Raw genomic sequence first — 284,407 nt, 5'->3', positions numbered from 1 at the left:
GGACAAGCTGCCACAGATAGGTAAATAAGGTGGTGCACCTGCTCAGGCAGCTGGTTCCACAGGGACTTGGGATCCTCCCTTGGACACCCTGTGTCCCCCACCTGCCGACCTCTACCCCACCCTTTTTCTTTAAAGGCTTATTTTAAAGAACGTTCATAGTGGGAAAGAAGGTACAACAATGATGTGTGTTTTTTTTATATGTTTTTTATTGATTTTAGAGAGAGGGAGAGGGAGAGAGAGATAGAAACATCAGTGATGAGAGTCACTGATCAGCTGCCTCCTGCATGCCCCCTACTGGGGATCGAGCCCACAACCCAGGCATGTGCCCTGACCAGGAATCAAACCATGACCTCCTGGTTCATGGGTCAACGCTCAACCACTGAGCCACACTGGCCGGGCACACAGTGATGTTTTAATGGTGATCCTGAAAGAAAAGACAAAAGGCAAACCCTTCACTAGCACCCTGGGCAAGCACACTGATCTGCTGTTGGCAGCTTCTCAAGGCCTTGCAGACAGGCTGAGGGGTGATCCTATCTACCTGTTACTCACATGATCCTGTGGCCACGCCATTACAGGCCACCCTGAGCCCTGTGCTTCTGTCCCTATGACAGTGATGCCTGTGGAAGCTGTGGGTCGGGCCTTTTCCAGGCTGCCCATGTCCTTCCCCAGGCCTGTATATTTCCAGAGGGCCTTTTGGGGGCCTGTCTACAGCAGACCCTTAGCCCCTGTGTTTATTTTCATAGAAGAGATGGGCAGAGGCTCTGTCCCGCATTTCAGCATTCTGGATAGGTCTCACCACACCTGCTCCCCAACCTATCTTCAGGCCAAGAGGCTGGCAAGACCTGGAGGGCTCTGGGCTGTGCATGAGGCCCATACAGGCTGGGATGTCAATAGTTGTCCAGGTGCTTACAGCTGGTGTGTCTCTCTTGAGCATGGAGGCCTTGCTGTGAGGAGTTCGAGCCAAGGCTGCATCTTGGTGGCGGGGCCTGCTGCCCTTCCTCTGGCCATGCTGACTCAGGCCCTCCGTGCTCTCTGCCTCTGTTTCAGAGCAGACCTACTGTGACCGGCTGGTTCAGGACACACCTTTCCTGATGGGCCGTGGGCGCTTGAGTGAGCAGCAGGTGGACAGGATCATCCTCCAGCTGAACCGCTACTACCCCCAGATCCTCAGCAACAAGGATGCGGAAAAGGTGCTGAGGGGTGGGCCTGACATGTCCTCCCTGTTCCTTCCTCTTTGGCCTGGGAGAAAGTGGGAGGAAGGAGAGCCTGGACGTGAAAACCTGTCTCTTTAGAATGACCTTGGACCCAGAACATCAACTCAGTCTTAGTCTCTTTATATGTTATTGTGCTTGCTGACCCCTTCCAGAAATGCTGGGAGTATCACAGGAGAGTTGACAACATGCCACAAAGTGACAAACCTGGGAATGGGGCAAGGGGAAGGGAGCAGGGGTACTAGCCAGGCCCCACCTTGGTGTCATACAGCTCTTCAATTTGCCTCTTCCAAAAGTTCAAAATGGACAAACATTTTAGATGCAACCTGGCCCATCCTGTTTGTGGACACTGGGTAAGAGTAGGTAACCTTGCCTGCTGCTATACCTGCAGGGCTTTGGGGTACAGGGCCTACCTCCCAGCTAGGTGACTGAGTGAGCCCTTCCCCCGGAGCGGCAGCTTCCTGCCTTGGCAAGGTAAATGGGGCTGCATGTAGGGCTGTCTGGAGGGTTGTGACCTCTCCTGGGGACAAGGTGATCCCCGACAGAATTGGAACGCACATGAACCTGCTACTGGCTCAGACACTTCTCAGGTTATGAAAGTAGTACAGGAAGTTAAAAAGTAGGAGCTCAGGTTTGGATTACTATCATAATTAAAAGTCTAATACGCATTCATTGTAAAAACAATTTGAAAAGTTTTCCACGTTTGTGCGGGGAAGAGGAAACTCCTCAGCACCTGTGCTTTCATCTGCGGTCCCTCCATGTGGACCGGCATGATGCCACTAGGTGGCAGCACCAGGCCACAGCCTCCAGGTCCTGGCGGCCAGTGTCACGTGCCCTGTCCCCTGACCTTTAGAACCAGACATTTCTCCATCAGATACCTCAAAAAAGCCAGTTCTTTTCTCCTTAACCCTTGGTCATTTTAATACGTCAATCACATTCCTGTAGACTGTAATTACTAGAAGTTACGGTGCCATCACCCCATTGATTCCCTGCAACAACCCTGCAGTGTGGGCTCATTGTTCACTGCTGCTGTCACCGCTGCCTTTCTTGGTGACTTGTTTCCCCTTCACAGGGAGTACGAGGATTAGCAGCCCTGCTGGGACCCCAGCACATCCTTGGGCACTACTTGTACAGGGGTGCTTGGAGCACCTGGGCAGAGTCACCCACCCATGAGAAAGCTGGAGCCAGAGGGGGTGCCGGGGCTGACCTTGGAGCCCACCAACGCGGTCCCACAGCTGCCCTTGGCCCAGGCCCCTGCAGCCTGACTTTCCTTTGTGTATCTTATGCCCCCAGTTCCGGAACCCCAAAGCATCCCTGCGCTTGCGACTCTGTGACCTCCTGGGCCACCTGCAGCGGAGCAGCGAGCGGGATTGCCAGGAGTTCTATCGAGCCCTGTACATCCATGCCCAGCCCCTGCACAGCCACCTGCCCAGCAGGAACACCTTACGTAAGTGCATGTCCCAGTCCCAGGCCTCAGCACCAACTTGCTCAGCCCCTCTCCAGACACTGCCCCTGGCCACATCTCACCTCGTGTGGCCCAAGTGTAGGGAGAGTATTTCTGGTAGCACAGATCTCTCTGTCTTCCTGTCTCTCTCTCCCTGTCTCTCTGTCTCTCTCTGTCCCTTTTGTGCCAGTTTTTACACAAAAGGTAGCATCTGCCTCTTCCATCTGCATCCCAGTGCACTGTGGGAACCCTTTTTGACCAAAATGTCTCAGGGTTGTACCAGCCTGAGTGAACTGGCCCCCACGGTAGACCTGGAGCTTGTGTCCACCCTTCATCTAGGTGGACCCCAATGTGTGTTTTTCTATAGAACAGTCCTTGGCCCAGATGGCCAGTTCAGGGCACATATGTTTCAGGAGGTGTGTGGGTGTCCCTGTGACACGGGACCAGGATGGGGAAGGTGCAGGCAAGGACGGCAGCTCAGTCCTGAGGCTTCTGCACCCCAGTCCCCAGGAGGAGGAGCTGCTCGCCCTGGATTCGTAGGAAAGGTCAGAGGCCCCAAGGCCACTCAGCCATGACCCTGGGCTGATGTCTCTGACCCCAAAGACAGGCCCGCAGGACTGACTCTGAGCTCTGGCGCCAGATGGTCCTCTCACACCAGCCGTCATAGTCCTACAGCCCTGCTGGGAGTCAACCACATCCCGGCTCATCGGTGCCCTCAAGGGCCATCTGGCAGGGGAGGCCTGGGGAGAGAAAGCACCCTGCTAACACATGGACATGGTCTGACCTTTGACTGGCACCAGCTGCATTTGGTGCCTCATGACCACTGGGGAACAGTGCCCTCTGCCACTACATGACCCTCAGGGTCCCTGGAAGTGGACAAAAGGGAAGGACCCCAAACTGTGCTAGTTCCCCTTCCGGGCACTGACTCCACCAATTGGGTTGGAGGGCTCAGTGACACCACAGCCTGTTCCAGCTCAGCCAGGGGCTGGGTTGTCCCAGAGTGAGGGACCTCAGCAGCTCCCTTGGTTTCCTGAGGGCAGATGACCACTTTCCTGCCTGGCTCATCCACAACTAACTGCACCCTGTGCTTTTGTTTCCAGAGAACTCAGATTGCACAGAGCTGGACTCAGGCACCGCCGGCCATGAGCTCAGTGACAGGGGTAACCACCTCCTCCTGTCTCCCTCTGCCCCACCCAGGGCTCCCTCTCCACCTGGCAGCTTCTCTTCTCCAAGCTGGGCTCTATTCCTGGCTTCCCATGGACATACTCCCCAGGTTGCTCATTGGGGGGATGTTCACACCCAGCTGACCCCAGCATGGGGCACTAGCCTGTCCCTCATGGTCTGAGGGCCCCTCCCCACCCTCTGAGATATGAGCAGCCGCTGACACTTGTGTTTCCCCCAGGACCCGTGGCCTTCCTGGCCTGTCTCGGCCTGGCCGCGGGGCTGGCACTCCTCATCTACTGCTGCCCTCCAGGTGGGTGCTGCTCAGCCTCAGCCCAACCCCCGCGAGACACAGGGCAGAGGGGGCTCCCACGCGCACACGTCTGCACACTGCCCACTCAGGTCTGCGGGAAGGCACCAGTCCCCGGCTTCTCCAGTCCTCAGTGTTCTCACCTGTAATGGGACAGTGGCCCAGCTCAGGAGAAACAGGGAGTGTGGGGCTTGAGCCCACCAGGCCCAGTGGTGATAGGCCCCAATTCCTACGTTTGACCCTCAGTGACTGACCCACCCACCCAGGGGTCAGAGAATGATGGCATCTTGTGCAGCAGGGCCCAGGGGTTAGAAAGCCCTGCCTGGTGGGGCCTGGAGCAGAGCATCCCCCACAGTCTGGGGCCCCCTCCAGTGTCATGGCCATGATGGATGGACCAGAGGCCCATGGCTGAGGCCCCTCAAGTACCAGCATGACATCCCCATTGTTCCTTCTGGCCATGTTGAGATTGCCACGGTTATTTGGGGTCCATGCCTGGCAGGCCTGCTTGGTGACGTCACTCGGGTGTGGGGCTGCAGTGCCATGAGGCTGAGAGGAAGGCATCTTTGGTGGGTTCTGAGCCCCCCCCTTGTGTTCCAGACCCCAAGGTGCTGCCAAGGGCCCGGCGCGTCCTGGGCTTCAGCCCTGTCATCGTGGACAGGCACGTTAGCCGCTTCCTGCTGGCCTTCCTGACGGACCTGGGGGGCCTCTGACGGACCAGCCCCGCCCATCGTCACCAAAGAGCCCCCCTAACCTCCCCTTTTCTAAATGCGTCTGTCACTTCACAGTCACTATTTTCACCTCAGTTCCTGTAAAGCACCTCACCTGATCCTTACAAAGGTACTCGGTGATATTAAATGTGGGAGTCTCCTCCCTTTTCTCAGGAGTGGTTTCTGCATGGTTCTGACTTGAGACTGCACATGCCTCTAGCAGAAGCTGACCCTGAGGGCTCTTGGAGCTGGGGGAGGTCCTCGGGCACACTCCCCGGCACTGGGCCTGGGCCTCACCGCTCCGCCCGGCTGCCTGCTCCAGCCCCACCCGCTGCCCTTGCCAGATGTGTCCCTGCTGTGAATCCCCTCCCCCCCACTGCTCCACAGCTCTCCGCCTTCCCAGCCACCCCTGCCCTCACCTCTGCCTCCTGGCCCCAGCCCCAGGCCCCGGGCGGGCTGGATGGGCACTCCACCAGCCTCTGTCAGCCCAGCCCTGGGCTCTGGGGCCTGCGCTGCCCCAGTGCCACCCCAGCAGGTGGGAGCTGCTTTCCTGAGGAGATAAGCCAAGGCGGGAGGCAGTTCAGCCAGGAGAGGAGCCCTGCACCTGAAGGGGTGCAAGCTGAACCCCATTCTCTTCCCGTTCCATGACCTGTCCTGAGGAGACCCCCTTCGGCCCCGTTTCCTCTGACTACGCCCCTGCCTGGCCCCATAGACCACCTTTGGGACGGGCCCCTTCTCCCCCCACACAGGAGCTGATGGCAGGTTCCTTAGTATTTCGGAGCCTGGAGATGAACAGAGAGTCTTGTCTGGGGTTCCAGGAGAAAGGGAACCCAGACTGAAAACAGCCCAAGGAACATTCTAGGAATTTTAGAGATGGAAACGGTGCTTTCCCAGGCCCTGAGCTCTGGCTCCTCGCACTGCTGGGGTTGGCCACAGCTGATCTCCTCCTCCTCCTCAGTCCACGGCACCCTCCCCACCTCTCCTCCTCCTCCTCAGTCCACGGCACCCTCCCCACCTCTCCTCCTCCTCCTCCTCCTCAGTCCACGGCACCCTCCCCACCTCTCCTCCTCCTCCTCAGTCCACGGCACCCTCCCCACCTCTCCTCCTCCTCCTCAGTCCACGGCACCCTCCCCACCTCTCCTCCTCCTCCTCAGTCCACGGCACCCTCCCCACCTCTCCTCCTCCTCCTCCTCCTCAGTCCACGGCACCCTCCCCACCTCTCCTCCTCCTCCTCCTCCTCAGTCCACGGCACCCTCCCCACCTCTCCTCCTCCTCCTCAGTCCACGGCACCCTCCCCACCTCTTTAGTGCTGGGCCCCCCTCTAGAGGGTCTGGTGCTGCCCTTGGTGTTCACTGTCGGGCCCCTGGGGCCCTGGGAGCTGGCCGAGCGGCCACGTTGCCATGAATACCACCTGCTCTGCCGCAGGCCTGGCCAAGCAGCACCTTTCCTCTTTCAGTGCCTTGTGAGCACCCTCCTTGCAGGTGAGGGACATGAGACTCGGAGCCAGGACCACAGCAGCCAGGAGTGGGGTTCCACCGCCCTCCCACATGTTCACAGACACATGCTGCTGGGCCTCAGCCTGGCCCCCAGGGTTCCTCTTTTGCTTGCTTCCCTCTGTCAGCCCCCCCCAAGCCTCTTTTTGGGGAAACAAGCATATTTGTCAACCAGAGAATCATGAGTTTGTGTTTTCCACAAAGGTTTCCGGAAGCACTGGGCAGGCTGACTCCAGGAGTGATGTCATGGGGCTCTGGGCACAAGGGGCTGGGAAGTAAGATGGACGCAGAGGAACCAGCTCCAGGACATGGTGCTTGGCCCTGTGTGGCCAGCGCAGATGACATGTCACTCATTCGTGTGCTCCTCGGGGAAGTGAGGGTGAGGGCAAGAGAGAGTCCTGCTCAGGAGCCCTCCACTTGCCAGGCCGCGGGGACAGCGGCGGCCACTGGCTCCAGCGCTCCCGGGCTGCAGGCCTTTGGCACCTGTGCAGCGGGTGCCTGACCTGGGAGCTGCTCCCTGATCCCAGCTGGAGAGCACCGCTCAGTACAAGGGCTGTCCCTGGAAACCGCGCCACTGATCGACCGCCTTGCTGGAAGGCACAGCACGCAGGTTTCTGGTGCTCCCTGAGCTGGGCCGGCCGAATGAAGTCCTGCTGGCTGTGCCACAGGCCAGCGCCCTCAGGACTGCTCAGGGCCTGGGGTGAGGGATGCTGTGAACCTGCCCACTCCCTGCAGCCTGGGAAGTGGGCATGGCGCTGGGCTGGGAAGATGAGTGGTGCTCCGATCCCTTGCAGCCATCGAGGCCCCATGTAGACCATCTCCCATCGCTACAGTGGCGAGACTGGGTACTAGTCCCTGTGCCACTTCTAGGGCGAGCTCGGCGGGGTGCGGGGTGCAGCAGAGATTCTCAAGGTCAGCGGACCTCTGTGGCTCAGCCTGGCATGTCCTGTCCAGTCTTCAGCCCCTCCACCTGCCATGGTCAGGCAAGATCCTGGTTCCTGGATAAAGATCTTGTGGGCAGGAGCTCTGAGGTGTTCTCCATGCTTGTGCTACCGAGAGAGACAGCTGGGGAAAGGTGACAGACACGCCTGGGTAAACGTGACAGGGATGAGATGCCCTGTGAAGCTGACAGAGTCCTAAGTGAAGGTGACAGAGACCCCCGGGTAAAGGAGAATGATATGCTAGGTAAAGACAAGGAGACGGGGTGAATGTGACAGACACCTGAGTGTAGGTAACAGACACCAGGCCTGCAGGCTCCTTGATCTCACACTTGCAGGCTCCAGACGGAAACAAATGTCCTTGTTTTAAGCGATCCAGACTATGGACTCCTATAGCAGCCTGGACGGACTAAGGCAGTGTCCAACCGACAAGTGGGCCCAGCTGTCCTTCGCCTGAGACCTCTGAGACCATGACTCTTTAGCGCCCTGTGCAAGGTTCCCTCCCCGAGCGAGCATGCTCAGTGCCTATCCCAGGGCCTCGGGACCCATCTGATGAGCTATGAGGATCCAGGGCTCTTGTCTCCGGCTTGGGCTGGACTTTCTGTGACCTGCTGACTTTTTCTTTTATCCATGACCCACCGAGGTCCTGCCCTTGAGGTCCAAAGCCAGCCCTTGAACCCAGGCTGTTCTTGGACCCTTCCTCAGCTCTCAGCCTTGATGGACCTTCCCTGACGGTGCCGGGACTCTGTGCCTGGACCTGAGACCTGCAGTGGCCCAGACCACTGGCCAGGCCCCTCTCACCCTGCGCTGGTCAGAGCCCCACAAGGCCTCTCCTAGGCTGCGACTTGAGGAGGGAAAACCGTGGCAGCTGTTCTAGGCTCAGCACTTCCTCCCAGGAGGCCCCACCCTGCCAGCCAAGTCAGTCAGTGCTTGTGAGCCGGGATGAATTGAGTCTATCGGGGTGTGAAAAGCACCACAGGCCACAGCCTTTCCTGTTGACCCCCCTCCCTCAAGGACCTCGTCGTCCATCCCCAGCTTCCCACCTCCGCACTCCAAAGACGTTAACTGTGCATGATCCATGCCTCTGCGCCTTTGAGCATGCTGTTCCCTTGGCGGGAACATGCCTTACTATCCCTCCACCCATCTACTCACACTTCAGATCGCGGGGAAATGCCACCTCCTCCAGGAAGCCCTTCCTAACATTCCAGTAAGAATACTGTCATCTGCCGCATAACTACATTTCCGTCAACAGCGGTGGCCCCATAACATTGTAATGGGGCTGCAAGGCTCCCGCCACCTAGTGATGCCGTAGCCATTGCAGCATCGGCGAGCGGCGCAGTCCTCACGTGTTCGCGGCGGCGCTGGTTGAACAGACCCGCGCGGCCGTCACGTGGGAAGTACGTAGTATCTGGTACTGATAGCAAAGGACTGTTACTGGTTTATATATTATATTATACTTTTTATTGTTATTTTAGAGCATGGTCTTTCTGCTTAGGAAAGTTGGCCGTAAAGCAACGTGCCAAGTTAAGCCAGAGGCAGCCTCGTGCATCTTGTCTACCACGTCTCTTGACTGCATCGTTTTCTCGGGCGCTGGGTTAAATCTCATGTTGTTTTGGTCACCGTGACTGCTAAGCAAACACATGTGCCACAGGGTTGCCAGTGAGAGGCCGCGTCGAGCGGTGACCTGGAGATGGAGTTACAGGGGGTTGATGAGGATCGCAAAGGGGGAAGGCGGTGGTGCTACTGCTGGCCGGTCAGGCACCTCCACAGCCACGACCTCGAGGAGCAAGAACAGTGACGGAAGCTGTTGAAGCTCCTGCTCCATGAGCAGCGAGGCTCATGAGGATTCTGGAAGGCCTCTGTCAGCCACGGGGACACTCCCGATGGCCTGGGCTGAAGACCAGGCGCAGAAGCGCATCCCTCCCGGCACCACGCTCCGGGCCAAAGGGAAATGTAGGCGATGTCGAAAGATAGGCCGGCCTGACGCTGACGTGGACTTCACTGCCCCCCTGGGTGGAGGACACAGTTCAAGTCACGTTCACTCCGTAATGTGAGGGCGAGCAGGGAGTGTGAGTGCTCACGGGAAGGCAGCTGAGGAAGTTTTGGAAACTCCAGAGAAGCCAATTGTAAAGAAAACTTGCTTGCCAGAGAAAATATTGCATATGGGTGAAAACTCCCTATTCTGGAAAGAATGCCTGAAAGGACTTGTGCCTTACGGAGGCCACGCCAGTGTGAGGTTTCGAGGCTTTTATGAACAGGAGACAGTCCTGCTTGGGGGCAGTGTCACAGGCTACAAGCTGAAACCCTCTGTGATCTGGCCCAGGGAGAGCCCAGGGCCTTCACGCGCTTCGGTAAGCGTGCACCACCAGGCCCTACAGCAGCAACGAGAAGTCCTGGGGACCCAGCCTCCTCCACGATGCCCTCCTGAATTGCTACGCCGGCGAAATGGAGAAGTGCTGTTTGGAGGGACATACTTTCTGAGCCTTTTCTTGTTGATGATGCTCCTCGACGTCTGCCTCTCGTTGGTGACCTTCATACCACGTCCACGTGGAGTTTTTGCCCCTGGCAGCTCCTCTTTGACTCAACCAGCAGCTTTTACGAGGCACCACCTGAGGCACCGCTGCCCTGGCTGCTGCTGCAACCCAGGAAGGCGCTGATGCAGCTCCGGAAGGATTCCAGCGTCTGTGGCGGCACCGAGAACCTTGCTTTGACTCGGGGTGATGTCACCAAGAAGCAGATGGTGTCATCAAGAAGGAGACACAGAATGGGTTCATCTGGGACTTCAAAGGATTTGCCCAGGATGCGGAGGCTGCAAAGTCCCGCAAGGCTGTGGTGAGATGGCAAACACCCTTAACCTGGGCGATGCGGATGACATGGGGGCCCCTGGAGGTGGGCCCTGAGGAGCTGACCGTGGGGGGCTGCTGGACCTGGGCAGGAATGCAGAGCTGAAGGAGAGGCAGGAGAAAGGAACCTGCAGGAGGAGAGAAAAGCCCCAAGGAAATTCAGTGAAGGGCTTAGCAGGAGCCTTTGCAGACCTCAGCGAGCTCCTTAAAAAGTTCAAAACCGTGAACCCCAAGGCGAAAACCTTTCACGATAGAGAGGAACGCTCGTGGCACATGATCCGCTTGTAACCAAATCTACGATTAAAAAACAGCGACAGCAAGCAAAGCACCGTGGACATAGTTCTGAAGAGAGCGACCCCTCCTTCCTGGACCAGAGCCTCAGGCGGGTCCTTCAGGACCTGTTCCGGGAGGAATGTCCCCACCGGCCGGGCGGCTCCGTACCGGCCCCTGCCCGGGAGCCTCCCAGCCGGACGGCGTGCGGAGCGGCCGGCAGTGACGCTGGCGGCCCTGCCCCTGCGCAGGCCTAGGCTAGCGTGTGTGTTTGCCCCAGTTTTTAACAACAAAGGTTAAAAAGTAAAGCAAATTTTAAAATTTTAAAATATAAGAAAGCTTATGAACAGGGATATAAAAAAAGAAAATGTACGATGTGTTTTAAGCTAAATGTTATACAAGAGTCAAAAAGTTAAAAAAATTAAAAAGTTTATAAAGTAAAAAAGTTATGGTGAGCTCAGGTTGTTTATTGTCGCTCAGCTTAGCGCAGCCTAGGTGTGCAGTGTTCCTCGCGTCTGCAGAAGTGCACACGCTCCACTCACCCCCCCCCCAGCAGCGCCCTGACCAGGAATGAACCTGCAGTCTTCTGGTGTGCAGTCCACTGAGCCCCCAGGCCAGGGCCCGTTTTTAACCTTCTACACCGCATTTTCGCTGTTCATTCTCTGCGTTTAGCTAGGTTTAGACACACAAATGCTTACCGCTGTGCTACAGTCGCAGAGCAGGCTGTGCCCTGCGGCCTGGCTGTGCCGCGGGCTGTGCTCCCGGGTCCGCGCCAGCCAGTCTGCCACGTTCACCCAGCGGCGGGCGGCCCTGGTCCTCCAGCTACCCACGACTAGCTCCTCGTGGCTGCCACAGTGTCGGGAGGCCTTTCCCGCCTCCAGAGCTGTGCAGAGGCTGGAGAGGTCGTGGGTGGGGGAGGTCTCGTCCCCGGGTGTGTGCGGAGGAGTGTGTGAGGGGCGCGTGAGGGCGCCCTGGGGACCGGGAGGGAGGGAGTGGGGGAGGGCGCAGGAGCAGAGGGAGGGAGGGGAGGAAGGAGGGAGTGCGGCGAGGGTGTGGGGTGTGGAGGGGGCGTGGACCCTGAGAAAGAGGACACCTGCCGAGGGACTCCTGGCTGCTAACCGGGCTCAGATTTAAAGCGCAGAGCTCGCGTTCTACACAGGGCCTCTGGGAAGCCGCACTTGAGGGAGAGGCCTGCACTGAGCCGCCCGCTCCCACGCTGGCACCCCCGCGGCCCAGCCTCGCAGCAGCTTGTTTCAGCCAACAGGACCGAGGCTTCCCCCATCCAGTCCGACCTTGGCACCTACATTCCCCGCCAACACCTTCACCGACCGACCAGGCAGCTCCGTCCTGAGCAGTCTGGACAGTGACTTTGGACGTATCAAACCCTGAGGCTTTAGAGCCCTCCCGGCGTGAGGGTGGGCCAGTCCTGGCCGGGCAGGCCCCAGCTCTGCAGGACGGCGCCTCTCCGACCCACCGCCTGGCCTCCGAAGGCTGCGTCTTCCCGCTGGAGCTGAAGCACCCACAGGCCCGGCTGGGCCGGAGCGGAGCAGAGCGGAGCGTTCTCCCCGGGACCCCCCACCCTGGGGCCCCACAGCCGAGCTGCGTGATTGAGCTGGAACCCCACCGAGCTGTTCCACAGCCCTGCTGTACCACAAGTGAGCTGTTTGCACTGAATAAAGTTTCCTTCTTAACCGTAGAATTGATATCAACGACCATAGGCCCTCGGTGACGGGTGAGGAGCCCGGTAGCGGGGAGTTGGGGGCGTTGGGAGCGTCTTCTGTGAAGGGCCTGTGTCTGATTAATGAGCGTCCCTGTGCGGGAGGGAGTTTGGGTCCAGTGGCTCTTGCCCAGGAGAGATATAGTTACAAGCTCTTGTTTCCAGAGCCTGAAATGCAGCTGCATCTTGCACAACACAGGGTTCCCCTTGGCGAGAGCGTGGTGTACCCTCTGCGGGCGTGGGGTCCGGGCAGGGGCGCTGACACTGCTGGAACTGGCTTGGTGTTTACAGCTCCCACCGAGTCAGCACTCTGAGGCCGGGCTCAGCGGGAGCCCTGCCCACCCATGCTCCCTGCATCCCCCCCAAACTTCTGCACAAACCCCAGGCCTGACTAGGCCCCGGGTCAGGCTCCTGCCAGATGGGCCCTGGGACTCACAGACTCACAGATGAGCATCTGAGGGGTCAGGCTTGCAGGGGGCTCAGGAGATGAAGAGCTGTCCTGCCCCTAGGCCTGCCCCTGGAGTCCAGGTCGGCTCACCTGTATAGGAGCAAGAAGGGGCACCTTTTAGGGATTGGGGGCCTGCCCTCAGCGCTGGCCAGGTGGCAGCTGGGACCCTGATCTTTATCCCACCCAGCGTCAGCCCCATCTCCCGGCTGAGAGCCCCGAGGCAGGGCCACTGGCCTAGGGAGGGCCCTGCTGCCTGGGGCAGCCTCCTTGTGCCACACAGATCCAGCAGCTTAGTCAGCTTTCTCCTGAAATAAATGCTTGAGAGGAAGGGAAGAAAAACAAAACACTTAGCTCCCTGATGTTCAAAAGGAATGAGAGGAGTCAGAGTCAGTTTAAGGCAGGTGGACGGCACCTGAGGGAGGGGGGAGGCAAACAAGAGAGGGTCAGGCCTGGGAGCAAGGGGCCACCTTCTCGGCCACTGGCCCTTCCCTGCCTGGCTACCAGGGCGGCGAGAGGGGGCCTGCCCTGCCCCTTCTGTCGGGGGCTAGGGTTTCAGCGTGACCGGTGAGGGTGAAGAGCCAGGAGAGTGAACCAGACCCAGAGGACACGCCCAGCCTGGGCCAGGCGGGAACAAGCTGCGGTGCCCTGGGATGCGTGCAGGGGGCCTGAGCCACGAGGAGGCACCAGCAAGGGGTCCTGGGAGGGATGGAGGGCCCTGCCTGGGCCTTCATGGGTGCAGAGCCCTTCCTCGCCCCTACCCCTATCTGTCCACCATCTATTTATCATTTATATCTGTCAATCACCCATCACTGTCATCTATCATTTATCCATTTATCTTTTCTCTGTTGATCAAGTAGTCAATTAATTATCTCCCTGTATCTATCACCCGCCAATCGAGGAATCCACCATCTCTTCTTCCATTCATCCACGACCGTCCATCTTTCACAGTGAGGAGGTTAAGCATACAATCCCCGCCCCGTCTCACTCAGCACCCTCCTCAAGCTCCACAGGACGGCTTCCTCCCCTGCCGGACCACTCCTGGCTCCCCAAGGCCAGGCCCAGGTCACAAGGCCTCAGGGCTCATGCCCCCACAAGGCTCCCTCTTGTCATCGGGCATCAAGCATCGCTCTTGATACCTCCCCAAGCCCCCCTTCTGTGTGTGACATCTCCCCAACATGAGTGTGCATCTCCTTGCTCCTGAAGCCCCTCCCTCACTCTTGGGGTCTCTGATATCCCCTGAAAGGACAGAGCTGAGCTTCAGGGTGGGGCCCGGGGAGCAGTTGGGCAGGAGTGGAGAGTTAGGGTCCAGGAGGAGCCCCTGAGGGTTGTCACACCAGGGTGGCTGGCTCTGCTCTGACTCGCTCTCTGGGCCTTAGTACACACAAATGAGTAAGAATCCTCAGACATTTATTGAGGACCTACTGTATGCGGGGCACAGTGCCAAGGACACGGCCATGGGTGGTGGTATCTGGGAGGAGACCCAGGGCCAAACCAAGGTCCATAAGTAAGTAGAAGCACAGGCATGAATGGGGGCCCACCTCCCCCTTCACTGGCAGAACTCCTCTGCCCTTGGGGAGACTGGTGGGCTGGACCTTCCTTCTTGGGGTGCAGCCTGGTCTTGGGTTAGTGTAGCAAGGGTGGGTGGGGCTCAGACAATGGCCAGGGGTCATGGTGGTCAGTGAGGCCAGCGCACAGCACTAAAGGCCAAGTAAACCCTAATGGCCTCCTGTGACAGTGACCAGTAGTGGGATCGAAGGGCCTATGGGGAGGACAGCGGGGCTGAGCACTGTCCCCAGAAAGTGGCAGCACGTTCTAAGGCTCAAGGTGGGCACAGTCCTGGAGTTAGGGTTAGGGGGCTGGTGTAGCTACTGAGGCTGAGCCTGGGAGCTAGTGGGCGGGGAGGTGTGCCTGGTGGGGGCACCTTGGGATGGGGGCTGTTGGAGACAGAAGCGGCCCCACCTGTCCCCAGTGCCCCCGGCACCCATGCAAGCCAGCCGGGCGCGGTGGCCAGTCCTCACTCCATCTCTGGGGATCCCCCGGCTGGTCCGGGCAGACTTCCGGTCCTGGCCGAAGACGGAACCAAGCCATCTGCTGGCCACGTGGGAGGCGCTGCCGCATGAGGCCGGCACACAGGCTGGCATCCCCCCGTGGCTGCTGGCCAGCCACACTGTGGGCCAGAGGCCACCCCAGGGACGAGGCGCGGGTGGCGTCCGCCTGTGCCAGGCCCTGGGTAGAGCTGGGCGCGAGGGGTGCCACAGGGCGCATCAGGCGGCTGCGGGCCGGGCGGGGCAGGTCACAGCTGGGAGCCCCACCCGCCGCCTCCTGTGAATCGGGAGGGGGACGGGTGCTCAGGCGCAGCAGGAGAGCCAGCGAGTCTGGCGCGGCCTCAGCCCGGCCCGGCCGCCACGCGCGCCTGCCCCTCCCAGCCCGCAACCTGTGTCCCCCCTGCCCGCTCCGCTCACCTGCTTCTCCCTGGGCCTCATCCCACGCGGGGCACCTTTCAGAGCCCTCTTCTCGGGACGTTCGGTGCTCACCCGAGCGGAGCCGCCCTGTGGCCCACTCCGCAGTCACCAGCACTTTTTCAACCCTGTTCTCCATGTCCTGTGCTTATTCCTGGAGATTTAAAAGCAAAGCCCAGGACTGGATGTCTCAGCCACAAGGACTTCTGTTTACCCATCATCTTGTGCCCAGTTGATCTTTAGCCCCACAGACCAGAGGGCAGGGCCACCTGACCACATGGAGAGAACAGGGTGCTGGAGCCACCCCAGGCTCAGGTGGGTATGGGGAGGAGAAGTGATGGAGGGACAAAGGCCACAGGGGTTCCAGGCATCCCAGGCACCTGGAGGGTACCAGATGAGGCCAGGCCTGCCCCTCCAGGTGACAGGGCTGGGCAGCAGGGTCTTGGTGGAGGGGATGGGGCAGAGAGTGAGGGCTCAGGCCCTAGAGGCCTTTGGGAGTGTATGGAGGGAGCTGGACATTCCAGCCAGGTGAGGCGAGAACACCCGAGACAGGCCAGACGCCCCAGAGACAGCGCCTGGCCCTTGTTGGAGGTCTCTGCAGGGTCTCGGCCCACCTGGCGCCAGCCCTGCTCTCCTTGGCCTATGAGGCTTGACTGAAGGGCAGTGCCAGGCACCATGGGGTGGGTCACGACTGTGGGTATGGAGGGAAGACGGGTGGCACACAGGCTGCAGGGATGGTGAGTGCTGGGACTTTCATGAGGGGCAGGTCAGGGGTCACCAGGCGAAGTGCCCTGAGGACAGTGGAGGCTACGTCTGAAGATGCCAATGGAGGAGGCTCCCCACGAGGCTGTCCTGCCTGCCCCTCTTCCCCCAACCCCTGAGGAGGGTTCAGCCTAGGCTTCTGACCCCAAATGCCCCCACAGGTGATGTGGGGACCAGCCACACCTCCCCAGCCCTGACACAGGCACCCCAGGCCAGTCACCTTAAAAAGGCAGCACCTGAACCAGGTCTGAGGAAGTGCCGGGAGCCCCAGAGCCAGAGGAGGGGTGGCCTTAGGTTCTGTTCTGTTCTAAAGGAGCCAGTGGTAAGCCTGGCGACACAGGGTGGGTCGTGCAACAGCGCGTCCAGGCTGGTTTCTGGCCCGGTCATCGTCTGCAGTCCATGAACTCGTTTCTAGGTTGCAACCAAAGTTTAAAAAAATTTTTTTTCAATCCTCACCAGAGGATATGTTTATTGATTTTTAGAGAGAGAGGAACATCGATGTGTGAGAGAAACATCAATCAGTTGCCTCCTGTATGCGCCCCGACCAGGGATGGATCCCACAACCTGGGTATGTGCCCTGACTGGGAATTGAACCCGTAACCTTGGCGTATCGGGATTATGTTCCAACCAACTGAGCCTCTTGGCCAGAGTTGCCACTGAAGTTGCTGACAGGCAGCACAGCATGTGTATCACTCACTGGGCCCCAGCCAGATGGGGGGTAACACTTGCAGGAAGCCTCCCAATAGAGCAAATGATGACCCACAGTGGGACCCCTGCCACACAGTCTCTGGGCCTGGGATCCTGGGAGCTCTTTAAATCATTCTGTGCACTGACATAAAAAAATAACACACTGAGGCATCAGAGACCCAAGACCCTGGTCTCCACCTGAAAATCTGACCGGAGATATCACGCACCAGGGAGCCGCCCAAGCTCCTGGTCCTGGAGAAGGCAGCCGAGGTTGGAACCATGTCCCCATAACTGCCCTGAGTGGAGGAAAGGCCAGCACAGGCTGAGCCGGGGCAGGGGCAGAGGCAGGCCCAGGCCCCCTGGCAGGGAGAATGGTGCTGAAAGCCACACAGGAGGAACATCAGTTTTATTAGTCATTCTTGCTTAGAAAAGTGGGGCCTTGGGTCCCAGACCCCACGAGTCACTGCTGGTGGAAGGTGCGTGCAGGGCCCATAGCCATGGCAAGACCATGGGAGGAGCTGGTGATCCAGTGTTCCAGGTCAGGAAGGGCAGGGGCCGTGGGTTGGTTCTTTGTCCATATAGAAAAGTCCCAAGACGAAGGCTGGCCCTCGCCCCTTGCTCCCATCCTCGGGCCGGCTGCATGTCTGCGTTGGCCCTTCTTGGGATCTCCAGGGCTGCCTATGGGGCCTCTGATCCCTGCCCCAGGAGGCGGAGCAGCCAAGGACGGAGAAGGCCTCACACTGGCTCGAGTGTCCTCCAGTCCAGCCATGGGCTCTGGCGGTTTCAGGGAGTGCTGTACAGGCAGGCGGGCCCCGAGGGTGCCGCAGCTTCCGGGGTCTATGTGGCTGTGGTCAGGCATAGCCCGTGGCATCTGCAAAGGACAGGAGATGTGAGAGCAGCCCAGGTCCGGTGACATCCTGGTGACCCTGCTTTAGTGGTGTGTTGGGACCACTCCAACTCCAGAAGGGTCCAATTCTGACCTGGGCAAGCCTGTTTCTCCTCCTGGGTCACTGTGAAGATCTGAGGGTCTGGCCCCAGCACACTCTGACAGGAGCCCTGGAGAACAGGGGCTGGTGGGGGACTCGTGCCATGGGACTGATGCTTGGGGACAGTCAGGGTCCTACACTGGGCCATGTTTGGGGCATACACTGGGCCATAACAACTGGTCTGGTCATCCTGCCATGAATAAGGGAGCTAGCTGGCACCCAGGTGGCTCCGTGGGATTCCCTTGCTGCCGTGGGGCGTCCCTGGTGGACAGATAGTACCTGTGAGCAGTACTCACCCTTCTTCTGGGGCAGGCCAAGGCATGCCCCTGGGCCCCAGGTCACATGGACCCCTGGCGTGCAGCCCCGGCCAGGGTCCCAAACACAGGCCTCTTGTGCCCCGCGGCCTGGTGCTGACCTTCTGCTTCTGCCCTCTGGATGCTCAGGGTGCCTGTGTCTAAGCCCCTGGCTGCACACTGGAGGGGCTGCTCTGTTGAGAGTGTTATGAGGGTCACCTGGCCTCCTTGGCTTCTGTTCCCTAGTGGGGTGGCTTTGGCAGGTGCTCAGCCTCTGAGCAAGGACAGGGCTGAGTGTGGCGTGGTGGTGTGCAGCCAGAGGCACCACCCCACAAGGCCCAGGCAGAAGCAGAAACAAGGTTAGGAGCTCTGCATGGAAGGCCCATATCCCCAGGCCTGCTTACGGGTCAGTGGCCAGCAGGGTTTGGGGCGGGCTTGTGGTGAGTGGAGTACCTGGGCCAGCCTGCCCGACCCACCTGGGCCCTACTGCCGGGGCGCCAGGTCCACGACAGGCTTTTGGACGCCAAAGGCAGTGATGAAGATGTTGACCACGACGATGACAAAGACGAGGCCGGTGGCCAGGTTGTTGAGGAAGTCCAACTTGGCGTGCTTGGCCGGGTTGTTGAGGTCGTACCTGACTGTGGGCGAGAGGGTGGGACACTGCCCAGGGTGCCTGTACTGGGCCCAGAGCTGGGACGAGCAATGCTTCAGGGCCCACCTGTCTGTCAGAGAGACATGCCTGCTTTAGCACATGGCAGACAATGGGCCTGGCCTGTAAGTTGGCTGGACGGAAGCTCAGAGGGGCTCAGTGCCTGCGGTCACACAGGCGAGCACCTTTCTGCGTGTCCTGTGAGCGGCAGCCCAGTGAGCCTCACATGTACCTCAGGCCCTGTCTTCACATTCACTTTACATGCAGGGCAACTGAGGCCAGGAGGAGGTCAAGGCAATCCTGGAGCCCTTGCTGCTCCGAGCCCTGACCCTCACCTGGGGGAGCAGGACCACCATCTAATCCCTGTAAGAATTAGAGGGCACCTGGTGAGCACCCAGTACATGTCAACTCTTAGTATGTTTATGACATTTTCCCACATCCTCAGCGTGGGTGGGTGGGAGGACAGCGCCATGGAGGGGCTCTCTGGGGCCACATCCTGGACTTTGTGGCGAAGTGAGGAGCCCTTCCAACCCCGTGCAGCTCTGAGGGCTCCATGCGCAGAGAGTGTCGGATGGTAAGCGCCCTGTGCCAGGAGGTATGCAAGCAGAAGCAGCCTGACCCCGGGGGGCGGCAGGGCCCTCTCACCACGGCCCTGTTCGGGCACCTACCCAGGAATATGAGCAGCACGCCCACACAGATCTGCAGCACGAGGGAAATGGAGATCAGGACCACCAGCGGGACAAAGAAGCCGAAGTCGGGGCCCTGGTCGATGACGGCCTTCAGCTGGGAGGCGTTGGCCATGAGCAGGGCGATGTCGAGCATGCTCTCGGCCGCGCTCTTCTTGTTGGCATAATGATTCACGTTGATGGGCCTATTCCTGCTCCAGCGAGTCGGCTGTGGGGAGGGGCGGTCGGCGGGTTGGCCACTGGGAGCAGGCAGGGGCTGCAGGCCTGGGCCCAGCCCAGCCCCCACACAAGCTTCCGCCGGGATTTGGCAGGGGAGTGGGGGCTGATGGCCCGCAGGGTGGGCCCAGGTGAGGCCTGGCAGGACACGAGGCCCAGAGAAGGCTGGGTAGTGCCTGCAAGACCCTCCCTAGGAATTGAGTGCTGAAGAGAAAGGAAACAGACACAACCCAGCGCACACTCCCGTTTCAGACTGGAAGCCGCCTCCACTGGCTGCATGACCAGGTGGGGCCTGGCCACTTCCCTGCACGCCCCTGCCTGTGGCACCCCTGCCTACCCTCTCCTCCAGGTCTGGGTGGACGGATGGTGCCAGGTGGAAGTGACTTTTGGGTGGGAGCTGGATCCCGGATCCCTGCACACTTGCCCAGCTGTGATATGAGCCTTCCCTCTATGGCTGACCCCCCCAAACCACCTCCCCGCTGAGCAGGGCGCACAGCAGAAACTCAATACATGCCTGGGCCTTCTGTGCTGCAGCTGAGCTTAGATCTCCCTTAATTTTTATTCAAAAAATTTTAAACCACATTATTGAGGTAAGGTCGACATGCAAAATGCTGCACACTTTTAACGTAACATTGAAGGGTCTGAGGTAAGTGTCCGTGTGTGACATCACCACCCACCCAAGCTTCCACTCGCCTGCTCCTGCCCGTGTTTACCAGGACTTGTGAGGAGCTCACGTCCTGGGACCGCCACAGAGCAGAGCTCCTGCACACACTCCGCCTTCCTGCTCACGGTCAAACCACAGGGCAAGTCCTGACCCTCCTCCCTCACCTTGACCTGAGAACACCCCTGCCATTCCCGGGTGCCCTCCAAGCTGTTGACTTCGGTCAGCCCACCTCAAGGCGACCGCAAACTGACCCTGTCTGGGCCCCTTCCCACCCCCTAGAACAAATATGTTGCCTTAGGCCTGGCCCTTTGTCCACAGAAGCCCTTGAGCCGCCAGGCTGGAGCTGTGGCCTCCTGGGGGACTGGTCAGCAGGTGGCCTCCTGGGGCCACCTAGGAGATCCAGTTTCTGGACTCATTAAAGATTGGGGCTGGGAGGCGGGGGGCTGGGAGGGGCCACGTGGTGCTCAGTGCACCTCCACTTTCTGCAGCTGGAAATTTCACCCTGGAAAGTATAGATCTACAGAAGGGTGGGCCTCCCTTTTATGGCGTGTCTTCAAGTTTAAATTTAATCTAGAATAACACGTCCAGGAGGAAGGGAGGTTGGGCACACAGAGCAGAGGTGGCTTGGCTACCTGCCCTACCTTCCCTCACGTGAGTGGCTCTGAAGTGGAAAATCCACTTGGTTTAAAATTCTAGACCCAAAGGCACAAGGTCAGGCCTCCTCTGCAGACCCAGGCCCGGCAGCTCTCTGGGATGTTCCACACACAGCCGAGCCCCACTGGGTCTCCCCTTTGCCTCCCACACCAGGTCTCCAGCTGCACTCACACCACCAGTGCTGCTCCCCACCAGAGTCTGGGTGCAGGCCGCCCACTGCCCAAGGGCCTGTGCCCCCTACAGCAGGAGGCTGTCTCCTAGCTCCACACCCAGTCACATGTGTACTCCTACAGTTCATAAACCAAAAGTGCCAAAGGGCCCTCACTCGAAGCCACGCCAGTGCTCATCCCAGTCTCCAAGCCCAGAGAAAAAGCCAGGTGCAGACTTTACAAGGGGCTCCCACCTTTTGTAGACCATATACAGACATGAGCTTATGCACACATGAACATATACAGACATGAGCTTATGCACACATGAACATATACAGACATGAGCTTATGCACACACATGCACACCCACCCACACATGTACACACAGGACCATATGCACATATCATGTGCATAAGCAGCACATGGATAAACCCACAAACATGCATACACACATAAACACACAAGCCTATACATAAACATAATGTAGATGTGCATGTGTGGACATACACGTGTATTAACATACATATATGAATGCGCACACATATATATACAACGCAGACGTGTGTGCACATACATAAACAAACACACACATATGTACAGACCCAGGCTAACCGTGGTGGCCTCTGGGCAGGAGGGAGAATTGCTTTTTATTCTGAGCTCTCCTGAGCCATTTAAATATTCCATAGCCATGTGGCCACACGCATGCTCAAACACAGAATGATGCTGTCAATGGCAGTGTGCGGCACTGAGAGCCTACGCCCCCGCAGTCCTCTGCCCTGGGGCCCCGGGCCAGCGAGCATCTTACCTTCAACCTCACACCCCACACTGTGGGTAAACTGAAGACCTTGTCCAAAGCCAACAGCAAGTAAGGGCTGCACTGGAATCTGAACCCAGGCCCTGGGGCTCAGAAGCCCTGGTGGCTGACACCATGGTCTCCTCAGGCCCGATGCAAGGGGCTAGGTCGGGGGTCACCTTATGGGGACTGAGCACTCAAAGTTCCCCTTGCCCAGGCTCCAGCTCCATGGCCTCAGGACACCCAGCCCCTCTGAGCCTCAGTCTCCCACCTGCGCAAGGGGATCATGGAGCAGGTGCCCCGGGGGCTCGGGGTTCTGGCTGTGGCCTATGCACCCCTCCTGGTGCAGGGTGCTTCCTGCCCACTCGGCCATCTGCTCCCTGTTCAGCCTGTACAGTGATAAGGGCAGCACAGGCTGGAGTCGGGGGTTGGACCAAGCCCTGGCTCACCACAGCCTGGCTGTGTGGCCCTGGTCTCCACCTCTGTACTCACTGGACCACCCTCTGGAGGATCCACCACCAACCGAGTTCCCCACTCACTGTGAAAGGAAGTGTGATTCTCCCCACGTACAGAGGGGGAGACTGAGGCTCAGGGGCTGCCACGAACACCGAGAGGGAGGGGCAGATCAGAATTCAAGCCAGGCCCATCTTCCCCAAAGCCTAAGGCTGCCTAGGATGAGGCACAGCCTTGAATCCACCCTGGGAAGGGGCCCCAGGCTGATCCACTTCCCCCATGCCCGACCTTGGGGTCCCAGGCTTCCTGGGGGCTCTAAGCTGTGGGAGGAGCTCGGGGCCCTGGACGTGACCAATGCATGGGTGAATCCCAAGGAGGCTGCTGTCTTGCAAACCACCTCCTGCAGGTTTGGAACCCATGGGCCTGGACCAGCCACCTGCCTCCAGCTGCCAGGTGCCACCATGGGAACCCCGACCAAGACCTCTGCCAAGACCTGAGCAGTGCAAGGAACAAACACCCTGATTAATGTGTTCCTGGGGCCAATAAGACTTCCCAAAACCTCACCTGTTGTCCCAGGAGCTAGGTGACCTCAGGGCTGCTGGACTGTTTTCCCTAGAAGCCAGGAAGAGGCCTTGTGGGAAGGGAGTTGACTCTATGCAGGGCGGCCCATCCTCTGTGGACAGAGGGTCTCGTGCCAGCTCTTCAAAGGCAGGTCACAGTTACCCAGGCCACTTCGCCCAGTACACACTGCGGGGCATCCTCAGTCCAGGGAGAGGGGAATTAGGACTTGATTGGAACCCAGGATTTGAACCCAGGTCTGAGGCACCCTGGGTGTCTGGTTCTGGTCACAGTATAAGGGATTTCCAGTCCACCCCAGGCTTGAATGGGAGGAGATGGAGGGCTGGCTTGCCCTGCTCTCCTGCAAGACTAGGGCAGGGCAGGGCAGGGCAGGGCCGAGGCCCAGTGAGGCCCTGCAGAAGCTGAGGGGTTTTGTTACTGACTCCCTCCAATCCTGCCTGGCCTCCACTCTGCATTGGACCCCAAATCGTGAGTGCAGTACTGAACACAGAGCCAGCGTGGGAATTCCCACCTGTCCTCCCAGAGCCCACTTTCACAACCAAGGATACCAACAAGCCTATGAGGTTCATCAGCTGGCTTGGGGGGGTGTGCGGGGGGCCGCTACGGCACCTCCCATCTGTCATCACTGATCCAGCCGCACCATGGCCGAGGGGTGACTGCCCTGAGCCTCAGTTCTCTCACATCTGTAAACAGGGTTGTCAGGAGACTGACTGAGGGGCTCCGAGGCCCAGTGGCCAGTCAGAAGACAGCCGGCTGGGGTAGGGGTGGCCAGACCTTGCTGCCCAGCCCTTACTGCTGTGAAAGACTGCCTCCCAAAAAAACTATAGCAGTTAATTAAATAACCCTGTGCAAAAAACCCCAACACAGAAGAAAAAGAACAAGCCTGGGAAACAGGGCTGTGACAGCTAAGTGGCACTGGGGTTCCTAGGTGTCCAGCTCCAGCTGCTGGTCCACCTAAGCCCCTCTGCACAGGAACCTCCCTACGGGCTCAGTCAGCACCAGTGCATGGGGGCTCTGGCATCCTTCCCTCTGGGGTCAGAACTGAGAACAAAACTGGCTCTGGCAGAGCCTGGGTGTCCCTCGTTGCAAGCTGACACTGTGCCCACTGCACAGGCTGTGTGAAGGCACCCGCTTGGGGCCACATAGGCCCACACTGTCCCCAAACGTCCCCACTCAGCCAGCCAAGAGGTCTCCTGCTCCATGCAGGAAGTCTGGTGGGGGCGGCGGGGGTGTTTCCGGTGGCAGCTGGGCTGTGGGCTGGGCACACCCACTTCCTGTGGGCTCAGCACTGGCCTTCAGTGACCCTGCAGCCACATCAGTCACCTTTTAGAACTCGGCCAAAAAAACAAACAAAACAAACAAAAAAAAAAGAACTCGGCCAAGACCCTGCCTGTCTTGGAACGTGCGGGGAAAGCAGAAATGAGTAGAGCAAAGTTCCCCCAGCAGCTCGAGCGGTGCATGGCCCAGATGTGGCCCCAGGAGCCTTGCCCACCCTGTCCCACCACCTCCTCGCTGTCCTCAGCTGGCCCCAACCCCAGCATCTGCCGCAGGGTCCAACACAGCTGCCCCCAAACCAAGCCGCCGCGGGCATGACATAGCCGTGGGCCGCTTGCACAATTAAATTATAAAATTAACAGTTACCATTCCTCCTGCCAGCAGCAAAAGTGAGTTGACTTAAAAAAGACACCAGCTCACTTCTGGAGGGGGAGGGGCAGGTGGCCTGCGTGAGGGCCGCGAGCCCGAGCGCACGGAGGGAGCCCAGGGGCTCGCCTGCCCAGGGGTTACACCTGTGACTCCCACGTAGGCCCGGCCACCTGGGAGGGCGCCGCCCCACCCCCTTCACAGCAGAGAACGCCGCGCCGGACCCTGGCTGCCCGGCAAGGCCAGGCCTCCGCGCTCGTCCCCCGGGGCGGAGGCGCGCTGGGGGCACCGCCGCCCTCCCGCCGCCCGGGGCCCTGGCGAGGCCATGGCTTCTCCCTTCTCCAGCAAGCCTGCCTCCTCCCCTGGCCGGTCCCGAGGCCGACGCCGGCGGGCCGCCCGAGGGAAGGCCTAGGGGCCGGGGGCGCCGGGAGGGCCGCGCACCCCGGGACCCCCCGGGACGGTGCTGCCGGCTCGCGCCCAGCGGCGGGGCGTCAAGGACGGCGCGGCGGGCACCGGGCACGCTGCCTCCTTTAGGTCTCACGGGGCTGAGGAGCGCGGCCACCACCCCATCTCACGGGAGAGACTGAGGCACAATGATGGGCCTTGAACACAACCAGGCGGGTCCCGCGGGCGGGACAGAACGGAGGCGCGGGGGCGCAGCGCGGGTGCCGGGGGTCGGGGGGCGCAGCGCGGGGGTCGGGGGCTGTGCGGCTGGTGACCGCTCGGGGGCCACCGCCTGTGGCCGAAGCCGGCTGGACCAGCAAGCTCTCTCACGGCTCCGGCGAGGCCCCGCCGCCGTCGCGCCTCCGCCCGGCCAGGGCTCCAGGTCCCGCCTGCGGGCCTCTCCCTCCCTCTTCCCTCTGCCCGGGCGCCCTTCCCGACGCCCGGGGCCGCACGCCTGGTGTGTCCCCCACTCCCCCAGGCGGGCCGGGGTCACTTTCTCCGTTTTCAGACGGGGCGGCCTCGAGCAGCGCCCCCGCCGCAGGTGCCCCACGCCCGGGGCCCCCCAGCCAGGGCCGCGCGGGGACAGCGGGGCGCCGAGCCCGCCTGGCGGCTCCGGGACAGGCCCCTGGGGGGCGCTGGCCGCGGCTCCGGCCCTGCCCAGCGGCGGGGGACCGGCCCTGACGTCGGGGGGCCACGGCCAGTCCTCGCCCGGGCCCCCCACCCCCTGACCCGCGGGGAGTCGCCGCACAGGCCGCGGGGCTGCGCGGCTCAGGCGGGCGCAGCGGGTGACGCAGCGGGGGCCGGGCTGAGGCCGCGGGCAGAGGCGGGCGGAGGGCTCGGGAGGGGCTCGGAGGGGCTCGGGAGGGGCTCGGGAAGGGCTCGGAGGGGCTCGGAGGGGCTCGGAGGGGCTCGGGAAGGGCTCGGAGGGGCTCGGGAAGGGCTCGGGAGGGGCTCGGAGGGGCTCGGGAGGGGCTCGGAGGGGCTCGGGAGGGGCTCGGAGGGGCGCGGAGGGGCTCGGGAAGGGCTCGGAGGGGCTCGGAGGGGCTCGGAGGGGCGCGGAGGGGCTCGGAGGGGCTCGGAGGGGCGCGGAGGGGCTCGGGAAGGGCTCGGAGGGGGCGGAGGGGCGCGGAGGGGCTCGGGAGAGGCTCGAAGGGGCTCGGGAGGGGCTCGGGAGGGGCTCGGAGGGGCTCGGAGGGGCTCGGAGGGGCTCGGGAAGGGCTCGGGAAGGGCTCGGGAAGGGCTCGGGAGGGGCTCGGAGGGGGCGGAGGGGCGCGGAGGGGCTCGGGAGAGGCTCGGGAAGGGCTCGGGAAGGGCTCGGGAGGGGCTCGGGAGGGGCTCGGGAGGGGCTCGGAGGGGCTCGGGAAGGGCTCAGAGGGGCGCGGAGGGGCGCGGAGGGGCTCGGAGGGGCTCGGAGGGGCGCCGGGCCTCGCGCGGACGGCAGCCCCGCCGCCCCGCTGGCCGCTCCGGCCGGAGCCCCGGGCCGCGTGGCGCCCGAGGTGGGGAGGGGGGCGGCGCGGGGGTCTTACCGAGGGGTCCGGGGGCCAGGGCGCGGCGGGGCGCAGGCCGCCGTTGAGCTCGTGCTCCTCGGGCCCGGGGTCCATGCCTCCCGGCGCCGCGCGGAGACTGAGCCGCCCGCCCCGCCCGGCCCGCGCGCAGCCGCCCCCGCCCCGCCCCGCCCGCGCCGCTCCCGGACGCCGGCGCCCCGCCCTTCCCGGGGAGGACCCCTCGGGTGCCGACTGCGGGCCCGCCTTCCGCCCGGGACGAGGGACTCCGAGGCCGCCCCCCCGCCCCGCGGGACAGCCTCGGGGTCGCCAGGCAGGAGGCAAGGCGCCCGCGCCTCGGGTGGCACCGGGCGCCCTCCAGAGGGTGGGGACGCCAGAGCCGTGGGCGCCTCCAGCCCGCGCTGTCCCCCGTCCCCGAAGTCGGGCCTGCGGGGCGGAGGGGGGCCGGGGGGCGCCGTCCCGGGGCCGGGGCTCCGCGGCGGGGCCCGCGCGCCCTCGCGTCCTGACCGCGCCGCAGGCACAGCTGCTGTGCCCCTTCCAGGTGGAGAACCGGCCTCCGCCTCCGCCCGCGTGTCTTGACCTCTGCACTGAATCCCCCTGCCCCCTGCCCCCGTGAGTGGAGCTAGAACCCACCCCCCGGTCCTCCCAGCTGCCCCCGGAGATGCCAGGGTCCCTCGCAGGGCCGGGTGTGCCAGGCTGCTGGCCTATGACCTGAGCACTGCCAGCAGCTGTGGGCTCGGGCAGGCGGCTTGACCTCTGTGGGTCAGCCTTCCCACCTGCGAGAAGGGAATGGGGTGCTCTTAGCACAAGGCCAGGGGCATGGTCCTTCCCTTCCCCATAAACAGATCAGAGAGGGTAAAGCAGCAGGGCCAAGGCAGAGAGTGAGGTCCCCTGAGCCCCAGCCCAGCTACTGCTGGAGGCTCCTTCCTGCACCCTGTGATCGTGGGGTGCCTGCTGTGTGCCAGGCCCTGTTCCAGGCTTTGGGGATGCAACAAGGTAGCTGGAGCTGTGTTTGTGAGGCAGGGGTGAGGTAGTGTGAGGTAGCACCGCTGGACCCGGGGAGGAAACTGAGGCGCAGCTGGGAGACGCCCAGGAGGCCAAGCTCAGAACTCCTAGGGAGGTTGTGTGGCTGTCTAAGGACTGGCCACTTCCCCCTGCAGTCTGCCTGGCCTGCAGGTGGGCACCTGTGGGTGCTGGAGCCCCATGCCAGCCTTGCACATGATTGCTCTCCACACTCCGGGCTAGGACTCCTCACCTCCCCCTGCCCACTGCCTCACCCCTGCTGGTGAGGGCGGGTGTTTTGTATGTGAAACTGAAGGCATGGAAAATGCAGGTCACTCTGGGCATTTACCAGGAAAGGAATCGTCCACTAAACCCTAGTCAGGCCTCTCCTGACCCACGGGCACATCCTGTGGTGGGGCCAAACCCCAGCTGGGCCCCTGCTGCTGTGTGCCATGGCTGGCTCCCCATCTGCTCACGGAGGCATTGGGACTTGATCCCTCAGCGCTCTGCTCATCGAGGGGCCTGAGGTCCAGAGTGTGTGGGGCCGCCCTGACTGCCAGCACCCCGCTGTGTGCAGGCGTGGGCAGTCCCCTCCTGTGGCAGCACTTCCCAGTGGGCTGTTGGTTCTGCCCTCGCACAGCTATCCTGTGAAGGAGGAGCTGCTGTCAGCCTACTTCATAGCTAAGGAAACTGAGGCTCAGAGAGGTGGTCATTTCCTTGGTCCTGCCTCAGTGGCCTCCGTGAACAGGAGCACGCTGGTGCCTGGGGATCTGGACAGGCCCGGGCATGTCACAGCAACAGTTACCGTTAGTCTCACACCTGGCTGTTCATGAGCCACTGGAAGTCCAGACTTTTAGATGTTGGCACCATTCACACAGAAAGTGTGTGCCCGTCTCCCAGCCACATGGGACTGCCCCCCCCGGGGGGGGGCAGGGCTGGCTCCTGGAGGGCCAGGGAGAGGGCGACCGACCAGGTCCCTGAGGGTGAGTGGAGCCAGGGGCTATGGGGAAGAGGGGCTGAGGAGCCTGTGTCCCTGCCTGTCCTGCATCAAGAGTGTCTTGGTGAGCTTCCATGGAAAAGTTTTGGGGTGCCTGGTCTCCCACCCTCAGGATGTCCGTCCTGTGGGACTCACGACAGCTCTGATCTGAGGTATGTTGTTCCTTGTGTTCAGGAGAAAGCCACAGAGGCCGCAGTGGACGGACTGGGCATTTAGACCTGGGTGTGTGTCGCCGGCTCTGTACATACTGCTGGGGCGGAGAGGCACTGCACCTTCCTGGGGTCTGGGTGTGGTCTCTCCTCCAGGCCGGCCAGCCCTGACACATGACCTCGGGGAGGGACTCCCCCTCCTGTGTCATCCTTATTTGCCTATGAAGTGTCTGTTTCCCAGACTCTCCAGGACAGCTTGAGAGGGCCAGTGCCCACTGGGCGCCCCCCGGGGGACCGTTACATGCCCCACCTCACATTGTCCCGGTGAGACTGGCATGAGCAGCCAAGGTTCCCAGTGCCCAGATACTGAAGTAAGTGACCACTGGGGAGTGTCCCAGGAGGGGTGTGGGCCGGCCAGCTGTGTTCCAGCAGAGAGACACGGGGGACGTGGTGGAGGATACGTGTGCGACCAGCACGCACATGCAGACACGCGCAAAGATGAGTGTGCAGCGTTGTATAGCGTCCCCTCGCCCCTTCTGGGCTGTGGGACTGGTATGCACTTCCTGTCTGTAAAATGGGGGGGCCGTGAAGATGAGGTCACCCAGCCCCTCCTCACACTCTCTCTCTGAGCAGCAGCTTCATCCCGTGGGCGCATCTGGGATAGGCCCCCCAAGGTGCAGCATTGCTCCTGGGGGGGGGACGACACCGTCCTCACTGCCCCTCCTCAGGGGCCAGGAGCCCCGGGATCAAACATTGCCCTGAGGAAAAGCGTGGATATGGCATCTTGGGCCTGAGACGATGTGTGTTTAGACAGCCCACGTCTGTGAACAGGAGCCTTTGAAAGTGGCCTGGTTCCTGTCCCTCTCCGTCTCTGAGAGGTGGGAGTGGAGTGGGGATGAGACCAAGGCTGGAAGGTGGTGAGGCCTGCCCCGGGCATGCTGGGCTGAGTGAGGCAGGCCTGTGCAAGGTCCTGGCCCAGGAGGCCCGCTCTGCAGCTGCAGCTCTGCCACTCCTGGGCCCAGGCTCGCCCACACATGCCCACTGCCAGGGAGCACAGCTTACCTGGGGCAGCAGACACTTCCTAGGAGCTGGTGGCTGCCCACCGGGTGCCCCCCTGGGGGACCATTACGTGGCAGTGGATTGGGCCCAGTGCTTTGCACTTCTGTCAGGTACTTTCAGGAACCACAGCTCCCACCAGGTGGGTGCACAGAGCAGGAGGTGGGAGAAGGCTGCCACCCCAGAGGAAGGAGGCCAGTTCTATGAGGAGGTGCTGTGCCATCACCTGTATTTTAAGGACCGGAGTAGAGACACTGCCAATGTCACACAGGTATGCCCCGGTCAAGCATGGTAACAGGCCAGGTAACGTGAAGTAGATACCTATGTAGGTGTGCACACTGCCTCACACGGTCCCCCTGCAAGACTTGACATGCCCAAGGACCCGTGGAAAGGAGCAGCTGAACCCCAGAAACAAAGTGGGTGCCCCCCATGAGGAAGTCCCTGAGTTATGCCCATCACATTCTGAATGTCTCACAGCCATCAACAGAGCAGGCGATGCAGCTTGGAGGTCCCCACTGCATCTGTGGGGAAAGAATGGGGAGTCCTGATCCCAGGTCTGTCCTGCTCCTTTGTGCCCCCATCTCTCCCCGGGGGGCAGGCAGGGGGCAGGGGGCAGGGCTGACTCCACTTGTCACCTACTGGTGTCTATGCCCAGCAAAGCCCCTGTCCCCAGCAGTTAGGGCAAAGGAGGCAGGGCCAGAGCTCAGCCCCACTGTTGGCTCCCCCCTTCCTCCTCAGTCACAGACTCATGATTTTAACTTAGCACATGGCTTCCCAGCCTGTTCTGCAGCTTCATGTGCCGGGGGAGAGGGCCGCATCCTGGCCATGGGGGCTGTGCCATTCTTCATTACTTCCTCCTTCCTGCCGCCTGAAACATGGATGCAATGGCCAGGGCTCCAGCAGCTACTCTGGACCAGGAGGAGGGTGTGGGCCTGGGAGTCTCACACAGCAGAGCCCAAGACAGAAGAGCCTGTTTCTCCAGTGGGGGAGCGCTGAGCCCAGGCCCTTCTTGGGTTGCCCACCTCCAGACTTCTTAGTGTGAGCAAGAAAAAACATCTGTCTTGTTTTCAGGGTGCTGTAATTTTTTTTCCTGATATCTACAGCTGGTCTCAATCCTATTTTTATATGTGTTGTATTTTTCATTAAGCACTGAACATACAACAGATTAAACACTTCTCCCTACCCCCTCAATCCTATTTTGAAAAGTAAATCAGATGTTGCACGGGCGAGCTTGAACCCCTCTGAAGTCCCCTCGGAAATCCTAACTCCTGGATGCTGCATTTTCCCCTCCCCACCGCCCTTCTCTTTGTTCCGTGGACTCCTGCTTACCTCAGGGCCTTTGCATTTTGCTCACCTGCCCCCAGGCCTCCTAGTGGCAGGCTCTTTTTTGTCACCTGATTGCAGACCACCTGTCTACATGGCCCCTGGCCCCCTCACACACCCTGGTTAGCATCTGAAAGCCCTCTTCTAGTTTGTGTGCGTGTTGACTGTGCCCTCCTAGCCCCCGGACACTAAGGCCAGGCACTGCTGACCCTTGGCCCACACCCAGTGGTTGCCCAGGGCATGTCCAGCCCTGTCTGCTTTGTTCAGCCTCGGGACATCCCTCAGCCAAGTCAGCTGGTTGGAGCCTGTCCTCCACAAACCACTGATGACAGAGCCACCGGACTCCCTAGTCTTGGCCCTGACATCGACAGCTGACTCAGGCCACAGAGCCCCTGCACCACAGGTGAACAAGGAAAGGGAGATAGGCCTCGGAACCCGTGATGGCAAGTGGTTCATGGTTTGGCGAAGAGCAGTCACTGGCAGGGCAGGTCTAGTCTGGGTGGGTGTCCCTCTTCTTCCAAAGATGGGCTGCTGGCTGTGGCCTGTCCAGGGAGCCAGCTGGGCCAAGGGCCCAACTCCAGGCTGTGTGGAAGCCCTGCGGGCAGGCCATGGCTTCTTCGGTAATCGGGTCTGAAAGCACGCCTGGCCCAGGTGCTCAGCAAGCAGTTGCTGATTACCAGTGGGACCTGCGCACACTCAGTCCTAATTTCTCCCTCCTGCCTTCCCTGGTCCAGGGCCAAAGCCTCTTTATTCTCCAAGTCTGGGGGTTGCTCCCTCCAGGAAGCACCCAGAAGTCCCTGTCCACTCTGTACCCTGAGGTCTTTTCCTGCCCTCCTCCTTGAGACTCCTCCCCCACTGAGGCTCACTGAGGCTCAGAAACTATCTCCTTGGCACCCATGGCTTCCAGGACGCTCTCCACTCCTGCTGTCAGGATCTCTCTGGGGCTCTGAGTTATGACCATGACCCCCTAGGTTATGACCAGGTGTAGACAGTGCCACCCAGAGGCCCAGGCTGGGGCCTTAATGTGTGCTATCTCACTATAGGGTGTTGTGCTATTCACAGGTGGGGAAGCTAAGGCTCCCAGAGCTGAGATTGAATACAGGTCTCCTGAGCCCACCCACCTTCCCAAGATGGGAGCTGAGAGCACCTCGAGGTCATGGTGAGGCCCGTAGAAGCTCCTAAGGATTTTCCTCTTTTCTCTGGAGAAGTGTGGCCCATCTCAGATCCCAGGCAAACAACACTCCCAGGGGCCTGTGGTGGACGGGGGCTTCAGGCCCAGGTGTGCATCCTGAGGCAGGGAAGGGACAGCGGTAGGCCCTCACACCTGTGGGGCACCATATGGCCCTGTCCAAAGGGGTGTCCTTGTCCCGCTCTAGTTGGGCCAGCCCACCCCTTGCATTTCTGCCCAGGTCCCAGGAGGTGGGGAGGCTGGTCTGCAGACCTCACTCTGAGAGCCCTGAGGTGGGAATTTGGGTCAAGGCCTGGGTTTGACTGAGGGGATCCACTTCTGAGCACGTGCCATGGGTGTTCCTTCACACAGATGCCACCTGGTCACCCCTCGGCCCGGGTCACTTGTCCCTCTGCTGTGGGAAATGACTTGCTCAAAGGCACCATTTTCAGTTGGTTACTGGCTTAAATCGTGAAGGGAAGGGGCCTACAGAGAGTCAGCTGACGTGGTTTTCATGCTGGTTGGGTTCCCAATGACCTCGTGATGTCCTGTCGCCTGTCACATCTCACGGTTGAAGAGCAAATTCAGTCCGGCAGACAGGCAAGCGCTGCCCTCACACCATAAAGCCTGTGTTGTCGAAAGCAGGGCCAGGGACCTTGCGTACGGGGTACTGTGGGCAGGGCAGCCGGCCCGGGAGCAGGCCGCCCCACAGGTGGTGCCTGGTCTCTGCCCTCAGCCTGAAGATGCTGTTTTCAATAGCTGCTTCTTCCAAGTTCCCCTCAATCCTGCATGGTGGGCTGGCCTCTGGCTTCATTCCTTGCTATCGGCTAAGGCTGATCAGAAGAATTTGGGAGCTGAGATATTCCGTTCGATTCCACAGCTGCTGCCTCCAGTCTAGGGGAGTGTGTGCTGGTGGACTCCAGGGGCTCGGGCGGAGCCAGCAGGCCGCCGGCCGCGTATTCAAGGCAGGCCCCGACACCAGGACTGTGCGTAATGCTCTGGGCCCTCTGCGGGGCCGGCTGCCCACACAGCCCTTGTATGGTGTCTGCCCTGTGCAGAGGCTGCAGTCTCTGGGCGGCCCCCCAGCGCCACATCTCCTGTCCCTGGCTCCGATCGCACCTGGGCTGGCAGGCCTGGTGCTGGGCAGAGCCCAGGGCAGCCTGCAGCTGGCTCTCATTAAGGGCATCTCCCAAGCTGGTGGAAACTGATCCAACACAAAGGGGCCTTTATCGGCCGGACGGCAGTTCCCCATCTGAGCACAGGGCGGACAGAAACCGCCTTTCACACAGCATCAGCCGGGCAGGGCTCTCTGGCTCCGGAGGGCCTCAGTTTTCCAGCCCCTTCTCCAAGCTGTGCACACCCTGCCCACACTCATGGTGAGTTACTCATCCTGTCCTGGCAGGGGACCCCCGTCCCTCCCCTGCAGAAACCATTAGAGAAGGGGAAAGGGGAGAGAGGAAGACACAGAGGGATGAAGAGTGAGAGGGGCAGGGGAGACAGGGAGCAATCGAAGCGGGGAGAGAATAGAAACCTGGAAACAGGTAAGTCTCCCTGGGGACGCTGCCACTCAGCTGTTCCCCATGCTGTGACTATGTGAGTTCGTCTCACCTGACACTCGGTAAGATGAGAGCAGGCGGCTGAACACTCCCGGGAGTGGCTCCTGCCCCTGAAAATGCCGTCCTTCCCGGGCCACACAGCTCTGCCTGTGCCACTCCTTCTGCCTATGATGTCCCCCCAACAGTTAAACCCTACTTAACACCTGTAATAATTAAAATTTTAATGAAACCAACGTTCCTAATGTTTTGGAGAGGTCAAGAAGTAGCTCAGTTGCTAGTGAAAGAGACCTTCACTTCACATTTACCACCTTGTCTAGTCTCCCTCACAGAAAACCAGGGCTTGGCTCTGTGCCCAAGAAATTACAGCAAGCTGACAGCATGGGACTTCTGAGCTCGGGTCACAAAGGACACTGTGGCTTTGGCCTTTCTCTCCTGAGTCACTCGCTCTGGGAGCCAGCCACCTCATCGTGAGGAGAGCCTCATGTGGGGAGGAGGCCTCAGCCACTGGCCAGCACCAGCTGGTCGTGAGGGAGTGAATCCCGTGGAAGTGGATCCCCAGCCCCAGTCAAGCCTTCAGATGAGACCACAGCCCTGCCAGTCTGACCTCAGCCTCGCAAGAGACCCCGAGCCAGAGCCACCCTGCACAGTCACTACTAAATTGGCCTGCAGAAACTGATAAAGACATTAAATGCTTTCTTTTTAAAGCCACTAAATTTTAGGGTAAGTTGTTTGACAGCAATAGGGAACTCAAACAGTGGTCAACAGGCCAAATTCTGCTGTGATATCATACAAACCCCAGTATCTCGGTGGCTGTCACACTAAGGTTTATTTCTTACTCCTGCACGTTGGATGTGTGTAGGGGGCTCCCCGCTGGACACCCAACTGACATGCAGGCACTCAGTGTATTTCAATCTAGTAGCAGATCACTTCCTGTCATATTCGGGGGTGAGAATTGCTCATGTGATCATATCCAGACACAGGGAACCAAGAAAGTAACTGGGTAAACTCTGAGCATTGTTTCTGCCATAGAAATCAAAAGAACTATAAGTGGCTACTACCTATTTTTAAAAAAATAACCTCATCTAAAGACATTCATTTTGAAATTATGATTCACAATTTTTCACTTCCTATGAAGTAAACAAAAGGCTTTTTTCATTTTAAAGCTGAAGGTGTCCAAACTTCCACAGTTGCTACAACACAAACACTTGAAAACAAAGCAGCTCTTTTTTACAAAAAGGTGATAATATATACCAAAAGCCTAAATTATCTATTTTTCTGACCCAAATAATTTTGCTTCTGGGAATCTAAAAAAGCATTATTTACTAGGATAAAGCTTTACATATAATTCACCACAGTGTATCTGAAGTAATGAAAAATCGTAGGCAACTTAAACAGACTGGCAGCGCCCTGCTGGATCCCCCGTGACCAATGCCAGCAGCCCTGCAGGGAGCGCCTGCGGTTCGGGGCCGGCTGTGGGGAATGGCTGCAGAATGAAATGGATGCAAAGATGCAGGCGATACACAGGAAAGAAACCCGGAAAGGCTAACCGCGGCCTCCTCTGGGTAATGGGATGTGGTCGTCGCTGACTTGACAAGCTTTGTCCAGTGGGCACAAGACACCCATGTGAGCCGGCTGCCTCCCTCTCCATCCGTCTGTGTGTATCACTTCATACATTATTTTATACCAAGACGAAAACGGAAGAAGAAGAGACTTTGAAAGAGGCTCCTGCTGTTTGATCCCTGATCCCTGACCAGAGGCAGATGCACGGCCCCCCAGCACTTGGAAGCTTCCTCAGGAGTGGAGGCAGGTGGGGGGGTGCAGGCCGGGCAACAAAGAGGACACATTGGAGAGCACCAGGGTGCTGGTCTTGGATCCACGGGAACCAGGGAGGGACCACCATGGGCGCCTGGGTGCTGCCACTCAGGTACAAGTAACAACCAGGCGTGAGGCTGGGGACACCCCCCACCTCACTGGCCCGATGCCTCCCTGACTCATGCCACATGATACCAATAATCCTCCAGATGCCCATCTCCCCCATGATGCCCACCTCCCCCACAGTGCCCCCTCCCACATCATGCCCCCATCTGACATCGTGCCCACTTCCCACATCATGCCCCCTCCCACATCATGCCCACTTCCCCCATGATGCCCACTTCCCCCATGATGCCCACGTCCCTTACGATGCCCACATCCCCCATGATGCCCACTTCCCCCATGATGCCCACATCCCTTACGATGCCCACATCCCCCATGATGCCCACATCCCCCATGATGCCCACCTCCCCCATGATGCCCACGTCCCTTACGATGCCCACATCCCCCATGATGCCCACATCCCCCATGATGCCCACCTCCCCCATGCTGCCCACATCCCCCATGATGCCCACATCCCCCATGATGCCCACATCCCCCATAATGCCCATCTCCCCCATGATGACCACCTCCCACATGATGCCCACATCCTCCAAGATACCCACAGCTTCTACATACTGTTGGCACCAAGATGACACTGAGTGGGCTCCCAATGGTTCCTCTGCTCTCAGCCCACCTCCCACTGAGTGCCCTACTCTGTCGCACACCCCTCAGGGAAAGTTCTGCCTGGCAGGGAAGCCCCGAGTATTGAGGCCTAGGGAGTCATAAGGACTGACCAGATCTTTAAAATGAACATAACCCACGGGCGTCCTGTGGGAGGAGCGGGGGCCTGCAGGTGGAGCTCTCCACACTGGCCGCCTGAGACAACCCTAGAGCTCTGTCTACTATAAAGCCCTGTGGTTCTAGCACCCCCTGCCCTCAACTCCCTTTCCCTCTGTAAATACGCTCCATGTTAGCGCTCAGCCAGCCTGCGCACGTGGCTGCCATGCCTGCAGACACTGGGTTTCAAACCTTTTCTCCCAAATAAATCCTTTTTGTTGATGAAACACCACGTCGATAATATTTTTCAGTCGGCAGGAGCTTCCTGGATCCATAGCAGGTTTGGAACTGGACACAGTGCTGCATGGCCCCTGCCACAGTGTCACCTCCTGAACCCCAGGGGAAGAGCCCATGTTGGAGCCGCCTCCCTAGGCCAGGAGTGAGGAGGGCACACCTGTGGTCCTGTGGTCAGTGTCCTGGAGTGGGGGGTAGTAGCCTGCATGTATCCCTTACAACAAGCTGAGCAATAGGTGTTATCATCTTATATATAGATGAGGAAACTGAGGCCCAGAGGGTGGTTGAGTTAGTGGGTTGAGGGCAGGGTTTGAGAGCCCAGAGGCCGCCCACGCAGTGCTTCCACATGATGGCAATGAGAGGGTGGCCCCTGCTGCAGTGGGTGGTACCCAGCTCCATGCTGGCACAGGCCACGCTCATGGGGACAGGAACACAGGACTGGGCTCAGGCCCTAACCACAGTCAATGCCACCATCAGAGCTCAGAGTGCAGAGGCAGCCAGAGTTACTGTGCCAGGCTGGGGCTGTGGCGGGTGCCCCGGGGGGAGGAAGAGGAGGTGGTAGCTGATTTGCCAGGAGACGAAAGGGGGGCTCTGAGGGCCACGGCATCAGCCGTAGGAGCTGCGGGGGCCGGAGTGAGAGAGGAGGAGGGTGGTGGCCATGGTGTGCCCAGCGTTCCCTGAAGCACAGGGCCTTGGCTCAGGGCCTGGGGGAGACCAGGTGCTGCGGGGCTGAGAGAGACAGGTGAGTCGTGAGCCCAGCACTGCAATGCGCTCGCGACTGCCGAGAGTAGGGGAGCCCCAGCCCTGCAGGCTCCTCATGACGGTCCATCTGGTTCCAGTTCACAGACGGGACCTGAGGCTGAGGGGAGGCTTCCCTCGGGGTCACAGAGCCAGGAAGGTGTCCTTCCAATACAGACACAGCTCTCAGTCTCTCGCGGCCTCACCCCACTGATGGAAGAGAGAGAAAGAACGAGAAGAGGGGAGAGGGGGAAGAGATGGGGAGGGAAGGAGGGGAAAAACTTCAGGAGTGATGGGAGCGTGAGGGTCCCCCACTGTCCCCCAGACTCACGTGCGTGGTCTGTTTGCCCCTTGAAGCTGCTGCCCGCCACCTTCTGACTTTGCCGAGGCGCGTGGAGGCCCTGAGCTCCCCCAGAGGGCACAGCCTTACAATGACTACTTGGGGCACAGTGACACGAGGGGCTCCTGCAGGCAGTCCTGCGACGAGACGGGCTTCCCTGACCTGGAATCCACTCTCACCCCCGGGGCCCACCTCACAGGGTCAGCCACGGGTGCTAACAGCTGTCCTCCCCCCTTGGGCTTCCTGCCACCCAGCTGTGGTGAAGGACAGGAAGGAATTACAGACCCCAGGCATCCAGAAGACATTAGGACGGAGGACTCAGAAGCTCCTTTTAAAAATTCCAGCCATATTTGACAATGACAGCATTTATTTTTCTGCCTTATTTCTCCTTATGTTTTCCAGAAATTGCTTAAAAAACACATGCCCACTAGATGACCTCTTTTCCTCCCTCCCTCCACCCCGGGCTCAGGCCCAGCCCAGCCAGGGATCGGGGAGGCACCTGACTCAACTGGAGATGGCTTCCAGGAGCAGCACAGCCTGTGGTCATGGAAACATTGGCAGAAGAGATACTCACCCTTCATGCTGAGGTCAGGGCATCAGGAAAAACAATTAAGGCAGCAGGAGATGGTTTTTAAGGCAACATGGCAAGTTGTGGCACCAAAGGTGTGCCTTCCACTCTGGTCTGCAGCCTGACCTGGGAGATGCTGGGCAGAGCCCTGGCAGCACTCACAAACCCTCAGAACTCTCCTTAGGGGCAGCTGTCTGAGCTGGTTTGCAGTTTAAATGTGTGTACCTGTTAGGAATAGATGGGGCTTCACATAACAGAAGTAGGACTTTTCCCCCTCCCATCATGAGCTCAGACCTGGACAGCGGCTGCCTTGCTCAGAGGCTCGATGTTTCCTGCGCAGTAGCTCAGGGATGCTCTTGTCACCTCAGAGTTGCTGCTTCTTCATCACAATACAGCTGCCACAGCTCCAGGTGTCACGTCTGCAGGCCCGGAGGAACAGGGAGGAGCCCGCCAGCCATAGCAGCTCCCCTTTATCCTGGAAGCAAAGCCCAGAGTTTCCTCAACAGACAGCCCTTTAGGGCTCAGAGCCACCCCTAGCTGCAAGGAGGCCGAGAAGGACAGAACAGAATTGGGCTGGTCTTGACCTGTCACTTGGTCTGCCCCCTAGGGAAGAGATTGCCACCCAATATCCATCCTTTCTTTCTTGATTTTTAATAACTGAACCACCAAGTTTTCACCTGGGTTACTCCAAATAAAGACCACATCTCCCTGTCCCCTCTACAGCCAGGTGTGCCCAGGGGTGGCTGGATTCTGACCAGTGGGATAGAAATGAAATGACGGCCAAGTGGAGAAGGAGAGGTGTGCCCTGTCCTGATCCTGCTGGCCGGCATGGAGATGCCATGCGAGGGTGGAGGCAGCCATCTGGATGACAAGGTGGAAGCTGTGTGTGGAGGAAGCAGAGCCACAGGGGGAAGGAACCTGGGCTCTGAAGAGCTCACAGAGGCCAGAGCCCACACTTGTTAAACAACTGCTCTGTTGTTTAAGTTCTGTTATCTGGGGACCTTCAGACTGACATTTGTTAACTTAAAAATAAAAAGACCTTTTAAAGTGAGAGGCTTTTCTTGAGATTTATAAGAAAAGCTATTCGGAAATCATTAATTCAGGCAGAAACCCAAATAGTGTTAGGAGACAAAAGCAAGGGGCTTCTATGAGAAAGGGAAGGTGAACCATTGCACTGGTAGAAGGCATTTCTGTTGGTGCAGATAACATAGCACAGCGACGCTAATTCTAAACACCACCTTTCTCAGTCCAGTCAGTAGTCATAATATCCACTCTCTTGTTATCTTTGCAAAAAAACCTGTCCAAAGGCTGTTTTGCCCTGTTTTAGTATTTTAAAGGTTTGAGGAATATGACTTGCCAGGCAGTTCCTCGAGGATGGCGGCTCCGGCTTTATTTCAAAGTGGCTCCATTTCTTATTATTTTTTACACATTCCAATCCAGCACCTCAACACACCAGAGTTTTGTTCTTCAGAAAAGAGGGAGCAGCGGCTGTTAGGAGGGCGCTGCAGGAGCACACGGGAAATACTCTTCCCGCCATAAATGGGGCTGTTCTCTTCACCAGGTAAAACCTTCTCACCCTCCTCAGCTGTCCCTTTCTGTGGTGTAGGTCCCCCTCTCATGGGCCCAGGGATCCCTCTAAAAGGTCCCCTGGGTGTGGCGTCCTGAACAGGGTGGGACGTGATTTAAATGTTAGTGTTGAATTGCAGCTCACACACACCAAGGAAGCACCCATCTTGGAGGTCTAGGTCAATGCGTCCTGACAGTTGCATGCACGGATCACCATGAACGGCAAGACTTAGAACATAGCCCGGCCGGTGTGGCTCAGTGGTTGAGGATCGACATACAAACCAAGAGGTCACGGTTCGATTCCTGGTCAGGGGACATGCCCTGGCTATGGGCTGGATCCCCAGTGGGGGCCGTGCAGGAGGCAGCCGATCAATGTTTCTTTCTCATCATTGATGTGTCTTTCTCTCTCTCCCTCTGCCTTCCTCTCTCTCAGAAATCAATAAAAACATATTTTAAAAAAGACTGAGAACACCGAGGTCCTCGGAAAGTTCCCGCAGGCCCTTGGTGGTCAAGCGCTCTCCCCGCACTGCAGAGGCTGCCACTGTTCCGTTGTCTTCCACCATAGATCCCTCTGCTGTTCTGGAACCACAAATAAATGAAGTCATTTGTCATGTCTGGCTTCCTTACTCACCAAACGGTTTTGCGATTCAGCGCTGTTGTTCCCGGTGCCAGCAGCATCCTCCTCGCCCCTGAGCTGCACCCCACTGCGGGGCACCCTGCCTGCTGGCCCGTCGCCTGCCGGCGGGCAGAGGCGGCCCCTACCGGGCTGTGGTAAATGAAGTTATTCTTACGCTGAGTGTAAGGACCATGTGGGCATGTGTTCTCACATGTCCAGAGCGCAGCGTCTAGTAAGTGTGTGTTTAGTGCATAAGAAACTGCCAGACCATTTCCAAAGACACTGTGCCATTTATAACAGCAACGTGTGCGCCCCAGTTGCTCCAGCTCCCCCTAACACTGGCCGTTCTCTGTTTAAATGTTAGCCATTGTAATGCTGCCGGTTGGTGGACGGCCCGCACGCAGAGGGCAGGAGGGATGAAGAAAGCCGCAGACCCCTCCAGGTCGGGAATGGCAGGTCTGACAAGGCTCATCTTGGCTGCCTCGAGGCTCTGCGCTCACCTGCGGGAACCTTACAGTTTACATGGAGGCCTTCCCTGGGTCAGTCCCGTATAGTGTCCAGATGTCCCCCCAGCACAGGGCCCTCTGGAGGCTGTGTCCTGGGAACAGCTCCGACCGCGGGAGCGGTGGGCAGAGCGTCGTCCCAAGGACAGGAGGGGTGAGGAGCCTTTGGTTGCCAGGTCGCTCGCCAGTCGGCAGCAGTGTGTCCTGACGACCTCCTCCGCATTTTACCCCTCGTGACAGGCTCTCCGACCCTGAGCGTCCCTTCTTCAGCGAGGTGCCCCAAGCTGTCAGCGGGGGTTTTCAGCAGCACGGAGAAGGCTCCTTCGGCAGCCATCTGGCTGCACAGAACAGTACAGCCATGTGTCAGATTATGGCAGTGTTTCTCCAAGCCGTTTCTTTCCGCCAAGAGCCCCATGATCTGAACCACTGATTCAGTGAGCCCCCTAGGCGGGGGTGGGACCCCTCAGGGCATTCACTTGTGTCCTCGTGTGATTTAATAAAGATCATGCAGACTCATCAGGTCTGAATACACAGCACTCTTTGGATTATAGCGCAGGACCAAGGCCATTCTGTTTTGGAGGATGGCTGTTCTCATTAGACACAGTTCAGAGTTTAAAAGAATAGGCGTTGTTGGGCATCATTTAGTCAGAGCTCCTGCGTGCGCTCTAATGTCCTCCAGGCCAATGAAGGGGACAAAGGTGGTGGCCAAAGGATCATACCAATGGGAAACAGCATGCGCCCACCTGGCCTTGAGGAGAGGGAGGTTGGCAGCTTTAGGGACCTAACCTGGTTGTACAAACCATATATGTTGATTGGGGGAAGGACCACCGTCAAGAGTGAGGAGATGGGCTGGAGGCAGGACATGCCAGACCAGGACTCCTACCTTCTCCCCTCTGTATTTTTTTTATTGTTGAGATTGTTACAGACATCCCCCATTTCCTCCCTTTGTCCCCCTCCACCTGGCTCCAGCCCCACCCCAGGCCTTCACAGCACTATTGTCTGTGTCCATGGGCTGTGCATATTTACATATAAGTTCTTTTGTTTATCTCTTCCCATCCTCCCCACCCCTCCCCTCTGAGATCTGTCAGTCTGTTCCATGCATCCATGCCTCTGGTCCTACTTTGTTTGCCATTTTATTTTGTTCATTAGATTCCACATATAAGTGAGATCATGTGGTACTTGTTTTTCTCTGCTTGGCTTATTTCACTCAGCATAATACTCTCCAGTTCCCTTCATGCTGTCAAAAGGTAGCCCGGCCGGGCGTGGCTCAGCGGTTGAGCGTCGGCCTAGGATCCAGGAGATCGGGGTTCGATTCCCGGTCAGGGCACAGGCCCGGTTGTGGGCTGCAGCTGATCAATGACTCTCATCATTGATGTTTCTATCTCTCTTTCTCCCTCTCCTTTCCTCTCTCTGAAATCAATAAAGATATATTAAAAAAAAAAAAAAGTACGAGATCCTTCTTCTTTACAGCTGCGTAGTAGTCCATGGTGTGAATGTCCCACAGCTTTTTATCCACTCATCTACTGATGGGCACTTGGGCTGTTTCCAGATCTTAGGTATTGTAAACTGTGCTGCTATGAACATCGGGGTGCATATATTCTACCTGATTGGTGTTTCAGGATTCTTAGGGTATATTCCTAGAAGTGGGATTACTGGGTCAAAAGGCAGCTCCATTTTTAATTTTTTTGAGTAACCTCCACACTGTTTTCCACAGTGGCTGCCCCAGTCTGCATTCCCACCAGCAGTGCACCAGGGCTCCCCTTTCCCCACACCCTCGCCAGCACATGTCGTTTGTTGATTTGTTGATGGAGCCATTCTGACAGGTGTGAGGTGATACCTCATTGTGGTTTTAATTTGCATCTCTGATGATTAGCGACCTTGAGCATTTTCTCATATGTCTCTTAGCCACCTGTATGTCCTCTTTGGAGAGGTGTCTATTCGGGTCCTTTGCCCATTTTTTAAATAGGATTGTTTGTCTTCCTGGTGTTGGGTTGTATGAGTTCTTTATATATTTTGGAGATTAACTCCTAATCTGATGAATCATTGGCAAATATGTTCTCCCATAGGATGGGTTTCTTTTTTCTTTTGCTCATGGTTTATTTTGCTGTTCAGAATCTTTTTATTTATTTTATTTTAAATTTTTTTTGGTTAATCCTCACCCAAGGATATTTTTTCCCATTGATATTTTAGATAGAATAGAAGGGAGAGGGGAGAGAGAGACAGAGAGAGAGAATCATCAGTGTGAGAGAGACACATCAGTTGGTTGCCTCTAGCAGATGCCCCGAATGAGGCGGGGGATCAAACCTGCCACCTGGGGTGTGTGCCCTTGACCGGGAATCGAACCTATGACCCTCGGTGCATGGCTGAAGCTCTAACCACTGAGCAACACCAGCCAGGGCTCCATCCCTTCACTTTTAGTCAATGCGAGTCTTTTGCTTTGAGGTGGGTCTCTGGTAGACAGCATATGTATGAGTCATGTTTTCTTATCCATTCAGCTACCCTATGTCTTTTGATTGGAGCATTTAATTCATTTACATTTAAGGTTATTATTGATATGTACTTAGCTATTGCCATTTTAATTCTTTATGCCTATGTTTCTCTATTTCTTCTTATTATTACAGCAGTCCCTTTAACATTTCCTGCAATGCTGGTTTGGTGGTGATAAACTCCTTTAGCCTATTTTTGCCTGGGAAGCTCTTTATTTCACCATCTATTTTGAATGATAGCCTTGCTGGAGAGAATAGTTTTGCTTTCAGATCCTTGCTTCTCATTACCTTGAATACTTCATGCCATTCCCTTCTGGCCTGTAGAGTTTCTGATGAGAAGTCAGCTGACAGCCTTATGGAAGCTCCTTTGTAGGTAACAGATTACTTGTCTCTTGTTGCCTTTAAGATTCTCTCTTTGTCTTTAATTTTTGGCATTTTAATTATGATGTGTCTGGGTGTGGGCCTCTTTGAGTTCTTCTTGCTTGGGACTCTCTGTGCCTCCTGAATTTGTGTGACTTTTTTCTTCACAAGGTTAGAGAATTTTCCTGCCATTATTTCTTCAAACAGGTCCTCTAACCCTTGCTCACTTTCCTCTCCATCTGGTACTCTTATGATGCGGATCTTGTTACATTTCATGTAGTCCCACAGCTCCCTTAGACTGTTCTCCTGTTTTTTAATTATGTTTTCTTTTTGGTTCTCTGATTCAGTGATTTTTTTTCTACCCTGTCTTCTAATTCACTGATTCAATCTTCAGTTTCCTCTAGTCTATTGTTTATTCATTCCAGTGTATTCTTTCTTTCTGCTTTGTCCATTTTCATTTACAACTGGTTGTTTTTCATAATTTCTGTCTTTTTTTATGTCGTTGATATTCCTTATAATCATTTCTCTGAACTCTATAGGTGATAAATTGCTTATCTCCATTTCATTTAACTCTACTTCTGGAGATTTCCCTTGTTCTTTCATTTGGGACCTGTTTCATTGTTGCCCTATTTTGGCTGCCTCTTCTTGCTTGTTTATGTTTATTAGGTAGGTCTGCTATGACTTCCAGTCCTGGTGGGGTGGCCTTCTGTAGTGGCTATCTTGTGGGATCTAGTGATGTAGTCTTTTTGATCTTCTGACCTAGGTGCTTTAGAAATGTCCCTTGTGTGGGTTATGTGGGTCCTTTTATTGTAATTGGCTCGTGATGGCTGCTGTCCCTTTCATGGGTGGGCTTGGTCCTTGGGCTGACTGACTATGAGGCTCAACCTCAACCATGTCGTGGCAGCTGTTATACAGGTGCTGACAGAGCAAAACAAGATGAAACAAGACAAAACTGGAAAGAACACACACACAATAAAAGCTAATAAAAGGACAAAAACAACCCCTCCAACAACAAAAAATAATAATAAAATAGGAGAGGAAGAAGGAGGAAATATCATAATACAAGAGACCAAAAGAATTAGAGCAGAAAGAAGAAAATGAGAGAGGATAATGTGAGAGAAAAGGGGGAGAAAAGAAAAAACAAGAATAGACAAGGACAGAGAAATACATACCCCATGGAGTAATAATAACTTAAAAAGCAAAAAAAGAAAGAGCTAATGGAGAAAAGGAAAGAGAGAACTGAGAGATGTGAAAGAGAAAGTGAGAAGCAGAAACAAAGTGAAATCTAAAAGCAATAAAGAGAAGGTTATATACAAAATAATAAAGAAAAAGAAAAAGAAAAAAGTGGAGTTTGGCTCCACAGATTTTGGTGCCTATCATGTGTTCACTCTTTGGATGTGCTATTTGTGGCACTGGCTAGACGTGGCTCAGATGTTGGCTAGACTGGCCCCATGGTGTGCCAGTCACAGGCCTGCCGGTAGGTTCCCTGGTGCAGTCAATGTCAGTCGCTGTGCCTGCCTGGCTTTCGGCCACCAGTCTGACGCTTGGCAGGGTAGAGCCCCAAACAGTCTGGTGGGTGTGTCCTCTGAAGCCCAGAGACTGGGTCTGCCTCGGGTCTCACCGCTTGAATGTCCCTGCTCTGAGTTGCTCTCCCTTCCCCAGGGATCTTCACTCTGCGGGGGTATCTGCTACCTGGCCCGTGTGGGTTAAGCAGACTCTCATTGGGGTTGTGCTTATGATCTGTAGGAGTGGGAGTGGCACTTCTCCTTTTTCCCTGGGCCTTGCTGGCTGGCTGCTGGCTGGCTGTACTCTCCAGGGAGCTCGGATCTGCTTGCCTGTAATACTGCTGAAAGGCCCAGCACACCTCCCTTTCTCTCCTGGACCAAAACCCACCCGGGAAAAACACTGTTGCAGCACCTCAGCTCTGCCTGGCTCTCTGGCACTCCCTTGCCACCACTCACAGTAGGAGGGGATAAAAAACAAAAACAAAACAAAAATCAGCCCCTCTTGGCTCTTTAATCTTTCTGCGCAGCCACCACCCTTGGGCAGGGCCTCCGCCCAGGCTCCAACTGGCCAAATGTCTGTGTCCCTTGTGCCGTCAGGCAGCCCTACCAGCACAGATTGCTAGCCTGGCACCAGCACCATTTGGCTCCGATCCTAGCAGAACCGGGCAGATCTAGCAGATTCTCAGGTTGGAGGTAAGGCACCGTCAGTGTGCTTGAGGTAGAAGTGATGTAGGGAAGCCCAGTCTCTCTTCTCCCCCTCCCCAGGCACAAAGACCAGCCACCGTCAGGCTCTCTGCCCAACGTTCTCCCAGGGGCTGCAGGCCCTCTCAGAGTCACTGCTGGGTGTACCGATCAGCCCCCTCCACAGCCAGCTCTACAGTGTGGAGTTCTGCTGCATGGCCCCTCCCCAGGCCCTGTCTCCCCTCTTTTGATGGTGCATGTTCCCTCCAGGTGTGGTGTGTTCCAAGGGGTCTGGCTTTGCAGCCCGGCAATGGGATCCCAGTGGAGATTGAGCAATTTCCCCTTGCTCAGGGTGGCAAAGTAACTCATCCATCCAGTGGGACGTTTCATTGCAAATTCCAGTAGCTGTCACCTTTCCCAGGTGTGATCGGGCTTCACATTCTCAGTCTCCCATGACTTCCTAATCTTTCAGTGCTGGGCATCTTGGCAGGGGTCCAAGAATGGCATATGTGACAACAGGCCCTACTGCTGGTCATTCTAATGTAGAAAGCCTGGGACGGTGCTTTGGTCCACCTGGCTGAGGTGGCTTTACCTGCTAGTGTCTTCATCTGTTGCTTTAATTCTCTGTCTTCTTCCGGCCAACCCTGCTGCTCAGGGGTCATGGGGGGGGGGGGGGGGGGACTCCACTCAGTGTCCTGTTCTTTGCCCAGTGGGTTATAGGAGGAGGGAACCTCCACTCAGTGTCCTGTTCTTTGCCCAGTGGGTTATAGGAGGAGGGAACCTCCACTCAGTGTCCTGTTCTTTGCCCAGTGGGTTATAAGAGGAGGGAACCTCCACTCAGTGTCCTGTTCTTTGCCCAGTGGGTTATAGGAGGAGGGAACCTCCACTCAGTGTCCTGTTCTTTGCCCAGTGGGTTATAGGGGGAGGGAACCTCCACTCAGTGTCCTGTTCTTTGCCCAGTGGGTTATAGGGGGAGGGAACCTCCACTCAGTGTCCTGTTCTTTGCCCAGTGGGTTATAGGGGGAGGGACCCTCCACTCAGTGTCCTGTTCTTTGCCCAGTCTTGCACATCATGACCTCTGAAATGTGAGCCCAATCACTATTTGATGAGGGTACCTATACATGACACTCAGCTTCTCTAATCCCCTAACGATGGCAGCCTAGTTTGCACGGGGACAGAGGAAAGCTTGGATTGAGCCAGACACCGTGTCACACAAACCAGGGCATGTTTAGAGCTCTCACCCAGAGGGAGGGGCCCATGTAATCCATGTGCCACCCCTCACTAGCTGGGGACTCCAGTGGGTGGCTCAGGACTCCTTTGGCAGTTGCCTGGGGCGTTGTTTACAGCACATAGAATAGCTGTTGCAGCATGAACATATCACTGTACCTCAAGGCAATCAGCATCCCTGACAATGCGCCATCCCCCGGGCACTGTGGTGCCTGTTCTTTCTACTCACCCAGTCTGCTGTGTGGGCTGAAGCATCCGCTGCTAGGGTCAAATCCAACCTAGGGCATCAGCTTCAGGATGGCCAGAGTGCCGGCTGCCTCATGAACCAGGATGTGGAAAACAGAACTGCCTCAGGCTCTCGCAGGCAGACCCCAATGTCTCCCCACACATCCTGACCCCACAAGTCACAACCATGACCATTTACCCCTCGGCTTTCCACTGTCCGAGCAACAGGGTCAATTCCTTTAGAACAGCCCCACGGTCAGTACACAGGGTTCCCAGCCAGGGCTGGGGAGTGGCCACAGGCAAACCGCTCTGCTCAGCCCGCTGGGGGTGTGGTTCACTCCTTCCCAAGGGGCTCCACCTGGAGGACAGCTGTGTGCACTGCTGGCAGCTGCGGCTCTGGGCACGCGGGCTCCTGCCCCTCCGCAGCTGGGACACCCTTCCCCTCCGCTGCCTCTGCCACATGCCCGGCCGTGTCCACCTGAGTAGCAGCCCTGCTGGGAGAGGCCCAGAGCTGCAGTCTGCTTTGTTGGCACTTTTTCCTTCTCAAAGGTGGCTCACTGCTCTGATCCCCAGGCCCACACCTGGCCTTTCCTCCCTCGGCGGCATCGGGGCAGAGGCATCATGCCAGGTGGGGGATAAAGGCCCTCCAAACCCCAAGTCCCCACAAAGGCTTGCACCCCCTTTTCCCTTCCCTTATGGACTTCTAGGATAACATGCATCCCATCCAACTGTACAACTCCTAAAACCTTCTGGAGGTGCCTGGGCTGTGAGTTTTCTGTGGTTCACGCCCAGCCCCACCGCGAAGATGTCCCAGCAGAGCTTGCAGAGCACCCTGCATCCGAAGCAGGTCTCCACCTGTGAGCACCACCCGTCAGTGCGACTCGCCATGGTCCTGAGGAGGGGAGCAGGACAGGGCCAGGACTTGGGCCACCACCCATGGCATGTCGTGGGCTGTGTAGGGAGCTTGGGGGAGCACTTGAAAGGTCATTGTTGCACCTCTCACCTGAAGGCCAGATGATCTTAGTTACCAGAAATCTGTACTTGTCAGTCTTTCCATGAATCTTTTGAAGATGAAGCACTTTTGCAAAAGCATGTGAGTACAACAGAAACTGTCCACAAATGACAGAGACTGAACATGGCTGTGGTTAGAGATCTGATGAGAGTTTATGATATTGCAATTGAGAAGGAAATTTGATTATTTCTGTGACATAAGTTTTAAACTAATAACTAGAATTGTGACTGATAGCAGTTTAATATGAACAGGAAATATCAAATTTTTAAGAATTTCATATAAATATACCGTAAAGAAAGTTTAGCATTAATTTTAGTTGATATTGCTTTTCATGTAACTTAACATACCAAATAAGCCTAGTTTAAAATCTCTCTTTTTTAAAAAAAAAAATATCTTTATTGATTTCAGAGAGAGGAAAGGAGAGGGGGAGAGAGAGATAGAAACATCAATGATGAGAGAGTCATTGATCGGCTGCAACCCGCAATCCGGGCATGTGCCCTGACCGGGAATCGAACCCCGATCGCCTAGATCCTAGGTCAATGCTCAATCGCTGAGCCACGCCCGGCTGGGCTAAAATCTCTCTTTTATAAGGAGAGAGAATACATCTTCTGAGATGGTCCACGGCCCTCTGAAAAATCTCAAAGTTAGTTCAAGATCAACAAGACTTCAAATAGATTTTGATTTTGGGGAAGTTTGTCTAAAATATCAAAAGGTTTAAAACACTTCATAGGTCACAGTGAAACAATATTTAGTTATCCATTTAACCAAAGTGACAAAGACTTCAAAGGCAAATGCAGAAAGTTATATAGTTGTATGAAAACTTAGCTCTTTCCATGCTGAGAACGAACTCAGTTTTGTTAAGTGAGGGAACACCTGACGAAGACAACAGGGGCACAGGAAATTTACTAAAACATGGAATCTTTGTTTCCTAGGCAGCTTACTGAAACGAGAAAGAAATACCTGCCCTGGTCAGCTGGTGCGTGGGCTGGAGCATCATTCCGTGCACTGAAGGATCTCCAGTTTGATTCCAGGCTGGGGCACACGCCCAGGTTTCAGGCTCAAACCCTGCTCAGGGTGTATACAGGAGGCAACTGATCGATATTTCTCTCTCGCTCGCTCTTTCTCTCTAAAAAATCAATAAAAACATATCCTCGAGTGAGGATTTAAAAAGAAAGAAAAGCTTTTCATAATTGCATCAAGGAAAGACCAATAGTCCAGGAATACTCTGTCCTTCTAGCAGATGGAAAAGAATTCGGTTTCAGTTTTACGTAAGTACACCACTGACATTACAGCTCATTTTTCTTTAAGCCAATTAAATAGAGCTTTTTTACAAATTAATTTTGGCAATACTCTCTGGAGGTAGAAAAACACTGCGTACACATAACATGTATCCATAGATACACATAAACATACAAACAGACACACACAGAGACCCCATAGCATTTATTCCAAAGCTTGAGCCCTAGATGAGTCATCCGATGGAGACTGTGGGCTATATTGTGGGAAAAGGAGCTTCTATAGCAGCCTGTGCTTTATTTTATTATTTTATTATTTTAAATATATTTTTTAACTCATTTTAGAGACAAGAGAAGGGAGAGGGAGAGTGAAATATCGATGCGAGAGAGCGACATCGATCAGGATGACGCTCAGCCAGCTGAGCCGCACTGGCAGCTGTCTGCTTTAAAAAGCCTCTGCCTCCCTCACTGTCTTCAGTTTTAGGCAATCGTGGGCAGTATTTTTGTTATCACCTGGGATGTTCACCATTTCAAAAGCATGACAAGATTTACAGCTTCAAGGGACAGAGAGAACGCACGGTTTCTCCTGGGAGCGCTGGAGTCTCTCTCTGCTATCAGAAGTCCGGTGCCTGCTGTCTAAAATCCCCTCCGTGCCGGGGCTGAAGAGCCCCACTGCCCATCACACCGCACGTCTTCCCCGTGGCCCGCCTCGCTCCCGGGGATTCCGCCTCTCGGTGTCCTCCCCAAGCTTGGCCAGGGCGCTTGGCCCTCAGAGCGCAGCAGGTGTGCCCCCCGAGCTCTGCAGAACAGCACCTGCCACCGTAGCTGCAGCCCGAAGCCAGCAGGTGGCGGACAGCCCATGTCTGTCTCTCATCTCGGCTCTTCATTCAACTTTCTAACTTGAGTTTCTAGCTGGGCCTTGGTGCCAGCCTAGCTGCCCACGGTCGATGGCAGCCCAGGTGGCAGTCACTGGTTTCCCTTCTTTGCCACCGCTCACTGTGTTCCGTGGGTGCCCTGCCGGCGTGTAACACAGGGCCACCCTTCCCACACGGAGGCCGAAGGCCAGCTCGGGATTTCCCCCGAGGGGGCTCCTTTTCCAAGGCTCCTAGCTGGACCGCTCGTGGGTTTATGAAACGGGCCCCGCACACAGGGCAGGAGGGATGAAGAAAGCCGCAGAAGCCTCAGGTCGGTAACGGCAGGTCTGACAAGCAGCGGGACTTACGCACAAGGCCCGTCTTGGCTGCCTCAAGACGAGGACCCCTCTGCACTCACCTGCGAGAACCTTAAAGTTTACATGGAGGCCTTCCCTGGGTCAGTCCTGTATAGTGTCCAGATGTCCCATCAGCACAGGGCCGTCTCGAGGCTGTGTCCTGGGAAACAGCTCCCACTGCGGGAGCGGTGGGCAGAGTGCCACTCCCAGGATTGCCAGGGTCCAGCCTGCAGATCAGCGGGCAGTCGCAGCTTTGCGATGGCCCCTCCCGCGGATGGGCTTGCAGAGGTGTCTCGCCGAGGTTGCGATGAGCACTCCCTTGATGACTAGTGGCCTTGAGGACACTTTCCTGTGCTCAGCCACTTACATATCTTCTTTGGTGAAGTGTCTATCCACATCTTTGGCTCATGTAGAAATCTGGGTTATTCATCATTTTAGCCTTGGTTTTTTGAAGAATTCCTTTTTAATTCTCAAAAATTTTATTTCTCCCAGCCCCCATGTCTGGCAATGATCTGTTCTCTGTATCTATGAGCATTTTGTGTTGTTGTTATTTTAAGATTCCACATATAAGGGAGATCATACAGTATTTATCTTTCTCTGAGGAATTCTTTATGTATTATGCATACATGTCCTTTTGGGGTATGGGTGTTATAAATATTTTCCCAAGTCTGTATTGTCTATTATTTTCTTAATGGTGTCTTTTGATGTGCAGAAGTTTTAAATTTTATGAAATTCAGTTTATCAGATTTTATGGTTGTTTCTTTTGGCATCCTGTCCGGGAGGCTTCTTGCTCTCCCGAGATCACTGTACAGCTCACTGCCTCTGAGCTCCAAACACCCTTCAAGCCAACCTGTGGTGACGTTGCCCCTCCTGGTGAGGGCGTGTCAGGCTTACCAGTACCAGGTGCTGGGGCAAATGCTCTGCAGGAAGGAGCTCTGCTGCCTGAGGGTCCGTGCCATGGGGAGGGGACATCGGGTGCCCGGCCACGTGCCCGGAAGGCTGTTCTCTTGCCACCTGGCGGCTCCACCCTGGCCTGGTGATCACCTTCCACGGCTTCTTGATACAGGTTTTGAGCTGGAGGCTTGTGGCCTACATCCTGGTGCCCTGAGCTCACCCACCATGTGCCTGACCACCAGGCATGCGAGAACCTGCATTGTGGTGGCTGCAGACCAGCCTGGGCCCCAGAACCAGCAGACTTCCCTGATGTCTCGTGAACTCAGGCACCCCTTTCCATGGAGGCCTAGGCCCTTCCAAGCCAGTCGTCTCTCAGTCCCAGGGTTCCCAGGGCTTTCTTAGATCTCTTCAGTGCTTACTCCCTCACTGTGTAAACGTCCTGTGCAGGTCCCTACCCCCAGTACAGCCACAGAGGAACTCTCTGAGGCCTATGACCAACGAGATAGGAGATATCTATGTGTGCATTTTACTGTCTTAACCGTTTTTAAGTGCAGAGCTCAGTAGTGTTAAGTGTATTCTCATTGCTGTGCAACAGATCTCAAGAGCTTTTCACCCTCAAGCTGAAATTCTGTCCCCTTTAGACACTAACTCCCATCCCTGTCCCCCAGCCGCTGGCACCCACGCCCTACTGTCTGTCTCTGTGAATCTGTCCTTCTGTGACTGGCTATTTCACTGAGCATATAATGTTCTCAGAGTTCGCCCATGTTGTAGCATGGGTCAGATGCCCATCTTTTCTAAGTCTGAATACTGTCCGATTGTCCATCTGTACGGAGCACATTTCTTTTCCCATCACTTGCTTCCCCCTCTTGGCTTTGTGAATGGTGCTGCTGTGAACCTGAGCCAGCACGCGGCAGTGTGCCGATGTGTCGTGGGTGTCTGCTCTGCGCCAGGTGCAGGAGGGGGAGCCCAGGAAGGCCATGTGGGAAGGCTTGGGTGGAGCCCCCAAGGCTCACCCAGCTCCTGGAGCTCAGGAGAAAAAGGACCTGAGCCCCACCCACGCTGTCCTGCCAGTGGCCTCAGGGGTAAGAGCACGGTTGGCCCCCACCCCCAACTCCTGCTGTCTCTCACACACAATTACATGCTCACATGCATACACACGCGCATGCTCCCACGTGCTGCCCACAGACCCCTTCACTCTCCGCTGACCTTCTTCTACCTTTCCAAGGGTCCAGAGGGGGAAGGGCCCTGGCCTGGGGCTGAGACCCGGCTGGCAGCACTGGCTGCTGTGTGTGACGTGACCCTCAGGCCTCCCTGGGAACACCGCCACCCATCCTCCGCTCCTGGGACATCCACGGGACATTTCCACCTCTGGACTGCTTCTCCTCTGGCACCAGGAGGACTTTCCTGCCACCCGGAGAGCAGGTGGTCAGGAAATGAAGAGTCACTCTAAGATCAACCAGAGGAAAATGTAATTCAGTCGACAGAACGTATGGTCAGAAAAGCATGTGGTGGTGTCAGGGGAGTGGGACTTGGTCTCTCCCGGTCATTCCTCTCCCAGGTCACAGGCCCGGCTCATGTCCACCCCACCTCAGTCAGAGCTGTGTGACTGGGTTAGATGCGCAGCTGAGATGTCTGCGACCGGCCAGGAGCTAGGCCAGGTACTTTATCTCTATTTATTTTTAAATTAATTTTCTTTTTAAATTTAAGTATAGTTGGTATACAATCTTATATTGATTATATTAGTGTCAGGCATATCAAATAGTGATTTGACATTTTATACCTTACAATGTGATCACCCCACTAATTCTAGTAATCACCTGTCACCTTGCAAACTTATCACAATACGACTGACTATATTCCCTTCCCCTTCTCACCCATCTTCCACCCCCTCCCTTCCGGTAACCATCCCTTTGGTCTGTTTCTACGAGTCTGTTTTAGTTTTGTTTTTAGATTCCACATATAAGAGAAATCATATGGCATTTGACTTTCTCTGACGTATTTCACTTAGCATAATAACCTCTAGACCCATCCATGTTGTCACAGATGGCAAGATTTCATTAACTTTTATTGCTGACAAATACTCCTTGGATGTATGCACCACGTATCTCCATTCATCTGTTGATGAATACCTAGGTTGCTTCCATATCTTAGCTATTGTAAATAATTCTGCAGTGAACATAGTGGTGCATATATCTTTTTAAATTAGTGTTTTGAGTTCCTTTGGATATATATCCAAGAACAGAATTGCTGGGCAATAAGATAGCCCTATTTATAATTTTTTGAGGAATACTGTTTCCCATGGTGGCTGCACCCGTCTGTGTTCCCACCAGCCGTGCCCCAGGCGCCCTTTTCTCCACGCCCTCACCATGACTGTTGTTCGTTGACTTTTTGATAGTAGCCGTTCTGACTGGTGTGAGGTGGTATCTCATTGTGGTTTTTTGTTGTTGTTGTTTTTTAAATTTACCTTTATTGTTGAAAGTTCATTGTGGTTTTAATTGCATCTCTCTGATGATTAGTATGCTGAGCATCTTTTCGCGTGTCTGTTGGCCATTGGTGTCCCCTTTAGAGAAGCGTCCCTTTGTGTGCTCTGCTCATTTTGATTGGATTACTTCTTTGTTGTTGAGCTGTATGAATTCCTTATATATTTTGGATATTAGCCCCTCATTATATGTGTCATTTGTGAATATCTTCTTCTACACAGTAGGTTGTCTTTTGTTTTGTTGATGGATTCCTTCACTATGCAGAAGCTTTTTATTTTATAAAGTCTCATTTGTTTACTTTTGTTTCCCTTGCTCGAGAGGACATATCTAAAAAGATATTACTCAGACTAATGTAAAATAGTTCACCACCTCTGTTTTGGGATTTCAGGTCTTAAATTTAAGGTTTTAATTTATTTTGAGTTTATTTTTGTATATGAGGTAAGTGAGTGGTCCAGTTTCTCTCTCTCTTTTTTTTTTTTGCAATTATCTGTCCAGTCTTCCCTACCCACTGTTGAAGAGACTGTCTTTTCCCTGTTGTATGCTCTTGCTTCCTCAATCATAGATTAATTGACCACATAGGTGTGGGTTTATTTCTGGGCTCTCTGTTCTGTTCCATTGATCTATGTGTCTGCTTTTGTGCCAATACCAGGCTGTTTTGATTACTATAGCTTTGCAATATAGTTTGAGATCAGAGGGCGTGATACACCCACTTTGTTCTTTCTCAGGGTTGTTTTGTCTATTTGTGGTCTTTTGTAATTCCATACAAATTTTAGGATTATTTGTTCTAATTCTGAGAAGAATATCATTGGTATTTAGATAGGGATTGCATCGAATTTGTAAATTTCTTTGGGTAATATGGTCATTTTAACAATATTAATTTTTCCAATCCATGAGCCAGGTACCTTATATGCTATGTCACATATGACAAGTGTGACTATGAGTGACACAAACTTCAAAGTACCAGTTACTTAAGCATGAAAGATATTTCTTTCTTACTATGTAGAGAATGCCTGAGCCAAGCAGGGCAGGGTTGTTGTGGCATTTCCATGCAGTCAGAAGCCCAGGCTCCCTTTATCTTCCTGCTCTGCCAGACTCAACACATAGCCTCCACCCAGTGCTCTAAGGTGGCTGCATTAATTCCAGCCGTCGCGCTTGCATCCCAGCCAGCGGGAAGGAGGAAGAGAAAAAGAAGGGTGCACCCCACACTCTAAGACACATCTCAGAAGTTGCTGGACACGTTCACTCACATATATGGCCAGGACTCATCCACATGGCCATATCCAGATGTGAGGAAGGTGGGGAGAGGGATTTTCTACTCCAGGCACCCATGTTCCCGGCTAACGTTCAGGGCTTCTAGGGTGGAGGAAGGAGAGAATGGACAGTGGAGGGCACTTAGCCATCTCTGTTACACATACCTAATTCTAATAAGTTATAATAATTTCTAAAGCTTGCCCCGGCCGGTGTCACTCAGTTGGTTGAGCTTCATCCCACGTACTTAAGGGTCACCGGTTTGATTCCTGGTCAGGGCACATACCGGGGTTGTGGACTCGATCCCCAGTAGGGGGTGTGCAAGGGGCAGCTGATCAATGTTTCTCTCTCACATTGATGTTTCTCTCTCCCTCTTCCTCCTCTCTCTCTAAAAATCAATTAAAAGTATTAAATAATAATAATAAATTTCTAAAGTTTAAATCTTATTTACATATTTTTTGTTAAGTATCCTGATCACACAGTGTGACATTCAAAATGGCATGTAGTGAGACCTGTCCCTCTTGCTCCTGTCTCCATAGGGGCAGCAAAGATCATCTGGGCCAGCAGTTCTCAAAGCGAGTCCTTGGACTGGCACAGCATCATAGGGGATTTTCAAAAATGCAGATTTCTAGGCCCCTAGCCCTGTCTGTGGGTGAGGCCAGGCATCCATTATTCAACCTGCCTTCAGGGTTTCTGAGTCAGTTAAAGTCCGAGAGCAACTCCCTGTGGCCTGGAGGCGCTGGGCTCCCGTGGACGAAGCCCAGGGATGCTCAGGCTTCTTACTGCTGCTTCACTGTGCTCAGCCCGGGCATCCATCCCCACAACCGGCCCTCATACTCTCATCACTCTTTTTGATTCTTAACTTAATTTTTGAATAGTCATATTTCCGTGACTCAAACATTTTAAGAAGGCCTCTCCTCTGTGCCTGCCCCACTCACTCGGTGACTCCACATCCAGGACACCGCCGTCGTTGGGGCCTGTGTTTCCTTCCGAGACCTCTTGTTGGTAAGCAGCAGCCGGCCACGGCCTGTCCCTCCTCGGCACCCTGGCCGAGGGCGGGCTGCGTTCTCGCAGGGCGGCACCGTGCACCTCTCCCCTCTTCTGTTTGGTGATGGGCCCACCTGGACAGCCTGGGGGTCTCAGAGGTTCTGTGGGTGACAGGCTCACTCATAGCAAAAGCAGGACCAATGAGGCTTTGGACACCCCCCTCTCAGGGTTTCTTTGATCAGTGGTCAGCTCTGGGCTGCCAGCTAGGGGAGGGATAATGGCATCCCTTCCCCCACGCTCCCATCCCCCAAATCCCGAACCCAGGCTGGGCTCCTGGGGGCCCTGGTCTGCACTCTGCTACGGTGCTGATCTGTTAATCTGTCCCACTGTGGGACTGTGAGCTCGCGGGGGACTGTATGGCGTATGTCCTCACAATGTTTGTTGAATGAACGAACGAGTCAGCCTGTCCCTGCAGCTGTACCAGTAACTCAGGATCTCAGGCACTGGCTGCACTTTCTGGAGCCTCAGTTTCCTCCTCTGGAGCAAGATGGGGACAGCGATCTTCACCTCACAGTTCTGTGCACAGGACACGTTGAGAGACAGCCATGGGACTGGGGAAGCAGAAATAATGTCCTCTCCCCCCTTCTCCTAAGAGGAAAAGCAGCCTTGAGCACAGTTGAGTGTCCCGAGCTCTAGGAACCCCAGGAAGCCTCACAGCCGATCACACTCCCCTGCCGTGCCAAGCGCCAGCCCGCAGGGGGCGCAGCACACCCGGGGCTGGAAAAAGGCCTGAGGGGACTGAGCCGGAGAGGGCGCAGGGCTGGGCCAGGGCCTGTGGGGGTTTAGTTAGAGATTATGTTGGGCACAGGCAACCAAGGGAAAAACAGACTTCACCTGAATTAACACTTTTGTGCACCGAGGACACTACGAAGGGAGTGCAGAGACGACCCACAGAATGGCAGAAAATACTTGCAAATCACAGATCTGACAAGGGTCAGGATCCAGGATATACAGAGAACCCCTGAAACTCAACAGCAAATGGACAAACAACTAGACTAAAAAATGGACAAAGGACTTGAATAGATGTTTCTCCCAAGAAGATACGCAAAAGGCCATTGAAAACATGAAAAGAATGCAGGTCAAAATCGCCTCACTAGAGTGGTTAGAACCGCAAACCTGGAAGTAAACGCGGGCCCCTCCCGCACGGCGGTGTACACGCTGCGGCTGCTGTGGAGGACAGCCTGGCCAGCAACTGCACACGTACGCAAAAGTGTGCACATGAAGGTTCACAGCAGCCAAAAAGTGGGAGCAACTCTAATGTGCCTCACCGGGTGATGGGTAAAGAAACCGGCCTACTCACACGAGGGAACGATGTTCTCCATAAAAGGAATGAAGCTCTGACACATGCTACTAGCGGCTGGACTGGAAAACATTCTGTGAGTGAAAGAAGCCAGACACAGCGGCCACACAGTGTATGATTCTATTTATATGAAACCTCCTGAATAGGCAAATCCAGAAACAGAAGGCGGACGAACGGTGTCAGGGTCTGGGGAGGGGTGGGAAGGGGGTGTGACTACTGGAGAAGGTCTTTCCCCCCCAACTTTCCCAAACTTAATTTTAAAACTTATTTTAATTTTCAATCCTCACCTGTGGATATGTTTGTTTGTTGTTTGTTTTAGAGAGAGAGAGAGAAATAGACATCAATCCATTGCCTCCCATGTGCGCCCTGACTGGGAATGGAGCCTGCACTCTGTTGGTGTATGGGACAACGTTCTAACCAACTGAGCCCCCGCCAGGGCCCAAGCTTTATTAAATAAAGAAGCAGTGATGGTAAATCTCTCCAAGAAAGTCAGTTTGGGGGATTGAACCCTTGAAAACATGGCATTTGAGTTCCAAACACATGCCAGAGTGTACCGGGCGGGCAAGGGATTGAGACCCTAAACTGTCGACTTCCCCAGTCTGTGCTCGGTCTTGGTGTCCACTGTGGCTTCAGTCACTCGTCTGTAGCTCTCTGAGCTCTTCTATATACAGCAGCCGCAGAACTGGAGCGAGTCCAGCAAGAGCCGCAGCTCCTGTGTCCAAGCCAGGAGCATGCTGTGTGCAGCCGCGGCCAGCCCTGTGGTGCTGGGTTTCCTTAGCGACTGTCCTGGGCCAGGGCTCCCGGGCCGTGCTGAGCGCCACACCAGCCTCAAAATCAGGACTGTTTACACCCAAACTGAGCAGGACCCTGCATCTGTAGTTGCATCGTCAGGATTTTTGTGTTCTCAGGCACATTTCCTTGTATTTCCAGCATTACCTCCATTTTCTGGTCTAATAGGTAAAGCTGCTTGAATCTTGAAAGGCCAGCTAAGCTCTGAGATGCTTTCTGAGGAACTTGGCCGGTCACTGCTGTGGATGTTTCTTAAATCACCTCCGTCTTCCATCCAGTCTGTCTAGTTTTCTGGTCATCAAGCTGAACCATAAAGTTTCTAAATTCTTTTCATCTTTGCAGCTGAGCAGCAGGAGGTGGTGGTCGGGCCATCAACCCCGTGGGAACGTGTCCCTGGGCTTCCACCAGATCTTTGGAGATGAGAGGTGGTGGTGACAGTCTGGGAAGGTGCTAACAACCGCTGGGCTGTGTGCTTTAAAACAGGAGCTAAAAAGGCTTTGCCGGGCAGTGTGACAGTGTGCGCACGGTCGTGAAATGCTGGCCCTGCGCCCTGCCCCCGGGCCCCCCACGCCCCAGAGCCGTGTGAAACAGCTCTGCCCAGTTTCCAAAAACCCTCAGCTTTCTGTCGAATTCATGCTCTTGTTCATTTCTTCCTGTGATTCTTTCTCGGGGATGGGGGCGTGGGGGTGTTGGTTGATGAGCATTTGCAGTGTGGTAGACAAAAGAGTGTCTGGTCTGGGTGGCAGTGTGGCACAGCTGGGACGGACTGCGCGGGGGGGGGTAGTCACTGTCCTCTGGCCCTGCCGTGTGGTCCTGTTACAGGACAGGGGCCTGGCCCTTGGCGGGTCTGCCCAGCAGCCGGTAGTGTGCGGTTCTTGACTTCGTGAGGAAAAATTTCACAGCACGCGTCCAGGTGACTGAGGGAACGTTTATTCAAGCTGAGGGCGTAAACAGCAAGGGCTCAGCGTAGGAGAAGCGACAGGAGACCCTGGGCTGGCTGCCCCAGCTCTCTGGGAAGTCGGAGGGAAGGGGGCCCTGGGAACAGGGTCGGGGGACCAGCCTGCCCATTGCTTGGGGTCCCTTAGAGCTTAGGAGACGCGTGGCCATGGGGAAGAAGAGGGGGGTAGAGAGGGAAAGGGAAGGGGGGCTGCTCCCCAGAGGGAGATCTGGAGCTGGGCCCTTTGTCTTGAGGCTTTATCTCTCTCTTGCAGGCAGGAATCCTAGGGGAGGTCTCGGGAAGGCTTCAACAGAGTATTCATCAGTTCCCTAGGTGTGCTCCTCCAGGGTCGCGGTCTCCACCCCCTGGTCGGTGTCAGGACAGGGGCATCAGTCATTGTAGTTGGTCCTGGTGTCGCCCACCTGGCTCTGCTGCTTTTCTGGCCTGGAGCTGAAATACAACTGAGGCCTCCATGTTATTTCTAGGGAGGTGACCTGTATCTGCTGTCAGTTGCTGCAGTTTGTTCAGCTCTCTGCCTCAGTTTCCCTGTTCCACCTGGCCTGGCTCACTGGCCTGGCTCAGTCCCAAGGCAGTGACACTGGAGGGGGGTGGGGTCTGCAGCAGGACCAGCGTGTGTACGTTGAAGGCTTTGCGCTCCTGCAATCAGCCTTCAGGCCCTGGGGCAGGGCTCAGTCAAAACAACTCCAAAGTTGCAAATAGTACCTCAGAGTAGGTTAATTTGTTGGACTAAGTAACAAGTAAACAGCCTCCCCGACCCGACCGCCCCCCTAGTCTTGAGACTAAGCCTTAGCTCGTGGGGCTCCTGGAAGGAGGTGGGGTCATGGCCCAGCCCACTCGGCTCAGCTAAGCTCAGGCTGCCCCCGGGGTGGAGGCGTGGAGCTGAGGGGCAGGGTGCCCTAACTGAGACCTGACTGTGGGGCAGGGGAGGGGCAGATGCGGACAGATGCGGGTGGTTTCAGCTGACAGCCGCGGGGGCTGGGAAGTGGACAGGCCGCTGGCACCCCGAGCCTCGCCTTCCCCCACGGGGAGCAGGAGTGGTGCTGAGAACAGCACAGAACCGTCCACGGCCAAGGTGTTGGACCGTCCCCCAGCCCTGAGAGCGAGCGCGTTTTGTTCCAGGTTTACAGAGGAGACGGGCCTGGCTCCTGTCTGCTCCGTGGGGAGAAGCCGTCCGTGTCCTGCGCAGGTGTAAGGGTGGTGCTCGTCACGCCTCATCCGGGCCGGGAGGGTTGAGAGGCCGAGCTCCAGCCCAATAGGAGACAGGGACGTTGAAGCCTGGCTGGACACCGCTCTCGTCCTGACGCACAGTCAGTTCCCGGGCTCTGTGGGCAAGGCGGCATGGCTGTCGGGGTAAATTGGTACAGCCTCTCCCAAGGACCATTTGACAAAACCTATCCCAATCACAAAACCATAAACTTCTGCCCCAGCAGCTGATTCAGGGCTGGCCACTCGTGTGCAGCGCAAGGGACAGCTGTGGGACGGACCACTGTGGCTGCCATTTGAAAATATCAGAAAAGCACAAAGGAAACACGTGATTCACCCAGACCAACGAAACCGCTGCTGGAGCGCGTGTGTCTTGCAGGTCCTGAGATCGCTCTTCTTCTTATCCTCACTTGAGCATATTTTTTCCATTGATTTTTTTTTTTTTTTTAGAGAGAATGATGTGAGAGACACATCGATTGGTTGCCTCCCGCATGCGCCCCAATTGGGACTGGGACCAGGCATGGAACCCACAACCCAGGCACGTGCCCTTGACCGCAAGTCGAACCCACGACCCATCCAGGCGTGGGCTGACGCTCTAACCACTGAGCACACCGGCCGGGGCTCCGAGGTCATTCTTTCGTTTACTGTTTTAACAATTGTTTGCTGAGCTTCCATGATACGCCAAGCAAGCTCTCCTGTGCCTGGAACCCGTGCTGAGTGCATGAGGCCACCTGTTGTGGTGGCACATCTCCAAGCCGTGGCTGAGGAAAAGCCAGGGGTTACCCAGGTTTTCCTGCTGGGGCTTGATTGTTTCCAATCTTTGCATCTTTAGGCACTCTGAGGTAAACAACCCTAGGTCTAAATCTTTGCTTTCCTTGGGGTAGATTCCAAAAAGGGGTTCAAGTGTGTGAGAGACACTCCCGTAGCCTGCCTGCCGCCTGCACCCCTCTGCCAGCTCCAGGACTCGTTGGTCAGGCAAGGACCACTAATCGCCACACGAAATGCCCTCCAATAGTTTCTGGTGAGGCCAAACCCAGTTCTATGCATTCCATGACTTTTTGTCCTTTGCATTCTTTTGGGGGGGGGAGGGGGACTTGGGCTTTTCCATCTCTGTTGAACCCAAATGAGCTTTTTGCATATTATAGATGAGCCCCCTCACCTTCCATATCTGCTTCGAATCTTTTTTTCTCAAGTAAATGCATACCTTTCTAGCTGGATTCTGAATATTTTTAATTCAGTCAGTTTTACCTTTCTTTTCAAAGCCCAGCACCCCTTCCCACGCAGCCCCCCAGCCGTCCATTGCCCATTCAGAAGCTGACACACACCTTGGATGCATGTTCACAGAGAGCTCCCTCTGGGCTGGGACCAGGCCTCCTTAGGACCTGGAACCCTGATTCTGTGGCCTGCCCACTGCATGCCCTCGGGCAGCTCCCTTTCCCGTGTTCCCACGCCAGGACTTGGTTTCTCCATCGGTTAGAAGACTTGTTTTTCCTCTCACCGGTGTTTGAGAGAAAAAACCTCCTGCCACCTCACCCCAGCCCCACATCCTCAGAAACCCAGGCCAGAGCCATGCCACAGCCCTTGCAGCCCCCCCCTTCTTACCTTGTAAATGCCCAGGCTCGGCTCTGGCCTGGCCATCCCTGCAATGCTGATGTGGACAACACCCCAGCCCAAGGCTGCCCTTTGGTTTTTATTTAAAGGACAGGACACTTCTGGTCGTTGGTGCCCAATTATCTTGCAAAATGGCAATTCGGATCTGCTCATTGAATGGTCAATGCTGTGCTTTTATTGATCAGTGACTTCATTCCTGAATGTGCAGTGCTCATAAAACCTAGATAATTAGAAGTTGCAGCCTGACAGCCTCGAAAGGGTGCCACCTGCTCCCTTGGCAGATATGTGTGGAGTGCTGAGACTGGGAGGGTGGCATTAGCACTTAAGGAGCACCTCCTCTGTGCCAGGTTATCTGGGACGCTCCCTTTCCCCCTCGCCGGCATTGTGAGGCGAGCTGTTTGACAGACCCACCACCTGAGGCATGACTGTGAGGCGCGCCTGAGCCCCTGGGAGATGGAGCAGACCCGCAAGGGAAGCCAGCCTGCACCCCCAAGGTCAAGGTCAGGGAACGCTTTCTCACTCGTTTGGAGAAACCCTTCTTCCACATCCAGTCCTTCTGTCCACAGGAGGCAGGTGCTCCAGGTCTGGTCCAGCGGAGTATTCCAGCCTTGTCCACAGGATGGCTCAGGGATGGGCACATGACTGTCAGCCAATGAGATTCTAGTCCAAGGCTTTGCCCAGGGCTGCCAAGGGAGAATCAGAGAATGTCGGGTTGGAGTGGATTGGAGCTGCCGGAGGCCATGGGTGCTGCCTCCAGGAAGAGTTAAACTGCACCCGGAGGAACCATGGGAGGAAAGGAGCTGAAGGATGGGAGAGAGAGGGCCCTGGACACATCCCTGGAGTGCCTGGGTCCAGCCACATCTGAAACCTAGCTGCTCACCAGATTTTCCACAAAATGGGTCAATAAATTCCCTTTTGGTTTAAGCCAGTTTGAGCTAGAGTTTTGTCACTTGCAAGAAAAGTGTCCGGAATAATGGGCACTATTAGATGGGGTACAAAGAGAACCACGTGTCCCCACTTTCTAAGCCCCAAGTCTGTGAGCAGGAAGAGGAGCCACATGTCTGTTCCACCAGATGACTTCCAGGAGACCAGCGGGGCAGAGGCAGAGGGAGGCAGAGGCAGAGGCGGAACACCCAAAGGGAGCAAAGCAATGACCAGTGTGTGCAGAAAGAGTAAAAATCAATGATTTCCTGTGAGTTTCAAATTCTTCATATATAGTTGAGAAAAACAAAAGTAAGCCTGTGCCAACCCCATTTCAGCCATAGTGGGGCTGTGAGGTAGCTGCTATATTGGGCACCTGGGGCAGGAGTTGCCCCCGCATCCACCCTGGAGCCCTTGGACACCTGGAGGGGTAGTTGGGCCTTTGCTTCAGGTTGCATCTGCTCCTTAGGGAATTTCCATGTGCCTGTGGCCTTGGGCAGGTGATTGGCAGTGTCCCAGAGCCTACCTTCTCCATTTATAAAATTCAGAGCCAGAGTTCCTGCTTCATGGGGTGGCCTTGGGACCTAAAATCAGGATGCGGGTGTTGGGCTTGGACCAACCGAGCCCGGGGAGTGACAGTCGGCGCTTGCAGGGCATGGGGGGCCCGTCCCATGATGGCATCAAGGCTGTCTGGGTCGTGTCAGGGGGCCCCTGCGTCTACATGGCACGTTGTGTCCCCAATCTGCTGGCCCTCTGTAGGAGGGGTCTTTGCCCCGCCGGGGTGGGGCAGTGGAGGGGTGGCCTTGGTGAGAGTGAGTTGAGAAACCTCAAATCTGGGCCTGGTCCCTCTGAGGCACCTTGGCCCACAAGCCAAGGCACAGCACCCCTCCCGGGTGCCTGAGGCTGGCAAGTCTGTTCTGTGACCAGGCCACCATCTGACATGGGAAGGGCCTCACTCCCAGACGCTGGGGGAAGTGAGGCGTGGAGCTGTGCAGCTTTGACACATGTAACTAAAGGGGCCCAGAGGAGTTCTGCTGCAGCACAGGGAGGAACGCAGCCACTGACCACACTGCCCTGTCTGTCCTTGAGTGTCAGAGAACCTAGGTAAATTCCTGGGATGGGGTCCTCGCATTCGAGGTCAGGAGAGTGAAGACAGGGGACATATAAAATGGGATAATTTGAACCACGCTGTTAGGATTATTCACATTAGGAAGGTTGAGGCATGAGGAAGACTCTACTCTCGTTCTGACTTGCAGGGGAACTTAAACGTTTTTGAATTTCCAGTCCTGGTCAAGGCCTGGATAGACCTCTGGGCCTCCAGGCAAGCCTCTAATTGTCCCCCGAAGGACTCATGGATCCAGGCCAGCTGATTACCCCTGAAGGACTCACATGTGCCTCCACCTGACATCCATTACGCAGACCACCAGTGACCAGACCCCTAGCTCCCATCTTCTGGGCCTCCTGACACCTGACTGGTCATTGTCCTGGGCTGATCCTGGGGCTAAGAATTGATAATTCTCAAGAATGTACTTTTTACTACAAGAACTTTTAACTTTTCTTTCTTCTTTGAGACATTTCTGCATTTTTTTGCCTAGCTGTGTTCCCTGTTTGCAAACTCTAAGACCTTTGAATAAATCTTTATCATTTATTTCTAGCAAAGCCTCCAGACTTTTTTGAGTTTGTCTGACAAAGGGCATGTGCGTCCATGACTGCTGTCCACGTGAACAGTGGACTGCTGCCCAGTGGCCACGTCTCCCAGCGCTCTTAGGCTTTCTCGTTTTTGCTAGCCTGAGAGTGGAATGTGGTATCATGAGGGTTTTCATAGTTTTGATTGAAAATTTTCTTATTATGGGCAAAGCAGTGCTTTTTTCATAGTTAGGAAGCATTTGTATTTTCTTCTGTTAATTCTCTTCTTCTGTGACATGTCCATGTTTCTATTAGGTTGTTGGTCTGTACTTAATGATTTGTGGAAACAACTTATGAATTAAGAAAATATGTCCTTGTCTCTGTTTTATGGTACTTTTTGCCAGACAGTCTTATATAATTAAATTCATCCATCTCTTGTGTAGGTATGTATACAGTTGATGCCCATTATTTGTGGATTCTGTACTTATGAATTCACCTACTAGCTAAAATTTATTTGTGACTCTGTAGTACATAGCTGCTGCACTTTCAAGGTCATTGGTGGACATGCACAGAGCAAGGAAAAATCTGAGTCACCAACGTGTGCCTGCCCAGCCCGGAGAACAAGGTGAGGCTCACTGCCTCTGGCTCCAGCTCTCAGGCGGTAAACAAGGGTCCTTTTCACAATCTCTTTGCTTCACAGTTTTTGCATCTTTTTGCCCTTTGTTAGTGATTTCACAGTTTAAAATGGTCCCAACTGCAGACCTGAAGCACTGTCCAGTGTTCCTGAGCCCCAGAGAACTGTGATGGGCCTCACAGAGAAAACACACAGACGAGGCTCGTGAAGGCAGGAGTTACAGCCCTCTCTACAGTGAATTCAATGCTAATGAATTAACAATGTATATTAACTAAGTTGTCCTTACATGGAAACATACATAAACAGGTTATGTACTGGGTGGTTGAGGAAAAACCTTGTGGCCAGAGGCTTACAGGTCTCAGACCCTGTGTTCACCCAGGTGCAGGGGTTCTGCTCACAAACCCAGTGTTGCAGTCCGTTTTCAGTCAGCACTTCGTGAGTAACGACTATGTGCAGTAGACCTAGCTTCCAGACTATGCATCTCTCTTTAGAAATAACACCTTTTTGTCTCCCTCCCCCAGGGGCCTTCCTGTGCCCTGGGTGGGCAGTGCCTCCCTGTGCGATGTGGTTATTTTCCAGTGCATGTGTTATGTCATTTGGGCCCTTCTGCAGCCTGAGCGAGTAGGTGCTCCCAGGGGCAGGCACCACAATTCAGACTGAGCCTGCTAGAAAGCCCCGAAGTCAGGCAGGAGAGTTACAGGCCAGGGGACAAAGCCTCTTCTGTTGGCAATGACTCTGAGAGTGAGGCAGCACCTCTGTGGCTCTCCGGGCGCGTTGGGGGAGCTCTTGCTCCCATCGCCAGGCTGCACAGAGCCCACTGAATACAAAGCAGAAACTCTAATGGGAAGAGCCCCAAGCCCCCATCTGGTCAGAACCTGCCCTGGATTGTAGCGTGGGCTCTGGTCCAAGGACCCCTGGCCAAGACCATTGGCTGGATGCCAAGATTTGTGGCTGCCCAGCTCCCCCTGGTTCCTCCATCTGCTTCGTCCACTCAAGCCCACAGGCTCCAGCCTCTCCCGCTGGCTCTGTGTCCTAACGCATCACCAGGACCCCCGAAGCTCCGCATCCCCCGTGGAAATGAGGATTGGACAGCCCTCCTGAATCAGGGGCCATTTCTCTCTCATGGTGGGTCCTACCAGCAAGAAGGCAGACACTGAGGCAAGAGCTGGCCAGAGCCCAGGACAGGCACCATGCTTCAGTCCTGCTGGGCTGCTGCAACCCTGGGACCTTTCAAAGATTCTCTTAAACCCTTGGGAGGTGGGCACCACTGCTGCCCAGTGACTAATCAGAAACTGAAGTTCAGAAAAAGTAGAAGTAACTGACAGGTCAACGGTCACGGGTAGTGGGCGGCACCAGAAGTAGAAACAGACCTGTGTCTCCAGACACACACTGCTCTCCAATGACCCCTTTTATCTCATTGCCAGTGTCTGTCTGCGCCCTCCCTTTCCCAGAGACGTGGGCAGCTGCCTCTTGCCCAAAGTGCAGAAAAATGCACAAAAGCAGAAGCACTGTGCACAGGAGGAATAAACAGAAGGAAATGCACCGAAATGTTAGAGTGGACGCTTGTCTCTAACTGGTCCCTGCGTCATTATAAAGTTCCATACAGAGCCTGTGTTACTGTGTAGGAGTAACACAGTTTACTGAACCATTTTCCAATTGTTGAACATTTGCATCATTCATGCTTATTATAAATTCAGTGAACATCTGTACGCACCACTGGCTGTACAGCTGGTCACTCCATTGTGTAAATTCTCCAAGAGCGGATTGCTGACGTCAAGGGTGAGAACACTTTTTAGACTCTTGCTCCAACCTTGAATTGCCTTCCAGGAAACCTGTGCTAGTCTGCCCTGGGAACTGTGAAGGCAGCAGGACAAGACAGGGGTGGTGTCATGAGCTGTCAGGGCCAAGAAGAGAACATAGCCCTGAATTCAGGGCCTCGAAGGTGGTGGCTGCCCCCGGAGAGCAGTGGATGGACAAGTTGGGCCTGAGGTCAAACTAGAATTAAGGGAGGGTCCTGGCCCCACGGCCTGTCTATTAAGATTGAGCCCCAAAGAGGATAGAGTTTAGAATCAGAGAAGAGAGCTGAAGCTCAGATTGGGCACAGCAAAGAGAACCCATGCTGGCACTTCCAGTAGAGGGTTCCACACCAGGGATAGCTGCCAGGGGCCGCATGCTGTGTGACCACAGCGGGACTGTGTGGGCCCAGACAGCAGTTGGCCCTTGGACTGGGGGCAGAAGGAAGCCTGGAGCATAAAGGGGTGGCCGCTTCAGGTGGCACTTGGGCCCAGTGGGTGGGGGGTGGTTGCTATGCAATCACTACTCTCTTAGGGGGCGCAGTGTGACCCATGTGGGGTCGCGGGATGCTGGATGCTCTGTGCTCTCTGCGCAGTGGGAGCCGGTGGTGACCAGAATCAGGAAAAGACGCTGTCTTCCTACTCGGTCTCCTCCCAGCACCTCCATGGCCACCGCTGACTGCTTGGATGGAGATGTTGCCAGAGCCAGGGCTGGAGGGTACACACCAGCTTGGCCAAGGACCTGTCCCTGGATTAATGAAGGCGAGGGGGCAGGGACTGGCCACGGAGGTGTGAAGAAGGTTGGACAGCAGCAGCTCCAGGCTGAGCTGCAGCTCGTGGTGGGCTGTGGGTGAGCTGGCCTATTCACCTCCGGGCCCACTGTCTGCGGGTGTTGAGCTCAGGTGGGTCTGGTGGCCCTTTCTGCTGCTTCTTACCTGATAACAGGGCCTCCTCTAAGACAGTGTGGGGTGAGAAAGAGAATTCCTGCAAAGATGTGGCTCAGTGTGGGGCACACACCGCGCCCCTAGTGGTGCTGGCATCATCATCACCTTCATTTCAGCAGCTCGGCTTACTCGGGGGTCCACACCACCTGCTGGCCTCAGCGACCTGCTCCAATTTTGGAAGCCTAACAGTTTCTCAAGATCCTTGGGCCAAATTCCTGGGGCTTTAAGGAGAGATAAAAATGTGGAAAATGGCCTATGCTTTCTTCTGCTCATCCCCATATTTCATGATCCATGCGGGACCCTTGGGACACATGGCCCTTCTGTTCACAGACCAACTTGAAGCTGGCTTTGGGGTGCTGAAAGGAGACTTGCTCAGCGGGTCTCAGGCGTGAACGCTGGCACCTCCTCCTGCAAGTGCCCCAGAGGTCATGCCCGATTTCCTTACCAAGTCTAGAGGAGACCAAGCAGCAGGGCAGGCCCTGACGTCAGAGATCGTGGGGCCAACGAACGGCTCCGGCTCCTGAGCTGCCTGAGATTGCCCAGGTCTCAAGCATACAGGTGACCTTGGCGCCTGCATGGCAGTTCCCCGCGAGGACCAGGCTGCAGCCCCCACCGCTCAGGCCGCTGACCAGGTTGGAACGACCACTGAGTGGTCTTAGTTGTTCTTCCTAAAACTCTTGAGCATAAAATTAAAATAAACCATTTCTAAGAGTTGTGTCCATTAAAAAACCATTCCTGGGGCCTAAAGCTGAGCCTCAGAGCAGGCTGTGGCTGACAATATCCACCCCGCCCGGCAGGGCTGCTTCAGCAGAGGGTGGGAGCTACATCAAGCCCCGCACATCCCAGGACCTCTGAGGGCTAAAGCCCTGCTCTCTGGACCAAATAAAACAGGATGTATGATTTTGTATCTGGTGTGAACCTAATTGAGTAAAATTAAATAATAACCATGTGTAAGAGGAAAATGTTTGAATTGCAATTCCCTTGTTTGATTGGAGCCTGCTGAGAATCTCCCAAGGGGACAGCTGCCATGGACAGACACATGCCAGCTGCAGGAGGGTGCCCTGGGAGTCACACTTGGATAGCAACACAAGACCACCTAAAAATTTTATTTCCACTTTTTCTGTCTTATAAGTTTTCTACAATGTGGACATGCTTCTAAAAAATCAGTATGTCTATCCATACAGCGACTACTATTCAGCCATAAAAAGAAATGAAGTACAGACACCTGCTGCAACATGGATGAACCTTTCAATCGTGCCGAGTGGAAGGAGCCAGTCGAAAAGGACACGTGCTGCAAGATTCCATTTATGGAAAGTCCAGAAGAGGTGAGTCCATAGGGACAGGAAGGAGATTGCTGGTTGTTTGGGACTGAGAGGGGGGAGTGGAAGTGACTGCGAATGGGGACAGGTTTTTTTTGGAGTGATGAAAATGTTCTGGAATTAGAGAATGGTGGTGGTCAGACAACTCTGTGAAGATACTAAAAACCACTGAATTGTTCACTTTAAAAGAGTGAATTCTATGGAATGTGAATTATGCCTCAATAAAGATGTTATTTTAAAAAATCAACATGCTTTTAATTTGGGAGTAAAGAAATGTTACATCAGCTTATTAATCATAAAGAAGAATAAAATAAACACTGTGTTATAGAACACTGCGGCCCCACTGGGTGAGGAGCCCCACTCGGTGGGGTCAGAGTAGAAGGGCCCACCGTTTGCCCTCCCAGCCACACATGAATCCCTTCAGAGGCCCACACAATCCCCAACACTGCACCCTTCCTTTGGGTCCCTGAGAGGCCAACTCTGCCTCACTTCTGTCCTCCCAGGACACTCCTGCCACGTCTCATTCTGCTCTCCTGGTACCATCCCCTTACCGTCACCTGAGCTCCCAGAGGGCATGGGCTCCCTGCTGTCTTGCCTGCCACTGGGGCGGGCTCCACATAGTGGTCCAGTGAGCCAGTGGCCCCTTAATGGTGAGGGGCTGCCTCCCCATGCTGTGGCCTGTGGGAGGGCTCAAGGAGGTGGCCTGAATGCACTTGGTCTCACCACTAGACTGTCCTGGGCTGCCTGAGCTCACTCAGAGGCAGTACCTGGCAACTGGGCTCCCTCGGGCAAGGCCAAACCTCACCCTTCCTACTGGTGAGCCTTCTGGGGCCTGATGTGAGCAGAGGCAGAGGGTGGGTCCTGTCTCCCTCCCTCCCTGTCTCCATGAATGAACTTCTGTTGAACACAGCCGCACCCCAACACTGTTGATCATGACTTTTATGTCTATCTCACAGGCAGCAAACTGATGACATGGTTCTGTTGCCTGCTGGGTTCTGGCCCCAGAAGTGCCCATCTCGCTGACTCAGCTGGGCACCAGGGCAGACTGGACTTGGGGTGACTTGGGACTCCCTGACACTGGAGTCTTAGGTAGCCAAGGGGACTGCTATAAGGGGTGGGTAGGTCACTGTGGCTAGCTCTGTGGCCCTGAGCAAGCTACTTAAAATCAAAGTCTCTGGTCTGGGCCTCAACATACTCATCTGTGACATGGAAAGAATTGACCCACTTGGCCGACAGCCGCTGAGATAGCTGTTTCAGGCAGCAGAGAGAGGTGCTGTCATCACCAGCCTGGGTCAGCCAGTTGGCAGGATGTTTTCTTTTTTAAAAATATATCTTTATTGATTTCAGAGAGAGGAAAAGAGGGGGGGAGAGAGAGAGAGAGAAACAGCAATGATGAGAGAGTCATTGATCGACTGCCTAAGCCCGCAACCCGGGCATGTGCCCTGACCGGGAATCAAACCCCGATCTCCTGAATCCTAGGTCGATGCTCAACCGCTGAGCCACGCCCGGCCGGGCGGCAGCATGTTTTCTATAGGTTTGGCTCATACCAGCTTAAGACAACCAGTAAAGCAGACAGGCAGTGTTTGTTCTCCATGTCAGAGCCAGGGAGATGGAGGCTCAGAGATGTCAAGTGACTTAGCTAAGGACACACAGTGATCCTGGCAAGGTTCTGGTCCCAAGGTCTGTCCAAGGATGCCTCAGGCTTACCCTTCCCAGATCCTAGAACCTGTACCAGAGCCCAGCCCAAGGTTTCTTGCAAAGGGGACTGTGACCTCTCCACTAGCTGCTTAGCTCCAATGGTCATGAGTCAGCAGAGGAGATAAACTCCCTGTCACAGCGGGCATGGAAGCAGGGTGCCTGAAACCATGCCTAAGGGCTGAGAGTACAGTAACAGTCGGAGCAGGTTCTCCCTGCTCTCCCAGGTCTCGAGCGCCCCTGTGACGTGTGAGAGCACTGCTGCCATGCTTGGCACATCTGCCAGCTGGGTGTGGGCAGTGGCCCACAGGCAATGATGTGAATGGCCAGCCACCTCCTCCATAACCAGGCAGGCCAGTGGGGCCCAGTGAGAGCAGAGAGCAGGCCGGACTGGCGTGCATCTGTCTGGAACATGCATAGCTCCAACCCTTCTCAGTTTTCCCTTGGAAAGGCTCAGGCACGCTTGTCACAGGTTTGGGGCTCATGGTGCCTTCAAGGACTTACTGAGTCTTAGAGAAATTGGCAGTCTTCCAAGGGGGAGAAACCAGGATGGTCAGGCCCATTCTTCAGGGGGATACTGAGGCTTGGCAAGGGTGGGACTGGCCCAAGGTCATGCAAATGGCAGGGCAAGGTTGGAGTCTCTAGCCTCCACAGGGAAGACAGTAAGATCTTCACTACCCCACCTCTGCCTGAAAGGCCCCCACTCTGAGGGGCGGATCTGCTCAGGTCCCCACATCAAAGGGTGTCCTCAGGTTGGCAGACCTGGTGCCTGCTGTTGTCCTTTCCTCATGTGGACGCTGAGCTTGGAGCCTGTTCTACAAGTAGATGTGAGGATTGAAGTCTGTATTTAGCAGGTATGTGCCAAATGCCCAGCCCAGTGCCAGCACTCTGTGGAACCATGGCTCTCTGGGAGAGAAGTCTGGTCTGTGGCATCTGCCCATTTCTGTGGTGTAATTTCTCCCAGCGTTGCCAGGTGTTACTGAACAGAACTGGAAGAAGATGCCGGCCCTCACAAGTTGGTCTCTGCTGGCTCCAGCACCCACCAGTGCCCGGCAGGGCCTCAGAAAGTCCTATTGCTCTGGTAAGTCAGCTTGGCACCCCCACCCCACTCGAACTGTGAGGGTTTGATGTCCCTTGAGTTCCTTTGTGCCAAGGGCTCCAGGTCCAGGAGCCCACCGGTCGACCACATGTCTGAAAGTTTCTGTGTGCTTGACAGTGCACAGGCCGGGGCTCGGGACCAGCGTGAGAGCAGCCTGGCTCTCCCCTGAGCCAGCTGCCTCCCCTGCCTGTTTCCTGCTCTGGGAGTGGGCGGTGACTACACATCGCCAGCTAAGGGGCACAGGGTAGGCGGTGGGAGCTCAGGGCCCTGCATGGTGTAGGGCTGGGAAACTAGCATTGTAGTCTTTGCTCTATGTCATTTCCCTGCGATAAGGTTCAAGACGCTCAAGAGGGAGTCCAGGGGAGAGAGGATGAGGGGGAGATCCGGAAAGATGGGCAGGTGCCATTTAACAGGTGGGTGAGGAAGGCACTGTGGGCCAAGGGGCATCTGCCAGGCTCTCCTGCCCCTATCCACCGACATCTCAGTTCAGCCGCTCTTAGGAGCTCTGGGGTTTAGGACAGATCATTTCTGCCTTTGGGGTGTCGGTCTGTTCAATTGCAAAATGGGAATTTTGAGTACAGTGCTTGCCCTCCCGGTAAGGTGGCGAGGCCTGATGGATCCTGAAGTGAGGGAAGGGCCTGCGCCCTCAGCCAGGCTTAGGCCCTGTCGAGGCGGGATGGGGGGCTCAGGCATCCTCCCGAGGTCGCCTGGGGGGCACCGCGGCCTTGGACCTCGGACTTCTAGCGCGCATCCTGCCGGGCGCGGGCCGGAGCGGCGCGCGGTGCGCGGTGCGCGGGGAGGGAGCCGCGTCTCTTCCCGCGGCGCGCGGCCTCCGCGGCCGGAAGCCCCGCAGGCGGGCGGCGCAGCCTGGGGGCCGGGAGCGCGGGCGGCCCGCAGGTGCCGCGAGCCCGGGGCGGTGGGCGTGCCCGGCCCCGCCCCGCCCCGCCGCCCCGCCGCCCCGCCCGGGGGCCCGCAGCGGAGGCCCCGCCCTCCCGCCGCCGCGGAGCAGCCGGTGCGGAGCGCAGCCGCGCGGACCCAGCAGCACGCGGGAGCCCGTCCCCGCCGGACCCGAGCGCCACTCGCCCCAGCCGCCGGCCGCGGGCATGGCCGGCGCCCGCTCGCCCTGTGAGTGCCGCGCGCCGCCGCCTTTGTGCGCGCCGCCCCCCGCGCCCCGCGCCCCGCGGTCCTTTGTGGAGCCGCCGCCCGGCTTTCCACCCGCCCGCCCCGCCCCCGCGCCCCTCCGGGCCCAGCCGCGGCGCACGGCCTCCCTCCCCGGGCCCGGGTCGGGTCTGCGGCCCCCGGGGCGGCGCGAGGCCCTCCGCCGGGCGGCGGGGCGGGCGGGGCGGCGGGGCGGGCCCGCGGCGGCGCTGTCGCATCCCGCGGCGGGACAGGTGCGGCGAGGCGGGCGCTCACGCGGGCCGCGTGTCCTCCCGCAGAGATGGACGGCGATGGCCGCCGCCTAGACGCCCCCGGAGCGCCGGCGCAGGCCGGGCGCGGCGCGGGGCCCGCGGGCATGGCGGAGGCTCGCGCGCGGGCCGGGCGGCCGGGCCCGCAGCGCTTCCTGCGGCGCAGCGTGGTGGAGTCGGACCAGGAGGAGCCGCCGGGCCTGGAGGCGGCCGAGGCGCCGGGCGCGCAGCCCCCGCAGCCCCTGCAGCGCCGCGTGCTGCTGCTCTGCAAGACGCGCCGCCTCATCGCCGAGCGCGCCCGCGCCGCCCCGCCGCCCGCCGCGCCCGCCGCGCCCGGCGCCCCCGGCCCGGAGCCCGCGGCCGCGCGGGGGCCCGGCCCGCACCCCGCGCCCGCGGCCGCCCCGGACGGCGGGCCCGCGGCGGAGGCGGCCGGGCCGGGGGACGCGGCGCCGCCGGAGGCCAGGCCGGAGCCGGGGCGCGCGCGCCGGGAGGAGCCCGAGGAGGACGACGACGAGGACGACCTGAAGGCCGTGGCCACCTCCCTGGACGGCCGCTTCCTCAAGTTCGACATCGAGCTGGGCCGCGGGTCCTTCAAGACCGTGTACAAGGGGCTGGACACGGAGACCTGGGTGGAGGTGGCCTGGTGCGAGCTGCAGGTGAGGGCGCGCCGGGCGGGGCGGGGCGGGGCGGGCGGCGCGGTCCGGGTCCCTGTCCCTGTCCGGTCCCGGTCCGGTCCCGGTCCCTGTGCGGGTCCGCCCGGCGCTGGGCAGCCCGGCCTGCGGGGTGTCGCCCTGCGCGGCGATGGAGGGGGCGCGGCGCGGGCTCGGGAGGGCGTGTCTCCCGTCCCTCCTTCCCGGCCCGGGTCCGGTCCGGGCGCCGACCGGCTGTGCGCGCCCGCTGTGTCCGCAGCAGCGGGGGCTGCGGGGCCTGCCTCCCGGCCGGGAACCCCGAGCCGCCCTGGGACCTGCGCCTTCCGTGCCTTGCAGGTGTGGGTGCCCTGGCCTGGGGTTCCTGAGGGGCGCCTCCTCACCCAGGGTCTCTATAGGGGGGGCCCTGGTGGGCCCTGGGCCTGTGGGACAAGGCCTGGAATTGTGTCAGCGGCTTCTTGGAGCTCCCAAAGCCCATTTGTTCACAAAATGGGCGCGTGAGGTCTTAAAACCAAGTCACGCGAAATGCGGGTGGGTGGCTTTTTTTTATACACAGGCCCTGGGCATGCATTTTTCATAACCTTGCCCTCACGCGGGCCGTGTCAGTGCCCGCCCTGGAAGATTATATAAACCGTAACCCGAGCCGCCGGGGGCCAGCAGTGGAGCCGGGGCCATGCCTGTAACAGTGGGTGTTTACTGGTCCTCTGTCTTTGTGGGGGCAGCTGTCCAGCATGGGGCCGGCCTCAGGGGTGTAAGCCTACCCCAGCTCCCTGTAAAGTTAGCTGGGCCTTCCAGGCTTGACGCAGGGCCGCTGGCCACACTGCAGGCCGCCTGCCCTTTTGGCTCAGAAGAGGGATTTGGTTGCTCTGTCCTCCAGGCTCTGGCATGTGTGTGTGTGTTTCAGAGAGACAGACAGACAGAGCCGGGTAATTTAGGGGTATCGGCCTGTCCTAAGTCTTTCTTCTGAGACAAAGAACTCCAGAGGTCACCCCTACCCGAATGAAGCCCCTTGGTTCTGCCGTGGAAATGTAGGCATCCCGGGGAGTCCTTCGGGGAGAAACTGATGGTTCCTCCCTCACAGCCCTGCTGAGAAGGGGCCTGGGGGCCCTGAGGTGTGCTGGGGTTGGCGTGGGAGTGGGGGGCATCGGTGCTGCATGAAGATGCAGAGAGGAGAGGGTCTGGAGAGGGAAGGTCAGGGGGAGAAGAGGATTCCTGCTCCTAGAGAGTAGCCGTGCCATCCCACCTTCTCACTCTCGCCAGGGGAGCCTGCTGGCCGTCTGAACACGCACTGGGCCGCAGGGAGGAGGGCCGTGCAGGGGAGGGCAGAAGCAGGCAGGCCTGGGTTAGGCCTCAGCAGCAGAACCCTGGTGATCTGGCTGAGGCGTTGCGGTGCTGAGACCCTCACAGGAGGTTTACCTCCCACTTCCTCTAGGCAGGGCGGGTGGTTCTGCTCTGCGTCCCTGAGCAGAGCTCACAGAGATGGAGCCTGCTGCTGTCAGGGGCCTTTTTTCCTGGACTTTGGTGGAGGAAAGACTAGAGATGGCGTCCCCTTTGTCTGGTGACATTCCTTGACCAGGAGTTACAGGGAGTCCCAGGCCAGCAGGGAAACTCCCTGTATCTCCCCAGTAAGAGGGTACTGTTAACGTTTGCCTCAGGACAGTGTGCAGCATTGGGGGCCAACAGCCTCCTGCCTGGCGGGGCTGCGGGCAGCGGAGAACCTGCTGTGTGTTTAGCCTCCTCACGTACCAGGAGGCTGCTGCTTCCCCACTGTATTGTTGAGGACCCCCACCGAAGGCCAAAGGTGAGGACATAGATGGCAGAGAGCAGCTGCAGCATCATGGCAGGAGACCCCAGCCTGGTGTGCTGTCCACCTAAGATTGGAGATGAGTGTGGAGGGTAGGTTCAGCCTCTAGGACCACTGCATTGGGAGGCGCGATGGGTAGCGCTCTGGCTTTGTGCCTGGGAGGGATTCACAATGTGGAGATGTGTCGTTCGCCCCCCCGGGGGGGCCTCAGGATACCTGGTGTCAGGGCTCCCTGGCTCCGTCCCTGTGGAAGGCCGGTCACCTGGAGCGTTGCCTTCAGCACAGGGAGCTTTATACAGAAGGATTCCTCCCGCCCTTGGACCCTTCCTTGTCTCCAGCAGTGCCTTGGCCAGCGGCTTTGGAATGCCTGGAAAACCCACCCTCCAAATTCTGTTTAATTCTCTCATTCTCTCAATGCAGGGGGGTGTTGGCATCTGTTTGCATCCCCCCACAACTGAGACAGTATCACCTGCTTCCTTTTTCTGGGGTTTCCTGCCTAGGGGAAGGCCAAGCTGTATTTCTGGATCTAATATGCCTGGCTTGGAGGACGTCAGGTCCCCTTGACTACCAGTCTCCTTCCATATAATGTTGAAAGTGCTTTGCAGAGAGAACATGTACTCATCACATAGTGAAGGGCAGTGAGGTATGTCACCTGAGTTCTCCAGACTTCCAGAGATGACACTGATTTGGGGGGAAGCCATTTTAAAGCACTACTTCCTGTCTCTTTCCTTTGTAATGAACTTTTATTCCTGGCATCAGACCATGTTAGGTAGTGATGGAGGAAGTGTAAGGGCACCGAGTCCCTGCCCTCAGTCGGGCTCACGTTTCCCACATCTCCAAGTCCCTCTTTGGCCACCTCTGGTCCTGCTCAGACCCCATCCTATCAGACAGTGCTCGGGTAGGTAGGGCTTATCCTTGGCTCTGGGCTGCCTGGAGGGGACAAGACTGGAGCATTGGCTGGTCCATGCTGGTCCAGGCTGCTCGGGTCACTCTCATCTCTGCGCTGGCATGAGACCTGAGTAGAGAATATGACACCAGCCCAGATCTGGCCAGTGTCCGGAAGCCTAGTTGGAGGCGGCTCGACCACCTACTTCTCCCATGTCTTCCTCAGGAACTGGGAGAGAACCTTGTTTTCGGTCCCCCTGCCGATGCTGCCCCTCCTGTCGGTGGCCCCCGCTCTCAGGTTTAGTCCTCTGTGCTGCCTCCTCCCCGCGGGAGGCTGCTGTGTGCTGCTGGTGCAGGGCTAGGCACTGCCTCCTGGGGGGTCCCACCCAGAATGTTTGTTTCCTGCAGTGGTGTCCGGGCTCACGCCCAGCATGAGGATCATTCTATCATGGGGGTGTCAGTCCTTGACCTTCCACCCAAGCCCTATAGGGCCCTTTCGGGGTAACATGGGGCCCTGGGTCTCCCAAGTGCTGTCATGAAGCTGTCCTGCTGTTCTGTGCTGCCTGGAGGTGGCTGGGCTCCCGTGTGGTGGTGATGGCTTGGGCTCCAGGCTGGGTGCAGCTTGTGGATGTGGGGACTGCAGGACCTGATCATTTAGTGTGACCTGCTGGCGTTCCCTTGATGCGGCCACAGAGGCACCGTGTTCCCAACCTGCCAGCCCCAGCCAGATGTCTGTGTCCTATTTGCCTGTCTGTGCCTTGTTGTGGACAGTGCACCTGGGGACTTGCTGTGAATGGCCATGTGACTGCACTGGTCCACTCACTGTCCTTAGAGAATGGCCAGGTCTGTCTGTCATCAGTATGGCCCAGCTGCCTCTCCTGTGGCCATGGGGACCACACCTACGCCAGTCCTGAGCTCACTCAGCTCTCTTGCCGGTGTACCATTGCCTTTCATAGACAGGCCTGGTACACACCCTGTGGTACTGGCAGCCTCAGGCCAAGGTGGTGAGGTCCCTCCAGTCCCCTCATCTGCTTTCACAGGAGCCCTGAGCAGCTGATGTGGGGAGGGGAGGGGAGGGAAGTGAGGGGATGCTCCGAGGGGATGGTACTTGCAGTGCAGCAGGCCCTTAGAAAGGGCTCGAGTCCATTCTGCAGGTAGTTACCCTGCTTGTTGTTTTTATTAATCTCTTAAGAGCTTAGTTTTGAAGCCAGTTGACTGCCAACACTGAGCTTGTTTTCCCAAGTGACATCATACACCATGGTTCTGGTTTGGTTGGTGAGGAAGGTTGGCACTGGTACCTGGAGGCCTGTGAAGACCCCTTTCCTACCCCCCTGCCAGTACAGAAAGGTGGGCGCCCCTGCTCCAGTGGTGTTGTCGAGAGGGATGTGGTCAGTGATGCTGAGCTGTGGGCCAAGAGGGATGTGGTCAGTGATGCTGAGCTGTGGGTCACCGTTGTGGGCACATCGGGCACTCTTGGCTCCTTCCCTGTTGGAAGCAGGCACTCCTGAGGACGACTGCACGCCTCCCTGGGTGTCCTCCGAGGCCCCAATGTACCGGCATAAGCTGAGCCTTGTTCAGGCCCAAATTGCTGATGACTTGGGCCCTGACAATCTTACTCCCTAGAAGAGCTAGTGGGCGTCTCCCTACGCCTGCACTATTTCTAGGTGGTGGCTGGGAGCTTACTCTGAGGTCGGTGAACTTTGCTGATGGTCGTGGGCCAGAACATGATGGTGGTGAGAAAAAGAATTGTTATGGGGAGGAGAGGGAGCAGATGTTCCAGAAGGTTCTGGACACCAGGTCCCATGCTTGGAGCTCAACCATGCAGACTGGCGCATATGGCTTATCGATTCAGCGGCATTTGTTGAGTGTGTGCTCTGGCTTCATCTGGGGTACATAGTGAGCAAGACCACCTCACAGAGAGGCATTTGTGAGAAGTCTGTAGGAGTGGGGGAAGGGGGATGAGTGTGGGGAGAGCCTGCCCTGCGGTCAGGGTCTGTGGGCTTGCCCGCACCTGCCATTTACCTTGCACCGTGGCTTGGACTAGCAGCCCTCTGTGTGACCATAGGTATCTCGCGGGGCCTGCGGCTTGGGCCAGCTTCCGGCCAGAGTTGGATGATGCCCAGTGTGAAGACACGGGCTCACTGGTAGAAAAGAACTCGACCTGGTCCAGCAGAGGCTGGGTCACCTGCCTGGGGCTCCTTTTTGGTCCACCCTGGCTGAGTGGCGAGGCAGGTGCGGGCATCTGCCTGTGGTGGTTGTAAGGAGTGTTCAGGAGGCCTGCTGCATTCAGACCCCAGCCCCACAGCCTCCCAGCAGGGAGGTGTGGAGAAGCCACCTGCCTTTGTGACCCTCTGTTTACGTGTCTGTGCAATGAGGATAGTGCTAGCCAGCTTTCAAGAGGCCGTGGAGACTGTTGAGAAGTGTCTGGCATGGAGCACAGAGCAGGCACTCACAATGAAGCTTTTCTCACCCCATGCTTGCTCCCCTCAAGCAGACAGTTTTAAGAAGCAGAGATTGAAGTGGAGAGCAAGCTGAACCTAGAGGTGCAGGGAGGCCTACCTACAGGCTGCCTGGTTGGTGCAGGGCCTCATGCAGGCAGACTGAGCACCTGGCCCAGTCCTTCCAGCTGCAGATAAGGAAAGGGTGTGTGAATGCTGCAGCTGGAATCTCTAGGAAGCAGGTTAGGATCTGCCTCTGACTATAGACAATCTGGGTGCTGTGTGTTGGGTAGAGACGCCTCTAGTGAGATTAGTTCAGAACAGAAGCACAGCCCATCTGACGCTGGAACCTGATGGTCGGCTGCATGTTTTCCTGCTTCAAAGAGTTTTCAGATCTGGCTAAGATTACCCGGAAGACTTGATTACTACGTGTAATTATGTCAGCATTTTAATAATACATAATAAGTTTTCTGGAAAAGAATAAAATAAAAGATCAAGACTATGTGTTGGTGAGAGAATAGACAAATAGATCACTGGGACAGACTAGAAATCCCTGAAACAGACCCACATAATGTAGGGAGCTGACCTTTGACAAAGGCAGTGCAGCGGAGAGGGAGAGGTTTGGTCATTTCAACAGATGGTGCTGGAGCAGCTGGACGTCCACGTTGCAGAAACTGAACCTGGATGCAAAACCCTTCTTTCACAAAAATTAGCTCATAATGGATCACAGACCTCACTGTGAAATGCAAAACTATAAAACTCCTAGAAGATGACAGGAGAAAACTTAGGTGACCTTGGGTATGAAGATGACTCTTTAGATGCAACACCATATGTGAGGTGCGTGAAAGAAACACTGTAAGTTGAATTTGATTAAAATGCAGAGCTGCTCTGTAAAGGCACTAAGGGAGATTGAAAAGACAAAACACAGACTGGGAGAAAATCTTGGCCAAACACCTGGTAATGGGCTGTTAACCAGAATATGCAAAGAACTCTTAAAACTCAACAATAAGAAAACAGTTTTATTATAAAATGGGCCAAAGACCTTAACAGGCACTTCATTAAAGAAGATATACAGATGTTAATAAACATATGTAAAGATGCCCCACATCGTATGTCCTCAGGGTAATGCAAGTTGAAACACTGAGCTACTACCATACCTATTAGAATGGTGGAAATCCAAAGCACCCCGACACCAAGTGCTGGCGAGGGTGTGCAGCCCCAGGAATTCGCTGCTGGTGGGGATGCAGAATGGTGCAGCTACTTTGGAAGTTTCTTATGTAAAAAACAAACACAACATGATCCAGCAATCATGTTCTTGGCATTTACCCAAAGGACTTGGAAACTTACGTGTCCACACAGAAACCTGCACACGGATGTTTATAGCAGCTTTATTCATAACTGCCAGTACTTGGAAGCAACCAATATGTCGGCAGTAGGTGATGGATAAACAGACTGTGGTCCATCTAGACAATGAAATATTATTCTGTGACTTTAAAAAAAGCTGTCAAACCACAAAAAGACACGGATGAGACTGAAAGGCTCATGCTAAATGGAAGAAACCAGTCTGAAAAGGCTATAAGCTCTGACAGTTTGGAAAAGGCAAAACTGTGGAGACAGTAAAAAGATCAGTGGTTGTGAGGGGTTTGGGTGGAATTGAAAATACTCTGTGTGATAAAATAATGGTGGATACATGTCCTTACACGTTAGTCAGACCCATAGAGTACTGTACCAAGAGAGAACCCTAATGGCACATCAGTTATAACAAGTGTGTATTAATGCAAGATGTTATCAATAGGGGAGACTGTGTGTGTGTGAGGGAATTCATGGAAACTACTTTCTGCTCAATCTTTCCATAAACCTAAAACTTCTCTGAAAAAGTCTATTAATTAAAAAACAAACGGTACCAGCTACATTAAAGGAATTTGCAGAGATGGAAAAAACACACCCATAATCCAAGTGAATACAACTTATTATTTTTGCATATTACCTTGAAGTTTGTTCATATTCACATATATCTTTTTTATAACTACAGCTGCGATCACGGGGTGTCACAGCTCCTAAAATCTTTTTTTTTGGTTCTGGAGTGTCTGCTTCCAGGGGTCTTGGTGCTGGGTGGGCCCCGGGAAGGTAGTCCCCCTCATGCCCACCTCACCTCGAGCTGGGTGTATGTCCCAAAGTGTTTAGCAGTGAGGTCTCCACAGTGGCTCCAGAAATGAAAGATGTGCCATGAGCCCTGCCCAGACACAGGTGGGAGCACTGGGCGAGGGATTTAGTGCCCTTGAGTTCTGGTAGTTTGCAAAAGGCTATTCTGGCCAGGCTTCAGGGGTGCCTCCTCTGCAGAGAGGTCCAAGCCTGGCCATCAGCTGGCCGTGGGCAGGACACAGGTGGGGAGGGTGAAGGAAGCTCTGAGCTCATCAGGTCCTCAGGACCACCTTTAGAGGTTTCAGGACTCTACAGAGGAGGAGGCTGAGGTGATATTTAAGCTCACAGAGCACGAGAGCTGCTGGTGGCATGCCCCAGGCCTTTCCCCTGGGTTGTCATCTTTCAGGTGTGTTCAAATGGTTGCTACAGGAAGACACGGGGAGTGCTGGGTCAGGCAGGCGTGGCTGTTGTGGCACTTCTCAGAGCCTGCAAACACCTGCTGTGTGTGAAGCTCTTGAAGGGGCGGGTATGGGAGGCACCCCCTCCACTTTCTCTTTCATATACCCAGTGTCTCATGGGACCAGGATGGGCTTGGGGAGTGGTGTGTCAGCCGACTGTTGGTAGAGGTAAAGATGTCCCCAGGGCATGTCTTGGCTCTGTTGCATGTTGGAGTTGGCAGTGCTTGGAGCTAGACATGGAAAGCTAGCCCTGCCCTCGAGACTCCCTGCTTGTCTCATACCAGAAGCTGCCCTGGAAGGACCTACCCTCCCTCTGATGTCCACTCTTTCCCGAGGCCCAGGTTTTCTGGCTCTGTTGTGCTTGCTCAGGAGCCAGTGTGCTGGGATACTTCTCAGCACAAGTCAGGTGTGCCTCAGCAGTGCACTTCCTTGATCGTCCCCAGTATCTGAAACTTGAAGATGGCCACTTGAGGGCCCTAGTGGCTTGGCAGTGTCAGCAGGGACAGATGGCTCTTCTCAGCCATGTTGGACTTGCCCCCAGTCTTAGTGCCTCAGGGCAGCAGACAGGCTGCCACAGTTCCGAGAATCGCCACATTTGGAAGCAGGAAGTAAGCGGGTGGTTAGGTGGAGGTTAGGTTTCAGTGTTCATGCTTTACTCTATAAAGAAGATGTTGCTGGTAGTCCTCTTGGTCTGTTTGGTCAGGATGGGCTGCCAAGGGGCTCTGGGAAAGGCCTGGTGGCCTGGAGAGGGTGTGGCCCATCCCCGGAGTTCTGTTGGTAGGGTGGGGTGGCCTGCCTGTGTCTGTCTTGGCTCCCTCATCCCCCAAGGTCCTGCCAGTGCCCATGTCCCATGGGGCCTTTCTTTGCCTGGGCTTCTGGTACCAGGGGCGCTGCTCCTCCTGCCCTGCCCCTCCCATCTCCAGGCTGTGGAGGGGTCCCCTTCATCCTGTGACCCAGGCTCCCCTCTCTCCTCTCCCCTCGTCGAAGCTTTCTCCTCTGCCAGCAATCCAGTTTTTATTTCTCAAATTTTTTGTTTTGAAAAACGTAGGAAAGTTGGCGTGGCCAGTGTTCAACATTTTGCCACATATGCATGTACTTTATTCTGGCCCATTCACACCTCGCCCTGAACATCCGTCAGCGCCTCCTATAGGAACGGCATTTTCCCACAAACCACAGCCGTGTCACAATCAAAGCTAACTGGGGGTGTCAGCCATGCACCTGATGTGGACTGTGCCCTGTGTTGTGCGCAGCAGTTTTGCGTCTGCATCCAGGACCCAGTCAGTGGTGCATTGTGTCTAGTTCTCATGTCAGTTTTAATCTAGAACAGTGTGTGTCGTGTGTCCCCCGCCCCTTTATGTCATTGTTTTTGAATCTTTTGTGGCCTTGCCTTTTTCTCCTACAGGCTCCAGGTTCTGGAATGTCTGGAGCTCCTGCACGAGCTCACTCTGGCTGCGTTCTGCAAGGGTGCTGTTGGGGGTGCTGTTAGGGTCACAGATGCGAGGCTGGCCCCCTGCAGATGATGCTGACTAGGTCTCTTGGCCCACGACCTTTGACTTGGGCCTCAGCATCTGGGGATGATTCCTGTTGGAATCATCCAGGATTTTGGGGAAGACAGATCTCATCATGCTGGTCCCCCTCCCAATGGGCAGTCAGTGGCAGAGCTGGGACCTGACCCGGGTCACTTCGGGGTGCTGCTGGGAGGCTAGACTGCAGATGTATTCTTCCTGGGACTCATACCTCTGCCTTCCTGAAAAGCCTTCATGGAATAGCCCTGCCTGTATTAAGCTGAAACACTGATGCAGTACTCCTGAGCTCCGGGTGCCAGCTATGTGGACTTCTGCAGAACAGGCCCTGCAGTGGGATTTGCTGTCAGGAGGATCCTGACCTCTAGGGGCCATCCTCAGGCCTTGCTGCCTGTAAGGGACTTGTGTCCACCTGGCGCCCTGTTTATCCTGGGAGGGGGCACAGAGGGAGGAGAGGGCCAAGTCCCGCCACGTGCCAGTACTACTGGACCCCTCCAGTGAGCCAGGCTGTGAGGATGGAGGGGTGATGGGCAATGGGTGGGGAAGCCACTTCATGGGGAACGTGTCCAGCTACCTAAGTTCCTAGGAATGTGGTGGACGTGACAGGTGCTGAAACCTGAAAAAGGAAACTGCCCCAGATCTCCTTCCTGAGACACAGCAGTTTTCACTTTGGCAGTAGCCCTTGTATGTTTTTTATGTTCTTGGGTATTCTTGCAAAATCATAGTGTGGCCCCACCTGCCCAGCTTTGTTGTGAGCTCACTTTGGGGGTGAGTGAGGCCACCAGCCTCCCCTGCCCCCTGGGGGGTGAATTCAGGGTGAGCTCAGCACCAGCCCTGTCCCTGCAGCTGGGCTCAGGCCCCAGCATGTCCCTCTTGCCTCTGGGCCGAGGCTTGACACTTCAGGAGACATGTGGGTGTGTCTTCTCAGCCTGGCTGCTGTCAGGTCCCCGGGGACCCACAGCGGAGGATGGCCGTACTGTTTCTTCAAGCCAGAAAGTCATCTTGCTGAATGGCCCAGACAGGTTGGAGGAATTTCTTTTATTTAATTAAGAGGCTCAAACAAGAGAGTGAATTCATCTCTTTTGGAAGAATCATTGCAAACGTGAAAGGCAGAGGAGAGAGGAAGGGGGGTGTAGGGCGGGATGCAGTGATGGGTGTCTCCCTGGGTATGCTTGGATTTGGGGAAAACTCATCCTGAAGCTTTTACATAACACCAGTGCCTAACCTGATGGGACTTACAGGGTCCCGCTGAGACCCTCGGAGGAGGGCCCCCGTTCCCCATCCTCCCCAGGGTGTCAGGCCAACCTGTGCTCCTGGTCAGGGAGCAGGCACCTGGGGGTCTGGGGCGGGATGGCCACAGACATGGGTGGAGCAGGTCGGTTCTAGGGGACCCTAAGGAATGATCTGGATGGCTGCATGTTCTTGGGCCCCGGGGGACACGTAGCACCTCACCTGACCCTGGTTGTACACTGGACCTGTGAGCTGTGCTGGCATTTGCTTTGGGATGGTTTGACCCCTGACATGATGTAGCGGGGGTTGGCTTGTCATTTGGGCTCTTTTGAGGGGACATGAGGGGACAAAGGCTGCCCTCATGGCAGCTGTCTGTCCTTTGTCAGGCTTGCAGATGCTTTCTGAACAGAGTGGGTCTTCTTTGTTACAGCTGCCTGAACTGGTGTTTGAGGGGTTCAGGTGAGGACTCTGGATGAAGGCATGGAGGCTGGACTGTGGGCCTCATCTGGGCAACGAGCAGACCCAAACCTGCAGTGCCACTTGGAGGAGGGACTGTTCATGCTGGGAGGGGTTAGTCCCCTGGGGAGGGGCAGAGGCTGTGCTTTGTGGGGAGGGCAGCTGGCTCTTGGCATCTTTGGTGGGCGGGCTGGGCACCTGAGGCTTCTGGTTTGACCACGGGGTGATGGAGAGCCTCATGGCTTCTCTGTTCGTGCATGGATACTGCCACGAGTGATCTGGAATCATGCAGAGTAGGGCAGAGCCCACTGGGGGGGGGGTGAGTCTGGGGGCATCCTGGGCCCTGCTCCTCTGGTCTTCTGGCTGACTATGGGTAGGACCTCTGCCTCTAGATGCCAATGGACCCACTGACCCCACTGACAGCATCTCCTGGGCTTTTGGGCTTGTCTGCCCTCCCATCTTGTCAGCTAGCTGCCTTTGCAGGTGTGAGTCAGTGTCTGCTGGGTGGCATCCCTCCATGCCCGCAGGCCACGAGTGCTACGTGAGGGTGTGCGCAGATAGCCACGTTTGCCGTTTGCGAGAAGGTTAGAAAGGAGGCCAGGACTGAATAAACAGAGAAAGAGAATAGGATGAGTTGAGGGAAAGTGGCAAAGCACGTTAAAAGCAGATGAAAAGAAATAGGGAAAGAGTTTTTAAAAGAAATGGATAGATGGTATTTTATAAAAGTAAGACACTGAATGACAAAGGCTTTATTGTTTTGGAGGTGAAACTGCTGGAGCCTCAGCAGTGGTTGCTGTGCTGTGAGGCCTCATAGGGAAGACCGGCCGCCCCTGCCCCTGGCTGCAGGCACCTCTGTGCTTTCTGTCCTGTGGGTGGCCTAGAGTTTCTTGCACGTGGGTCTCATGCACATCAAGATGTTCTTTGGGACTCAGCCCTGGCTACACCAATTAGCAGTCAGTCCCTTGTCCGCCATGTGGGCCTCCAAAGTCTGTTTCCATCCACCTGCTGTCAGATTCTTGTGCGGTTTCCACTCTGGTATCCCTGGTTGAGGGATATGGGTGGCTGAGGTGAACATGGGGTTTCGGTGCTGCTCTTCTCTGGTCCTCTGCAGCACGAGACCCCTGCTCTTGGCTTCCCAGAGCTGTTCATCCGCGCCTGCGTCCTTGTAGCAAATTGGTGTGGCTGCAGCCTGTGTGGGATTCAGTGTCCAGATGACAAGGACGCAGACCCTCGCCCCGCACAGTCCTGCCTGACCACCTGCCCTCCACGGTCCCAGGAAACGTGGTGTTTGCTGGCGTTTGGCTCACATATGGTCTGCCTGACTGGTATGCCAGCCTCGGTAAATATGTGATCACAGTGATGATAAAGCACAAAGGCTGCTCTGTTCCTGGGGGGCCAAGCTGGTGACTCGAGCGTCCCGGCCCTGCTGGCCGCTTCCTGCAGCAGTTTACGGATGCATTTTTGAGACAGGCTTTTGTGTCTGCAAGCAGAGTAGGGCCTTCAAGGCCTGGCAAGGTGGAGCAGAGTCAGCCTTGCCAACTTTCCACTTGTCACTGGGCTGGGCCTCCTGGCTGCAGCTGGGCCAGAGGTCACAGTGGGGTCTCATCCTTCAGGTTCAAACTGGGACAAGCCCTTGGCCCCAGGTCTTGGGAAGGACTCAGAGGAGCCAGGGGTTCTAGGGTTTGGGGTGGGCTCCTGACAGTGCAGTTGAGGGGTCAGTGCTCAGGTTGGACTGTTGGGCGCTGGTGGGCTTGGTTGGGCTGCCACAGGCACATTATGTGGTCTTGCTCCTTTGGCCTGTGTGTGGCAGCAGTGGCACCTGACCCTGGCATTCCCGCCCACTGGCTGCTACATGTACAGGCTCTGTGTGCAGTGCAGATGCCCTATCAGGCTTTGCTGGCCTGCATGGGCACGTGTGTTGTCTTGGGTTTGCTTGCCAGGGAAAAGGCCTGCCTGCCCCATGGGTGCTGCTGTGGGAATGACGAGCCCTTTGAGGACTGGAGTCCTGGCAGCATGGCTAGGGCTCTGCCAGGCAGCAAAAACTTTCTCCTTCGACAGGGCAGGAACTGGAGGGGGCGGGTGGAGCGGATGTTCTATGGCTGATGGCCTTTCAACAAAAGGTTTCTGTTGTGTTTTCTCTTTGGGGGGGGGGAAATGCTGTGGGCGGGGTAGGTACAGTTTGATGGTGTCTGAATCAGGCCAGTTGTGAAAGACCTTTGGTCTGAGTATAATCACTAGTGGTCCTGACAACAGCCTCAGTGATCTCCTGAGCACTCGCCGAGGCCCTTGTTGGCATGGGCTGGCCCTCTTTCACTGAGTTCTGCTGCAGCCCAGGGCTGTGGGGACCTGGGGCCCACGAAGACTGTGCTTGCTGGAGTCAGTCCACCTGTCCTGAGTTGCCTTTGCTGGTTCCGTTGGAGCTCAGAGTGGAGCTCAGAGTCCTGACTGTGATGCGCATACTAGTGGGTGGCCTCATGGAGGCGTTCTCTGGAGCCCTGAGCATGCTTTGTAAACTTGGCAACTGGGTGCGAAGCTGGGGCTGGGAAACCAGCCGGTGGTCTGGTCATGGTGTGGCCCAGGGGATGGTGTGGCAGCGAGGAGGGGACGTAGGCATGGCCTGGTGGACTAGGGCCTGGGTGGACAGCAGCGAGGGGCTGTAGTAGCTGGGGATGCGGATGATATACGGCCCGCTCGGGCTTTCCTTCTCACTTACAGAAGGAAAAAGCAAAATAAAAGAGATGGCAGCGCCGCCTTGATGTGTGGCGTGAAGCCTGGTGCTGTCTGGCCCAGGGAAGGCTGGCGGGAGCCTGCGAGGCAGCGGTAACATCCAGGGTCAGGCGGATGGTCAGGGTGCAGGAGCCAGGTGATGGAGGTACCTGTGGCCACAAGCCCGAGCTTGGGACTAAGCCAGCTTACATGCTGGAGGGACTTTGCAGGTGGAGTTCACTTGAGGACCTTGAGGTAGAGAATGATCCTGGGTTACACGGTAGGCCTGGGTCATCTCCTGGGTCTTTATTAGAGGGCAGGAGGTCTTGGGGAGACATAGTGGCAGAAGATGCCAAGGAACTTGGTAGTCTCTGGAAGCTGGGCAAGGTGCCAGTTCCCCACAAAGCCCTAGGAGGAGGCTGCCATGTTTGTGAGACACCACCTTCTTATGCTGTTTGGCTGCAGGGGTGGGGCTTGCTACAGGTGTGGCAGGGAGCCATCCTGTCTCCCTGAGTGCAGCCCAGGACCGGAGAGGCTGCCTGTGTGGGGAACGTTGGGGACTCATGGACAAGGCTTGCTTTGAGCGGGGCTAGAGCCATTGGTGGCACCCAGCGTGGCACCCTTCCAGGTCAGGTTTCTGGGACAGCTGGCTGGGGTGGGGGGTTGTCTGGAGTAAGTGCTGGAGAGGAGAGGCTAACCTGAGGCCACCTGGGGTGTATTAACCTCCTGGCCTAGTCAGTGGGTACAAGGGGCCATTGCAGGCCCTCAGGATGATATGAAAACAGCTTTCAGCTGCATGAGAAGTGCCAGGAGCATTAACCCAGAGGGTGGCCACGGTCCCTCTCTGGGGATCCATCCATGCAGGCAGCCTCCTGGCTCCTGGCTCACAGCTCACATATCTGCCAGGGGTGGCAGAAGGAAATGAGGCTTCTGAAGGCTGCTTGTGCTGAAGAACACCCCATGGCCCCTGGGAAGGGGCGGCTTCTGTGGGGAAGGGGGGGCCTCTGGGGAGAGTCTCAAAGAGGCCTGAGCACTCTGGGCAGGTGGGACTGGGCCAGGACTGGGGTGCAGGAGGATTCAGGGTTCTGTCCTAAAAGCTCCTTCCAGAGGCTTGGACCCTGGGGGGTGGGGGGAGAGAGGTACCCGTGTCCTGTCCACCCATCACAGAGCCACATGTGTGCCAGGGCTGGGGGCTGAGTAGACCTCACTTGCCAGGGCTGGGGTCTCCACAGCAGGGGGAGAGAAGACGGGCCTGCATCCTCATGGCTCTTCCCATGGGCACCATTGCCCTTCCTGGAGGTGTCTGGGTGTGGGTGGGGCTAGAAGCTGTCCTGCTGCTCCCCACAGGCAGAGAGTAAACAGCTGCTGGTGGTGACAGGGATATTAGAATATGTTTGACCCATGGTGCTCAAATCAGAAATGTGTTCATGTTTGTGGGAGATTCTGCTTCCTCCTGGTAAAAATGTTATTGTTCAGCACCTCCCTGTCCCCGAAGTATGTACTTATAGGTCAGCTTTGCCAATGAGCCTGGCCGTGAGGGCCAGGGCTGACTGGATACTTTGGTGGCACTTTCTCTTTCCCACAGACAGGCAGTCTCCTGCCCCTGGCCAGCACCTCTCTGTCCCCCCCATCTCTGTCCCCATCCCTGTGTTGTCCCCTCCCCCATCTGTGTCCCTCCCATCTCTCTCTCCCCCATCTGTGCCCCTCCCCTGTCTGTGTACCTCCCCCCTTCCCCATTGGGTGTCCCTCCCCTCCATCTCTGCCCACATCCCAGCCATCCTCCCCATATCTGTTCCCCTCTCCCCATATCTGCCCCCATCCCGTCCCTCTTCCCCAATCTCTGCCTCAGTGTCTGCCCCCCATCACCCTATCTGTTGCTTCCCATCTCTGCCTCTCTCTCTGTCTTTCGTCTATATATCTCTGTATTTTCTCCCCGTTTCTGTCCCCTCTTCCTTACCTGTCTCCCATCTCAGGCCCCAACCCCCTGCTGGTGGAGCCCCATATCCATAGCAACCATTGCTGTTGTGGAAGCTGGCACCTGCTCCCTCATCCCGGGGGAGGTATTTTTGGCACTGAGTAGATTTTATTTTATTTTATTTTTATTTTATTTTATTTTATTTTATTTTATTTTATTTTATTTTATTTTATATTTTATTTTTTTATTTTATCTTTGGTGTTGACTTTTACACTTTCAGTGAGCACTACCCAGAAGGAGCTCAGGGCAGCATGCAAGGAGGCCTTTGCTCTGGGGTACCTTGCCTGAGGGCTTCCCCATGGGGTCCTGTAGATGCAGCCTTGCCCCGTGGGGCCCTGTGGACAGGGAAGAGACACTGACTACTTGGTGCAGCATCTAGAGCAGCAGATAATGTGGGTCACAGGGTGTATTAGAAGTTCTAGTCAGTGGTTCTGGACAACCGAGGTCAGTGAGCCTGGACCATGGAGTAGCCTGACTGAAGCCACCGAGCTGAAGCTGATGGTCAGAATAACCGTTCATCTGCAGCACCCAGGCCTAGTGTCTTCTGGGCACCACCCTTAGCTGAGACCCATGCGGAGCCTCACAAAGTGTGTTAGGCAGTTGTGGCCCCTCTGGTTGTATAAATAAGGACACTAAGTGGTCCTGGGCACTCAGCCTGGTGGCTCCTGAGAGGGCTTCCTGCTTCCCCAAGGCCACAGGTAGGGCATGGTGTCTGAGGTCAGCTTCTTCCCCTACTATGTGGGACCCCCATTTCTTTGGATGTCAGGGCTGCTTCCCCCCCTCATTCTTGTCCTGGTAGCTCTGAGCACATGTTGTCTCAGTATTTGGCACCTACTGTGACCCGGCTTCACCCCTTGCTACCAAGATGTCCAGGAGACGCTATTTGGCTCAGCGTTGTGGCTGGGAACGGGTGGGTTTCTAGGTGTCCTTAAATTGGAACACCAGGGAGGGTGGTGGCTGCTTGGCAGGGGCCAGGGGGTAGGTTATCCTATGAGCCAGTGTTGGGGCCCTGCCCGCTCTCGAGTGGGTACTGAGGATGGTCCTCGATGCGCCTGCTGCCAGCAGGGAGGGGAAGAAGGAAGTTGAGCCTGGCACAGCTCTGGCTTGTCATACCCCTCTCCCGAGTTTTTTTGGGGAATGCTATGAAGGCAGCCGGGTGTGCAGTCTCTAGGGGTTGTGAAAGCCACTCCCTGCCCCTATTTCTCATCTGCTGGGGGGGGCTGATAGCATCTCGTAGGGTTCCATAGGTCTTCCCAAAGTGCCTGCACCTGGCCCGGCTGCCTCACAGGGTCATGCCTGTTGTGTCCAAATCAGGCAAGGCCAGCTGTGCGAAGCACCCAGCGCCCAGCGTTGTTATTTCTGACTTGTCAGCACGGCCGTTCCAAACAGGCCAGGAAGTAGAGAGGATGGCCGACAGACCTCGTCCCACCACCTCAGACCTGAATAAGCCCCACACGCACACCTGGGGATCACCTGCCCAGACCTGGGTCCCTGGGCTGCTGGCTGCAAAGGCAGGAAGCCCCAGGTACCCAGCTCCTGAGAGGGTCGTCTCTGCCACTCAGCATAGTCCAGGGACCAGACCACTCCTCCTCTTTGACCTTGATGGAACGGAGCTCCATAGGGGGGTGTAGTCAGAAGTTTGTGGGTTTTACAGAATTGGGATTCGGTGTTAAAGTGAGCGTGTTTGGTACAAACCCTGAAGCCACTTACAGAACAGACACCATAGGTGGCACTGGAGGAAGTTGGGGCCACTGTTACCCGCTTTGGGGAGCAGAGCCTCTGGCACATGGCTGCTACCTGGAGCAGGGCCCAGGAGTGTGGCCATTGCGCTCTCTGCTTTTAGTTTTATGATGTTAAGCAGATTGCAGAAAACTGGGGACACCAGGAAGGAAGAAAAAGTCAGTACACACGCCCACTCCGTCCTGAACACAGCCCTGGTCTTACTGTTTTGCTCTGGCGAGGGTGACTTTTATAAATCCCAGCCTGGTGCCTTGAACCCTTTTCCAGCTCCTACCTGCCCTGAGGCCTGCATGGCCCTCGTCACCACCGCCGGGCTGTCTTGGGATGTCAGTTGTTTCTTGTGACTATAAATAACCATCCAGTGAGCAATTCCAGATACACATAGTCAGCAAGGTTTTGGACGACTCCCAGGGGAGCCTGAGGGTGCAGGATGGCATGTGGTGACTGAGATGGAGTTGTGTGTTAATCCACCACCCCCTTACTTTGTATTCTCCTGAGAAATATTTTAAAAACAGCAGAGGCTGGAGTGGGGCAGTTGGGTACCTCCTGCCCCGGGGCCTGGGCTGGACGCCTGCAAGGGCATGACTGCTGAGGGTGAGCTGGAGGGTGGGTACTCTCCTGGTGTGCAGGGGTCCCAGGTCTCTTCAAACCTCCTGGACCAGAGTGATATGTGTGTTCCACTCTGACTGAGACCTGCTTGCCATCGGAGGTGCTGCTTCACCTGTGTCAGCCACATTCCTGGGAGTCTGCAGGCCAGGTCATGGGTCCAGGTCCCTGGGCAGCTGAGCGGGGGCAGGCGGGTAGGCCCTACACCTGGAAGGGTCCCCCTGTCTCAGGGATGCTGAGTGGGGGCAGGCCCTATGCCTGGGAGCCCAGGATACCACTGTGTCCCTTTTCTGTTTGAATGGTGCAGGGACAGGACAGACACACTGTGCACTATGGTGATGAGTTTAGGGGGACACACAGATGCATGAGGGGTGTGATGAGGACTGATGGAGCCCATTGGGTCCCCAGAAGCTCCCTGGGGGACAGATTCCAGGGGATTATCTTCCTGGGCAGCTGAGGTGGTGGTGGGGGTCCTCTTTGCCCTACACAGGGCTCAGCAGGTGTCTGCCTCTCAGATGGTACTTTTGCCCTAGACTGAGCACCCTCTCCTGTCAAATGGATACGAGATAAGTTTCTCACTCTGCCATTTGAAAGTCATCTTTGGTTGCTGGTAGATTCTTGTGTACCTCTTTAGGATGTGATATTTAGAAGATGTGGACAGGCAAAAATAAAATAAAAATCACCCCAATCTTACAGAAAAAAGGGAGAGGCACAACCATAGTCAAGGTCATGTGATATGACGTGATGTGACACGTGTGACCTGACACGTGACGTGTGATGTAATGTGTGACATGTGGCACATGACATGGTACTCTGTGCACTGTGGGATGTGGTGGCTGTTTCAGTGGTGGTTGGTGTCTCCTGGCTGTGGTGCGGGTTGGACTGTCCTTTAGCCCTCACTTGTCTCAGTTACTCGCCTCCCTCTTCATTCCCTTGTTCACTTGCTCCCTCACCGATTCACGCACTCTTCATTCATTGTTCATTCCCTCGTGCGTTTTGCTAACTTGCTCTCATTCGTCAGTTGTGGGGCTTCCCCAGACCCTGCAGGCTCTATAAAGCGAAGGGATTTCCTTCCCTTCTGGGTCTGCTACATTTCGGCAAAGCTGGTGGCTGGAAGGTGAGGTGAGGGGGCGTTGGCTCTAGATGTCAGAGCTGATTCTGTTGCCCTGGTTGGTGTAGCTTACCTGCCTGGTGTGGTCACAGCATGTGCGTCAGCAGGGCAGTGTCCCAGAGGGGCTGGCCCTTCCCTGTCACTCTGTCTGATAGAGGCCTGATTGTTTCAGTCGGGCCCCTCTTGTCCCCTAGGGTTTGGGATACTCGAGTCCCCACACATCTGGAGGCAGCTAGAACCGGGCTGGCTGGGAGTAACGCCTGACCTGCCTTGTGGAGGTGTTGAGCCTCTCTGAGCCTCAGCTTCCTCTTTGTAAATGAGCAGCATGCACTTGCATGGCTCGTAAGGGTGAGCACCAGGGGCAGAGGTCTTATCTTGGGGTCTTCTTTGTTGGCTTGGCGAGTGGCTGTCCAGTGGGCATGGCCATTCAGTGTTTGCCTGAGGAAGACATAGATGAGGGTGTTGAGGGGGGTGGCATTCCTCCCCCACCAGGGCACAGGCAACGAAGGGGGCCTCCCCACTCCAGCTCTCCCAACCCGGAGTTGCTCCTGGGCCTTGGGTTATTCCCATCTGTTGGAGATGAGACGTCACAGGTGGAGGTGAACAAGTCCCTATGGAATGCTAGACACAGCTTTTCTAGGTCTTAGTCGTGAGATGGAGAAATGGCTTTACAATCACCTGGGGAGCGAACGCACTTGCTAGAAGGGAGCCCTACTGAGCACTGGCTCTGTGTTGGATTTGGGATTCTGTTCTGATCTTAGGGAAGGACAAACATGCCATCTTTCCATAGATGATCAAGAGCAACAAGGATGGTTGTGCTTCTGCCTGGGCACACCCTGGGGAGACCTGTGCTGTAAGACTAGACAACTAGAGAGGGCAGCATGGGGATGGCAGAGAGCAGGGTAATGGGTGGCATGCCCATTTCACTGTATTTGTAATTTTTGGTCATTATTTCATTGCATACTTGCCTATCCACGTAGTAGTAATTTTAACAATAGAGGTGTGGTCTCAGATATGTCTGCCCTGTAATTGGACAAACCATTCTTGGAGCTCTAGGCTTTGGGCAGTTTAGAATTTGCACTTAGAAAGCTTGTTATGCATTCTTTTGCAATTTTTTTAGTGGTTCCACTAGAGATTACAGCATGTATCCTTGATAACTAAAGTCTGATATAGACTCATAGGTCTTAGAACATTGAAATCCTTCTACCCCCACCCCCTCTGCGCACCTTTTGTGATACTGCTTCTCAGATTTTCCTTGCGTGTTCAGTTTTCAGCAGGTTTTTTGTTTGTTTTTTACTGTAATGTGCCTTGGTGTGGTTTTCTTTGTATGTAACTTGCTTGGGGTTTATAGCACTTCTTGAATCTATGTCTGAATTTCTTGCTTCAGTTTTGCAAAACTTTGGGGCTTAATTTTTTTTTTAATATATCTTTATTGATTTCAGAGAGAGGAAAGGAGAGGGAGAGAGAGAGATAGAAACATCAATGATGAGAGAGTCATCGATCGAACCCACAACCCAGGCATGTGCCCTGACTGGGAATCGAACCCCGATCGCCTGGATCCTAGGTCAACACTTAACCACTGAATCACGCCCTGCCGGGCGGGGCTTAATTTTTAAATATTGCATTTGTTCTATTCTTTATGTCCTCTTCCAAAACTCTACACATAGGTTGGACCTTTTCACTGTGTTCTATGAGTTTTTTATCTTCTTTCTCATATTTTCCATCCATTTGTCTCTCTGTTTCACTCTGTATGTTTTCTACTGACATGTCTTCTAGTTTGTTGATCCCATCTTCAGCTATGTCTAATCTGTTAAACCCATATGTTGAGTTCCAATTTCATTTCTTAGTTCTAGCTTTCATTCGATACTTTAAAAAAAAATTAATATGTTTTTATTGATTTCAGAGAGAGGAATGGAGAGGGAGAGATAGGTAGAAACATTGATGAGAGTGAAACATAGGTCAGTGGCCTTCTGCACACACGCTACTGGGGATTGAGCCCGTAACCCGGGCATGTGCTCTGACCAGGAATCGAACCAGCGACCTCCTGGTGCATGGGATGACTCTCAACCAACTGAGCCACACTGGCCAGGCTCATTTGATTCTTATTTCACAGATTTCATTTATGGTGAACTTATCCATCTTGCTATTTTCTTGACCACACTAATCACAGTAATTTGAAGTCTCTGTTAAGTACAATATTTGGATCCTCTGGATTTTTTTTGCTATTGTCTGTTTTTTTCTCTTGATTTTCTGCTGTTTGGTCTTATCTCCTCATCTAGAGTGAAAGCCTGGGTGTTACCCAAGGCCTCCCTTCCTAAGCGGGCCCTGTCAGACTGTGGAAGCTCTGTTCAGCATCCCATCTTGTAGTCTAATTCATAGTGCTGACACTCTAAGCACTGTCTCATGGAAGTGTAGACATCTAATGTGTATCTTACACTGAGAGTATATTTCAGTTTGGACTGGCTGCATGGGAAGTGCTCATAGCTATTGTCTCGGACTGCACAACTCTAGGGTAGAATGTGCTGAGTGTGGGAGTCGGACCTGGAACTGGTGGTTCACTCCATGCATGTGCACTGTGTGCTTATTGTCTAGTCTGGACTGTGGTCCCAAGGCTCTTGCTGCTACTTGGGGAAGAACCAAGGAGTTAGTTTGAAGGTGTGGAGCAGACGTGAGCTGCAGGGCCTTCCCTCACCCCAGGCTGTCCTGGGCTTTTGTGGTCCTTTGTGGCTCTTATCACATGGACTAGTTTATCTGTTGATGCCCCTCAACCCCTACCACGTGCTCTGGCCCAGTGCTTTCCAGAGAGACATCATGGATGTTCAGTTCTGGCAGCATCTCCACTCAGCAGACACCAGCCTGATGCCATCAGTGGCCAAAGTCCCTGCTGCCTACCTATGAGGTCATCTTAGACCTGGTGGTAGGATTTCTCAGGCTGCCCATGGCCTCTGGACAGAAGAGTGAGGGCTACCTAACTTCAATCTGGGTGTGGGGCTTAGAGGACTTGGCCAGACAGGGCCTCCTGCAGCAAAAGGCGTCAAGGTTCTCCACATATCTGTTCCTCAGTGTCCAGAGCTGCGGGTCTGGGCTTTCACTGGGGTGGGGAATGTGTGGGGGAGGGAGGTCTGCTTTCTGGGGAAGGGTCTACAGAATTTAGCAGATTGTCACAAGGACCTTGTTACCCTGAGGTGCCCCAGCCTTTGGACAGGGGCAGAGCAGATGCCTTTGACTGGCCCCACCCCAAATGGGTTGACCTGTCAACAGTCTGGCCCTGGGGGTATGGGGTATTGACTGTCCTGCCCCACCTCTTCCCACAGGACTGGTCCTTGGTGTGGTGTTTGTCTTGGCTGACCGTGTCCATGGTGTGTCCACATCTACCTTTAGGGGTCCCTATGGGGCAGTGGCCTGGGGTGGGGCTGGCCCTTCCTAGAAATCAGACATGTGTTGTCAGCTCCAGGAGTGGTTGCTGCCCAGCCTTTGTGTGCTGGGCTTGGGGTTCGTGAGCGCTGATGCTTTTGCTTGGGGAGGGGTGGGTGTCCCAGGGGTCCTCTTGGTAGTCCCCCGAGGGGGTGGCCAGTGGGCTTGGTCTTGCTGGCTCTTGTTTGCATTTCACACCTTGGTGACCTGCTGCTTTGCCCCACTTGGGGTTAGAACAGATGTGTCCCTGAGATAAGCCAAGCCCTTCTTGATGCTGCTGACCTGTGGTGTCTGCTGCCCTGGCCTCACAGTTTCTCTCCTACCTGAGAGGGCCTAGGTCTGGAGGAAACCCATCTCCTCCAGGACTGTCTGTCCCTGCCCGGGACTGTCTTCGGGGCTGGTTCAGGTCTGTCCATGGCCTGTGTGAGGCCTGAGGTCCCCAGGACAGGTTTTGTGGGATGGAGGGCCTGCCCAGTTTGCTCCAGCCCCTGGGGATGCTTTTGGTCTGTGGCCGTGTCTCTGAGCAAATGCTCCCTACCCCCAGACTGCCTGCTCCCATAGACTTGGCAGCATCCCTGCCCCACTCAGGTCCTCTTTCTTCTCTTGGGCTCCTCCTTGACCCTTCCCCACTGTGTGGTAACAGCTTCTGTTAGCTTCCAACAATGGCCTGTCTGCACCCCATGCTGAGGGTGGTGAGCAGGCCTGAGGTAGGTAGGGCCCTGCAGTTTGCCCATGACCCATGGCTTGGGTGGGAGATGGGACAGAGGCTTTCATCCCAGGGATGTCCAGCACAGCGGGCCTATTCCCCAAACTGACCCCCTGCACTCATGCCAGATATGGGGTCTCTCTGACAGTCAGGCAGGGGACACCCCTCCACCCACCCCAAATTGCACTTCATGGCCGACCCCACCCAGACCCCAGTGAAAGCCGGGGCTAGGGGTCAGCATGGATGGGCTGACACACCGCACTGTGTCCACAGAACCTGAGGAGGCCCTGGTGGTACTTCCTTGGGGTTGGGGACACTCTCTAATTGAGTCCAGAGAGCTCCGTGACATGGCGTAGCTGGCTCCCACACCCTGTCAGCCAGCTAACGTGACCCTCAGTGACAAGAAGCAGTGCTGGCCTGGCCTCATGCTGGTGATAATATGATGCACGGGGGGGGGATGGTGTGTGCAGCAGTTGGGAGAGGTGTGTACTCAGTCACATTTGTTACCTGTTTGGTCAACTGCAAACTACCAATTTGTCAAGGTAACTCAATCCAGAAAAAGCTGACCCTCAGGGCTGTGTGACCATAGGAAATAAGCTAAAATGCCAGTAAGCATTGTCTTAGGACAGAGAAGTGTGGCCAGGTGGGCAATGCAGACTTTCAGGAAAGCTGTTCCATAAGTCTGTGAAAGTGGAGACACGGTTCTGGGCTGCAGTTTATGCTCATGTTTGAAAAACAGCCAGAGAGACCATCAAATGCCATGGGAGTGTTTTCAGAGCATTAAAGTAATGTCTGTGTTTACAAAAGGCTGGAGATGCCGTCCTTTATAACTATGTAAACTTACAACAAAGCAGTGTAGACCCCAGCTCACCTGTGGCGAGGGCACCTAGTGTCACCGTCTCCTGAAGGTGGCAGATGGGCTGGCCCACTGGGCGGGTTTTGGGTGGCTCTGCCTTTTGACGGAGCAGCAGGCGTCCCAGCATGGCCTTTAAAAGAGCAAAGGCCCCTGAGAGACTCTGGTTGTGAGTGACTTGTGCACAGCCCCTCTTTAGAGATAGTGTTTATAAAATCTGTGAGTTTTGGATAGCAACGTTCAGCTGTCCTCAGGGAATTACCACCTTGTTGGCCCCTGTGACAGGGAAGGTGAGCGTTGGAGTGCCTTACCCTCTCTCAGCTGCCTGCCACAAGATTTTACCCTCAGCCCCTGCCCAGTGGGATCTTCCTCAGGTGCCCCGCCTCAGACAGGAGTTGGAGGGGACATGTCTTATGTGGTAGCAGTGGCTGGAGGACTCCTGAGGACTATTCGTTTTAATAACGATGCTTTTATTTTAAATGTGAATTTGGAAAAGCATACACTGAAAGAGAGCAAGATGACGGTGTAGATAAATGTGGTGTTCACCACCTCCCACAACCACATCAAAACTACAACTATACCACAGAACCATCATTCAGAACCGCCCAAAATCCAGCTGAACGGAACTCCTACAACTAGAGAACTGAAGAATCTACATTGAGACTGGTAGGACGGCAGAGGCACAGAAGGGGTTGGTCTCACACCCACGTTCGTTGTTTTTTTAATCGGGAGGGATGTCTTGGCTGCTGTGTAGGTCCCCCCTGAGGAGAAAGGGTTCCCAGCCCCACACCAGAACCCCCAGCCCAGGGTCCCAGTGCCAGGAAGAGATGACCCTGTAACTTTAGGCTGTAAAAAACAGCAGGGATTGAGGCTGCTGGAGTCCCAGGCAGCTATTCTTAAAGGGCTGGGGCACGAACTTACTCGGACTCCCTCCCTCTGAGCTCCATCGCTGGGGCAGCATCTTGAAAGGAACCTGGGGCATACAGGGAGGAACTGAATTGTCTGGCATAAGGGTAAGAGATGGCAGGGCAGCTTTCTCCCAGACAGAAGTGCTGGCAGAGGCCATTGTTCCTTTCCTGAGCCCTCCCCCACAGAGCCAACAGGCGCCATATCTGAGTCTCCATCAGCCTGGCCCACACTGTTCGCCCTGCTCTGGTGACTCCCTGATATCCCGCCTCGCCCAATTTGCAAGCCCACCCAAGTGGTTTCCAGTGGGTTTTCCATAGGAATGGCCTGTTTCAGCTCATGCTTCATACTTTCCTAAAATCTCTCAAACAGGCAGTATCTGGCCTCAGCATGCCAGCCTTGGTTTATAGCCTGGCCTCCCCTGGGCACTTACGATCCCAGCACAAGTAGCAACCATCTGCAGATGGCTCTGTAGCTCGTGCCGGGTGGCCCCAGGCACAGGCAGTAGCTGACTTTGCACCTCCCAGGAGGCCCCAGAGACAGTGTACCTGGTGGTAAGCTTCAGCCATGCTGGATTATAACCCTACCACATTCACAAGTGACACATACAAAGGGTGGATTTGGTGAACACCAAATCCTGCTCTGTGGGGTCGACTCCTGCACAGCAGCTCCTCCACTGTAGTTATAGCTGGTTCTCCTAGTCAGTTGGCCTGGAGGTCAATCCTTCCCACTGATGCCAACAACAATCAAGGCTCAACTACAATAGGACAGTGCACACAGCTCACACAGGGATGCACGTGGAGTGCCCAGCTCAGGTGACTGGGGAGGCTGAGCCATTGGGCCCCCTAGTACACCTGCTACACAAGGCCACTCTGCCAATTCTGGGACACATAGCAGCGCTACCTAATCCATAGACACAAACACAGGGAAGCAGCAAAAATGTGGTGACAAAGAAACATGTCACAAATGAAAGAACAAAAGAAATCTCTAGAAAAAGAACTAAGTGAAATGGAAGCAAGCAAGCTAACAGAGAGTTCAAAACAATGGTTATAAGGATGCTCAAGGAACTAAATAAAAACTTCAGGAAAGTTAGTGAGAACTTCAAGGATCTTAGTGAGATCATCAACAACATAAGAAAGGACCAGTCAGAAATGAAGGAGACACTAACTGAAATGAAGAATAATTTACAGGGAATCAACAGTAGAGTAGTTGAAGCTGAGAATCAAATCAGCAATTTGGAACATGAGGAAGCAAAAACCCTCCCATTCAGAACAGCAAAAAGGAAAAAAAATCCAAAAATATGAAGATAATGTAAGGGGCCTCTGGGACAACTTCATGCAGCCCAACATTTGCATTATTGTGATGCCAGAAGGAGAAGAAAGGGAGCAAGAAGTTGAAAACCTATTTGAAAATATAATGACAGAAAACTTCCCCTACCTGGGAAAAGAAATAGACTTACAAGTCCAGGAAGCACAGAGGGTCCCAAACAAGAGGAACCCAAAGAGGCCCACACCAAGACACATCACAATTAAAATGCCAAAGGTTAAAGACAAAGAGAGAATCTTAAAAGCAGCAAGAGAAAAGCAGTTAGTTACCTACAAGGGAGCTCCCCTAAGACTGTCAACTGATTTCTCAACAGAAACATTTCAGACCAGAAGGGGGTGGCAAGAAATATTCAAAGTGATGAAAAGCAAGAACCTACAACCAAGATTACTCTACCCAGCAAAGCTTTCATTTAGAACTGAAGGTCAGATAAAGAGCTTCATAGATAAGAAAAAGCTAAAGGAGTTCACCACCACCAGACCAGCACTACATGAAATGTTGAAGGGTCTTCTTTACGAAGAAGGGAAAGAAAAGATAAAAAATATGAATAAAATGGCAAAATACGTATCTATCAACAATTGAATCTAAAAATCAAAATAAATGAACAAGCAGAACAGAAATAGACTCATAGATACAGGAAATATTTTGACGGTTGTCAGATGGGAGGGGGTTAGGGGGATGGGTGAAAAAGGTGAGGGGATTAAGAAGTACAAATAGGTTGTTACAGAATAGTCACGGGGATGTAAAGCACAGCACAGGGAATAGTAATAGTCTAATAACTGCGTAAGGTGTCAGGTGGGTACGAGATTTATCGGGATGATCACTAGTAAGTTAAGTAATGTCTAATCATTGGGGCGTACACCTGAAACTAATATAATATTGTATGTCAACTGTAATTGAAAAATAAAAAATGATAAAAGAAAAAGTATATACCATTCACCTGTGATTTCACATATTTTATTACTCTGTTGAGGTTAAGGAAAGCACTTGGGTTTAAAAGAAGTTTTTGGCCCGGCCGGGCATGGCTCAGCGGTTGAGCATCGACCTAGGATCCAGGCAATCAGGGTTCGATTCCCAGTCAGGGCACATGCAGCCGATCAGTGACTCTCTCATCATTGATGTTTCTATATCTCTCTCTCCCTCTCCTTTCCTCTCTCTGAAATCAATAAAGATATATTAAAAGAAGTTTTTGTTTTGTTTTTTTTAGAGTGAGTGGGAGGGAGGGAGGGAGAGAGAGAGAGAGAAACATCAGTGTGAGAGAGACACATAGATTGGTTGCCTCTGCACACACCCGCCTGGGATCGAGCCTGCATCTGAAGTATGTGCCTTTGACCAGGAATCGAACCTGTGACCCTTTGGATCACAGGCCGATGCTCTAACTACTGAGCCAAACCGACCAGGGCAAAGTGAGTTTATTTTTAAAACTGCAGTAAATATTAGAGGGAGCAGGCCACAGCCCAAAACTGTGAGATATCACTCTCTGTCGAGGTCTCTCCCTTGGTGACCCTGGTGGGAGCTCAGTCCTGAGAGTTGCCAGGACAGCCTCATCGGGATGCCAGGCTGCCTGCTGTCCCTGTGATGCTGGCTCCTGTGTGGATGTAAACCACACTTGGTCTGCTCTCCCTGACCTCACACCTGCATACAGGATACCTGCCCTGCCCTTCTCCCAGGCCCTGGGAACTTTTCTTGTCCCTGCACCCTGTTTTAGGTGTGGGGTAATTGCATGCTTATCTGTTTTGTCAGCTGTTGCTTGTTCCCCCTGAGGTTATCCATAGCCCACACCTACAACCCAGAGCCTCAGAGACCATCTGGTAACTGAGTTGGGCCTGTGGATGCCCCCTAGGAGCAGGGGTTGGCAGGGACAGAGCTGTGCTCTCTCTACCGGGTCAACTCCATCCCTAGGGCCCCGTTCCTGGGCTGACCCCATCCGTGGAGCCCCTGTCCTGGGCCAACTCTGTCCCTAGAGCTGCATGTTCTGAGCTAAGTTAGTACCCAGAGACCCATCCTAGACTGATTTCCCTGTACAAGGGCAGGTCTTTTGAAGCTTTTTTGGTTTTGATTTATGGCATAGTGGGCCTGGAGAAAGGTCCCAGGCCAGGTTGTCACCCCACACTCTGTGCTAATTCTGGACACTCCTAATTGCTTATCTCTCTGCCCTGTGTGTGTGGACCCCATCTTCCTTTGGCTGGACTTGGGCCCCTGGGTGGTTCTGTCCTCATGGGGTTGGCTAGGCTTTGCCTGTCTGAAAGGAGGTGGCCCCAGAGCCCCACCGAGAGCAGGAGGGTGGCCCTCTGGATCTGAGGACTTCAGCCTTCACTGGCGGGCTGTTAGAGCAGAGCTGGTGGCTCCAGGGTCACGTGGGAGAAGCCCTTCATATCCAGGGCTGTTGTCCTCTGACCACTAGGCCACCCCCCCCCCCTTGCTGCCTGCACTCTGAGGGTGACGTTTGGGCCTGGGTGACATTTGCAACTGGCCGGGCTTTTTTCCTGTAGGAGACAAGAGCCAACGTTTTCCAGAATTTTTTTTTTTAAATATATCTTTATTGATTTCAGAGGAAAGAAGGGAGAAGGAGAGGGAGAGATAGAAACATCAATGATGAGAGAGTCGTTGATCGGCTGCAGCCCGCAACCCGGGCATGTGCCCTGACTGGGAATCAAACCCTGATCTCCTGAGCTCAACCACTGAGCCACACCTGGCTGGGCTGTCCAGAATGTTTTATCCTTTGTAATCAGACTCGCTCTCACTATCTTTGGGGGAACAGGAGCTACTAATTCAGGCAACACCAGGGCTTGTTCGCACAGAGGCTGGTCTAAGTGGCCTGCCTGCCCTGTCTGTGTGCATGGACTATCTGACAGCGAGGCCCCGTGGGCCACTGGAGCCCACCCTCTCACTGCTGCACCTCAAGAACAACCTGACTCTGGCAGGATTTGAGGGTCCCGCAGGGATCAGGGGCTTTCCTCCTGCCCTGATTTGTGACCACAGTCCTCCCAGCGCATCAGGTAATCAATTCATCCCACAGGCAGTGACAGTAGCCAGTTGCTGATGTGGCTTTGCCTGCATGGAGTTACTGGTCTCATGGGGCTGACCAGCGATCAACAGTGACAAGGACTTGGGGCAGCTCTGTGAGGGACATTGGGCAGCGCTCTGAGGGCACACCACCTGACCTTTTAAATTATCAAGCAGTGTGTTGCGTAGTTAAAAATAGGCTGGTGGCTTGGAACATACCATAAGGTCTGTTTCCTCCCATTTCTACGCCCTCCCCGCACAGCTCTAAGAGGCACTGTTTAAAGATCTGACTTCTGCATTGAACCCACGTCTTTGTCACCATTGGCCAGTATCTGTCACAGAAAATGAGACTATAGCATCTACAGGGCATATTCGTCCCCTCTTAGTTGTTGTCAGTTATGTTATTTATATAACATGGATCTTTTGCTCTCAGACTACAATGAAATCTTTTACTTTGCTGTTGGTTAGTGCTGAAATATTGGCAAAAAACAGTTTCTACTATAACCAAGCCTCTTGAGTTACCTGTAGAATCAGTGACCAGACCTTTGGAAGGGAATTGAACTGAAATGTCATTGTCTAAGTCCAGCTGCCTGCGAGTGGCGTGGGAGCCCCATGGCCAAGCCCAGCAGCAGGCACAGCTTGTGTGCTCCCTCTGCCCTGCCGTGCCGTGTTTTGCAGAAACACTCCTTCCAGTGACTTTCCCCTGCAGTGCTGGAGTCACCTTTGAGTTCTCCAGTGTCGGGGAATCAGTCCTGGGGTGGTATGTTTGACACCCATTTGGCTGGGTTTAGAGAGTGTTCCTGATTAGAGTCAGTACTTTGAGGAGGCTGCCTCATCGGCTGTGCCCTGGATTGCTGATGAGACTCCCCCCCCCAAAAAAAATACCCCTCCTTGGTGGGCAGGGCTTGATCTCTGCCCTCAGGAGTCTGAATTTTGCTGGAGCTGGCCTGGCGATGGATCATGCGTCATTCACTCTTACCTGGCTGGGCACACACTTCTAAATAGTTCTGCTGGAAGCTCAGGAAAGTGCTTTTCCTTCATCTCCTCCTTCCTGGGTTCCTCTCCTTTCCTCTGAATTCCTGTTACATGTCAAGACTTTCAGCTAGTTCTCCATGTCTTGATGTTTCTCTTCCATTTCTCACATTAGGTTTTGGGATGTCTTTTTTTTACATTTGAAAAATCAAACTCTAATTGACTTAATAAAACACATCTTAAGTGCCCAGGCAGATGTACATGGGTGTGGCTGCACCCTGACTCACCTGCACCTCCCGGAGGCAAGCTCCTGCTGGTTTCCACCCCACAGCTAGTTCCACCTCTTCTGGAGTTTGGGGCTATTGTGAGTGGAGCTGCTCAGAACCCCGTGTACCTGTCTTCGGTGGCTGCCTGTGTCTTTGTCTTGGGTGGGTACCTGGAGGGGTCTGACGGGCCAGAGCTGGGTATGAACGTGCCAAGGCTGCCTTGAGGCTTTTGCCACCAGCACCTTCCATAGCCCCATGCCAGAGGGCTCAGCTTCATCACCACCCAGCAGTTGAAATGACCTTTTTTGTTTTACCCTGCTGGTGGGTGTGAAGTGGGATCTTGTGATTGTAATTGGCGTTTTCCTGATGATTCAGGATGCAGAGCACCTTTTCATATGCTTTTTGGCCATTTCTGCATCTTCTGTGACACATATCTATTCCCATTTTGTCATCCTCGAGTTATAGTGATACCATTGTAATAAACCTAGTTATGAATAAAAAGGAAGGAGCAAAGGGAAGGCCAAATATTATAGCCATTTGTGCAGCTTTGCCAGAAAGCTGCAGTTTAACACTCCCCAGGGAGCCACCAGAAGGGACTGGAAACGAAGAATAGACACATGACCTAAAGCCTGGGTGACATAGGGAAGGTACTTGTCTCTCAGTCACACCTGGGAACAGGTCATGGGCCAGAATGGGTGTGGCCACTGCAAGGGCTTGAAATTGGTATATTTAATCTCCTAAACCAGGGAACCTTTTTTCTGCCAAGGGCCATTTGGATATTTATAAGATCATTGTGGGCCACGCAAAATTATCAGCTTAAAAATTAGCCTGCTGTATTTGGGCAAACATTTAATTAACTCACCCCTAACGTGATGGCTGGAACTGCTTCTCTTTGGTGAGGCGTTGGCAGGGCCAGACCACCTGATTTTGGGGGGCCGTATATGGGTGGGCCGGACATCCCCCACCCCTGCCCTAAACAAGGGAATTCTCTCTCTTGCCTTCTTTCGCTCCTGGTTTCTCAGGGGCTCTGGTGCTCCCTCCTGTGCTCCTGTGTTCGCCCACATGACTCATGGCCATGTGAACCTCACACATAATGGACTCATGGACTGAAACTAGCCTGATGCTAAACTGGGCCCAGCTCCACCGTGGAACGGAAACTATGGACACTGGCTTTGCTTCTGGCTCTACTGAATCCCCAGCTGCACCTCTTCCAGAACTGGACTAAGGGAAATGGGACTTTGAAAGCCCAAGGTCTAATTCCATGTAAATAAAAATCCGTCATTCTCCCATGTGGGTCTCAGAAAATTCTTTTTCTTGAGATGTTGTAAGGACCTAACCCCAAGCACTCTGGGGAAAGGGATACTTCACTTCCGCTGATAACAGTAGGAGTTCTTCTGTATTCTGGATCTGAGACCCATGTCAAATACATGCCTTGTTTCTCCCAGTCTGTGGCTTGACTTTTATTTTCTTAAATAAATATTTGATGAGTCAAACATGTTTCCATGTTATCTAGATTAAACGTTGACTTTTTGTACTTAATGTTTCCTTGGATTATAGAATATCTTATTTTTAAAACATTGAGCTTTAATTTGCAAGAGCTCTTGACTGTCCCTTTTTAAGTAGAAGCTTGACCTCCTTTACGTAAGCCTGTCAACCTCTTGGATCCTGTGAGGACATGAGCTGGATATTTTTGAAGTTGTCTTTGTTTTCTCCTTTGCTCTGCAGTGACTGTGCAGCTGGCCCCATGTGTGCATGGAAAGGCTGAGGAGGGTTTGTGGGCTGGGGCTGGTGGAGGGAGAGGACCTGAGTGGTTACAGCGCCACTTGGGATAGGACTCCCTACCAGATGACCTCATCATGATCCCAGGGTGCCCCTCTCCTCTCTGGATTTGTTGGAATCTGACTTTTTGTCCTTTGGGGTCTTTCGGAAGGTGTTTCCCTTCAGCTCTGACTTCTCCCTCCATCTGTCCAAATGCACGTCTTCTGTCTTCCTGCAGTTCCTCAAAGCTCCCTGTTCCCCATTCAGTGTTTGTTTTCCTGGGGTTCCTTCTGGTGGGAGGGCCAGGTGTGTGCTGCGTGGCTCTGTGGGCCCGTTGGACTAGGACAAAGGTGACATTGGGGGTCATATGCTCAGGATGGGGGAAGACAGCAGTTCTGGGGCCTGTGGAAGTGAGGTTAGCCTGTGAGATGAAGTTGGAAGCAGCAGGCTGCTGGGACGGGTGAGGCGGGGGCCTGGGTGGTGGCAGGTGTGGGTCAGGGTGCTGGAGTGTGTTCAGATGTGCGAAAGGTGTTGGGTGTAGTGGCCCCAGGCCCAGAAGTATGTGTGTGTGTTGTCAGCACCGACCTGGGCTTGGCTGGGACTCGGGTCTTCCCTCTTTGCTCTTGGCTCCGGTCTTTCTCCCGGTCTTCTGGCTGTCATCGCTGTGGTCGTCAACAGGTCCTCAAAATCACGTGTCAGTTCTTTCTTGATTAGCATGTGTGTCAGGAGCAAGGCCTCAGGTGTGTTTCGGGACGGAGTGCATTGGCCTTGCAGTGGGTTCTGAGGCTGCTCTGGCTTCTGGAGATCTTTTTTCTTTTTTTAATCTTTACCTGAGGATCTGTTTTTCATTGAGTCTGGAGAGGGAGAAAGAGAGAAAAACATCGATGTGAGAGAGGAACATCAATCGGTTGCCTCTGCATGCACCATGACCAGAGATCAAACCCGCAACCTGGGTATGTGCCCCAACCCAGGAATTGAACACGTGACCCTTCGGTGCACTTGGACGATGCTCTAACCAGCTGAGCCACACACCAGCCAGGGCTAGAGAGCTGTTTGCTGAGCTAGCTCCCTGTGCAGAGTGGGGCTCCTCGGGGCTGGTCCCCCCCTCCCTTGTGCTCCCTGAGCAAAGGAAATGACTGTGAAAGGCCACACGACTGCCCTTCTCAGCTGTATGTCTCTCTAGGACCGGAAGCTCACCAAGCTAGAGCGGCAGCGGTTCAAGGAGGAGGCCGAGATGCTAAAGGGCCTGCAGCACCCCAACATCGTACGCTTCTATGACTTCTGGGAGTCCAGCGCCAAGGGGAAGCGGTGCATCGTGCTGGTGACTGAGCTGATGACCTCTGGGACACTGAAGACGTGAGCACGTCGCCTGCCTGGCCGGCCGGGGCCTCAGGGTGGGCTTGGCCCAGGGTGTGGGGCTCACAGTAGCTGGGTAATCCTGCCTGGCGTCTGGTCAGCACTCCTCTCACAGGTGTCCCTGTTTGGGTGATATTGCATGGCCCACAGCTGTGGGAAGCCCTTTCACACATGAGTAGCCTGTGAGCCGCTCCCCTACCCTCAGGTACCTGAAGCGGTTCAAGGTGATGAAGCCCAAGGTGCTGCGTAGCTGGTGCCGGCAGATACTGAAGGGGCTGCTATTCCTGCACACCAGGACGCCCCCCATCATCCACCGGGACCTCAAGTGTGACAACATCTTCATCACCGGGCCCACTGGCTCCGTAAAAATTGGTGACCTGGGCCTGGCAACCCTCAAGAGAGCATCCTTTGCCAAGAGTGTGATAGGTAAGCTCACCTCTCTGAGACCCTGCCTGCGCCTCAGCCCCCTCAGTCCCCTCAGCCAGGTTATGGCCCTGTGTGCCTATGTGGGGCCCTGGCTGGGGTCCGGTGGTGAGGTTGGCTGGCACCTGTGGGGCTATGGGCACTCAGGAGCCAGGAAGGAGGCCAAACCATGGAGGGATTTGGGGACTCTGCGCGGTGATGCTGGAGCTGGCCTCAGTGGGTGGGGAGGCATTCCCCAGGATGTGAGGCCCACAGACGGAACCCCCGAGATGTTTGGGGCCTGAAGTGAGCAAGTGTTTGGGTGGGCGGGGTCTGCGGGCTTCCCTGCGGATGGGGTTTGCTGGCTGTTTTTCCACTGTGTTTCTTTTCCTCACCTGAGAAGCCGCTCTGCAACCTTTCTGGGTGGAGCCCTCAGCCCATAGCTGCAGTTAGGAGCAGAGACAATGCATCTGGTGTGTGTGTGGCCCGAGTGGGTTCCTGGCAAGCAGTGGGCACTCTTTGTCCACAGGGCCCAGGCCTCAGGCGGTAGACCCTCCTGGCTTTGCCAAGAGAGCACTTGGAGGGGCTTTGGGGCAGCTCTTTATGGGGTTCAAGACATCTGGAGAACACTGAGGTGTTGCAGGGCTTGAAGACTCCAGTGTGGCTCCAGGAGACATCCCAGAGGTAGCTGTGTAAGCATTTTTTTTTTTTTAATCCTCACTTTAGAACATGTTTCCACTGATTTTAGAAAAAAGAGAAACATTGATGTGAGAGAGAAACATCAATCAGTTGCCTCTGGTACACGTCTCAGCCGGGATCGAACCTATAACTTAGGCATGTGCTTGGACCAGAAATTGAACCCGTGACCTTTCAGTGAATGGGACAGTGCTCAACCAACCGAGCCACACTGGCCAGGCTGCTGTATAAACATTTTGAAGACTCCCCCATCCCCCATGTGCTTTTTAAAAAACTGGGACATTCTGAAAATCTTCCGTTGTCAGCAGAGGAGTTAAAGCAGCTTCACTGAAGGGAGGCTCCTTTGCATTTAGCTCAACAGATGCTCAGTTGGACTTGTTTTCAGAAAAAGATTGTGTGACTATTAAAGCAAAAGTTTGTTACAGACAAATTAGAAAACCTAGACCAGCGTAACTAAAGGAAAATCAGCTGCAGTCCCACCTGCCAGATGCGTCACTTTGGTCTCTGCTGGTGGTTTACATGGCGAGGTCAGCATGCACATGCACTGTGTATTTTATGTATTTTACTCTGCCTATCGTAAGTCTTCATGTCCTTAAACATTCGGAGTGAACATTATTTTAAAACCTTTTGTGCTTAGAATGCATGAGCAGTTTCCACCTGGTACCTGCCAGGTGAATGGCACCTGTCCAGCTGCCCCCAGATCATCATCATCTGTGCTGCCTGACGCTCTGCTGTGTGGGGTGCCTGTCTGGGGATATTCGGGGCTTTTCTGGGGTTTTGCAATTTAAGCAGCTCTGTGGTGACCATGGGTTTTGTCTGTTCTGGGCCTGTGGGGGTTGGGGTGCTGGCTGTGTTCTGCCTCCTTGATGAGAGGCACGTCAGCGTTTCCCAGCTCTGGGCTGAGCCCGCCCAGGACCAGGAGGGCCCAGGGGGCATTTTCATGAACTTCTCTCTATAAACTTTCCAGGATTCGAGGACCTGGGGTATGGCACGTGGATGAGGGGGCTTTGAGCTGTGAGGGGCAGGGGGGCTTCGGGGCTGATGGCCACTGACACTGTCCCTGTTGCTCCGGCACAGGCACCCCTGAGTTCATGGCCCCGGAGATGTACGAGGAACACTATGACGAGTCTGTGGATGTCTACGCCTTTGGGATGTGTATGCTGGAGATGGCCACCTCAGAGTACCCCTACTCTGAGTGCCAGAATGCTGCCCAGATCTACCGCAAGGTCACCTGTGTGAGTCCCCATGTCCCCCCTGACTCTGCCTTTGTAAAAGCACAGCAGCTGTGTGAGGAAGGGGACGAGGCCATTTCACAGATGGGAAACGAGGGTGGCTCAGGTCTCTGAGCTGTGGGTAGAAGCCACACAGCAGTAATATACTAGGAGTGCCTGGAGGCTGTCCCTGGGGCCTCAGCGCTACGAGGCTGGAGCCCCCACCAGTGCCCAGGCTGCCTGTCTCTGGAACCCCTCCTCTGGGCTGTTCCAGGGCCTGCTGGCCCTTTGTCTTCTGGTGTGTCCCCAGGATTTAATCGGACAGATCATCCTGTCCTTCTATGCAGCTGTTCTGCTTGGTGGGGAGCACAGAGGGAGTGTCCAAGGTAGGGTAGCTGGACCATGGCTTTTCTGGGCCCTAGTCCATCTCTGTCTGTCTGTGCCTGCTGCACTTGGTGGTCTCACCCAGACCTTGGTGCACCCTCACTGCTTCTGCAGAAGAGCCCAGGCACCAACCCCTTTCCGTACGCCCCCTGAGCCCTCCCCTAAGGTCATACCTCTCGTCTCTCTCCTTTGGTTCTTATTTCTGAGTTAGTGGTCACTTGTTAGCTCTGAGCCCCTCCTGTGTGCTCTGAGGCTTCAAGGCAGGAGGGCAGGGTTTTTGGTTGGAGGTACTGTAGGTGTGGATCAGAGGCCCACAGACAGGTGTGCAGCTCCCCGTGGTGCTGGCAGGAGAGGGCTATGGGCATTGTCCTCCAGGGACATGGGGGGACCTGAGGGATATCAGGACCTCACTGCCAGGCTTTCGTGTTGGTGCTGGGGTGTGGGAGGAGCAGCCCGAACACCCTTGCTCTAGTCCATCTGCTGGCCTGGGGAGACAGGGACTGAGGTCCGGAGCATGTGCTCCTCAGCCACCCTGGTTCTCCCAACAGCCCCACTGCCCCTGTTTAGGCCCCGGAAACAAGACATGGCTAGGGTCCCGAGGCCCCTGTGTTGCCTGCGCTGGTTTGGGCAAAGCAAGGCACAGCCAAACCCTGGAGAAAGCTAGGTGGGGAGCATGTTTCCTGACCTTCGTGTGTCCTTTGTTCAGGACACCCTTTGCTCCTGCCGGGAGCTCACTCATGCACCCACACTCTGGTCCAGCCTCTAACATGTGCTCCTAACCCCAGCTCTAGTGGGGTCACTGTGCCCTTGGCTTTCGGCTACCCTAACTCCATGCAGAGGAGCCCAGACACGCGAGCCCCTTTGGAACAGTGTGTTCTTGTTCTTCTGGCACATTCACCGGCTTTGGGGGCCTCGGTTTCTCAGAGGTTTAAATAGTGTGTGCGGACAGTTCCTCAGACCCCCCCCCCCCCCCACAGGGACTGGGCCCCTCCTCCTGGCAGAGCGAAGCCTCTTTCTCTGTTGGCTTCAGTGCAGAGGTACAGGGTCTCCACCCACGGGGAACCCGCCCTCACACCTAAAGCCCAGGGTTCATGTCTAACGCAGACCCCCTCCAGTGTCCGACACAGCATGACCTCTGTTGGTTATGGGCACGGGTCCTGGGGATCAGGGGTTTTGTGAGTGCATGGGGCCTCATCTGGCCCATGGGAGTTGCTGGGGATCCTACACTTTCTGGGCTGCCTTCTCATTCTGTACAGTTAAAAAAGAAGTCTGGACAGGCCTTCAAAGGCAGAGTCTTGCTGAGGAGAAAGAACATGGTGGTTGAGCTCTCAGTGTGTTTAAAATATTTAAAAACTAGGTATCCCTCAGGCAACCCCTGTCTCCTGGCAGATGACAAGTAAACCCTGTGGTCTGACCCCTGCTTCTGGAATACTTCTGTCTGGTTCTGCTCCCCTGTACCAGGGCCAGGTGGCAGAGCAGTGGCTGCCCCTGCTGGGTCTCTGGTCATGTGGATACTTGGCCACACTGTGGCACCCCCTGCCTGAAAGTTATCTGGCCTGGTCGCTGGCCATGGAACTGAGTCGCAGAACTGCATAGCACAGTCCTTTGCAAAAACTGTGAGCTACCAGACCTTGGAAATCAACCCCTCTGCGGCCACAGTGGGGCCAGCCAGGGTCTCTGGTGCCCTTCTTCAGCAGCATTGACTAGAGATCTTGTTCTTAGCACCCTTGAGCAAGGGGGTGTGAGAGAGGCTGGCCCTGTGAGAGGCACTTCCTCCTCGGCCTCCAGGACCCTGTGGGTGGCACCAGAGGCCCCAGGTCCACCCTGCTCCAACCACCTGCTCCATGCAGAGGGAGCGAGTGTCCCCAGTCATTCTTCCCCAGACCTCACTGCTGCAGTCCTCTGCCACCCCGAAGCCTCTGCACTTCCTGCGTTTTCTTCTTTGGGGCTTAGTGTGAGGTGAGTAGGAAACCCCTTGTAGAGACCAGCTCTGTGTCAGGTGACTCCTCATCTCATCTTCAGGGCATCAAGCCAGCCAGTTTTGAGAAAGTGCACGACCCAGAAATCAAGGAGATTATTGGGGAGTGTATCTGCAAGAACAAAGAGGAGAGGTGAGTCCCCAGTGGCACTGGGTCTGGGGCATTTCTCGCACGGAGTCTTTCCAGCTGCCCTGCAGAGGGCTTTGGGAGACAGGTTCTCCAGGCCACTGGCACCCAGGTGCCAGCAAGTTGACTGGGCGGTCAGTGGGAAGCGCCTGGAATACATACACTCCTTGACTTTAGGGACTGTCCCGGAGCCCCCTTCTCTCCTTTGCTGGCTGCTTCCCACCCACCTAGCCCCGAGCAAGGAGGTTCCTGGGTCCTCTCTCTGCCCCTTCTTGCTTTTTCTGTGTTGTCCCTGGTGGACCCATCCATTTCCCCAGCTTGCAGGACACTCCAGTGCCCAGCCTCCCAGATGAGGCTCATCTTGCCTTCGCCCCTGAACTCCAGGCTGCGTAGTCCATGCACCTGTGTCTGACCTGTCCCAAACCATCCTGCAGGTTATCACGTTCAAGTCAGAGATGCCGGCAAAACCAGCCCCGCCTCCTCAGGTGGTCAGGGCCTCCCCTTCCTCAGCTGGTCAGCCAGAAAACTAGCATGTGCTTTGAGCTTTCCTCCTCCCCCCTCCCCCCTCCTCCCTTTCCCTGCCCCCCTTCCCTGCCCCCCCATTCCTCCTCCTCCACCTCTTCTGGGCCCTTGTCCTCCCAGCCCCTGCCTACCTAAGCCACTGTCCCCAGCATTGACACTACCTTTTTCCACAGCCATCCTCTCTCAGGCAAGAGCCCTGTCCTGCTCCCTGGGCGTTTTCTCCTAGCCCATGCAGGTTATTGTGTTTTCTTTAAGGAAAAATACTAAAAAATTGTGAAATACAATCCATATCAGGAAAGTGTAGGAACACCACATAGAGTGAAAGACTCCTCAAAGCAGACCCTATTAGACCGCCTCCTAGATCAGGACATACAGAGCCCTGGGGCCACGACCTTGGCCCCTCCGCAGGGGCCCCACAGCGTTTGTCAACCTCGCTGAGGGTGGCCCCCGGCATCCCCCTTTCATGTGCGGTGGCTGTCCACCAGGGTCGGCCATGAGCTCATAGCCCATGGTGACCACAGATTTGACCCTGGGGGAAGCCATGTCTGGGACAGTATATGGATCAGTCATGCCAGAGACAGGAACTAGTGTTTGGAATGCTGATTTGGGGTGGGGCAGAGTGGTGACCGTGGCAACACCCAGTAGCTGCACCTGTCCTCTCCTGAGGGGCTTCCAGAAAACCCCCTGAATATGGGCGTTTGGACTCTTCCAGGTCCAGTTCAGTTTTCGCTGGAGCCAGGTGTCTGTGGGGCCTGAGCTCACCAGCCCTCAGCAGGGGCGCAGAGGCTGGGTTCCCAAGTCTCTCACATGGGCAGGTTTCTTTCTATAATCAGAGAAAGAAATCTTGAATACTGCGCAGTGAGATGTGTTCAGGGGTCATTTTCCCTCCTCCCCCAGGAGTTAGGGGGTACACAGGAAACCGTTGTGTGCCCCTGGAGGGCAGTGTAGCCAGAACTTTCTAGAGAGAGCCGGGTGGGTCTCAGCCCCCCAGCAGGTATGCCCTTCAGCTGCTCTCTCCCCAGGTACGAGATCAAGGACCTGCTCAGCCATGCCTTCTTCGCAGAGGACACAGGTGTGAGGGTGGAGCTGGCTGAGGAGGACCATGGCAGGAAGTCCACCATTGCCCTGAGGCTCTGGGTGGAGGACCCCAAGAAACTGAAGGGCAAGCCCAAGGACAGTGGGGCCATAGAGTTCACCTTCGACCTGGAGAGAGAGACACCGGACGATGTGGCGCAGGAGATGGTGAGTGACGCTTCTTGGTGGTGGGTGGAGTGGGCTGTGGCAAATCGGGAAGCAGCCTTGAAAGGCTATGGTTTCCAAAGATCAGAGCAAAGTCAGGAAGCTGCGTGTGCCCCGTGAGAGGCATCTGGACCGGGGACCTTTGTTGAGTGGGTCTGTGAAGGACACACAGATGTGGGACATTGGCTCAGGAACGGTGCAGAGGGGCCCAGGGACCCTGGTGTATCAGGAAACGGTCTGTTTTGACCAGATTTTTGCCAGCTTTGCATAAATGTGGGCTTTTGAGTTTGGATCTTGGTTTATTATGTTTTTAAGTGGCATTGTAGCCCAGAAGGCCCAGCGGGAGCAGGAGAGCAGGGGGTGTTCAGTGTTGCCGAGAGCGTAAAGGTGCCCACGAGAAATGAGTGAGACTGATTTTTACTGGAAAAACTGAGCAAATGTGAAAATGAGCATGGTCATTGCAGAAGAGCGGGTGCTTGGCTGCGCCTGTCAGAACCATAGAAAGTGCATGTCTCTTTTTCTCTCTTTAAATAAATGTTTCACTGAATATAGCACATCTATCAAAAGTGTACGTAAGTCACAAGGGTATAGCCAGTGGATTCTTCAAGCTGGACTCCCTGGCTCCCAGTGGGTTTTAAGAGCAGGAAGGGGGCCAGGTGCTTGGGGGTGACCTGGAAGAGGTGGATTCCTGTGGGCAGCAGGTCCTCAGGCTCTGCTTAGAGGAGGAAACAGACTGGCCATGCCATGGGAGGTGTAGGAGCCCCAGACTGAGGGTGGGTCGGTGGGCTCACCGGGGCCCAGGCACGTACATGGTGGCTGAGGGATCCGTGGGGCTCGGTGGTGCAGTAGGTCAGTGTGGGACTGGGTGGGCGCTGCATGGTCAGTCAGGGCCCTGCCTTCCACTGGACAGCGGCCTGTGCCCCTATTGTGTCTGGCATTTGCAGCGGGCATGACATCCCGTTCATGGCTTGGAGCCCGGGTCAGGATCACCTCACACCTTCCAGCCGCCAGTCACATCCCTGGTCCCAGAAACAGACACGTGTTATAAGCGTATTTAACGGGTCTCTCAGCCCTGCTCCTGGGAAGACCCTCTGTGCCTGTGCGGGGGACACTGTGGCTGCTGCGTGTTCACTGAGCACCGCATGGCAGCCTGTGGATGCAGCACTGCGTTCTCCCCGGGCTGCTCTGTGCTCCCTTTCCACTTTCTGCCAAAAGTTAAAGCAGAAGCAGGTGCTGAGCGAGGCCACATGCAGGCCAGAGCCTGTGCGGCGAAATTCAGGAGTGTGGGTCATGTGCAGTGTCCTGGGAGGGACCTCAGGGGCTGGAGACCTGGCTGGCAGCGCACACTGACCAGGTGGCAGATGGAGATGAGGTGGGTCCCTGGGACAGCCTTGAGGGGGTTTGTGCCTCTGGGCTTGAGGTTGGGGCCAGTGCCAGTGCCTTAGGAGGCGTAGTTGGCAAACAGAGCTCCCACTCCCGGTGAGCGTGATGCCCGCTCTGCGTCTGTGTGAGCACCAGGGGAGCCTTCCTGCCTCGTGAGGGATTCGAGATTCAGTGGGAGCCACGCCAGGTCCTGTGTGCAGTGACAGAACACTCGGGGGTTTGCGCAGGGATTCCATGGTAGCGTCCACAGTGTAGTCTGCGCCTTGCCTTACCAGTCTCCTCCTGCTCAGGGTCCTGGATCCAGGTGCTTTTCCCGGGCCCTGCCCACCCCCCTGGAGGACCCTTCGCAACCTAGAATGCCTACCTCCTGCAGCACAGATGCCACCACCAGGCCTCACTGGTCCCTGGCACCTGGTGGGCAGGCGGTGTCTCTGCCAGTTCCCAGGGGAGGCCCCTGGGCCCAGTGTTTCTCTGCCCCCTCTGTCCGTCCCCCCGCATCTCCTTCAGAAGGCTTCTCACGTGGAGCACCTTCCGTGCCATGCAGCATCCAAGCGGAAGGCACACCACTGTGTTCCGTTCCAGAATAAAAACAGAACACCGTGTCTCCACTGCTCCGCGTAGGAGACAGGAGCCCAGGCCTTGATGGGGCTGCCTGTGCTGACCTCAGAGCCCTGCGTTTCCCAGCAGGGTCTTGTCTTGCATGAGTGCGCTGCTGTGCCTGGCCACTGCCACTCCTGGCTGGGTCGTGTGGCTGTTGTCTCCCACCTCCCGCCCACCTGTAAGCACCAGAGCTGACACCAGGGTCCGGGGCCCTCTAGCAGTGCCCGGCCTCTTCTGAGTGTCCCTGGGCCAGTGCTGGGACCTGAGGAGGCTTGCTGCCCACGGCTGTTCCCTGCACAGTCACTTACCCACAGCTTTCACTCAACATACATACTTCTTCAAAGCTTAGAGTAGCAGACGATCATGAATGAAATGTGTGTCAGTTGTCATAAATGGAAGGTAACTTCACAAGGAAACTCAGCGAGAGCACAGAGGTGTCCCCACTCTGTGGGTTTGCGCTGCCGTGTGCTTAATGGGTGAGATCAGTGAATACTGCGTGTGGGAGATGTTCTGGAGCCTGCTGTTTGTTCTCATGAGGCACCTTCATGGCAGGAGGCAGGGAGGACAGCTTTCCCCTCTCCCTCTAAATTCACACCTTAAGTCACCTCCCAGCAGGTCCTCAGGCAGGGACATGGGGTGGGGGACATGGATCAGAAAGGTGATTCCTGGGGGCGGAGAGAAGGGCAGGCCTCTGATCTAGGGGTGTCTGTCAGTATGCACCCCCAGGGGATGAGGGGGTTGGAGCACCCCAGGGAGTTCTTGAGGTTGTGTGCCAGCCCTTCTGCCTTCACAGCCTCAGGATAATGGGACATTCAGGGTGACATACAATGTGGCTAAATTCTTCCCTGACTGGGAAAAAATAGAAGAAACGCCCTGGAGAGGATCACTGGGAGGGAGGCGGAGTAGGGGAGGGGTGGCGTCTGTGAAGACTGAGACGGAGGGAAAAGAAGGAAAAGTGGGTCACGGCAGAAAGTAGAGGTGGCAGGCAGGAGTGTCTGTGGGGCGGCATCTCCTCAGTAGCCTCTGGTCAGGTTGCTGTGGGTCCCCGGGGGGTGGACGGTGCTGATCCCATGCTTGGCCCCTTGCTCCCACCCTGGCTGAGCCTGGTGGGGCCTTGCAGTCAGCATGGTTCATTCCATCAGAGTCGTCTCCTGAAATGAGTTTTTGAAGTAATCAAAACTCATAGAAAAGTTGCAAACATGCGGCCAAGGACTGTTTGAGATGACAGCACAGCCTGGTACCCTGTGACCTGGAATTCGCTGTCGGCGTCCTACCCAGCTGCCTGGGCTGTCAGAACTGGAGGGCACCCGCCCCGCTCAGGGCCCTCGGTCATCCAGTGCTGCCTTCACGGCCTGTGGCCTCCCGAGGCGTGGCCCACGTCACTGCTTCTACAAGAATGCCGGGCGTAGACCAGCCCACCCAGGACTCTGCGTGATCACGTGGTTGAGGGGTAGCTGCCAAATGCAGTCATAACTGGTGACTTTTGTGGGGAGGTACTTCAGAGCTACATGAATGTCCCGGTTTCACCAGATCTTTCACTTATTCTACCTCTGGACTCGCAGTGGGTTTTATTCAGTAGGTCGTTGGCTCCTCCGTGAGTCACCTCTCACTGTGCGCCAGGCGGCCCTGTGCGCACTGTGCACACACCGTCTCCCCCAGTCTCCAGTGTCAGGAGTCCAGGCGTGGCTTAGCAGGCGGTTTGGGATCGGGGCCCCTCATGAGGTGTGGCTGGGGTGCTGGCCAGGGCTGACCTGGGCCAAAGGGGCTGACCAGGGCCGAGGGTCGACATCTGAGCTCACTCACGTGACAGCTGGTGGGAGACTCAGTTTCTAGCCAGGTAGGTGGTTCCACAGGGCCGTTCACGATGGGCCTCGCATGATTCAGTGACCCACAGGAGGGAGAGAGATGGAGACACACAGAGATACTGAGAGGCTGAGAGATAAACACAGACCGAGAGAGCAAGAGACAGGGAGAGACAGAGACAGAGAGGGACAAACAGACGGAATGCACACACATGACTCCCCTTTGTGTAACCTCCGACTACAGGGACCCTCGTCACTCCTGCCACCACAGACCATTGTGTTCCCCTGGTGTGTGTTCAGGGGCACGTCCTCTAAACAGTCGTGGTGGCACAGTGCATCTCCATGCTCAGAGTGCCCCAGATTCGGGCAGCGGGCAGCCCTGGCACTGGCTCCTGTCTTCCTGCACGTCCTGCATTCTCCACGCGTGTATTCCCGTTCTGACAGAAGGGGACATGCAGGCCCCTGGTCCTTTCCCACAGACCTGACCCTTCCCTGTTGCATGGAAGCCCACCCTCTCCGTGGCCGAGTTCCGACATTCGTGTGCTGTCAGCCATGTGCATAAGCGCTCATGTTGACATTTGCATGTGTTTGTCTGTTGTACATTGAAAACTGAGTTCACACAGTTCCCGACCAGCACCGCAAAGTTTCTTCTCTGATTTTCTCCCTTCCACCTGGGGATCCCATGGTGATGGCAAGGAGCCTGGCTGACCCTCTTTTGTGGTTTGGCCAAGAATCTCCTTGGAGAGAGCCGTGATGTATCCTGGGAAGCCTCAGCTCCTTTACAAATGTTCTCCAACACTCTGTTGGGTAAATTGCATTCATAATGTTGCCGGGCATGGTAACTCCTTCCTGGTCTCAAACTACAGAACGTGCCTTTCTCTTCGACCCCCATGACTTCTCAGGGAATGCTGAGAACAGCACCAGCCACGGATCCACGTTCCTGTCCCCAAGCACACATATTTGGCCAGAATCATCTTCCTGTCCTTGGGAAGCCTGGGTGTGGGGATCCAGGAAGCCTCGTGGCTCAGATGGTGGGCTGTTCTGCGGTGGGAGGCAGATCACTCACCCTGCCCATGTTAGTGCAGATTCAGAGGGTCACTCTCCCTGTGGATTTGCAGTCGATGGCTGGAGGTTATGTCCTTATGTGATGATGATAGCACCTCTGAAGGATGGGAGTGAGGGGCCCTGAGGAGGGGACTTTGTGCAGAGACCCCATGATCGGGGGGGGGGGGGAGGTGCAGGTGGCAGTGGGATGTACGGGTGGGGATGGTCCCAGTAATGACTGGTGACTCCTTTTGCAGATTGAGTCTGGGTTCTTCCATGAGAGCGATGTGAAGATTGTGGCCAAGTCCATCCGCGACCGGGTGGCATTGATCCAGTGGCGGCGGGAGAGGATCTGGCCAGCACTGCAGCCCCAGGAGCAGCAGGACCTGGGCAGCCCTGACAAGGCCAGAGGCCTGCATGTGCCCCTGCAGGTCCAGGTGACCTACCATGCACAGGCTGGGCCGCTGGAGCCTGAGGAGCCCGAGGCCGACCAGCACCTCCTCCCCACCGCGCTGCCGGCCAGCGCCACCTCCCTGGCCTGTGAGTGCTGCTCTCCCAATGCTTCCCAGCTCACTGTGGGTGTGGAAGGCGGGTGTGGGTGAGTGTTCCCCAGGAGGGGCTGGGAACGTCTCTAGTGCTGGACAGACATCTGTGACCAGAGGGGTTTAAGGCTGGCTGAAGTCCAGCTTCTCAGGATAGGTGGGGACAAATGTGCAGGTCAACCCAGAACCTCCTTTGCCCAGAGTCAGCAGGGAGGTCGCAGCTCAATCGGCTACTTACCCCACCTGAAGGATGGGGTAAGTCCCAGCAGCATGGGACATCTGAGGGTTGCTTCTCACCCTGGCTCAGCACCTGGTGGGATGCCTGTTTCCAGACATGTTGACCTGGGCTGCCAGGGGCGGAGGGTGAGTTGTCCTGCTGCTGTGACCTTTGTCTGGAGACGTGTCCATCCCCAAGATGACCTACCTTCTAGTGTCGATCCTTGAGATCGTTCTTCCATTTCCCAGGGAGTGTTACCAGTGGGTAGTGGGATCACTTTGTATCCCACTGGCTCCATCTCAGACACTGGAACGGGGAGCTGCCAGTCTAGGCAGAAACATGTTCTGCCTCTGCCCTCAGTGTCCCCAGAGTACAGCTGTGAGAGGGGTGGAGGTGTGGCCTTTTCTGAGTCTCCGAAGAAGCACTGGCAACACCGGGAGCTGCAGGGCCAGCCCACTGCCAGGCCACAACTCCAGCAGTTCATGGGCGAAGGCTGGCTCATTGAATGGGCACGTCCTTCCTTTACCTTCAGCATAGCTGAGTGGCTTCCAAAGTGGGCTATTTAAACCATAACCAGTTTTGGAGAATAAAACTGCTGTAGCATCACGTTCCATTTTTTTGATGAACCAAAAAAATTAATTGAAGAGCATAAACTTTGTAGGAAAAAGCACTACACACTTTAAAAATGTAATTGTTGGTTGAACAGTTTCTAGGACAGGAATTAAAAAATTGCCTCTGTCATACTTTGAAAACAATGTTCAGCAAAAGCCAGTTAGTGTCTCTCCCTGGGGGCCACCGGTGTCAGGTACCGTCCAGAGATCACCTGCACATGTGATCATTCATATGCACACACGCATGTGCGCGCATACATGCACGCACACATCCACATGTGCACACACACATATATGCGCGCGTGCATACCCGTATCGCCCTGTGTCTCCTCCCACAGCACCCTGCACACTCTCAGCCCCTTCTGTGGGTCAGAACAGAGACCCTGTGCACAGCCATCCCTCTGGCCACAGTGCCCGTGGGTGGCTGTGCTTCATGAAGGTGGGGACACCAGGCAGCACACACGTCCCCAGAGAAAGGACCTGGTCTTAGGTAACAAAATGGGCAAACACATGCACTTTAATCTGTTGGAAGGTACAGCAGACATGTTTCATGAGTTTTAACAGTACACATTCTGTTGGTTGCCCACCACAGTTCAGACCAAGCTCAACGAGAGGGCTTGGTCCAGCACCCGCGACTGAGAAGGCAACTTGTCAATAGGTTTAAAAACTATTTTTAAAATTTAATTTTTAATTATACAAATAATAAACATGTCCACTTTAAAATTTTAGAAGTTACACATAGGATTAGAGTTGCTTTATGTGAGACTTGCCGGGTCTCTTCACATCCTCTTGTGCAGTGCTCTCGTCTCTGTGTGTCTTTCTCTGTCTGTCTGTCTCTCTCATACACTCACTTTCTGTGTGTGTCTTTGTCTCTCTCTGGTGACAAACTCTGCTTCTCTCTCTCCTCTCTGCGTCAGGGAAGTGACTCCTGAGCACCTCATTAGAAGTCAGCCACTTTCCTAGTTAGTTGGGCGTAATCAAACCTCAACATTCTTATGTTTTCCTAGGTTAAAAGAAGTTCTGGTCAGCCTGGGGGTGGTGGTATTTTTATACAAAACTGACAAGATTCCCCTTTTACTTTGTTTAAATTGTAAATGGACACAATATTGACAATCTGAAAGGTGACCCCTGTGGAAATAGCTTGGCGTTCATAGATGACAAATTGTAATGTTTGTGTAGCTTTTGGAATGTGGAAGTAAAAAGCTGGAAGTGCCATTTTAAATAGTTTCTTATTTTTCGCTTTTTACTGGCACAGCCACAGAGGTGACCTATCTTCCCAGGTGCGTTTGGTCAGATGAGCCTGTGGGCCATGTAGGTCCTGTCTGCTTCCTCCCCAAACCCCCGCTCCCACGTGTGGGCAGCTCCACCCACTGGCCATGCTAGGCCGACTGCAGGTGAGGCCGTGGAGCCTTTGGGTCCCCTCATGGCCTCTCTGTGGGGTGAGGGCCTTGTCAGCCCCATTTTCCAACTGAGTTACACCTGGCCTGTGACTTGAGCCAGATTTGGACCCAGATCTCCCGCTTCAGACTCCTTGTCATTATAATTGAAGGTGGTCAGGATCCTGAGACCACTCCCCCCATCATAAAACGCAGGTGGTAATGGATAGGGGCTTTCCCTAACTTGGACATTCCAGCCCCCCAAGACCCCTTGTGCCTTTGAAGAGCTGACCCAAGGCTCACTTTCAAGGCCAGGTTGGGTGCTGTGTGAGGTCCCCATCTAAGCCAGGGTGGAAGCAGCTGCCTTGCCTGTGAGGACTGTGAGGTCCCCCCCCGGGACCTGTGTGGCCCGCAGCAGCACCCCCAGGTGTCAGGCAGTGTGGGGGGCTGCCAGGGCCACCTCCGGGTGGTGCAGTCAGCCCCCGGACCACTCTGTAGTTGATTGTGCAAAATGATGCATGTTCACTACTTACATGGTCTGGAGACACAACCATGTCTTTGTTTTGCAGAAGAAGCGTGCGGGCGGGCGGGCTGCACGTCTGTGTGGAGCCCATGGGCTGCGGGCATCACTTTGAGTGCCCGCTCTGAGCCGTGCCTTTGTCCTCCCCAGCGGGCAGCACGTTGGACAGCGGCCAGGGCTCCACCGTGTACTCGGACTCGCAGAGCAGCCAGCAGAGCACGGTGCTGGGCTCGCTGGCGGACGCAGCGCCGCTCGCCGCCCAGAGTGTGTGCAGCCCCCCTGTAAGCGTGAGCGAGGGGCCTGTCCTGCCACCCAGCCTGCCCTCGCTGGGGGCCTACCCGCAGCCCGCCACGGTGAGTCAGCTTGGCCCTCGCACTGGGCACCCCGTCCACGCAGCCTGCAGTCTGATGGGCTGTCTAGGCTGTGCTGGCCCGGGGTCAGTTCCCGGTCGTGCCAGAGCAGTTTCACAGGAGGTCCATCCTTGTCAGCAACTGCAGGGCTGCAGGCCAGAGCAGCCTGTGACCTACCCTGAGAGACCTGCCTAGTGAGAAAGTACGGAAAACAGAGCCCAGTGACACCCAGTGCTTGCAAAGCTGTGATAAGTTGGCAAGGTCCTGCCCTCAGACTGGTGCAAAGGGGGCAGAGAATCATCATTTATATGTGGAAACCTTTGCTGTTGAATGTCCAGCTCCACTGAGAGGTGGCACCTCCCCTAGGTATTATGCAGCTGTTAGGCACGTGGAAGTGGCTGGACCACGAGAAACGTTTCAGTGACAGTTGAGAAGTGGGACTGAAAGGGCCTCATGCGCGTCTGAGGAGTACTTTGTAAGCCTGAGAGGTGAAATGGAAATTGATAGGTAAGGAGGTCACATTTGGCATTTATTTTATAATTTTGATTTTAATGCCAAAGAATGCAAAGCAACTGCTTGCTTCGCAGGCCTAAGCTGTCAGAGAAGTTGTCCTTGAGGCAGGTGGTGCAGTGGGGTCCAGAGGGAGATTTAGGCCTCTAGCCTAGGAGGGGGTCAGGGCCAGGTGCCCTGCTGGGTGCCCAGTTCTCCTGGGTTCTCACTCGAGCTCTCCCCACACTCTCACTGTCGCCACTTTCTGGACACTGAAGCCTCTTTGGCCACCCGTCTCTCTTCCCTCCCTCTGTATACTTGGGCTCGAAAAGCCCCTTTGGAAAAGCAGTTGAAACACCTGCCTCTGCTGATCAGGGTTCAGGGCTCCTTGGCAATTTGCACTTGCAGTTTTGCTCATTTCATGAAATGAAGTGAGATACAGTTATAAACGGCACTGACAGCTCCTAGGAAAAGACTATTGTTGCTCAGAGCTTTGTTTCTTGGCTTTGGGCTTGCCATGCTGGAGCTGAGCACCTTCCCAGGCACAGGGCCAGGGGGACTCTTGGCTACCTATCCTGGCAGCCCCCTGCCTGTCCGAGCTTCTGCTTGTAGACTGGGAAGGCCAAGCACAGGGAGGTAAAAGGCTGGCTGGCCAGGGTTTACCCCAGGGCTCGGCCAGAGCGCTCTCTCCCATGTCTTGTCTGTTTAAACAGGAACAGCATGGACAGAAGGGTGGGAACTAGAGGGGGTCCCCAGGGTGTACCCGGGTCTCCTGGGGAGGATTATGGTGGTGATGTGGCCCTGAATCCCGTGAGAAGAACAGGGCGGAGGGGCTGGGAGCAGTGCCAGTCGTCTGGGGCCTCCTGTACCTGAGTCTTGCTGAGCCAGGGCTGCGGCTGGGGGAACAGGTACATAGGAGACTCTCTCCTCACCCTAGCTTCTGGTAGATGCACAAAACAGGTTTTGTCCCACTTGTGCTGCTTCTCATGGTGTCTTTACTGCAAAAGATGGAAAGGACTGATAACAGGTTTCAGGTGACAAATTACTGTCACGTGATTCATCCAGAAAGCCTGCAGTGCGAGAGCATTCCCTGTCCTGGGGACAGCCAGGCCCGCACCTCAGTCACCTTTGTGTGAAGCCTGTTTCCACATCTTCCTACCTGCTTCTCACTTCCCCATTGTTTTGAAGTAAATCCCAAACAGATATTTTGCCCATAAATACTTCAGTCTGTATCTCTGCCAGATCAAGATTTTTGAAAACAAAACCTAATATCGTTATTGCACCTAAAAATGAACAAATCAGCAGCAGTTGTGACTATCTTTGGACGACCCATGCTCAGGTCTCTGACTCGCCCCGTTCTGTCTCCACTGTGGCCAGTGGTACAGACTCCATATGTGGCCCCGTTTTCCTGACCGAGTCCCTGGAGGGCCCAGCTCTGCAGCGCCCTCCCCTGGTGCAGCCGCTGTTTGTCCATGTTTCTGTATCCTGTGAGCTTGTCTATGTTACATAGTCCTATAGACAAGCATATGCATTTGTATCTCTCCCCCACTGGTGTCATAACGAGCGTGTCTCCACAATTCCACAAAGCCCTTGTAATGGTCTTTTCTCACGGCTGTGTAATATTCTGTGGCACTGATGTTCCAGAACATTCCTCGGTTAGGAGTTGTGGCCATTCTGGGCTTAGGGGACACCACACCTTGCTTCTGTGAGTCATGTTCCTAGGAAAACCATCCCTGGCAGGACGGTGGGCACAGGGAGTAAGAGGCGGGTCCCTGCAACTGTCCAGCGGGTGGCTGTGTGGTGGTCTTTAGGGTAGCCACTGAGCATGGCCCCTGGCGCTCTCTGCAGCCTGGCCTGTCCATGGGCTCTGTCTCGCCCTCCACCTGTGCTTCCCTCCCACCGCAGCATTTCCAGGAACCAGCCATGAGCTTCGCCCCCGTGCTGACCGGCCCAGGCCAGCCCATGCCCTCTGGCCACCAGGTGAGTGTGGCTGCCCTCCTCATGGCCACCATCAGTGCCTCAGTCTCCCCTGACAGTCAGTTGTGGTTGGCCTGGGCCCGGGGTGCTGATGGGAGTGGGGGTAGGTCTCTTGTGTTTGTGGAATTCAAGTCCCACAGCACTTGGAGGGGCTTCATTTGCACACAGCAGTTCTTACCGACCTGCGTGTCCTGGGCGCCCTGCTGGGGGGGGGGGGGTGCGCGCGCGTGTGTGTGTGTGTGTGTGTGTGTGTGTGCACATGCTCATTGATTTTCTCTGTCCTGTCTGAGCACCTGCAGCATCTCTCAGTGGGATGTTGGTGTAAGAGAAACCCCCTCTCCCTCCAGCCTCCTCCTCTGGCCCAGCCAGCCCCCTTGCCACAGGTCCTGGCCCCGAAGCCCGTGCATCCTCTCCAGCCGGTGCCCCCCCACCTGCCACCATACCTGGCTCCAACCTCCCAGGTGGCCCCAGCTCAGCCCGTCCAGATGCCACCGGTGCCCCTGCAGCCACTCACTCAAGTCCCTACACAGGTACCTCGCCCTCCTGTTCTCCACCCTCCACCCTCAGTGGGGCAGCGGTGCCCACCTGCCTTACTTGTCTATCTCAGGGGTGTCTAGGAAGGGGGGAGCCAGCTATGATCATGTCCATCCTTGGAGCCATTTGAGGCCATGCTGACCATGGCTCCTTGGGGGCAGGAGTGGGGGGTATCACATGACCTATGATACTTGATAGCACATGGTGGGCACTCGAGTGCCATCGCCCAGGCTGATATCATTGATAGTCATGAGCTTGCTTTTGCCTTGTGTGTCACGGGGCTGTGATGGGAAGTGCCACTTCATGTAGAAGGTGTGAATGTCCCTGGGGTTCACCCCACAGCCCAGAAGTTTACCTTTCAGCTGTCACAACTGTCACCTGCCCTTATTGTTGTCAAGTCGTGCTAGAGTTGATTTTGCTGTCCTGTTAAGCCACCGCCTGACTTTTGGTGGTCATGGCATTTAGTTGCTTTCACAGCCCCAGAAGTCAGTCTGCCCATTTCCAGTAGACTGCACCAGCCACCAGAAAGGCTCCCTCTTAGGGCAGCGATTGTCAACCCTCTTCATCTCAATCAGCGCATAAGCTGATTCCTAAAACTATGCAGCACACCGAGAAATAAATTTTTTGCCGATCTGACAAAAACAAAAATAGGTATAATTTTTTTTTTAAGCAAGTATGTGGTCTCGCTTTATTTTTTAATTTTATTTATTTTTAATATATCTTTATTGATTTCAGAGAGAGGAAGGGAGAGGGAGGGAGAGATAGAAACATCAATGATGAGAGAGTCATTGATCGGTTGCTTCCTGCACGCCCCCAACTGGGGATCGAACCCGCAACCTGCACATGTGCCCTGACCGGGAATCCAGCCGCGATCTCCTGGATCCTACCTAGGTCGATGCTCAACCGCTGAGCCCCGCCCGGCCAGGCTGTGTAATGTTGATTCATTCATGTGGGACGGCTGTTGCTGTGTTGGTGGTGGTGATTTTTTTATTTGACAGTCTAAGGGAAAAAGGTCAGTGCCCCTAAGTATTCAGGTGTTGCATGTTTTAAAAATCCTCACAGCATACCTGCCGAAAGTCGCTGTTTTAGAGTGAGAAATGTCGGAATCTGCTGCAGTGTTTAAGGGCAGGGATCCCTGAGGTTGGATATTGGGTGTCTCCGACGAGAAGGTTTGGAGCCTCCACTGTGGGGAGATGTCGTCCTCCCCAGTCCTGACGGCACGGCCAGCGGGTATTCAGAGACATGCTTTCCCCAAAAGAACCCAACAAAGAACTTGGTCTGTGTGAATTTATACAGATTGAAGAGAATCAGGCAAAGTAATTTCAGATGTTTGGGGCCTGTCTGGTGGCCCTGACCGTCCTAGCCTTTTTGAAAGAAAACTGAAGCTAGTGGTCACTACTGTGACCCCTCGAATCTGAGCTGCCCAGCCATCCTGAGAACCACCAGTCGTCCCCACACCCTCTGCCTTTCCTTCTCTGTTTGAATGCGTCCTGCACTTGGTTTCATTTGAATTAGGTTTCCTTTTGGGTCCCCTTGGCAGCAGCTGCATAGAAGTGCCTTGGACAGAACCTGCAGGGGCGGTGGCCGTTTTGTCCAGGGCCTCCTGGGGGGCTGAGCCCCAGCACGGCTGACATGCTCACGTCTCTTTCAGATGCCTCCACTCCCTGTAATCCCGCCAGTCGCTCCACTGGCCACGATCGACAGCCTCCCCTCAGCCCTCCCGGACCTGCCAGCTGCCAGTGGGCCTGCTGTGCCTCCTCCCTCTCAATATTTCTCTCCTGCTGTCATCTTGCCAAGCCTCCCGCTCAATGCCGCTGCCCCTCTGCCCACATCACCAGCCCTGCCTCTGCAGACGGTCAAGCTTCCCCACGCCGCCGGGGCACCACTGGCCGTGCCGTGCCGGACCATTGTGCCAAATGTGGCGGCCACCGCCACTGCCATCCCTCTGCTGGCTGTGGCCCCACAGGGCGTGGCCACCCTGTCCATTCATCCTGCTGTGGCCCAGCTCCCGGCCCAGCCCGTGTACCAGGCAGCCTTCCCGCAGGTGATGGCCAGCGACGTCCCCCCTTCCCCCCTCCACACGGCGCAGACTGTGAGGCCCACCCCTCTGCAGCCAGCAGCCCCCGTGCCGCAGCCCCACCAGCCAAGCATCGCCCACCTTCCTGAGCAGACTGCCTCTGCCCCCAGGGTGGGGAGCCAGGTAAGCCACCCTCCAGGCAGGGCCTGCTCTCCAGGCATCAGAAGACCCCTTAGTGCCCAGCAATGCAGAGCGTCCTTGGGCTCCGCTCCTTCTCAGTACCTTGGCTGAGAGCAGGGCCAGAGTGGGGTCTGGTGAGCAGGCAGGGCTGCTCCACACGCTTGGCTTTTCGTCACTGGAGGTGCCTGCTGCCTCCTCCCACTCCCAGGGGAGGCTCACACTGTCTGTCTTACCACCTATCAAAATGATGTAGGTGGACAACCTCCATGTCAGCAGGGAAATGGGCCACCAGGGTTCTTGGGGGATCTATCAGTTGGGTCCAGGCAGTGGCTGGGGGCCTGTGGCTGCTGGTTCCAGGGTGGCCATGGCAGACAAGGATGGTGTCCCAGAGTCAGGCAGGGCCCTCAGGCAGCTCACCACGCTGACAGTGTAGGGACATGGGGAGATGCATCATGCCGGTCGGGTGAACCTCCCAGTGGCTTCAGATATCTGCACCGCCCAGCATGTTTTAGAGTGTCAGGGCTGTTATCCAACCTTGTGTGAGGAGAGGAGTGGTGTTGGGGCCTTTCACCTGGGGGCCTCTCACCTGGGAACCCTCTCACCTGGGAACTCTTTCACCGGGGGTGGGGTGGACTTCTCACCTGGGCACCTTCCCACTTGGGTGCACCTCTGCCTGGCCCTAAACCTCAACAGTCCTGTGCCTGTGGGCACCGTTCTTTCCTTTTAACGCTTAGGCTCCTCCCTCTAAGGTGGGGCTGACACCTCCTTTGATTCTGTTAGGAAGATTAATCCCAAAGCTTGGGAGGTGCCAGGTTCCCAGCTCATTGGCACTTACTCAGTCTGGGCTAAGATTCCACGTCCTGAGTGGACGCAGGTCCTCCTGGACGTACTTCTTGCTGTCCAAGTCCCAGAATGGTCTGTCCTTGGAGAAAGAAGGAATGGCATTTGTTTAAACATGTGTGGGAAGGCTCAGCAATCCAGCGCCTCGCCTGAGCAAGCACCTGGCAGCTTGTCACTCATTCGAGTCCTCTCAGGTCAGGGCCATATGGGGAAAGCCAAGGCCTGTATGGAGGCTTGGGGCCTGGGCCTGGACTGGCACCTTGCTGCCCATGCTAGCCTGGCACACGGTGAGCACTGGGTCATTTGCTCAGTGGTTGGAAAAGGCACGGGGCACTCAGAGGTCATCCACCAGGTCTAATGGCCTCCCCCCTGCCTGGCTGGAAGAGGGTCTGGGTTTTATGGAGGGATTGGGCCAACTGTCCCACAGCCTTCCCTGTGGCTGGTTAGTCTCATGCCAGCAGGCCAAGCAGGGGGTCGTTGCATTTCTGACTATATACCCTGACTGGGGCAGGATGGTCTCCTGCCCTTTCAGGTTGGGGCCCTCCTTCTGCCTGTTAGGTTTTCCACTGAGAGCTTACAAAGAGGGAACAGTGGGGAGTCAGGCCCAGCTCCCAGGTCATCCCAGGGAAGGCTGAGGTCCAGGGCAGTGCTCAATCCAGACCCTGAGGTTGGCACCAAGTGACCACACTTAGGGCTTCTCAGACAGACTCAGCTTGACGTGAATAAGTGAAATGTGGTTTGGGGTTAGATTTTACACAAGTGGAAACTCGAGAGTGCCTTTCGTATGTTTGTTTCTTCTAAGTCTGTGTACAAATGTTCTCTGAGGCCAGAACTTGCCTGTGGCAGGAGTGGGTGCCTTTGGAGAGGGACCCTCAGCTCTTGCACTGCAGGTGTGCTTAATGCTTATCCACCTGGATAGGGAAGCACCTGCTGTGCCCACGATGCCCAGGGCCCCTCAGGGGTGGCAATGGCACCCCAACTTGCACACATATCTTCTGTGCTCTCACAGATCCTGCTTGGCCCCCCACCTCCATATGCTGTGGATGTCACCGCCCAGGTCCCCATGGTGCCTGCTCCTGCTGCCATCCTCTCCCCGCCTCTGCCAGAAGTGCTGCCACCTGCCACCCCTGAGCTCCTGCCTCAGCTCCCCAGCTCCCTGGCCCCCACAGTGATGGCTGCTACTCAGAGCTTGCCTGTCCAGACCACTGCACTGCCACCCGCTAGCCTGCCGCTGACCAGTGGGCCTGGGATCTCCAGCCTCTGCCCAGCTGTCCAGCTGACTGTGGAGTTGGCTCCGGAGGTGTGTGGACTAGGCCCCCAGCATACCCCTCAGTACGTGGCCCCTGTGCTCGGTCTCAGCCCAGAAGTGGGGAAGGTGGAAGCATGTGTCCGTCTTGTCTCCCTTTGCTGTCCCCAGGGTCACACTTTCCTTAAATGCGTTTCCAGGTAGAAGGTGTGATATTTTTTACAGTAGATTTAGGGTGCTTTCCTTGGAGGTGACAGGAAGCCTCTGACAAACCTTCCTGGGTCTGTGTGCTGCCATGGGATGATCAGAGTGGTTCAGTGTGTTTACAAACAGGAGAGTCCCAGCATTTAGGAATCTGCTTGGCTCCAACACCCGCTGCCCTGTGTGGTCTGCTTGCTACGGTCAGAAGGGATCAGGCGACAGCTGGGCTGGGTGGCTTGTGGCTGTGCTCAGGTGAGAGATGTGACCATTCTCCTTTCCATGGTTTTATTTCAGGAGCAGGCCTCACAGGACAAGCAGCCTGGCCTCCTGCAGAGCTGTGAGAGGTAACAGCCCAACTGGCATGGAGATGGCATGGCCACGTGCCACCTCAGCCTGCCTGCTGCCCTGTCACAGGGATCCCATCTGGTTTTCCCCACATGTGTCAGGGCTTCTAGTGACATCAGTTGCTCCCATCCTGACCTGGTGGAGCTCCTCTGGGGTCCTGGTCAGCCCTCATTGGATTTTGGTTGTTTGATGCTCCTGGCTGTGTCCTGGGTTGTTGGCACTGGTATGTGTGCCGAAGGTTTTCCAGGTGCTGGGCTGGTAGAAGACTGGAGGGCAGGGCAGAATCCAGTCCACATCCCAGTCTCCCAGCGAACGCCTGTGGTCTCCCAGTCACGGGGCATGCTGAGTTTGGGAGGGAACTGGTTACAGGAAGGGACCCTGTGTCCCAGCCTCTCAGTATGTCAGCAACAAGCTCACTGCTCTGCAAGTTTTCCTCAAACCTTGCAACAACCCATGTGGTGGTCATGTTCCCATTGCTGCTGCACAGTTAGGGAAACTGAGGCACGGGAGAGGATTGTTTCTTAATTTCGATGTTTACCATGAGGCCGCTCCTGGAAGGAGCCTGATTCACAGGGCACGAGGCCCAGAGGACCAAGGTCCCGGGTGAGAAAGCCCACGTGTCCCCCACAGCTTCAGCACTGCCCAGGGCAGGAGGAGGGGCTCTGGGTTCAGGGATTCTCTGCCGGGCATAGCTGGCTTCAGACCCACTAGGTTTTCTAGCTGAGCAAACCCAGACACTAAAGCTTCGGGCTGTTTCCTGAAAAGCTAAGCTTTCCTGTGAGGCCCGTTTGCAGGTCGTTTTCCTGGGCACAGAGACATTCCTAGTTTTCCAACAGCTATGGAGGATCCGATGTCACTTCTGGAAGGGAGCTGAGTGACAGCTGTGAAGGCACGTTTGGAGGGGGGAAGCTGGAAGGCAAGCCTGCCCGGAAACATCACCGCAGGTCCACACGCACCCGCTCCCGCCAGGAGAAAGCCAGCCGGCCCCGGCTGACGATCCTGAATGTGAGGAGACAGGCGTGTGGGCTGGCAGGGGCGGGCAGGCTGGGCAAGGCCTCCTGCCGTGTCTCACTGCCTGGATGTCCCATAGGTGTGCAACACAGGCGACAAGATGGTCGAGTGCCAGCTGGAGACCCACAACCACAAGATGGTGACATTCAAGTTTGACCTGGATGGAGACGCGCCCGATGAGATTGCCACCTACATGGTACGTGGGTGCCGCCAGCTTGGTCGGGTCAGTGGCGCTTCTGGTTGGCGAGGCTGTCTCCTCTGTGTCCTTTGGGCACCGGGCTGCCAACCACTTGTCAGCCGCCCCATGCTTCAGCGTCCGCAGGCAGCCCCCTGGTCCGGGAGGCCCCTGGAGGGCTGCTCTTCACGCTGTGGCTTTTCTTGCTGAGCTGTGCAGCCTGGGCTCCGGTACCAGGAGCCTGGGCATCTCCCCGTTGGGGTTTAGTACAGAGCAGAGATCAAGCCAATCAGTCTGTGAAGACCTGCACGCCTGCGTCGCACCCTCCCCCCCAGGGCTGTGTGTGCCATTGCAGGTAGAGCATGACTTCATCCTGCCGGCCGAGCGGGAGACGTTCATCGAACAGATGAAGGATGTCATGGACAAGGCGGAGGACATGCTCAGTGAGGACACAGATGTGGACCGTGGCTCCGACCCTGGGGCAAGCCCACCACCCCTCAGCACCTGCAGCCTGGGTGGTGGAGAGGTGAGTTAGGGTGCTGGGTCCTGGAAGAACCAGGGCCTGCTTTCCCCCCAGCCCCAGGCCCTGAGGACAGCACTGGGCATTGCCTGCCTGCTGGAGGAGCCCGCAGGGCATGCAGCGCTGCAGAGGTGCCCAAGGGGGCGCTTCAGCTCAGTTGGAAATCCTGCTCTGAGGCCCTGGATGTCCTGAGGCCACACTGTGCTCCCAGTTCTTGGTCCGTGCAGTCTTCTGATTTCTGACCTTTTGCCTCCCTCAGGAGAGTCAGCAATCCCAAGCAAACGCCCCGGTATATCAGCAGAATGGTATGTCTTCCACCTGGGCCACACCCCCACCAGACTCACCAGAGAGGAGGCATTTCTGTCATTGTCCCGTCTGTCTCCCAGCAGGCATATGATAAGAGCTCCACTGAGCATATTGTTAAGGGGTTAAGCCATCACACTGGGGGTGTTGCTGGACTGTTCAGTGACCTCTCTCCCCCACCAGATGTCCTCCCAGTCTGGCCCAGATGTTGACTGAGGGTGTCAGGATTCCCCACTGCCTGCTAGTCCACCGCCAGCATTGCCTCGTCAGTGGTGGTACCCTGGGCATCCTGGGAACTAAGCCCGTTTCGGGTGTGCTTGTGAGCGTCCCTGACTGCCAGCAAGGAGCCCTTGAGTGGCCTGCATATCCCTCACTGGTGTGAGACTAATTCCCCAGAGGGTCTGGTGCCAGCAGTGTGGGTCACACCAAGAGAGAAACACTCTTGCTCTCACCAGCTGTTTTTGTCCTGCCCTTTAGTCCTGCACACTGGGAAGAGGTGGTTTATCATCTGTCCGGTGGCTGAACACCCAGCTGCAGAGGCCCCCGAATCTTCGCCCCCACTTCCTCTGAGCTCCCTGCAGCCAGAAGCCAGCCCAGGTAACAGCCACAACCCGCAGTCCTGCTGGTAACTCGGCACTCCTCTCTCCCATGTACTGCTCTGCGTCACCTGGCTCTACTTGTGCTCACAGCTCACTGGCCAGTGCTGTGTGCCCAGGTATGTGCAAGGAACTGACCCTGCACTGTCATCCCACAGCCCAAAGCAACCTGAGGGGCTGTTTTCCTCTCCAAAATTTCTACCTAATGAACCAATTCAGGGCAGTGCTCAGACTTGGGAATGCTGGTCACCTTTGCTGTGCAGGTGACGCACAGGTGTGTGCTGAAGGGGCTCTGCCCTCACTCTTTCTTACCGGTGTCATCTGGAAACTCCTAGCTCCTGCCCCTTCCCTCTAGGTGGCCCACCTGCAGAGATGCCCTACTTGTTCTGATGGGGTAGGAAAGTCCCTTGTGCTAAGACTCTCTGATTTTAAATTGTCACCAAGGAAAATGACACGCGGATATTGATCTTCACCTGTGTGGACAGGTGCCAGCAAGCTTGCCCTGGGGGCTGTCTGTTAAGTCCTGATTTTTATGGTCCCTTGGGAGGCTGAAAATAATCACTTAAACAGATTTAAGGTTTAATTCCCTATAAGCTGGCAGGAAAGAGTTGCTGATTATATAACTTGACCTAACTTTGTGGTACAGTAGTCCTCCTTACACACATTTTCACTTTCTGTGCTTTCAGTTACCTGCAGTCAACTATGGTCCAAAAATATTAGATGGAAAAATCCCAGAAATAAACAATTCACTAAGTTTTTATTTATTTATGTATTTTAATTTTTATATTTTTATTGAATTTCTTGAAGTGACACTAGTTAGTGAAATAATGTGGATTTGAAGTGTACAGCTCTGTGACACATCAGGGTATTGTACTGTGTGTTCACCATCCAGTCAGGTCTCCTTTTGTCACCACTTAGCCCCTCACCCACTTCTACCTCCCCCATCCCCCTTTTTCTCTGGTAATCATCATAATGGTGTCTATGTCTATGAGGTGGGTTTTATTTTGCTTAATCTCTTCACCTTTATTCACCCAGCCCCCCAACTCCCCTCCTCACTAACAGCTGTCAGTCTGTTTTCTATGAGTCTCTTTATTTTGTTTATTAGTTTATTTTGTTCTTTAGATTCCCATATAAATGAAATCATATGGTATTTGTCTTTCTGTGACTGGCTTATTTCACTTAGCATAATGCCCTCCAGGTCTATTCATTCTGTTGCAAAAGGTAAGGCTTCCTTCCTTTTCACAGCTGCATAGTATTCTCTGGTGTGAATGTCCCACAGCTTCTTATCCACTCATCTACTGATGGGCACTTGGGCTGTTTCCAGATCTTAGCTCTTGTAAATTGTGCTGCTATGAACCCAGGGGTGCATAAGTTCTTTCTGATGAGTGTTTCAGGATTCTTAGGATACATTCCTAGGAGTGGGATCACTGGGTCAGAAGGCAGCTCCATCTTTAATTTTTTGAGGACCCTCTACACTGTTTTCCACAGTGGCTGCCCTGTCTGCATTCCCACCAGCAGTGACCAGGACTCCCCTTTCCCCACACCCTCGCCAGCAGGAGTCATTTGTTGATTGTTGATGGAGCCATTCTGACAGGTGTGAGGTGATAGCTCATTGTAGGTTTAATTTACATCTCTGATGATTAGTGGTGTTGAGCATCTTTTCATGTATCTGTTGACCATCAATATGTCCTCTTTGGAGAAGTGTCTATTCAGGTCCTGTGCTGAATTTTTAATTGGGTTGTTTGTTTTTATGGTGTTGAGTTGTATAAGTTCTTTATAAATTTTGGATATTAACCCTTCATTAGCTGTATCATTGGTGAATATGTTCTCTTATTCAGTGGTTGTCTTTCATTTGGTTGCTGGTTTCCTTTGCTGTGCAAAAACTTTAGTTTGATGTAGTACCATTTGTATATTTTTTCTTTCGTTTCCCTTGCCTGAGCAGATATGTATATGAGAAAATATATTGTTATGAAAAATGTTCGAGATTTTACTACCTGTGTTTTCTTCTGGGATATTTATGGTTTTGAGTCTTACATTTAAGTCTTTAATCCATTTTGAGTTTATTCTTGTGCATGGTGTACGAAAATGGTATAGTTTTATTTGCATGTACCTGTCCAGTTTTCCCAGCACCATTTATTGAATAGACTGTCTTTACCCCATTGTAGCTTCTTGCCTCCTTTGTCAAATATTAATTGACCATAAGGCATGGGTTTATTTCTGGGCTCTCTATTCTGTTCCATTGATCTATATGCCTGTTCTTATGTCTGTACCATGCTGTTTTGATTACAGTGGGTTTGTAGTAGTTTGATATCCAGTGTTGGGATCCCTCCAACTGTGTTCTTCTTTCTCAACATTACCATGGTTATTAGGGCTCCTTCGTGGTTCCATATTAATTTGGGGGATATTTGTTCTAGTTCTGTGAAATACGCCATTGGTGTCTTAATAGGAATTCCATGGAATCTATAGATGGCTTTGGGTAGATGGACATTTTAATGATGTTAACTCTTCCTGCCCATGAACATGGTATATGCTTCCATTCATTTGTGTGTTCTTCGGTTTCTTTTTTCAGTGTCTTGCAGTTTTCTGAGTATAAGTCTTTTACCCTCTTGGTTAAATTTATTCCTGTGTATTTTTTTATGTGATTATTTTCTTAGTTTCCCTTTCTGAGAGTTCATTATTGGTGTATAAAAATGCAACTGATTTCTGGATATTTATTCTGTATCCTGCTACTTTAATGAATTTATTTTTCAGTTCTAGTAGTTTTTTGGTGGAGTCTTTAGGGTTCTCTAAATACAGTATCATGTCATCTACATATAGTGATAGTTTTACTTCCTCCTTTCCAATTTGGATGCCTTTTATTTCTTCTTCTTGTCTGATCACTGTGGCTGGGATTTCCAGTACTGTGTTGAATAAGAGTGGTAAGAGTGGACACTCCCTTCTTGTTCCTAATCTTAACAGGAACGTTTTAGTTTTTGCCCATTGAGTATGATGTTGGCTATAGGCCTGTCATATATGGCCTTTATTATGTTGAGGTATGATCCCTCTATTGCCACTTTGCTGAGAGTTTTTATCAGAAATGGGTGCTGGATTTTGTCGAGTGCTTTTTTGCATCTATTGATGTGATTATGTGATTTTTGTCCTTCAGTTTGTTTATGTGATGTATCACGTTTATTGATTTGCAGGCATTGTACTAGCCTTGCATCCCCAGAATAAATCCCACTTGGTCATGGTGTATGATCTTTTTAATGTATTGCTGGATTTGGTTTGCTAATATTTTGTTGAGGATTTTAGCATCTTTGTTCATTAGGGATATTGGCCTATAATTTTCCTTCTTTGTAGTGTCTTATCTGGTTTTGGAATTTGAATAATGCTGGCCTTGTAAAATTACCTTGGGCGTCTTCCAACCTGTTGAATTTTTTGTGTTAATTTGAGAAGGATAGGTGTTAATTCTTCTTTGAATGTTTGGTACATTCACCTGTGAAGCCAACCAGTATAGGACTTTATTGGAAGTTTTTTTTATTACTGCTTTGATATCATTAGTTGTAATCAGTCTGTTCAGATTTTCTGTTTCTTCTTGATTCAATTTTGGAAGATTGTATGTTTCTAGGAATTTGTCCATTTCATCTAGATTGTCTTAATATGTTGACCTTATAGCTGTTTGTAATATTTTCTTACAGTCCTTTGATTTTCTTTGGTGTCAGTTGTTACTTCTTCTCTTTCATTTCTGATTTTATTTATTTGGATCCTTTCTTGATGAGTCTGGTTTGTCAATCTTGTTTATTGTTTCAGAGAAGCAGCTCTTGGTCTCATTGATCTTTTGTATTGTTTCTTTAGACTCTATTTTGTTTATTCCATGATCTTTATTGTTTTCTTCTACTTAATTTGGGCTTTGTTAGTTGTTCTTTTTTCTTCTTTATTTAAGTGTAAAATTAGATTGTTTACTTGAGATTTTTCTTGTTTCATGAGATAGGCCTGTAATCCTATAGAATTTCCCTCTTAGGACTGCTTTTGCTGTGTCCCATAGATTTTGGGTCCTTGTGTGTTCATTTTTATTTGTTTCAAGGTGTCTTTTGATTTCTTCCTTGATCTTGTTGACCCATTCATGTTTAGTAACATGTTATTTAGCCTTCATAATTTTGTGTGTCTTTCAGTTTTTTTGTTTGTTTGTTTTTGTGATTGATTTCTAGTTTCATAGCATTAGGGTCAGAAAAAATGCTTGATATGATTTCAGTCTTCTTAAATTTATTAAGACCTGTTTTGTGCCTAATGTGGTCTATCCTAGAAAATGTTCCATGTGCACTTGAAAAGAATGTATATTCTGCTGCTTTGGGTTGAGATGCTCTGAAGATATCAATTAAATCCATCTGATCTAGTGTGTTGTGTAAGGTTGCCGTCTCCGTGTTGATTTTCTCTCTGGTTGATCTATCCATTGATGTCAATGGGGCATTAAAATCCCCTGCTATGACTGTATTACTGTCGACTCTCCCTTCAGAGTCGAGATCTGTTTTGTATATTTAGGTGTTCCTGTGTTGAATACACAAATGTTTACAAGGACGTTTGTAATTGACATTTGGATTGATACTTTATCATTATGTTGTCTCCTTCTTTGTCTCTTATTTGTTTAAAGTGTTTAAAGTGTATTTTGTGAGATATTGGGTATTGCTACCCCAGGTTTGTTTTTCATTTCCATTTGCATGAAATGCCTTTTCAATCCTTTCTTTTTAGTCTGAATGTATCTTTCATTCTGAGGTGGGTCTCTTGTAGACAGCATATATATGGATCTTGTTTTTTTATCCATTCGGCTACCCTATGTCTTTTGATTGGAGCATTTAAGCCACTTACATTTAAAGTGATTATTGATAGGTACACATTTATCGCCATTTTACTCTTAACTACGTTCCTCTTCTTTTTTCTTTTGGTTAATCCCCACTCGAGGGTATTTTTTCCATTGATTTTTTTTTTTCTTTCATTAACAAAGGTTTATTTTTATGTGGACCTGGCTCCATGCCAGACACGGGACAAGAGGCGACAGATGGGGCACAGAAGTTACACTCATACTTGGGGACAGCCACCTTCTTGTCTCCCATCCGCACCTCAGCCTGGCAAGGCAGGTGAACTGGAGGGCTCCAGACAGGCGACTGGACGGAAGGTGTGCTATTTCCTGACTTAGGGGACAGAGGGATAGGAGGACATGGGAACATAAAAAGAGAGATGCCAGCAGTCAGATGTGTGTCTAGGCCTGAAATGGAAGGAAGTCTGGGCATAAAATGAGACTGGGAGGTATGGGCTCGAAAGTGGGAGCATGGGCCTCTGGGGAAAGGACCCTTGCGCCTGCCGCTGCATTAGGACGGCTTGTGTTGCTCCCTGTGGGAGATGGGGGCTGGGCACCAAGTAGGCCGACAGGTGTAGCCAGAAAAAGCACAGGTGGGACCACGGCCAGTAGAAGCTCAGAAAATGTAAATGACACAAAGCACAGAAGTCCATTGATTTTTTAGAGAGAGTGGAAGGAGGGGGAGACACAGAGAGAGACATCAATATGAGAGAGACACATTGGTGGATTGCCTTCCACACGCACCCCAGCCGCTGTCAGGGATGGAGCCTGCAACTAAGGGTACTGGTGCCCTTGACTGGAATGGAATGGAACCCACAGCCCTTCAGTCAGCAGACCGACACTCCAACCAGTGATGGAAACCAGCCAGCGCTCTTTCCTTCCTCTTCCTCCTCTTCCTCCTCTTCCTCCTCTTCCTCCTCTTCCTCCTCTTCCTCCTCCTCTTCTTCCTCTTCCTCCTCTTCTTCCTCTTCTTTTTCCTCCTCTTCTTCCTCTTCTTCCTCCTCTTCCTCTTCCTTCCTCTTCCTCCTCTTCCTCCTCTTCCTCGTCCTCTTCCTCTTCTCCCTCCACTCCCTTCTGGCCTAAGATGGTTCTGTTGAGAAATCAGCTGACAGTCTTATGGAAGCTCCCTTGTAGGTAACTGTCTTTCTCTTAGTGCTTTTAAGGTTCTCACTGACTTTAACCTTTGGCATTTTAATTGTGATGTGTCTGAGTGTGGGCCTCTTTGGGTCCCTCTTGTTTGGGACACACTGTGCTTGCTGGACTTGTATATTTATTTCCTTCACCAAGTAGAAAAGTGTTCAGTCATCATTTCTTCAAATAGATTCGCGATCTCTTCCTCCCTCTCCTCTTCTGGGTACCCTATGATGTGGATATTGTTAAGCTTCATGTTGCCCCAGAGGTCCCTTAAACTGTCCTCATTTTAAAAAATTTTTCTTTTTGCTGCTCTGATTGGGGTTTTTCTCCTACCTTGTTTCCGTATCACTGATTTGATCCTCTGCTTCATCCAACCTGGTGTTTATTTCTTCAGTGTTGCCTTCATCTCTGATTGGTCCTTTTTCGTAGTTTCTGTGTCCTTTTTCATGCTGTTGTCATTCTCGCTAAGTTTCTTGTCATTTTCATTCAGTTCCTGAGCATCCTTATAACCATTACTTTGAGTTCTGTATCTGTTAAATTGCTTACCTCCATTTCATTTAGCTCTTTTTCTGTAAATTTCTCTTGTTCTTTCATTTGGGGCATGTTTCTTTGCCTCCTCATTCTGGCTGCCTCTTTGCGTTTATTAGGTAGATCTGCTATGTAGAGTGGCCTTATGTAGTAGTTGTCTTTTACCATCCAGTGTCATAGTCTCCTTGATCAGCTGAGCTGGGTGCTCTAGGAATGCCTTTGTGTGGGTTATGTGACCCCTACTGTTGTAATTGAGTCTTGATTAATATTGGCCCATTCATGCATGGGTTCGACCCTCAGACTGGCTTACTGAGGATTGATTCTTACCATAGTGTACAAGCTGCTGTGCAGGTGCTGACCACATGAAACGGATTTCACCCCAGCAGGATCTGGTGACTGCTGAGATCTCCCTGTGGATAATGCCATGTGTGAAGCTTATTGGATCCTGCTCTGATTTTCTCTGAAGCTGGCCACTGGGTGTGTTGGTTCTGGGGCCTCTTGTGCAGGACTGTGGTGTAGGCCAGTGTCAGATGTTGCCTGTGACTGGGCCTGGGCAACCTTTTTGGAGCTATCAGTGATCCACAGTTTGTAGCTGCCTTTGTTGGGCCTGGAATGCATGGAAAGAACCAAGGTGTACACCAAGACCAGCTTCCACCAGCAGTGAGTCTGGGGGCAGGTCAGCAAAAGTCCCAAGGCACCCCTAGATCCGCCTCCATCTATCTCCACCTGCTGGCTGCCTTTTAGGTTCAGCCACTGAAAGAGCCTCTGGTGGTACTTGAGTTGCATGTGGAAGGTTCTCAGTGAGTCACCAGGCAGGGTGAAGTGGTGTTCACCAGATTAATAGGGGTTTAAACTCAGTGTCAGTGCTGGGTCTGAGGGCACTCAGGAAAAGTCCCAGTGTACACCAAATCTAGCTACCATCCCCCAGGTGCCTGCAGACCTTTGTGGTGTGGTAGGGTCTCAGGAAATCGCAGGGTAAGGCCAGCAGAGTTTTTTTGTTTTTGTTTTTTTAAAATATATCTTTAATGATTTCAGAGAGAGGAAGGGAGAGGGAGAGAGAGATAGAAACATCAATGATGAGAGAGTCGTTGATCAGCTGCCTCCTGCACGACCCCCACTGGAGATCGAGCCCACAACCCGGGCATGTGCCCTAACCAGGAATTGAACTGTGATCTCCTGGGTCATAGGTCAGTGCTCAACCAAGAGCCATGCCGGCCAGACAGGCCAGCAGAGTTTATCAGGCCCAAACAGACCAAGATTTTGCCCTGTGAAGGGAAGGCTCTGCATTGGTCAGGTGTGTGAGGGGAAAAATGGCTCCTGTTGTGGAGCATGTAACTCAGTTTATCCCAGATTTTGTCAGGACCCTGAGCTCAGCTGGGCAGAGCTTCTGGGAGTCAGGATGATGAAGTGAGTGGATTTCCAATGAAGGGGAGTGCTGGTCAGCCTTGGGGGTGGAGGAAGGGGTGGCCCTCGCCCCAGAGCCACACAGCTCAGTCCCTGACACTCCCTGAGTCTGCCTATGTTATCAGATTGACTGTTGAGGTATCGCAGTGCTTGTGTTCAGGTCACTCTTATTTTACTCAATAATGGCCCCAAAGTGCAGGCATAGTGATGATGCTGATTCAGATATACTGAAGAGAAGCTTTAAATTGCTTTCTCTAAGTGAAAAGGTGAAAGTTCTTGACTTAATAAGGAAAGAATAAAGATTGTGTGGTTAGGTTGCTAAAATCTATCGTAAGAACAAATCTTTTATCCATGAAACTGGGAAGAAGGAAAAAGAAATTAGTGCTAGTTTGCTGAGAGCATATTCATATAACTTTTACTAGAGTATGTTGTTTTAATCTATTTTATTATGCTGTTGTTTTTCATATCTTGCTGCACCTAATTATAGATTAAATTTTATCAGAGGTATGTTACATATAGGAAAAAACACAGTATATCTAGGGTTTGGAACTGTCTTCAGTTTCAGGCATACACGGGGGGTCTGGTTACGTGTCCCATGCAGTGACACTTCTGTACATTTAAGAAAAACATCTGTTAATCATTTTTAATTTTTTATCATATGTTTCCAGCAGCTTGCATTACATCTTTGGAGATGTATTTCCACAGTGTAAAGGTCAGCTTAATAACCCCTAATTAGCCACAAACAGACCTGGTAAAGGGCCTGGCCCTACCCAGACTGAGGGACCACGGGAGAAGCAGCATTGTCTGCAGTGGCTTAATTTTAAAATAAGAATGTGTTCATGTATTACTTTTTTGTTTAGATACAGCCAATTAATTGGGGGAGAAAAACCCTTACAAAATAAATCTAATTTTCAGTATGGTTTAGTGATTAAAAGGGCATGCCTGGAGTTAAACTCTAGTTCTCCATCTATGCACCAACCTCAGGAAACCTTTCAGAGCCAGTTTCTTCATTTATAAAAGAAAGGGAGGTGGCCACTTTTGGGGATGGCAGATCTGTTAATTTGAATTAACTGTTCACTGAGGATGACCCCAAACAGCTGGATAAAATAAAAAGATCATATGCTTGAAGGTATTTGGGAAATCTGAAGACCGTGGAGGATTATCATGCTGGGATCCCGAAGAGGATGGAGACCTGGGATGCAAGCCCAGTATTGGTCTGTTCCCCTGGGGCATTTTCCATTCTTACAGGCTGGCTGAGAGGCTGAGCACTGATGCTTCACCAGTTCACCAGGCTAGGGAAAAGGGGGCTCATAATTACTGGCCGGGAGGCTGGCCCTGCTGGAAAACTGCTGGAGAAGGAAGGACCACCGGGACTAGGCAGGCGAGAGAGGAGCTACTTCCGAGCATGGTACCCTCATGAAGGCGATTTCAGAATGCTGTGTGTTCAGGCAGAAGTACAGAGGTTCTTTTTACATAAAGGTGACACCATTTTGGACCCCACGTTACTTTTACAAACAATTTTGCAAACACAGTATGTGGCATATCATAAAAAATAACTGGTTCTGGGTAAGATGGTACAGACATCCCATCGCCCCTTTTTTCCACTGAACCTAATGATGTGCCTGGGCCGTCGACACAGGGCACAGCTCTGTGAGGACTTGGGAAGGAAGTAGCAGGAGGAGGAGGAGGAAGCTCACAGAACTCCAGGTACCACTGAGGTGTGGTGAGCTTAGCACTCTCCCTCTGGTACCTCCTGAGCTCAGGGAGGTACTCTGACTTCAGGGTAACAGGAAGACTGCAGTGAACTCTGAGTGCAGACAGAGAAGCTCCAGGAGATACCCTCTGGTTTCAGCTCACAGGGCAGGAAAGGGAACTTGTCAAGCTCAGAGAGAAGTGTGTGGATCCCTCCTGTTTTTCATTCCCTTTTCTTCTTTTATCCTCAGCTTGCAGAAAGTTCTGAGGGGCAGCAACAAGTATCAGGAGACAAAACTGAGAGGGGAGAGCCTTCCTCTCCATTGGGTGGAGCTGGTGCTCAAAGAGTTCATAGCCAAGAGTTCTTTTTTTCTCTCTGTCCTCCTGCCACTTAGCCCTGCCTCTCACAATTACGGAAGTGGATGGTTTCTCTCCAGAGGACTGTAAGGGGAGTCCAGTGGAACCAGGAAGTACCAGGAAAATCATGGAAAGAGAGGAGCTTGGGGAAGCAACCTGATACAGTTGTTTTTAACCTATGCATACATGGATCGGATCTAGTAGAACTGAGCTCTAGTAGATGGACTCCCACTTTGGTTCCAAACTGGTCCCTGGGTGGTACACATGTATTTCATGTCAGATTAGTACAGCAAAGACACAGATAACTGAACTGACAGTGTAGCCACAGCTCATAGAAGGCCAGTTGCAACTTGTAGCTTGAACCTAACCAGGTCAATTGCCTACTAAAGCAAAAATAACCACATTCCCCGTAGGATTTAAAAAGACCTAAAACCTCATAATATTATGCAAAATCCAGTCTAATCCAAGCCAACCAATGCAATCCAAAAGTACTTGTCAAATGAAGAACCATAAAAATGTCAACTTGCATGGAAACAGACATCCAGCACATAAGATAACATAGATGTTGTAATGATCTGACAAAGGCTTTAAAGCAACTATTAAAAAAATGCTTGAACAAGCAATCACAAACATTCTTGAAACAAATGTAAAATATAAAATAGAAAGTATCCGCAAAGAAATAAAAGATACAAAAGAAACAAATGGAAAATTTAAAACTTGAAACTAAAATACCTAAGACTAACCAATCAGAACTTAGAAAAAGATACCCAAAAAAGTGAACAGAACTTGTGGAACAAGAAAAAAGGTATAGCATTTGTGTCATCAAAGTCCCAGAAGGAGAGGAGAAAAGTGCAGTGCTGAAAAAATGTTGAAATTATGCTGAAAACTTCCCAAGTTTAGTGAAAGACATGAATCTACAGATTCAAGAAGTGGAATGAATTTTGATAGTATTAACCCAAATAAATCCATACTTGGACACATCATAAACTGCTGAAAACTGAAGACAAAGAAAACATTGTGAAATCAGCCAGAGAATAATTGTTTACCTTTAGAAGAAAGGTCATTCAAATAACCATGAAATCACAGAGTCCAGAAAGAAGTGGCACTGTATTTTTAAAGTGTTGAAAGAAAACTATCAACCCAGACTTCTGTATTCAGAGAAAGTAATCTTCAGGACAGCTGGAGTTTATCTGAGGAGAGGAGAACTCTGCCCAGATTGAAAAGACGGAGAGGGAAAAAGACCCCTTAGAAGATAATGGGGAGGAGTGACATCAGCATGATGTCAGAGTAGGAGATACCAGCCTTCATCTCCCCATAAAAGCAATAATTAGACATTTCCCTATAAAAGGTAACGTCCCTGGGGAGGGGTCAAGAATCCAGTTAAGAACCTGTGGGAACACAATAGAACAAAAACTGAAAATAACTCACAGAGAGGACTGCTGGGGAGATGCCTTAGCTGAGATATCAGGAGACAGCCAGGAACAAAGAAGGGCAGGTATATGTATCAGTCACATGGCAAGTGCCATCATGGTTCCTCGTGGTCTACTCTTAGAGGACCCATCATCCTCTGCTGCTGAGGAACTCTACAGCCCCCATAACAGCCACGGGCTCCCTATAGCTTTCAGAGCAGAGCACCTCACTTTGTTAGTTGGCATGCAACCCGGTGGCCTGTTTGCAGAAGACATTGGCAGCTTTTACTGTCAAGGTAAGCAACAGCCATTGCTGCCATGGACCCTCCAGGGAGCAAGATGCTATTGTACTTTTCCCTCAAAGGAACTGCTGTTGTGCCACCCTGGGACCAGGACTGCCAGCTGCCTTTCCCAACTCTGTGCATATTCCAGACCCCAGAACTCTGGCTGCTTTGGGGTGCACACATGCCCCATACCCCAGCTCCATGGTCGCTCCATATTCTGTACCTCAGGCACTGGAGCCACCGCTGCTGTGGGCTAGCCAGCACCCTAGAATCTGGAGTCACCACTGTGTGAGCACCTGCACTTTTAGACCTCTGTTCTGTTTCTGCATCTTGGGTGCCTGCAGGTCAGAAAACTGTGCTACCACTACCACGAAAGTGCCAACAGCTGGACCTGGTGCCAGGAGGGATCCCCTTAGCCACAGTATCCTCATGGCAGAAAAAGAGATCAGGAGGTTCCCAGCAGCCTTCATCATTGAAGACCCCAACAGCCCCCACAGCCACTTCAGCCACCTGCAGTCTTTTCCAGTGCTGATCCCAGCTGATGTTGCTGCATAGAGACTACTCTGCTGGGCCTGCCCTGTGGCTGGAACCACCACATCTCAGCTGGTGTCCCTACACCTACTTGCAAGTGAAGGTCTTTACCCAACAAAATCAGTCTCTAATGACTGGATGGAATGACTGTTCCATCAAGTACACAGATATCAACACAGGGCTACAGGAAACAGAAAAGCAAGGAAATATGACACCACAAAATAAGCAACAATTTTTCAATAAGTGACCCCCAAAGAATTGAATATCCATGAATTGCCAAAAAATTCAAAATAATTACTTTAAGGAAGTTTGGTGAGCTTCAAGAGAATACATATAGACAATTCAACAAAGTCAGGAAAGACGGTATATGAATAAAATGAGAAGTTCAATAGAGAAATAAATAATAAGAACCAGACAAATTCTAGAGCTGAAAATACAATGAATGAAAGAAAAGTGCAATAGAGAGCATCAAGAGCAGACTCGATCAAGCAGAAGAAAGAATTGGTGAGTTTGAAGACAGGTTCATTTGAAATTATGCAATCATAGGAGCAAAAAGAAAGAAAAATTAAAAGACATGAAGAAAGCCTATGTGAATTCTGGGGCACCATGAGACAAGTAATATTTGCATTATGGAATCCCAGAAGAAGAAAGGTCAGAAAGCTTATTCAGAAATTCCCAAATCTAGGGAGAGATATACACATCTGGGTTTATGAATCTCATAGGTCCTCACACATATTCAACCCAAAGAAGACTTGACCAAGACACATTATGATAAAACTATGAAAAAATCAAAGAGAGAATTTTGAAAGCATCAGGAGAAAAAAAAACTAACGTCTTACTAGGGAATGTTCAAAGGCTTTAAGCGGATTTCTCAGCAGAAACCTTGCAGGCCAGGAGAGAGTGGAAATAATATAATTAAAGTGCTGAAAGAATAAAACTGATATCCAAGAATACTTTAATTGGCAAAGCTGTTATTCAGAAATTAAGAAGTAAAGACTTTCCTAGATAAACAAAAGCTGAAGGAGTTCCTTACCACTAGAACTGCCTTACAAGGAATGCTAAAGGGAGTTCTTCAAGCTGAAATGAAAAGACACTAATTCGTACCATGAAAGAATAAAATTCACTGGTAAAAATAAGTATATAGTCATTCAGAATAATACCATAATGGTTGTGTGTAAATCACTTAACTCTAGTAAAAAGGTTAAAAAAGTATTAAAAATAACAAAAATTGCAGTTATTTTTAATGGATACACAATATAAAAATGTCAATTGTGACATCAAAGACATTAAATATGTATGGGAAAGTAAAAGAGTTTTTGTATGTGATCAAAGTCAACAACTTAAAATAGACTATTACAGCTATGTTTTTAACATAAGCCTCATGGTAATCACAACGCAAATGCCTATAATAGATACATAAAATATAAACGGGAAGGAAACAATGCATACCAATTTGGAAAAATCAAATCACAAAGGTAGACTGAGCAAGAGAGGAAGAAAGGAACAAAGGAACTACAAAACAGCTGGAAAACAACAAAATAGCAATATGTAGGAAGTTCTTTTCAGTAATTACTGTAACTGTAGATGGATTCAGTTCTCCAATCAAAAGGCATGGAGTGGCTGAATGGATTAACAACACAAGATAAAACTATAGACTCTCTACAAGAGTCACTTCAACTGTACTGACACACATGAAAGTGAACCGTGCTGTTTGATTACCATAGCTCTGCAGTGTAATCTGAAGTCAGGTAGCACGGTGCCTCCAGCTTTCTTCTTTTTCCTCGGGATTGCTTTGGCTATTCGGGGTCGTTTGTGGTTCCATACAAATCTGACGGTTTTTTGGTTCTATTTCTTTAAAAATGACATTGGTGTTTTGATGGGGATGCATTAAATCTATGTATTGCTTTGGGTAATATGGCCATTTCAACCATGTTGATTCTTCCAATCCATGAACACGAGATATTTTTCCATTTGGTTGTGTCTTCTTCAATCTCCTTCAATAATGCTTTGTCATTTTCAGTAAATAGGTCTTTCATGTTCTCTATTTCATTCAGTTCTGCTCTTATATGATTGCCTGTCATCTGCTGACTTTGGGTTGCTTTTGTTCTTCCTTTTCTAGTTTTCGAAGATGTGATGTTAGGTTGTTTACTTGGGATTTCTCTTGTTTCTTGAGATAGCCCTGTAATGATATAAGCTTCCCTCTTAGTACTGCTTTTGCTGCATCCCAGAAGTTTTGATATGTTTTATTGTCATTCTCATTTGTATCTATATATCTTTTGATCTCACCTTTTATTTCTTCTTTGCCCCATTTTTTAGTAATATGTTGTTTAACCTCCATGTATTTGTGGGTTTCTTTACTTCCTTTTTGCAGGTGATTTCTACTTTCAAGGCATCGTGGTCAGAGAATATGCTTGGTACAATTTCAATCTTCTTGAATTTGTTTTGCTAGTCCTGGCTTATTTCACTTAGCATAATATTCTCCAGGTCCTTCCATACTGTCCCAAATGGTACGAGATCTTTCTTCTTTACAGCTGCGTAGTATTCCATGGTGTGAATGTCCCACAGCTTTTTATCCATTCACCTACTGATGGGCACTTGGGCTGTTTCAGATCTTAGCTATTGTAAACTGTGCTGCTATGAACATAGGCGTATATTCTTTCTGATGAGTGTTTCAGGATTCTTAGGGTATATTCCTAGGAGTGGGATCACTGGGTCAGAAGGCAGCTCCATTTTTAATTTTTTGAGGAACCTCCACACTGTTTTCCACAGTGGCTGCGCCAGTCTGCATTCCCACCAGCAGTGCACTAGGGTTCCCCTTTCCCCACACCCTCACCAGCACTTGTTGTTTGTTGATTTGTTGATGGAGCCATTCTGACAGGTGTGAGGTGACACCTCATTGTGGTTTTAATTTGCATCTCTGATGATTAGCGACATTAAGCATTTTCTCATGTGTCTCTTGGCCATTTGCATGTCCTCTTTGAAGAAGTGTCTATTCAGGCCCTTTGCCCATTTCTTAATTGGATTGTTTGTCTTCCTCTTGCTGAGTAATATGAGTTCTTTGTACACTTTGGAAATTTGCCTCTTATCAGATGCATCCTTGGCAAATATGTTTTCCCAGACCGTGGGGTTCCTTTGTATTTTGAGGCTGTTTTCTTTCGCTGTGCAGAAGCTTTTTAGTTTGATGTAGTCCCATATGTTTATTTTTTCGTTTGTTTCTCTTGCCCTAGGAGATGTAACAGGGAAAATTCCACTACGTGGGATGGCTGTGACTTGACTGCCTATGTTTTCTTCCAGGATTTTTATGGTTTTGTGACTTACATTTAAGTTTTTATCCATTTTGAGTTTATTTCTGTGTATGGTGAAAGTTGGTGGTCTAGTTTCATTTTTTTGCATGTAGCTGTCCAGTTTTCCCAGCACCACTTATTGTAGAGACTGTCCTTACTCCATTGGATGCTCTTGCCTCCTTTGTCAAATATTAACTGACCATAAGGGCGTGGGTCTATTTCTGGGGTCTCTGTTCTGTTCCATTGATCTATATGCCTGTTGTTGTACCAATACCAGGCCGTTTTGGTTACAGTGGCTTTGTAATACAGTTTGATCCCTCCCACTCTGTTCTTTTTTCTCAAGATGGCTGCAGCTATTCCGAGTCTTTTTTGGTTCCATAGAAATTTTCGAAATGTTTGTTCTAGGTCTGTGAAATATGCTGTTGGTATTTTAATGGGAATTGCATTGAACTTATAAATTGCTTTGGGTAGTATGGACATTTTAATGATATTAATTCTTCTAATCCATGAGCATGGTATATTATTCCACTTGTTTAAATCTTCCTCTATTTCTTTTTTCAGTGTCCCGTAGTTTTCCAAGTACAGGTTTTTTACATCCTTGGTTAAGTTTATTCCTGGTATCTTATTTTTTTAGTTGCAGTGGTAAATGGTATTGTTTTTTTTAGTTTCTCTCTCTGAAAGTTCGCTGTTGGTGTATAAGAATGCCATTGATACCCGGATGTTGGTTTTGTATCCAGCTACCTTGCCAAATCCGTTTATCAAATCTAGTAGTACTTTGATGGAGTCTTTAGGGTTTTCTATATACAATATATGTCATCTGCAAATAATGACAGTTTTAACTTCCCTCTTTCCAATTTGGATACCTTTTGTTTTATTCCTGTGATGGCTGTGGCTAGGACTTCCAGTACTATGTTGAATAAGAGGGTCAAAGTGGACATCCCTGTCTTGTTCCTGTTTTTAAGGGAAATGGTTTTAGTTTTTGACCACTGAGTATGATGTTGGCTGTAGATCTGCCATATATGGCCTTTGTTATGTTGAGGTATGATCCCTCTATTCCCACTTTGCTGAGAGTTTTTATCAGAAATGAGTGCTGGACTTTGTCAATTGCTTTTTCTGCATCTATTGATGTGAGCATGTGATTTTTGTCCTTCATTTTGCTTATGTGATGTATCACGTTTATTGATTTGCGGATGTTGTACCAGCCTTGCATCCCCGGAATAAATCGCACTTGGCCATGATCTTTTTAATGTATTGCTGGATCCAGTTTGCTAGTATTTTAGTGAGGATTTTAGCATCTATGTTCATCAGGAATATTGCCCTGTAATTTTCTTTCTTTGTAGTGTCTTTATCTGGTTTTGGGTTTAGGATGATGCTGGCCTCATAAAAAGAGTTTGGGAGTTTTCCCTCCTCTTGAATTTTCTGGAATAGTTTGAGTAGAGTAGATGTTAATTCTCCTTTGAATGTTTGGTAAAACTCTCCTGTAAATCCATCTGGTCCATTACTTTTGTTTGCTGGGAGTTTTTTGATTACTGCTTCAATTTCATTAGTTGTTATTGGCCTATTCAGGTTTTCTGCCTCTTCTTGATTCAGCTTTGGAAGGTTGTATGCTTCTAGGAATTTGTCCATTTCCCCCATGTTGTTCAATTTGTTGGCATATAGTTGCTCATAGTATTTTCTTACAGTCCTTTGCATTTCTGTTGGGTCTTTTGTTATATCGCCTCTTTCATTTCTGATGTTATTTATTTGGGTCCTCTCTCTTTGCTTCTTATTGAGCCTGGCTAAAGGTGCATCAATCTTATTTATCTTCTCAGAGAACCAGCTCTTGATTTCATTGAATTTTTGTATTTTTTTTAGTCTCTGTGTCATTAATTTCTGCTTTGATCTTTATTATTTCCTTCCTTCTACTTCCTCGGTGTTTTTCTTGCTGTTCTCGTTCTAGTCCTTTTAGTTGTTGTGTTAGAGGGTTCATTAGAGCTTTTTCTTGTTTCTTGAGATAGGCCTATTGTGCTATGAATTTTCCTCTCAGGATTGCTTTTGTTGTATCCCACAGATTTAGGGTTATTGTCTGTTAATTTTTGTTTTTTCCCATGAAGTGTTTGATTTCTTTCTTGATCTCAATGGTAACCCATTCATTGTTTAATAACATGCTATTTAACCTCCATATGTTTGAATATTTTTGAGTTTTTTATAGTGGTTGATTTCTAGTTTCATGGCATTGTGATGCAAGAAGAAGCTTGATATGACTTCAGTCATCTTGAATTTGTAGAGACTTGCCCTGTGCCCTAACATGTGGTCTGTTTTTGAGAATGTGCCATGTGCACTTGAGAAGAATGTGTATTCCCCTGCTTTGGGGTGAAATGTTCTGTAAATGTCAATTAAATCCATTAGGTCTAGTGAGTTATTTAAGGTTTCTGCTTCCTGTTGATTTTTTGTCTTGATGATCTTTCCAATGCTAACAGTCCCCCACTATGATTGTGTTGCTGTCAATCTCCCCTGAAATTCCACGAAGAAGTTCTTTGTATATTTCGGTGCTCCCTGGTTGGGTGCGTATATATTAAGAAGTGTTATGTTTTCTGGATGTAGTGTCCCCTTTATCATTATAAAGTGTCCATCTTTGTCTCTTGTTACCTTTGTTGTCTTGAAGTCTATTTTGTCAGATATGTGTGGCTACACCTGCTTTTCAGTGGATGTTATTTACTTGGAGAATCATTTTTCACCCTTTCACTTTGAATGCACCTTTGTCTTTGCAGCTTCGATGTGTCTCTTGTAGGAAGCGTATGGTTGGATTTTGTTTATTGATGCACTCTACTACTCTGCCTCTTTATGGGTGAATTCAGACCATTTACATTAAGGGTAATTATTGATTATGAGGATTTCCTGTAGCCACTTTATCTTTTGTCTTCTGGTAGCTCAGTGCCTCCACTGGTTCTTTTCCTTTGTACTTCTGCAGTTTTTGTTTGCTGGTGTTTCATATTTCTTTCCTCTGTGACCTCTTTTTTTAAGCTATGTGTCCTGGTTTGGAGATTTTTGTGTAAGGTTACCATTAGGTTTATAAAAAATAAATTTGCATATGTACAGTATTTTTTTCTTTTGAGTGCATCTGGTGTTCATCCTTCTTTGCCGGTTCAGACCTTTACCCCCTACCCTTTTATGTTTTTGTTGTCACAAATTATCCCTGTTTATGCTGTAAGTTTTTGGTGATCTTACTTGTAGTGTTGTGACCTTATGTTCTTTATTTCAGGTAGAATAACTCCCTTGAGTATTTCCTGCAATGGAGGTTTTCTGGTGATGAAATCTCTCAGCTTCTGTATGTCTGGGAATGTCTTTATTTCTCTTTCTTATTTAAAGGATAACTTTGCTATTCATGGCTGGTAATTTCTCTCTTTCCAGCATTTAAATATTTGGTTCTATTCTCTTTTGGCTTGTAAAGTTTCTGTTGAGAAGTTGGATGAAAGTCTGATCGGTTTTCCTTTGTAAGTCACTTCCTTCTTTTCCCTGGCTGCTCTAAGAATTTTTCTTTGTCATTAGTTTTGACAGTTTTAATACAATGTGTCTTGGAGAGGGCCTCTTTGGATTGAGGTAACTAGGTATCCTGTTTGCTCCTTGAATTCGAGGATCTAGTTCTTTCCATAGGTTTGAGAAGTTCTCCTCCAGTATTTGTTTAATAGACTCTCTGTTCCCTTCTCCTTCTCTTCTTCTTCTGGATGCCTATTATTCTAATAATTGCTTTTTCTGCTGGGGTGAGAGCATTCTCATACAGCTCTTTCATTTTTCTTTATGCTCAGGTCTCTCTTCTTCTTTTTGTGTCATTTCTAGATTCCTATCTTCAATATCACTAATTCCTTCCTGCGTTTAGTTGGATCTGTTTTCTATGCTCAGTAGCTCATTCCTGGTCTCCTTAATTGCATGCTTCATTTCCAGGACTTCTGATTGGTTCTTTTTCAAAGTTTCCGTGTCTTTGGTAAGGTACTCATTTTGTTCATTGATTTGTTTTCTGAGTTCACTGAATTGCCTGTATTTCTTTGCAGCTTGTTGAGTATTTTCAGAACTGCAATATTGAAATCTATCATTTATATCACATATTTCCATGTGTTCCAGCTTGCTTTCTGGGGATTTTTCATTTTCTTTCTGATTGTCCTTGTTAACGTGGTCATTCATGGTATTTGCTACTCTCCTTTGTGTAGGCATAAATGTGCCTTCTATAGCAGCGTTCCCTGAAGAGGTCTTTCCACTATTTTCTAGTAGATGGCACTGAATCACAAGATTTTTTTACCTCTGTGATCTCCCAGATGACACCCATGGCTTCTGTAAGATAGTACAGTTGTGCTTCTTTGGGTTGGGGTTTGTTTTTGCCTCACTGTATTGGTGGCCCCAGACCTCTGTGGGGTCCCACCCCAGTCACCAAACCAGAGGATCAGTCAGGGGGAAACAGCAGTTACACTGCAATAGCTCCTGGTTTACATATAAGACATTCCTCTACCTGACACCCAGGGTGCAACAGAAGGCAGGTTTTGGGAGCCCAAGGGGCAGCAGGGCTCTGTGGTTCTGTTTCTTTGTCAAGATCACGCCCACCGAACAGTGGACTGCCCTGTGGCAGATCCCCGTGCTCTGTCAGGCGTCTGCTGGCTCAGTCATTGTTCACTCCACTCATCCTACTGGGCTGCCCCCTGCAGCTGTCTGTTCATCCTAGCCAGCTGAATGAAGCACCTGCTCCCACCTGCTTCCTCCCCGCTCCAGGCCGAGCCATGAGTTTCCCACTGCAGGGCAGCATCTGAAGGCCATCTGAGCTTTCCTCCCTTCTTATCTCCCTGTTTATACCCAGTTGCCTGCCTTTAGATGTTTTGATGCTTGGGTCTCTCGGGCGTGCCTCTGTATTGAGTAGGGAATTCTTTGTTGAATTATAGGTGGTTAATTTGTTGAAATTTCAGGGGGAGAGGCCAGGGGTATCTCTCATGCTTCCAATGCTCTGATGTCACTCCAAAAGATGTCACCAAACATTTAAAGAAGAATTAATACTAATCTTTCTCAACCTCTTGCAAAAAAAAAAAAAAATTGAAGAGGAGGGGACACTTCTAACCTCATTTTACCAGGCGAACATTACCCTGATAACAAAACCAGACCAGGAAACTACAAGAAAAAAAAAGTTATAGGCTAGTATTTTTTATGGATATAGATGCAAAAACTCTCAACAAAATACTAGCATTATGAACTTTACAGCACATTCGAAGAATCATACACTATGATCATGGGATTTATTTTTGAGATGCAAGAATGGTTAAATATAAGCAAATCAACAAATATGATACACCACATTAACAGAATGAAGGGTAAAATGATCGTGAGATCATTTCAATAGATTCAGAAAAAACACTTAACAAAATTCAACATCTTTTCATGATAAAAACTCTCAACAAACAAGGTATAAAAGAGATGTACCTCAACATAATAAAGGCCATATATACAAGCCCACAGCTAACACCATACTCAGTGGTAAAAAGCTGAAAGCTTTACTCTTAGGTTAAGAAGAAGACAAGGATACCCACTCTTAGCACGTCTGTTCAGCATTGTGTTGGAAGTCCTAGCCAGAGTAGTTAGGCAAGAAAAAGAAATAAAAGGCATTGTAATCAGAAAGGAAGAATAAAATTGTCTCTGTTTGCAGATGGCATAATCTTATATATAAAAAACCTTAAAGACTCCACTAAAAACTGTTAGAACTAATAAATGAACTCAGTGAAGTTGCAGGATACAATACCAAAATGCAAAAATCAGTTGTATTTCCATACACTAACAGTGAACTGTCTAACAGGTAAAAATGAAGAAAAGCAACCCTATTTATAGTAGCATTAAAAACAATAACATACTTAGGAATAAATTTCACTAGGAGATGAAGACCTATACACTGAAATCTGCGAGATGTTGGTGAAAAAGATTGATGTAAATGGAACAATATCCTGTATTGTTGGACTGGAAGAATTAATATTGGTAAAATGTCCATACTGCCTAAAGCCACCTAGAGAGTAGTGCAATCTCTGTCAAAATTCCAATTGCATTTTTCACAGAAATAGGAAAAACAGTCCTAAAATTCATATGGAATCACAAAAGACCCCAAATAGCCAAAGCAATCTTGAGAAAAAACAAAGCTGGAGACATCTCATTTCCTAATTTCAAACTATATTGCAAAGCCTTAGTAATCAGAACAGTATTGTACTGGCATAAAAGCAAATGCTTAGAGTAATAGAACAGAATAGAGAGCCCATGCACATATGATCGATTGACTATGACGGCTGCTAGCACACGCAATGGGAAAAAGAGAGTCTCTTCAATAAATGGTGCTGGGAAGAGTGGATATCCAGCACGCAAAAAAGTGGAAGCGGATCTCCATCTCACACCATTAAGAAAAATCAACTCAAAATGGATAAAAGACTTAAACATAAGAACTGATACCATAAAACTCCCAGAAGAAGATGAAAACCTTGACACTGGTTGTGGTAATGACTTTTTGCATCTGACACCAAAAGCACAAGCAGCAAAAGCAAAAATTGTAAGTGGGACTAAAACTAAAAAGCTTTTGCCCAGCAGAAGAAACCATCATCAAAATGAAAAGGCAGCCTGTGGGATGGGATAACATATTTGCAAGTCATATATCTGATAAGAGGCTAATATCTAAAATATGTAAGGATCTCACACAACTCAATACCAAAAACAACAAATAATTCATTTGAAAAATGGGCAGAAGTCCTGAAGAGACATTTCGTCAAGAAGACATACAAATTGCCACCAGGTACCTGGAAAGGTGCTAATCATCAGGGAAATGTATTTAAAACCTTGATGAGGTATCACCTGATACCTGTGAGGATGGCTATTTTCAAAAAAACAGTAGGTAACAAGTGTTGGGGAGGGTGTGGAAGAAAGGGAGCCCTGGACAGTGTTGATGGGAATGTAAATTGGTGCAGCCGCCTTGGGGGTTCCTCAAAAAAAAAAAATAGAACTGCTTTATAACCCAGCAGTTCACTTCTAGGTATGTAGTCAAAGGAAATGAAATCACTCTCTTGAAAAGAGAGGTCTGCACCTACATGTTCATTGTAGCTCTGTTCGAGTCGCCAAGATGTGGAAGCTGAGCCAGGATGTGGAAGCTAAGTGTCAGCCCTTGAGTGGGTAAAGGAAATGTAAACACACGCACAGTGGGACATTATTCAACCTTAAGAAGGAGGCCCTGCTGTTTGTGACAGTGTAGGTGAGCATGAAGGTCACGTCCTGTCCCATGGGAAATAAGCCAGAGAAACACGGTATGATCTTGATTATATGTGGAATCTGAAAAAAAAAAAAGTTGAACTCAGAACCGATGAGTGGAGTGGCGGTTGTCAGAGGCACAAATTGAAGGAGAAGCATTTAACCATCTCAGTAGATGGAGGAAAGCATGTAATAAAATTCAACATTCATTCATGGCTTTATTTTTTTTATAGTACAGTACAACTTTATTTAAATATCAAAACAAACACAAAACCAGATTATTTGTTTCTATAGAGCTGCAGTAATGCCAAAGGAGAGAGACGAGGCTGGAGGGTAGGGAATCAGTGTGGAGTTTCATTTCATTCGTTTTGCTGTTTTGCATTGAGAATGTCCTCACGTGTCATTTGCATGTTTAAATTTTTTTGGACTGTTAATGGCTGCAGGAGACACCAGCATCTCGACTCTACTTCTCCTGGATGTCGTGTTAAAGCAAAACTAGACTCCTGTTCTAAATAAGTGCTCCTCAGTTTGTTGTATGCCTTTGGTTTATTCCAAAGTCCTGAAATAATTATTTTACAGTAAGTATTTTGTCCAGTTTTAGGTTTGTTTTAGGGGGAGAGGATTTGCCAATCTTTTCACCCACCATTGCTGGTACTTGGTCATTTAATTTTTACTTGAGATGATTTTTTTTCTGAGCTGATGTTTTCATTTTTATGGAGTCTGTATTATCCGCCCAGGGCAACCGTAACACAGTATCCCGAACTAGGTGACTTAGAACAACAGAAACGTATTTTCTCAGTTATCAAATCTGGAAGACTGAAATCAAAGCGTCGGCAATGCCATGCTCCCTCCAGAGGCTCCCGGGGAGGGTCTATTCTGGGCCTTTCTCTCAGCTCCTGTTGCTGTTGGCACTCCTGGGCTTATAGACGCATCCGTCCAGTCTCTGCCTCTGTGGTCACGTGGATTTTCCTGTGTCTTCACATTGTCTTCCTGTGTGTGTCTTTTTAATGGCTTCAAATAACAGGAGCATAGATATAAAAGTACATTTGTTTAATCAGATAAAGGATTTTTATTTTCAAAACAATAGCAGATACATTACTTGGTGGTATGTTGAATGCTTTCTTTTTGAAATGGAGACCAGTATGGGGACACGTCATCCCCCCTTATTTTCAGCATCCTGCTGGAGGTCCCAGGTAATGAGTGTGGAGGTGAGATGGAAAGAGAGGCAGGAAAGGAGTGAGAGAAGAAAGGGAGAGAGAGGTTAGAGAACAAAAGAAAAGCCATAGGATTGAAGAAACCTAGGCCCTGCCCACAGTGCAGTCTGAGCTTCTGGGACCCGCTGGGACCCTGTGGTGTCTTCCAGGTGACTCCTTTCTGCAGCCAAGTTTAAGAGAGTGCCCTGTCCACTCTTTGTAAATATTTAAGGAGGTGTCATGGTGGTCACACAAAAGCTTTATTTTCCATTTGAAGAAAATGCTATTCATTCCAAAACAAGGTTTTTCAAAGCAAATTTTTGCTGGTTTGAGTTGGTACCCACTTAAGGTATCATTCTTCTGTTATCTGTTCCAGTATTAACTGCTCTTTAAGTGGAAGCAGGTACGTAATTCGTGCCATGGGGTAAGGTACTCAGGGCTCAGCGGTGTTGTGTTTTCTTAGTGTGAGTCCATGTTGGTGCACATAAAAGATATTGTTCCTTTTAACATTACTACTTTTTATTAAAAATTTGGACAGAATAAGATAACTATCTTATTCTAAGAAGCCCTTGCTATAAAATTGATTGTATTGGGGCAAATTATAATTCTTTTCAAGGAATGTTTGTTAAAACTTTCCCTATCTTGAAGTTGATGCATCAGACAAGAGGAGAGGAGACCAGTGTGTGGGTGCTGCCAGCTCACAGAGGGCATGCTTTTTGCCAGCGGGTGCCAGGTGACTGCACTAGCATGTGCTGGCATAGAGGCACTTCTCCTGTTTTTTCTAGATCCAGCACTCTGTAAAGACCAGTTGTCCTTGAAGGAAAAACCCGGCATCCCGGCTGGTCCGCAGCTTCTGAACCAAGCAGGCTCCAGGGAGACCGCTGGGGGCACACCAGCCCCTTTGGTGCCATCCTCCCCACCTGTGACTGCTCTGCCCCAGGATATGGCTGCACCAACCACCAGCCTCAGGCCAGAGCCGGCAAGGGGGTCTGCCATGCAGGCAGGGGGCCCAGTGACCTCTCAAGGGATGGCCAACGAGTGTGACACCCCCCAGCCACTGGCAGAGACTCATGATGCCCAAGCGGTTGTAAGGCCCCTGGATGTGGCGCAAGGGCCTTGCACCTCCCCTATAGAGGCCTCCCATCATCCCACAGGTGTTGGGGAGCCTGCCTCAGCCAAGGAGGCCAACACCCAAATGGAGACCCTTCCAGCTCCAGCCCCTGTGCCCAGTGCCTCCAGCGAGCCCCTTCAGCCTGCCCCAGGCCAGTCCCTACCTCCACTCCCTAATGCTGTGGGAACTGTTGGCCTGGCTACCCCCCAGCTCCCAAGCCCTCCACTGGGGCCCAATGCCTTCCCCCAGCCTCTGTCCGCGTTGGAGTCGGATGGGGAAGGGCCTCTTCCCAAGGTGGGCTTTGTGGACAGCACCATCAAGAGCCTAGATGAAAAGCTGCGAAATCTGCTCTACCAGGAGCACGTGCCCACCTCCTCGGCCTCAGCTGGGACCCCTGTGGAGATGGGCGACCGAGACTTCACCCTGGAGCCCCCAAGAGGGGATCTGTCCTACACGGAGGCCTCCAGGGGGGACCCCGCCTTGCCAGCCCAACTTGTGGTGAGTACTGGCCTTGTCCAGAGATGCCATCCTGGTCAGGGGCCTGGACGGGTGGGGGCCAACTCTCGTCTAGCCATGCAGAGCTGCCTCTGCTCTGAGACCCACCTCTGAGCCGGCCCCGCCCAGTGTGTTTTGCAAGAAGTGGCCTGTTTGGGGATGCAGGTGTGCATGCGCAGGGTCAGGACCCGGCCAGGACCAACTGGTATGTGTGGAGCGCCCAGCACTGTGCCCTGCTCCCTGGGGAGGAGGAGCTCAGCCCTGGGACGGAAGGAGAGGGTTTACAGTTCAGCTGCAGAGATGTCAGCAAGTGAGGCTCCTGGTTCTTTCCTTTCTGTTTCTTCCTCCAGCTGGACAAGTCAGAACTGGCCCCTAGACTCTCGGCTGCCTTGGAGCAGGCTGGATCCTCACCAGTGACAGGTGATGAGCCCCACGTCACCGGCCCTGCCCCGCCCCCAGTGTGCGCGAGATGCCCCAGCCTTCCTTGCTCCAGAGCGCTCTGCATCTTGGGTGGGACCCAGACATGGCAGAGCCCATCATGATGCCTTATTGTATGTTCATGCGCCAGTGAGAAAAAGTCCACTGTCTGTGGAAATGGATGACAGCCCCTCCCCTCAGCCTGGCAGGAGGTGTCAGCCCCCGTCACTTCCACACTGCAGCCTGTCAGTCCAGCTCGAGGCTGACACAGCTCTGGCCTGCTGTGGCTTTCTTTGTTGCATGTGGGAGGGTCTCAGCTCAGGCCAGTCTCCCACCCATTGGCTCTTTCTGCTCCGTCATTCAGTCTTCACAGCAGTTCTGGGAACACAGGTCAGAAATAGGCTGTGTTCCCATTCTGTAGACAGGGAAACTGAGACAGCCTTGGATGACATGGACCTTCCTTAGATACGAGCAGCAGGGCTAGGAATCAGCCCTATTGATCTGCTCCTTCCAAGGCCGCATGAGACCCATTTATTATCAGAACATGTCAGGGAGAGACAGGGTAATGCCATCAGGTGATAGAGATGTCAGGTGAGAGGGTGACACCATCAGGTATGTAAAGATGGCAGATGAGACGGTGTCACCATCAGGTGTGTAGAGATGACAGGTGAGACGGTGACACCATCAGGTGTATGGAGGGCCTCGGTGTGCCCAGGTGTCTGGAGAACGTGCCTCAGGGACCCAAGTGTATTGGGCTGATGCCTCTTCCCTTCCCCAGGTTCTCGGGTGTCTCCTCTGAAGGGCGGGGGAGGTTGGGACGGCTTCTCACCATGGCCCCCTCTCCCTCCCACTGACTCCGCTGCCTTGAGCCACTCCCGCCTTTGTCCTCGGCACTAGCCCAGATAAATGATTTTAATGTTCTTACAGCAGCAGCATCTTTGAGCAATACACTGGGCTCCGATGGAGGATGGGTATCCTCGGGCTCACCTGCAGCACCCAGTGCCCCTCAGGTAGGTAGTTTTCTGCGATGAGACAATGAGGCGATCAGCCGGGTGGTGGAGTTTGCTCTCTGCTGGTGTTCGTGTGGAATCTTTACTTTCCTCTGTTTCCCAAGGGTGCCCCTGCTTCTGCCGTCCCTGCACATCTGGAGCTCACAGACCAGAGCGGCGGGGACCCGGGGGAAAGCTCCGCCACGCCCATGCAGCGCTGCCCCGGGATGCTCACCGAGGGCAGTCAGGCCGGCCACCCCCAGACTCACAGCTCTCTGGCCTCGGGGTCCCCTCGGAAGCAGCCAGAGCAGCAGGATGGCAGCTCACCAGCTAAAACTGTGGGCCGGTTTTCTGTAGTCAGCACCCAGGATGAGTGGACCCTGGCCTCCCCCCACAACCTGCGGTACTCGGCCCCCCCCGATGTGTACCTGGAGGAGGGGCCCCACGGCCCGGATGTGAAGCTGGCCCTGCGGCGTGTGCAGACGGCTTCCTCCATTGAGGTCTGCCCAGACGAGCCTGTGTCCAGTGACTCTGGGGAGGAGTGCCCGCACCGGAGGCCCCCTGTGCTGAAGCGCAGCTCCCTGCCCAGCAGCGGTGGTGGTGTGGCCAGCGACTTTGTGAGGAAGGCCACTGCCTTTCTGCACAGGTCCTCAAGGGCTGGCTCCCCTGGCCCAGAGACACCCAGCAGGATGGGTGTGAAGGTCCCGACCATCAGTGTGACCTCCTTCCACTCCCAGTCATCTTACATAAGCAGTGACAACGACTCGGAGATTGAGGATGCTGACATCAGGAAGGAGCTGCAGAGCCTGCGAGAGAAGTAGGTCCTGTGGGATGGGTGGCCTGCTCCGCTGGGGTCACCGGCCACGGGGCCAGGGCGTAGTGGGCAGCTGAGGTCAAGGCTCCGCCATGTGGAGCGTGGACCAGGTGATGGGGCAGAGGCAGTTGTCGCTGCTGCCTCTTGACCTGGTTCTAGTCTCGTGGCTGTGCCTCTTCACTTCCTGTGGCTGTCCCCTACCCCTGTGGCCCTCAACAGGACAGCCCCGTGCCGCTCGTACCTAGGCCGTCTTCACACTCCACCTGCAAGTGTTGCCTGCCACCACCTGTGGTCAGGGTCCCTGAGATGCGTCTGCACCCTGAAGTCTCCTTCAGGGCAAGAGGGACCACAGTGTAGCTACTAAGGTGGGGAGATGCTGGTGTCCTAGGGAAGGAATGGCTGTGGGCTGAGAGCTCTTGGAGTGGATCCAGAAACTGCCCACAGGCTCCAGGAGCCATAGCACACCTCTTCTCTCCTATTCCTCCCTCTGGGTGGGCAGGCCAGGGCTGTGCCATCTAGGAGGGAGTGAGAGAACTTGCCTGCCCTGCCCTGGACCCAGTCCCCCCTGCCTCCCACCCCTTGGGGGGCCAGCCCCCCCTAACACCATATCCTAGCTGCGGGAGGTCAGGACCAGCCTTGGGGCACCTGATACTTGTAGCTCCTTCCCTTGGTGCCCTGTGACAGTGGAAGGCTGGATGTGGAGCAGCCATTGAGACACTGGTTCCATCCTGGGATGTGATGTCCCAGGAGGCACGGGGGAGGGGCTGGTCTGTACTCTTGGGGGTGTCACCCTGGAAGCCCTCTGTCAGCAAGAACAAAACGAGACTGGGAGAGCCCCGAGGCAGCTACCCTCCACTGTGAGGGAAGCTGTAGAAGAGTGGGAGGGCCTGGGTGCAAGAAAATCAGGGAGAAGCTGCTGTGCACTCTGAGGAGGTCTGGAGATGAGGGGTGGGGCCTGGAGGGGAAGGAGGGGGGCAGGAAGGGAGAGAGGAAGAAGTACCTCAAAGGAAAGGGTCCAGGAGCCTGAGAAAGGGGAAAACCAAGGACCTGAAGTCCTGGTTCTCTGGCCTGATGGGACAGCGGTGGACCCCCATGGAAGGGAGAGACCATTTAGAAGGGGGTGAGGTTTGGACCTGAATTGAGGGGATCGGTTGCTGCTAGATGGGAGGTAGCCTTGTGTCAGACCCCCTGAGCACCCGGTGGGGACATAGGTGCCTGCCTCCCCACCAACATTTGCGGTTCCTAGAACCCCCAGGAGCCCTGTGATTTGAGAGGCCCACTGTAGCCCCTGGGGCTGGGTGGAAGGAAAGGGTGGGCTTTGGGGCAGGAGTTTCAGACAGGAGGTCTCCCCCAAGTTCTAAATCAGATGCTCCCCAGCTCACCAGGCATCCCTCCCCCACTCCAGCCAGCCTCTACCCCAGAACTTCACACTCTGAGAAAGTTAATCTGATGCAATAGCAGTTTTCTGTTTAGAGAATCGTTTTTCTAAAACAAATCTGGCAGGCGTTGAAGACATAATAGGAAAAATTAGAATTTGGCTCCTTCTGTTCAACCATGAAAACACCTGTTTCCCAACCACACACGAAGGAGATGGGCCTGAAGTGAGGCTGAGGGGCTGAGTCCCATGGCTGGGGTGGCTGGGACCCATGAGAGACGGCTGAGGGGATGTTGTCCAGCCCACTGCCACTCCAGTTGCAGGAGGACAGGAGGGGGGGCAAAGGAAGCAGCAGAGGTTCGGCCAGTAAGTCCTGGGGGTCCGGCAGGGGGCTGCTTATCCCTTCTCTGGCTTGTCCTAGAAACTGCCCTTGCCCACAGCCAGTGCGTCCATTCAAGTTGTTTTGTGTGTGTGTTTTAAGTATATCTTTATTGATTTCAGAGAGAGGAAAGGAGGGGGAGAGAGAGAGAGCAACATCAATGATGAGAGAGTCATCGATCAAGCCTGCAACCCGGGCATGTGCCCTGACCGGGAATCGAACCCCGATCGCCTGGATCCTAGGTCGATGCTCAACTGCTGAGCCACGCCCGGCCGGGCAATTCAAGTTTTTTGTTGTTAATGAGAGTGGAAGGGAGGATACAAGGAAAGTCAATTGGTTGCCTCTTGCATGAGCCCCGACCAGGGCTGGCATCAGATCTGCAACCCAGGTACATGCCCTTGACCAGGAGTCGAACCTGCAACCCCTTGGTCCACGGGCTGATGCTCTAACCACTGAGCAAAATTGGCCGGGGCTCCACCCAAGTCTTAAGGAGGTTTCCCACCTGTGCGGCCTGTCAGTTCAGCTCTGTGCCCCATGAGAGTGTTGCCTGAGCTGGAAGCCCCCTCTCAGGGAGGTTTTGGAGCCAGAGCCTCAGGTCCCTGGCTGAGAAAATGGCAGGTACATCAGAACTGGTACCTGCCGGCCTTCCCTCACCGGAGATGCCTCTGGCACTCTCTTTCTTTGTGGGGAGGAGTAACACCTGATAAATAGAGCCAGTTCTGAGCACTGATTATTTTTGTTTTCACCTGTGTGTATGTACAAGGTTTGTATTGTGAGCATAACATGCGAAGGTGTCCATACCGCACTCCCCACCCCAAAATAAAAAAACTAAACTAAAAAACACAGCAGTGTTAGGAGCCTGGATGAAAAACTTGAGTCTCCTTAGGCTGGTCTCTGCAGTTTTGTGTCATTGGATGTTGATGCCAAGGGCCCGCAGTGATTCCCACTTGGTTGAGATGTAAACAAACATTTAAATGAGCCCTGTGTCTCCTTTGAGCAGCCCCATTTGCCCAGGCCGGCCTGCGGGCTGCCCGCCCACTCTCTTGTCAGCCGTGGTCTTTCGGGCAGTGGTACTTGGTTGAAACAACCAGGAGGCCCACCTAACCCTCCCCTACTCTCCTCATTTGCAGGCACCTGAAGGAGATCTCAGAGCTGCAGAGCCAGCAGAAGCAAGAGATTGAAGCCCTGTACCGCCGCCTGGGCAAGACGCTGCCCCCCAACCTGGGGCTGTGGCACACGGCACCCCCCACTGGCCGCCGGAGGAAGACCAGCAGGAGCAAGCTGAAGGCTGGGAGGCTGCTGACCCCGCTGGTGCAGCAGCTCAAGGTCGTGGCCTCCAGCACAGGTCGGCCCTGTGCCCTCCTGGCTGCCCTCACGGGGGCTGGGCTATAGCTGGGCAGACGGAAGGCAGACACCCACACCTGGAAGAGCGCTTCTTGGCTCTCCTTTCATGGGAGCGGGGAAGCTGTTGCAGCTATGGAGGGCTGGGGCTCTGCCCCTGTGCTGTGGCAGGAGGAAAGGACCGCGAGTGGGCAGGTCTCCTGGAAGCCCTCAGCCACCTGTGAACTGTAGTGTGTGGAGGAGGGGTCTCGGGGCCTCCAGAGCTGGGGGCTGCTCCTCCCCACCTGCTGCTTCCTGCAGGATGCTGCCTGGGACAGGGCCATTTCCTCTTAGACATATGCCACCTGCTGACCATGGGGACTGAGCAACTGCCTTGGGGGAGGGGAAGAGTGGTGAGGACCCCAGCCCTTATCCATGACCCCGGGGCACTGAGGGTGCACACTGACCCCAAGCCCCTGCACTCGGGGATGGAGACCCAGTGAGTTGAAATCCTCAGTTGCACCAGGCAGGAAGCCAATGGTAAGCTGACCACAAGCCCTCCCTCTTGGTGTCTCATATAACCTGCAGGGTGCAGGTCCATGATTGCAAGAATTACGCAGGTTCAATGCCAATTCCTAAAGCTGATGAGAGATTAGTCAGAGTGGGGAGGAGGCTTACAGGCTGTGCTGGGCCCCGGTGCGCATCTCCAGAGGGGCCATGACCCTTCCCCTGCATTGTCGACTGGTGGAGACTGGTCGTTTTCTTTAATCTTCCCGACACTCCCACGTGGGTATCCCAGCCACGTGCCCATTACCTGCAGGGACTCGGCTTCTCCAAGGTCACCCAGCAAAGAGCAGAGAGGACAGATGCACGCTGCACTGGCTGGTCTGCCCTGCGGCACCTTACAGTGCCTCTACTCGCTTCTTCCCACCCAGGTCATTTGTCAGACTGCAACAGAGCCCCTCCTGCTAAGGACCCCACCAAAACCGGGGTGGGGCCTGCAGCAGCAGCATCAGACTCCTGTGGGAAGGCAGTTCAGACCCAGCAGCCTTGCTCCGTGCGGGCCTCCTTGTCTGCAGACATCTGCTCGGGCTTAGCCAGTGACGGAGGCGGAGCACGTGGCCCAGGTGATTCCCAGCTTGCCCTTTCTGAGCATGTGCTAGCCACGTAGGGCCTGTGTGGTATAGAGGGGTTGTGAGCTGTGGCCAAGGCTGCCAACAACTTCTTAAAGAAGTGATCGTAGAGGCAGCCTTTGAATGAAAAGAGTGGATGGCCCACCCATCACAGAGTCTTGCTGTAAGTGGCTCAGAGGGAGGCCTGCTTGGCTAGAGAAACTTGGGGAAGATACCAGGACCACTGAGAGGTCAGACGCGGTGTCTGCTGTTGATCTGTGCTGGGTGCCAGGCACTGGCCCGCCCTGCCCCTTCCCTGCTAAGCACGGGTCCGGAAGGACTGCTGGGGGACCAGGGCTCAGCTCCTGAGCTGGGAGCTTGGCCTTGAGGAGGGACTGCCGTGGGCACAGCAGCTGTATGACAGGGTGCTTCACCCGCGCCGTCTCTGTCCAGAGACATGGTGACTGCTGCCACGGCCGGTCCCCGCCCTGCCCCGCACGCTCTCCTGGGTCTGCCTCTCTTCCACTCCAATGCTTCCTCCTTTACATTATGTGGCCAGTGGCTGTGTCCTCTGGGCTGGGCTGGGTGCAGCCGTGGATGCTAAGTGACGAGGCTGATGTGGCTGGTGGTGTAGGAGGAGGCCGGAGACTGTACTTGATGCCTGTCTCTTTGTTTTCTTCCCTCTATATTCATTTGCAGGCTGGACGGTTTACCACCCAACGTCTGAGAGAGTGACCCATAAGTCTAGTAGCAAACCTCGCGCTCGATTCCTCAGTGGACCCGTGTCTGTGTCCATCTGTCTGTATTTGTTCTTTTGTATTTTATCACTTCCTGGCCCTTGGTTTCTCCCCACCCTCTCCCTGTTTTCATTACCTTTCATACATTTTATAGGATGCCTCCCCTATGCCATTGACCTCGGTTATTTAATATGGAAAATGGGGCCCGTCCACACCCACCCTTCTGGCCCCAGAAAGCACCCATGCATGCTCTCAACTCCTGCCCCGCACCTATAGCATGTGCAGTGGCCTGCCCACGCCCAGCCTCAGCGCTCCGCCCCGGTCCCCAAGGTGTTCTGCACTTCTCTTGTCACTTTTTTTTTAAACGTTGGACGTACTTTTATTTCTGTTGCAATTGTGACAAATACACACGTCCACTGTCCCCAGTTCCAGCAACAACAAAAAGACAGCCCCGGCCTCTACATGCATGATGTGTTCCACATGCGCCTGGACTTTGAAGACACGCATGTAGTGACCGAGACAGGGCTAGATCACTACAGGGTACAGCTTCTGTACAAGGGCACGTCACAACATCTAGTCCTGTCCACCCCCCCACCCCCCCGCTCCCTGCATGTGGAAATGCTGAGCACCCACTCCAGCTAGGACACCCCAGCCCCTGTCTCCACTCTGCTCACCTCAGAGTGTCCCAGTTCTGGGAGAGGTGATTCCCAGCCTCCCACCACGCTCTCCACCCGGGCCCTGCCCCTTCGGGTTTTCTCTCTAGCTCCTGCACTTTACTGGGTGTGCTTTCCTCTTATCCCAGGGACTTTAGAGGTGAAGTCAGTTATGCAGTTCCACAATGCCCTGCGAAACCAACACTCAGCCCCAGTTGTCTTCAGAGTCCCTGGAATGCCCTCCTCGTACCCGGGACTCATGTCCAGGAATGGGGTACCTGCTCAGGGCCGCCCCAAATTGTTTTTATCCCTCAGATGGATGGGCAAGTGAATAAAAGGCTGTGGGCTTTTCAGGTTTTTGTTTTTTAACAGAAAAATTAAGCTTTTTATCAATTGGATTGGACATGCTGGTTTGGGCATGTGGCTTTTTGCTTGTACAATAAAGATACATTGTGTTTGTGGGACCTGAGGCCACATCCATCCCCGTCAGAGGGCCTGGGGCGGCCTCCCCTGGCAGGTGGGACAGGCCGGAGGCCCAGGACCAGGTAGAAATGCCTGGGGACTGCCTGGCACTCTTCATCCACTGACAGATGCCGGGTTCAGCTTGAGGGTCACTGGGCTGCTGGTTAGTTGTCAAGTTAGATGGGGGGACAGGAGGGAAGCCTCAGTCACAGCTCTCTGCTGACTCAACGTTCCTCTGCCCCTACGTGCATGGCTGTTACCGGGAAGCTGTGGTGTGATGACACTTGGGTCCCCAGGTGTCTCGTGCTCAGATGGGTGACTGTGTTCCAAGGACGCGGGTGGTGTCCCCAGGGCACGTGGAGTGAAACCTGAGTGAGCAGCACAGGCCTCCGCTCAGATCGTCACCACTTTACCTTTTGTTTTTAGGTTTCTGTTTTTTTCACTGTTACTGTTCCAACATAAAAGAAATACTTGACACACTGCAGGGACAAAGAGATTAGGTTTTGTTTCTGTCTCGGCCCAGAGGAAATGGATGTGCAGGCACAGCTTGGGGCAGACCGGTGGCTTGTTTCCTCGGATGCTGTGAATATAATGGTACTGCGTTTGCACAGCCCAGTTATTTTCAGGCTGTGATGTGGCCTCCATGTGCTCTGAGGCTGCTGCTGAGGAGAGTGCTTGGCCAGCTCTGGGCCCTCTTCCCCACAGCCACAAGGACAGGGGTTGGGAGCTGAAGACAAACTCCCCAGCTGGTCCAGTGGGGCCAGAGGAGCTTGACACCCCCTACCCCCCTTCGGTCCTGGTATCCACCCCACTGGCCCTCTGGGCTCCTCCTGGAGCCACCGTCTGCTGGTTCCTGGGTGACCAAGTGGCATATGACTGGAGGGAAGTTCAGAGCTGGTCTGGGAGGCCTGAGAAGTGGTACAGGGAAGCCGGAGGTAAAGCTGAGAAAGGTTTTCAATTCCCTGCTCTGAAAGGAAGACAAGCCTTGAAAAATCAACTCTGTAAAGTTTTGAAGTATAGGAAATCCCAGCTTCCCTGAAACTCGGAGAAGATGAGAGAGGCTGGAGATGGGTGGTGGCACCCAGGGCAGAGCTGTAGATGGTTCCAGGGGCCCCGGGCGACCGCATGTGGGAGAGACAGCCAGGCCCGAGACAGCGAGCGTGGGGAGGTCACAGCCTCAGCACCTCCTTGGGGTGGCTGTCAGTCAGGCCTGCTGTCGGGTGGGCAGGCCCCAAGGTAGGGCCGGTCCCTGAAGCAGGCCAGACCCCAGATGTAGTGTCCATCCTACAGGGCCCTCCTGCTCTGCTGAGCAGTTTGGGGCAGCTTGGGTCAGGTTGCAGAAGTGATGGTGTCCTAGTGTCCTGTTGGTTAGAAATTGTGGTCAGACCCGTTGACCCTCCAGGCCTCTGGCTCCTCCGAGACCTCTCTCTACGCACGGAGCCATTGTGCTCTTCTCTGTGTCTTTGACAATGTGCTTGGCATCCATCCTGCAGCAGTTTTTTCTCTGGGACCCCCGTTGCCACTGTGCAGCTCCCTAGATCCTGCCCTCACCCTGATGTGTTTTTCTCCCTCCCTCCCTGTGGGGACTTGCTGCTGTGCGTTTGAGAGAGGGCCCAGGGGCAGGGTGGAGTACCCAGGGAGGAAACCCCCTACCTACAGCGCCCACCACGCCTTAGCTCACCCAGGTCAAATTGGTGAGCAGCTGGCACTGCGGGCTGTTCAAGGGGCTGACCAACCCCTGTGCTCAGGGCCTGTGCATCCCAGACAGGATGCACCCCAGGACAGAGCCGAGGCGCATTGCTGCCCAGTTCCTGCTCCACAGACCAGTTTTGGCACCTTTCTCAGCTTGAGAACTTGGTGGCTCAGTTCATAGACACCTGGAGCAGCACTTTGGTGCCATCTACCCGTTTTCTTCTCTGTGCCAGGACCGAGTGCGTAGTGCTGCTGTCAGGGTGAGGCCGGCCTATCGGCGATGTGCCTTTCATCATGGGGGTGGGGAGCCCTGGTCGGTCTGCAGAGCTGGCCCGGCAGCTCTCCTGACCCTCATCAGTATTTGAACACATGATATACGACAAGTGTGAGGTAGCTGTCGGGCCTGGCCCACTTTTAAGCAATCTGTTTCCATCAGACACCCTGGAATCCCAGGCATCCTCCTGGCAGCCAGCAAAGGTCTAGAGGGTGGCAGGTGCCCAGCAGGCTGATTGTCTACGTCAGGAGCAGCCTTTTCCTGTGCCCAAGTGGCCTAGGGGCCTCACCTCACTGCGGGCTGGGGCACCACCCTGACCCCGGGGTGTGCCATGAGGGAGAAGGCCGGCCACTGTGGAGCCTCCTGCGACACGTGCAGCACCAGACAAGTCACAGGCCATCCTGTTGCTGCCCTTTTGCAGGCTGGGAAGAGTGGTTTTCCTGCCCCACATGGACACTTCCCTGAGTAGTTCTGGGGCCTGGAAGCTGGCTCTTCTCTTTCCAGGGCCTTGGCATAGGACAGAGACCTACAGGGGGCATCTCCACTCTCCACGGGAAACTAGGAGTGGGGCTGGTTGAAACCCCTATACCCATGTGGGCCTCCTGTGGCTTCCTTCTGAGTCCTGTGTTAGACGCGGGGTTCTTGACCTTGCATTGCTGCCTGGCAGCTCTGTGGGCAGGAACCAGGGGGAAGGCTGCTGCACAGTGTGGGTTGATGTGATGGGGTGGGGCTTGTCTGCTGGATGCTCTCTGGTAGCATCAAGGCCAGGCTCTGGACCAGACACTGGGCTGTGGCTTGAGCGAGGGCTGGTCACCACCCCGTGGTGTCTGCACTCAGTGCGCAGCATGAACTCAGTGTGCAGGGCCCCAAATGTGGTTGGTCTGAGTTAAAAGTTCAGGGAGAGCAGGAACTGGCTGTGCTCTGGTCACCGCAGGCCTGTGCGTGGCATGGCTATGGAAGCCAGCACGTATGGTGTGGCTAATGGCCTTAACCCTGGATTTCTAGTGAGGTCTGTCTGGGGCTTTAATTGCAGGCCCAGGTTCCCTAAGGTGGTTCTGAGCAGGCAACTGGCTGTGGGTGGTCCTTGCACAGGGCGTGGGGAATCAGCCCTGAACACAGGGCTCTAGCCTGGGAGGGCCCAGAGCAGCTGCTCAGAACCCCTTAGGCTATGGGGACCCGGCTGGGCCTTTGGTCCCATGTTTGTGATCACCGGCAGGGGACTGGAAGCTAAGGCTCCTACCACAAAAACTGGACGGGGAGTGTGCCCTCCCTGGTGTCCCACATGGTCCCTGAGCTGATCCTCCCCCGCCAAGCAGCCCCAGAGGGCCCTGTGCTCCCAGTAGGGCTCCACCTGGAACACAGACCAGCAAAGGAGCTTCAACATCCCCACTAGGAGTTGACCGGTCTGGACTGCTGTTTGTCCTTTCGTTTTTATGAGCAATTAGAGATCCCAGCGGAACATCACCTCCCTTTCCCAAGTCCGCCTCAAGAGTACATAGCTGAACTGAAAGAGCAGCTGAGTCCAGTCGCACAGCTGCTCCTCGGGTTGCTGGGCTCAGTCGCTGCCCCCGGTCCCCAGGCACGGGAGGGGGTGGTGTGTCTTCCGGGTCAAGCACCCGGAGCCTGCAGCTGCCGATGCCCCCTAGGGAGCAGCGTGGTTGTGTGCAGGGCGCCCACTCCTGGGGAGTGCTATGGGCTGGAACCAACAGGCCCTCCACTCTAGGGCAGCCTTGCTGAGTGACCTTGGGGATGCCTGAGCCCTCCTTGTCTGTCCCACCTCTGCTGGCCTGACTCCCTGGAAGGCAGGGTCAGCCAGGTGTGCAGCCCCTCCGGGCCAGTGCGTCTGCTCGCCACGCCAGGCACTAAAGTCGGCGTGTCGCCTGTCCGTCTGTCAGCTTAGACGGGCACTGGGGTCCAGCAGCCCTTAGTAGTGGTGCAGCGACCGGGAGCCCTTGCTGCTCTCCTGGGCAGCGAGCACCGGATGAGGCCAGTGTAGCCGAGCCAGAGTAGCCTGCTCCCCACCTCCCTACGTGGACTGCTTGTATTTCCTTCCCGCCCATGGCTCGCCTGGTCAGCGCCGCTGTCAGACCCGGGATTGGCCTCAAACCTGCAAAACAATGTATCTTTTTGCACTTGGAAAACCTCCCGTGGGCCTCAGCCTGGCAGAGCCAGGCCCGTGCCAGTGAGCACGTGCTCGCCTGGCTGACACTCGTGGGGCTTCTTGCTGAGATAGTGGGGCTTCTGAAAGCCCCGTGTTTAAAAGCCACGTGGTGCGCTTTGCCCATTTTTCAGTTTGGTTTGGTTTTCTTCCTTTCCTTTTTTTCTCTCTTTTTGGAAGACGTTTCTAGAGACACACACGCCTCACTCTGAACCTGGGCTTGGCCCTGCAGCCCACCCCTCAGCGAAGTTCATATGAACTGCACACTGGCTCGGGGACGCCCAGGGAGCCCTGGAGGCTGCGCCTTTCCTCTGAGCTGCCGGCCTCCGCGCCTCCTCGCACTCTGATGACCTTGCTTAGTGTGGTGGCTCATCCCGTGCGCACCGTCCCGCCTAACCCCGTGGTCTTGTGTTGTTTCTTCTCCCTTGCAGGGTCCGCCCTGAAGCGTCTCTGTCTAGGCAAAGAGCACAGCAGTCGTAATTATCGGGTTCTTTTCACCCCTGTCCGCTCTCACCGCATGGGCTTGATTGTGGCTGGTGCCCATCAGGGTTTCCATGGCCTGGCCTGCAACCACGGCTGGCGGGCAGACAGGCGAGGGCCTGCTCTGTGCCCATCCTCCGTGGGCTCCACTTTGCCTCGACCTGGCTGGGCGGCCCCCGCGCCGCCCCTTTGCACCTCCATGGCTCTTGCCCTTGTGCATTCTGGCCAGTTCACATCTAACAGGTTGTCCTCTGGAGCATCCCACAGGACCATTTGGCTCCTTTTCTAAAATGGTAGGAATGAGGATTTCCTTGCCGTGCTAAAGATGGGTGCCAGAGGAGAGATCCTGGGACAGATGGGCATCAGTCTGCTGGGCCGCCCACCGCTCTCATTGCGAGCCTGTTTCCCCCCCCCCCTTTTTTTCTGGCTGAAACATTCACGTAGACGTAGCTCGTGTGTAGAATCTCATTACTAATGTTTAACTGTTGTGTCTGTGCTTTTTTGTTGCTAGCCACTAAAGTAGACTACATTTTGCAATAGCTTGTTTGAAGAGATGGTCATTAGGTTATTTTTAAATGCAGAACTTTTAAAAAGTGGCTTATTCAAATTTGCCAACCAGAAATTATGTTGGAAGAAGGGAGGGGACACAATTTATTTTAAAAATACAAGGTCCTGTTTTGGTCGTTTAAACCAAATCTTTCAATGAAGTGGTGAGCGCCCTCATCTTTGCCCCGCTCTCGCTGAGCCACACCACCCAGGCCTGCAGCGCCTGACTTCCCAGCCCCTCTGGCTGTAGGCAGCAGCCCCTCAGAGGCGCCCAGGTTGTGGGCCCATTACCAACTGAAGGCTCTAGGTTTGTGCCCTTTATTAGCACCTTCCCCAGTGCTCTGGCGAGGAGAAGTGCAATTTCCGTGTTTTAAATTCCAAACTACCAAGCCACTTAAATTCACAGGAATGCCAGTGACCCATCCTATTACAAGCATTTCCCTGTGTGAGAAGTGTAGCAGCAGCTGCTGGGCACAAAGCCTCCACTTTGAGTCCTAATGTTAGAGCTAAGGGTACAGAGGCCTGAACAGTTTGCCCCTAGTCTGCCAGGAGCTTCCTGAGCGCTCTCACTCCCGGGTCTGGCAAGCCTGAGCAGTATGGGCACAGTGAGTGCTGAGTAAGGCTGCTAGCAGCTGGGGTCCTGTCCCCGGCTTGGCTGATGAGATGGGTGACTCAGCCCAGTCCCCTGTGGCCTGTGGAAATGCCTCACCATGTCTAAAATTGGCATATGGTTCCCTAATGCCGACCATCTCCTGAAGCAAGGTGTTGCCTAGCCTACGCGAGACCATTGAATGACTGCAGCTGCCCCTGTTGCTGGCAGACGATGTCACCAACCCTGGCCTGTATGTGCCTTCCCAGGGTCCTCCACCAGCAGCCTGGTCCCAGGCCCCGAGTCAGGCCCCTCACCTGCCCTGCATGTCCAGGCTCAGGTGAACAACAGCAACAACAAGAAAGGCACTTTCACGGATGATCTGCACAAGCTGGTGGACGAGTGGACCAGCAAGACGGTGGGGGCTTCGCAGCTGAAGCCATCGCTCAACCAGCTGAAGCAGACACAGAAGCTGCAGGACATGGAGGCGATGGCTGGCTGGCCCCCGACCTCCGGTGAGGTGCGGGTGGTAAGTGGGGCATGGCCGGGTCAGAGGGATGGAGTGGGAGCGAGGCTGTGACCCCAGATCTCAGCAGAGCAGCTGCTCTCAGCATGGCACCTCGAGGTGAGGCTGCCCCTGGCCTGGTGCTGCAGCCTGGTCCTGGCAGGCCCAGCTCTACCCGTCTTCCCTGTGACCTCAGGCTGGAGTTGGGGGTGGGGTCTGCATACTGCCCCCAGGGCCACCCCTTGTTGGGCTCAGGTGTGCCTGGACCAGCTGGGGCAGAAGCCAGGAGCTGTTGTCTTAGGTTCTGCCCTGCAGTGCATTCCTGGGTCAGGACTGCAGGCTTCAGCCCGACTTGGAGGAGCATCCCCTTTTTCAGTGTTCTGGAGGCGTTACTGCAAGATTGTGTTACTTCTTTCTGAAGTGTTTAGCAAAGTTCACTGGTGAGACCATCTGGGCTGGGAGTTCTTTTTTTGAGTGTTGGGAGGTTCCCCTATGACCTTTTATTTTGAAAAATTTTAAACACAGGAAACAGAAATTCTGCAGTGAACTCTCATGTACCTCCTGCCTCACGCTGGGGGTTGACATCTTGCCGGTTTTTATCACATGTGTCCATCCCTTGAGAGTAAGGTTTCATTATGGATTCAATTTCCTTTATAGTTTTAGTACCATGTGGAGCTTCTCTTTCTGTTAAACTCTGCTTTTCTAGCAATTGGTACTTCTCTAAATTTATCTAAGTTTTCAGATTAATTGGCATTAAAGTTCACATATCTCCTCTTTCCGCAGCGCAGGGCCTACGTGCTGCCTTGTTTTTCTCTCCTGGTATTGGTGCCTTCTGCGTGGGTGCACTTTACTTTCTTTAGGGTTTAAATACTGAATCAGCCTCTTCAAGGAACTTTTCCTGTATTGTACGTTTCATGAACTTCTTCCTTTTATTCTTTCTTTCCATCTGTCTTTGGGTTACCTTTTTGTTGTTGTTCTAGAAAGTTTCTTGAGATGTACAGTTCGTTGATTTCCAGCCTTTTTTCTTTTATAATACGGGCTTCAGTCTACAGAATCCCGCTCATGGTTTACCCGCAGCCCACAGCTTCTGTTAGGTAACGTTTTCTTTGACCCTCAGTTAAAAATATTTTGCAGTTTCCAGTATGATTTTAAATACTATAGTTGTTAATTTCCTCGTGATCTTTATATTAACTTAGATTTGGTTTATATAACTTAGGTTTGGTTTTGTTTTCCCTAATTGCACTGATAAGAACAAACTTTGAGTGTTCTCAGTTTGTTGAAATTTGCTGGGACTGGCTTTTTGCCTCAGTTGTCAGTCTTGGTCACTGCCATGGATGACTGAGGCCCGTCTCTTTCATTCCCTCTGATGTCCTACTTCTAGTCTGAGCTTCCTGATTTCTCTCCTGAGTGACGGCAGCACCCTTCTGACAGGGACGCCTCCATCAGCCTGACTCCTCAAGCACTTCCATTGTTCTGCAACAAAGTTGAGAATCTTTAACATGGCCCCAGGGCCCTGCAGGGTCTGCACCCAGGGCCAGCTTGTGTCAGCTCTGCCCTGTGGAGCCCACACCCCACCCATCAGTGCTGCTAACCCTGTTGTTCATATGGTTGAGTCTTAATAAGGGGTTTTTTTGTTTTTGTTTCTTTACCATTTTTTGTGGTAAATCTAAATAACAAAATGTACCAATTTAATAATTTTTAAGAGTTTAATTCAACAGCATTAAGTATATTCACAGTGTTGTACAGCCATCACCACTCTCCATTTCTAGAACATTCTCACTGTCTCAGACAGAAACTACTCACTAAGAAGCGACTACTCAGTGCGCTCCTCCAGTACCTCTGGTTACCCAGCCCTGTTAACTTTTATTCTGCTCTCTGCTTCCACAAATTTGATGCTAGCTTACCTCGTGTAGGTGGAATCATGTAACATTTGTCCTCTCTTGTCCGGCTTCATTCACTTAATGTTTTCAAGGAACATCCGTGTTATAGCATGTTTTAGAACTTCATTCTCACCTCCTCCCCGATCTTAAGTACAAGTTCATTGGCATTAAATACATTAATGTTGTTCAGCTATCACCACCATCCATCTCCAGAATTTTTTTATCTTGCAAAACTGAAACTCTATTCATTGAAAATTAACTCCCCATTTACCCCCCCACCCCACCCCGCCCTGCCCCTGGCAACCACCATTCTACCTCCTGTCTTCATGAACCTGACTACTCTAGGTCCCCATATAAGTGGAATCATACAGTATTTGTCATTTCATAATGTCCTCAAGGTTCACCTATGTTGTGATATGGGTAAGAATTTCCTTCCCTTTAAAGGCTGAGTAGCATTCCGTGTGTGTGCGCCGTTTTGTTCATTTGTTCATCCATTGGCGCTGGGCTGCTGCTGCATTTTGCTGTTGTGACCAGCGCTCCTGTGAATGTGATATACCAAGAGCTTGTTGAGACCCTGCTTTCAGTTCTTTGGGGTAAGTGCCCAGAGTGGAATCACTGGATCACATGGTAATTCCATGTTTAATGTTTTGAGGAATTGCCAAACTGCTTTCTGTGGTGGCCGAACCCTTTTTACATTCCCACCAACAATACACAGAAGTTCCATTTCTCCTCATTTTTGTCAATACTTTTAATTGATTTTTCAGCAGCTGCCATCCTAATGGGTATGAGGTGTGGTATCTCACCGTAACTTAGATTTGCATTTCTGTCTGTAATGATTAGTGATGCTGAAATGTTTTCATGTGCTTATTGGCCATTTGTGTACCTTCTTTGGGAAATTAACAATTCAAGTGCTTTACCCATTTTAAAATAGCATTGTTTTTTGTTGCTGACTTTTAGTTCTTTATTCTGGATATTAATACCTTATCAGACATATGATGTGCAAATATTTTGTGTCAATCTGTGGGTTGCTTTTCTGCTCTGTGCATAGTGCTTTTTGATGCACAAAAGTTTTTAATTTTCATGAAGACCAATCTATCTATTTTTTTATTTTCTTGCCTCTGTCTTTGGTGTCATATCCAAGTAATCATTGCCAAGTCCAATGTCATGAAGATTCCCCTGTGATTCCCTCTAGGAGTTTAATAATTTTAGCTTTCATGTATTCCTTTAATCCACTTTGAATTAATTTGTGTATGTGGTGTTAGGTAAGGGTTCAACTTCATTCTTTTGCATATGGATATCCAGTTTTTCTAGCAGTATTTGTTGAAAAGACTGTCCTGTCCCCATTGAATGGATTGGCACCCTTGTTGAAAATCAGTTGACCATATGTGCAAAGGTTTATTTCTGTATTTTCTATTCTGTTCCATTGGCCTATATGTCAGTCCTTTTGCCAGTATCATACTATTTTGATTCTGTAGCTTTGTGGTAAGTTTTGAAACCAGGAAGTGTAAGTCCTCCAACTTTGTTTTTCTTTTTCAAGATTGTTTTGGTTATTGGTGGTCCCTTGAGAATCCTAATAATGGGGTTTTTTAGGATGGGTTTTTTATTTCTTGAAAAAATGCCATTGAGACTTTAATTGTGATTGCATTGAATCTGTATATCACTTTGGGTGGTATTAACATATTAACAATACTAAGTCTTCCAATCCATAAACATAGGATGCCTTTCCATTCATGTCTTCCTTAATTTCTTGTAGTTTTCAGTGTGTTAGTCTTTCAGCTCCTTACATTTATTCCCAAGTATTTTATTCTTATTTATACTGTTGTGAATATTGTTTTCTTAATTTCCTTTTTAGATTACTCATCATTAACATATGGAAATACAACTGATTTTGTACCCTGCAACTTTGCTGAATATATGAATTAGCTCTAACAATTTTTTTTGGTGGATTTCTTAGGGTTACCTACATATAAGATCATGTCACCTCTAAACAGAGATAATTTAACTTTTACTCTCCAATATGGTTGCCTTTTGTTTATTTATTTTGTTTTATTACTTTTGCTGTGTTATTTTCCTTGCCTAATTTCTCTGCCTGGAACTTCCAACACTGTATTGAATAGAAATGGGAAAAGCAAGGAGCCTTGTCTTGTTCCTGACTTTAGAGGAGAGGCCATCAGTCTTCACTATTGAATATGATCTTAGTTATGTGGTTTTTAAACACATGTATATGGCCTTTATCATATTGAGGGAGTCCATTCTGTTTCTAGTTTGTTGAGTGCTTTTATCATGAAAGAGTGTTGGATTTTGTCAAATGCTTTTTCTGCATTATTGATATATCACATTGATTTTCATAGGTTAAACCAACCTTGCATTCCTGGGATAAATTCCACCTAGTCATGGTGTATACTCCTTCTAATATGCTACTGAACTCATTTTGCTAATATTTTAATAAGGATTTTGCCATCAGTATTCATCAGAGCTATTGGTATGTAATTTTCTCATGTTATATTTATATTGTTTCAGTATCAGGATAATGCTGGCCACGTAGATTGAGCTAGGAAGTGTTCCCACCTCTTGAACTTTTTAGAAGAGCTTGAGAAAGATTCTTGTTCTTTCTTTTTTAAATGTTGGTAGAATTCACCAGTGATGCCATCTGGTCCTGGGCTTTTCTTTGTTGAGAGGTTTTTAATTACTGATTTAATCTCACTATTGTTATAGGTCTATTCAGATTTTCTGTTTCTTCTTGATTAAGTTATGGTAGTTTGTGTGTTTAAAGAAATTTTTCTATTTTATGTAAGTTATTCAGTCTGGTGGCTAAAACATTGTCAATTTGTTCTTTTCAAAGAGCTAATTTTGGTTTTATTGACTTAAGATCTTTTTTCTTTTTTAATCTTCACTGAGGATATTTTTCCCATTGCTTTTCAGAGGAAGTGGGAGGGAGGAAGAGAGAGAGGGAGAGAGAAACATCAATCTGAGAGATACACATCAATTGGTTGCTCCCCACACACACCTCAACCAGGGCTAGGTATCAAGCCTGCAACCGAGGTATGTGCCCTAAACCGGAATTGAAACCAGAACCCTCAGTCCTTGGGCTGATGCTCTAACCACTGAGCCAAACTGGCTAGGGCTAAGATCTTTCTTTTTTAATGTAGGGTTTACAGCCATAAATTTCCCTCTGAGAATTTCTTTTTCTTTTTTTTTCTTTTTCTTTTTTAATAAATTAATTTTTTATTTATCTTTATTGTTGAGAGTATTATAGGTGTCCCATTTTCCCCCCCAATTGACCCCCTCTACTTTGCTCCCACGCTCTCTCCAGGCCTTCACCCCATTATTGACTGTGTCCATGGGTTATGCATATAACTTCTTTGGTCAGTCTCTTCCCACCCTCCACCCCCTTCCCTCTTCCTCTGAAATATGATCGCCTGTTGCATGCGTCAGTGTCTCTGGGCCTATTTAGTTCATCAGATTTTTAAATTCATTAGCTTCTTAAAGGAGACCCTTCAACTTTTCCTGTAGTGCTGGTCTGGTGGTGACGAATTCCTTTAGCTTTTTCTTACCTGGGAAGCTCTTTATCTGACCTTCAGTTCTAAATGAAAGCTTTGCTGGGTAGAGCAGTCTTGGTTGTAGTTCCATGTTTTTCATCACTTTGAATATTTCTTGCCACTCCCTTCTGGCCTCCAAAGTTTGCGTGGAGAAATCAGCTGACAGTCATATGGGTGCTCCCTTGTAGGTAACTAACTGCTTTTCTCTTGCTGCTTTTAAGATTCTCTCTTTGTTTTTAACCTTCGGCATTTTAACTGTGATGTGTCTTGCTGTGGGCCTCTTTGGGTTCCTCTTGTTTGGGACCCTCTGTGCTTCCTGGACTTGTAAGTCTATTTCTTTCCCCAGGTAGGGGAAGTTCTCTGTCATTATTTTTTCAAATAGGTTTTCAATTTCTTGCTCTCTTTCCTCTTTTTCTGGCACCCCAATAATACGAATGTTGGGCCTCTTAAAGTTGTCCCAGAGGCTCCTTATATTATCTTCATATTTCTGGATTTTTTTTTCTTTTTGCTCTTCTGGTTGGGTGTTTTTTGTTTCCTCATGTTCCAAATTGCTGATTTGCTTCTCAGCGTCCTTTACTCTACTGTTGATTCCCTGTAAGTTATTCTTCATTGCAGTTCCTGTAGCCTTCATTTCAAATTGGTACTTTATTATGTTATCAGTTTTCTCAGTTATTTCCCTAATAGTCTGCTTAAACATCCTTATAAACAAAATTGTGAACTCTGTATCTGTTAGCTTGCTTGGATCTATTTCATTTAGTTCCTCTTCTAGAGATTTCTTCTGTTCTTTCCTTTGTGACATGTTCTTTGCCTCCACATTTTGCCTGCTTCCAGGTGTTTGTTTCTATGTATTAGGTAGAGCTGCTATGTCTCCTGGAGTTTGTAGAGTGGCTTTGTGTGTAGTAGGTGTCCTGTAGGGTCCAGTGGCTCAGCCTCCCCAGTCACCTGAGCTCGGCCTTCTAGGTGCTCCCCTGTGTGGGCTGTGTGCACTGTCCTGTTGTAGTTGAGCCTTGGTTGCTGTTGGCGTCACTGGGAGGAATTGACCCCCAGGCCAATTGGCTGTGAGGACCAGCTTCAACTACAGCCAAAGAGCTGCTGTGCTGGAGACACCCCTATGGAGCAGGATTTATTTCAGTGGAGCTTTGGTGTTCACCAAGTGCACCCCTTGAGTGTGTCACTCGTGGATGTGGTAGGGTTGTAATCCAGCGTGGCCGAGCCTGGCCACCAGGTGCACTGTCTCTGAGGCCTCCCGGGAGGTGCACAGTCAGCCTGTGCCAGTGCCTTGCCCAGGGCCACCCAGCATGACCTACACAGCAAACCGTAGTTGGCTGCTACTTGTGCTGGGCTTGGAGGTGCCCAGGAGAGGCCAAGCTATGAGTCAATGCAACTGCTGCTAGTGCCAGGCCTGGGGCCACTTATCAAGCCGTATGGGGCCCACTGCTGCTTGTTTGAGAGATTTTAGGAAAGTCCTAAGCATGGGGCTCGTGAGGCCACTTGCACAGAAAAGCCCCTGGAAATGGCCTGGATGAGCTGCAGGTGGGGAGGGCGGGGCCTCCGGGAATCACGGGGCGGGGCCAAAGGTGTGAGTCAGGTGCTGGCGATTCAAACATGGCGCCTGCCCTCCTGCTGCGCCTGGGAGGACTTGCCAAAGGAACAGTGGCCTCTGCAGCTCTTCTGCCTGGGAGAAAGCCGCCCTCCGCCTCTCGCCCCGATTTCAGGCAGGTTAGTTCCCCCCGAGTGTCCCGGGTCCTTTCAGGCTGCTGCCCAGCGCTGGGCTCAGAGGGAGCGGGTCCGAGTGAGTCCGTGCCGGGCCCTTTAGAGGAGCTGCTGGGGCTCCCGCAGCCTCCACGTCCCTCAGCGACAGTCCCCGCCGGTGTCACAGCCCGGAGTTGTGGGGACGTCTCTTCCCGGCCCTGAAGCCCTGGGCTGGGGCCTGCGGTGGGGCTGGGACCCCTCGCTACTCCGGGAAACCCCCACCACGGAGACTCCCTCCCGGGTTTAACCCACGGCACCAGCTGTGGGCCCGCGGCTGCATCTCCAGGATCCAGCCCCGATCCCCCCGGCGTCTCCTCCCCTCCTACCGTTCTCGATGCTCCTTCAGTTCCCTGGTTGTGGGGCTTCTGTTCAGCTGGATCTCAGGAGGCTCCGAATGACGGTGGTTCTGTATTTTAGTTGTAATTTTGATGTGGTTGCGGCAGGCAGCGGGTGCAGCTGTTACTTATGCTGCCATCTTGTTTCTCTGAGAATTGCTTTTTCTTTATCTCAAATATATATGTGTTGTTTTTTCATTTTCATTTGTCCTGAAGTATTTTCTAATTTTTTATGATTACTTCTTTGACCCTTGGTTAAGAGTATGTTGTTTAATTTCTGCACATATGTCAGTCTTCTAGTTTTCTTTTTGTTATTGACTTCTAATTTCATTCATTGTGTTAGAAAAGATACTTTGTATGATTTTAATCTTTTTAAAAATTTATTAAGTCTTGTTTTATGGCTTACCACATGGCCTGTTCTGGAGGATGTTCCTTGTGCTCTTGAAAAGAAAGTGTATTCTGCTATTGTAGGGTGGAGTATTCTGCAGATGTTTGTTAATGCTAATTGGTTTATGGTAGTGTTCAGGTCTTCTCTTTCCTTATTGATCTGTCTAGTTGTTCTGTTCTTTATTGAAAGTGAAGTATTGAGGTCTGCAACTATTAGTGTAGAATTGTCTGTTTCTCTCTTCAGTTCTCTCTATTTGTATCATATAAGTTGGAGCTCTGTTATTAGGTATGTATAAATTTATATATCTTGATGGAGCAAACTTTTTATCAATATATAATGTCCTTTTTCTCTTGTAACCTTTTTTGACTTAAAATTTATTTTGTCTGATAATAAAATAGCCACCCAACTCCCTTTTTTAATCCTTTTACTTTCAACCTCTTTGTGTTTTTGTATCTAAAAGAAAATCTTACAGATAAGCATCGAGATTGACCAAGCTTTTTATTCATTCTGCCAATCTCTGTTTATTAATTGGAGAGTTTAATCCACTTACATTTAAAGTAATTCTTGATAAGGAAGGACTTCTGCCATCTATTTGTCCTCTATATGTCTTACAGGTTTTTACGCCTCAATTTTTCCATTATTGCTGTTAAAAAAATATTTGATTGTCCTTTATAGTGTATATTTTGATTCCCTTTCTCTTTACTTTTCTGTTGTATGTGTATATAACAATAACCTAGGGAATTACAATTAACATCTTAAACTTAAAACAACCTAGTTTGAATAATGTCAACTTTTTTCAATAGTATATAAACACTCTGCTCCTATATATCTCCATCCCTCCCTCTTTGTATTGTTTTTGTCACAGATTGAATTTTTGAATGTTTTGTGCCCATTAACATATATTTATAATTATTGTTTATTGCATTTGCCTTTTAAATTATATATGAATTAAAATAAAAGTACAATATATTTATCTATGTAGTTACTTTATTATTTCTTCCTATGGCTCTGAGTTACTGCCTAGTATCCTTTCATTTCGCCTCCCATTAGCATTTCATGTAGGGCAGATCTCTTAGTAGCCACCTCTCTTAGTATTTGTTTATCCAAGAGTCTTAATTTCTCCATCATTCTTTTTTTTTTTTTTTTTAACATATCTTTATTGATTTCAGAGAGAGGAAAGGAGGGAGAGAGAGAGAGATAGAAACATCAATGATGAGAGAGTCACTGATTGGCTGCCCAGCCCGCAACCCGGGCATGTGCCCTGACCGGGAATCAAACCCCGATCCCCTGGATCCTAGGTCGATGCTCAACCCCTGAGCCATGCCCAGCCGGGCTCTCCATCATTCTTGAAGGATTATGTCATTAGATGTAGAATTCTTGGTTGACAGTCTTTCCTTTCTGTACTTCAGGTATTTCTTCTGCCCCACCTCTCCTTTCTTTTTAGATGCTCATAATGCATAAATTGTGTTGCTCATAAATTGGATTCTCATTTTTCCCAGTATTTGCTGGCTTTGTTTATTGAAGGCTTCACAGTATCCCACAGATCCCTTAGGCTCTCTACACTTTTCTACATTCTTTTTTTCTTTCTGCTCCCCAGACTTCGTAATTTCAATTGTATGGTTTCAAGTTTGCTGATTATGTGCTCTGCCTGCTGTTGATCCCCTCCAGTGGAATTTTACATTTCAGTTACTATATTTTAGTTCTAATATTTCTGTTTGCTTCCTTTTATAATTTCTGTCTCTACTAATACTCTCATGTTGTTCATCTGTTATTTTCCTGGCTTCCTGTTTGTCCATGGCTTCCTTTAGCTCTTTGAACATATTTAAGACAGCTAATTTAAAAGCCTTTATTTAGTAAGTCCAAAATCTAGACTTCTTCAGGGATGGTTTCTGTTAATTAGTTTTTTCCCTTTGTGTGGGCCGTGCTTTCCTAATTGTTTGTATGTTTTGTGATTTTTTGTTGAAAACAGGACATTTGAATATTGTAAGTAGTAACTCTGGAAATCAGATTCTCATTTTTCCCAGTATTTGCTGGCTTTGTTGTTGAAGGCTTTGCGTGTGTTCAGCCATTGTTTTGACTGAGATTTTCTTGAACACCAGGAGCTTAATTTGCCTAAGACTTCTTGCTTACATTGAGACTAGTAGTGAAAACTTAGGGCCTTTTTAGGTCTTTTCTGAACGTGTATCCTGCTCTGGCCATGCTCATGGTTTTCTAAATTCCCCAGTACACAGCACTTTTGAATGCTCTAATATCCCAAAGAAATTCTCTCGAATGCTTTACTGCCCTGGCTTTAGGCAGTCTGTGTATGTCTCATTCATAGCCTTTGGCTCCAGGCAATTGTGCATTTTTTGATTGCCTCACAATGTTTTTGAGTCACGCCACTTTTCTGCCCCGAGAGAGTTCTAGATTTGATCAGACAGAGATATGTGAGCCTTGTGTCAGTCCTTCAGGGGGCCTCCAGACAAATTAGGACAGACATACAAAATAATTTATGAATAAGATCTCTGCTCCCTCCAGATCCATGGACCAGGGTTTCCCACTGGGAATTAGGCTGCCTTCCTCAGGACAGCTGTAAAACAAGAGAGGAGGTAGGTCAAGGGGCAGTAAAAATACCACAATGCTTTCCTACTTCTAAAAATTTGCCTTTTTCTTTATTTTCCTTTTGCTTCTATTTGATTGCTATAAACCTTTAGCTGTTTTCTGAAGTTCTGATAAAGTTAGTTCTGACAGTGTCTGGTTGTTTTCTTCAATGTTTCTGTGGAAAGAGAGAAATTTGGAGCTGCCTACTCTTCCATTTTGCTCACATCACTCTTAATGAGTTTCTCTGTGTTTGTGCATATTCTGTCAGTTATTGAAAGGAATTTTTAAATTTACCATTATGATGATGGGTTTGTGTATGTCTTATTGTAGTTCTTTTGATTTTTGCTTTATATATTTTGAAGCTATGTTATTAGGTATATTCAAATTTAGATTTACCATGTCTGACTTGTGAGTTGAACTTTTGACATTACCAAGTATTTCTATTATGATTTTTGCCTTTAACACTACTTTGTCTGAAATTGCTATTACTATACTAGATTCTGGTGGATTATTATTTGCATGGTGTATGATTTCCCATTCTTTATTTTCAGTCTTCCTATATCCTTATGTTTTAGATCTATCTCTTGTAAACAGCCCATAATTTGAGTCTGTTTATTTTTCCTGTCTTAATTATTTTGTTCATTTACATTTAACGTAAATGATTAAAGTCTATTTCTTTTTACCCATTTTCTAGACACTGAAAGGACCATAAAACACTTTAACTGCATTTACTCCCCACCTAGCATTTATTTTTTTAATTATGTGTGTCCTTTCAAATCCCACAACACATTTTTTTATACAACTAGTAGTCATCTATTTGCATATTTACCAATTGTGTCATTTCATTCCTTCTTGCCTCTAATCTTCCGTCTGGAATCATTCAGAAGATCCTTTTTTTTTTTTTTTTTTTAATGCCCTGACCAGGAATCGAACCCCAATCGCCTGGATCCTAGGTCGACGCTCAACCGCTGAGCCACTCCTGGCCGGGCGAGAAGACCCTTTAATATATGTGTACCAGTGACTACTTTTTCAGTTTTGGTCTAAAAATATCTTTATTTCATCACCATTCTTGGAGGGTATTTTCAGTTTTTATAGAATTCTAGGTAGGTAGTTATTTAAGCATGTTGATATTTTCATTCCATTGTTATTTAGTTAGATTTGTTTTTGTTGGAAGTAAGCTGCCAATCTGTATGTTGCTCCTTTGAACATAACAAATTCTTTTCTTCTGGCTTCTAATAGTTTCATTTTCAGAAGATTTATTATGTGGTGCCTAAGAATATAAACTTTTATTTTACTTAGACTTCATAGGACTTCATGACGCCAGGGCTCGATTTTTTGACCAAATTTGGACTTTTTTTTCCCCATCACCTCTTCCTATACTGTTCCTGCTCTACTCTCCTACCTCTCCTCTCCTCCTGAGACTCCAGTCCACATGTAATGTCTTTTTTAAAATTGATTTTTATTTTGAGAGAGAGAGGAGGAAAAAAACATCCATCTGAGAGTGAAACATTGATTGGCTCCCTCCTGCAACCCCCCCCACTGGGGATCAAACCTGCAACCCAGGCATATGCCCTGAATGGGAGTTGAACCTGAAACCTTTGGTGTACAGGAGGATGCCCAACCAACTGAGCCATACTGGCCAGAGCCACATGTGAGGTCTTTTACTCTATCCTTGATTCCTACATATTTTCTCATCTTTTATCTCTTGACACTTTATTCTGGATATTTGTTGGCATATAGGTGCTCATAGTATTTTCTTACAGTCCTTTGCATTTCTGTTGGGTCTTTTGTTATATCGCCTCTTTCATTTCTGATTTTATTTATTTGGGTCCTCTTTCTTTGTTTCTTGGTGAGTTTGGCTAAAGGTGCATCAATCTTATCTATCTTTTCAAGGACCAGCTCTGGGTTTCATTAAATTTTTGTATTGTTTTTTTAGTCTCTATGTCATTAATTTCTGCTCTGGTCTTTATTATTTCCTTCCTTCTACTTCCTCGGGGCTTTTCTTGCTGCTCTCATTCTAATTATTTTAGTTGTTGTTTTAATGGTTTAATAGGGCTTTTTCGTGTTTCTGGAGGTAGGCCTGTGCTGCTATGAACTTTCCTCTCAGGACCGCTTTCGCTGCATCCCATAGATTTTGGGTTGTTGTTTGTTCATTTTTGGTTTTTTTCCATGACGTGTTTGATTTCTTTCTTAATCTCATTGGTAACCCATTCATTGTTTAATAACATGCTATTTAGCGTCCATGTGTTTGAATGTTTTTGAGTTTTTTTAAAGTGGTTGATTTCTAGTTTCATGGCATTGTGATCTGAGAAGATGCTTGATATGATTTCAGTTTTTTTTAATTTATAGAGACTTGCCTTGTGCCCTAACATGGGGTCTGTTTTTGAGAATGTTCCATATGCACTTGAGAAGAATGTGTATTCTGCTGCTTTGGGATGAAATTGTCTGTAAATGTCAATTAAATCCTTTAGGTCAAGTGAGTCATTTAACGCCTGTGTTTCCCTGTTGATTTTTTGTCTTGATAATCTGTCCGGTGCTGAGTGGGGTGTTAAAGTCCCCCACTATGATTGTGTTGCTGTTGATTTCTCCCTGAAAGTTTACCAAGAAATTTTTCATATATTTAGGTGCTCCTATATTGGGTGCATAAATGTTTATAAGGGTTATTTCCTCCTGTTGGATTGATCCTTTTAGTATTATATAGTGACAGTCTTTATCTCTTGTTAAGGTCTTTATTTTGAAGTCTATTTTGTCAGAAATAAATATTGCTACTCTAGCTTTTTTTTTTTCATTTCCATTTGCATGGACTAATTTTTTTCATCCCTTCACTTTTAGCCTCTGTGAGTCTTTTGCTCTCAGGTAGGTCTCTTGTAGACAGCATATATTTGGGTCCTATTCTCTTACCCATTCAGCTACCCTATGTCTTTTGATTAGACCATTTATTCTGTTTACACTTAAGGTTACTATTGATATATAGTTATTTAATTCCATTTTTCCCCTTTATGCTAATGTACCTTTCTCTCAATATTTCTTCTTTTTCTTAGAGCAGTCCTTTTAGCATTTCTTGCAATGCTGGTTTGGTGGTACTGAACTCCTTTAGCCTTTTTTTGTCTGGGAAGCTCTTTATTTCACCTTCAATTTTAAATGACAGCCTTGCTGGATAAAGCAATCTTGGTTGCATGTTCTTGCTTTTCATTACTTGGAGAACTTCATGCCCTCCCTTCTGGCCTGAAGAGTTTCTGTTGAGGTATCAGCTGTTAGCTTTATGGGGGTTCCCTTGTAGGTCACTGCTTGTCTCTCTCTTGCAGCCCTTAATATTCTCTCTTTGTCCTTGACATTTGCCATTTTAATTATGTGTCTTGGAGTGCGTCTCTTTGGGTCCCTCTTGTTTGGAACCCTCTGTGCTTCCTGAACTTGTGCTGCTTTCTCTATCGCCAGCCTAGGGAAGTTTTCTGTCATTATTTCCTCCACCAAGTTCTCTATCCCTTGCTCTCTTTCCTCCCCCTCCGGCACTCCTATAATGCGAATGTTGTTTTGCCTCATGTTGTCCCAAAGCTCCCTTAGACTGTCCTCGTGCTTTTTAAGTGTTTTTTTCTTTTTGCTGCTCTGAGTGATTTTTTTCTACCTTATCTTCTAAGTCACTTATTCTCTCCTCTGCTTCATTGAGCATGCTTTTAATTCCTTCCAGTGTATTCTTGATATCAGAGACAGCATTCTTCATTTCTGCCTGATTCTTATTTATGATATTCATCCCTTTTTTCATGTTTTCACTGAGTTCCTTGACCTTACCATTAAGTGTGTTGTTTTCATTAATTTCCTTGAGCATCTTTATAACCATTAGTCTGAACTCTGTTTCTGATCACTTGCTTAATTCCATCTCATTGAAGTCTTTTTCTGGCTATTTTTCTTTTTCTTTAGTTTGGGGGTTGTTTCTTTTTCTCCCCATTTTGGTGACTTTTAGTGTTTGTATCTATATATTAGATATATTTGCTATCTCCTAGTCTTTTAGGCTGGGATTTTGTAGTGTAAGTCCAGTGGAGCCCAGAGGTTTGTTTTCTTTATACTTTTGAGTTCTTTGCTCTAGGCGTGTCCTTTTCATTGGTGTCCCTTTTGTGCTTTCTTTGGCCTCTCCTATTGTGATTTGGCCTAGAGTGTTGTTGACCAGTCCTTAGGAGGACTCTCCTCTCAGGTTGGCCAACTGTGGGTCTCAGCCCCAACCTCGTCGTGTAAGCTGTTGTACGGGTGCTGGCAAGGCAGGACAATACACAACTAAACTTCCAGGAAACAAGGGGTGTCTTACAGAATATCTTGACAGTCACAGTGAAAACAACCCACGTGAAAATAGAACTGGGAGAGTGATGGGAGAACACAAAAGCTAAAGCCAAAAAAAAGGGGGAAAAAAGAAAGAGAGAAAGAAAAATAAAGCTAGCGAGAGAAAACAATATTACTGCTAATAGTAATGAAAATTTTAAAAATAATAATAATAAACTAAAATAAAATGTAAAAAATAGAGAAGCTACTGGGAGATAAAAGGGGCAGAGAAAAGATTCTGAAAGAAGGGCCAGCAAAAAGTTAAGGGTAGAGAATAGGAATAGGATAACAGTTGAAAATGAGAAAACAAAAATACAATGAAGAGACAAACAGAAACTAACAATCAAACAAAAAGACTGGAAGACAGAAGGGAGAAAATAAAAGAAAGAGAAAAGAAGTTATGCCAATGGAACTAGAAGAGAGAGAGGTAAACCCAGGCAGGGAGGGAGGCCAATAAGAGATGTGGGGGAAACTATAGAGAAAAGCAGAAACCTTATTGGTTATAACGATAATATCCCAGCAATTAAGCAGAGAATATCAAGAAAATCTTGATAGTAGAAGCAAAGACAAAACAAAACAAAGTGAGAGAACAAACAAACAAAAAAAACAAAACAAAATTCCTTTTTAAAAAATGTTTTTCCTTTCTCTTTGACAGTCAATCAGTTGAGTTTCTTGGGCAGCTTGTGTTGGCTGCGGCTCACTGTTTTGTGGGCTGATTTCATTCTCCTGGGAGGTGCTTGTGTATCAGCCAATGTGAGGAGCGTCCAGGTTTGGCTCTGGTGTCCTCAGGTCGATGGTTGATCTGAGGCTCTCTATGGACCTCCTCCACCTGTCAGCTACTTTGCCTCCCCCTTGTGGTTGCCTGGTCTTGCTCCAGAGTCTTCTGAAGAGTCTTAGGGTGCAGGGTGGCTAGTGTATCTCAGGGCGTCACTCCCCTTACTTTGAGGCTTCACTGTCAGGCGCTCACGGTGAGGAAGTTAGTCTCTGCTTCGAGGCCAACTCCTCTATTTCTGCCAAATGCTCCGATTCTAGCTGCCCAGGCTCTGGCCTGCTGTAGGTTCAGGTTCACCTCAGCCTGTTGCCTTTTCTGTGTGGGAGTTTCAGTGGCCTGGGCTCAGTGGGTTTGATCAAAAGAGACTCCTGTGAGCACTTTGCCTGCCCAGCCCCCAGCTGGGGTTTCAGCTTTTCCTCCAGCTCCCAAACAGTCCTGAGAGTCTAGTTCTTGTGATGTCCTGTGAGCGGCTCTCCCTCCCCCTCAGGACTGTGCCCTGCCGGGCGGGGTGGACAGGGGCGGATCTGGGGCCTCAGTGAGCCCACCGCCCCTTTCCTGTTGGGGGCGGTGCTCCCGGCTAGGGGAGAGGCCGGGGGGCTCCGCCCCTCCCTGCCCAGCTCTGGTTGGCTGGTCGCCCAGGGCGCGTATTTCGAACTCTCCACAATGCAGACAGAAATCCCAGCTTTCGCTGGTCTCTCTCCCCAGTGCAAGCCAGGAAGGTGGGAGCCAGTTCAGCAAACAAAAACTCAGACGCACAGAAAGCAGCACACGGGCAAGGAATCCGCCTGCAAGGCTCTGCTTTCCCCCCACATCAAGGCACCAAGCAAGGGGGCACACAGTCAGGCCGCGCAGGCCCCCTTTACCGCTGGTCTCAGGAAAGCTGGGCCACGGCACCCCTCAGGGCTGGTCACAGATTTCAGAATCTCCCAGAGAGTTCAGGTGGCTGCAGGAAACCTCCACAGCCAGTCCGTCCCTGGCAATGGGAGGGCCCTTTTCTTTCCCCCGCACCACACAGATTAAATGCTCTCTGGGGCTCAGCACAGTGCCTTACAGGAGGCAGCGGGTCCCTGGATGTGGCTGCTCTGTGCCGTCTGGTCCCTTTCTCCTCGGGTCAGCACCCTGAGCACAAGGCGCCCGCCGCAGCCGCATTAGAGGCTTTGTTTCACTAGGAAGACACGGTCCCCTCCTCGCAGGCACGCTTTTCCCCGGGGTCCCTCTGCCCTGTGCGCGGGGCGCTCCTTCCCCTCTTGTGGGTCCAGGTGTGGGGTCCCCGCTTTTGGAGGCCGGTCCACACGCCGAGGCCTCCAGGCCTCGGGGCTCGGAGCCCAGCGCAGGCTTCAGGGGGGCTCCCCCTTCCTAAGCCTCCCCGTACCAGACTCCGTGATGTCTCCGCAGTGCTCCCCACTTGGGCTTCGTCCGCTCAGGTATATTTTTCTAGTTTTTCCAAGCTGGCTATGCACTACTTTAGGAGTAAATCGGTCCGTGGCTGGGAGCAGGGACGCTCTGCTGCTTGTCCCAGGGCCGCCATCGTCCCGAAAACCAAGATTTTATATTTTGTTGTCCCGTCACCTACACACACATCTGCTGTATCTTTTCCGTCTCCATTTTATTTTATTTTATTTTATTTTATTTTATTTTATTTATTTTATTTTATTTTATTTTATTTTATTTTATTTTATTATTTTATTTTATTTTATTTTATTTTATTTATTTTATTTTATTTTATTTTATTTTATTTTATTTTATTTTATTTATCTTTATTGGTTTCAGAGAGGGGGGAGAGAGAGAAACATCCATGATGAAAGAGTCATTGATCGGCCGCCTCCTGCACGACCCCAGCCGGGGACCAAGCCCCCAACCCGGGCATATGCCCTGACCCGGAGTCAAACCCCAACCTCCTGGGTCCTGGGTCGATGCTCAACCGCTGAGCCAGTCCTCTGTCCAAATTCTCAGTCTTCTTTCTTCCTTAATATTTTATAGTTTTCATATTCTGTTTCACCTAGTATTGCCTTGTCTTTTTTTTGTGACTTTTGCAAAAAGTGTGTGGGGGATATTGTATTTGAAAACTTATCTGTAAAAATAATTAGAAGCCTAGAAACAGGTTTCTTACTGTTTTCATTTGCCTTTTGCCCCTTTACACAATCTTTTTTCCATCTTGTGTCCAGTTCCTGGTCAGGGATCTTTACCATGGAAACGTTGAAATAGCTCTTTATTTATTACTGATTTCCTGGAGGTCGTTGTGTATCTGTCCTTCACCGTGTACAGTGGACCCTTGAACGATGCCGGGGCCAAGGCTGCCAGCCCCCAAGCAGTTGAAAATCCACACTTACCTATAGTCAGCCCTCGGCATATGTGGATTCCCAGCTGCAGACAAAACAACAGCTGACCCTCGAATAACACAGGTTGGAACTTCTCAGGTCCACTTATACGTGGCTTTTTTTCTACTAGTCTTTGGCTTGTCTTTTTATTTTCTTCATGATGAAAGTGAAATGGCAGAAGTTTTAATTTTGTTGAGGTCCAGTTTATCAAATTTTTTATGTTCAGTAATATTTTTGTTCCATTTAAGGAATCTGCCTCTTCCAAGACCAGGAGGTGTTCTGTGCTCCGGTTGTTCCAGCCAGGCCTGTGAGCCACCTCAGATTAACTTTTGTGTGTGATTCGATGTAGGGCTCAAGTGTCCCCCCCATATGCATATCTGTGGTGGTTACCAGCATGTCCCCTTCCACAGACATTCATCAAGTGGCTCTGTGTGTGTAGGTCCACTTTCTGAAGTCACTGTTTTGTTCCACTGAGCCATTCTTTTATCCTTATGATAATTCTACAACCTTCTCATCACTGTGGCTTTATAGTAAATTTAATATCTGACTGTGTGAGGCCTCCAACACTGATATTCTTCAAGAATTTCTTGATATTTCTAGGTTCTTAATATTTCCATATATATTTTACACACGGCCTGTCAATTTCTACAGAATAGCCTGCTGGGATTTTAATCGGGATTATATTGAGTTTTTTAATTAACTGAGATTTGACACAGTAACAGTATTGAGTGTTCCTATGAACTTGACATGTGTGTTCATTTGTCTTTTTTTACTTTCTCTCAGCAAAGGTTTGTAGTATCAGAGTTGTGACACACATTTCGTTAAGTGTATCCTAGGGAGTGGATGTTTTGGAATGCAGTTGTTTGTTCGTATATAGAAATACAGTTGAATTCTGTGTCTTGTACCCTGCAATCTTGCTAAATTTGTCGGTTAGTTCTGGAAATTGATTTGTTCACTCTTTTGGGTTTTGTCCATACATAGTCTTGGCATCTGTAAATGAAGATGGTTTCCCTTTTGTCCCGTCTGTGCCTCTATCCTTGCCTTGCCTTGCCTGGGCTTGGACCCCATGCATGCTGACTAGGAGCAAGGGCTCTGGGCGAGAGCATTTGCCATCTCTCACTGGCATGGGTGGGTGCGGGTTTCAGGCTGCCTTCGCAGGGCCTCGGCTGTCCTTGAAGGAATGCAGAGCCCCTCACATCCCTCCCTGCATCTGTGGCGAGTATCCCTGGGCTTCTCCCTTCAGGTGTAGCTGGGTGAGGTGCACCAGTTTCCACTGGACAGCAGCATTGCGTTCCTGGGGCAAACCCCATGAGCCGGTGATGTTTTATCTTTTTTAGTTGCTGGAATTTACCTGCCAGCATTTTGTCTAGAGGTTTGGTTTGCCGGCCTCCTTCCTTGCTGCAGCCTCCTGAGGTGTCTGCATCACGAGCACACTGGTCTCACCAACTCTCTCTGTTCACTGCCTCACCCTCATGCTGCTTCTCGGGGGTGTGGAGAGCAGAGGGGCCACCCTGCCACTCTTGCAGGCTTTGGGCACATGCCCCACATGCTCCTAGCTGCTCTGGTCCTCCCGTAATGACACTGAGCAGTCAAGCAGTAGGCTTTTGGGTTGGAGCCTGTGGCCTGTGGACAGCTGGAGCGTTTAGCCCAGAGGTGGCCAGGCTGCAGCTTTGGAGAGCAAGGGAAGAGGGCGTCTGCTTCCTGGCCCCATACCGTCACTCGGTGCCAGCTGTTAGAAGGTACCCCATGGCAGGTCCTGGGACACTCTCCTGAGGACAGAGAAACTGTGGGGACCCTTGGGGCCACTGGGGGAGGCCAGTTGATTGCAGCCACATGTGTCCTCCCCTTCTTGTCTTGTAGATGAACACACCTCGAGCAACAGTGGGGACACCATGTCTGGCCCTGGCGTCTGGCCCTCTACCCACCACTGTCATTCCTGGAACTGCCCTGGCCCTACCTGTGCCCATGCCAGGTACTGCCCTCTCTGGCCTCTCAGCCCCACCCTGTGCACTGCTTCTGGGCCAGTCCCGAAGCCTGCTCCCTGCTCCTGTTTCCTGGGGTTCCTGGGCAGCCCAGGCCAGCAGCCGAAGCCCTGCCTGGGGGCGAGGCTTGAGCACAGTGGGTGGGCCGATGGGTCCCACATTCTTTCGGCCACCTGTGGTCAGCATGCCAGGCCCCAGGCTGTGGGTCCTGTAGCTCCGTCTGACCACCTGCCAGATGGATGTGCTGAATTGAATAGCCCAGAGGCGCTGGGGTGTGGTGTGGCCTCCCAGCCTGCCCTGCCCTCCTGAGGTGCCCCAGAGGGCCTGTGAGGCTGCCCTTGCCTCCTTTATCTCTGCGGGCCCCGTTTACTCTGAGGCTCCCGTGGGTTGCACCTAGTCTTTGTATCTACTTCCTGTACTTGGATTAATGTTTCGAACATTGTAATTGCCCTGCAGAATTACCGTGCCTTGAGTTTCAGCTTTTCTGTTCCCTGATGGAAAGAGATGTTTAAAAAATCATGTATTGAAAAAGGTGTATTTCATTTGCAGTTGGCTTGTGTGCTAATATCTTATTTCCCATTTTAAGTTGCAGAGAGATGTAAATGGTTTACAAATTTGAAGCTACAGTCTGATCTTTAGTTTTCTGTTGTGTTATATATTTTTTTAAATTGAACTAGTGACCTTGACTATTGAAGAGTTTGCACGTGTTAGGGGAGCTCTGCTACCTGTTCAGAAAGGGAGGTCCCTGGGCTTCTGCATCGCTGGTAGCAAACAAGTGCACATATACTCTGAGCTGCAGCACTGCAGGCGCCGCCAGCAGGCCGCCCACGGAGGCATGGTTCCTGGGGCCGTGTGGAACCTGCTGGAAAGTTCTAGGTGAGCAGACTGCCCCTCAGGACCCAAAGCCAGGCAGGGCTGCTGTGACATGGGGAAGGTAAGGGTGTGTCTTCATCGGGGGCACAGGCTGGCGCCGCCCTGCTGACACGCGCCCCTTTGGCTCTGGGATCCCGTCCACCGTCCTGCTGACCCTCCTTCCTTTTCCATCATCTGCACTGAGACCTGTGGCCACCTGGGCCTGGCCCTGTGGCATGTTCGCAGGCTGTTCCACCCACCTCTGGCCCCCAGACTGCTCTCCAGGCACCATGGCTGCCCAGCCAGTCGGACTCACCCAAGGCAGGCAGCAGGCAGCCCCCAGTGGAAACTAGAGGCCCTGCTCCTCACTGGCCGGCATGTTGCCCACTCCCCATGGGGAGGCAGCTGGTTGGGCTGCCCAGCTGTGAATGGAGAATTCTGCTGCGTTTGGGGGCCTCACTAGAACTAGCTAACTTACTTTGGTTTACAGTTATTCCATCAATTCAGTTAGAATTGCATTTTCGAGGTGATTATGCAGAATCTTATGCCAGGGCATGATGCTGCACTAAGGTTTCCTTCTCTGTAACGTGCCCTTTGGTTTTGCTGAGTTTTGTGTGCGTGGGTCCTGAGGATGGTGGAAGTTAACCCTCCCCACCAGCACCTGCGCCAGCTCCACTGCGCCAGCATGAGGCTTAGAGTTCTGACCGTGCACATGAGTGGTCAGTGGCACAGGATTCCCACAAGATTGTATATACGAAGGAGAAAAATAAACATTTTTGCTTGAAAATAGTGTGAAACCACATCCTTTTCTTTCTCTTTACCCACATAGAAGCCAAGTCAGCTAGCTCCACAGGGAGGCAGCGGGCAGGCTGCGTGCTGGCAGTGGGCACCGTCTGCCCAGGAGGCAAGAGTGGGTGTCGTGGGACCATCTTGTGCACACAGCACCCCACCGGTGTGCCCTGGTCCCCGGATGGCAGCCTCCGCGGGCTCCGGGCCTGGGTTGGTCTGTTCACTCTGCTTTCCACCCCCTGAACTTGAGCTGCATAGAGATGTGGGCTGGGCTCCACCCCACAGACAAAGTGAGACTCACGGTCAACTAAACGATGTTCTCAGTCCCTGTCCAAGTTGGCTGTTTCCAAGAAAGCTGGGTTTGCGTGGCTCTGTGAATGATGTATAAGGGGAGGTGCAGGCTCTAGGCCTTGTGAGAGGCTTTGAGGTTGGGGCCACCCAAGGGTCATGGAAGGGATTCTGCTGTACCGAAGGCACAGGGCCGTGTTGCAGGTGTGGGTTTGAGGTCTTTGTCCCAGTGGACCCCCGCCCCCCAGCCCCGTGGGGCTCAGCGTGTGTTTCTGGCCGTCTGCCCTTGATGGCCTTTTGCTCAGTAGCCTGTGCCCCTGCATTCACTCAGGCTGGGGGCCGGTGCCCCTGTTGCACCCAGCTAGGGCTGCTGCCCCGGTCTGCAGGTCCCACACTCCCACAGACATGAAGTCAGGCTTTGTGCCTGTGTTCATGGAGGGTTGGGGACCCCCAGCTACATTTGGTGCCTCATCTTAGTGCTGGCCTTGAGCAGAATCCATGGCATCTCGTGGTTGCTGTGCCCAAGGAGCCAGAGGCAGTTTTCTCCGTCAGCTCAGCTCGAGTGTGCAGGTGCTGGGAGGGCCTGTCTGGTTTGGGGCAGTTGCTCAGTGTGGTAGGTGGCCAGGGGCAGAGGCTGCCGGGTCTGTCTGCACAGGGCAGGTTGCAGTCAGGCCTTCCAGCCTCCAAGGAACGTGGGTGCTTTGGTGTCACTGCTCCACCCTCCAGGGCCTGGTATGACCATGTAGGGCCTGTAATGAGCTGTATGGTTTTGTTTTCTAGATTCTGAGAGTGAGAAGCCCACCTGAGCCAGGCAGGCTGACCTGACCCGACGCCAGGCACCGTGTCATCTCATGCAGAGAAGGCGAGTCTGCGCCTCGTGTCAGTTCACAGTTTTGTAACCACTTTCTAAGCATTTTTTTTATTCACAATTGGAAACACAAATGTAATGCAAGAATAAAAAATATTTTGGGGGAAAAAGGACTTCGGTTTTTCAAACTCTCCTTTTCAGTGGCTCCCAGACAGACAGTGGGCCCAAGATGGCAGTGAGTGGGTGAGGGTGCTGGAGGGACTCTGGGGGGCCCTTAGCCAAGGGTTTCTGGGTCCGATGATGAGCTTTTGCAGTCTGCAGGGCACTACCGTGCCTCCATCCACCGGCAGCCGGGAGAGGTGAGATGTGCGGCACGTTGCACCTCTTGGAGAAGCAGCCTAGCCCTGGATGGCTGGTGACCTGGCCCGTTTTCCAGTTGTTTTCCCCTTTGGGCCCAGGGCAGCGCCCATTCTTTGCAGGGCCTTGGAGGCTGAGCAGCGGTGCCCATTTCAGGTGAGGGCCCTTGGCCTGCACGGACTCCGGCCTTTGCACACACAGCTCCATCCATTCCACTGAACCTTGGGCTCTCCTACTCCATGACACCTGAAGGTGTGTCCCCTACCCCACCCCACCCCACCCCACACACATGTGCATTGCACAGGGCATCTCAGTGATCTGAAACAGCCCTTCCTCCAGTGTACATGTACTGCCAGGGGCGTTGGCTGGGTTCTGAGACCCCTGACTACAGAGGGTGGCAGGATAGACCTGCTGGCCCTTGTGGGCTGTTCCCCATGGTGGGGTCCTGGAGCACACTATGAAAAGTGGGAAACCTGCAAGTGGCCCCACAGGGAGACTGGGTGGAATTGCAGCCTGGCCCCCGGGACTGCTTATGTTGGGGTCAGGGCCTAGGGTGGGACTTGGGCCCCCTTGTTTCCATTGATTCCCAAGTGGCAGCTAAATGCTTCCTTGGTAATGAATGTGGGGTAGGGAGAGCAGCACCCGGGGTGTGTGACCACTGGAGCCCACAAGTGTTGCAGGTGATATTGCAGTTGTCGCAGTTGTCCCCAGGCATCATTTACGTTCCTCACAAAATGCCAGCCCCTGCGACTGACTCCTGTGCAACTGGCTGATGAAAGGTGAGTGGTGTGGGTTTCCTACCTCCCATGGTTTCCGAGGGGACTTAGGGACACTGTGGGGCTGCCCACCCCGTCTCACCAGTAGACAGGCTCAGTGTGTGCCTGGGCCTGAACCCCCGGACCTGCTGTCCTCTGTGGTGAAGCAGGTGTGCAGCCAGACATGACACTGTCCTGTTCCACTCGGTTCAGCTTGTCACCCCCAGTTTGTGACTCCTGTTACTGGGTTTCTCATTGTTTACCTTTTTGGACAGTAAATTTATTTAAATCATTCCTTTTAAGCAAGTAATAATATAGGTGCCAATGGTGAAAATTGGTAAGATAGTAATTAGTGCTAAACGGTAAGAATAGTGTAGGGGAGAGTGGTAAACACACCTGGGCAGAGGGACCCCTGTTCATAGCATACCACAGCTGGGAGCGTGCTCCCCGGCAGGCCTCAGCAGGAGCCAGTCTGCACTCCTCACGTCCTGTGACCAGCGGCACCCCCGCCCCTCTGCGCATCGGCGTGGGTCCCCGCGCGGACACGGCCCCTGGGGGCCCTGCACTGTGGTGTCCGTCAGCACAGGTGTAGGGGCAGGCCAGTGATGGGGACAGCAAGCCGCCACCCTAGGGGGGCAGTGGATCCTGCATGCCCAGCCTCCAGAGCCCCCAGGGTGAGCCCCAGTCCCTGATGGTGTTTAATCGAGGGTTTGTAAGCAGAGATTGAAGGTTAGGAGTGGGGTCACGGGGAAGCTGATCGGTTAGTTCCTGTGCAAGCCTCGAGGTTTCCCTTTGTCTGATTAGTTCGGCTGCTGATCATGCCTTGTCTGGTGCCTTCATCCCCATCGTCAGCGATCTAACCAGACTGAAGAACCTTAATTCTGCAAAATATTTCATAATTGTGCATCTTTAAGGCAAAAGGCAGGAACTTCTGTCTTGTTACCATCGCCGTTGTTGAAGGATCGTTTTGCGCTTAACTAGCTACATTTTTCTATTGCCTCAGGCAAAGTGTGCTTTTAAACATTTTTCCTGAAACTTGCTTTACAAGCGGGCCTGCAGAACATGGCTAACAGACTTTGAAATCTTTGACTATAAGTGACTAACATATTTTCCTAAGCTTTGACTATAAGTGACTAACATATCTTCCTAAGCTTTGACTATAAGTGACGACTGTAAGCTACGTAACAGCCGACGCAATGGCAGCATCTAGCTAAAGCCTGTGCCTGCGTCTTTGGACTGTATGTCATACACTCTTTTTCTCTGGCTTCTTTCACGCAGCAGGATGATTTTGTGGTTCAGCCGTGCTGTTTTGTGTATGAATAGTCCATCTCTTTTATTGTTGAGTTGAATTCCATGACACAGATGAGCCACCATTTGTTCATCCCTTTACCTGCTGATGGACATCGGGCCGATTCCAGATCTTGGCTGTTACAAGTAAAACTGCTATGAACAGTCCTGTACACATCTGGTAAAAAGATTTATTTCCCAAGAGATTGGATAAATACTTAGGAGTACAGTGATGGGTCCTGTGGTAGATTATGTCTAACCTTTTAAGAAACATCTGAATTGTTTGCACATCCCCAGCAGCTGAACATGAGGATAAAGTTTTTCACACTCTCACCAAAGATTAGCAGTCAGCCTTTTTATTCTGAGCCATCCCAATGGGTGCGCAACGGTATCTCGTGGTGGTGGTTTCTTCCAAAATTACTTCTTGTTGAGGTAAAATTCACGTAATATAAAGTTAGCCGTTTTAAAGTGAAAAATTCAGTGGCATTTTGCACATTCAGAATGTGTAACCGCGGCCTCCCTCTAGCTCCTAAGCGTCATCGCCCTCAATAAGCCGCACCCACGAGACGGCCGCCCCCCGTCCTCTCCCCCAGCCCTTGGCGACAACCAGTGTTTTCTCTCCTTGTGGATTTAATTATTCTGGACATCTCCTATGAATAAAACTGTATAATATTTGGTCTTTTGTGTCTGGCTCTTTCACTAAACATAATATTTTTTAGGTTCACCCATGTAGCATTCATGGATGACTAATTCATTTCTTTTTATGGATGACTAATATTACATTGAACGGGTATATCACAATTTATTATTCATCTGTTGGTGGACATTTGGGTTGTTTCTACCCGCTGGCTATGAACATTTTGTACAAAGATTTGTTTGAGCACCTGTTTTAAATCCTTTGGGGCATCACCTAGGAGTGAGATTGCTGGGCCACGTGTTCATTCTATGTTTAAGCTTTAAGGAAATGTTAAGCCGTTTTTTTCAGTGGCTGGACCATGTCATATTTCCACCAGCAATGTGTGAGGGCTCTAATTTCAGAACATCTGTGCCAACATCTGTTATTTTCTGGTTTTAATCACAGCCATCCTAGTGGATGTGACGTGAAGTCGTGTTGTTTCGATTTGTGTTTCCCTATTGGCTAATTATTTTGAGAATCTTTCCACATAGCTATTTACCATCTTTATAATTTCTTTGGTGATAAGTATTCAACTTTTTTACCCATTTTCTTTTTATAATTGGTTAATAACATTATATAAACTTCAGGTGTACAATATAACGATTGGATACTTGTACCCTCTGTTGGTGCTCACCACCACAGCCGAGCCTCCTGTCACCACGTATCTGACGCCCTCACCCGATTTCTTCTGCCCCGACCCCTTTCCCATCTGGTAACCACCATTCCGTTGCCTGTTCCTGTGAGTTCGTTTCTGTTTTGTTAGTTCATTTGCTGCTTTTGTTTTATATTCCTCACAGGAGGGAAAACGTGCAAGGTTTGTGCTTTCCATTGGATTTATTTCTCTTAGCATGATACCCTCAGGATCAATCCACATTGTTACAGATGCGAGATTTCATTCACTTTAGTGACTGAGTGATATTCGTACACTTTACATACGCCCCGTCGTCTTCACCCATTCGCTGTTGATGGACACTCAGGCTGTTTCTGTATTATGACTATTGTAAATAGCGCTGCAGTGAACATAGAGATTCACGTATCTTTTGAATTCGTGTTTTCATATTCTCCAGATAAATACCCAGAAGAGGAATTGCTAGATCATCTGGTAGTTCTATTTTTTATTTTAATTTTTTTCCTTAATTTTTATTGTTTACACTATTACAGATGTCCCCATTCCCCGCCCCCCTTTGCCCACCTCTACCCAGCCCTCTGGCCACCTGCTGTCAGTCTGTGGGTGATGCCTACGTGTTCTCTGGCTAATCCTTTCGCCTTCTTTCATCCAGTCCCCCCTCCCGCCTTCCCTCTGACAGATGTCAGTCTGTTCCATGTATCCATGCCTGTTCCTATTTTGTGTGTCAGTTTATTTTGTTCACTGGATTCCACATATAAGTGAAATCATATGGTATTTGTCTTTCTCTGACTGGCTTATTTCACTTAAAATAATCTCCAGGTCCATCTATGCTGTAGCAGAAGGTAAGATTTCCTTATTTCTTACTACTACGTGGTATTCTGTGTGTAAATGTACCACAACTTCTGTAAATAACGCTGCTATGAACATATATAGGGGTGCATATATTCTTTTGAATTGGTGTTTTGAGATTCTTAGGCTATATCCCCAGAAGTGGGGTCACTGGGTCAAAGGGCAGCTCCATTTCTAACTTTCTGAGGACCCTCCACACTGGTTTCCACAGAGGCTGCCCCGTCTGCGCTCCCACGAGCAGTGCACCAGGCTCCCCTTTCCCCACACCCTCGCCAGCACCTGTTATTGATCGAGGGCAGGCGTTTGGTCCTTTTGTGTCTTGTCATTAAGATTTGTTGAGTGAGGTGAGAGCAGCGCTCAGTTTCAGCCCGGTCGGGACGAGCACCTCGCCCTGAGGCGGCGGCATCTACGGTCGCACCTCTGCCACGTCTGTGATATCCCCGCGCTCTGTGGCTTCAGCTGAGGCTCCTCACACCAATCTAAATACAAACCCAAGATCAGAATATAGACGTTTTTATTTCTTTTTTCCCCCAGCATCTATTTTACATATAAGTTATATGTAATATATATAAACACTCTTTTTTAGTCATATTTATGTGAAAGTCTATTATGACATTTAGTATAGCAACACCAGCCTTTTTGTGCGTATTATTTTTAATTCATTTTAAAAAGGTGCACTACTCTGCTAGAGATGTCATACAAAATAGCGTAAACAACAGAAATTTATTTTCTTGAGTTCTGGAGGCTCAAAGTTTAAGATCAAGGTGTCAATAAGTTTGGTTTCTTCCGAGGCCTCTTTCTTTGGCTTACAGATGGTTGCCTCTTATTTAAATTGACATATATTTGGCACATAACGTTGTTAAGGTGTACAACATGTTGATTTGATAATCTATATATTATAATTGTCATTGTAGTGGCAATTAGCATCTCTGACATGTCACATAATCATCATTTCTTTTTGGTGGTTGGCCTGATTAATATCTAGTCTCTTAACAAGTTTGATGACTATAATATATTATTGTTGTCTATGATTACTATACTGTGCTTTAGATACTCAAGTCTCTATATTATGGTTTTCTCCTTACTGTGTCTTCACATGGTCTCTTTTCTGTGTGTGCTCATCCCTTGTATCTCCCTGTATGTCCAAATAATCTCTTCTTATGAGTCAGATTGGATTAGAGCTCACCCTAGCAGCCTTATTTTAATTACCTCTTTAAAGGAGCTAAAAGATTGCAGTAAGTTAATTTATTATTAAAAAAGAAAAAATTTAAAATAAATTTAGTGTAGCCTAAGTGTACAGTGTTTATAAAGTCTACAGTAGTGGACAGTATGTCCTAGGCCTTCACACTCACTCACCGACTCACCCAGAGCAAGTTCCAGTCCTGCAAACTCCATGCATAGTAAGTGCCCTAAACAGATGCACCATTTTTATCTTTTATAATGTATTTTTATTATATCTTTTCTATGTTTAGATACACAAATATTTTATATTGTGTTATAATTCCCTATAGTATTCAGTCCAGTAACATGCTGTACAGGTTTGCAGGCTAGGAAAAATAGACTATATAGAGAGCCTACATGAGCAGTAGGCTAGGCTAGGCCATCTCGGTTTGCGTAAATGCCCTCTATGATGTCCAAGCAATGACAAAGTCACCTGACAATATATTATTTAGAACGTTCCGTTAAGCAATGCATGACTATATTAAGAAACTAGGAGATCTCAGTAAAATACTTTATACCTCAAGGGACTAGAAAAGAAGAACAAATTAAGTCCAAAGTTAGCAAAAGGATGGACATAATAAAGATCAGAGCAGAAATAAAGGAAATAAAGACCAGAAAAACAATAGAAATAATCAGCTAAACTAAGAGGTGGTTCTTTGGAAAAATAAAAATGACTGACAAACCTTTAGCTAGACTAATCAAGAAAAAAGTATAGAATACTCAAATAAAATAAGAAATAAAAGCGAGACATTATGACGGATGCTACAGAATACGTAGGATAGGAGACTACTGGGAACAATTACATTCCAACAAATTACATAACTTAGAAGAAATGGATACATTTTGAGAAACACACAATATACCAAGACCAACCAGGAAGAAATAGGAAATCTGAGCAGACCGATGGTGAATAAACAGTGAATGAATAGTGAACGACTTCTCAACACAGGAAACTCCAGGCCCAGGCAGCTTCCCTGGTGAATTTTACCAAACATTAAGAAAGAATTAAGCCCAGCCAGGCATGGCTCAGTGGTTGAGCATCAACCTAGGATCCAGGCAATCGGGGTTCGATTCCCAGTCAGGGCACATGCCTGGGTTGTGGGCTGCAGTCGATCAATGACTCTCTCATCATTGATGTTTCTATCTCTCTCTCCCTCTCCCTTCCTCTCTCTGAAATCAATAAAGATATATTTAAAAAAAAAAAAAAAGAAAGAATAAGTCCAATTCTCCTCAAACTCTTACTAAATATCAGGAGGAAGCACTTCCAAACACATTGTATGAGGCTAGCATTAAATTGATACCAAAACAGGTAAGAGTTTCATAAGAAAAAAACTATAAACCAATATCCCTGGTGAATATATGTGAAAAAATTCTCAACAAAATATTAGCAAACTGGATTCAAGAATACGTTAAAAAAATTATACACCATGACCAAGTGGGATTTATCCCAGGGTTACAACATACACAGATCAGTAAGTGTAATACCATCACATAAATAAAATGAAAAGTAAGAATCACATGATCCCCTCAATAGGCACAGAAAAAACATTTGACAAAATACATCTTTTCATGGTAAAACTCTTAACAGATTGGATATAGAAGGCATGTACCTCACATAATAAAGGACATATATAACAAGCCCAACCCACAGCTAACATCATACTCGATGGTAAAGATCGGAACGCTTTTTCTCTAAGATCAGGGATAAGAAGAGGATGCCTGTTCTCACCACTTCTATTCAATATAGTACTGGAAGTCCTAGACAGACCAATTGGACAACAGAAAGAAATAAAAAGTATTCACATTGGAAAGAAATAAATAAAATTGTCACTGTTGGCTGGTGATATAATTTTATACATAGAAAATCCCAAAGAGTTAAACAAAAAAAATGACTGAAATTAATTGATGATTTCAGTAAAGTTGCAGGATACAAAATAAACATAAAGATATAAGTTGTATTTCTTTACATAATTGACGAAACTTTTGAAAAAAAGAACACTATTCCACTCACAATTACATTGTAATTCACAATTACAATTACATCAAAAACAATAAAATACTTAGGAATAAAGTTAACCAAGAAAGTGAAGAATCTGTGCAATGAAGACTATAAGCCTCGCTGAAAGAAAGCGAAGAAGACAAATCAGAAGGCATCCCATCTTCATGGATCAGAAGAATTAAGATTGTTTAAGTGTCCATACTATCTAAAGCCATCTACAGATTCAATGCAATCCTCATCCATATCCCAAAGTTATTCTTCGCAGAAATAGAAGAAACAATCCTAAAACTTGTGTGGAACCACAAAAGAACCCAAATAGCCAAAGCAATTCTGAGAGAAAAGATCAAAGCCAACAGTGTCATGCTTCCTGATTTTAAACTATGCTACAAAGTTGTAGTAATAAAAACAGTATGATGCTTGCACTAAAATAGACACATAGATCAATGGAACAGAAAAGAGACCCCAGAATTAAATCCCAGCATATACAGTCAATTAATATTTGACAAAGGAGTCAAGATCACCCAACGCAGGAAGGATAGCTTCTTCAACAAATGGTGCTGGCAAAACTGGAGAAACACATGCAGAACAATGGAATGGGACCCCTATCTCACACCAATCATAAAATTAAGTCTAGCCCAGCCAACGTGGCTCCACAATTGAGCATCAATCTATGATCCAGGAGATTGCGGTTCGATTCCCAGTCAGGGCACATGCCCAGGTTGCGGGTTGGATTCCCAGTGGCGGGCGTGCAGGAGGCAGCCCATCAATGGCTCCCTCTGATCATTGATGTTTCTATCTCTCTCTTCTTCTTTCTGAAATCAATAAAAATAAATGAACCAAAGACTTAAATATAAGATCAGAAATGTTAAAACTCATAATAAAACATAAGGAAGAAGCAGTTAGATATTGGTCTTGGTAATGACTTTTTGGACATGATGTTAAAAACACCAGCAACAAAAGTGAAAACCAACAGACAGAACTACATCAAAATTAAAAGCCTCTGCATATCAAAAGGAACAATTTAAAACATGAAAAAAAAAAACCCTATGAAATGGGAGAAAAAAATCTAGAAAAGGGGTTGATATCCAAAATATATAAAGAACTCACAACTTTGTTACACAGAACCCAAACCCATTTAAAAACAGTCAAATGGCCCTGGCTGGTGTTTCTCAGGGTGAGAGCATCAGCCATGCACTGAAGGGCCGCAGGCTCACACCCTGCCCTTGGCCGGGGTGTGTGCAGGAGGCAACCAATCGATGTGTCTCCCTCACACAGTTGTTCCTCCCTCCCTCCCGCTCTTCCACTCTCTCCAGAAAATCAATGGGGGGAAAACTGGTGAAATAAATTTTTCCAAAGAGGATATCAAAGTGGCCGACAGCACATGAAAAGATGCATCAGGAAAATGCAAATTAAAACCACAGTGAGATTACCTTCCATTTGTTAGAATGTCTACCATCAAGAAAACAGGAGGTTGCACATGCTGGTGAGAACATGATGAACTGGCGCACTTAGACACTGTTGGTAGGAATGTACATCGGTGCAGCCTTTATGGAAAACAATATGGAATTTCCTCAAAAAATTAAAACTAGAATCACCATATGACCCAGCTATTCCACTACTGGATATATACTCAAAGGAAATGAAAACAGTGTTTTAAAGTGACATCTGCACTCTCATGTTCACTGCAGCTTTGTTCACAATACCAAGATATGGAAACAACCTTAGTGTCCAGCAAAGGACACACACATGGAATAGTATTCAGCCATGAGAAAGGAAGATATCCTGCCACTTGGGACAATATGAATGGACCTTCAGCACGTTATGCTGAGATAATGACATCACTTATATGTGGACTCTAAAAATGAGATGTCAAGCTCATGAAAAACAATTAAATGGTGGTTACTGGTAGATGAGGGTCAGGACGATAAGAATGATATTGGAGGATACAAACTTAGAATAAGTAGTAAGCAGGCCGCAGTGACCTGGGCATAGTATAATGAATACAGGCAGCAAGAGCACAGTGTAACGATGGAGTGCAATAAATACCACAAGAGCAATCACATGCATAGAATATATAAATGTGTCGAAGTAGCACATTGTACACCTTACACTTACACAATGTCCTGTACATCAAGCACATTAAATTAAAATAACTGAATACTATGTTAAGTGCTTTATGGAAAAGGTAGATGGCCTGAAAAAACGGATAGGTAACGAAGGCAGAGAGATGAAAAGTCTAAGCCAGACTTTAAAAGGAATGTTAGAACAAACTGCGACAAGTGAATAAAGTCTCATAAGTTTAAGAGTAAACATGACATGAAACAGCTGAAGAAAGAATTAGTGAGTCCGAAGATGTGTCAATGGAAACCTCCCAAGTAAGAATGAAAAGGAAAAAATTAAACATACAGAACAGAACTGTCAAGAACTTTACGAAAAGATCGCAGGGAATAACATACTCGTTTGGAAAACCATGAGAAGAGGAAGGGGCTGAGATGAAGTATCTGGACAGCGATCAGGAGCGTAATGCTGTAAACCACGGGCCAGGCCCAGGAGGCTCGCAGACCACGTGCAGAGGAAACACCAGCACACGCTCACGCACGGACGCATATGGTGCTCAAACTGCAGCGAACAAATAGGGAAAACCTGGAAGGAAGTCAAGGTAAAAACAGCACCACCTCCCCTAAGAAGAACAAAGCTAAGAATTACAGCAGAGTTACCCGCGGGAATCTTGTGAGCAAGACTTGAGTGCAGTAAAATCCTTAAAGTGCTGTAAGGAAGAAAAATTTCATCAATCTCGAATCTATTATCTAGTGAAATTATCCTTCAAAAATTAAGGAGAAATAACATTTTGAATATCTTTCAAATTGAAGAAGAAAACTACTACTTTTTCAGACAAAAACTGTGATAATTCCTTGCCAACATTTCGTGCAGGAAATGTTAAAAGAAGTTCTTCAAGCAGAAAAAAATACATAGGTTAGAAACTTGGATCTACATGAAAAGCATCAAAGAAGAAATAAAGATAAAATAAATCTTTTAGCTTTTTTATTCTTAATTGGTCTAAAGACAACTGTTTGTGTAAAGCAATCATAGTAACAGTGTATTGGTAATTATACCATATGGGCAAGTGAAATGTATGAACATTGTCACGAGAGACAGAGGAGGGCTCTGGAATACCCTGATGAGGTTCCTGCACACACGTAAAGTGGTATAATGTTGATTTGGAAATTGACTTAGATTATTGAAAAGTTCACATTATAGCCCTGGCTGGCGTGCGCAGTGGTCCTCGGGCTGAATTTCCGGGCAAGGGCGTGCAGGCCCTGGGGCGCGCCCGCTGCCTGCCCGTCCGGGCGGGCGCGGGAGGCAGCGGGCAGCTTGTCTCACGGCGGTGTCCCTCTGTCCCTCTGTCTCCTCCTCTCTCTGAAAAGCAGTGAAAAAATATCCTCAGGTGACAATTGAAAAATAAAAACATTACACTGTAAACTCAAGAGCAACTACATTTTTTTTAAAGATGTATAAATAATATACTAAGAGAGGAGTGGAGCTAGAATCTTATAAAATTTCCATTTAAAACCAAAGAAGGCAGAAAGAGGGACAAAAGAAAAAAAGAGCGAAAGTCTCCATTAGAAACCGAGGCAGCATCCACAAGAAACGGACTTCAAGTCTTTATGTTTTTAATCCTCACTTATTTATATTTTCAGTCCTCACCTGAGGATACTTTGTCCACTGCTTTTCAGAGACAGTGGGAAGGAGAGAGACATTGATGTGAGAGACAGGTCACTGGGCTGCCTCCGCGGGCGCTGGGCCAGCTGGGCATCGGCCGCCAGCAGGGCCCATGCCCTCAGCTGGAATCGAACCTGGGACCCTTCAGCCCTTGGGCTGACGCTCTAACCACTGAGCCAAACTGAACAGAGCTACAAGAAACTAATTTTAAATATGAATGCTCCAGTAGGTTAAAAATAAAGGAATGGGACAAGATAAACCATGCTAATTGTAATCAAACGGAAGTTGGCGTCGCTACATTAACCTCAGACAATGCACACCTAGCGGAAAGGAAAGCTGTCGGGTACAGAGTGGTATTAAAGAAGAATAAAGGGACAGTCTTCCAAGAAGACAGAACAGTCCTAAACATGCACACACCTAACGACAGAGCGTCAAAACGGACCAGGTGAGAGCTGATGGAACTGCAGGAGAGACAGCCCCCCGATTGTGATGGAGAGTTTGTCATCCTTCCCCCAGGCGCCCAGACCGCGGGACAGAACATCTGTAAGGCTGTAGTTGACCTGAGCAGCACCAAGGAAACGGCCTCACCCTCCCGCTAGGACGCCTCAGGCCACAGCAGAGCGCCGACCCCCTGCACGCACAGTGACTAGGAAAGCACAACTCAGCAAATTCTAGAGTAGAAATCAGTGTATGCAAAGTTTGTTTTCAGGCCACAACAAATTAAACTAGAAGTCAATATCAGGAAGACAATTAGAAAATCTAAAAACATTTGGAGATTAAACAGTATACTTCCAAGTAATCTGAGTCAAAAAGAATGTTAAAGAAAATTTGAAAATATTTTGAATTATATGAAAATGCAATTTATGAAAATCTATAGCATGCAGCTAAAGCACTGCTTAGAGGAAATTTTATAGCATTAAATGCATATATTAGAAAAGAAGAAAGATCTAAAATCAATAATGTAAGCTTTTTTTAGATATAATTTGTAAAACAAATTACGTCTAAAACAAGCAGAAGGAAGTTTAAAAATTAGAACACAAATCAATGAAATTGTAAACAGGAAAATGATAGAGACAATTAAAAACTCAAAAGCTGTTTCTTTGAGAAAAAGTTGAGAAAGTGGATGACACTGGCTAGACTACTGAGGAAGCCCGAAGAAGGCCCCAGTCACCGTACAGAAAGGGTGGGCGCCCCGCGCGTCCCGTCGCGTTGCGGGGTAATAGCAGCACCCAGGACAGTTCCGGGCCCGCCGAGATAAACGGACCAGTTACTCCAAAGGCACAAAGTGCAACAAACTTACTCAAGGAGACTTAAATAACCTACGTAGTCCTGTTTATTAAAGAAATAAATCAGTAATTTAAGACCTTATGAAGGAGGAAGCACCATGCCTGGGTCGTTTCACTGGTAAATTCCAACAGCCATTTAATGAAACATTACTAATTTTCCACAGTCCCCCCAGGAAATATAACTGGAAGGAACACTTCCAACTCATTGGGCTATCATTACCCTAATGTCGAATTAATAAAAATTTAATTCATTATTTAACAAATTACGTCATATCATGATACGTTGTGACTGCCTTTCAGAGCGTAGCAAAAATGCCTGAAGGCTAAGATGTAAAAATACAATTTTTGTAAAAGACCTAAACCCTCCAATGGCCCTAAACAACATTGAGCAGCGCTGATCATATCTAACAACAAATACGAAACATTTACATCCGGGAAAGACAGTTCCTAGAGCGCCCCACCGGGTGCGGGGACACGTGACGGCTCAGGCTGCGCTGCGTCCTCCCCAAGCGCAGCGTCCGGTCCCGGCGCCCTGGCCTGGGGCCGCCCTCGCTGGGAACCGGGGCGGCACGGACGCGAGACGCGGCGACGCCGCCGGAGGGCGGCTCCTGGTCGGCTGTGAGCGCGGGGAGGCGGGCGCGGGGAGAGGGGCGCGCGGGGAGAGGGGCGCGCGGGGAGAGGGGCGCGCGGGGAGAGGGGCGCGCGGGGAGAGGGGCGCGCGGGGAGAGGGGCGCGCGGGGAGAGGGGCGCGCGGGGAGGCGGGCGCGGGGAGAGGGGCGCGCGGGGAGAGGGGCGCGCGGGGAGAGGGGCGCGCGGGGAGAGGGGCGCGGGGGGAGGCGGGCGCGGGGGGAGGCGGGCGCGGGGGGAGGCGGGCGCGCGGGGAGGCGGGCGCGCGGGGAGGCGGGCGCGCGGGGAGGCGGGCGCGCGGGGAGAGGGGCGCGCGGGGAGGCGGGCGCGCGGGGAGGCGGGCGCGCGGGGAGGCGGGCGCGCGGGGAGGCGGGCGCGCGGGGAGAGGGGCGCGCGGGGAGAGGGGCGCGCGGGGAGAGGGGCGCGCGGGGAGAGGGGCGCGCGGGGAGAGGGGCGCGCGGGGAGAGGGGCGCGCGGGGGAGAGGGGCGCGCGGGGAGAGGGGCGCGCGGGGAGAGGGGCGCGCGGGGAGAGGGGCGCGGGGAGGCGGGCGCGGGGACGGGCTTTCCTTTAACCGGCGCTGGCGGGAGCGTCGCCGCGCAGCTGTTTTAGGGGCTGGCTGTTAACATTTATCAAATTTTATACGTTTTTACTAAGCGACTTTCTATTTTGGCATCTGTATCACAGAAATAACACAATTATTCTGAAGAAGTGTAGACACAAATATTCACTGCGTATTATTTATAATAATAAAGATTGGAAATAAAGTAAACATCCACTGAAAGGTATTAATTAAATAGATGTGCGGGGCGAATAGAGCCCGGGCCCCAAGGGGCAGCTTGGTGGAGCTGCAAACACTGCGGCCTGATGCCAGGACTCCGCTTTATCAAAGGTCAGGACAAGCTGTAGAAACAGCGCCTGTTTGAAACGCGGATCCGCGGGCGGCCGCACCGAGTGGGCCGGGCCACGCGCGGACGCGGCGAACTCGGGCGGGACGGGCGGCGAGCGGGCCCCGTCTGCTGAAGCTGGACCTGGGTTTGCTCCGAAACCACCGCCTTCGGTCACCCCAAGGCGCGCGTGGGGACCCACGGGAAACGCGGTCCTCGCTGGCCAAGCTCGGGCTGCAAAGGTTCCCGAGGTGCAGGTGCACCCCGAGGCGCTTCCCGCTGGGGCGGGGCGCGGGGCGCGGGGCGCGGGGCGCGGGGCGCTCGGCTCGTGGCGGGAAGCCGGTGCGGCCGGGCCCCGCCCCGCCCCGCCCCGCCCCAGAGGGCGCCGCCAGAAGCCGGGGCGCCGGTGAACGGCGGTGGTCGGCGAGGTGCCCGGGCGCTGGGGGGGCGGCGCGCCCCGCACGGACCCGGCCGAGCGCCGCCCGCAGCCGCCGGGGAGGTGGCCCCGCTGAGCCCGAAGGCGCCGCGCTGCTCGCGGGGCTCCGCCCGAGCCCGGCCTGGGGTCCGCGGCCCCCGCGCCCGGGGAAGCGGAGCCGAGCTCGGGGCGCCCAGAGCCGCCCGCCTGCAGGTCAGCGCCGTCCCCGTGGGGCGGGAGCGCGGCGTGGGCCCGCGCGGGCCAGGTCCGCGGCCTTGTGAAGCAACAGGCGGTGCCACGGGTGAGCCGAGCTGGTCTCCCCGACGGACGCGCAGCCGGGCGCCCGCGGGCAGAGTGAACGAAGAGCTCACGCGCTCCGCCGAAGGACCGAGGGCTGCGGGCGTAGGTGTGAAATGCAAAACCCGAAGACCTGGGAGAAACCTAGACGACCGTTTGCGACTCTGACGACTTTTTAGATACAACACCAAAAGCACAACTTATGAAAGAATGGATAAGCTGTACTTCATTGAAATGAAAAGCTTTTTACACTGTCAGAGAATGAACAGACAAGCCAAAGTCAGTCAGGAAGGATTTGCAGAAACGTACCTGAGACCTTTGCCACGGCGATGACTGGATTCAGCACTGAAAGCGCTTGTCTTCCGTGAAAGGCAATGCCGGAGAACAGACAAGCCGTGCAGAAAACACCCTCAGAGGCACATCTGATAAACCACAGCTATCCAAACTGTACAAGTAATTCTTTTTTATTAAAATATAGTTAACATACAATATTATAGTGGCTTCAGGTATAAAACGTTATTTCAACCTTTATATTTCTAACACAGTGATCAGCATGGTAAGTCTAGACCATTTGCCACCGAACAAGGTTATATTGTTGACTAAATTTCCTCTGGTGTACATTGTATCTCTGTGACGTAGGGATTTTATAACGAAATCTCTACCTCTTATTCCCTTCTTTCCTTCTTTCCTTCCTTGCTTCTTTCTTTTTTTTTCATGTAGCCCCTCCCCCTCTGACAACCATCATTTTGTTCTCTATATCTATGAGTGTGTTTTTGTTTTGGTTTGGCTTTTAGATTCCACATATAAGCAAAATCATATGGTACAGTATTTACCTTTCTCTGTCTGACTTATTTCACTTAGCATAGTACCGGGCAGGCTCATCCAGGCTGTCAAACTTTCATTCTTTTTATGGCTGAGTAGAATACACCCTTCTGCTTTATCCGTTCCTCTGCTGACAGACACCTAGGTTGCTTTCATAACTTGCCTATTATAAATAATGCTACAGTGAACATAGGGGTGTGTATAGTTTTTTGAATTGCTGTTCTCATTTTCTTCGAATAAATACCCAGAAGTGGGATTGCTGGGTCATATGGCAGTTCTACTTTTAATTTTTTGAGGACCCTCTATACTGTTTTCCATAGAGGCTGCACCAGTTTACAATAGTGTGTGAGGGCTCCCTTTTCTCCACATCCTTGCTAACACTTGTAATTCATTGTCTCGTTGATAACAGCCCATCTGAAAGGTGTGAACTGGTATTTCATTATGGTTTTGATTTGCTTTTGTCTGATGATTAGTGTGTTCAGCTTCCTTTCATGTGCTGTTGGCCATCCATGTAACTTCTTTGGAAAAATCTCTACTCAGGTTTTGCCCATGTTTTAATCAGATTGTTTTTATAATATTGAGCTCTGTGCGTTCTTTATATATTTTGGAATTAACCTCTTATATCATTTGCAAATATCTTCTCTCATTCAGTGGGTTACCTTTTCATATTGTTGACAGTTTCTTTCCCTGTGCAAAACCTTTTCAGTTTTATATAATTTCATTAGTTTATTTTTGCTTTTGCTACTCCTGCCCAAGAAGGCATATCTAACTCTTTTTTCCTAAAACCAACATCAAAGAGCTTAATGCCCCTGTTTTCCTCTAGCAATTCTTAGTTTTATGGCTTAATCCATTTGAGTTTATTTTTATATATGGAATAAGAGAGTGGTCCAGCTTTATTTTTTGCCTGTAGCAGTCCAGTTTTCCCAACACCATTTATTGAAGAGACTGTCTTTTACCCACTGTGCATTCTTGTCTCCTTTGTCACAGATTAATTGACCATAGGCCTGGATTTACTTCTGGGCTCTCCATTTCATTCCATTGATCTATGTGTGTGTGTGTGTGTGTGTGCACTAGTACCATGCTGTTTTGATTACTATGCTTTGTAATATAGTTTGAAATCAGGGAGTATGATACCTCCAACTTTGTTCTACTTTCTGAAGATTACTTTGGCTATTCAAGGTCTTTTATGGTTCCATATAAATTTTAGGATTATTTGTTCTACTTCTGTGAAAAATGCCATTGGTATTTTGATAGGGATTGCGTTGAATCTGTAGATTGCTTTGGGTGGTATGGACATTTTAACAACATTAATTCTTCTAATTCATCTGTCCACTGCCCCTCCAGTTGATGCTTGTAGATTGGCTAATACATTTTCTTCACATATAGTCTAGGCACTTTTCAAATGGTGCATTTCTTTACTGGATCTTGGAGTGAGTGAAGCCACTTTAAAGCCCTTTGAGAGGGGAATTACCAGGGGCTGTGGTGCCAGATGTGGGGCTCCAAACCCTTGCATTTTCCGGAGAAAAGTGTCTCTGTATTAGTTTCAGGTGGTTAGGTAATCATAAACTTTAGTGTTCCCCCTGATATTTCTGGTACCGCTTGGCACCATGTATAGTTACTACAATATTATTGACTATATTTCTATGGTACTTTGCATCTCTCTATTTCATAACTACCAATTTATACCTCTTAATATCTTCACATTTCTCACCCAATTCTCCAACCTCCTCCCCTCTGTCAACTATCAGTCTGTTCTTTGTGTCTCGAAGTTTGTTTCTATTTTGTTTGTTCATTTATTTTGTTCTTTAGATTCCACATATAATTGAACCAAATAAATAAAATCAGAAATGAAAGAGGAGAAGTAACAGGAATACAAAAGGTTATAAGAAAATATTATGAACAGCTATATACCAACACATTTGACAAACTGGAAGAAATGAATAAATTCCTAGAAACATACAATCTCCCAAAACTGAATCAAGAAGAAAAAGAAAATATGAACAGTCCAATTACAACGAATGAAATCAAAGCACACACACAAAAAATCCCTCTCAACAAACAAATTCACAGGTGAATTTACCAAGCATTTGAAAAAGAATTAATTCCTATTCTTCTCAAATTATTACAAAAAATTTAAGAAGATGGAAGCCTCCCAAGCTCATTTTATGAGGCCAGTAGTACCTTAATTCCAAAGCCAGATAAAGACATGAAGAAAGAAAATTATAGGCCCATATCCCTGAGGAACATAGATTCAAAAATCCTCAACAAAATATTAGCAAACTGAATTAAGCAATTCATTACAAAGATCATTGACCATGATCAAGTGGGATTTCTTTCTGGGATGCAAGGTTGGTATGATATCTGCAAATCAATTAATGTGATACATCACACAAACAAAATGCAAGATAAAAATCATAGGATCATATGAATAGATGCAGAAAAAGCATTTGACAAAATACAGCACCCATTTATGATAAAAACTCTCAGCAAAGTGGGAATAGAGGGATCATACCTCAACATAATAAAGGCCATATATGACAAGCCCACAGCTAACAAAGTATTCAGCAATTAAAGCTAAAATCATTTTCTTTAAGATCAGAAACAAGATGGGGGTGTCCACTTCCACCACCCTTATTCAACACAGTACTGGAAGACCCAGTCACAGCCATCAGAGAGGAAGAAAAAATAAAAGGCATCCAAACTGCAAAGGAGGAAGTAAAACTGTCATTATTTTCAGATGACACTGTACATAGAAAACCCCTAAATATTCCACCAAAAACTACTAGAACTGATAAATTCAGTAAAGCAGCAGGATACAAAATAAATATTCATAAATTGGTTGCATTTTTATACACCACAATGAACTACCAGAAAGGGAAACTAAGAAAACAATCCCATTTACAATTTCATCAAAAAATAAAATACCTAGGAATAAATTTAACCAAAGAGGTAAAAGACCTGTACTCAAAAAATCATAAGACCCTGAAGAAAGAAGCTGAAGAACACAAATGAAAGGCGGCACATACCATGTTCATGGACAGGAAGACTGACACCATTAACATGTCCATCTACCCAAAGCCATCTATAGATTCAACACAATCCCTATCAACATACCAATGGTATTTCACAGAACGTGAACCAATAATCCAAAAATTTGTATGCAACCTCAAAAGACCCCGAATAGCTATAGCAATCTTGAGAAAGAAGAACAAAGTTGGAGGTATTGTGCTACCTAACATAACACTATATTATAATGATATAGTAATCAAAAGAGCATGGTAGCCCGGCCAGAGTGGCTCAGCCATTGAGCATCGACCTATGACCCAGGAGATTGTGGTTCAATTCCTGGTCAGGGGCATGCAGGAGGCAGCCAATCAATGACTCATCATTGATCTCTCTCTCTCTCTCTGTCTCTGTCTCTCTCTCTCCCCCTCCCTCTCCCTCTCTGAAATCAATAAAAATATTTTTTTAAAACCCCCCCAAAAACAGCATGGTACTAACATAAAAACAGACACATAGATCAATGGAATGGAACAGGTAGAGTACTCAGAAATAAATCCACATCTTTATGGTCAGTTAATATAAGACAAAGGGGGCAAGAACCTACAATGAGGTAAAGACAGTCTATTCAATAAATGGTTTTGGGAAAATGGGACAGATACATGCCAAAAAAATGAAACTAGATCACCTTTTTACACCATATACAAGAATAAACTCACATGGATTAAAGACTTAAATGTATGACTTGAAACCTAGAAGAAAAGATAGGCAGTAAAATCTCTGACATTTCTCTTTGTAATATTTTTTCTGATATATCTCCTTGGGCAAGGGAAATGATAGAAAAAATAAACAAATGAGAACACATCAAACTGAAAAGTTTTGCACAGCAAAGGAAACCATCAACAAAACAAAAAGATAACCCACCGAATGGGAGAATATATTCACCAATAATACATCTGATGGGGGTTAATATCCAACACCAAAAAAACAAACAATCTAATTTAAAAGTAAGCAGAGTACCTGAATAGACACCTCTTTAAGGGGGACATAGGTGGGCAACAGACATGAAAAAATGCTCAAAGTTACTAATCATCAGAGATGCACATTAAAACCACAATGAGGTGTCACCTCACACCTGTCAGAATGGCCCCATCAACAAATCAGCAAACAACAAGTGCTGGCGAGGGTGTGGGGAAAGGGGACCCCCTCGTACACTGCTGGTGGGAATGCAGACTGGTGCAACCACTGTGGAAAACAGTAAGGAGTTTCCTCAAAAAATTAAAATTGGAACTGCATTTTGACCCTGCAATTCTATTTCTGGATTTACATCTGAAGAAACCCAAAACACTAATTCAAAAGGATATATGCACCCCTATGTTCATTACAGTGTTATTTACTGCCAAGATATGGAAACAACCCAAGTGCCCATCAGTAAACAAATGGATAAAGAAGCTGTGGGACATACATAGAGTGGAAGATTACTCAGCCATAAAAAGAATGAAATCTTACCATTTCAACAGCATGGGTGGACCTAGAGGGTATTATGCTAAGTGAAACAAGTCAGTCATAGAAAGACAAATACCATATGATTTCATTTACATGTAGAATCTAAAGAACAAGATAAATGAACAAACAAAATAGAAGCAGACTCACAGACACAGAGAGCAGGCTGATGGTTGCCAGAGGAGAGGGGGTTGGGGGGTTGGGTGGGGAATGTGGGGGGATTTAGAAATACAGATTGGTAGCTACAAATACTTCTTCATCTATGCACCAGACTCAGGAAACCTGTTTCTCCATCTATAAAAGAAAAGGGAGGTGTCCACTTTGAGGGGCTGTAGGTCTGTTAATTTGGGTAAACTGTTCGCTGAAGATGACCAAACAGCTGGATGTCTTACTTTTCACACTTAGTATCTACCATCTATTCTGAATTGCTTCTTTAGTGTGGTGTGAGGTAGGGGTCACGGTCAAACACAGAAAGGGAGCTGGCTTTATGTTGCCACCATGGACACGACCCGCAGAACTTAACTGCATGGCTTTTTGACTGCAAGTTCAGCCTTAAGGCCAAAGCACTCCTCTTTCCAGCGCTGGACTCGTGTTTTCTCTCCAGAAAGCACTGGCTTGCACCCCAAACACTGCACTCCAGTTACAGTGAATTACCGCACTACACCACCTCCCCCTACAAAGTCCAGGTCACTAGCAGACAAAACCAAGAAGCTCTGACCTGGCTGTTCGACAGTTCTGACCTGAGGAGGAAATGAAGGAGACCTCGCTGCCAGCTGGTCATCCCGGGCCTCACTTCTTCCGTGACAAACAAAGCCTCATTATGAGACAGGCCAGTGAGCCAGGACAGGTAGAATAGGGAAACTGAGGCAGAGAGCTGAATAAACTGCAGCAATTGACAGCAGATACAGGTCACCTCCCTAGAAATAACATGGAGGCCTCAGTTGTATTTCAGCTCCAGGCCAGAAAAGCAGCAGAACCAGGTGCGCGACACCAGGACCAACTACAATGACTGATGCCCCTGTCCTGACACCGACCAGGGGGTGGAGACCGCGACCCTGGAGGAGCACACCTAGGGAACTGATGAATACTCTGTTGAAGCCTTCCCGAGACCTCCCCTAAGATTCCTGCCTGCAAGAGAGAGATAAAGCCTCAAGACAAAGGACCCAGCTCGAGATCTCCCTCTGGGGAGCAGCCCCCCTTCCCTTTCCCTCCCTACCCCCCTCTTCTTCCCCATGGCCACCCGTCTCCTAAGCTCTAAGGGACCCCAAGCAATGGGCAGGCTGGTCCCCCGACCCTGTTCCCAAGGCCCCCTTCCCTCCAACTTCCCAGAGAGCTGGGGCAGCCAGCCCAGGGTCTCCTGTCGCTTCTCCTACGCTGAGCCCTTGCTGTTTACGCCCTCAGCTTGAATAAACGTTCCCTCAGTCACCTGGACGCGTGCTGTGAAATTTTTCCTCACGAAGTCAAGAACCGCACACTACCGGCTGCTGGACAGACCCGCCAAGGGCCAGGCCCCCTTTCCGGTAACAATTACACAGCTTAAACCTTCCTTTCCAGCTGGAGGAATATCATTGTAAAGACAGAAAACCAAGAATGATTTGGCGCAATGAATATGCCACACTAGGGAGGGCACCTAGAAAACAAGGAGCACAGTGAGTAGGCAAATCTAACCCGGGGCTCATCTAGGCAGGAGGAAGAGGGGAAGGGGGGAAGGGGGAAGGAGGGAAAGAGGGAGGGAAGGAGGGAAGGAGGGGAGGAAGGAGGAAGGAGGGAAAGCAGGAAAGAGGGAAAGAGGAAGGAGAGAAGGAAGGAGGGAAGGGGAAGGAAGGAAGGAGGGAAGTAGGGAGGGAAGGAGGGAAGGAGGTAGGGAAGTAGGGAAGGAGGAAGGAAGGAGGGAAGGAAGGAAAGTGGGAAGGAAGGAAGGAAGGACGGGGGAAGGAAAGAGGGAGGGAAGGGGGGAGGGAAGAATAGATGAATGGTTGGTGCTCCCAAGAGTGAAAAAAGCTTGGGCTGGCCAGGCTGACCAAGCAAGATCAGAAGCTCAGCGATGGTAACGCTCCTGAGACTGGCCTTGAGGGTGTGCCTGAGACTGTCCCCAAAGGGACCTGACCTGTGATCCCAAGATGGGACTGCCTCGTTCTTGTGGGTGGGTTGCTCCCCCCTGGGCTTCGGTGCCTGGAGTCGGAGTGGGAGGAGCTGCTTGCGCAGGTGGGGGGGATGTGGCCGCACCCCTGGGTCTGGGTCTTAGTGAGGTGCCTGTTCTCTTCAGGGACCTTGGGGCTGTGTTGCTGTGTTCGGGTGTGGCGGAGTGTGATTTATTTTTTCTCTCCATGTCTTTGTTTCTGGGTGTTCTTGAAGGTTTGCTGCCACTTGTAGGAAGCCCCTCTCCATCCTGAGAGGCCCTTGCCAAACAAGAACAGAGGAACACCTTATCAGGAACTCATTTTAGACTTTGAGGAAACCTAAAGGTCAAAGAAGGTGGTCATAACCCTAATTCCCAACACATGCACACACATTTCCACCTCCCCATAGGCCGCGATGAGCAACAGGAAACCCCTCGGGGCCGACACGCGCCACTCCACTGTGGGCTTCACGGTCAACTCATCGCTGGTCCACCTTGGTTTAGCTGCCAGTCTTGGCCTAACGGCACGTCCCCTTCTGGCTCTCATTTGACTGGGAAGTCATTCTCGGGGGAGGTTCCTGCTTGGAAAGTGTCCTCTCTGTAGCTCTCTAGTTTCTTTTTTTCTCACCCAGCCCCTGGGTTGGTGCACAGCACATTGTGTCTGTGGTTTAGAAAAAGTTACTGGGAGCCCATCAAAAACTGGGCCCCAGGAGTCCCCCTCCCTGGGCAGCCCTCACTGGTGCCCACATCCACAAGGAGGCGGGGGGACATCCAGAGGCCATGCAATGACCAGATTGACCCAGGACCTGGTTCTGATTCTGAGTGCCCTCTTGGGCCTCCCTGGCAGGCTTATGGCAGTGCCTCCCTTTGAGGAGAACTTGGAAACATTTTTGGAGGTGCAAATGACTGGCCCCATGCAGCACTGCAGCTGTGTCCACTCCACCCTCCCCTGTTTCGCTGCCTGGTCTCTGCCAACAGAATGGGACTCAGGAACACTTGGGCAGACACTTCTGATGGCCAGGGCCCTCGTAGGACAATGGCAGGGCCCAGAGCCCCTCCCCAGAACTCCTTGGCAGATTATTTCCATCTCAGTCACCAGAGGGGGATTGAAAAGGGTTGGGGGAGCCACCTTTATGCTTTGGAATCAGGTAGATATCAGCCCAAGCAACAGGGAGGCCCAAAGGGGCACCCCAGTTCTGGCCTTGGTCCCACTGGAAGACTAGAAGCTGGGTGCACATTCCAAAAATATCTGTCTCCCTCCAAAGGGTGCAATCACCAGGGCAGGCCTGGGATGGCCACCTTGGTGCTACCTAGGAAACGGTCTTTAGAGGTACCCTGAAAATATTTCTAAGTCTCTCTCTGGCATGGAAAGGCCTGGGCAGGCAAGGGAGGGATCCTGGATGGGTCCTGGATGGGGACCCTACCCCAAAAAGTTTTTAAATCCCTCTCAAAGGGCAGTACAGGCCCAGTTAGTAAGAAAGGCCTAGAGAGGGCACTCTGGGCTGGCCACAGTCTTGCATGAGTCCTGGTCATTGGCTATAGCTCCCAAAATCATTTTCAATTTTCCCTCCAGAGGTAGGCACCACCTTAAGCTGGCCATGGATGAAAGGAAGGTATTGCACCTCCCAAAAAATTGTTGTAATTTCCCTCTGGAAGCCAGGATGGATTTGTCCGGGCATGTAGGTCTGTGGTGGGCATCCCCAGACAGGCACAGTCCTGTGTGTGGCACATTCAACAGAGACACCATGTCTTAAATATTTCCAAGTCCCTAAGAGAAGGGCATTGGACAGGCTGAACGAGCACTGTGGGAATGGAGCCTTTGGCTAGGCTGCAGTCGTGCATGGGGCCTGGTCTTGGCATACACGTTTGGCAGAACATTTATCCAAGGGCCATTCAGGAGGGCGTCACTTGCCCAGGCCAGCAAGGGACAGATGGCAGTGTGCCCAGCCTGTTTGTTGTCCTGTCTTCATATGTGCTTCACAAAAATGTTTCCATCTCCCCTGAGGAGGGGGTGACAAGAGAGGTCCAACCTTAGAGGCCTACAGAGGGTGTCTGTAGCCCAGTGATGTTTTGAATGGGGCTCACTCATCAGAGGCATCTCTGGAAAATGTTTTCAACTCTCCTTCCAGGAAGGGGACACTCTGGCCCAGGCCAGCCAGGGAGGCCCAGGAGAGGGACTCAGTGCCTAGTGGGTCTGAGTCATTGGCAGCACTCTGCAGAGAGTTCTCTAAGTCTCCCTCCAGAGGCCAAGACCGACCAGCTGGAGGAGGGAGTGGAGGAAATATATGTAAATGTGTGTGCATACTTTGATTTTGATTTTATTATTTAATTATTTATTTTTATTTATTTTAATTTATCTTTATTGTTGGACATTTTACAGATGTTCCCTTTTTTCCCCATTAACCACTTCCACCCGCACCTGCTCCGCACCCTGGGCCTTCACCACACTATTGTCTGTGTCCATGGGTTGTGCTTATATGCGTATAGATTCTTGGTTAATCTCCGCCCCCCCCTCCCCCGGCATTGCCTCTGAGATTCTTCAGTCTGTTCCATGCTTCTATGTCACTGAATCTATTTGGTTCATCATTTTATTATGTTCTTTAGATTCCACAAATAAGTGAGATCATGCAATATCCATCAGTAGATGAGTGGATAAAAAAGCTGTGGGACATTTATACCATGGAATACTATGCAGCTGTAAAGAAGAAGGATCTCGTACCCTTTGGGACAGCATGGAGGGACCTGGAGAATGTTATGCTAAGTGAAATAAGCCAGGCAGAGAAAGACAAATATCACATACTTTGATTTAAAAAAAAATTATTTGATTTTGAGAGAGAAAGGGGGGGGCACAGAAACATGAGTTTGTTGTTCCACTTACTTGTGCTTTCATTGTTTGATTGTTTTTTTTTACCCTAACCCGAGGATATTTTTTTCATTGCTTTTTCAGAGTGTAAGGGGGAAAGAGAGAAACATGGATGTGAGAGAGAGACACCGATTGGTTGCCTCCTGCATGCGCCCTGACTGGGGCCAACATCAAGCTTGCAACTGAGGTATGTGCCCTTGGCCAGAATCGAACCTTGGACCCTTCAGCCTATGGGCCGGTGCTCTAACCACTGAGCAAAACTGGCAAGGGCTTTTTTTCTTTTTTAATTTTTACCCCAGGACAAGCTTCCATTGATTTTAGAGAGAGAGGAAAGGAGAGGGAGGGATGGAGGGAGAGAGAGAAACATCGATTGGCTGCCTCCTATATGCACCCAGACCTGGGATCGAACCCAAAACCTCGGTATGTGCCCTGACTGGAATTAAGCTTGTGACCTTTCAATATTTGAGATGATGCTTATGGGACTGAGCCTGCGACACTGCATATCAGGATGACACTCTAACCAAATGAGCTACGGGGCCAGGGCCATACTCTGATTTTTGAAGATGTACAATAAGCAATTAGATTATAAATTTGGGGTGCTAAGAAAAATGTGAGCTGCATACACAGATTTGAGAGTTATAAATATGCAGCTGTAGTTGAAACTGGAGAGTATAAATTCTCTTCCATAGGATCGTTTCTACTGCTATGATAATCGTGTGCAGCCTGTGCTTTCCATAGTTGCTGTGGTCTGAATGTCTGTTTCTCCAAAATTCATATGTTGAAATCCTAATGCCCAGTGTGCTGGTGTGAGAAGGTGGGGCGCTCGGGAGGTGCTCCGGTCATCGGGTGGAGCCCCACGAATGGGATCAGTGCCCTTACGCAGGAGGCCGCGCGGGCTCCCGCACCCGCTCCTCCAGGGGGGCACCCCAGCAGCCTGCGCGCAGACCGAGGGCCTCTCGCCGCCTAGACGTGCGGGTCCTGAAGCCCGGCCCAGATCCACGAGCGTGAACCTGCTGTTCACGAGCCACCCGCCTGCGGTGTTTCCTTGTAGCGGCCCAAGGGAGCTGAGCGCACTGGCTGTGAAACACACTCTTAACTTCCATGGCTGAAAGGTGGTTTTTTATTGACTCTGGAGGGAGGAAGGGAGCGGGCGAGAGAAACGTGGGTCGGCTGCCCGCGCGCGGCGGTACCGGGGGTCTGACCCCAGCCCTGCCCGGAGCGCCGGGCCTGCCCCTCCGCGCGCGGCCGGACCGGGGGTCTGGCCCCAGCGCGACCCTGCCCCTCCGCGCGCGGGACGCGCCCCGCCAGCCAGGCCGCCCGGCCAGCGCCGAGAGCCTTTCCAACAGACAGGGCCTGTTGGGCCGCATGCCGGCAAGAAAAGCAGCGGCCGGTCCGGGCCCGCGAGGCCTGGGCGCCCCAGCAGCGCGGAGCCGCCCGGGGCAGCGCCCTCCGGGGGAGGAAGTGGCCGCCCTCGGGCCGGTCCCGGACCGTCGGTCAGCTCGGCCCACGTGGGACGCGGGCCCGGTGGCGCCCGGCTCGTGCCGCCCCTCGCGGCGCAGCTGCCGCGACGCCCTGGGCAGCCGCGGGGCCTCCGCCCTTTCGCGGGCCCGGGAGGGCGGCGTCGGGCGTCGGGCAAGCCCGGGCCCTAAGCGGGGCGGGCGGGCGGCTGCGGGCGCTGTGAGCGACGGCGTAAGGGCGCGCTTTCATCACGGACGAGAGGGGCGCTCGGCCCGCGCGGCTGACGACGACTCCCCTGGCTCCGGAGGCCGCGGCGGGTGACGGCGGGCGGCGCGGGCGCGGCGGCGGAGACGAGGGCCCGAGGGGCGGCGCGCCCACCGCGGGCGGGCGAGCCCCGCTCCAGCTCCGGGACGCAGCCGACGGCACGGAGCGGCGGCTAACCGGCTGCTCTGGGAGCAGCACCAGTGAGGCCCCGCCGAGGGCCCCGGAGACCCCGCCAGGCGGACGCGCCGAGACGCCCCCGGCCGCTCCCGAACGCGCGCGGAAAGCGGGAAACCCGCGGGACCGGCCGCGCGTCTCGGCGCCGCGGCGGCGCGCACTCTCGCGAGAGCAGCCGCAGCCTCTCTCGAGCGCAACGCGGTGGAGGCGCGAACTCTCGCGAGAGCGAGTGCCCCCCGGAGGGTTCTCGGCGCCGGGAGTCGAAGAAACATGGCGCGGCCGGAGCCGTCCTGGAGCCGGCGGGACCCGCAGCAGGAGCGCGACGTGCGCGAGCTCGTGCGCCGTGTGGCCGGCCTCCGGGACGAGGCGGACCCCAACTTCCAGCTCTGCCTGCACTTCGCGTGGTCCAACTTCAGGTGGGGGCGCGGCGGCGGGCGGGGCCGGGAAGGGGCCGGGCCGTGGGCAGGGGGCGGTCTGCGCCCGCCCAGGGCGGCCCCGCACGCACTGCGCACGCTGCCCCGCGCGACGCGGGTTCGAAAGGGCGGGTCGGCGAGGGGCGGCGCGAGGTGGGGGTCGCGCCCTGTCCAAACTGCGTGCCCCCGACTCCCGTCCCCGCTGGGCCGCTCGGGTCGCCCGCACCAGGTCCGGGGCGCGGCCGCAGCCGGGCGGGAGGGCTGTGCGGTTTTGTTCCTTACTTGTCTCAGCCACGAGAACAGTTCCTGCCATGTAGTGACCAGGCCGCCCAGGCCACTTCTCATTTTCAGGATTTATCTACCTTAAATACTTGATGAAGTCAGAGCTACTATTTTTCTTGGTGGAAGATGTAAATTAGACAATACCGTTCTGATGATTACCTGTAATGGGATTTTATTACTAAGAGAATGTTAGTTAGTGTTATAATACTATGCCAGTTTAATGTCAGTAGAAATCTTCTTGAACAGGGATCAGTTTTTCAAAATCAGTGTTCTTGAGTTTCAACCTTAATGATCATACATGAAGTTCCTACCTGGTTTACAATGAGACTAGACAATGAGGTAAAAGCATGCAAAGTTTCTGAAATAATAAACTGAGTTCTTAAATGTAACATAAATATAACAGTGTGTGACTAGGTCGTATAAAACACAATGTTTTTTTCTACAGATTGAATTTTTTTCTTTTTCTTCTTTATTGAATTTATTGGGGTCACATTGGTTAATAAAATTATATAGGTTTCAGTTGCACAATTCTGTAATTCACCATCCCAAGTCAGATTTCCTTCCATTACCATTTATTCCTCCTATACCTCCTTCTACCCCCCATTTTTATTTTTCAATTACAGTTGACATTCAATATTATTTTTATTAGTTTCAAGTGTATAGCATAGTGGTTAGATTTTTTTTAATATAATTTAAGAAGTGACGTCCCCATAGGTCTAGTACCCGCCTGGCACCGTACATAGTTATTGCAACATTACTGACTATATTCCTGTGCTGTACTTTACATCCCTGGACTGTTTTATAACTGCCGATTTGTGCTGCTTAATCCCTTTCACCTTTTTCACCCAGTCCCCCAAACCCCTCTCCTCTGGCAAACATCAGTTTGTTCTCTATGTCTATGAGTTTGTTTCTATTTTGTTTGTTCATTTATTTTGCTCTCTAGGTTCCACATACAAGTGAAATCATATGGTATTTGTCTTTTTCTGACTTTTTCACTTTGCATAATACCTTCTAGGCCCATCCCTGTTGTCACAAGTGGTAAGATTTCATTCTTTTGTGTTTTTTTATTTTATTGATTTTTTAGAGAGAAATACTAATTTGTTGTCCCACTTATTTATGCATTCATTCGTTGCTTTTTGTATGTGCTCTGATTGGAGATTGAACCCACAACCTCAGGATGAAGCTCTAACCAACTGAGTTACCCAGCCAGGGCAAGATTTCATTCTTTTTTTTATGGCCGAGTAATATTCCATTGTATATATGTACCACATCTTCTTTCTCCAATCACCTATCAATGGGCACTTGGGTTGCTTCCATATCTTGGCAGTTGTAAATAACACTAAGGACAGAAACTTAAATGTGAATTTCAAATAATTTTTCTATTAATATTTCTAAATGGCAGTAAGTAGATGGACATCATTTTAGAGTTGGGAAAGACATTAGAAGTTACTACCTCCTTTTACACAATGAGCAGCTAAATTATAATAGGTAAGTTAGTGTTTCAGTCAGCCACTTAGGGGATAGAATTAATGTTATTTAGTATTGTAATTTACTTCTTTTAAGTTCCGATTGTTGGCTTTGATACTAAAAAATGGAAAACAAGAGTCAATGAGCTATACTATAATTTTACGATGCTTTAACTCATCAGAAAAATGAACAATTTATGTTTGTTTTTTAAAAATTGTGGCCATGTTGTAGGCTCTAGAAATTTAGAGATAAGTGAAATATAGTCTCTTTCCTTAGGGGAGAAAGAGACAAAAGTTAATTATGTATGATGAGAATAGGAGTTCTGAACATGAGGGCCTAAAGATAGAATTCAGGTATTTTGAATTTGGACAAGAAAAAATTTACACTAACCTCTAACTGAAAAGTAGCATTTCTTTCAATTATGAACAAAACAACAAGCAATATTCACTTACCTGTGAGTGTATCACCAGTGGAAATCACACGTTTCACATTATAGTTGTTGCGGATATTTCTAAATATTGTTTATGTCACTTTAATGGTAGATCTTATTACTTAATGATTTAACAAAGAAATGTCTCTTACTATAATCACAAACTTTTAAAAATACTTCACGCCCAGGTGGGTGTGGCTCAGCAGTTGAGCATCGACCTAGTATCCAGGAGATCCAGGTTCGATTCCCAGTCAGGGCACGTGCCCAGGTTTCAGGCTCGATCCCCGTTAGGGAGTGTGCAGGAGGCAGCTGATCAATGACTCTCTCATCATTGTTTCTATCTCTCTCTCTCCCTTCCTCTCTCTGAAATCAATAAAGATATATTTTAAAAAGAAAAACTTCACAACTGTATTTCAGTATACTTGGTTTCCTTTGTATTTCATTTTATGATTTAAAAAACATTGTGAGAGGGGGTCCCAAATATTCACTGGGCTTCACTGTGGCATAAAAAGATTAGGAACAATACAAGATGTTCTATGCTGGGCTTAGATACAGGGCATTATGGGAAGACAAAGGAGCCAGGGCACAGGTGGGGGCTGATCAGGATGACCGGTGTCCTGCCGAAAGGCTGCTTGAGGGCTTTTTCTCTGAGGCATAGTGGCTGTTCGTCTGAATGGCAGAGGTGATACAGCGAGGGAGGTGCACTCAGTATAGCTAAGTACAGGGTGTTCTGGGATATGGAGGGCAGTGATACCAGTCTGCTGAGCTGGATGACATGATTGATGGAAGAATTGCATTTTGTCTTCTAGATTTCATCGTTTCTTGGATGTCAACAGTCACAAAGTAGAAAAGACAATAGAAGGGTAAGTCAGTTTTATATGTATGTATATATGTACATATTCAAAATGTACATATTTTTATAGATCTTTTTATTAATATAACTATAATTATCAGTTGATTTTTAAAATATATTTTAGAATTTATGAAAAATTCATCATTCATTCTGATCTCGGTAAAGCTGCCAGCTGGAAGAGATTAACTGAGGAATTTCTAAATGCATCACTTCCAAACATAAAGGAAATAAAGGTAGGCATTATATTGTGAGGTCTCGGTTGTGTATTTTGCCATTTCCAAACTGATTATTAAACATTCATTCTCTTAGTATTGTTCACTGGCTAGAGCAGAATACCCTAGAGACTGACTGAAGAGTTGCCATAAAGCCCAGTGTGCCTCAGGCTCGAGATGAAAGATGCCCTTGTTTAGTCATCTCAGCCCAGCCTACTGTGAAAACCGAGTTCAGAGGTTGGCACAAATAATAGCGCTGTGTGGCTATCTTAAGTCTTTTTTTTTTTTTTAATTTAATTTTTTTTTTTATTTCTATTGATTTCAGAGAGAGGAAAGGAGAGGGAGAGAGAGAGATAGAAACATCAATGATGAGAGAGTCATTGATCAAGCCCGCAACCGGGCATGTGCCCCGACTGGGAATCGAACCCTGATTGCCTGTATCCTAGTTCGATGCTCAACCACTGAGCCACGCCCAGCAGGGCTATCTTAAGTCTTTTAAATGTCTTCTTAGTGCTTGGTAATGAGAATTACCTATATAATGTTCACTAGACACCAGGTGCTGTTGTGAGCACTTTCGTATTAGTTGTGGGTCCCCAAGACCGCCCTTAGGCCCTGTGATTCTCTAGAGATATTCACAAAACTTACAAAAAGCTGCCCTCCTCACTGTTATGGTTTATTACAGTGAAAGGATATAGTTAAAAATGAGCAAAGAGAAACCAGCCCCAAACTTTCAAATGTTCCTTTCTAGTGGGGTTGCACGGGAATGCTCTTAATTCACCTAGTGACAGTGTGTGACAGCACATGCAGAGTCTCGAACCAGGGAAGCTCACCTGAGTCTTGGTGTCCAGGGTGTTTGTTGGGGTGAGTCGCATGGATGTGCAATGCCCATGAGGCTGACCTTAGCAACTCAGTCTCCAGCCCCACAGAGGTCACACTGAGGACCTCAGGCATTTGAAAACAAGCATGCACCATAAGTGACATTGTTAGCGTACGTGGTCTGGGGTATTGCCCAAAGCCTCTAGCGTATAAAACCCTCTTCTCCACAGGATGTTCCAAGGGCTCAGGTTTTCTCTCGGGAGCCAGTTGAAAGCCAGTCCTGAGACCCCTGAGGTGTTCACAGTTTGGGCAGGTTAGGCCTCCTGAGTCAGCTTGTTTAACCTTCCCAGTAACTCTGTTGTTGATAGCATGCACTGTGGGAACTGGTGTCCTAAGGAAGAGAGCTTTAGACAATTTAAGGGAGGGCTATAAAGGTATTTCTGGAAAAGAGAGAGCTGCAGTCTCTGAGTCCATCTGTGAGGGTGAGAAACATACGCCATGTATTGTTCCGTCAAATCGTTTTTAGATCTCTTCTTGATAAATTTTGTATAGCTTTCTGGGTAGCCTGTAAAATTTAATAAACAGACCCTGTGACCCCGTAATAATAATAGAAATAATGGCAAATGTTTTTAGAGCACTTATTACATGCCAGGCACTGCTAGTCCCATAACCACCACATTCAGTAGATAATGTTACTCTGGTGATTTTGGGAACGCAAATGCCTTAATCTCAGTTTCGTCTGTGCCAATGAAAATACCTGTGTGCGCAGAATAAAAATGAAACAGTGTCACTTGTGATTTTTTCTTTGATCTTTCATTGCCATCCCTGGTCATTTTTCTGTGCACCCCCAGCAGTAGGGTTCCCTGAACACAGTGGAACGATGTCCCCAGCTCTGCTGTGGCACATACAGGGTGCTGCGCCTGCAGTGTCCTCCCCTCCTCTCCACCCTGAACCACCCATCTTTTCTTTTTTAATCCTCCCCGAGGATATCTTTTCCATGGCTTTTCAGAGAGAGTGGAAGGGAGAGAGAGACACACACATGGATCGGTTGCCTTTTGCATCTGTACCCGGGGCCTGGAGCCTGCAACCTAGGTACGTGCTCTTGGCCAGAATCAAACCCGGGACCCTTTAGTTCTCAGGCCGATGCTCTAACCACCGACCCAAATCGGCGAGGGCCCACCCCATCTTTTAATATTAATTTAAATATGAGGCACCTAGAACAGAGTAGGCAATAAATATTTGTTGAAATAAATCTGTGCTAACCTTTCTGCCTTGCTGTCCCTCTCCCCCCCCCCCAAGTTACACAGAATTGGTTCCCCTTTTCTCCCTTGCTGCGGCATCTCTGACACATCTGTGGTAGTGTAGCAATAAATTCAAGGTTTTTTCAGCTATATATAACTTACCATATATATATATATATATATATATATATATACACACACACACACACCATACAATCCATTCATTGTGAATGTACAGGTCACAATTTTTAGTATATAGTTATACAATAACAGCCTGGTTTTAGAACATTTTCCATCACCCCAAAAGTTTCCCTCAAGCCCTTGTGAAGTCAGTGAGCTCTCCCATGGCAACACCAGACAGCTGCTGATGTGCTTGCTGTGGTTATGAATTTGCCTTTCTGGACATTTCATAAATGGGTTCATATGCAGTTTTTGTGTCTGCTTCTTTCATGATGTTTTGAGGTTCATCCGTATTGTAGCACGTGTCTGTTCATATTCTGTTCCTTTTAAATGCTGACTAGTGTCCCATTGGATGGATGTGTCACATTTTGTGTATTCACCTGTGGATGGTAGTTGGATTATTGCCAGGTTTGGGTTAGTATGAATAAAGAACTTGCCCGTACAAGCAGACTTGTGTGGACATAAGTTTTCACTCTTCTTGGATAGGTTTCTAGAAGTAGAATTGCTGACTTATATGGTCAGCTTATGTTTAACCTTTGAAAACACTGCCAAGTTATTTCCCAAAGTGGCTGTATCATTTTATATTCTCACTAGCAATGTATAAGGGTTCCAGTTTCTCCACATTGTTGCCAACAGTTCTTAACTGTCTTTTTGATTATAGACATCCTAGAGAGACTCTCATTGTGGTTTTTGATTTATATTTCCCTAATGACTAATGATAGATGTTGGGTGTTTTTTATGTGTGTTTTACCCACTGGTAGGTCTTCTATGATGTCCATTCAAGTCTTTCATCTATTTTTAAATTGGATTTTTTGTCTTCTTATTGAGTCATCACAGTTGCTTATATATTCCTCCTGTAAGTTCTTCATCAGAAAAATGGTAAATATTTTCCTCCAGTTCCTGTTTTAACTTCTCATTAAAAAACTCTTTTTAATGTATTGTTGTGAGTATTACAGATGTCCCCATTCACCTCACTCTGGCCCCCTCCACCCAGCCCCTGCCCCGCCCCAGGCCTTCCCCACACGGTTGTCTTTGTCCATGGGCTGTGCATATTTGCATATAAATTCTTTGGTTAATCTCTTCCCCTCCTCCTGCCTCCCCTCTGAGCTGTCAGTCTGTTCTATGTGTCCATGGCTCTGGACCTATTTTATTCATCAGTTTACTTTGTTCATTAGATTCCACATATAAGTGAGATTATATGGTATTTGTCCCTGTCTGACTGGTTTATTTCGTTTAGCATAATATTCTCCAGGTCCAAGCATGCTGTCACAAAGGGTAAGGGATCCTTCTTCTTTACAACTGCATAGTATTCCATGGGGTAAATTGTCCTACAGTTTTTTATCCACTCATCTACTGATGGGCACTTGGGCTGTTTCCAGATCTTAGCTATTGTAAATAATGCTGCTATGAACATAGGGGTGCATATATTCTTTCTAATTGGTGTTTCGGGATTCTTAGGATATATGCCTAGAAGTGGGATCACTGGGTTAAAAGGCAGTTCCATTCTTAATTTTTTGAGGAACTTCCATACTGTTTTCCACAGTGACTGCGCCAGTCTGCATTCCCACCAGTAGTGTACCACGGTTCCCCTTTCTCCGCATCCTTGCCAGCACATGTCGTTTGTTGATTTGTTGATGGAGCCATTCTGACAGGTTTGAGGTGATACCTCATTGTGGCTTTAATTTGCATCTCTGATGGTTAGAGACATTGAGCATTTTCTCATATGTCTCTTGGCCATCTGTGTGTCCTCTTTGGAGAAGTGTCTATTCAGGTCCTTTGGCCACTTTTAAACTGGGTTGTTTGTCTTCCTGGTGGTGTGTTGTATGAGTTCTTTGTATGTTTTGGACATTAACCCCTTATCAGATATGTCATTGGCAAATATGTTCTCCCAGACCATGGGGTTCCTTGTAATTTTGTTGGTGGCATAAGCTTTTTATTTTGATGTAGTTGCGTTTATTTTTTCTGTTGTTTCTCTTGGCCTAGGAGATAATATCAGTGAAAATACTGCTACTTGAAATGTCTGAGATTTTATTGCCTATGTTTTCTTCCAGGATTTTTATGGTTTCGTGACTTTAAGCCTTTTATCCATTTAGAGTTTATTCTTGTGTATGATGTAAGTTGGTGGTCTAGTTTCATTTTTTTGAATGTATCTCCCCAGTTTTCCCAGCACCATTTATTGAAGAAACTATCTTTACTCCATTGTATGCTCTTGACTCTGTTGTGAAATATTAATTGACCATATTTGCGTCAATTTCTGGTGTCTGTCCTGTTCCATTGGTCTATATGCCAGTTCTTTTGCCAGTACCAGGCTATTTTTATTACAGTGGCTTTGTAATATTGTTTGATATCCAGTATTGTTATCCCTCCAACTTTGTTCTTCTTTCTCAAGATTGCTGAGACTGTTCGGGGTCTTTTTTGGTTCTATATAAATTTTTGAAATATTTGTTCCAGATCTGTGAAATGTGCCGTTGGTATTTTAATAGGGATTGTGTTGAATCTGTAGATTGCTCTGGGTAGTATGGACATTTTAATGATATTAATTCTTCCAATCCCTGAACATGGTATATTTTTCCACTTGTTTGTGTCTTCCTCTATTTCCTTTTTCAGTGTTCTATAGTTCTGAGTACAAGTCTTTTACCTCCTTAGTTAAGTTTATTCCGAGGTATCTTATTTTTTTGTTCCAATGGTTAAAGGATTGTTTTTTTAGTTTCTCTTTCTGAGAGTTCATTATTGGTGTATAAAAATGCCATCTATTTCTGGGTGTTAATTTTGTACCCTGTTACTTTGCTGAAACCATATATGAAATCAGTTTTTTGGTGGAGTTTTTAGGATTTTCTATGTACAATATCATGCCATCTGCAAGTAATGACAGTTTTACTTCCTGCTTTCCAATTTGGATGCTTTTGATATTTTCTTGTCTGATTGCTGTGGCTACGACTTCCAGTACTATGTTGAATAAGAGTGGTGAAAGGGGACACCCCTGTCTTGTTCCTGTTCTTAAGGGAAATGGTTTTAGTTTTTGCCCATTGAGTATGATGTTGGCTGTAGGTTTGTCATATATATAGGCCTTTATTATGTTGAGGTATGCTCCCTCTATTCCCACTTTGCTGTGAGTGTTTATCATAAATGGGTGCTGGATTGTGTTGAATGCTTTTTTTATTGATATGATCATGTGATTTTTATCCTTCGTTTTGTTTATGTGATGTATCACGCTTATTAATTTGTGAATGTTGTACCAATCTTGTCTCCCTGGAATAAATCCCACTTGGTCATGGTGTATGATCTTTTAATGTATTGCTGGATGCGATTTGCTAATATTTTGTTGAGCATTTTAGCATCTGTGTTCACCAGTGATATTGGCCTATAATTTTCTTTCTTTGTAGTGTCTTTATCTGGTTTTGGAATTAGGTTAATGCTGGCCTCGTAAAAAAGCTTGGAAGCATTCTTCCTCTTGGATTTTTTTGCAACAGTTTGAGGAGGGTAGGTGTTAGTTCTTCTTTGAATGTTTGGTAAAACTCACCCATGATGCCATCTGGTCCAGGACTTTTGTTTTCTGGGAGTTTTTTTTTTAATTACAGCTTCAGTTTCATTAGTTGTTATTGGCCTACTCAGGTTTTGTGATTCTTCCTGAATGAGTTTTGGAAGATTGTATGTTTCTAGGAATTTGTCCATTTCACCCAGCTTGTCCAGTTTGTTGGCATAGAGTTGTTCTTAGTTTTATCTTTTAAAAAACAATATATTTGTTTTTTAAAAATATGTTGATTTTTAGAGAGAGAGGAAGGTAGAGAGAGAGAAAGATAAACATCAATGTGAGCTGCACACCACCTACCAGGGATTGAGCCCACAACCTGGGTATATGCCCTGACCAGGAATCAAACCAGCAAACTTTTGGTGCACGGTACACCTCCCGACCAACTGAGCCACACAGGCCAGGTCTGTTTCTAGTATTTTCTTACAGTCGTTTGTATTTCTGTGATGTCTGTTGTTACTTTGCCTCTTTTACTTCTGATTTTGTTTATTTGGGTCTTCTCTCTCTCTTTCTTGATAAGTCTGGCTAGAGGTTCATCAATCTTGTTTATCTTTTCAGAGAACCAGCCCTTTATTTCATGATCTTTTGTATTTTTTTTTTTGTCTCTATGTTATTTTCATTTTGGTCTTTATTATTTCCTTCCTTCTACTTCACCTGGGCTTTTCTTGCTGTTCTCTTTCTAATTCTTTTAGTTGTAGAGTTAGATTGTTTATTTGAGCTTTTTCTTTTTTCTGGAGGTAGCCCAGTAATGGTGTGAACTTCCCTCTCAGGACTGCTTTTGCTGTGTCCCATAGATTTTGGATTGTTGAGTGTTTATTTTTGTTTGTTTCCAGGGAGTTTTTTTATTTCTTCCTTGACCTCCTTGGTAACCCATTCATTGTTTAATAACATGCTATTTAGCCTCCACGTGTTTGAATGCTTTTGAGTTGTTTTATTGTAGTTGATTTCTAGTTTCATGTCATTGTGATCTGAGAAGATGCTTGATATGATTTCAATCTTCTTAAATTTATTGAGACTTCTTTGTGTCCTAACATGGTCTCTTTTTGAGAATGTCCCATGTGCACTTAAGAAGAATGTAAATTCTGTAGCTTTGGGATAAAATGTCCTGTAAATGTCAGTTAAATTAATCTGATCTAGTGTATGGTTTAAGGTCAGTTTTCTTATTGATTTTTTGTCTGGAAGACCTATCTAGTGAAGTCAATGGAGTGTTAAAGTCCCCTACTATGACTGTATTGCTGTTGATCTCTCCCTTAAAGTCCACCAAGAGTTTTTTTAAATATAACTTGGTGCTCTTGTATTGGGTGCATATATGTTTATAAGGGTTACATTTTCTTTTTTGATTGATCCTTTTAGTATCATGTAGTGACTTTGTCTCTTTTATGGCTTTTGTTTGTTTTAAATATATTTTTATTGATTTCAGAGAGAGGAGGGGAGAGAGATAGAAACATCAAGGATGAGTCATTGATTGGCTGCATCCTGCATGCCCCCTGCTGGGGATCAAGCCCTCAACTTGGGCATGTGCCTACCAGAAATCAAACCACGATCTCCTGGATCATAGGTCAATCCTCAACCGCTGAACCATGCCTGCCGGTGGCCTTCGTTTTATAGTCTGTTTTGTCAGATGTGAGTATTGCTACCCCAGATTTTTATTCGTTTCCAATTTGCTTGGAATATTTTTTTCCATCTCTTCACTTTCATCCTCTGTGAGTCTTTTGTGCAGAGATGGGCCCATTGTAGACAGCATATATATGGTTCATGTTTTCTTACCCATTCAGCTACCCTATGTCTTTTGATTGGAGCATTTACTCATTTACATTTAAGGTTATTATTGATAGGTATTTATTTATTGTCATATTTTTATAGCTATGTTTCTCTGTCTCTCAGTTTCTTCTTCTGAAAGAATTCCCTTTAGTGTTTCTTGAAAATGCTGGCTTGGTGGTAATGTACTTCTTTAGCCTGTTTTTTCTAGGAAGCTCTTTATTTTACCTTCAGTGATAGCCTTGCTGAATAGAGTATTCTCTGATTCAGTTCTTTGGTTTTTGAAGTGTTTCTGTTAAGAGATCAGCTGACATTCTAATGGGAGCTCCCTTGTAGGTAACTTTCTCTTGCTGCCTTTAAGATTCTTTCTTTGACTTTAACATTTGTCATTTTAATTATCATGTATCTTGTTGTGGGCCTCTTTGGGTTCATCTTGATTGGGACTAACTGTGTTTGCTAAACTTGTGTGACTTTTTCCTTCACCAGGCTAAGGAATTTTCATCATCATTTGTTTAAGCAGGTTCTTTATTCCTTGCTCAGTTTCTTCTCCCTCTGGTACCCCTATTATGTGGATGTTGTTACGTTTCCTGTCCCAAAGTTCCATTAAAGTATTTTTCTGCTTTTTAATTCTTTTTTCTTTTTGCTTCTTTAATTGGGTGTTTTTTTCTACCTTGTCTTCCACATCACTAATTAGATCCTCTCCTTCATTCAATCTTCTTTTAATTCCTTCCAGTGTGTTCTTGATGTCATATATTGTATTTTTCATTTGTAACAGCTTCTTTGTGCATGGTTTATATTCCCTTTTTTCACGCTGTTGCAGTCCTCACTGTTTCTTGTAATTCTTACTAGTTCCTTGAGCATCCTTATAACCATTAATTTGAGCTCTATATCTGATAAATTTTCCGCTTCCCTTTCATTTAGCTTTTTTCTAGAGATTCCTCCTTTTTCTTTCATTTTGAGATTGTTTCTTTGTCTCCCCATTTTAGCAGTCTCTTTTTGTTTGTTCCTGTGTATTAGATAGAACTGCTATGCCTCCCAGTCTCCTTGGGGTGACCTGATGTAGTAAATGTTCCGAGGGGCCCAGTGATGCAATCTCTTTGATCTTATGAGCTGGATGCTCTAGGAATGTCCCTTGTGTGTGTTATTTGGGCTGTCCTGTTATAATTGGGTCTTGATTGTTGTCCCATTCGAGGGTGGGACCTCCCTTCAGGCTGACTGGGAGGCTCAGCCCTGAACATATCGTTAGTGAGCTGTCGTACAGGTGCTGACAGAGCAGGACAAGGCAAAGCAAAACAAGATGACACAAAAGCATACAAAACACTCCAACAGCAACAACAAAAACAACCACAAAACAATAAAGAATTAGGAAAGAGAAAAGAGAACAAGAATAAAGAAAATAAAAGAAAAAATACTGGAAGATGAAAAGGGAAGTGAGAAGAACATGACAGGAATGAGGGAGAGAGGAATGAAGTGCCGGAAAAGGAAGAGACAGTGAAGAGGGGAGAAGCTAGAAAGGGGAGAAGAGGGAGTAGGGTGAGAAACATAAAGATAAGTCAGTTATGTAAGAAAAAGGAACAAAAATAGTAACAGCAATAAAAAAGAAGAAAGAAAACAATGCAATAATCCTAAGTGAATTTCATCTCAGCAGAGTTCAGGGCTTCCTGGGAGCCCCTTTGGGCCCTCTTCTCCTGGTGACTGTGGCTGACTGCTCTGTCTGCCGTTTCTGGACCTCCCGGGAGGGACTTTGGTGCAGCCACTGTCAGGAACTGTCCATGTTTGGCTCTTGGTAACCTGCTTGCAGCTTCAAGCAATCCACAGTGTGTGGCTGACTCCGCAGGGCTGGGCTGTGCACAGCAGGGGTCAAGGTGCACTGTAGGGCGGCTTGTTCTCTGCACAGAGCCCTGGGGCAGGTTAGCAAATGTCCTATGGCACCTCGGGATCCACCTTCACCAACCTCTGCCTGCAGGCCAGCTGTCAGAGTTAGTCATTGAAAAGGCTGTTTCTGAAAGGGCTTCTGGCAGAATTGGGAGACCTCTGGGTGTCCCGTGAAGGGGAGGTGCCGTTCAGACTTCAGGAAGATAGTGGGTATGTTCGCCTGTCCCGGGGCCACACGTCTGAGTCTGTCCCAGAATATGTCCCTGACCTCGGCAGGGCGAGTCCCTCATATAGTCTGGTGGGGTCTGCTGGCAGCTGGGAGTTGCTGTCCTCCATGAGGGGAAGCTCCGGCCACGTTCCTGGGAAAGTGGGGAGTGTGGCCCCACCCCAAAGCCAGTCACTGATACCCCTGAGATTGTCCAGACCTATAGGCTTGGCCTCTGCTGCTGTCTCCTCAGCAGGGGTCCAGATCCTGAGGATGGGGCGAGCTATATCCTTGAGGGTGGGGTATTTGCCTTTCCCCAGGCTGTTGCTGCTCAGAGGGGCTTGTGCCTCTCAGGAAAAATGGCTGCTGCAGTACATTGGGGGGCAGGATCAAGCTCAGGTCTCCCTGCTGCTGTTTTTCCACGTCTCCCCCCAGTGCTTCCCTGGCAGATAGAAGCCCCACCACCTGGCTGGGTGTTACGTGGGCATCTGCTCTTGGCTCTGGAGCTCCGAGCTAGGGAGCCCAGCCTGGGGTTGGGGCCTCACTCCTCTCCGGGGTAGCCCGCCACCTTGTAGCTGAGAGAACCCTGGGTCTGCTGCTCTTGGGCACTCGGCCAGCCCCTCTTGTGACCCCACCCTTCCTACTAGGCTCAAGATGGTTTCTTCCCTTCATTAAAAGTCTCCTCTTCATCTAGTCTTCATTTGGTGATTTGGGGTGAGTATTCCCCAATTTAGTTTTATTTCAGTTTGGTTCTGGGAGGAGGTGTGAGAAAGATTTACCTACTCCTCCATCATCTTGAAAACCTCCTAGCTTCTCATTTTTTTAAAGCTCAAAAGTTCTTCATTTTAATGAAGTCTGATTTATGTTTCTCTTTTTTATAACTCATGCTTTTGCATATCTGATACCTCTGCCCAATCCAAATCTGTCAAGACTTCTCCAGTGGATTCTTCATGCAGTTTTAACACTTGCATTGAGACCTGGGATCTGTTTTGAGTTCATTGTTGTTTATGTTGTGAGGAAAGGGTCTAAGTTAATGTTTCCTTACCTGTGAATATCCAGTTGTCGCATCACCATTTGTTGAAAGACCATTCTTTACCTGCTGAATTGTCTGGCAGCTTTATCAAAAACTGATTGACCAAAATGTAAGAATTTTTTTCTGGACATGCCTATCCTTATGGAAATAGCATACTATCTTTATTATTATACCTTTATAGTAAGTTTTGAAATCAGGTAATGTAAGTCCTTTAACTTTTCTCTTTTTCAAAAGTGTTTTGTCTATTCTGAAGCCTTTGAATTTCCAGACACATTTTAGGATCAGCTAAATTTCTGCAAAAAGCCTCCTGGTGTTTTGGCACACACTACGCCGAATCTGTAGATACATTGGGAGGGGTGTTGCCATTAATTGGGTTGAACTGTGTCCCCCCCAATAATATGTTCAAGTTCTGTCTCCTGATACCTGTGAATGTGACCTTGTTATTGGGCCTTTCACAGTTTGAGCAAGTTAACATGGAGTCTCGCTGGAGGAGGGCAGCTGATTGGCGTCCTTATCAGGAAATAGAAATTTGAACAGACCGAACACGGAGATGCCGAGGCAGAGACTGGAGCCCTACAGCTGCTGGAGGCCCATCAGCAATCGCCAGCACCAGCAGGAGCTGGGAGAGGAAGGCAGCCTCTCCCCTCAGCCTTCAGAGGGGCCTTGAACTGCCATTCTCACCCGAGGCCATGTTCATTGATTTTTAGAGAGAGGGAAAAGGAGAGAGAAACATCTATCGGTTGCCTCCCGCACATGTCCCCACTGGGGCCAGGGATCAAACCCGCAACTTAAGTATGTGCTCTGACCGGGAATCAGATCCTCAACCTTTCAGTGTACGAGACGATGCTCCAACTAACTAAGCCACAGCAGCCAGAGCTGAACTGCCAACATCTTGGTCTTGGACTTCTGACCCTATAACTGAGAGAGAATAAATTTGTTTTAAGCCCCACAGTTTGTGGTATTTTGTTCCGGCAGCCCTGGGGAACTAATACACAAACTTATCAATATCAAGCCTAATCCATGAATGTGGACTCTTCTTCCTTTTAATTAGATCATCTTTAATTGTTCTCAGCAATTTTATTTTTCCACATACATGTCTTGCATTTCTTCTGTGTTTATTCCTAAATATTCTCTTTGGTGCTGTTATGAATGGAATTGCAGTTTGCTTATTGCTAGCATATAAAATATAATTCATTTTTATGTTGATTTTGATATACTTAGCCTTGTTAACCTCCTTTATTCTAGTCATTTTCTTTTGTATTGCTTAGTAATTTTCTATGCTTAGGACCATGTTGTCTCTGAATAAAGACACTGACTCCTTCCTTCCCAGTCTGGAGTGGTTTTGTTTTTTAGCTTACTGCACTGGTGGGAAACTTGGATATAATGCTGAACAAAAGCCAGAGTGGACATCTGTGCCTTGTTCCCAGTTTTAGAGAGGAGGCTTCAGTTTTAACCGTTAATTGTGATGTTAGTTGTGGGTTTCCATTGATGCCCTTTGCAGGTTGTGTTCCCTTTTATTCCTAGTGTGTTGAGAATTTTTATCATGAATGAGTGTTGCCTTTTCTCAAATATCTTTCTGCATCTTTGAGATGATCATGTTTTTTTCCCTTGTATTCTATTAATATGATGTCTTAGTCAGCTGGGGCTGCCATAACAAAATACCACAGACTGGGTGGCTTAAAAACAGAAATTTACTTTCTTAAAGTTGTGGAGGCTGGAAGGTCTAAGGTTAGAGTGCTGGCCAATTTGGTGAAGACTCTGCCTGACCCGTAGAAGGCCGCCTTCCCCGAAGCCCTCACATGGCAGAGCTCTCTGTTATCGCTTTTTTGTTGTTATTAATCCTCAACCGAGGATATTTTTTCCATTGATTTTTAGAGAGAGTGGAAAGGAGGGGGAGAGAGAAACATCGATGTGAGAGAGACGCATCGATTGGTTGCCTCCTGCATGCACCCCAGTGGGCCGGGGATTGAACCTGCAACCCTGCATGTGCCCTTGGCTGGGAATTGAACCCGTGACCCTTTGTTGCGTGCGCCAATGCTCTAACCACTGATCCACATCAGCCAGGGCTCTGGTATCTCTCTTTATCCCATTGGACCAGGGCTCCATCCTCATGACCTAATTACCTCCCAAAGACCCCCATCTCCAAATACTATCAAATTGGGGGGTAGAGTTTTAATGTGAATTTCACATTCAGCCATGACATATGGTGTGTTACATTAAATGACTTTTAGGTATTCCTCTGCTTTATTTGTGTGTGGACTGAGAAGTAGTCATACTGAAGGCCATTTTTGAGACTGTCCTGGTTTATGCTCTGCTGGCTCTCATCTTCTCTGTGCATGGACTCTGCTCCCCTGGCCAGGGATATGTGTGGGGTGGCTTGGGTCCACTCAAGCTCTGCTGTTCACATTACAGCCTCTAGTGAGCTGGACACGTGGAGAGCTTAGAAAGCCCCCTTTGGCTGTCTGGCAGCCAGAATCTGGCTGTTCTGTTGACCCACTCCTTTCTCCACACAGGCTGGCAATTGCTGGCTCTCTGCTCATTTGCCACTGCAGTTGCCACTTTAACTGACAGGACTTGGGTTCAAGTGAACCTCCTCTGAGAATAGCAATAAGGCTGCTTGTTTTCACTTCCTGTCCAGTCCTGGTTGAACTACCACTCTAAGAGAGCTAGAGGGAGGGGAGGAGATGGCCCCAGGCAAAGGTGCCACTAACCTACACCATTCTTACCTGAGGTTGTTAACAGACTAAAGGGGTTTGTTGGCCTGCATGCATCGAAGCCCTGTCAAATGTGATCAGGAGTTTGCAACCAAGAAAGTAAGGGTTTATTAGTTGAGGAAATGGTGTCAAGCCCAAGTTACAGGTAAGCTAAGGCCCAAAGACCTGGCTCCTCAATGGCTTCCAGGGATGGGTTATATAGAGGGAGTTGGGTTCATGGGCTCTAAAAGTTGGTTGTGGCCAGGTAGGGAGTAGTTGATGATCCTATCAGGTCCTGAGGTCAGCCATGGCAGCGTTCTGTCTGATTTCCTGAGGGTGTGGTCCGTGGGTCTGGGGCTGAAACACACCTGAAGTTAAGGTGTTATCTTTACCTTGACTGGAACTCTGTTTCTCTTGTCAACAGACCTGAGACTTTGTTCTTAAGACAGTTTGATGCTAACCAGAATCTGATGTCCTAAGGGCTAAATGATTAAGAAAGGGAGTGGACAGAACAGAAAAGAGAAAGGGTCATGTTTAAGAAATGGAGCTTCTGAGTGGTTACAAGGTCATTTTTATGGGTTAATAGTTCCTGTGTTTGAGGGAGAGCACTTGAAATGGTTGCCTTGGCACTTTTATGCAGCTTTATAACTAGTTTTTGGCGAGAGGATTTGAGGACCACCTCCCTCCATTATGCCAGAAGCGGATTACACATGTCTTTCCTCTTTCACTGGTAACTTTCACCTCTTCCAGGTGCAAAACCCAATCTGACAGCACTTGTTAATAAATAATAGATTTATATAGTGAGAGTGATTTTCTTCAAGCACAGTCGACCCTGAACAATGTGGTCCAGTTACATGTAGAGACTCACTTTCTTCAGCTGAGCCACACAGTTCAAACCCAGGTTGTTCAAGGGCCGGCTGGGAGTTGGGGATTCACCTGTAGATTAAGTTACATGTGGATTTTTTTATTGTATGGACCATCAGCACCCCTGGCCCCCGAGTTGTTCAAGGGTCAACTGTATTTACATTTTAGATTACTTTTCTCTAGGGAATAAAATTTCTTTGTGAAGGAATTTCACACATTTTTAAGCAGGCGAGAAATTACCAATAAAAGGGATGCTCCCTGCAACCTTATTGGTGATATATTCCTTTATCATTTCCAAGAAAGCTTGCCAAGTGTCTGTTCTGTCTAGCATCATACTAAGTGGTGGAAATACAGAATAAAGAAGACATGATACCACTAAATAGTTACTTAATTATGATTGTTATTAACACTGTGGAGATGCACAGAAGGTGCTCTGGACTACAGAACAGGGAGAATTAACTGGTCTTTAGGCATGAGAGACTTCCTGTACCTTCCTTGAATTTAACCCGTATCTCCTTTCTATGCATACTTTATGACTTTTAGCACATTTGGGGTATTTTTATTTTTTGGTAACTTTTTAAAAATATAATTTGTTTTAAAAAATATAAAAAAAAGTTAAAGAATAGTAAAAGGAACGCCTGTAATCCCTTGCCCAGGTTCAGCAATTGGTGTCTAATCTGGAATAGTTCCTTAGCCTCTCTTTTTCTAGACCTTGACATTCTGAATTAATTGCACAGGCCAATTATTTGGTAGCTTGCCACTCAATTTAGGTTTGTCTGATGATTCCTCATTATGATTTAGGTAATGCATTTTTTTTAATCCTCACTTGAGGATATTTTTTCCATTGCTTTTTCAGAGAGAGTGGAAGGGTGGATGGAGTCAGGGGGGAGGGGAGAGAAACATCGATGTGAGAGAGACACATTGATTGATTGCCTCCGGATCGACCAGGGCCAGGGCTGAGGATTGAGCGTGCAACCAAGGTACGTGCCTTTGGCTGGAATGTAACCTGGAACCCTCCACTCCTTGGGCTGACACTTTATCCACTGAGCGAAACTGGCTAGGTCAGGTAATGCATTTTTGACAGGTTCCTTATGTATACACATTTGAATTGTAAAAATAGAGTGGTACATATGTAAAATGGACTATTCCTTGGCAATAAAAAGAATGAAATCTTACCATTTGCAACAGCATGGATGGACCTAGAGGGTGTTTTGCTAAGTGAAATAAGTTAAGGCAGAGAAAGAAAAATACCATATGATTTTACTTATATATGGGATCTAAAGGACAAAATAAATAAAACAGAAACAGACTCATAGATAGAGAAGAGACTGGTGGTTGTGAGAGGAAAGGGTTTGGGAAACTGGGTGAAAAGGTGAAGGGGTTAAGAAGTACAAATTGGTAGTTACAGAATAGTCAGGGATGTAAAGTACAGCATAGGAAATATAGTCAGTGATATGGTGATGACTGTGTATGGTGTCAGGTGGGTAATTGAAATATTGGGGGATCACTATATACCTGGAACTAATACAAAATAATATTGAATGGAAACTGTAATTGAAAAATAAAATTTAAAAGAATAGTTTAGAGGTTAGGACTTATTTAGGTATAATTCATATTTTCAAACTGGGAAGAAACTCAGGGATAACAGTCATGAGAGTATCTTTTCTTTACTCAAACTGGTTTTAAAAGCTCTTACCAGCCAGTGGCTCATCGTCTTCACTTTTTCCTTTAAAGACTGATGCTCACTATTCCACACTGTCACTCCTCCTGTGCCTGTCCGACTCTCCTTCAAACAGCAGCTACGTGGAGACACCACGAGATAAAGAAGTGGGTATGTGATCAGATGCTTTAATATATAACATAAAAGAAAACTTAGTTCTGTTCCTTAATTGGTAGACATATCGAGTTTTGTTTTTGCTTTTTTAAATATATCTTTATTGATTTCCAAGAGAGGAAGGGTGAAGGAGAGAGAGAGATAGAAACATCAATGATGAGAGAGTCATTGATCAGCTGCCTGCTGCATGCCCCTCACTGGCAATCGAGCCCACAACCCAGGCATGTGCCCTGATTGGGGATTGAACCATGATCTCCTGGATCCTAGGTCGATGCTCAACCGCTGAGCCACGCCCGGCCAGGCAACATTGAGTTTTTATAAAACTTTGTAAAAATCTATGAAACTAAAATATTTCTGTTGCATTGGATGTAATTGGAAATTTTCATTTCTATATTTCATTTTAAAATATATAAATTCAGGCTTTGTAAGTTGAACTACTTTCAATTATATAAAGAGAAAAATTACTTTTGAAGATAAAGAAATTTAAAATGTATTAGAATCATTTCCCAAGTGCATTTTATTTTGAGTTTTGGTAGACTTTTTTCCTATAGTTTTGTGGTGTTTTTCCCCCCACATATATTTGGTAAAGCTGATGAGATTTTTCTGTTACATTTTAGAAAAGAAAGATGATTTTGACTGGGGAAAATACTTGCTGGAAGGTGAAGAAATTGACTTTAGTCAGAATGGAGACACACCAGTAAGTGTCAGGTTTTGCTATTGAAAAGGTAAATAAATTCCAAATGATACAGATGGTTTTTATGGGTCCTTCTCTCCTGCAGCAACCTAACTGAAACAGAGACACTCTTCAGTGAACTGGAGGAGTTTATTATGGGAGATTTATTAAGATTTTGCATCAAACCATTAATACTAGGAAGTTGAATGGAAAGTATCCTTTAAGGAGCTGTGACTCTTGGGATTTTTGCCACCAAAAATAATTCTGTCCAAGACATTTAGAAAGTTTCTTTTGGTGTAGTTGCTGCTTTTCTTCTGAAACTTTCCTCATCTTTTAATGGTAAATAGCTTCAGTTGTTACGCCTTCTGTGGGTCAGGTGTGTTTCCTTTCTAAATCAGAATTGGTCTGAAGAAAGTGGGGATGAAGATGACCCACAGCCCTTGAGCAGAGAAGACTCTGGGATTCAGGCAGATCGGACACCGTTAGAGGAACAAAGTCACAGCAGGAAACCAGGGCCACGTGTCAGCTGGAAAGGTACTGTGTTTGTGGATGCCGGCATGCTTTTCTAATAGAAGAATCCTCTAGAAGAGAGGGCAAGCTTTGAGAACAGTTCCATATTATTTGCGATATTGGTAAGCTCTGCCATCCTTATAAAACAGGTCTTTTAAATCTTTAGGTCTTCCTTCTGTGGTTTCCTAAGAAGTAGCGCTATAAGTGAATGTTGAAATGGGATTTAGACTGCAGTTTTGTTCTTTTCTTATAGTTCTGAGAATTTTGTTGGTCCTAAATAGTTTATTTTTAGTTTATTTTTTATTGGGGAAGGATTGCCCTTGCCAGGTTGGTAACTAAAAGGAAAAGATCTGTACCATTTAATTTCAACTTGGGTGTCTTGCCTTTCAGTTAGTGGAGAGCTCTGAACTCGTAGGATCTGGAAAGAGACAGAAGCAGCCTTACAGGTTAGGTTGTCGAATCCTCCTACTCGTTTTGTAGATCAGGAAGCAGAGGCCTGGTTACAGTGGTTTTCCCGTGGCCACACAGCCGGGACATGAGCCCCAGAAGCTGAGGTCTATGACCTGGCCCCGTACACTGCCCTTAAGCCTCGCCTAATGGTCACAAGTTGTTAAAGCTGATTTTAGTCTCCTAATGATCTGGTTTTCTCTTCTCTTTCCTGCTCTCTGATCCTTGATGTGGACCGTCAGGGTAGAGCGTGGGTTAAGGAGCTCAGAGCACGTCGTCAGGGCCGTCAGTGTATTTCTTCTCTTCAGGTCATCCCCTCTCACCTTGTCCCCCAGTTCCAGCACCGGTTCTGGTGGAGCGGATATCTGTTCCCGTGTATGTTAACTTATAAAGTACGTTGTGTTGGTTGGTGGGTTCTGATTTTAAATTACATAAGGGTGTGATGCTGTGTAAACTCGGTCTGTTCCTCTCTGCATTAAACTCTGGGTGAAATCTGCCCATATGGCTTTGTGAGCATCTTTGTTACCCCCAATTGCTCTGGGGGATTCTTCACTTTGCACCCCCACATTTTTGTTAGTGGTGTGCTGTGGACAGGCCCTGGGCTGCCTGTACCCCGTCTGCCTAGTGCCACATCCGAATGGACCTGGCCCTACTTGATAAGATCCCCCCTCTGATGGGAGCCGCTGCTGTTTTCCTTTGCATGTGTGACTCTGCGGGTGAGGGTCTATGGTCCCTAAGGCACCTCTGTCTTGCCCCTTCTACGAGGTGCCCATTGACACCTTTTGCTTGTTTTCCTTTTTCAGTTATAGTTTCCGTTCAGTATTTTTCTCTGCTAGTTTCAGGTGCACAGCATGGTGGGTAGACAGTCACAGACTTTACCCAGGGGTCCCCCAAGTTCCAGCACCCACCTGGCGCCACACATAGTTATTACAGTGTTACTGACTCCTTGCTTGTTTCCTTTTGGGTTTCATGTCCTTTCTGCCCAGTCTTACCCTTCAAACTTCTTTGGGTGTCTACTAGATACTAATTCCTCAGTTTTAGACACTGCAGTTATCTTTTCTTAGTCACCTGTTAACATTTTGCATGGCATCCTTCAAACAATGTCATTTTTAAAAATACTATATTGGTTTCAAACCTGTGACTTTTTCATGGTGTGATTAGTATTTGGGTCTTGGTAGTTTTCTCTGTTCTCCTTCTGTCTCTAGTTATTGCCAGGCTCGCTGTTACGTGTGAAGTGAGGTTAAAAGGTCCAGCTGATTTTTTTCCTTCATGTCCTGAGCCAGTTTTCCCAGCAGCATCTAGTTGTTAACATAAGAAACATTCAAACCTGTGAAGAATTTTTTGTGAGTTTATTTGAGCCAAGCTGTTGACAAATGCTGGGAAGCAGAATCTCCATGGGTTGAGATAATGCTCCCAAGAATGGCAGTTTTGCACCTTGTTTTATACATTGCAATCAAAAGAGGGGATGCAAGTGGGTTACGTGAAGTCAATTGGGGGTAGATTACGGAGGCGGGAGAAAGCAAAGGGAGGGACCTCTGGGATTGGATAAAAAGTCAAATGATGGACACACTTCTTTTAGGTGGGTGCAGGATAGTTAACAGTCAACATTTAATTCAACAATGACTATGAGAGGATTTGTGGTCTCTGCAGAGGGTGCCTGTGTTTTGAGGGGTATGGAAAAAAGGAAATTACTTTGTTTTTGCAAAGGCATGTTAATCAGGTATGTTATAGCAGGTGCAAAAAAAAAAACTACACACCGGGACAGGCTTAGCTAAGGTGAAAATTAGTCTTTGTTAGGGAAAAATACTGCCTTGGGCATGACTACCCTCCATAGACTCTTTTTAGTTAAAAAGATTTTCATTTCAGACCATCCTCTGTGGTTCTTTTAGGTCTCTGAGTTTGCTAGGCCGCCATGTAGGCCTGCCCTGAGCTGTCAGGTTAGCATGTGGCCCCTTTTTGTCCACAGAGTCAGTCATCCATTCCTTCCACATCGCTCTGTGGGTCTGCCATTATCATATATCAGTACATGTATTTATTTCTGAATAGTCCATTCTCCCCTTTAATGTGCGTTGCTGAGGAACACATTTTTATTTCTATGGCTTGTTAGTGTGTCTCAACACACAGAAGACAAGTCTCCCCTCATCTCCTTTACTCTTTGCCAGAGTTGGCCTAGCTTTCTCTTCCACAGATGCTTTAGAGGGAGTAGGATAAGGCCCTTTTTTTATATCTTTTCTCAATTGACATTTATTTATTTATTTTATATCTTTATTGATTTCAGAAAGAGGATGGGAGAGGGAGAGAGAGAGATAGAAACATCAGTGATGAGTCATTGATCGGCTGCCTCCCACACACCCCCGACCAGGAATCGAGCCCGCAACCCGGGCATGTGCCATGACAGGGAATCAGACTGCGCTCTGGATCCTAGGTGGATGCTCAACTGCTGAGCCACACCTGGCCGGGCTAAGGCCCATTTTTTAAATCCAGCTGGAATTTTTATTGGGATTGTATTGAATTTATAGGTTTAGCTTAGGGAAGATTTGACATCTTTACTATGAAAATGTCTACATTTCTTCTCATTCTCTTACTAGAATTTGGAAATTTTCTTTATAAAAACTTTAAGTACCTGTTAGTTTCTACAAGTGTTATCAGTTTTTGTTATGAGCGGCGCCTTCTTTGTTTTGTTTATTGTGTGTAGAACGCTATGGGGCTTTGTAAATTGTTCTTATATCCAACATTCTTCCTGGACTCTCATTTTAATTATAATAGTTTATTTCATTGGGTTTTTTGTATAGATCAGCATCGACTACAAATACTGACAGTTTTATCTCCTTCTGCTGATCTTTATGTGTTATGTCTTCTTCAAGACATGTTGACAGTGTATGTTTTCTGGCCAGCCATCTAGACTGCAGAGGAATCAGGGGCAGTGGAAATGGTGGGTTTCATCCTTAGAGGGTTACACCCGAAATTCCTTTATGAAGTGTGATGTGCTTGGGTATAGGTTCCAGGTATCAAACTGAGACAGTTTCCTTCTATTCCTATTTTTCTAAGAGTCTAATATTCATTAGAGACTTTTAGAAAAACAGGAATAGAACAAAGTTCAACGAATAAATATTGAGCGTTAGCAAAAACTATTCTTTATTGAGAGATAACTGTGATTTTTCTTTCACTCCACTACATGTTGATAGATTTTCTGATAGTGAGTCATCCTTGAATTCCTAAGGTACAATTCCTTGATCATTCTGTTATTTATTTATTTTTTACTACCTATTGTATTGGGTTAGCTATTTAAAAAAAATTTTTTTTTCAATTTTTTAATTACATTTGACCCTTAATATTATATTATTTTCAGGTGTATAGCATAGTGGTTCGACAATTATATAACTTGCAAAGACCCCCCTCCAATAAGTTTTGAACACATCTAACACCATACATAGTCAATACAATATTTTTGGCTATATTCCCTATGCTATAGTTTACATCCCTGTGACTATTTTGTCACTGCCAAGTTCTACTTCTTAATCCCTTCACCTTTTTCACCCAGCTCCCCAGCCCCCTTCCCATATGGCGACTACCACTCTGTTCCCTGTATCTATGAGTCTGTTTTTGTTTTGTTCATTTACTTTGCTTTCTAGATTCCACATATAAGTGAAATCATATGGTATTTATATGACTTATTTCATTTAGCATATTGCCTTCAAGGTCCATCCATGCTGTCAAAAATGGTAAGATTTAATTTTTTTTTTTTTTTTTTATGGCTAAGTTATATTCCATTGTATATAAGTACCACTTCTTTGTCCAGTTGTCTATCAGTGGACACTTAGGTTGCTTCCATATCTTGTAAGTGAGTCTGTGCACAGGCCCTTTAAGTGGGCACCTTTGGTTTCTAGCAACTCCCGTCTCACCTGGATGGACGGAATTCCTGCCGGTTTTCATAGCCAGATATTTTGGGGTCTCTTCTTCCTGGCACTGGAACCCTGGGCTGGGGAGCCTGGTATGTGGCTGGGACTCTTGGCATCTCTGAGGGACCTCTGCATCTGAGATTTCCCTCCCGATTCTCAGCTGCGACACATGGGTGTGGGACCAGCTCGTTCCATGTCTCTGCTGCTCCTACCAGTCTTGATGTGACTTCTTTCTGTAGGACATCTGTTCGCCTAGATTTCAGGCGGTTCTCAGTGATAGCTGTTCTGTAGTGTAGGTATAATTTTGATGCTGTCGTGGGAGGAGGTGAGCATAGGGTTTACTTGCTCTGTCATCTTGACCTGAACTTGGGTCGGCTATGTTTTGTTATAAATGGCTTTAAGTAAGTGATTATATGCACAGATGTGGTCAGGTGGTAGTTATTTTTTAATCCTCGCCCAAGGATATGCTTTATTGATTTTAAAGAGAGAGGAAGGGGGGGAGAAAGAGAAACATCGATATGAGAAACGCTGATCAGTTGCCTCCCATACACACCCTTCTGGGGATTGAACCCGCAACCTAGGTATGTGCTTTGACCAGGAATCGAACCTGCAACCTTTTTGGTATACAGGACGATGCTCCAACCAACTGAGCCACCCGGCCAGAGTGGTAGCTATTATTTTAAAGAGCCTTTTTCTATTAAATATTTGAATGGAGTCATAAGTTCAGATATTGTGGCAAAGTTGATCAAGTGTTTTTTTGTTAACTCATGATTTAAACATAATAAATTTCCTCTAGTGGATGAGCCAGATGCCCGAAGCTGGCTGGAGCAGCATGTCGTCCATCAGTACTGGACAGCTCAGTCCTCGAGGTTTCCTCATAGTTTGCATTTGCACTCCAATTTAGCTGCTGTCTGGTAAGAAGCTCAATTTTTCATTTAATTTGTTAATAGAAGAAACTTTGGCCAGGGACCACCAGAACTGAATCTCTGGTAGGTGTCCAGTTTGGGTCTAGGTTGGAATTGGAGCAGTAAAGATGCAGAAGGAAACCCTGCTTCCCCTAATGCCCCCTTGCAGCCCTCCAGTGGAACCTTCCCCCTAACGTACCCACCTGTACTGAGTGGCAGTTGGAGGCTGTGTGGTACTAGTATTATCTAAGGCTAAAGGATTTTATCACCACCAAACCAGCATTGCAAGAAATGTTAAAGGGACTGCTGTAATAAAAAGTTGAAATAGAATGAGAAACATAGGCATAAAGAAATAAAATGGCAATATATAAGTACCTATCAATAATAAACTTAAATGTAAATGGATTAAATGCTCCAATCAAAGGACATGGGGTAGCTGAATGGATAAGTAAATAAGACTCAATATATGCTGTCTACAAGAGACCCACCTCAGAACCAAAGACTCACACAGGCTCAAAAAAACCCACCAACTTCTGGAGGCCTTTAAAGGAGAAATCAATGGCAATACAGTCACAGTAGGGGGTAACACCCCACTGACTTCACTGGATAAATCTTCCAGACAAAAAAATCAACAAGGAAACAGTGATTCTAAATGACACCCTAAATTAGGTGGATTTAACTGACATTTACAGAACATTTCACCCCAGAGCTGCAGAATATACATTCTCCTGAAGTGCACATGGGACATTCTCAAAGACAGACCACATGTTAGGACACAAAACAAGTCTCTACAAGTTCAAGAAGATTGAAGTTGTATCAAGCATCTTCTGGGACATTTACACCACGGACTACTATGCAGCTGTAAAAAACGAAGGATCCCTTACCCTCTGAGACAGCATGGTGGGACCTGGAAAGTGCAGGGATGGGGGGAAGGGGTTAACCTAAGAACTTATATGCATATGTGCATAACCCATAGACACAGACAATAGTGTGGGGAAGGCCTGAGGGGGGGTTGTCCCGGGGGGAAGGGGTCAAGGGCTGGGAAAGGGGACAAGGAGAAGTGTAACTGGTGCCTGTGTGACAGACTTGCTGAGAAAAGTCTGTCCTTGTCCTGCCTGTAGATAGCCTGAGGCTGACCTCTCCTGCCTCTGGCCCCTTCCCTGGGCAGTTGGAGCCTGAATGCCATCTTGTGGATCATGAAGATTTCAAACTGCGACATCAGACTGGCCAGTGCAATATAAAGTTTAGGCTTTGTTGGCCTGTCTTTTGGGAAAAAAGTGTTAAAAAAAACTTTGATGTTAATATTTGGTTTGATTTGTGGTTTAAATCACATACCTCCCTGGAATTTAAACTTAGTGTGTTTTAAACAATGCTAATTGAAAAGTTTTTAAATATTTTTTATTTTTAAAATGAAATTATTTAATTATAATCTGTATTTTGATTTTCAAAGTGAATGGGTTGCTATAAGGCCATTTATTTGATTTTCATTTCAGTGCACTTACTACAAAAAGTACCATTACCATTTTGACAAAAAAAGATACATAGTTTAAATATTTGTGTAAATCAGCAGTAAATATAACAGTTGGGATTGCTCTGAAAGTGCCTCTCTGGGAGTGTTCTAGTTGATTTGTGAAAGTGAATGTGGGACAGCATTTACAGCTTGTGTTATGTTTAATTGCTTACTGATTACTGGTTAAATTACCACTAAATTGCATATATTGTTTGAGAAGTAACTTTACTAAATGAGAAACCTTCTCATGTTTGACATTTGCTTTCTAACAGGGACCAACATTTGTGCAGCAGTGACCCATTACACCTTCCAGATGACAGGGTTTTTGTTACTGAGACACAGGTTATTCGGGAAACCCTGTGGTAAGTCCTGTTAACCCAATTAATTGTCTAGGAAACTTAATTAGTGAGATACAGAATGTTCGTTTTTTGATAGAAAAGTGTTCAGGGGTTTTTCACATGCAGACTAGAAATAGGCCGTTAGGTATGACCCTGAACAGTGCCCAGGGGCACCTGAGCTTGCCCTGGGGGCTCTGGAAGCCCAAACTGCATTTTCAACCATGGAGATGGAGACTGTGATGTATTTACTTCTTTTTTATTTTGAATAGCTTAATAGATGATTTAATTAGATTAAACCATCACTTTTCTAGTTTCTGAGTTCAAAGCAAGGTTCCTAGTTTGCTGCTTACTGCTTATAGTAGGCAGAGTATATCAAGGAAAGTTAGCCTGTGCCTTGTACCTGGAAACCAAAAGTCTAAGAAATTAGATTGTGTTCACACAAAAATGAAAATGAAAGCGCAATATGCAGAGCTGTCCCTGCTGAGATTGCAGAGTCTGGACCTCTCTACCAGAAAACGTCACGTGGACATTCTTAGAAAGAGGATGGTCTCCTTGGACCACCTCTTATGTGAGGGAGGGCTGTGAGCTTCTCTCTAAGATGATACTGAACATCTTGAGAGTTAAGGTAATCAGATGAAAAGACTAATGTCTTCTGTTTTCTAATTATCTCACCTCTCTGCCTCCCCCACTTCTGAGTCTTTTATTCAAATTTCTAATCAGCACTGTACTGAATATTTTTTGAGACTTAAAGTACATTCACTTTTTATTTCATTTCAGGTTACTTTCAGGGGTCAAAAAGCTCTTTATATTTCAGTTGATTGATGGAAAAGTAACTGTGAGAAACAACATAATAGTAACCCATTTGACACATGTAAGTTATTTGTATTTATTAAAGTTACAATTAAATAATAGGATTTATGTAAACCGTGTTTGTATAACTTTAGAACATTTTTCATTATTAAAACTAACTACTAAATATATTTAAGATCCAAAAGAAAAAATTAACTTGTGAGTCTTAACAGTGCTTAGAGATTTCTTGAGTATTGTTGGTGATATTATGTTTATTTTAATTTGTGTTTTTCCTTTTTATTTGTCATTCTGTATTGGGAAAGCTATACAGCTGTAATTTTTTTTTTTTTTTTCTTTTAATGCATTTACCTGAAATGTGTTTTTAAAAAGTTAACCCACAATTCCATATTCTGCAGAAATTAATGTTCAAACTATCCTTTGAATCTAAAACTAAATATTTGCTTTATTACTTTGTTGTCTCCTAAGCATACTATTCAAAAACAGTCACGAAAGTAATATTTTATAGTGAGGGGATGTGAAGTTGAATGCTTGCAGACTGCCTTTAATCATTGCAGTTTTTCATCTTTACCTCACCAACTGCAGAGCTGTTTGCGGTCAGTGCTGGAACAGATCGCGGCGCATGGCCAGGCTGTGTTCCGACTCCAGGCATTCATCGATGAAGTCCTGGGGCACAGCTCTGAGAACACGCTTCCCGGGAACGGATCCATCCTTAAGAAGTTGGCTGAAGCTCCCTTTCGAACTTACCAGGCTTTCATGTGGGCCCTGTACAAATACTTTATTACTTTCAAAGAAGAGCTTACGGAAATTGAGAAGTGTATCATCAATAACGGTATTTAAATGTTCTTTCCTTTTACTCATAAGACACACACATACTTTGAGTGCTATTTGTTCATTGGTATAAGGTTTGGAAATTACATGGCAAATAAATAATTGACATGAATATACTCATTTTTAAAATTATTTTAAATTTATATTTTAAGCCATTTGTATATATTTTTATCCTCACTGGAGGGTATTTTTTCCATTACTTTTCAGAGAGAGTGGAAGGGAGAGAGCGAGAGAGACAAACATGGATGTGAGAGAGACACATTGACTGGTTGCCTCGCTCACAGGCCCTGACTAGGGCCGGGGATTGATCCTGTAACTGAGGTACGTGTCATTGGCTAGAATCGAACCCAGCACACCCATCAATCCTTGGGCCCACGCACTAACCACTGAGACAGACCAGCCAGGGCACCATTCATATCTTTAAAAATCCAAACAGTAACAAAAGATGGTGAAAATTTTTCTCCTGCTCCAATTGTCCAGGTGAGTATTCATTTCCCCTCCCAGAGGCAACCGAGTCGTCAGTCTGTGGTGCCACCCTCCCAGAAATAATTTAGACATACACATCCAGTGCATATTCACATGTGCATACCTAGAAGTTTATTGAGTGCTCTCTTCAAATTGTTTTTTAATTTAAATTTTGAAGATTATTACCATATAAGTATATAAAGAGCCTCATTTTATTTTTTATAAATTGAGTGTTTTGTTGTATGATGTATCACAGACCAATCCCCTTTTGGTGGACATTATTTATTTATTTTTAAATTTATCTTTATTGTTGGAAATATTAACAGATGTCCCCTTTTTTCCCCCCATTGACCCCCCTCCCTCTCCCCCCACCCCGGCTATTTTTTAATTTTTTTAATATATTGATTTTAGAGAGAGGAAGGGAAAGAAACACTGATTTGTTTTTCCACCCACCCATCCATGCATTCATTGACTGCTTCTTGTATGTGCCCTGACGGGAGATCGAACCCCCAACCTTGGAGTATCGGGACAACACTCTAACCAATGGAGCTACCCGGCCAGGGCCCCTTTCAGTGGACATTTAGGTTGTTTCTGATCTTTCCCTTTTGCCAGCTGTGTGCCGTGATGACCACGTACATGTAGTTCTCTGTGCCACATGCACAGTGAGTTACCTGGAGCATCGCTCCTGGAGTGGGAGAGCTGGTTCAGGAGGATGTGACTGCGTGTAATTTGGATAGATTCTGCCCTGTTGTTTTGTAGGTACAGATAAGGAGCTTTCACTTTGCAAGCAGTGTGTGTGAATACCTTTTCCTCATATTCTTGCCAGCAGTGTATTATCAAACTTTCTGATCTTCACCAGTAAGATAGGTGTGAAATGGTAACCCAGTGTGGTGTCCTTCTCCTCCACTTTCATTTACAACTTCTCCACAAAGTAGTGCTGATTCCTGTGTTTCCATCACCCGCTTCCCCAATGGTGACATTCATGTAACTACAGTCTATTATCAAAACTAGGAAATTGACATGGCATCATGCATTAAGCAGTCTACACACCTGGTATAGGTTTCCCGAGTTTTGCAGGTACTTGCTTTTTTGTTGGGGGTGAGGGGGCTGAGTGTGTAGTCTTGTGACATTTTGTCACAAGTGTAGATTCACATAACCACCTCCATGTTCAGGACTCAGAGCTGGGCCATCCTCACAAAGGGGCTTGCTCTTGCTGCCCTTTGTAGTCAATCACCCCTCCCCTCCCCTCGCTGAAACTGGAACCCCATTGTAGTCTGGGATTTTTTTTTTTATCCAGTGTAGTTTTAATTTGCATTCTTTTGTTACAAGTGAGGTTGAGTTTCTGTCTCTAGAAATCACTTGTGTTTCTTTTTCTGTCAGTTCCTTTATACTTTATTTTTCTGCTGAATTGATTTTTTTTTTCTAGGAAGTACTTTCTTTAGTAAAATGAATCCCTTGTGATATAAAGCGAAAACCCGGCTCCTGTCGGCTCTGCCTTTCCATAAGTGGCTGAACATTTATATCACATTTGAAAGCACATTTTTCCTGGCTAATGAATTTGATTCCTTGATATTTGCAGATACTACAATAACTCTTGCTATAGTGGTGGACAAGTTGTCTCCTCGACTGGCTCAGCTGAAGGTTCTGCACAAAGTCTTTAGCACTGGGATAGCCGAAGTCCCACCAGACACTCGGAATGTCGTGCGGGCATCTCACCTGCTTAACACTCTGTACAAGGCCATTCTTGAATATGACGACGTTGGAGAAGCCTCTGAGCAAACCGTACGTGGGCCCTCAACTAACCTAAAGTGTGTGGCCCTGTTCTGCCCTCCAGAGGCCTGGTGCACACCTGCCATAGCTCTATGCTTAAGTCATGGTGCGTCAGACACTTGTGCAGGGTTTTTAATTAGCTTCTAAATTATAATTGCCACGGTCACCAAAAGGATGAGGCTAGGACAAAGCAAAACATAAAACCAAGATCCGAAAGATACCTAGCTAACTTACATGGATATTTGAGGTAACCCTTTCTTAAATAAAAATGCAAATCTATGATAAGAGGCCTCTAGAGCAGTCAGATTCCTAGAAACAGAAAGTAGAATGGTGGTCCGCACATTAGGTGTTTCTTTTGTTGGAGAACCTTGTTCTCACCCGCTTGGTCCTACAGCTCAACATAGAGGTGGATTTCTTTCAGCTATGCAGTTTTTTCCTGCTGGGAAATATAATAGGATAAAATCATTTCCTCATTCGTAATGGACATCTTGCTAATTGTGCCATTTAGGCAGGAAAACCATACCCCTATTTACCCTGGTAACTGTCACTCTCAGGAGGGTCCTGGTATGGACTACAGATACTGTGCTCATCTCATATATAATTGAGTTTTTAAATAAGGATCTTATAACATCCTTTGGATTTCTAATTTCTTAACTTTGTTTCAAAAAACAGAAATCTGGTCACTTTTTAAAAGGTGTTTCAGAAATGTTTGGACCTCATTCCATGCAGAGATGAGGGCACTCTGAGTGTGGGCTGTGTACACTGTCTCCACAGGTCTCCCTGCTTTTCTCTCTCTGGGTGGAGACAGTGCGGCCCTACCTGCAGATTGTGGACGAGTGGATCGTGCACGGCCACCTGCGTGACTGTGCGCGGGAGTTCATCATCCAGAGGTGACTGCAGCAATCGCAGCGCAGGGGGCACACGGGGTGCTGGCTTTACCTTTTGTCTCACCGTAGGATCACGTGTGTTCATTAGTTTCAGGTGCTGACAGAGCTGTGTGGTCACCATAGACAAGTTCTATTGTAGGAGATGTCAGGTCCTAGCCCCAAAATATCTTCTTCCAAGTTTTATGTCAGTTCACAGTTTTTTTTTTTGCAAATTCCATTTTTGAGTGATAGTGTGCTGATGAAAGTAAAACGCACACTGCTTTTCATAAAATGAATTCAGGTGACAACCAATGGCTTCTGTCACTCCAATGTAAGTCATCAGTAAGACAGAAGTGTGAACATACTACAGAATTGGCCTCTAATATATTTATTTCTCCAAATTAGCTAATCTGTTTTTTCACTTTTCAGTTAATTGATTTTTCTAAATAGAAACATAGAATCTGCCTTGTAGAGCTGTCCGCATCTGAACTCTGAAGTAGTGCTGTATTTAGGTGTGTGGTTTGACTGACAGCTGTCTGTTTACCTCAGCAGGAAGGGCACCTCTGGAAAGGTGGCCATGTTTCCATTGCCCAGGTGAAGGAGCCAGCCTTTTCTCAAGTCAATCTCATGTCCCTCCTGTCCTGTTTCATCTTACATGAGAATTTTTGTAAAAACGGGATTCTGACTGTTTTTAGATGGTGATGAGTGTCTATTATTTCATTTAAAAAAGCTGTCCAGTCAAGAATCTATGTGGGAAAAAAGATGTGGAAGTCTGAAGATTACCCTCACAGGAGATGAGCAAATGAATCATATTTTAATTCCAATTCAGGAAACTTTACTTAGTTTTTACCTCTGCCATTCAGAGTACTTACCACGTTCCCAGGTTAAATCTCCCATTTTGCATGGACATTGCTCTGTTTTAGCAGTAATTGATGTTGCTGTGTTTGGGATGTCTGGATAACATGACTAAGCTAGAACAGATATACTGTTGTTTTGGAAGAAAAATTAATATTTAAAATTCTTTCGAATCTCTATAGAAACAAAAATGTCCCAGTAAATCACAGAGACTTTTGGTATGCGACTTACACACTGTACAGCGTGTCCGAAAAGACAGAGAGTGAAGAAAGGGTGAGTGATAGTGCCAGCGCAAGCTCCGGCAGCGACCAGGGGCCCTGCAGCCGGCAGCACACCATGGTGTCCTTCCTCCGCCCTGTCCTGAAGCAGATCATCATGGCCGGCAAGTCCATGCAGCTGCTCAAGCACTTGCAGGTTGGGGACAGCACCACAGGCCAGGCCATGGCCAGAGGTGGGGCCCTTTCCTCCTGCCTCTCCGGCAGCATTGGGGCAATTGCTTTCTTCTGTCTTGTCATTGAGATGCATAATGGTTTTGTAGTTTGAAAGTCATCAACGCCTTCTAGTTACATAGAAATTATCACTGTGATCAAGTGAATAGATGCTGCTGCTCCTGCTGGAAAAATGTGGTCCTCATTGGGACCTTTGGCACTGTGTTCGAAAGGCAGTGATCAGAAGGTCCTTATTTTTGATCCCCGAGGATGGGTCCTTTAAAAATAATTCCCTGGCATATCTTGCAGCATTTCACTCTTGAAGACTACAAACCCCAGCAGATAGGAAATTGTTGGTGAGCAGTCAGACTTGATCATAGATTTTGAGAAAATCTTGATATCATTTTTGGTCTTTTTTTTTATGCAATTTGAATGATGTACTTAAAGTTTTATCAACTGACTAAAAAGATTTGAGAGTACAGATGTGAACCTTGGTGGTTTTGTTTGTAAATCACCTTAGTGTTACATTAACTATTTTGTATGTACTTTAGTAATATTTTCACTTTGGAATATCTTCCTTTTGATTTCTGGTAAAATGTACTGAGCTCTCCAGGGCCACTGTTGGAAGTGTTTTTCCAGTGCAATTATGACTTCTCTTAGTGTTGTCCTCAAAGTGCCCTACGGTGTCATGGTTGCTTAACCTTCAAGCATCCTGCTTAGGGTGTTACCTTGTTCAGGAAGAAAATTAGTTTTTTTTTTTAGGAAAAAATTAAGTCGTAACTGCACACCAAAATGTTCACCATGAGCTTCGCAGTTGTCTGACAGGATGTGAAAATGTTACCTGGCACTGTATTATAAAGGTAATGAGACAGGAATAGACCCTCATAGTTCAAAGGAAAAGCACCAGGCTATATTGGGAGAAAATTACATAATATTTCTGAATGTTACTTAATATTATTTACTAGAATACGGCTAATAATGTTAAGTAACCTGACATATTTCTTTGTGTTTCAGATGCAGAAAGAAAAGGCTTGTACACCCTCTTTCTGGAATCCGTACAGTCACGCCTTCGACATGGAGAAGATGCCAGCACACAGCCCCTCACCGCCCAGCAGGCATCCAAAGAGAGCCTCATTAAGATGCAGTGCATCGCCGAAAGACACCTTGAGCTGGATGATGCTCACGACCCGCTGCTGGCAGTCAACTTTGCCAGGTGAAACCCAACTGCAACATTTTTGATGGTTGAAATAGCAGAATCTGTGCAATATTTAGCAACTGCACAGCCTTAAAGAGAAAATATTTATAGCTTGTTCTACCTCATGAATGTAATACAAGAAGATACTGTATTCACTTATTCAGATGTCTCATTTGGTCTCCATGCTGTTTGTGAAAGTCCACAGATTATCATGTGACCTAGGCCCAAGCGACTGCTGTCAGTGGAGCAGGAGATGCTCTAAAAACTCTATGTTATGGCCGGCTGGGTAGCTCAGGGCACTGAAAGGTTGCCAGTTCGATTCCCAGTCAGGGCACATACCTGGGTTGCGGGTTCGATCCCCAGTGCCGGCATGTACGTAAGGCAACTGATTGATGTTTCTCTCACATCAATGACCCCCACTCCCTCTTTCTTCCTTCTTCTCTCTCAGCATGACCTCCGGTGAGGATTTAATTAATTAATTAATTAAAAGTTTAAAAAGTCTGAGTTATGGACCAGCATCACACATACTGAGTCAGACCCTGCTTGTGTGTAAAATGCACCTTCGCCCTTTGAATCATTTAGGTGCTTAGTTCCCACACAGTACCGCTCATTATTTGGTGGGCGTCACTTATGCCAGTGGCCCTAATGGCTAGAAAGACCTGAAGTACTTGATGCTAAAGGCAAAAGTGACTCTGAACAACTGGTCCATTCAATATATATTTTGAGGAAAAAGATTTTCTCTTTCTGTAATAGTTGGTAGTTTTAAGACTAACAGTCACAATGGTACTCTGGAATTTGATTTAAGAGAATTCTTTTGACAGCTGCTCTTAAAAACAAGACTCACTTTTTTGTGTTAAAGGTTGTACTTGGAACAGAGTGACTTTCATGAGAAGTTTGCTGGTGGAGATATATGTATGGATAGATCATCGGAATCTGTGACGTGCCAGACATTTGAATTAACACTGAGGTCTTGCCTCTATCCCCACATTGACAAGCAGTATCTAGATTGCTGTGGAAACCTCATGGAAACACTGAAGAAAGATTACAGGTATAAGGGAGTATCGTTTTGGAAGAAGTCTGTAGTTTTATTGTACTTTAGGAATGGTCGGAATTATTTTAAAACCTGTATTTCAAGTTAATATTTATTAGAGTAGGAAATAATTATGCAGTAAACAATTTTCTTTTGAGAGAATCAATTGCCCATTAATGTTTTCTTAACTATGTTGTGAAATTTAATTCCTTGTCTATTCCTGAGATGCTGTCCCAAAAGAAAAACAGAAAAAGCTTGTTGCACAAAAATGCCCATCACATAATTGGCTATCACATAACTGGCTAAATTACCAGTTCTTTATATTATGGCATATCCATAAATCTGGCATATTTGTATCATGTGTGAACTTTGTAGTTCACGCCAATAATGTTTATACAGAGTATTAAATAACATATTTTCTTCATAAAACTTAAAAAGCAGGATATATAATATGGTGAGGACTATATATATGTGTGTGTATATATATATATATAATTTTTTTTTTTTTTTAACAGACTGTGTTTACCCCATTGTATGTTCTTGCCTCCGTTGTCAGATATTAATTGACTACATAGACGTAGGTTTATTTCTGGGCTCCCTACTCTCTTCCATTGATCAATGTGTCTGTCTTTATGTCAGTACAATGTCATTTTGGTTATTATGGCCTTGCAGTATAGTTTGATATAGAATAGCATGATACCTCCAACTTTGTTCTTTCACAATATTGCTGAGCCTATTTGTGTTTTTTATTATTATTTATTTATCTTTATTGTTAAAGTATTACAAATGTCCCCTTTTCCCTCCATTGATCCTCTCCCCCCTGCACCCCTCCCCCCAGGCCTTCACCACACTGTTGACTGTGTCCATATGCATATAAGTTCTTAGATTAATATCTCCCCACCCACCCACCACCCCTGCCTTCCCTCTGAGATTCATCAGTCTGTCTCATGCTTCTGTGTCTCTGGATCTGTTTTGTTCCTCAGCTTATTTTGTTCATTAGATTCCACATATGAGTAAGGTCATGTGACACTTGTCTTTCTCTCACTGGCTTATTTCACTTAGCATAATACTCTCCAGGTCCCACCATGCTGCCTCAAAGGGTAAGGGATCCTTCTTTTTTACAGCTGCATACTATTCCATGGTATAGATGTCCAAGAAGATGCTTGATATGATTTCAGTCTTCTTGAACTTGTGGAGTCTTGTTTTATTTCCTAACATGTGGTCTATCTTTGAGAATGTCCCATGTGCACTTCAGGAGAATGTTTATTCTGCAGCTTTGGGGTAAAATGTTCTGTAAATGTCAATTAAATCCATCTGATATAGGGTGTCATTTAGAATCACTGTTTCCTTGTTGATTTTTTGTCTGAAAGATTTGTCCAGTGTAGTGGGGTGTTAAAGTCCCCTACTGTGACTGTATTGCTGTCGATCTCTCCTTTAAAGGCCTCCAGAAGTTTTTTTTTTGAGCCTGTGTGTCTTTGGTTCTGAGATGGGTCTCTTGTAGACAGCATATATTTTTGGGTTTTATTTTCTTATCCATTCACCTACCCTGCACCCTTTGATTGGAGCTTTTAATCCACTTATATTTAAGGTTATTATTGATAGGTGTTTATTGCCATTTGAATTCTTTATTTCTATGTTTCTCTCTCTATTTCTACTTCTTATTACAGCAGTTTCTTTAACATTTCCCACCAATGCTGGTTTGGTGGTGATAAACTCCTTTAGCCTTTTTTTTGACTGGAAAGCTCTTTATTTCACCATTTATTTTGAATTATAGCCTTGCTGAATAGTGTGGTCTTGGTTTCAGATCCTTGCTTTTCATTACCTCAAATACTTCATGCCATTCCCTTCCAGCCTGAAGAGTTTCTGATGAGAAGTCATCTGACAGCCTTATGGGAGCTCCTTTGTAGATAACAGATTGCTTTTCTCTTGCTGTCTTTAATATTCTCTCTTTGTCTTGAATTTTGGCATTTTAATTATGATGTGTTTGGATGTGGCCCTCTTTGGGTTCTTTTTGCTTGGGACTCTCTGTGCCTCCTAAACTTGTGTGACTTTTTCCTTCACGAGGTGAAGGAAGTTTTCTGCCATTATTTCTTCAAACAGGTTCTCTAACCCTTGCTTAGTTTCTACATCTGGCATTCCTATGATGCGAATATTACTACGTTTTATGTTGTCCTGCAGCCCCCTTAAACTGTCCTGTTTTTTAATTGTGGTTTTTTGTTTTTTTTGGTTCTCTGATTGAGTGATTTTTTTCTGAGCTAATCCTAATATGCTTCCCCTAATCTGCTGTTTATTCCTTCCAGTGTTTGGTTTTTTTATTATTTATACTATGTCGTTCTTAATTTCCTTCATAGTTTCCATTTCTTTTCTCATGCTGTTGAGCATCCTTATGATCAGTATTCTGAACTCTGTATGTGCTAGATTGCTTATCTCCATTTCATTTAGCTCTTTTTCTGGAGAATTCTTTGGTTCTTTCATTGGGGGCTTGTTTTCTGGCTCCCTGTTTTGGCTGCCTGTTTGGATTTGTTTCTATTTGTTAGGTAGATCTGCTAGGACTCCCAGTCTTTTGGATGGTCTCTGGTGCAGGCCAATGTCAGATGCTGTTTGTGACTGGCCTTGAGTAACCTGTTTGAAGCTTTCCACACTCCACAGCTTGTTGTTCCATCTGCTGGGGCTGGGTGTGTTTAGATAGCATGAAGATGTGCACCAAGGTCTGCTTTTTCAGAAGCAGAATCAGGCAAAGACCAGGACTATATATTTTAAATGCATAGAAAAAAAGATGGGAAAGAAATACCCCAAATACTATCACAGTGGAGACTCACTATGAATAGTAGGATTTGGATTCACTTTTTTTTCCAGTCCTCATCCTAGTGTGTTTTCACTGATTGTGAGGAAGGGGGAGAGAGACAGAGAGAAACATCGATGTGAGAGAGAAACATTGGTTGCCTCCTGTATGTGCCCCAACTGGGGATCAAACCTACAGCGTAGGTATATGCCCTGATCCTGATTTGGACCCACACCCTTTTGGTATAGAGGATGACATTCCAACCAGCTGGGCCACACTGGCCAGGGCTGGATTCATTTTTTTTGTTACACTTTCGTGACTGCCCAGTTTTCTACATTATGGAAAAATAACTTTCTGATTGTTAATATAAAGCATATTCTATTTTTATTGTTAAGGTATTGAAGAGGTGTTAATGTTTCTGATTTTAGTCAGTGTGGAATGTAAACCTGTTTCACTGAAAAAGGTAACATACAATCCTGTTACTAATGGAGGACCCTGTCTCACATTCCTTCTCTCCTTTCAGGTTGGTGGAGTACTTGCAGGCCATGAGGAATTTTTTTTTAATGGAAGGTGGAGATACCATGTATGACTTCTACACATCAATTTTTGATAAAATAAGAGAAAAGGAAACCTGGCAAAATGTGTCTTTTCTTAATGTCCAGCTCCAAGAAGCAGTAGGACAGCGTTATCCTGAAGACAGTCCACGGTAAAATATGGGAGGCACCTTTCATTTTCAATATTGAAAAGTGACCCATGTGCCATGAACCCTTCTATGAATATTTGTGTATATTACAATATATAACCTTCACACCAACCCTATGAATTTTGCTATTGTTATTTTACCTGTTGGAAAACCGAGGCGACGGGTAGCATAGTTACTTGCCCATTAAGCAAAAGGGGATGACTCGATGGGACCACACGGCTGTCAGGCTGTGCCACCTCCTCATGTGGCTGGGGTCAGTGCTGGCCATGGGCTGTGCCACCTCCCTGCCCCAGTGGCATCGCCCTCCAGCTGGCTACACTGGCCTTGTTAGTCTTGGGTGGTTCTGAGGGAGCTCCAGGCCTCATTGACCGTCTTTCCGCTACATGCTGCTGTTGCTCAGACAGAGCCACAGACCAGTGGGGTTCAGGAGTGAGAAGTAGACTCCACCACTTGTTGGTCAAAGTTGTATATTTTCTTTTTTTTAAATATATCTTTTATTGATTTCAGAGAGAGGAAAGGAGAGGGAGAGAGAGAGAGAGATAGAAACATCAATGATGAGAGAGTTACTGATCGAACCCACAACCCGGGCATGAGCCCTGACCAGGAATCGAACCCCAATCGCCTGGATCCTAGGTCGACTCTCAACCGCTGAGCCATGCCTGGCTGGGCAAAGTTATTTTCAAACTGTTACACTGGCCTGTTCTTGAGCAGGGTGCTCACCAGCCCTTTCCTCCCTGCTGAGCTGCTGGGCCAGGGCTGTGAGTCGGTGCCTCTGAATCTTCGTAGTGCAGAGACCCAACTTCCACCCTACCTGGTGGTCCTCGTTCCTTCCTTAGCTCCCCTTCTCATTCCCCTTCGACAGAAATAATGATAATAGTTAATGTGGGCCATGTGCCACTTTAAGGTACTATGTTATTGACCATCTACTGCAGGGATGGGGAACGTCCGTATGCAGCCCGCAAAATCATTTGGTCTGACCCTGCCAAGGCAGCCACAGGTGGGACTTGAAATTCAATAAATCTAGGAGCTTTTTTATAGCTAATTTTTAAGTTGATAATTTTGTATGGCCTGCAAATGATGTTATAAATATATAAATGGCTCTTGGCAGAAAAAAGTTTCCCTGCTTAGTAGATAAAATAATTCCTTTTATTTTCATTTCATTCTTTTATTACTTTTGATTCTTCCATAAAAACAATATTTGATCAATTATGTAGTTAGTGTAACTGCTCGATTCTTTTCATGATAAGAAATTAGTGCCCAGCACCCCCCAGAGGTAAGCAGGGAAGGTTATGTTTTTCAATATCTGTAGAAACCCATGAATTCTACTATTTTAATAAGTTTTAATCTATTATAGTTATTCTTTTTTAAAAATACTTTTACTCATTTTTTAGACAGGAAGGGAGAGAGGGAGAGAGAGAATTATGGATGTCAGAGTTAAACATTGCTCAGACTCCCATTTTGACCGAGAGGGAACTCTGTCACTTGACCCTAGTGACCTTGGAGAGCCCCCCGCTCTCAAGACTGATGTCCAGGCTCATCCTGTGCCCGTCCTGCCCAGGTGTGTGTACCTCTCCCACCAGCATTCTGCTGTTTGGAGGCTTCAGAAGCCCTCAGCCAGGGTGCTGGAGTATATCCCTTGGCCCTGGGTTGTCAGCACTCTGGGCTCTCTCAGTGGACAGAGTTTGGAAATATGTAGCAAGAGCAGAATGATATTTTCATTGTATAGTAACGGTGACAGATTTCACTTTGATTTTCCTTTGAGTATTATTAGCACATTAATATAACACACGTTGGTTTTGTTCTGTAATGAGTGATAATAGTTCCAGAGTAACAATAAGCCCCCAACAACATGCTTGGGATTGTCTCCCTGTCTTTCCTGGTCATCAGAGTCTGCACCTCAAGGTCCCTGGGAATAACTCTTCCTGTGACTGACAGCATCACACAGGGTTCGTTTATTGGTCACAGCTTATTTTCTACGTCCAGGAATTGCTCCCCTCCTTAGGTCTCCCCCCGTTTTTTGGTTAATCCTTACCCGAGGATATTTTTTTCATTGATTTTTAGAGAGAGGAGAGAGGCGTGGGGGGGGTGAGGAGAGAAAGAAACATCGATGTACGAGAGACACATCAATTGGTTGCCTCCCATGTGCCCCTGTTGGGGCTGGGACGCGAACCTGCAACCCAGGCATGTGCCCTTGACTGGGAATTGAACCCATGACCCTTTGGTGTGTGGGCCGATGCTCTAACCACGGAGCCACACTGGCCAGGGCTGTGCCATTTTGTGTTTTAATTAGGTAAAACAGTTATGTGTTGAAATCGTTGTCACAGAGGTACATTTAGGAAGATCTGGCTCCTATTTCTGTTTCTGCTCGCTCTCTGCCTCCCCTATAAGGAACCATTTTTATTCAATTTTCTTTTATCCTTGTTATGATTACTTTTTAGAACCAAAAACGTGTGCATGTATTCCTCTTCCTCTTTGCATGTTACATGAAATGCAGCATAGTCCATGCTTTTCCAGTAGCTGCTCGATTTTGCATACGTAAATACCACGTCCAAGACTCAGTCCCTCCACAGTCCCTCCAGAGCGCGCGTCCCCACTCCTCTCCCGCTGACCGGTTTTCTGCCTGTCCATTCAGCCAGTTGTCTGTGGGTGGGCGTTGGGTTTCTGATCCTTGCTCTGCACGTGTAAGGGGCTGGCCTTGCACACTTCACTTCAGTGTGACCTGGAGAAGGTTTCTAGGATGGGGTGCGGGTGACAGGGTAAACGTGTGTCCTGCTGCTCCCACCAGATCCCTCGGCATCAAGGTGGTGTCTTCTCTACTCCCAGCAGTGTGCAGAGTGGCTTTCTCCACAGCCTCACCCGCACAACGTGTCCACCCTCACAAGGTGTTGTCAGACTTTGGGATTTGTGCTCATCTGATGGTGAGAAATGGTATCTCAGTGTAGTTTTAATTTACATTTTTCAATTATGAGTGAACTTTGTCATCTTGCCAAATGTTTATTTCTGCATTTTTTGTAATGATAGCTATTCACATCTTTTGACACTATTTCTATCAGTATTAGGTTGTTGGTGTTTATCATCTCTTTCCATTTTTAGAAGCTCTTTAGTTTGGTTTCCCACTTTGACATTGGTCTTTTTTTTCTGCTTATTGTATAACCATTTTTTGTTGCTGTTTGGTTATGCAAGTGTGTTTTAGTTTTATAACATAAGTCTTTTATTACTTCTGGGATTTGAGTCACAGTTAAGAAAGTTTTACTCCCAGGTTATATCTGTGTATTTACTTATTCAGCTAGTTAGTTATTTTTGTTAACCCTCACCTAAGGATATTTCCTCCACTGCTTTCAGAGGGGAAGGGAGAGAGAGAATCATCGATGTGAGAGACACATCCATTGGTTGCCTCCCGCATGTGCCCCTGACTGGGGCTGGGGATGGAGCCTGCAACCGAGGTACCTGCCCTTGGCTGGAATCAAACCCGGGACCCTTCAGTCCACAGGCCGATGCTCTAGCCACTGAGCCAAACCAGCCAGGGCATCAAGGATATTTTTTCCATTGATTTTTCTTAGAATGGAGGGGAGAGAGGAAGGGGAGAGAGAGAGAGAGAAACATGGATGTGAGAGAAACACATTGATTGGTTGCCCCCTGCACACCCGACAGAGGCCGGGGGTCAAGCCTGCAACCGAGGTATGTGCCCTGGACCAGGAATCAAACAAACCCTTTGGTCCTTAGGCCGATGCTCTAACCACTGAGCCAGACTGGCCAGGGTCCCCCCAGTTGTATTTATTATTATTATTTTTTAAATATATCTTTATTGATTTCAGAGAGAGGAAAGGATAGGGAGAGAGAGAGATAGAAACATCAATGATGAGAGAGTCATTGATCGAGCCCACAACCCGGGCATGTGCCCTGACCGGGAATCGAACCCCGATCGCCTGGATCCTAGGTCGACGCTCAACCGCTGAGCCACGCCCGGACGGGCCCCCCAGTTGTATTTAAAGTCACCCATCTTTTCTTCTATGTTTGAATTGAGTTTTCATGTTTACATATTTATCCATTTGGAGTTTATCCACCTAATTAGGAGAAGTTGATTCAGTTTTATCTTTTTCCAAATGACTAGTTGGTTCTCATCACACTTCTTTCTAAAAAAAGAAATGTACCTCTCCCTAATTTATTTGTGATAGATACCCCTTTATGTTTAATTTGTCATGTGCAATTGAGTGTCTTTCTAGATTTTTCACTGTTTCATTGTTCTGTTTATTCAGGTGCCAGTAGCATTCGGGTTCAGTAGGATTTCCCTGGCTTTTCTTGCTTATTTATTTTATAGATTCAGTTTATCTTCAAGTGTCTGGCTCCACCAGAACACACACCTCGGTGGCATTTTTATTGAGATGTATTCATTCATAGGTTAACTCAGGACAGTGAGCCGCCCCACCCTTCCTGCTATGGCTTCCCTGTGCTTCTTTTTTCTTTTCTTTTTCCCCCCCTGTGCTTTAAATGCCTGTCTGCACCCTCAGGCTCACTGAGTCCCAGGGAGAATCCTGGGTTCAGCACCAAGGCCAAGGCTGCTCCCTGCCTTGCACCCTCTCTCAGCCTCCGCAACACCCCTTGCCCTCCTCCCACAGCACTCATGCCTGGGGTACATCCCTTCATTGTTGATGGCTTCAGGGACCCCAATGACCTGGAAAACAGGGGTTTGCCCAGTGTCTGCACAGCCAGCACCTCTGACTGTGTTCAAATGTCATGTATCCCTTTGTCTCCGGGTTGTGCAGTGCTGCTTATATGAAAGCTCGTCTCTGACGCCTCCTGACTGCTCAGCTTCTCTCCTTCCACTTGCAGCCCCCAGAGTGACTGGGTAGACCAGCAGCCCCTGCCCCTCACATGCAGGCCCCCGGCTGTGGAGAAGGGGTGCTCCTTGCTGCATCTCGGTTCTCTGTGCACATGGAGTTCTCCTCCCATGCTTTCCACCTTGAGTGTTCAGTACTTCGGGCTTCCCAAGAGCCATGTGCCTCACTCCGGGAGCAGTCACATGTCCATATCCTGCAGAGACAAGCTTTCCGATTGGCAGGGCCTGGCAGTGACAAAGCTCTACCTGGCCTGGCTTGAGCAGCATCCTGTGTCTCTCAGTGACAGAAGAGTGACTTGCATGGCTGCTCTGTGCAGTGACCCCCTGGAGGCAAACAAGGCTTCTGTCTATCATCTGCCTAGGTTGGCACCTGATGAGGTGTTCAGTAGGCGCCTACTCAGTACTTAGTGGATGCTTGTGTAGCAGACTTAGGAGCTAAGAAATTCTGACTAGTGCCTATGTCATGGAATGAATGGGCTAATTCATAAATCTCAGGCCGTCCTCCCTCCCTTCCTTCCACATAAGCCCGTGGTCTCCACCGGTCTCATCACTCAGGGCCCCTGCTCCCTTGAGCACTGCATGGTTTCTCGGTCCACTGGCAGGACACTGAGGAGACTGATGTGAGACACTGCATTCCCTGCACTGCCCGGCACAGGGGCATCCCCATGCGCTGCGGTGGATCTTTCTTTCAGGAATCACATTCGAACCAGTGTTAGGGATGCGTGGATAAAGTGTACGTGACACCTTGTCTTAGAAGCAGACCCCGCTCTTGTCACTCACACACACACTCAGGGTGAGCAGAGGTTTGCTTCTGAGCCTGTTGCCTGAATTTTTTCAGAATTAAGTATCCTGCCTTTGTCTCTTTTCCTAATTAACCTACTACCGCCGTTCAGTGTCTCTTTTCTTTTATAGCTAATCCTAGTATTTGAAAACGTTTCCCTCTTTCTTATTTCCAAAACCAAACTCCTCTCCTGGAGTATATGCCAGGAAGTATGCTTTGTTGGCATATTTACACTCCTTTTGTGAAATCCAGGGTCTTGTTTGGACTATGATGTAAATAAAACATGTGAAAGTGGTCATGTTGTTTTAAAACAGCATTTTTATATGAGCTTAATATTTTCACAAACTAAAACGGAAACTTCTTTATCTAGTCTCTCTGTATCTTTTGAGAATGTGGACACAGCTAAGAAGAAACTCCCTGTTCATATCTTAGATGGTCTGACCCTGAGCTACAAGGTACGTGCTGACCCTCTTTGTAAGAACATTGTTTTCTGTTAAAATTGAAACGTGCATGTAATGGGTTACTTTCTGTTCTGATTTTCTGTCTTTGTTTTCTTAGGTCCCATGGCCTGTGGACATTGTTATAAGTTCGGAATGTCAAAAAATTTATAATCAGGTGTTCCTTCTCTTACTGCAGATAAAGTGGGCAAAATACAGTCTGGATGTTTTACTATTTGGTGGTAAGATTTGTTTTCAGTAGATAAATTATAACTTAATTTAACCCTGAAAAAGAGGTGGTGGTCTGGTCATTTTTCATGCATATACAAGGACCAAAATGACATGTATTCATAGCATTTTTACAGATGTCAGAATTAATGCCTCTGAATGAAATGCCAGAAGTTGTATATACAGTTAACCTGAAATACAATAACTTGATTAAGAGTTTAGCCAGAATAATGATTCATCTTAGGTTATGTGAAAATTTTAACAAGTTCATGGGACTTCGCATTTACATTTTAAAAAAATATATTTTATTGATTTCGGAGGGAGGGAGAGGGAGAGAGAGATAGAAACATCAATGATGAGAGTCATTGATTGGCCGCCTCCTGCATGCCCCCCACTGGGGATTGAGCTTTGCAACCTGGGCATGTGCCCTGACCGGGAATCAAACCACGATCTTCTGGATCATAGGTCAGTGCTCAACCACTGAGCCACACCAGCCGGGCTGCATTTACATTTTTTATGACAGTGATCATCCAGGTGATAGGGAACTTCTTAGAGCTTCAGCTTTCAGAGACACTGAAGGTAGGGTCCCCTCCGTGCACATGGTCACCACTCTGGCAGGGGCCCCGCCCTGAGCAGTGGCTTGGAAGGAAGCTCGTCCCACCCATGCTGCCCTATTGAATCTTTTACAGAATTAGCTGGAAAACCACCACTTCAAGAAGGACTTTTATGCAGACAGGAACCGGCTTCCCAGTTTGGAACACAGAAGAAACCAGCAAGACAGCTGATTCATCGGATGTTCCTCCTGCGCGTGAAGCTCATGCACTTTGTGAACAGCTTACACAACTACATCATGACCAGGGTTTGTTCTGTCCACCTGCCTCCTACCCACTGTTCAGAGAGGGTTACTTGTAGTAGAGTCATAAACAGAGGAGCCCACAAAGCACTTACAGACGCAAATGGGAAATAGCCCATGTTAAGTTTAGGTCATGAAACTGGCAGCAGGTGGGGAGGGGTGTTTTCAAGACATGCCAGGGTTCATGTGTGCAGAGCCTACTGCTCTCCACCCCCCCCCCCGAGACAAGCACAGCCAGATCCCCTCTTTTGGAACTGCCTTCCTAATTTGCTATGCGGTCCTTTGAATTTTATCAATGTTGACAGCTGCCCCTGGAAAATGACTTCAATTTTTAGTAGCAGCCAGAATCTGTCAGGCTAGTAATATAAGAGTAAACTCTGTTTCACGCACTCACAACTGCAAACCTACTTTTGCCCACCTCTGTATAAAGAGTGGAACTTAAACGTGTAACTTCAATTTACCTGATGATTTTTTAAAATTTTATTTTTCAAAAAATCAGTACATTTTCCATATGGTTTGATATACTTGCCCCTTCCCACCAGGAATGGTCTGTCAGTCACAGTGAGGCATTCATTCACTGGGCAGGTAGAGGCCCGAGAGATGGGCCCAACTGTTTGTTGTTCAGGATGAAAATGCTGCCCACAGAACAGACCTGTATCCACACTGCAGGTGTGATTACCTAAGGGGGACAGTGAGGAGCAGAAGAGGTTGGTAAAAAGTTCTGTGTGGGGCACACAAGTTCTCAAAGAAGAAATCTGATAAGACTTCCATCTTTCTCTTCCAAGACGCTTCACAGTACAGGGCTGGAGTTTCAGCATCAAATTGAGGACGCCAAGGATTTAGATCAGCTGATTAAAGTTCACTATAGGTACTTGTCAACCATCCATGATCGATGTCTGCTGAGAGAAAAGGTATGTGAGCCATCACCTGCGAACGTGTCCACTGAGGCAGGATGAAGCTGGCCAAGGGAGGTTGTCTCTCTGCTCTGAAATTTTATAGTTATTAAGCTTCTGTTTTGTAGAATATTCTTTAAGGAAAGACCAGATCACATGAGGTTACAAATGTGGGTCATGTTATCAGAGAAACAGGTGAGAACTATGTTGCCAGCCGCACTCACTCTGCTTTGCACTTGGGTTTAACTGGAAGTTTTATCTGCCCGTGTGGCCTAATAGTGCTTTATACAGGAAGTGTGTCCAACTCAGTGTGACAATTTGGGTTTAAGTTCTCTCACAAGCACTGGAAATACTTACCTCATGTCCCTGGTGAATTTCAGTGGCTATCCCAGGAAACGGTGCTGCCTGGTGGCCGGACTCTGTCGTGGGTGCAGCGTGTGTGGCTGAGCCCTCAGGCATGTTCAGAGCCAGGTGCCCTTCCTTCCACACAGGCAGTCACTGCACTGAGGAGCTTGCTCTGTGGCTCATTGAGGTTAGGTAAAAGTTTCGGTGTCAGTGTCCAAATGTTACAAGAACCTGTTCTGTGTGGCTTGGTCTCCAGGTCAGCTTTGTGAAAGAGGCCATCATGAAGGTGTTGAACTTGGCGCTCATGTTTGCAGATGGTTGGCAGGCGGGCCTGGGGGCGTGGCAGTAAGTATGTGGCTTGTGGGGCCTCTGTACTGTGTTTTAATTGGCTTCATCCTGTGAGGTTTTTTTCATCTCAGCAGTGCTTCTCATACCACTGATATTTAAGGAAAGAATTGAAGAATGTGTTCACCTAAAGTAGGTAGCATCAGGGTTTGTGTGATTCTTTTATGAGCAGTATAATAGTAAGAAAAATCTGAAGTCTTTTAATGAGGACAATCAAATATTTTTAGACTACATGCATGTTTTGTTGTGTAGGTTTTGTTAAGTTTTTATTACCGATGCTTAAAACATTCACAGAAGTAGAGAGAAAACAGCAGAACAAACCCTAGTGCCCATCACTCTGCTATTCACCCCCACTCACATTTGCTGAATTTTAAAGCAAATTCTGGATATCATGCTAGATTATAGCCCAAAGTTGTATTTTAGATGAATACAAGAAGAATTGTATGTTTGACTTGTGGAGTGTTTATTACTCACATTAGCACATAGAAGGGTAAGTGCCCTAATGTCAGAGGACCGTCGAGGACCCAGGAGCTCTTTCTATCCAGAGCATCCTATCCTCTACCGTGAACTTGGATGTCCTATGGAACAGTTCGTTTGTCTCTGCCTTGTTTATAAAATTAATGTAATGCTGCAATTATTCATTATTTTTATTTTTCAATTACAGTTGATATTCAACATTATATTAGTTTCAGGTGTACAGGTTAGACATTTATATACCTTATAAATTGATTCCCCCAATGTAACACTGCTGCTGTTACTTCCCTAAATTAAAAGTTCAAGTCTGGTTGATGGCTGCTGTGATAACAGCTTGTCTTTAACCTGTGAGATGAGAGGTCATGGTAGTGCTGATCTCATTCTAAGTTTTGACCCATGGCTATATCAGAATACTCTGCATAAACTAAGATAGTAGTAAAGTTCATGATGACCGGCATGGAAATAGAAGTCTTACTTGCTTTATTATTGCCGTCTCAGAGTGTGTAAAGCATATTTCTCTTTCTCTGTCACTGGGGTGGAGGAGAAAATAGTAACACTGAATCATATGCTTTGCTAAAATTGAACTGTTTCCATTTCTTCAGTGAGCTGATTGTAAGAAAAAAGCAGAGGTGCCCTGGCTGGGTGGCTCACCTGGGGCATTGTCCGTACACCGAAAGGTTGTAGGTTTGATCCCTGGTTGGGGCATGTACAAGAGGGAAGCAGTTGATGTTTCTCTCTCACATCTATGTTTCTCCCCCTGTCTGTCCCTCCCTCCCTCCCTCCTCCCCCCTCCCTCTCTCCCCCTGTCTCTCTCTCTAAAAAAATCAATAAACATATCCTTAGATGAAGATTGAAAAAAGAAAAAAGCAGAGGTGAGGAGGATTTCAGCCATTGCAATTTATGAAAATTAATTGATCCTGATTCACACTTAAAGCAGAAATGTGAAAAATTGCCAAAGCCATGTGAAATTTAATTTCACATAGACCTACCCAACGGACATGGACAAAGTGTGGTGAAGGCCAAGTGAGGAAGGCAGGGGTGGTGGAGGTGAGGCAAGGGGGGGAAAGGGGAGACATCTACAGTAGTGTTGACATTAAAAATCTGTAATAAAGAAAAAGAAATCATAAAGTATTTTTAAGCAAATAGTATTATAGTTCTGTGGTTTATAATTTATTTCCACTCTGATCTTTATTATTTCCTTCCTACTACTACTTCTGCATTTTTCTTATAGTTCTGTCTCTAATACTTTTAGTTGTAGGGTTATATCATTTATTTGAGCTTTTTCGTATTTCTTGAGGTAGGCCTGTAGTGCTACGAATTTACCTCTCAGGACTGCTTTCTCTGTATCCCAAATATTTGGGATTGTTGTGTTGGTTTTCATTTGTTTCTAGTTTTTTTATTTCTTCCTTGATCTCATTGGTAACCCGTTCATTGATTAATTACATCCTATTTAGCCTCCATTTATTTGAATGTTTTTGAGTTTTTTATTGTAGTTGATTGGTATGCCCTTGTGATCTGAGAGGATGCTTGATATGATTTCAGTCTTCTTGAACTTGTAAATACTTATTTTGTGTCCTAGCATGTGGTCTGTCTTTGAGAATGTTCCATATGCACCTGAGAAGAATGTTTATTCTGCAGCTTTCGGATGAAATGTCCTGTAAATGTCAATTAAATCCACATGATCTAATGTGTCGTTTAAGGTTGCAGATTCCTTAATAAACTCCTTTAGTCTTTTCTTTTTTTTTTTTTTTTCCTGGGAAGCTCTTTATTTCACCATCTATTTTGAATGATAGCCTTGCTGGAGAGAGTAGTATTGGTTTCAGATCCTTGTTTTGCATTACCTTGAATACTTCATGCCATTCCCTTCTGGCCTATAAAGTTTCTGATGAGAAATGAGCTGACAACCTTATGGGAGCTCCTTTGTAGGTAACAGATTGCTTTTTTTTTTTTTTTGCTGCCTTTAAGATTCTGTCTTGAATTTTTGGCATTTTAATTATGATGTGTCTGGCTGTGGGCTTCTTTGGATTCTTCTTGCTTGGAACTCTCTGTGCCTCCTGAGCTTGTGTGACTTTTTCCTTCACCAGGTTAGGGAAGTTTTTTACCATTATTTCTTCAAACAGTTTCTCACTTTCTTCTCCCTCTGGTATACTCCTATGATGCAGATGTTATGTTTCATGTTGTTCCAAAGTTCCCTTAAACTGTCCTTATGCTTTTTAAGTGTTTTTCTTTTTTTATGCTCTAATTGAGTGTTTTTTCCTACCTTGTCTTACAAATCGCTGATTTGGTCCTCTGCTTCATCAGCCTACTTTTAATTTTTTCCAGTGTATTCTTGATTTTTAGTTATAGTGGCCTTTATTTCCATCTGGTTCTTACGCATGGCTTCTATACCTATTTTCATGCTGATGTAGTTCCCAGTGAGTTTCTTGTACTTCCCATTAAGCTTGTTGTGGTTCTATGTTCCTTGAGCCTCCCTATAACCATTATTATGAACTCTCTGTCAAATTGCTTACCTACATTTCACTTAGCTCTTTTTCTGGAAATTTCTCATTTTCTTTCATTTGGGCGTTCTTTTTCTCCCCATATTAGTTGTCCCTTTGTGTTTCTTTATGTATTAGAAAAATCTGCTATGACTCCCTGTCTTTGTGGAGTGGCCTTTTGTAGTAAATGTCCTGTGGGACCCAGTGGTGTGATCTCCTTGAAATCCTGAGCTAGATGCTCTAGGAATGACCCTTTTGTATGTTATTTGGGTTCTTTTGTAATATTTGGTCTATATTGGTGTCACATTCATGGGTGGGATCTCCTCTTAGACTGACTGTAAGGCTCAACCCTGACCATGTTGTGTGAACTGTTGTACATAGCATTCAGGACAAAACAAAACAAAAACATACAAAAGAACCCAACAACAACAGCAAAAGCAACCCCAGGAGAAAAGAGAATTAGGAAAGATTAAACGTTACAAGAATAGTAAAAGAAAAAGAAAATAATTTAGAAAACCCCACAAAATACTAGAAAAGGGGGAGAAAAAAGGTTATGAAAGTAAAGGAAGGAGAGAAGAAAATAAGAATAAGAGAAATAGGAAAACAATAAAAAAGAAAAAGTGCAAAGGTAAAAAAAGAGAAATATATAAATCAAAAGAAATAATAGAAAAAAGTAGAAAAGGAGAGAGAAAAATAAGATGTGAATAAATGAGAGAAAAGAAAATACCAAAGAGATAAAAGAGATGAAATAAAGAAAATAAAGAAGCCAAGTGGAGTTCATCCAATAGAGTTTAGTTCCTGCTAGGATTTCCCTTTGGATCTTGCTCTTATGTTGACTGAGGCTGACTGTTTTTATGCTGATTTTGGGTCTCCCAGGAGGTACCTTTGTGTTAGCCAATGTCAGAAGCTGTCCACATTGAACTCTTAGCACCCTGTTCAAAGTTTCATGCAATTCATAGCTAGTTGCTGCCTCCACTTGGCTTTGCTGCCCACGGGAGGGGCCAAGCTGAGCTCCTAGGCTGGCCTTTTAGCAGCACGGGGCCCAGAGGTGGATCAGCACATATTCAGACTTCAGAGAAGATGGTAGGTGTGTTCCTCATCCCAGAGCCACATGTCTGAGTCTGTCCCGGAATATTTTCCTGACTTCAGCAGGGTGGAGCCCCTCTTAGGCAGGCTTGTGGGGTCTGCTGGAAGCCAGGAGTTTCTATCAGCCCTCCTGTGAGAGGGAAGAGTCAGCCAGCTTCCCAGGAATGTTGGAGGAATGGCCCTTTCCCTAATCTAGTCACTGTCGCACCCTGAGACTGCTGCTTCCTCAGCAGAGGTTGAGATGCAGGGTGGGATGAGCTGGATTTGAGAAAGTTGGGCCAGCTGCATTCCTTAGGGTGAGACTTTTGCCTTTCCCCAGTCCTCTGCTGCTGGGCCGGCTTGCACCTCTCAGGAAAAATGCCTGCTGTGATATCGGGTGGTGGGGGGAGGGAGAGATGACCTAGCACAGGTATCCTGGCAGCCGATCCTCTGCAACTCTCCTCAATTCCTTCCATTCCAGTCTCCTCAGGCAGTTCCGGTCCACACTGCCCTCTCTCCACAAAAGCCTCGAGTGGCTGGGAACAAAAATCCTGTGCACCAACCCTTTAAAAAATGTGGCATTGTCTCCAGGAGGCTCAGTCTTTCCCTGGCAGAAGCCCTGCCATTGGGTGCTGCATGGGTGGCTGTTCTAGGCGCTCTGGCTGTCTGCTCTGGGGAGCCTGGTGTTCAGGCCTCCTCTCAGGGAACTCCTGAGAGCCAAGATATCCCTCCTTACCTTTGGCCTACTGCTCCTGGGAGCTGGGCAAGCCCCTCTCATGACCCAGTCCTTCCTACCAGTCTCTAGGTAGTTTCTGCCCTTCCTTGTTTAAAAGTCTCCTCTTCACCTAGTCTTCAGCTGGTAATTCAGGGTGAATGTTCCCCAATTTAGTTTTAATTACAGCTTGGTTCTGCGAGGATGTGTGAGAAAGATCCACCTACTCTGTCACTATCTTAAACCCCGCTGTGGCTGTTTCAAAAGGAGTCTTTGTCTTAATGTATACACAGTGAACTATTTATGGGTGAAATGCTGTTATGTCTCAGATTTGCTTCTAAAAACCTGGTTGGGCTGGGGATGTCCATCGGGCTGTCTGTGGCTGGTTGCTTGGAAGGCTCCTAGGTGGTTCTCTCCTTGATATTTTCCATAATAAAATGTTTTTGGTATCAGGTCTTAGAGTACTAGCTCACTTATATCTCCAGGCTTGGTGCCATATCCTGAAATAAACCTTTATTTGTTGCAAAAATAGTAAAATAAAATTGAAATCACAATTACAAATTTTAAAAATGTAAAAATAAAAAATGTTGTATGTTAAATCATTTTAAAATTTAAGGTTTTATATCTTTAATGTGTTTTTTATTTCAAAAAAGAAGCTATGCTTGTGAAAAGTAAAAATACAAACGTGAATAATAGAAAAAGGAATATCCCGTCGCCCCAGCTCTAGAACTCAGTACTATTCTGAAACACACTATGTAAAATGTTCAGACTGTTTGGAAGTTTTATTTTAAAGTAGGGTAGGAGGACGTCCCATCAAGATGTCAGGGCAGGTAAATGCATTACTTGAATCCTCCCACATCAACATCAAAATTACAATTAAACCACAGAACAACCATCATTTAGAACTGCCTGAAATCTGGCTGAATGGAAGTCCTACAACTAGAGAATTAAAGAAGAAGCCACATTGAGACTGGTAGGAGGGGCAGAGATGCAGAACAGGCTGGTCCCACCCCCACATGTGGATAAAAACCAGGAGGGATATCTCAGCTGCTGAGGTCTCCTACTCTAAGGAGTCAGGATTCCAAGCCCCACAACAGGCCCCACAGCCCAGGGAAGAAATGTCCCCATAACTTCTGGCTGTAAAAACCAATAGGGCATGTGGCTGAGCGAGACAGAGACTGCTGGAGTCCCAGGCATTTCCTCTTCAGTTGCCCCCACATGGACTTAGACGCGATGCCTCAGCTCCAGCACTGGGACCACAGCTTGAAAGGCACCAGTGACATACAGGGAGGAACTAAATTGCCTGGCATCTAGATGAGAGCTAGAGGGGCAGCTTTCTGCCAGACAAAAGTGCTGGCAGAGGCCATTATTCCTTTTTTGATGCCCCACTCCCCCCAAAAAACAGAGCCATCAACCTGGCTCACACCCTTCACCCCACTCTGGTGATTCCCTGAGACATTCTCCTCCACCCAGCTGGTGGACCCTTCCAAGCCATTTCCAGTGGCTTTTTCATACTACCTGCCTGTCTTGGCTCCTGCTGCAGTTTACTGAAATCTCTCAATGGTTTGCAAATTGCAAACAAGCAGAATTTGGCCTCAGCATGCCCACTCCCTCTCATTAAGTGGCCCCAGGCCCTGCACTAGTAGGAGCTGGCCTTGATTTGCACCTTGGCCTCTCCTGGGCATCTCCAAGCCTAGTATAAGTAGCATTCATCTGCAGATCACTTGTGCTGTGTGTCCCCAGGCAGGGCACAGGTGTTGGCTGACCTTGAAATTCCTGGAAGGCCCCAGAGCCAGTGCACTTGGTGAACAGCTTCAGACCACACCAGATTACAACCCTACCTACCACCTACATTAGTGACACACTCAAGGGGCAGACTTGGTGAGCACCAAAACCCCACCGAAGCAAGTTTTGCTCCATAGGGTCAACTGCACAGCAGTTCCTCTGCTGTAATCACAGCTGTTCCTCACAGCTGATTGGACCTGGGGGGTGAATCCCTCCGTCACGCCAACAGCAGTTAAGGCTCAACTATAACAGGACAGTGCACACAGCCCTCACAGAGGCGCGCCTAGAGTGCCCAAATCAGATGACTGGGGAGGCTGCACCACTGAGCTCTGCAGAACACCTCCACAAGGCTACTATACCCAGTCCAGGAGACGTAGCAGCTCTGCCTAATACATAGAAGCAAATGTGGGGAAGCAGCCAAAATGCAGAGACAAAGAAATAGTCCCAAATGAAATACAGGAGAAATCTCCAGAAAATGAACTAAATAAAATAGAAGCAAGCAAACTAGCAGATACGGAGTTCAAACTGGTTATAAGGATGCTCATGGAACTTAGTGAGATCTTCAACAGCATGAAAAAGAACATAGAAATCAATAAAAGAACAGAGATGAAGGAGACACTCACTGAAATGAATAACTTACAGGAGAGCAGACGAAGCTAAGAATCAAATTAGAGATTTGGAAGACAAGGAAGCAAGAAACACTCAACCAGAAGAGCAAAAAGAAAAAGGAATCTAAAAATATGAAGATAGTGTAAGGAGCCTCTGGGCCAACTTCAAGCAGCCCAACATTCGCATTATGGGGATGCCAGAAGGAGAAGAAAGGGAGCAAGAAATTAAAAACCTATTTGAAAATATAGTGACAGAAAACTCCCCCTACCCGGTGAAAGAAATAGACTTACAAGTCCAGGAAGGACAGAGAGTCCCAAACAAGAGGAACCCAAAGAGGCTCACAGCAAGAAACATAATTAAAATGCCAAAGGTTAACAACAAAGGGAGAATCTTAAAAGCAGCAAGAGAAAGACAGTTTACCTACAAGGGAGCTCTTATAAGACTTGCCAATTGACTTCTCAATGAAAACTTTGCAAGAAATATTCAAAGTGATGGAAAGCAAGGACCTATTACCAAAATTACCCAGAAAAGCTGTCATTTAGAATTGAACGTCAGATAGAGCTTCTCAGACAAGAAAAAGCTAAAGGAGTTCACCACCACCAGACCAGCACTACATGAAATGTTGAAGAGTCTTCTTTGAGAATGAGAAGGGAAAGAATAGATTAAAAAAATATGAATAAAGTGGCAAAATACGTACCTATCAACAACTGAGTCTAAAAATCAAAATAAATGAACAAGCAGAACAGAAACAGACTCATAGATACAGGAAACATTTTGACGGTTTTCAGATGGGAGGGGGGTTAGGGGAATGGGTGAAAAAGGTGACAGGATTAAGAAGTACAAATAGGTTGTTACAGAATAGTCACGGGGATGTAAAGTATAGCACAGGGAATATAGTCAGTAATAGTCTAATAACTGTGTAAGGTGTCAGGGTATGAGATTTATCGGGATGATTACTTAGTAAGTTATATAATGTGTAAACGCTGGGGTGTGCACTTGAAACTAATATAATATTGTATGTTAACTGTAATTGAATAATAAAAAATGATTAGCAAAAAAATTTTTTTTAAATATCATTCCTAAGAAATTTTAAAAGTAGGGCAGGAAATTATATATTTTATAGTCTTTATATTTAGGATTCTAAGTAATTAAATGAAACACATTTGAAAGTATTCCAGAGAGATTTTGTAGCCTCCCTATAACCCCATATGCACTTATGTAAATTGAAATGTATTTTCTTTCCTAGAATGGAATCTATAGAGAAAATGGAGTCTGATTTCAAAAACTGCCATATGTTCCTTGTCACCATTTTAAACAAAGCCGTCTGTAGAGGGTCCTTTCCCCATTGTGAGTACACATTAAAATTGTACTGCTTTTCTATTTTCTTGTACAGAGGCTTCATGTGACTGGTCTCATGAAGAGTTGGATTTCTCACTATTCAAACCTGGAAAGTCCCTCAGCAGCTGTACCATGCTTTGCATTGTTGTTGTTTTCAGAATTACTGTGGGATGAAAATATCAAAAGAAAAACACGGAGACTAAAGATTTTGCTTTCCTAGTATATTGTTTGTTCTTCCAGTGGATTTCTGAAACTTAAAAAAGCAAAGGGCAGAACAGATTTCAGTCACAGTTTTCTTTCGTGTGTATCCTTTGTAACTTCCTTTTCAAAAGATGGGGAGGGTTTGGTTTTTTTTAAGCAGTTTTAAAACTCCCAAAGCTTCCTGACAAACACTGAGCAGGTAAAAGTCAGTGAGGTGAGCCAGGGAGGAGAAAGCTGTTTAATCTGCTGAAACAAAGGACTAAGTCGCATCTGTTTGCACAGCTTTTTGGGGAAAGTATGCAGGGCCAGTCTCCTCCTTGTTTCTGCATATTCAAAGTGTGATTTCATTAAGAATAGCTGAACATTTTTAAAAACATTGTGTTGGAGACGTGTTATAGGAAACATTGAAGCATTTGTCTATTTTTGAATTGGGTGATCGTAGGTTAGAACTTGGCATTTTGTTAAGAATGGACTCCAGAGTTTATGACGTGGAACAAATGCAGTTTCTTTAGTGAAATATCCAGATTTGTTTTCAAAATTAAAATGATCTGAAATAGAAATAAATCATACTTTTTCAATTTGTATTCAGTGAAGATAATCTTTATTGTACATTAAAAATGATCACCATTTGAATTTAAAATAGAAATGTCTTTACTTTTCAGTGTTGAATTGACTAAAGCCTTCCTCAGACATTTTCAAACGCTTAACCTAGTTTTAACCTGTTTCTTCCCACAGTGGAGTCTCTAGCGCTGTCCCTCACCGCCGGCGTGGAGCAGAGTTAAATGTCTGCATGTGATAATGCCTCAGACCTTCTCTCCGTACATGCACAGCCCCATCACATGCAGCTGAGAAGGAGGAATCATTTTATTTTGTTTCTTTTTTAAAAACTGTTGTATCTAGACAAGTGGGTTGTAGGTGTTTTCTCTGGAGCTTACCTGGCAGTGTATAGTGCACGTAGCATACAAAAGCGTATCAGCGATGCAGAGCGAACACAGGCTGTTTGCACTCTATTTCCTCCCGTAAGCCACAGATCTGTGGTCTTGATATCTTTAGATATGAATGATGTCATTTTTGAAAATGTAATCGTTAATATTAAAAATATGTTAAAGCACTTTACATTTTTTATTCTTTTGCTCGGTCACACAAGTTTTTTGGATAGAGTTTTACATGTTTTCCCTAAAGCTTGTCTTAGATTTAGCTGTCTGAAAAGTGTATTTTTATGTGCCTGAGAAGTTCCAAAATGGAAAGTAGCTTCAACCAATATCAATAACGTAAAGGCCAATTTAACACAGGGCCAACTGTTGGTTCATACTATCATTTGGCATTTCTGAGCCATTTTCCTAAGCTAAAATTATGTTTACCATTCCATTTTCCCACATTTCCTTTTTGTACTTAGTCTTTTACAAACAACCACTGATTCCAAACAGCCTCCCAGCTCAGAACCAGGGTGCCCTTGTCCTCAGACAGTCTCAGTCACCCTGCCTGCACACGGCAGTGTCTGGGAACAGCTTTTCCTGGGAGCCATTCCAGCTCTGAGGCTTTCCTCTGAAATTGGAAGACATTCACTGAGGAGACCTTCAAATGCCAGGGGCTGCACAGCTGCTTCTAGATCTGAAGAAAATCCTGCAGCATAACCTACCCACTGAGAGATAGGCACCTCTGTGACCTGCTTCTGCACAGCAGTCTGGAGCCATGGATGGAAGCTTGAGCACCTGTACAGCACCAGATGGAGTCGGCATAAAATTCTTTATATGTCACAAAACTCATCACATCCAGTGTACCTTTTTCCTAAACTGAATTAGCCTCTCACACGTACAGCTACAGCAGATGGTGAAACAGTCTTAGCTCCTCCCCAAATAAACTCAAATTGCTACACTGAAGGCCTGTTTTCCTCAGTTCCTTTCACCCAGTAAGTGCATCATGTCCAGCTTTTAACAAATTCTAGTATACTAGAGGACAAAAATCAGGGCAAGCAGCACCAGACTCAGACTGGGCCGAGGTGTTGGAATGATCAGACTGGAATTTACACCGACAAGGATGAATGTGCTGAGAGGGCTCTAATGGAGGAAGTGGGCTCATGGGAGAGCAAATGAGCAACTTGAGCAGAGACAGGAGCCAGCAGGGACATGGTTGAACTGAACAGCAAGTGGACATTTATAATTTACTTCAACAGACTACACCTCAAGCTTACAGAACATTCACCAAGATAAGTTACATTTCTGGGCCATAAAACACACCTTGATGACTTTTTAAAGATGGAAGTAATACAAAGTATCTTTCAGACCATAATGTCAACAGAAAATCAGCAGGTGCTGTAGGGGGCAGGCTTGTGACTGGAGGTTGGAGTGACCCATGGTTCCTGCAGGAGGATGTGATTGGTTTGTTTGGGTAATGCTGAGGGCGACAGGGAGGACAGCCTCTTAGGTGGAGGACATGTGGGGGAAGTAGCTGGGTGGGGACATAACTGGAGAGCGAGGGGACTCCCAGCCTTCCTGAGGCAGCACATGAAATTTTGGATCTTAGAACAGGTGTGAGGAAGGCTCCAAACCCATTTTTTGTATGTATGTGTAGTGACAGCATGATTTGTTGAAAAGAAGACTCTGTCCCATTATAGTGTCTTAGCACTCGTCAAGATAATTTTTGTCTGCACCCTCAGTTGTATTCCATTCATCCCTGTCCTCACGCCACTGCCACGATCGATCTCATGATTATTGTAGCTGTACAGTAAGTTTTGAAATCAGCAAATGTGGTTCCTCTGATTTTATAATTGGTTAAAACTGTTTTCCACATTCTGGATCCCTTGCATTTCTATATGGATTTTAGGATCAGCTTATCAAATTCTTCAGAAAAAGGCTGTTGGAATTTTGATAGAGGTTGCACTGAATCTGTAGATCAATTGGGGGAGTTTTACTATTTTCCCAATATTTAATTTCTAGTCCATGAACATGGGATGTCTGTTTTTTATTTAGGTCTCTAATTTTTTTCTTTTGTGTTTTTCTTTTTCACTTTACTTCTTTTGTTAATTTTTTTTTTTTAATTTTTCTATGCTACTGTAAGTGGATTTGTTTCCTCTTTAAAAAAAAAAAAAATCCCTGACTTTATTAAATGCATGAGTCATAAATTAAGTATTTGGGGGAATGTCAGCCTAGAGCCTCACCTCATGCACAGATAAATTCTATATAAATTACAAAGATAAATGTAGAAACCAGAGTAAAAAAATATAGGGAATTTTTTTCATATTGCTGGATGGAGAATGACTTTCTATACATAAAAATAACTGGAAAAATTGAGAAAAATATGGACATATTTGTTTACATTGAATTTTTAAATTTCTATATTTCAAAATAATTAAAAATTACACAAATATTTGCAACAAGACTCTGCAAAACTGACATTTAAACTGAGATTAGAAGGAAAAATAAGAGGCAAAAGAGCCTTATTAAGTGACTCCATAGAGAATCGTGAATTCCGTGAATTGGGTAGAGTGTGGTATGTTTTGATGTTTGAGGACTTGAAAGACCAGTGTGGCTGGTGGAAAATGAGAAGTCAAAAGGGATATGAGATGAGGTAAAAAAGGTACAGTAACCCAATCATGTAATGTCATGCTGAGGATTCCGAATTTATATATTTATTTTAATAGAAAGCCACTAAAGAGTTTTGATTAAATTTTCATTTCAAGAATATTTTTCTGGCCATTGTGTGATGAATGGATTGGAGAAGGGAAAGAGTGGAAGTGAGCTGAGTCAAAAGGTTATGAAAGTAGTCTAGGAGGGAAATGAAGGTGGCTTGTATGGGCCAAAATCCTCAGAAGAGGATGGGTTTGGGAGGTAGAATCAGAAAGAATTGAAAGAATCAGAAAGACTTGGGAAGTAAGGAGGAGGGAAATATCAATGATAACTTTTAGGTTTCTGGTTTAACAGTTCAAGCTTTTCGGGTTTGATGGAGGTATCGTTTACTGAGCTGTGGAGCAGCGGGCTTGGATGGGGGAGGGTGTAGAAGAGTTTTGTTTGAACATTAGAATGAGGTGCTTCTGAGACAGCCATGTGGAGATGTGAAGGATGTAGTGGGGATATGAGTTAGAGTCAGGATAGAAGCCTGGTTTGGAGATAAAAATCTAGGAGTTGGCAGCATAGAATTGATGTTAGAATAAATGAGAATGGATGAGGTCATCCAGTATAGAGTGAGAAGACCCCAGTACAGAGGCCTGGAATTTTAGAGATTGGCAAGAGAAGGGAAATCTTGAAAAGGAGACTG

At 49.6% G+C, this 284,407-nt stretch overlaps 4 protein-coding genes across 11 annotated transcripts in view; 3 read left to right on the top strand and 1 right to left on the bottom strand.

Moving 5' to 3' along the window:
* CARD19 (caspase recruitment domain family member 19) overlaps positions 1–5,228 on the top strand; it is a 13,975-nt gene extending 8,747 nt beyond the window's left edge. The window contains exons 2-6 of one of the 3 annotated variants that reach the window (XM_087822512.1): positions 1,048–1,190; positions 2,505–2,658; positions 3,756–3,815; positions 4,058–4,129; positions 4,724–5,228. In XM_087822512.1, coding sequence (XP_087678638.1) covers positions 1,048–1,190; positions 2,505–2,658; positions 3,756–3,815; positions 4,058–4,129; positions 4,724–4,836 — 542 coding nt within the window. In that variant the 3' untranslated portion in view covers positions 4,837–5,228. The remainder of the gene's footprint in view (positions 1–1,047; positions 1,191–2,504; positions 2,659–3,755; positions 3,816–4,057; positions 4,130–4,723) is intronic. The other 2 variants (XM_087822513.1, XM_087822514.1) reach the window with 2 other exon arrangements.
* An 11,611-nt stretch (positions 5,229–16,839) lies between these two features.
* Positions 16,840–26,263, bottom strand: NINJ1 (ninjurin 1). 6 transcript variants are annotated; one of them, XR_015715392.1, is made up of 5 exons: positions 26,184–26,263; positions 19,047–19,272; positions 17,733–18,367; positions 17,431–17,506; positions 16,840–17,321 (listed from the first exon to the last, which is right to left on the bottom strand). XR_015715392.1 is itself a non-coding variant. In XM_087822509.1 (4 exons), the coding sequence occupies exons 1-3, from the start codon at positions 26,256–26,258 to the stop codon at positions 18,213–18,215; spliced, it is 456 nt and encodes a 151-aa protein (XP_087678635.1). In that variant the 5' UTR covers positions 26,259–26,263; the 3' UTR covers positions 16,840–17,506; positions 18,206–18,212. The 6 variants fall into 6 exon arrangements, 3 of the variants coding, with proteins under 3 accessions (XP_087678635.1, XP_087678636.1, XP_087678637.1); XR_015715390.1 differs by having other exon boundaries at positions 16,840–17,506; XR_015715391.1 differs by lacking the exon at positions 17,431–17,506.
* Positions 26,264–73,606: 47,343 nt separating this feature from the next.
* Positions 73,607–196,015, top strand: WNK2 (WNK lysine deficient protein kinase 2). The gene is made up of 29 exons (XM_087822508.1): positions 73,607–74,230; positions 107,683–107,855; positions 108,061–108,281; positions 110,031–110,188; positions 112,571–112,659; positions 114,198–114,417; positions 119,501–119,783; positions 122,660–122,862; positions 125,197–125,328; positions 125,673–125,855; positions 127,511–128,059; positions 129,906–130,196; positions 130,638–130,687; positions 131,525–131,693; positions 131,779–131,895; positions 132,230–132,400; positions 132,654–132,699; positions 133,175–133,294; positions 157,956–158,779; positions 159,127–159,196; positions 160,121–160,203; positions 160,308–160,999; positions 163,881–164,095; positions 165,006–165,197; positions 165,882–165,980; positions 171,590–171,634; positions 173,043–173,302; positions 193,011–194,008; positions 195,842–196,015. Exons 1-28 carry the CDS (start codon positions 73,607–73,609, stop codon positions 193,344–193,346), a joined length of 6,615 nt encoding a protein of 2,204 aa, XP_087678634.1. The 3' UTR covers positions 193,347–194,008; positions 195,842–196,015.
* Positions 196,016–223,344: 27,329 nt separating this feature from the next.
* TUBGCP5 (tubulin gamma complex component 5) lies at positions 223,345–281,264 on the top strand. Its single transcript, XM_087822507.1, has 23 exons — positions 223,345–223,490; positions 226,476–226,529; positions 226,644–226,752; positions 242,660–242,756; positions 243,377–243,456; positions 243,831–243,966; positions 249,085–249,202; positions 250,976–251,065; positions 251,819–251,912; positions 252,434–252,680; positions 254,724–254,926; positions 255,689–255,804; positions 256,818–257,086; positions 258,078–258,276; positions 259,118–259,306; positions 262,594–262,776; positions 268,762–268,846; positions 268,950–269,070; positions 269,746–269,915; positions 270,695–270,820; positions 271,404–271,492; positions 279,861–279,961; positions 280,889–281,264. The coding sequence occupies exons 1-23, from the start codon at positions 223,345–223,347 to the stop codon at positions 280,933–280,935; spliced, it is 3,069 nt and encodes a 1,022-aa protein (XP_087678633.1). The 3' UTR covers positions 280,936–281,264.
* Positions 281,265–284,407: the final 3,143 nt, after the last annotated feature.

This window comes from Miniopterus natalensis, chromosome 12, assembly GCF_054644295.1.
Source record: "Miniopterus natalensis isolate mMinNat1 chromosome 12, mMinNat1.hap1, whole genome shotgun sequence".
NCBI lineage: Eukaryota > Metazoa > Chordata > Mammalia > Chiroptera > Miniopteridae > Miniopterus > Miniopterus natalensis.
Note: the sequence above shows the minus strand (reverse complement) of the source record. Positions and strands in the feature narration are given on the sequence as shown.

Excerpts from the sequence above, each read along its gene's own strand:
- NINJ1 (XM_087822509.1), bottom strand. The coding sequence starts at position 26,258 with ATGGACCCCGGGCCCGAGGAGCACGAGCTCAACGGCGGCCTGCGCCCC. Across the intron at positions 19,273-26,183 it reads CCTGGCCCCCGGACCCCTCG|CCGACTCGCTGGAGCAGGAA; the intron begins GTAAGACCCCCG and ends CCCTCCCCACAG. Across the intron at positions 18,368-19,046 it reads CGTGCTGCTCATATTCCTGG|TCAGGTACGACCTCAACAAC; the intron begins GTAGGTGCCCGA and ends TCTCGCCCACAG.
- WNK2 (XM_087822508.1), top strand. The coding sequence starts at position 73,607 with ATGGACGGCGATGGCCGCCGCCTAGACGCCCCCGGAGCGCCGGCGCAG. Across the intron at positions 110,189-112,570 it reads TCTACCGCAAGGTCACCTGT|GGCATCAAGCCAGCCAGTTT; the intron begins GTGAGTCCCCAT and ends TCTCATCTTCAG. Across the intron at positions 122,863-125,196 it reads CCTACCCGCAGCCCGCCACG|CCTGGCCTGTCCATGGGCTC; the intron begins GTGAGTCAGCTT and ends CGCTCTCTGCAG.
- TUBGCP5 (XM_087822507.1), top strand. The coding sequence starts at position 223,345 with ATGGCGCGGCCGGAGCCGTCCTGGAGCCGGCGGGACCCGCAGCAGGAG. Across the intron at positions 242,757-243,376 it reads ACCACGAGATAAAGAAGTGG|AAAAGAAAGATGATTTTGAC; the intron begins GTATGTGATCAG and ends GTTACATTTTAG. Across the intron at positions 255,805-256,817 it reads CGGGAGTTCATCATCCAGAG|AAACAAAAATGTCCCAGTAA; the intron begins GTGACTGCAGCA and ends GAATCTCTATAG.